The following is a 266,250-nucleotide window of genomic DNA, read 5'->3' on the forward strand; positions in this document are numbered from 1 at the left end:
TGCAAGTATACAGAGAGACCCAAAGCAAAGCAAAATCTCTTTTCTTCATGAAGATACTATCCTGCAATGCTAATGGGACACAGTCTATATGACTAAATTTGGATTATATGTGCAGCGTTTGGATTATATGTGCAGCAGATATATTTAATTGCAAACCAATATATTTTAGTTATAATAACAGCAAGTCAGCATGCATTCTTGTCCAGGATGTATATATGCATTTCAAAAATGGAAATGTCCTTTTTAGGAAGTTGCAGCATACTTAAATAAATTGATTTATTTACCCTGGATAACCACTGATCTGACTTATTAAAAAGATATCGGGTGAAGTGGGTTGAATACTCAGAAAGTGCCATCTAAATGCTAAGTAGCATGTAACTGTAAACATATTTCCAGTTCTCATGGTTGATGAGATTCATTTGCATAAAGTTCAGTCAAAGATAATTGCATGGGATTGGCCTGTACATGTAAAGCAACATAAACTGAAGAATTTGGACCTCCAAAGGTAAATTATAACAACCTCTCCTATGGTTACTCTGTATAGCTCAATGAGATCTCAATACTAAAATGCCCTTTGACTTCCTGCAGATAAAACTTAAAGAGAAGTTAAAAATTCTGAGATGAGTGCAAAGTTCACAATTTTCCCTTACAATTCTACAATCTATTGCGGGCAATCACATTACTCAGGGTTGGATGACTTAATAATATCTTGGCACTGTACAGACTGCAACAATTACCTACTCTAAAGATAATTCTTTGCGGGGGGAAACAAATATACCTCTCAAGTACAATGATATTCTAATTATTCCCAACCACCACCAAAATCAACAACCACTTAAAGGTCGGTCTATAATTAACCACATTCATGCTGAATCAGTATAACAGTGTCATATCTCTGGAGGTCAAGAATTTCCCATATCAAGAAAGATGCTAATTATCAGTAAATAGACTTGACTTTCTGGATCACATACAGCAAGAATCAAGTCTGCTGCAGGTGTTTGTGTGTGTGTGTGTGTGTGTGCATGCTGTCAAGTCACAGCTGACTAATGGCGACCCTGTTGGGTTTTCAAGGCAAGAGACATTCATAAGTGGGTTACCATTGCCTGGCTCCATGTTACAACCCTGGTATTACTTGGAGGTTGCCCATCCAAATACTAACCAGGGCAGACTCTGCTTAGCTTCTGAGATCTTATGAGATCAGGCTCGCCTGGAGCTATCCAGGTCAGGGCTAAGTCATCTGTATTGTTTTACTAAGCTGTTTCTTACCGGCAGGAACCTATAGCTCAGTGGTAGAGCATTTGCCTTGTAATATTGAAGGTCCCAGGTTCAGTTTCCAATTAAAAATAAGCATGGTCACAGGGAAGGGCTGTGGCTCAGTGGTAAAGCATCTGCTTTGTATTCTGAAGGTTGTAGGTTCAATTCCCAACCTTTCCACTTCAAAGGAAAAATCAGATTGAAGGTGATGTGAAAGACTTGGGAGCCTGAAGAAATGCCACCAGTCAGAGAAGACAGTGGTAAGTTCACCAGACCAAAGGTCTGGCTCAGTATAAGGCAGCTTCCTATGTTCCTTCTGTGCCATTTCCCCGCTTTTGTCCCACGAGTAAAGATGCAAATTGCGTTGTGGGAACAGAAAATATGATCCCCTTTGGGCTAATGGCAGCATTTGGTGTGGAGGTGGACTTTGATTGGGGAAATGGCATGGAAGGAAAGAGTTAAGCAACCTATCCCTCAAGGATCCATTATTTATTTATTTATTTATTTATTTATTTATTAATTATTGGGTCTTGTATACCACCCTACCCCCCGAAGGGCTCTGGGCGGTGAACAACATAAATACACATATACAATAACCCTTAAATACATTAAAACAATTTAAAAGCAGCGATCAATAACAAACAATGTCCGCATTAACACTCATTAAACCCCCCCCGGGGGGGGGGAGAGCAGGTCTCATAAATGACAAGAGACCCAAAGGTGAAGAAGAAAAGGAGAGGAGGGGGGGCACCATCAACGACTGGACACTCCAAAAGCCCGGCGGAACAACTCCGTTTTACAGGCCCTGCGGAACTCACCAAGGTCCCGCAGGCCCCGGACAGTTGGAGGAAGAGTGTTCCACCACGCAGGGGCCAGGGCTGTAAAGGTCCATAGTCCTAATCCACAAAGCAGCTGTGGACACAGTGTGTACCAGACTTCTCTCTGTGATACACCTCTGAAGATGCCAGCCACAGATGCAGGTGAAACGTTAGGAACAAGATCTACCAGACCACGGCCACACAGCCCGGAAAACCCACCACAACCAGCTGTGGAAGGCTAGGAATGATTTTTTTCCAAAAGAAGGGCAATCTCTCATGTTGCTTGCACTGCTTGCTTTGACCCTCATTGTTGGGAGAAAGAGTAGCTTATTATCAAGCTGTGTTTTCCTCTCCTCACTCTGATATACGATGATAAGCATAACAGAGATCATAGAGAAAATAATGATGAAATCAGTAAGTGAGGGATGTCAAATGGCAGACTAGAGAATCTATTCTTTAACAGGCATTGCCAGAGTTTGTTTAGGAGTAGAATTGCTAATTGCACACTCTTGTTCCAGATGATGAAAATTCAGATCACATCCCATGCCTTTTAATCCAATGAGAGTTTTTAATTATGCACCAGAGGAAGGGGAGTCTTGTGTTCTTCTGCATGCCAAACTCCAGCCTTCCTAATTGCTACCATTTTTCTTTGTTTGTCCATGGGGGGTTCAAATGAAAACAAAGGAGTATGTTGTTTGCCTTCTTTGGGCAATTCAGCACAGATCAATTTGGTACTCTATGCTGGGGATCATTAGGAAAGGAATTGATAATAAAACTGCAAAGATTGTCATGCCCTTATATAAAGCCGTGGTGCGACCTCACTTGGAGTACTGTGTCCAGTTCTGGTTGCCACATCTCAAAAAGGACATCGAAGAGATAGAAAAAGTGCAGAGAAGGGCAACAAGGATGATTGAGGGACTGGAGCACCTTCCCTATGAGGAGAGGCTGCAGTGTTTAGGACTCTTTAGTTTGGAGAGGAGATGGCTGAGGGGGGATATGATTGAAGTCTATAAAATTATGCATGGGGTAGAAAATGTTGACAGAGAGACATTTTTCTCTCTTTCTCACAATATTAGAACCAGGGGGAAGAATTAGGACTAATAAAAGGAAACACTTCTTCACGCAACGTGTGATTGGTGTTTGGAATATGCTGCCACAGGAGGTGGTGATGGCCACTAACCTGGATAGCTTTAAAAGGGGCTTGGACAGATTTATGGAGGAGAAGTCGATTTATGGCTACCAATCTTGAACTTTTTGATCTGAGATTGCAAATGCCTTAACAGACCAGGTGATCGGGAGCAACAGCTGCAGAAGGCCGTTCCTTTCACATCCTGCATGTGAGCTCCCAAACGTCAGCCAATTGCAATTTGGCCTGTATTTCTGTTTCATTCACAATGAAATAATCCATAGAAATCAATTTGTTCCACCTCTTGAGTTTTATACTCCTGGCAGGTTGTAGCAGAACCAGTCTAAGGGAGTGAGACAGAAAATTCCTTACACCCCCCAGGGTGGTTTTATCCTCCTCCTTAATTCCCTGAATGTCCTGCAGGGTGGTCAAGTAGTACTATGCAGTGTGGATGTGTTCTAGTTGGGGGAGAAGAATCCATTTAGTGATTGGCTGGCACAGGCATTTTTCAACAATGATAGCATTAACAGAAAGAACAATTGTGACCACATCAGAAAGCATAAGGGGGTTGAGGACCTGGTCTTCTTCCTATGCAACCATTTTGACTTTGTGGAAGAGGAAGCGGACCCAGGCTTCTCCAAATGTTTAGTCATCTTCTAGGCTTTTTTGGCTGTTGGCTCTGACTCGGAGCGCACTGGGTCACGCCAGGCTTTTGAGATTTCCTCTTTTCTTCATTGGTACATGAACAACAGAAGCAACTTATAAAAAGACTTGTTCCCCCTCTTTACACATTTCATCCTGCGGTCGGGTGGCGCTTCAGAACAGCTTGATTAAACTTAAGGCAAAACTCCCAATTACAGATAAAAGAACTGTCATGAGAGGAAGCCAGACAGTCACGCTTCCTTTGCTTAAAGATCAGTTTGGAATTAAAACAGACTCCGGGGGTTGCCTGAGGACAGGAGGAAAAATGCAGAAAGGAACTGAAATTGCAGAGAGAAGGATGCCTCTCTCCCCCCCCCCCTTCCAGATGAAAGCATACCTGCCAGCTGTTTCTCTGGCAGATTAGCACTCGCTTTTGGCACTATCCCAGAGAGGGATGGGAGCTGTTCAGCCCACACAGCTTGACATCTGGGGCTGTTTTACACATTGCAGATACACCTGTAAAAGAATGTTTTCCATACGCACGTAAAAATGGAACAAATTAATGCAGCAAGTGTAATACGGCAAGCTTACGGGCCTTTTATAGAGACTCTTAGAATCCTCCCAAGTGAGTATGTATTCAATGGCAAACATAGACTTACACACTGTGTGATATATGAAGCAGCCCTTTTTGGGGTGGGTGTCTAAGCTAGATCTAGGTGGTGCTGCTGTTAAGAGCAGGTGGTTTCTAATCTGGAGAACTGGGTTTGATTCCCCACTCCTCCACCTGAGTGGCAGAGGCTTGTCTGGTGAACCAGATGTGTTTCCGCACTCCTACATTCCTGCTGGGTGACCTTGGGCTAGTCTCGGTTCTTGGGAACTCTCTCAGCCCCACCTGCCTCACAAGGTGTCTGTTGTGGGGAGAGGAAGAGAAAGGAGCTTGTCAGCCACCTTGAGTCCCCTTACAGGAGGGAAAGGTGGGGTAAAAATACAAACTCTCCTTCTTCTAATAATAATGCTCACTATCAAACCCATAGAAGAATGTGCTGTAAAAATAACCTAGGGAAGACAAGGCACAAATCAGCCCCCAGAAGTTATCTATTTAAGGCAATACCTATGATGCATCCTTAGCATGCATATATTAAAAAGCTAAACATAGTCCTGGGAGCAACCACGGGGTCATTGCTGACCTACAGGGTGACATCACATCACAGTGTTTACTAGGCAGGCCATGTTTACAGGGTGGAACCACAGACTGGCAGGACTGCTCTGCAGCAACCACTTTGCGCAACCCAGCAAAGACCTCTCAAAAAGTCACTTTGTACTGACCTTGCAATAGTCAGTTGCTCGTTCTCATACATTCTCAGCGGAGAACAGCCTGTCTGAGTAGGTCAAAAAGGTTTCCACACTTCTGTTATTCCACAGAATGTGCAAAACTGTAATGTTCAAGCAGGCAGAGATGTAGGACAGAGATGTAGAACATATTTAAAACAGAGATTAAAAATGTAGTAGAATTAATAGTCCAAAAAGCACACATTTATAATGGAATAGTCCACTGCAGGGATTATTATAGGCATCACCTGTTTTTACTGCATTGTCTTTTCCTTGTAATCCGATTTCTGTACTGTGTGTATAGTATACATGCTGCAGTTTGCATTGTTCTGTAATCATAGTCCTATTGCATCGTTCACTGATGGTCGCATGCTGTCTGATTGCACAGTTTATATTCTGCAATCCCTTTTTAGTATCAGTGAGACAGGTGGACTATAAATAAATAATAACAGCTCAATCCAGGGAGGGGGGGTGGGCTAAAGCCCATGCCTGCACCATTGCATTTGCCCACGTTGCTGATGTAACTGGCACTTACACCAGCAGAGAGAGCAAACAGGGTAGCTGGCGGGTGCCACACAGCTCCACAGTGCCCGACCCAGAAGAGTCTGCCTCCCCCTTTGCTGTGCCAGCATAACAAAAGATGGCAGCATGACTGGAGGTAGGCTAGGGGCATTCCTGGAGGTGAAACTGACTTCAGTTGGCTTTTATCAGGCTTTCAGCTCAGAAATGTCGCAGACTTGCACAACCAGAAAGTGTAGCAAAAGTCCTTTTTTAGAATGGTTTTTTCCCCCCAGGCAACTGGGTGTTTGGTTTTTTCATGCCTTCCTGTGCCACCCTTCTGGAGGCAGCCCAGCAGTGGCCACCTGGCCACCTTGCCCCTTGGATTGGGCTGCAATTTGGCACCTTGAAATACTCACGGCAAGGGAGACGACAATGAAGAAGAGTCGGTTCATCATTGCGGGAATTCTGTGCAGGCACATGTTGGGTCCGCGCTTGCGGAGGAGGGGCAGGAGTACTTTCTTTCTACATAGCAACAGCAGATGAAGTTTAATGCTTGCTAATCTACTATGGCTGGCCCTGTGCAAGTGCAGACCCAGTGTGTGCCTGCACAGAAGCCCACTTGATGAACTGCAGTTACAGGTGAGTGCAACCCTGTATTTTTCATACCATATAAACTTGTGTATAAGCCGAGGCACCTAATTTTACTACCAAAACCTGGGGAAACGTATTGACTTGTGTATATGCCGAAGGTGGGAAGCCGGAAGGCAGAGGGAGCTCCTTATTTGGGCAGTGACTCCCCCTGATGTCATTGCCCAAATAAGGAGCTCCCGCCACCTCCTGGCTGGGTTTGAGGAAGCCCAGCCAGCCAGGGTTCCCCTTCACCCTCTGAGGAGGGCAGCAACAAGCGGCTTGTGCAGCTGCAGGGAGGTCGTCCCAGCCACGCCCCCAGCCTCGGCAGAGGCCTGAAGAGCTGGCTGGTAAGCAGGACTCGTGTATAAGCCGAGGGGGCATTTTTCAGCCTTAAAACAGGGCTGAAAAACTCGGCTTATATGCGAGTAAATATGGTACCCCAGTTTTCTCTTCCTTTAATGAGTCCAAAAGCGGTTTACAATCAGCTTCCCTTCCCCTCTCCACAACAGACACCTCAAGATGTAGGTGGGGCTGAGAGACTTCTGAGAGAACAGTGACTGGCCCAAGGTCACCCAGCAGACTTCATGTGCAGGAGTGGGGATACAAATCCAGTTCACCAGATTAGAGTCCACTGCTCTTAATCACTATGCCAGGCTAGCAGCTTGCATGTTGCACATTTGAAGAAGGCAAGCCTAAAAACAGGTAAGTGGGGAAGGAATGTGAAGGGCATATTGCCAAAGAGGTAAAAAAAATTGAAAGTACAATGGAAGTAGACAACCAGACAGAGAAGTAGCAGCACTGCTAGGTAACAGAACTTCCACAGGAACATTGAAGTGAGACAAGGAATTGCAAAGCATTCCAAATTAATTTTAAAGTCGTCGCTAATGAATATGGCGTCTCTGATCACACCTTAGTCCAAAAACTATTTTTTTCTTATCAGGATATTTAAGAATTGTGTCCCACAAAGGTAGCAACAGGTGGAGCTCTAGAAGTGATGAGCTAATTTTTTTTTATCAAGTATCAGCTTGCTGGGGATGAATGGTGTTGATCTAATCTCTGCAAACGAAGGAAAGAAGAAGAAGAGGAAGAGGAAGAGGAAGAAGAAGAAGAAGAAGAGGAAGAAGAAGAAGAAGAGGAAGAGGAAGAGGAAGAAGAGGAGGAGGAGGAGGAGGAGGAGGAGTTTGGATTCTCTCCTGTAGGAGACTCAAAGGGGCTTACAATCTCCTTGCCCTTCCCCCCTCACAACAAACACCCTGTGAGGTGGGTGGGGCTGAGAGAGCTCTGGAAAGCGACTAGCCCAAGGTCACCCAGCTGGCATGTGTGGGAGTGTGCAGGCTAATCTGAATTCCCCAGATAAGCCTCCACAACTCAAGCGGCAGAGCTGGGAATCAAACCCAGTTCCTCCAGATCAGAATGCACCTGCTCTTAGCCACTGCTGCGCCACATCTCATACGTAGATGAGATGTGACAGCTTTGCAAACAGAACCCTTGACTAATTTTATTTAGAAATGGATATAAGGGGACCAGTTTTGTTCAGGGCTGTAGGGCTGATATTTGTGTGTACTAACCCTTCCTACTGTGGTGTTTCGTAGAGAGAAATCTTAACATCTGTCTTGGTTACACACACATATGTACACATACACAGATACAGACTATCCTTTTCCCTACTGGTGTAAAGATGTCAAGTAAGAAGTTGGAGGGAGTCTCTCAGGAAATGGCATTGGGGGGAGTTGAGCTTCCCCTGTCCCAATGCTGCAGTCTGAGCCAAATGGGTAGCAGGAAGAGGCAATCATGACGGCTTCTGAATTAAAGATGCTGAGAGATAACACCAAGGATGTCTCATAGCTTGTCTAGCAGCTCCCTAACATCTGAAATTGCTGAATGATTCACTGTTAACATGTAACTTCCCCCTGAAATCAGCCTCCTTTCTAATTGACTGGAAGGCGGCTAATGTAAAAGCAATCTTTTTAAAAGTATCTAGGAAATTACAGACCTGTCATTATGACTTCTGTGCCGGTTAAATTAGTGGAAGCTGAAATTAAGGCAGGAATTGTGAAACATGTAGAATAACTGCCTTGCTGGCAGAGCTTTTACAAAGGAAACCTTGCTTCACACACCTTTTAGAGCTCTCTGAGATCTTCAAGTCGGTAAGGGTATCCTGTAAACCATCATGAGGCTGGATCCAAAGATATCCCTCTACTTACAGGTGGAATCCTCCCAGTAACGGAAGGATTTTTTTAATGGCAGGAGTCTTGGAAGGCACTATATTTTCTCAAATACAACCCACGTTTTTTGTAGTCTTTCTCTCTCTGAAGTAGTCCTTTTTGGTAACTCCAAACTGAATATCACGGTTTGGATTCAAAACTATGTCTCTGAATATTTAAAAGGGTTTTTTTAAAAAACAAAACCCTGCACCTAAGGTACTCAGCAATAATGGGATAAGCAGAGCACATGGATCAGTTAAAAGCACATCGGAAAAACAATGGGAGGAGTAAATAGGACAGCTTTCACAACAGAGGAAAATAAGCAATGGAATCTCCCAAGAATCTACAATGCTAACAGCGCTACTTTTATTCACAGATGATCAGAAATCAGCAATCATGGGTCGACTAGACACGTTTGCAGGTGACATCTAGCTATTTGGGAAGATAAAATCCCAAGCAAGCAGCAAAAAGCAATAAACATACATACATGTGCCTGAGGAAAATGGGACAAGGCTAGCGCGCTCCCTGGAGGGGATACTACTTGTGGGTTATTTTGTACAAGAGTACAAAATATACATATATATATATATTTAACATACACATTGTGACCTACCCTTTCCAAATATATGAACTGGGTATTTTGAACACAAAAGCAAAAATGTAAAGTTTCGTGTGTTTGACATAAGAGGTGTGATATTCATTTGGTTTTTCTTTTACTTGAGTATTAGATGCCAAATACAAAATGTGTTGCAAGAATTGGCTCTGATTTGCTGTCATCAACCATTTATGGAACAACACTATTTAATTCTGCTCATTTATATCCTGCTATTTTTCCAGGACGCTCGGGTGGATGTACATATGGTTATTTATCATCACTTTAACCTTGAGAAGTAGGTTAGGCTAAGACAGGGGTCTGCAACCTGCGGCTCTCTAGATGTTCATGGACTACAATTACCATCAGCCAAATGGTGGCAGGGGCTGATGGGAATTGTAGTCCATGAACATCTGGAGAGCCGCAGGTTGCAGACCCCTGGGCTAAGAATATGCGATTGGTCCAAGGTCTGGTGAACAGGGATTTTGAACCCATGCCTTCCCAATGCAACACTGAGCACTTCAGCATCCTCAGAGCGGTTTTGAAGGCATATATAAAGGGAAAGTGTGCTGTCAAATTGCAGCCGACTCATTGTGATCTCATGAAGTTCTACCTCAGAAGGTATTTTCAAGGCAAGAGGTAAGTTGAGGTGGTTTGCTGTTGCCTGCCTCAGCGCAGAAACTCCTTGGTGGTCTCCCATCCAAGTATTGTCCATGCTCAGTCCTGCTTAGCCTTCAAGCTCTGATGAATTGGGCTAGTCTGGGCTGTTAGGGCTGCTGCCATCAACTGTGTTGGCTACCTGTTGAGTTCCAGAGCAGGTTCAAAGTTATTTTTATTTCTACCGACCAGAACAGCCACTTGGTTCAGCTGCAAGGATAGCTTGAAGTTATCAGATGATTTATTAATATTTTGTTTCCTTGGAGGATGTGTACTATGAGCCACTGCTAAGTCTGTCAGCTGTTGCTTATCTCGGTCTCTACTCAGTCCCTCTATTGTCTTTACCAATTGGGAGCAGCTGTTGTTTAAGGCCTCCAAATTATCTGCCACCGTCCTGTTGTTTTCCAGTATCAATTTCAAGGTCTTAACAATTAGCTCAGATTCCTTTGCTAGAAGGTTTTTAATTGCTGCATTCTTATTATCCAGAGCTTCTGGGGTCTTGTTTATCCTGAACAGCTTTAATTGCCCCTCCTTCCTCTCTTAAAATAGACTCATCACTCATGTTTTCAAATTAGTCAGATTGTTCCAGTTCCAGTACTGTGTATCTATTTGAGAGTGTGAAGAAGAGTTTGCATTTATATCCCACCTTTCTCTCCTGTAACGAGACTCAAAGGGGCTGACAATCTCCTTTCCCTTCCCCCTCACAACAAACACCCTGTGAGGTAGGTGGGGCTGAGAGAGCTCCAAAGAACTGTGACTAGCCCAAGGTCACCCAGCTGGCATGTGTTGGAGTACACAAGCTAATCTGGTTCACCAAATAAGCCTCCACAGCTCAAGTGGCAGAGCAGGGAACCAAACCTGGTTTTCCAGATTACAGTGCACCTGCTTTTAACCACTACACCAAACTGGTGAGGCTGTTTGGAAAATCCTCCACTGATGGACTTTGTAAAAAGCGATCAATCTTTGACTGCTTGCTGATTTTGTAAGTATTAGTACCCGATGAGGAACAATGGCGTTTCTTTGTAGCCATGAGTAGCACTGATACCAAGTAAATGTTCAGATGTTTAGGTAATAGGGCAGGCAGTTCAATGCTAGGCGTAGGCTACAGCAACAATTAAAGATTAGAGTAAGAACTTTGAGCAAGCAGATAGCCGGGAAACAAGAGGCTTTTTCTTTAGCTACTTATATTGGGAGGACAGCTACAGCAGCTCGGCATGATACTCCCTCTCGCAGCAATTAATTGTCAGAAGACTATCCATCCTGTTGGTTTCTCTGGTGTGCAGTCTTGACAGCCTCAGCCCTGACCCTTTCTTTGCCTCGCTGTGGTCCCAGAGTTAAGCCACAGCGCTGACCACACAAAGAAGCTTTCCCACAGCTGTGGACAGCCCCTTTAAATGTAAGGTATTCTGAGCAAACCAATACTCCTCCCTCCTCTGTTAACTAATGAAATTGGAAGAGAAAACCGGCCGTCTCAAACACATGATGATGCAAGTTCCAACCCTGAAGTTAACTTATCTTTTTTTAATTAAAAAGATTGTATGCATCCTAGTCCATGAGATGTACAGGCGTCAGGAGACCTTCTTTCCCTAAAGATAGTTGTTCTAGGCCAGGGGTAGGGAACCTTTAACACTCAAAGAGCCATTTGGACCCGTTTTCCACGGGAAAAGAAAACACTTGGAGCCACAAATAATTTTTGACATTTAAAATAAAGATAACACTGTACATATAGGGTTTTTTAAAAAACTTTTACTCCGCTAATTCTGAGAAGAGCATGGATGTGCCCGCCCTGCTGCCTGCAGGGTGGGCAAGGATGAAGCCGGAAGCTCGGCCTCGCCAGCTCCTGGGAAAGTGCCCACCCCGCTCCAATGGGGTGGGCGAGAGGGGAAGCCCGCAGCACGGCCCAGCCAATAACCGTATTAGCAGGCAGTTAGTGCGCCTCGGGCCTCTGCTGGCCTGCAGGTGAGGCGGCGTAAGGATGGGGTCGTATGGGCTCGGCTCGTGGAGCCACAGTGCAAGGGCAGAAGAGCCGCATGCGGCTCTCGAGCCGCAGGTTCCCTACCCCTGTTCTAGGCAAAGGGGATTCTTCCCACAGCTATCAGCTTATCATGGACACCCACTGAAGCAACCCATACTAGAATGTTCCATTCCCATAGAACAGTGGTTCTCAACCTCCCTAATGCCGCGACCCTTTAATACAGTTCCTCATGTTGTGGTGACCCCCAACCCTAAAACTTATCCATTTTACAGATGCAGAACACTGATCCAGAGAGTCTTAGGCGACCGCTGTGAAAGGGTCGTTCGACCCCCAAGTTGAGAACCACTGCCATAGAATGAGGCTGCATAAAGGAGAGAGCTGAATGTTGCTCATTAAATCTGTTGCAGATGCTGCTTTAATGGAAAACTGACTTTTCAAGCTGTCAAGCTGGGGATACAAAGATGTGAGGCTACTGATATCTTTCATGAGCTGTAGGAGGCTTCCTAGCAGAAATATCCTATGTAGTCATTAATTTTGTTGGCATAAATCAGCTGTTTTATATTTTTGATTCTGTTCCTCATCATGATTCATCTTTAATTTCATGTGGCGTTAGAAACTCCAAGATTTACTCTTTGAAGTCCAATTAGCTACTTGAATTAATCAGCAGCTCAAGCAAAACACTTTATGGGTTTTTCATCAAATATTGATTTCAGCACAAGTGAAGAACCAGCAAGAAGTATTCAGTCAGTACTGGAATTACAGGGAGAAAGAAGGGGACCCCTCAGGAAATCCACTTGCCACACCAGTGTGTCAGGAAGGCTAATCAAAAAAGGTAGGGAGAAGCAAGCACTTTCCCAGTTTCTCTCAAATTTGAACCCCTGACTTATACAGGTTTTTTATATTCAGAGTTCTCACTGGTGACACAGTCCAAAGATAAAAAAGCACATGGACTCCACCTCCTTTAAAATAAAATTATTTTATTATAAAATGATGTAATTGTTACAAATTTGAAAAATACATATTTGGCAAAGTTTGAGATAGTACACAGACAAAATAAAAACGAGCCTTTATCCAAATATTGGCCCCAGGGCAGATATATAAAATATTTAAAATTGATCTGGAGGGAGAGCAGGAAAAAGGAATGTACCCATGCAACAAAACCAATCCAGAATCTTTCTGGCCCCTCGGCCTGTTATTGCTAAAGTTTCCATGGCCAGCCTGCAACACACAGAAGACTGATGTAAATAATATGTTGTGCCACATTGTATTTCCCTTGTCTGTTCCTTATACTTGTATTATTTATTTGATTTAACATGCTGCCCCTCTCCTTCTGGGCTCAGGTAGAATTCATGGTATTAGTCATTTTGTTGTTACACAAAATGGGGAGAATTTAAATGCCATTGGACACGAAGGCCATTCGATCTGGCAAACAATGGAAGTTTTAAATACTAGTTTTCATTCAATCAACATTAAACTGTTTGAAAAATCATACCCAGATTTTCGCAACTTGCCACACCAGATCTGTTTAATTTAACATGGCAGGCAAAACTGCAGACAGGTCATCAACATGCAAACGACGCTAACAGATCAAGAACAAAATGATTTGGTGTAGAAAACTCTGACCAAAACAAAAACTACTGTAGCTATACTACTGCTGTATATCTATAACACATATAGTCAAATGACAAGTGATCTATCTGCAGGACTGACATACAAGAATTTTCTACATGATTTGTGACATGTTCTTCCTGTATCATTCATTTATTGTTTATTGCACTTTGCTCACTAATTTGCACTTTAGCATCTATTAAATCACTTGTCACTTGACAGTATGTGTCATAGATACACAGCACTGACATGTCAAACCAAGTGTGGATTAATGACTGATTGTCATTTACAGATGATCATAAAAGAGTATTCTTGCTTTTCATGGAATTATGTTATGTTACATTAAATAATTTGATATAAATTCTACTAAACCTAAAATTTGGCCACAAACATGCATGCAGCAATAAAGAACCACATTTAACTCTTACAGCTAAATGTCCTCATTTGGAATTTGTACATGAAAACAGCCAGCTGTGTACTGCACTTCCAGTGTGTGTGTATACATATAAGGCACAAATAACATCTGGAAAATATGTTCAGGTTCCTAAAAGAGGACAGCAGCACCCAACCTGTTCGCGTGTATGACAGGATTGCCAGTCCTTGTGCAAGTTCACAGGAACAAATCAAGAACTATCAGAAAACTGCCCCCATCCAATTGTCAGAGGTCACAGATTGTATCAGAGCCATTTTCTTTGGAGCATACCGGGGCCAGATTATTAAATCAAGTGCTTCTCAAACAACCGTTCCCTAAACTGAGAGCTAATTGCTCAGCTTTACAAAAGGATTAAAGGTTGCCTTTGTAACAATCGAGGTCACAAACCTGCAGTCATATACAAAAGGCCCCGGTCCTGCTTAATCTACTGCTGGTGCACATTATTGTATAATGGAGAATGATGTGCACACTTCATGACAACTGCAGTGATCATTAAAAAGTCTTCTCAATGAGCAAATAACTGGGTTGCAGAGAAAGTTTTCAAAACTAAGATCACTAAAGGCCTATTTCACATACATCTTTTCCCCAAGTCCTCCCCAGGTTTGTGTGTTCCATGTTGGACACTTAACTCCAAGCATGTATGAGTTCAGTTTGGTGGGGACAAGGGGACATGAGGGGGGACTGAAGCATGCCCTCCTTTGAGCCACTTCCCCAACCTGAAATGTCCCTGAAGGTGCTGTTTCCTCAACTGAAGAACCACAGGTACACCCTACCAGTACACATGGACCCGTTGGGTCAAATAGTGGCTCCTTAAGAACATTTCAGGTTGGGAAAGCCCCTGTCTCCTTCTACAAATTGGCCTCTGTGGAACTCACACTACATTAGATTGTGTGGACCCAGGAAAAACCGAATATGTAGGTTGACTCTTTGCCTCCCAATCTCGGGAACCTGTGTTGCACTGGAGATTTTCAGTTTCCTGAGAAAACTCCTAATCTTCTCGCAACATGAATTCACACTGTCTTCTATCAATTGGAAATAGAAAACAAAGTCTTCAGAGCACCACTTTTCTTTTTCAGTGATAGGCTTGGGGGCTCTTAAGACTATTCAAACCACCAGTGATGATGTCTTCCACCTCTAGAAATGTTATATTCAGCTGTATAAATCTTGACCCCTGTCCGCAGAACTATTCAGGCCCCTTCCACACACACAAAATAATGCGTTTTCAAACCACTTTCACAACTGTTTGCAAGTGGATTTTGCCATTCCGCACAGCTTCAAAGAGCACTGAAAGCAGTTTGAAAGTGCATTATTCTGCATGTGCGGAATGAGCCTCAGTGGAGTCACCTCCAAAGCTTAAATTTCCACTTGTCAAAAAATGGACCAACAGCGGGAGGCTAACCAAAAAGTACCAAGCGTAATTAATTAAGCCTCCCCCCTTTTCTTTAAAAAAAGGGGGAGAGAACCTACTTTAAAAGAGAATATTTAGAGATAAAAATAGTGAGCGTAGAGTGTGGTGAGTAGATGGAACCCTTTCCTCACATTCCCCAATGCTCTTTTCTGCCCTTAAGTAAATCTTCCCTCCTGTGCTTTTCTGTACTGGAAAATCCACCATGGTTTTGCCAACCCACACAGGCACAAAGTCTACGACATCATACAGGTTGTTCTTGGCTGCGGTTCCATGAATATTTGCTCAACCATCGGTATGAATGCAGTCACCACAGATTTCTGCAGTGTGATTGCTCACCCCACGATCCCACGATCCCTCTCGAGCCAGGTGCCTTTCAAAAATCTCTTCTTTTCTTGCTATGCTGTTGCCCAGCTTCCCAATTCGAGAAATTCTGTTACACTATTTTGATTTTAAAAAATGGGTGCTAAACACTCATTCTATTTTATTTTGTGTTCCCTGTCTTTGAAAAGCTCAATTAAAGCGGGGCCAGTCCAGCAATTAGGGCCCTCAACTCCACAATTCCTTAATTAATCGAGTACTTAGTGCAAACGGTTTTTCAGCAGCAACTCTGGCTGTAACAGCCTCAGTTTTTGGTTTGAATAACTAGATGGCTTATTGACAAGATGGCTGAATTCCAACTTTAAAAACTGAAAGAGTGGAGCCTAGAGAGACTTGATTTCTGTAAGCTTACCTCTGTAAGTACAAACTGAGGGCCCGTGAGGAACCAGGACAACAATACTTAGCTTCCAAGCAGAGGGAATTAATCCTATTTCATTAATCAGTATAAATACAGCTAACACAGGAGACCACCAATTTAGAAAAGTTTAGGAGGAATTGTGTGTGTGAAATCCCATTCTATCACTTCATATTTTTTTCTAGGATTCCAGTTGAGAGTCCTGACAAGACACATTTCCTTCTGGGCTTTTTCCCCTTTAACTGACACACAGTTGTTCTCTTCTCATTTTCTTACTTTTCATCGGGCTTTTTCTTAATTCACATTTTTTTACATAGCTGGGGATTCTTCCACATATGTAGAAACCTTCGCTGCATTTGAACGTGGCCCAGTGAGATGGTTTTCATTACTACAGGGGCTTTCGTATTAGATGGAGCGATGGTTATCAGGGGCCTGCATTCAAGCCCCCGTAACCTGTGAGCAGAAAACTGAACTTAATCTGTAGAAACAAGTTATACAAATGTGCAAATCTTAACTTGTAAACTGCATTTTGATTGGACGTCCCTCCCCCACCCCCCCAGCGCATGTTAAAGCCATATGTATTTCCGGTCATGTATATTTCTAGTCCAACTTTATCAAAGAAGAATAGCAGGGTCTCCTTCGGTAGATCCCGTTGTGCTGCTGGATGGTACTGACTTAACTGCTTATGGTCTTGTATGCACCTTTTCCAGATGCATTCTGGCCTGGAAGTGACAGCAGCACCTGTGTCCTTAACACACGGGCTCCTGTTGGCTCTGGCTTTTAGCAGGCGAGGAAAGCTCCACATCACAGTAGCTAAAACCGTACCCACCAAGCAGTTCTTTTTGAGAAATGTCAGCTAAATGTGATTCATAGGCTTTGACAGGGCTCCGCGTGTTCTTCTCCAGAGATTTATGCAAGAGTTCCTTCATCTTCCTGTTTTCTTTGGTGGTCGATTCCCAAATTATTTCAAGTTCACTTTCCACTTCCCTGGGAAGCAAAACAAAAGGAAAAAAATGCATTTGCTAGTTTCAGATGTGTCGTCCTCATGTTTCCAAAGAGTACCTTTAAAGGTGAATTGTCAACCAGTACAAACAGAGCAATTAAATTTAATTTTAGTACATGGAGTGCTGTTTCGAGAACATAGTGTGCTCAGAACTCTGTGATCAGATACTAGGTTTAGTATCAATCAAAATGTACCCATTTAACCAGCCTTTATTAGCACTTGGTTTTGAATGCATCACAAGGAAAGCTAACCGAGCCTTCCTACCCCTTATTAACACTACAGACCCAAGTTCATCAAACCATGGTCAACTCAGAAGACTTGATGCATCACTCCTAGTTTTGAAGAAGACTGTATTGAGGATCTGGCCATCTGTAGACTGGCATAAAAGGCACTTTGTACAGTCAGTGGGGTTTTTCCCCCCACAATAGGCTGCTGTTTCCATTCATTAATGTTCACCCAATGCCATCTTAAAATCCTGTTCATAAGTCTGCAGGATTTCATAACGATTAAGTTAGTGAAGTTATTAACAGAAAGCCACTTTCCTAGAAGAGACCATTTTCTTGCTGGCTGTCCAGCCTGCTTTAGAGATACCCAGTTTGCGCTAAGGTACTCCCTGACATGGCCTTTTCAGCTCTCAGAATGTAGGCAACGCATTCGGTTTTCAGAGAAGTGTAAGTGGCGCCATTCGCATGCAAGACACTTTGTATTTGGAAACTGAGATACTGTTTCCCATCGGCTCTCGCCTTCTGAAAATTTAAAGATACCCTGACATAATCTGACCTCAAAGACGTTTCTGTCTATTGACAGATGTTGGGTTTAAAATTCACCAAGCACTTCTTCACACTAACCACAATTTATGTTTATAATATTCTGAGCATGCAGAGAGTTGGAAGGAAAGACATTCTAGCAATCTCTTATAAAATCACTATATATGTTTTAAGACAGCACGGAGAACATATTCGTAGGATAAGCTATGGATATAGTATTTACATACTGGATAAGGATTATTCCTTGTTTGATTTTTTTACTCTACCACTGGAAAATCACAGAATTCCCCCCCTCTGCAAAAAACAGTTAAATTCAGATTAATTTAAAACTATTTTCCAATGGAAAATAGTCGATAATCCCCGCAGTATTTCATATCACGCTTCTGCAAATTTGATATGTTTTTCACACTCTGTACAAGGTTTTTCTCCGAAGCGGGTTGTGAACGCAGCTGAAGGGCAAGGTATCAGGTCAACCAACAGCGAAGAAAAATGTTTTGTTTTCTGTGAAATAGCTCCCTGGGTCACATCACGTTGTGTGTGATGAGGGTACATCAGAAGAACGGTGGCCCGCGGCAATTTCTAGGAGCGGTTCTGCTCTCTGACAAATGGCAAATTTTGGTTCTTTGCAAGAGGACAGCGAACTCTTAAGGGCAGTCAACAATCCATCCATCAGAACATCTGGGGACATCTCCACATATTGCTCCCAGAAACACGGGATGCATGGAAACGGAACATGAATCAAGATGTACACTTACAGAGTTAGCTCCTGGGGCAGAATTTAAGAGGTACTGGTGAGGAGTTGATGTTTGATACTGTGGTGGCCAGTTTGTAAAGGGATTGTTCCCTTTATATCTGTGGTTTTGGTGGCCGAAGTGCAAAATAACAAGTGCCTTTATTCATATCGCAAAAGCTGTCTGCTTCCAAATGTGGCCTTCCAAACAACAGTGGTTTCAAAAACTACTGTATACGGGTCCAGCACTGCTCCCTTAGAACTGGTTCCTGCACTTACTATAGTTTCATTGGATCTAATTTGCAATGGATTATATTATTGTCAGCAATCTGCAGAGCCTTTTTAGTCTTCAAATCTGTCTCTGCTCCATAAATCATTCAAGCCATCTTTCCTGCAAAGCAGTTGGAAATCTGTTTTGAGTCCTTTCTCAGCTCGTTAATGTTGCATTGCCTTGTCCTAGCACAACCCTTTGGCTGTCCAGTAGTCTAACTTGGGGCTCTTTGCAGCATTTTGCTAGTCAGTGGTTTTCTATCACAAAGGCTGAAGGCAACAGAAAGATAAACAATGTGAATTAAATCTACTTTATTCGACTTTACTCAAATTTATGCTTTCTTTGGAGCCACATTCTAATTAAATGCAGCATTCTGCTCTGTTTCCTGTGTTATTTCTGTCTGGTAGAGCCCCCACACAAAATTAGGAACATAATTTAACACAACTGTTACTAGATTGTACCATTTCTAAGGGATGATCCAGCATTGACAATTTTGAAGTTCTCTTCAATGAAAATAATTCTCCTCATGTTAAAAACCATGGAGAAAGCCAAAGTCCTCCATATGCTAGATTTGTATGCTATGGGAAGGGTTTTTTTTAATGGAGGAACATTCAGATATTTGATTCAGATTGTTGATTAAAATGAAACAGCTCGGTAGCAAACACATTCTAACAGGTCAGATACAATCCAATAATACCATGCAGGCTGGCATGATGTATCTTTTACATGTTGGAAAACTGTGACTACTTCACACACTGTGTACTTTAATTGCAATCTTAATTCAGGGATCTTAGTTTTATTAGGTTCAGGGGAGCCACCTGTGTTTCCCCGAAAATAAGACAGGGTCTTATATTAATTTTTGCTCCAAAAGATGTGTTAGGGCTTATTTTCAGGGGATGTCTTATTTTTTTCCATGATTTTGCCCCCGCCTCCTGTGACCAGATCAGCTGCGCCGGGGAATCTGTAGCTAGGGCTTATTTTTTGAATAGAGCTTATATTTCAAGCATTCTCCAAAAATCCTGAAAAATCCTGCTAGGGCTTATTTTCGGAGTAGGTCTTATTTTTGGGGAAACAGGATATTTAATTTCACGTAGACATTTTGTTTATTCTGGTCAGAAATAAACAATGATGCTGCTTTGACATAGATGCTGTTCCTTCACATGTTAATGATCCACAATTAAATCTTGCCAAACTGATCAACAAAGACAGGACACAAAGCAGGCAAGGAAAATGAAGGAGAAACATACAATGTGATGCCAGGAACCTGATACAGAAACAGGCATTTCTAGTCTCCCTGGAAACACTTCCAAGATGCGGCGATAGCCTTCTGGGGCCACCTGATGCATGTTGGAAGTGCCGGAGAACCAAACGTGTTCAAAAGAGGGCAGTTTGATTTTTACATAATTATAACTCAGTGATAACACTTGAAAGCAAGTGACAAAACTGGAAGGATTATACAGGGGGCAACTTATCTCAGAGGAAACGAAAATGTTAAGATGAAAGAAAAAAAGGAGTATGTAAAAGGATATTGTCAAAAGCACTGGAAATATGGCCTCAACCATCTTGTGATTCTGACCTCAGTGCAGTTCAGTTTTCAATAAAGGAAGCTTAAAAGAAACTGTTCCAGCCCAGCAATTCTTGGGCCATGCCAATTTATAAAGCCTTTCTTTCTGGAAATTTTATTTGGATGTTTTTCTGTGAGCAGCTTCAGTGATTCAGTGAGAAAAATGGCATTAGGGCGACAATAAAAACACAGATGCATCTCTCATGAACAAAACAATTTATGATCCTTTTGGCAGTCATGCACACAACCCTGTGCACTGTGTCATTACTACATCTGTCTTGCAGGTGTTGATTGGAGGCTGAAGGAGGCCACAGATACAATCCATAGATGGGAAGCATTACAAATCAAACTCTCCCTAGGCCCAACATTTCATTCGCTGAAACAACACTGGTGCTTGAGGTCTAAGAAGTTTACAAACACAGAAATTTCATAACGCTACAATATTTGTTTGCTCCACTTTGCAGGGTAAATGTGATATTCTCCAGCAGCTTAGCCTAAGGAGGTGTTCAGTAGGGAATTTACAGATCAGGTCGAAGCATTCTAATTTGGACTCTTTCCGCCCGCTCCTCAATACCTTACTTTTCCACCAGTGGTGGAATTCAGCAGGTTTGCACCACTTCGGCAGAACTGGTTGTTAAAATGGTGCTTGTAAACAATCAGTTGTTAAATTATTTGAATCCCACCACTGTTTTCCACCCCCCAAAAAGATTTTGATGTGCAGGGGACTTTCAATCAAGCGATCCTCCCCTGTGAGCCTTCCAAGGTGGTGCCTGCTGCATGTGGACTGTACCATCTGGCTCACAAATGCTCAGTTCTGCTGGGAAGTCGGCACAAGGCAAATAAATAAATAAATGGCCCCAGCAGTCTGAACAAAGGACGAGGCGACCACCTAAGTACTTTCCATTAACGGTGTGCCAAAAACTCACCAGTCACATTTTAGCTTTGTACGGAACCCTCCATTTCAACCTCCAAAAGCAGACTCTCTGGCCTTCTGCGCTACATGACCTCAATAGCCACTGCTTTTTTTCCAAAGAACTGATGTTATATATATATATATATATAAAACAAGCTTCTCCTTGCAAAACAGGTGATGCACCTTTCGAATGGGATAGCTAGACTCGTCAGCTGCCCTGAGGAAATCTTCCGGGACGTCACCCTTAACTGTTTTAACAAAACAAACATACAGCTAAGTACATGCAGCCTGCAGTCAACCACATATTTCACAGAGTTTGTGATTTGCTTACCAATTGCCGACAACCAGTTTTAAACGTGTCAGTGGAATTTCTATCTACTGGGAACAATTTTCCAGGCTACAAATTTCTCCCCCTGAGCGGTGCTGGTAGAAATGAATCTACATCAGTACATTACTGGCCCGGTACCTCCAGTTCTGGTTGCCAAGCTACAGAGGATTAGTGACAAGAAACCCATCCGTAAGTCTCAGCTTATGTTATTCTCCCAAAGATCAGGGGGGGGGGGTGCGGGGGTGGGGGGAAGGTTTGCAGGGAGGAAAGAAATCCAGATGAATATTTCAAAATATATAAAAACATGTAACTGCCCTGTGAACAAAGTAATATTTTTCTTGGCTAACAGATGTGATACAGAATACCGTATTGGTTCCTGAAATCATGAATAGATTTTGATGTAACTGTAAGCAGACTGTAATTGGAAATAAAGGAACGTCGAACGAATCTGCTTTCAATGTCACAGAAGCTTACTGAAAACATGTGAAGCACTTTAGCTCCCTAAAACTGAAATGTTATTAGTCTGCATTGCTGAAAAGAAGACGAAAGACTGTCTATGAGGAAGGATTAACCAATCTGCCTAGTTTTGTCCAGATGTTTAGTAAAACTGGTCCAGTTAGAAATAAACGGTGTTATTTTGTGGCAGTACTTCCTGGTACTGAGTATTGGCATCTTGAGGGGGGGTATTGGTGGAAATTAGTGCAACCTCTTATTTAATTTATTCATTACAAAAAGTACTGGCAATAAATATCAAAGCTGAAAATCATCACTTTGCAAAGGAGGTATACATGTCATCAATTATATGTACTGTTTCATGTACCAGGACTTAGCAGTATGAATGCAAAGTGCTGTACTTTCTGATGGGCTTCCACAGCCACACTTTTCTTGAACACACTGGCCTATTAAAGAACAGGAACGTTCTAGCTGGAAAATTATGCCAGCTACATAAAAGTGTGGCATAATTTAACAGCTTTTCCTCAGGGGGAAGATGATGGCTGGGGGAGGGGATGCTCTCTAGGAACAGAAGAGATGGGAGGGGTTTGAATTCTGTTCTAGTGTGTTGGGAAGGACTGCAATATTGGGAAATGCCTGGTCTGGAAGAAGAAGAGTTAGGATTTATACCCCACCTTTCTCTCCTGTAACAAGACTCAAGGTGGCTTACAAGCTACTTTCCCTTCCTCTCCCCACAACAGACACCTTGTGAGGGAGGTGGGGCTGAGAGAGTTCAGAGAGAACTGTGACTAGCCCAAGGTCACCCAGCAGGAATGTAGGAGTGCTGAAACACATCTGGTTCACCAGATAAGCCTCTGCCAGTTAGGTGGAGGAGCGGGGAATCAAATCCGGTTCTCCAGATTAGAATCCACCTGCTCTTAACAACTACACCACACTGACTCTAAGGACTACGTGAGAACGGAATGAGGTATGTGACAGACACCCCCCCTCCCACTTTGGGTAAGGTGCAAATATGGCAAATAGAGGGGGTGGGGAACATAGGGCAAATGTTTTAAACACTTTTTCTTTTTCTGTTCAGTTTCACTTTTGGTTTCTGGTGCCCCAATCGGAATCTACTATAATCCTCTCTGAGGATTTTTAACTGGCTTGGATAAAACACCAAATACTGTACACACATAAACTTTGTCAGGCTACGTCTTGCAGTGCAATTTACACACTTATCCCACACAAACAAATTACTAAATTATCAATGAAAAGTTTATATTATACATCCTGGTTGCAAAAGTAGTGATGGCATTCCATCCAGCTGCAGGGAAACCTGGGGTTGGATCCAACTAAACTTCAACTCAAAGCAATCTTCATGGAATTTCGAAACAATATTTTAAGCACACTTCTATTAATACCAAAAGTAACGTAATGACTTTTCCCGAGAGTGCATGAACGTTTCTGCAGTGGGCATAACAATGCAACAGGGCTATCGATGTGGATTCATCGAAAGTGTGCATATTTTGCCAAAAACCAGCCACTGATCCTCTAATGGGGGAGGTGACATTAGGGACCCAGACGGCACTCTGTTCAAGTGATGGTTTCTACAATCTTCATCTCTCAATGTTCAGGATGATTTGCCTTAATTTGCTGTATTTCCATGGCTATTTTTAAATTCTTATAAAAGCAATATTCTATGTAATCTCCTTCCACTAGAATGGGAAAATAGCTCTCTTTAGCACAAGCTTTCTGGGGCAAAATGGCACCCGAGGCAACACCTGCTCCGGGTGCTGCCACAACCCCCCTACCCCCGGCCGTGCCCTACTTAACTTAGCCAGCAGTGGTGGTCACGGGCAGCCTGGCAGGGCTGGGACTGGTGGGGCCAGGCAGAGGGGCAGCCCTCAGCAGGCTCCTGGCCCGTCTGCTCAGTTGACGGGGGAGGGGGTGTGGGGAGGTGATTTTGCGCCCCCCACGTGACATACTGGCCTGTGCCTGGGGACATGTGACACCACACGTCCCCATGGCTGGTACGTCCCTGCTCCTTAGGGGGTTGAACACTGACAAGCTTGTTTTCACCACGACCTATTTAACTGTTCATTCTGCGACCCTCCAGCTATGATCAGAATCCTCCCAATCTGAAAGATATTTCTCCTTAGCCGAGCTTTGTTAATTGACTGCTTTTATGTCCTGCCTGTCAGAAGCTTGGGACTTCATTAGACCTTGCTGGAAGACGTTACTGAATCAGCCAACCACATGACCAGTGATTCAGTTCGGAGAGGATTATTGAGAGCTCAGTTCAAGTTAATCAGTTCTGTATGATTTGTTTCCCTTCAGAAAGATGCAGTTAGCAGCCAGGAGAATGTTAAAGCATTGCTATGGGCACCCACAACAAATGATATCCTTCAAGGACTTGCAGACTGGGAGGGGGAGGGGGGAGCAGACAGAGCCGGCTGAGAGGAGGAGTTTGGCATTTTCAATCCAGCAGAGAGGCAGACAAGAGAAAACGGTTTGAGCACACCAGATGGGGCTCTGAGGCAGAGCATATGTCTGCATCTGCCTTCCTTTTGCCATCTCGATCTAATTGGTTTGTTTAAGGCTTTGACCGACTTACTTTTTCTGCTGCAGCACTTGGTCGAGGGTTTCCTGCCTGTCTTGCAGCAGACGCTGAAGGTGCTTCATTTCTCGCTGGTACTGAGCAGCCTTCCCAGCAAATTCCTTCTCTTGTTCGGTCACTCTGAGGGTGACATTTCCAAGCTTCTCAGCAGCCGACTTCTTGTACCCCTGGAAGAGTTGGAGCAAAGCATAGTTCAGAGTCACTTCTGGGCATCCATTCGGTGGACAGACTATAATCCATGGAAAAGATGGTTCTCTCTCTGTGTGGCTTCTTCCTGAAACCATGGGTGCTTTTGCTTAAAAAGAACAAATCGGGTAGGTTTTGAAGGGGCTGGAGCTTCTTAAAGCATTTCTAGTGCATGTGCTTGCCGCTGCAGATAATCAAAGAGTCAATGAATGGGTATATTGTGCTTGTTAATGCCTTTCTTCTACAAAGAAAACAAACTGCCTCAAAGCCAGATTCTGCATGTCATGAAAGCTAGCCAGATGTTAAACACACGTGTTGCTTACCTACAAATTCAAGTGGTTTAATTATCAACAGATATAGAAGGAGATACTGTTGAAGGGCGTGCAATTATCATCTTAGCAATAGGAGCACAACGCAGTAACAACCCACATTCTATATCTCATTATGCTTCTTATATGATTAACAGCTTTGCATATTTTGTCTGCATTATTGTATACCACATTTTTTCCACTTCTCACTTGCCTTAGAAATGCATATTGAAACATCTGAAAGCAAACCTTTCCAGATCCAGAGTGTCCAAATGTTTCATTACGGGTAGCGCTTTGTTTAAACAAATGTGGTTTTTTGGTGAATTTTACTTCCAAATGAAACCACTTCTAAACATGTAAGGTCAAAGACTAAGTGAAACTCATCTAGAGAAACAATATGTCCCAGTGAAAAAACTCCATCTACATTTGAAAGGCAAACTGTTGCTCAGAGCAGCTTTGTGGGTGGTTTTCTTTCTGGTTAATCTGATAATTTAAAAAATTCTAACAGTTCTTCTTCAAATAGTAATTTTAGATGTGCTAATTAACAATTACTCCAACTAAAGATTCTTGCCTCAACTCTATGCAGTATGAACATTTAATTAGGATTTAAGATTCAGCGAAGCTGGAAAAATATACTTCCCAAATTCAGTGCTGATATTCTAGTATTGGGGGGGGGGGGGGGGCAGGATTTGAAAATGCAAGCAACTTGACCAGGCCAGGACTGGGAAAACCTGGGTTCAAGTACCCATTCAGTTATGTAGCTCTCTGTAGCCAGCTACTCTCTGTCCCTCAGCCTGTCCTACTCCAAGAATCAAGTGGAAAATGTAGAACCAAAGATGCCCTGGAGAGATGCCTCCTTAGAGACAGAAAAATGTGACAGACACATAGAAGGGGATCCCCCCCCTCCCCATTCTGCAAAAGTTTATGCCTGCTTAATGCAACCGGACATCATTGGTATTGGAAAGCTTGTCTAGAACTGTTCAAGGACAATGTTCCCTAGAATTCAATCTCTTACTGCTGAGGCTTTATTATCCGGAGGGGGTGTACTGTCACTTGCAGAGTGGTTGTCTACCTAAAAAGCAAAGTGTGACTGCCTTCTTTGGGAAACTGGATTCCCAACTAATAAAAAGGAAACATTTAGAAATTTATTCCGAGCTCTGTAACCGAGTTCCAAACTTTATATGGGATCAAGCAGTTTTGTTGCTTTATCGTGAGAAGGTGAAATAATACTGAGTTCCTGGTTTTTAATAGACTATTGGTGTAACTGAGGTTGACCTAGGGGCTGACCAACCTTTCAGCCATAGAACTGTAGCATTAATAGCTGGATGGGGAAAAAGAGGACATGGGCAAATGCAGCCTGCTCTTACTAAAGATCTGCCTAGGATTGAAAATCCACATCACTGCTACAGTTCCTTCTTTTATAGAAATACAAAAGGTAGGTTTTGGTACATGGTTGACCAATTCTGATGGCGCATGTTTCCACTGTAGGGGACTCAGCCTGTATATGACCCCCTCCCGCAAATACAATCTACAGCTCAGTGAAAATAGTTCCGTCTTACAGTTAAGAATGGAAGTTAAGAAATGACTTGGGGAGGGAAGGGAGTTGAATATTTAATATACCATGTTAATATGCTGTCAGTCATTCTGATGATTATTTATCCAAAAACATATACAACGTTCTTCTGAGTGATCTCTGGTTGATGCTTTTGTGTGTGTTCCATCCCCTTCAGTTGTATTGCCTTTGTCAGGAAAATGGCTCTGGAGCTTACAGAGGACAGTATGGGGATGGGGGGTAGGGGAGCTGCCTGTTAGAGAATCTACCTTAATGGCAGCCACCTGGGAATCCACCATAATGGCGGAAGGAATGGGGTGGGGAACAGAACGCTTCCTGCTTGCCATAGTTCACACAGGCAAGCAGGAAGCATCTGAAACTCAGGTTGGGGGGGAAAAGCCACTGATTTAGTGACTTTCATTTAACCCAGGTCCAGGCAAATATAATGGGTTAGAAGTGTTTGGGGGGGCTTTTACCAGGTGGAATGGGTTTAAATTTAAGCAAATTTGATCAATGGACTAAAACTTATGCAATTAATCAACTGTGATTTATTTAATTGGAGGAAAGTCCTAGGTTACATGAATGCTCACCAAGGGGAAAGGTTTAAACGGAAAATCAGAAGAATAATTATGGGTTTCCAATCTCTGATGTAGTAGCTGTACTGTAATTTCTACTGTAGGGAGGCTAGCTTTTTTTCAGGAAAAGGAAATCCGTATTTGCTCAGAGGTACTTTCTGTTTTCTAGGACCGAAAACTGAGTTCTGAAATAACACTGTGAGCAGACCATGAACAGACCTCCGAAGCCATCTGGCCATACACAACTTGAATGCTGGCATTCTCACAGGGGAGCAGCATGCCGCGTGGTGAGACTACGTTCTATATTCTGAAACAACTTTTCAGAATAAAATTCTTGGGAAATATCTGCTTTTATTTACCAGGAAATACACAATGCCTCTTCTCAGTAACCTTAAATAAACAGCGTCATTAAAAATGAGCATCTGTGAAACTTCCTCTCCATGATCTCAGAGAAAATGTTATAGGGGCGTTTGTACATGACAATAGATTCAATTTGTCTGCAAGGCAAAGCAAACTCTTCAAATACTTGTCAAAGTGGGATCACATAAATTGTCATGCCAGTTCTCTGGCTTTTCTCCTCACTAGAAGGCATATATGCCTTCTAGCAGACTGAAAGCGTGTTATAGACAAGAGCAGTGTTCAAAATATTTCAGATGAGTAATTGTCACTTTCACAGCTGAAAACAGATGTTTAGAAAATGGATGAGAGAGCAGAGAGAATGGACATTCATTTCCCCTGATTCAGACGTTTAAGGTTTATGGTATGACTGCTTGCTGTGATTTTATATCACTGAGAACTTTCCAAATTTCGAAATTCACATCTGAGATTAAGAACTTCCACTTGGAAGCCAGTTTACGGAGCTGATCAGCATGGTTAGTATGGTAGACTCGCAGAATATCGAACAACACAGATTTGGGTAATGTTTAAGAGAATGATACAGAATTGAAACCAAGATGCTTATAACATGGCGTAACGACCAGTTTAATTTAATGACTGAAATCGTTTTAGCTACTGTTACCCATTTTCCCTGTAATGAAACTCAGCTACAAAATACACTCCAGAGAGAACTTACCACCAAACAGGGTTATTAAGAGTAAGCAAGAACTTAGTGCTGTTCTGACTTCTTTTACAGGGCGCCTGATTTAAAGATGAATTATCCCCAGGCAGATAGGGAAGAAAAAGCACTGAATGATGAGCTGGAATGTAAAATCTGTTATCAGAAGTTTAATGTTCACAGCAGGAAGCCCAAGATTCTGGACTGCCTCCATCGGGTGTGTGCTAAATGCCTGACAAAAATCCTCCACATGGGAGATGGCTCCCTATGCATCAGCTGCCCCTTCTGCCGCCATGAGACTGAACTGCAGGAAGAGGAAGTGGAAGGCCTCCCCGACGACACAAACGTCATGTCCAAACTTGTGGCCAAGGACAAAACGGCATGGAGTTCGGACTGCAAAGAAGTGGTCTTGACGCCCAAAAACCTGGCTTCCTCAAGCCCTTCTAATGGGTCCTCAAACTGCCTGGTGATAACCATTATGGAAGTGCAGAGAGATTCCATGAGGACTCCCAGCCAAAACACTCTCTCGGATTACTACACCGATCACAGCCTTGAGTCGGCATCTGTAAACTCTCACAGCCATCTCGATCAAGATATTTTCTCTAAACTCTGCAACCATGTCCCCAGGATACTGGTGTGGCTGCTGGGGGTTTTCTACTTCGGTTCTTTGCCACTTGGAATATATTTATTAGTGATTCAGAAAGTGACCCTTGGGATTGTCTGCGTCAGTCTTGTTCCATCCAGTCTAACAGTGTGTCTTGTGTACGGCTTCTGTCAGTGCCTCTGCCAGGGAATGTGTGATTGCTCCTCTAGAAACTGACACTTTTTAAATCAGAATTTTGGATACTGCTAACAACAGATCTTCAAAAGTGTGGGCTATTAAAAAGGTGTGATTAAAAGAAACCCCTCTATCTCACTATAACAAGCAAACAACAAACTTTGTAAAAAAAAAAGAGATCTATCAGTAGATGCTCGTGTCCACCAGTTGATCACCCTCTCCCTACATCTGGTCACACTCTAGCACGTCCAAGATACAAATGGGTTAATGACATCCCTTTAAGTTCGAAAGAACGATGTAAATTCTACAATCTGAGGGCTACAATCTGGTAACACAGATGACGCTGCGCAAAACTATTTCTCCCTCCAGACTCTGGCCTCACCAGAAAGGGTGTGTGTCAAATCTTATTCCAATGGTGTGTTTACTTTGTTCAAAAGCTTGCCTAACCATCTGGCATTGGGTAACCCATTATCTCACTCTAAGGAAGAAAAATGCCACCCATCCCCTCCCATCAGTGGTCTTAAGGATGTGAAATGTAATTTAAATATTACTCCTACCCCAAAAAGTAGAGGTACCCCATAGGAGCACAGACCTGTTTGATGTGAGAAAACAGACACGACCAGGTTTGGAAGAACAGGAATGTTCTGCCTCTTGATCTACCTGAGAGGAAGGTCTTCACCGCTGGCTGGAAATTATAGGAGAAGGTGCGAGAATGCGGTTGGGAAGGGATTGGAATTCTCTCACCCCTGCTCGTCCCTAATCTGTTTATGAATTTTGGAGGACCTTTAGATGGTGTGGAATACAATGTAGATGTATGTGAAGAAATAGTCTGAAAATCATGCTGTGCAACTGTTTGGAATGCTCTTAAATAGCACACAAAAGTGAAACCTACCCCTTACTGTGTTTAGAACTCGCAGATTGTGTCTGCATGGTGGGAGAAAATGTATATTTTAAACTAGAGCTGCCTGATTAAAAAGTATGACAATTAAAAAAAACTAGGGGGGAAACATGGAAGGATCTTATAGCAGTCTAAAATAAAAAGGTGTCCAAGTCGTTATATGGATCTACTTTGGAATAATATGCTTTCACTATTTAAAATAGGACATATTTGCTAGAGTACAGTTGCTAGTTATTTTTTCAGAAAAAAAAATACACAGTTAGGATTGGGATAAAATCTACTGTGAAATGGTGTTGTATTTCTGTGTGCAATCCTGTTAGGCTTTTGGTGAAGTACAGTCAACGCTGAGACTTAGCCAATAGACTGAAGCTTTCTATACTTAACAAGTATTATTGGGTACAACCCAGCATTGGGTACAACCCTTCCCAAGATTATTGGGTACAACCCAGCATTTGAGAATCAAGCTGCAGACACTTTGTGTGCCAAAACTGTCCCTGGTTCCAGGACACAACGCCATCAGCAAGTGAATCCAGACCTCAGGAGCTGTATCCCTATGGAAGTTCCAATCCTGTAGCTGGCTACAGAGAAGGGATCCAAGGCTGTTTTTAGCAGAAGATTCCAGGCTGCTCCAATGCACATAGATACTGCTGCTAGGAACACACAAGGGGCTGGAGCCAGGCTATTGCTCAGGAAAGGGGTGTCTTCTGTTGCTGGATGTTAGGGGGCTCCCCAGTAGGGGGTCCAGGGTTTTGTGACTGCTTTGTCCACTCTGTCTGCCTCCATGGTACTAGCTGAAACCATGGGTCTGGCAAAAGCATCAGGTGCAGAGAAAAAGGGGGTTAACTACACCACGTTCCTGTTCCTCCCAAGTCTCTCCTTTGCAGCCTGGGGAGGACCCGGAACCCCTTCATGTGCACATGCCAAACACCCTTCCCTGACTTCTCACACCCCTTTTGCGAGATAGTCTGACTGATCTGGCCCAGCCACAACTTAAAGGAGCTATGTTTCTGGAGCATTTGAAGCCTCCTGATGAGCTTCAAAGTGCCTTACTACACTGGGTTAATAACAAGGTCTACTGCTGGACTAGTAGCGGAAGCTGAGGCTAGGACTACCTTTTACCAGGTTTGATTGGTTAGCCAGTTGCAGCCTTTCCTAGACAGAAAATATCTGGCCGCTATGGTACACACTCCAGTAACATCTAAAGTAAATTACTGCAATGTACCCTCACATGGGGCGGCCCTTGAAAAGTGCTCAGGAACATTAACTGTTACCCAATTCCGCAGCTAGGATGTTGACCCAAACAGGGACCGTACCACTCTGGTTTTGGCTCATCTACACTGGCTCCCAATTTGTTTCCAAGCCTAATTCAAGGTGATGGCGCTGACTTCAGAATTCCTATGTGGCTTTAGACCAGCCTACCTTAAGGACCACCTACTCCCATCCAAACCTGCCTGACCAGGAAGGTAATTTCGGAGGCTCAAAGTACCAAATCTATGGAACTCTCCCCACAAGAAGACTGTCCCTTCCTGTTGCCATTCTCTTCCAGCTGATGAGACCTTTGTTTAAATTTGTTATTCCCCCTGCAATCCCCAATTACTGCCCAATGTTTTGTTGTTTCTATGCTTTTGCACATATTTTAGCTCTGGTTTTGTTAGCTGTCATGGTGGCCCTTATGAGGGCAGAAAAGTGAGATATAAATTTCACAAGATTAATAAAACAAATATGGCATAGCCCTGCTTGTGGAATTTCAGAATACCTTACTCTGCTGACGGAGAACAGGCCAACTTATTGGCTGCTCTACTAGTTGTACATCCTCTGCTTCCGTCCTGAACATAAGTAATTTCCAGAAGCTTTGCAAAGCTTCCTCGTTTGATGGTCTTGGTTCAGTTTCTAAGGATAAAAGCCTGTTCTGTACTGGAAATTCAATTTCATTACTATGATGTAACATCCTTGTATTCTGTTATTTAGAAGAACAGTCCTAATGAAACTGGAAAGCAATTAACTTGTTTGCTCTTTTTAATACAGTGATTTTTCAAAATTATAAATCAGTGCACGGAGTGAGGCTATTTTGTTCAGTTTAAGTAGTGCTGGGGCAGATTCATACCACGGGAAGTGGATGTAACCATGCGGTAAATTGTATAAAGTATGATTGAGAAACATGCTGCTGTAACATATTTGGTGTGGAGCCACAGATCTCTAGCACTTTTCTTTTACATTTACAAACATGCAGCTCTTCTTTGCACATCACTTTACACTGCAACAAAAAAAAAAAACAAGCCTGTTGTAGAAGGTGTGACCTTTAGTTATCATCTAGGTCAAATACTTATCAGTTTATGCCACTATATGCAGCAGTCTGCTGTAGGTATGTACAGTACAAATGGACTGGAGTGTACCATTTTCCCCCTCAAAATGCTGAATGTTTAACTAGAGATACTTGAAAATTTGAGGGATTAAAAATGTATATATTAATTAGCAGAAAGTTACATTCATCTACATTTGTTCTTCTACGATTAGATGGAAGCAGAGATAAACAAAAATTAGGCCAACTGCCAATTTAACTGCAGGGCTCTTGCTTTTAATCAAATATTTATCTCAAGGCTAGGAGGAAAAAAGAGAATGCAAAATAAGCTTGTGAAACTGAAAGGGCAAAACTGTCCCAGCTTGATGTAATTTGATGCTAAAAGGTTATGATATTTACCCCTACAGTAATTGCTGCAGAAGAATTAAACAGGCAAACTTTTATAACAACATCTATCCTATAAAAATGTTTTTGTGGTTATGATACAAAATATACCATTATTAATACAATGGCCATCATAAACTCTAATTGAAAATTTCTCATTAGATTGGTGACATTTTAATTCTCTCTGTGAATGTTGATAAAAACAGAAGTAGACCTGTGATGGTAGGCCTACATGAATAACCTTGGAAGAAAGGGCACATGAGCCCAAGGACTGGATTCATTTTCATTACAAATAAATCAAAGTTTGTTTGGGGCAACTGAATTCAGCCCAAAAGATTTATTGCAGCACTATATTTTCAAGTACTTTGTCAGACACATGAAATGTTACCCCCACTTGACAGACATTAATGGGTGAAGATTGAAAGACGATGGAACAAGGACATTACCGCAAAAGCAAGTGGAAGGGCAGAAATGTTATTTCCAACTGAAATCACATTGCTTTGCCAGTTTTTCACCTGTCGGCAAGTAGATCACACATTATCTTTTTATTAGTTGTTATCATTTCCTCTTTGCATAGTAACGTAACGCAACTCTTCCTTGGATTTCTGGGCCTTTCAGCCTCACTTGATAACTAAAACACATACGTATGCCTTCTTCTGTTTCTATATTTACTTAAAACATATTTCTGCCAGCTGAAGTTAAAAGTGAGCACGGGCTCACAAACCTTCTGCCAAATCAATTGTTTAATTGTTACGATGTCGAAAGATTCTTTACACAAAGGTCAATAAAACGGTTTGTTGGTGAAGGAGAAAGCCACGATACATTCCCCTCCCAACAAAAAACACTGTTCTGAATCCAAACTGGCAGCGCAGTCCAGAAGGGGGGAAGGTGAATCAACCTCTGGGCGTGGAACAGGCTTGAGCAAGCAGATTTGCCCTCTCGGGGTATTTACGCCACTGGAAGGGCAAACCCACCAGTCCTTGTTGAAGTGGGTCCCCAGGACACCTGGCCACAGTGCCCAGCTCCCCACCGGCACATCCAAGCTGCCCAGAGCTACGCTGGCATTCCAGAGGTGTTCTGGGGGCGTTTCAGTGGCAGGCCGTACTTAGTTGGCCTCCAGAGCCCTCTTGGCCCCTGTACACCAGCGGGTTTGCTGGCGGAGATATGCTACGATTTTCACATAATATCTCTATTCTCTCCTTTGGAGGAGGAAGGGTTCAGGTAGATTTCGTTTTTTACCCTTTTGGGCTTCCCGCTTTGCCAGAAAGCCCTTTAGAGTAGGCAGAGCGGTGCTCAAGCATCGTCGTCCCCACCTGCCCAACAGCTCTGGATTGAGCTGCAAAACCTCCAACTGCATAATGAACTTTTCTTCCTCCCCGCTTCCACTGAAGCTCACCCATCTTTACATAATGCTGCTGCTGGGGGGTAAGGAGGACCTGGAGGGACAATACTCGGGGGGAGGGGGGGAGGTAGGGTATGCAGTGCGAAGAAGAAATCAGTAGATTGTCAATTTAGTCTGGATCCAACCAGTTATTTGGAAAAAAAATGAATGTTGCAAATCTTTTTAGAATCATGTATAGATGACTGCATTTAAAAAAATGAAACACTCATGTTATTCATATACATATATTTTATTAAAAAGCACTTACCTTTACTTTCTCTTCTAATTTTCCTAGATGTACATTTCCTTCTATCATTTTGTTGATAAAACCTTGATTCTCTTTTTCCAAGAAACTGGTCTAAATTTTAAAAAAGGGTAATTAACTTTGCAAGGAATTCTGATTTCTGATATTTGATCCATTGACTTTAAATAGTTTATGGTGCAATTCTAAGCACAGTTTACGTCCTTCAAAATCCAGCAACTTAAATAGACTTAGAACAGTATAACTTTGTTTAGATTACCGGTACATTGTTAATTATGGATAAACTGTATTACTCTGCACCAAATCTGATCAGAACATCTGCAGATTTTATTAAGGTATTTTTATTGCTTCTGATTATCAGGTAAAGATATCATATACGAACACTCATATAGAAAAAACAAATATATATATATTTAAACAAATTAAAAGACATGAGAGAAAAGTTGACTAACCAAAATCAGCCATTTATGTAATTACTCTTTCAAGAATGCAAACCAGTAGTCATTATAGTTCAGAGGCTAAATGAAGATCCTTTCAATTAAGTTTTTATTGAATCGAAAAGAGTCAGTTATTATGCTGTCTAAATGACAATGAACAAAAATTCTGACTGCACTTTGTGCTCAAGTATCTTCTGCTATTTTAAGTCCCATTCAGACCAATGGAACAAAAAAAAATGAATAAACATGGAAAAATAAAACACAGCAAGAGAGGCAGAAAAATCCCATGTGCCAACACTGTTCTTATGCATTCTCTCTTAGGCTCCTTCTGCACATGCAGAACAATGAACTTTCAGTGCACTTTGCAGCTGGATTTTACTGTGCGGAATAGCAAAATCCACTTTCAAACAATTGTGAAAGTGGATTGAAAGTGCATTATTCTGCACGTGCGGAAGGGGCCGTGACAGAATACATCAGATGTATTAAGCATTTCATGAACGCACATGATCCCTCTTGGTGTTTAAGTTTTTAATCAAATATCTATTTTCCTATGATACTTTAAAGAGCCAGCATGGTGTAGTGGTTAAGAGTGGTGGACTCTAATCTGGAGAACTGGGTTTGATTCCCCACTCCTCCACATGAAGCCTGCTGGGCTTCCTTGGGTCAATCATTGTTCTCTCAGAACTCTCTCAGTTCTCTCAGAACTCTCTCAGAGGCAGGCAATGGCAAAACATGTCTGAATGTCTCTTGCCTTGAAAACCTATGGGGTTGCTGTAAGTCAGCTGCAGATTGATGGCACTTTCTTCCACCACATGTGACTTATATGCCTCACAATTGGATCAAACAGAAGTATTGACTATCTCAGATATGTTTCGGATGCGGTTCTTTCAGGGCTCAAAAAACTGTCTCATCCTTTGACATAAATAGTTCATCAGAGATTTTTGCCCCTTGATGGTTAGTTTATTCTACCAAATGGGAACCTCATATAAGCAATGGATTCTTTAAGACTTACCAAGTTTAAAAGACGGTCTCGTTCTTTAATCACATTCTCTGCCAAAGTGATTAGATTTGCCAGGTACTGATGTGCTGCCTCCTCTTTTTCCATTGTTTCTTCCAACTGCTGTTTCAGAAGACCTATTTTCTTCTGTGATTGCCTGCAGGGTTTTTTGTTTGTTTGTTTTTGCAAAAGACAAAAAACCCCAACCTATTAGGGAGCAATTCAGCATCACTAATGTTTTAACTCAATTCTGGTACCATTCAACGCCCACAATGACTTCAGTCAAATTACACTAGTACACGCAATCGCTTAATTGTCTCTAATTGTATTTTTAGAAGTTTCATTTCCTAGATTGTAGCAATTACTCTAATTCCCCATCACAGTTAAATGCTACGAGTTGGTTTGGAAGTTCTATTTCTGCACGCTATCTTCTCCGTAGGGAACAAGAAAATTTATGTCATTTCACTTTTTGATAAACCATGAAGAGGAATTTAGACAGTATTTACTCAGTGACCGTTTGCTAGTCCCACAGGCCTTAGAAGATGATTTTTATGACCCACTGACAAGGCCTAGCAGTGATCGTGCAAGTATTGCACACGCTCCTTTACAGAGATGAGGTCACAAATATCCAGCCATGTCCAGCACCATTTTCCCCTTGCACCTACCACTCTCACCACCACTACAGACTGTTTGCTAGCTTTCAAGAATGGTAGCAAACACATCACTATAGCATCACAGAACTGAAGCATATTTATACCAATTTATCTTTTCAAGCTGGCAAAAAGCACCCCAGCTGTGGTGGGACCCTCTGCTGCCAATGAAAACTGTTCCACATTCGCTGCAGCAATGAGAACAAAATGAGAACCAGCCCTTGTGAGAAGGCAGCCTCACAGCCCAACCCTAAGAAAAGCTACACGCTTCTAAACTCTCCGACATCAATAGCTGTGACTGGCGTGAACTCTGTTTAGGGGTAAACCTAGTGGAATTAGAAGGAAGTAATTCTGCACAGGATTATTCCATCAATCTCGCAAGCAACATGTTTTAAAAGAATTCTGTTAACTGGTGGGACATTATGAATGAACAGGACAGGAAGCAGCCAAACCTCTTTGTTTTCTGTGCCATTTCCAGCTCAGCTTCTACTGCCTTTTTTTCAGCCACCAGCTCATTCTGTTCGATAAGCAGACTCTTTTTTTCGCCTTGCACGGATGCTAGTTTCCCTATGAACTCCTGCAGCTCTGCCTCCCTCTTTTCCTGTTCCTGTTGCAACTGGCTGCAGAAAACAATAATTAAAACCAGGCATAAATTAAATGACCATTTCTGCCATGTAGACATGAACAATTAGAAGTCAACTTAATAGTGGCAAAGTGGAATTATTTCTTTCAACTAGTGCACATAATAAAAAGCGGTCACTGCAGCCAAATTATCAGATGAAAGCATTTTCTGCTTCATTCTGAGCTGCATGAGGAAACAAAATCCTTTGTGTGAGGTGCTGTGAACCCAACCCTGGTATGACCCAGAACCTGTGGAATTAAATTAACTTGGGTTACAGACACAGTCCACATTACTTACACACACTACCTCCAAATGACACAATTTTAAATATAATGCGACCACCTCCACAGAGTTGTCATTTTTAGAGCTTTGGTGGAAGCATATATAACAGTGGTGGCGAACCTATGGCACGGGTGCCAGAGGTGGCACTCAGAGCCGTCTCTATGGGCACGCACAGAGTCCCCCCCACACACACACATCTAGGCTGGCCTGGGCCGCTGGGCTCGATTATTAGCATTAAACCTAAGATTTAATTTTGGGGAAGCAGTGTAGGCAACCCTGTTAAGTGCTGTTAAACCCCACTGATTTTCATGTGAAGAACTAAAGCGTGATCCTTTACCTAGAAGTATGCTCGGCAATAGGCTTGCTTCTGAGTAAGCCCTCCTAGGGTCATGATTCACTTGTTGGAAGAGTTGCACGGTTGCTTCAAAGCAAAGCCACCAACTACCACCAAGCTTACTTCCAAGTAACACACACCTTGGAGCCAATCGTTTTTTCTAAACTAAAACTTCAGTATTCAGGTTAAATTGCCGTGTTGGCACTTTGCGATAAATAAGTGGGTTTTGGGTTGCAATGTGGGCACTCGGCCTTGAAAAGGTTAGCCATCACTGATATATAACATACAATCACATGACCAGTTTGCATAAAAGGGGAAACCAAATGGAAAAACTAGAGGCAGGAACAGGCTACCAATAGGGATCAGAGATAGTGGTGAAACCAAGGACAAAAATCCCTGTCTTGCTTTTCACACACAAAAAAAGTTTGTCTGATCTGTATGGCTTTTGGCAGTTATTACAACAAAAGATCTTAATATTCCATGCTCCAGCCAAGATTAAAAAAGCAATTTCAATTGGGGATTATATGATAAAGTTAGTGACAAGATTAGATCGTCTGTATTTTAACATCCTGTGATAAACATGAAATATTCACTTCTGTAATTTTTTTTGGGGGGGGGGGAATAAATGTTAAAAAGCATCTTTATCTCCTTAAAAAAACAGCTGTAGTTAAATAAATGTTCTAAAGCATCAATTATAGATCATTAAGAAAAATGTGTTTGTGATGCAGGAAGAGGACTGAAATTGCAACATTAGTATTAATACATGCTTCTATTTTTAAAAAAAGTAAGCTGTAAAACAGCCATCAGAAAAGCCAGAGGGAGAAAATAAAGAACGTGTGGTTCAGTCACAACCGACCCATTGTGACCCCTTCCATGGAGCGTTCCACGCAAGAGCTCAGCAGAGGTTTACTACTGCTGTCCCCTAACGCAGCAATGCAACTTCTCTCTGATCACCTTTAAAATTTACCTATTGCTCGTTATTTATAGTTTTAATTTTTGCATATGACTTCTGCAGTCAACTTCATTGTCTGAACGTACTTATTTTGCATATTACTACTGCAGTCAACTTCTTTGAATGTACTTATTTAGCACATTTTATCACATCTTTCCTTTCAGAGAGGTGCACATTTTATCCTCATGACAACACAGGAAGGCACGTTAGGCTGAAGGAATGCCTGGCTGAAGTTTACCCAGTGCATTTCAAAAAGAGCTGGAATTTGAAGCTGGGCTGCTCCAGACCCACTCCAACAATATAACTGCTATGTCACACTAAATTAGTGGCAGACTACCCCCTAGAGGAGGGAGGAAGAAAGGCTTTCATTTGGCCCCTGGTTCAGCCCCACCCTCCCACAGTGGGAAGGAATGAACAAGCTTGACTACCCACCTGGGCTTCTCCAACTTGCTTGGGCTAAGCATCACCTCCCGTGAGGGGCTTAGATGATGGCTCTCTTGCTCCATGTGAACCTCATGTGCGCTAGGTGACAGCATGGGGTATTAGTTAAGAGCGGCAGAGTGTAATCTGGAGGACCAGGTTTCATTCCCCCACTCCTCCACACGAAGTCTGCTGACCTTGAGCTAATCACAGTTATCTCAGAACTCTCTCACACCCAACTACCTCACAAGGTGCCTGTTGTGTGTGGGAGGGGTGCAGGGGGGAAGGCAATTGTAAGCTGTTTTCACACTAAAAAAAAGCAGGGTTTAAAAACCAACTCTTTTTCTGCAGGTGCTATTTCCCTTGCCTCAGACAGGCGGGGCCCAACCCAAGGAGAGGGCAGCAGCCTATTGATAGACATCCTGGTGCCTAAAATCTGCCCCTGCACTAAATAACAGAGTAACAAGACAATACATAAACTGTAATCAAGATAGCTGTTTACATGCCTTCCTCATACTCCTACCTTTTCAGCTGATTTACCAAAGCCCTGTGTTCCTGCATGGTTATGCTGTCTTTAAAGCTGGCTTTTAGCCCTTTGATTGTAGAGCGTAATTCCTCCAGCTGCTTCTGATGTATTTGCATCTCCTTCTCTTGGCTCTGTTTCTTGGCTTCCAAAATCATCAGCTGTTTTGTTAATTTGGAAACTTTGCAAAGACAAATTGCAAAAACATAAGACATTTGAGGCAGTCAAGAGTTGCTGCAGGAAACAAATGTGAACTTGAGAACACAAAGTTATTCACTTTCTGGATAACTGGCTGACATTTTTAGTTCATTGCAAACCATCACCTGACTCAGAGATTCTTGCAACTGCATTCATTTGCAGTAATACAATTTTGGTATAAAAATGTGCTTTTCCAAAAGTTTTGAATTTCAGCGGAGACTCTTTAAGCACGCATTAAAGGAGCTGGCAAAAGGAAAATCTCACTATAGCTCTAAATTCTCCACAGTGTCCACTGAAGACTATAACATTTAGAGGGGCCAGCTTCTTTGACTCAAATCTCCACTCCAACCCTTATCAAATGTTCTTGGGTTTCTAAGTCAGTCATCTGTAAATTACCATTAATCTCTGCCTATGCTACTGTATTTTAGACCAACAAAAAGACAGTTCACTGTAATAATCAAGGTTGAGTAAACAAGTACCATCCTGAAATTATTTCCATCATGTTTTAAAACATTACAAACCAAACTAAAGACTTCTACCAAGTCTCTATTGTACCATCAATCGATAACTTATTGATGACTAACACGTCTCATCTTAAAAAGACTTAGGGTGTCCTATACGGGGGCCCTGACTTCAGCTTATATTTGGGGTCTCTCCTTATAGTTGTTTTAAGTAGGAATCAATTACCGTCTTGGACATGCTGGTTGTGGTTGTCTTTTGCTTTCGCTTGCTGTATTTTAAGCTGCTCCATCAGTACTGCGTTCTCTTCCAGGACAAGCTTGGCTTGGCTTTGCAGCTGCTGCCTGTAAATGACCAACTGACTTAAAAGTGGAAGACCATGTCAATGTTTGCAACTGCAGTAAGTTGAAAGAAGACACAGCAAGCAGCACCTGTCAGGCGAGGACTTCTCAACAGGCCTGTGCGCATCACATGTGCCTATGGCAGGAAACACCTGTGCTAATACTGTTGCCTGGGCACCAACAGTGTTTGCTGAGCAAAGGATGGAGCAGCCTCTAAGAGGAGATTCCCAAATCATGTGCATTCTGTGAGGTTTGATTGAGAAAGGAAGTTCCACAGTCATATTTTAAATGGCTGACAGTCTAAGTTAATAATCTTAGCTGTGTCCCTTTGTACATCTGCTCCTTTGCACGTCTGCCAACTTCACATTTTTTAGGCCTTGGATGCAGCCACTTGGGTACAGAACAGAGAACACTCACTGCAAGATTCACAGTCTCCAACTGCTATGTTACTGCACACGCATTTCCAAAATATTCAGGGAAAAAATATATTTATGAATGTTCTCAAATCTACCTGATGCAAAAGAAAAACATCAAAACATTCCTTGAAGTCAAGTCCACCATGAATTGTTTAGAATCCCACAAAATCCTTTAATGGTTTCTTAAGACAATACATTTACCATTCTTTGGTTGAAATAGAAGCATGTTTACATAGTTGCTGGTGTAACTGCTCATTTTCTTTCACCACCTCCTGGACTCGTTCTTTAAAAGTCTTCATGTCTTCCTGAATGAGAAATGGTAAAACACGTACAAATTATAAATGGACTGCCACAACAAGAAGTTGGCAAAACAAGTGGAGATAAATATACATCTGAGGGTGGTTTTAAAAGTCATTTCATAAATGTCTGTATACCCATCACTTGTCTTTGCCCAATTATCAAGCTGTGTATTAAAACAGATATCAGTGAATTCTACATGTATAACGTCCGCTCAGTGAGATGTTTGTACAGTATGCTGTTTTACTCAGCAGGAAGTCTGTATTCAGTAGAGCTTATGTCTAGGTAACTGTGCACAGAGAATGTACTGTAGATGAGCTACAATTGGCCATGCTGAAAGGGGCTGATGGGATGGGATGGGAATTGTAGTTCCTGAACATCTGGAGAGCCGCAGGTTCCCTACCCCTGAGCTAGGCACTGTGGCACAGCAACAAACACTGGTTTACCACTGAACACACAGGCCACATGGAACCACAGCCAGTCCAGACTCAAATCCCACTGAGCCAGTCAATCCCCCCCATCCCCACAACAGCCTTCTGGCTCTCCACTCTTGCTGCTCTGGGGGTGAGGAGGCCCTCAGGAACAGTGTTTTGGTGAGAGAACATTTTGCAGCAAGAGACAGAAGCTAGGAAGTAGGGGTATGCATTTAGATATGACGAACTGAAATACTACAATAGCCAAGATGTTGCTTAATTTGCAGAATACTGCAGCCGCCCCAAATAGTTTTCAAGGCAAGAGACCTACAGAGGTGTTTTGTCGTTGTCTTCTGCTTAACAACCCTGGTATTCCTAGGTGGTCTCCTATGCAAGTACTAGCCAGCATCAAGCTAGTTATGTTGCACAATCTTTACAAAATTTGCCAACTTGCCTCATGTGAGAGAATCAAATCTTCCTTTTCCCTCATTCTGTCTTCATATGCCAACAGCAGAGGAGATAAATATTTCATATCAAGCTAAAGGAAAAAAAAAACTTCAGTTCAGAACTACAAATGCTCTAGCTTTGTCAAGCTTTTTTAAAAGCTTTATTGTGAAACACTTTAAAAGCAGAAAAAATCAACATTTTAATCACATTAATCTAAACAAAAAAGGCTATTTTATTGTCTAAAAGGTGACAATGGAGGAGTGATAAATCTTTGATCTGTTAATATTACAATTTTTTGGTAATTTCAATGCAAATCGTCAAATACCACACAAACAAAACAATAAGTTATCAACTGAGAAATTACAGGGAATCATACTTTGCATCTTCTTGGAAAACTTACCAGAAAACAAAGAAATGTGAAAATACCTTCATTACTACTACTTACCAGCCAAGGTGGTGTTGGCCCTTTCATTGGCAGGCTTCCAATTTTTACACTCTTAAGATTTAAAAAAAGAGAAAAAGTTATAAATAAATATTTGAAACGTCAGTATTTAGCACGTTCCAGAGGCTAAATGGATGTTGTCACAGTTTTATAAATATGTCCATTTTGTACTGGACCCCACTCCCCTGCAGCCCCAATGCTACAACTGAATGTGATACGCAGAAATTTACAAGTATCCTTGAGCAGTTCTGAGAGAGAAACACCTGTCCTTCTGCACAAAATAAACATCTGTGTTATTAAAGCTACCATTAGAAGTCCTCCCCATCTATGAAGAGTTCTGGAGAACATGAAAGTGTGCCCACTTCTTCAGGTCATTTTGGTTGGTCCCAATGAAAGGTATCTCTGTGGATCTGTACGATGTGTTTTGTATGCCTGATCCTAATTTGCCAGTTTTATTGCACATTGTAATGACTTAAAATGCTGTTTGTGCCATTTTTTTCAGATGAGTTGCAGAAGGAAGGGGGTGTAAAAGGGGGTAAGAACGTGAGCTGATTGGTTGATGCTTGAGAGAGGCAGGGAAGGGTTTTGTTTAGAGAATCAGTTTGTTGTAGCCTAAGAGCGAGAAGAGCAGATTTCTAACTAGAATCCTCCTTAGTGCTGCATAAAGCACAAAACTGCCTAAAGAAATAGGCAGAATGCGTACAGGAGGCATTGGAAGACTAGAAATGGAGTCCAATTCTAAAATGATTACAGAGATTGAGAGAGTAGAACTATGTGAAGTGAAAGTCACCTCAGTCAGAAGTTATTGCCTTAAATTGTTTTACTCATTGTAGAGATAAGATAAATTATTTCTTGTAACCATTAAGTGAAAGAAAATATATACATCTTTTATTTGTTCAAATTAACCTGGAATCCGACACTAGTAACTTATGAGGGTTAGTAGAGGGTTCAAAACTGTCTTGGAGCTCCGACACAGTACTTTAGAAGAAATTAAAAAGGGATTTGGAATTAAATTAGTACTGACAGCGATATGATATATACCTTGGAAAGAAAGTAAGGAATAAACAGTATTTTGGAAGTCATACTTATTCTCAAAGCAAGAAGGGAGTGCTAATCACACACATAGTGTAGTTTCCCTGTGTCTAGCGATAGGCAACCACTGTTATGTGTCATTAAGGTATTCAGGCTGAGTTTACAAATGGTAATTCACCTAAGGCAAGTATAAATTGTCCCCCTGACATAATCACAATTAAGAACGTTTCCCTTTTCCCCAGTTTGACTTTTTAGAGAGAGAAGTTTGCTCATTCCAGTCCCTAAGTAATCGGTCAGCCCCTTTGCCTGAATTATTGAGAAGGGACTTGAACTTCTACGCTTGAAGTTTCCTGCTTTGTTTTAAACCCTGTACCAATTGCTTTTTCAATATCTCAACTCACCTCACTGAAAACCTTTATTCATCTGAGTCACCCTGATTATCTGCAGTAGTTGTTTTCCTGTTCTGGTATGCCCTGAAACTGAACTGCGCTAGACTTGTTTTTCTGTTCTTGTGTGTGCTATGAAGCTGAATCATTTGAAATGTGGAAGGTTATTCCCTTGGGCAATTTGTACTTTGTATCGGAAAGAAGCTGTCATTAAAAAGGCTGGAAGGAAATTGCTTTTTTAAAGATACAGTTTAGTACCAGGTTCTTCAGACAAGACTGCTTGAAAGCCACTTTCACAGCGTTTCAGTGGGGCTTATTTTCTACTTAGGACTGCAGCCTAACGTCATGATCCTGTGCATGTTTACTCAGCAATATATGCCACTGGACCCAACGTGGATTACTCCCAGGTAAATAAGAACGGATTGCAGCCTGGCAGCCTTGCAATACAGCAGGTTTACTGCTAAACAAGCACGCTTAAGCGTTTGACTTCTGAGGGCGATGAGGTAGGATTTTCAAAACAATATTTGGCCTACTAAAGAAGGAAAGGAAAACCTCTTCTTTAAAACCACCTCAAGGTAAATAACACTCAGTATTCTGGGCTCTTCCTTTTCATAATCCTCTAATAAAGAACAACAAGAAGAAACAAAATGTTTGAGATCCACATGTATGTGGGCCTGTAGGCTAGACAGTCTCACAACTGTACATGAAGGATAATTTTGTTTCATTAATAGATCCAGGACACAGTGCGATCTACACACACACACTTATACACACCACAGTTCCATAACTGAGATATAGTAATTCAAATGGAAGACTCTCTAGAAAGCTTCAAGGTGAAAAATACTGTCAAAAATAATTAGTAGGTTGCAAGGCGATTCTTCTGCAAAGCTAGTTGTTTCTTCTGGTGTAAAAGGCTCAGGAAAAAGATGACTGGCAGTTTCCTGATCTTTATAATATTTGCAGAAGCTCAAGTAACAGTGATAGTGGAAAAAGCAGGCATAATTGAATTCAAACAGGCCAGCATGCATGGACGTTAGCATCAATAGAGCCACAGGTAGAGCCAGGTGGAGAAAAGGGAGATTCTTCTGCAAACCTGGAAAGAGGTGAACCAGAGACCTCAGGATCACTGCTCATTGCCCCACTAATACAAAGTTGTCTGATTAATATTTCAAAGAGAGAGGAAGATGCCGAGAAAGAAAGAGAACATTATTACTTCATTTGATGAAATTGGTCTGTATTTAGCCTGGTAGCGACTCAGTTCCACATTTAAACGATGAACGGTCATTTTCAAACTGTCGTTTTCATCCACCAACTCCTGGGCCTGCTGCCTTAATAAAAGCAATTCTGCAAGTTCCTCTGCATAAAAAAGCACAACAATAATTCTTTAAATGGCTGATTATTAGGAAGCTGCCTTCAAAGGGTCACATGGTACATCAGCATTTAGATTTAGGCTGCCAATGTGTGTTGAGTTTAAAATGGTTTGCATACTGTTATGCAAGGAATTCAGTGACATTCAATTGTAACAGTACACATACACCCAGCTCTCTGTGTGCATTTGTTCCTACACATGTCCAATACTGAGAATTAATGTTATGCAAGGAAAAAGGAAAGAAAGCAACTCCAGATTCACATTTCTGGTTTTTGAAGATCAGAAGCTTAGAAATGGAGGAAGCAAAGTACAAAGTCTGCATTCGGCAAAGTGTTTCATTCCTATGAGGGCAGTTATTCTCGTGGTTTCATTCTTTATCAGGAAAGAGTCAAAAGAAACCACAGTAAGTTGCCTTGATATTTCAGATGTTCTTCCAAGGGCTCTGTCCTACAAAGGCTTAAATTACAGGTTGAATCAGCTCATTCCAACCATTGATTTGAAGATCAAAGATGGTTTGCTGGGATGCCTTCAGGGAGCTCTACAAAGAAAACAGAAGGCTCTTGCTGCTCCGGGCCAAGAAAAAATTTTCCCCAGTAACTCAGAAACTTTCACCCTCATTAATAAAGGAGCTGAGTGTACCTCTGCCAGCCAAATGGGAAGAATGCTATCCCTGCTATGGGCGGTAGGATGGGCTGTGTCATTGAAGTTTTTGAGCACAGCTCCTCAGAGATAAGCTGTCTGGGAGGCAGACACCAAGAGAAAAGAACAGAAACACACTGCAGTGACCTCTTATTGATCTTTTGGGATTTTAAAGAGATGATGTTTCGACTCAGATTTTTGTGGATTTAGCTGCCCTGGAAATTCTGAATTTGAATATGGGAGACAAATATTTTTTTTCAGAAATGAAAATAAATAAATAAAATCATGGGAACCTTTCATCCTAACAAAGCTTTTCATCTTGCTACAGAAAGGAAAAGGACTGTATGCGGTAGGCACTGCGGAAGATATACAGGGGGCCCAGAAGCCTTTGGAGATGGGTTTTCTAGCATAATTAATTAGATGACGGATCCTTCAGTGAAGAACAGTTTGGGAAGCTCTGTGTTAAAACTTCCATTCCTTTGCGTATTTGGGTAGTCCATGCTGAGCGAAACATTTGCATGAACAGACATTAAGGAATTTCTATAATACTAACATTCTAGAAATCTACATCTCTCAATCAATTTCAACTTTAATAAAATAATTAAAATACACTATTTGAAAACGAAGTACATTCTACATGACTTGCCCTGCAAACGTAATTTCAGCTCGTGTCAGATACTGTAAACAATGACAAGAGGCAAAACTAAGGCTGCTAATATTCCTATACATATTTAAAACAGTATTATTCATTCTCACAAACATTATCCTAAGCTAAAATTTAACTCCCACCTTCCTTAGGTGAATTCTGCTCAGTTTCTTTAAGCTTTGTGTTTTCTTTTTCCAGTTTCTTAACTTTCAATTGAAGCTCCTTCATTTGCTGCTTTGTCTCACCAAGTTCTGAAAGCAGGGTCTGATTTGCATTGTTCAAAAGCAAATGTTCTTCTTTCAGTTTCTGGGACATCTCCCTAGTGGGATCCATTGGCCCCTGCCTTTTACGCAGTATTACATCTATCAATGAAACGGAACAGAATTATTCATAAGCAGTCACTAAAATATCCAAGTCACTTGGGAAAAGATGTATTTATCTAGAAGCCTAAATGTATTTATCTAGAAGCAAGGATCAAAGAAGTAAGCCCTGGGTTGTTTCACAATAAATCATTTTAGGACTGAGATATTCAAGATCTCCCTTGGCAGTTCATTCATTACAATTCTAAACATTACAGCTTGTCTTCTGTATAAGATTGCAAAAAACAAATCTTGAATTCATGGCTATTCTAACAATGCTTCAAAAACTGTCATAATATTGCACGAATTATTCATCCCAATAGGCTAATGCCATCCAAAACATACTGATGTTTGTAAAGCTGTTTACATTAGGAGAGACCCTCACAAATTCAACAACAGGCATGCATTTCCTCTTATATTTGTATAAAAATGGCAAACTGACTAGTTTTCTGCAGCAAGCTATTTTCTCTCCTCCCCACAGGAATATTGCCCCAGCAATGACTTATCACAGAACTAAGAATTAAATTATTTAGTAAACTGGAAAGGTCCTTGGCAGAGATTTTTTTTCTGAGACAAAAGTTGCAGCTTTTCATTTAGCAGAAAACATGCTGTAAAAGAAAGATTAGCTAAATCCTTCAAAAACCATCTGCATAACATAAACTATGAACAACTCATATAAAGCTATATGCAGTTTTGCAGTGTAAATATATAAGAGCCACTATCACAAGTTTATAACAATTCCAAACGAAACCGACAGTTGAAGTACCTGGAGATGGAGGCGGCTTTTCCATCAGTGGTTTTTCAATTTTTTCAACCTAGCATGGAAATAAAAATAAGATGAACTGGTTGTTAATTCCCTTCTTTTTCTAAACTGATTTTTAAAGCCTCTCCCAAAAGAATGTATCATTCAGTGAACATTTAAAATCTGTTCTCAGCTTTTTCTGTGGCTTTTAATTTTATGTATATTTTCCTACAGTATAAACTGTACTAGCTGCAATGGTACCTACATACACTTGTACACCAACTACAATCTCCAGTAGAGTGGGCGGGATACATTTTTAAAACAAAGGCAGAGCACACCGGTAACTAAATCCCTGTACACCTTTCTATACTTGACCTCACTGTTGATCAGCTGCTTTCAACATTTTTTCTTTTGCTCAGATGTGGGAAGTAAGCTGGCAGCAGTGCCGTAGTGGGGCTAAGTTGCGCCCAGGTGCATTGCCCCCGCCTCCTTTCTGGCTGGCTCCTGCCATCCCCACAGCCTGGGGAGGGCAGAAGGTGGCCTGCAGGAAGGCCGAGAGAGGGGCTCAGCAGCATGTGCCCGGAGACATGGGATACCCCATATCCCCATTAGTGGAACGCCATTGGCTGGGAGAAAAAGAAGCCAAGCATTAAGGGAAAGCCTTCTGGGACATTGAGAACAACAGACTGCAAAGCATCCTGTCTATTATATGCACTGAAAACTATCAAATATTTTTAAAGGTTCCCTGAGAAATCAAAATCTATGAAAATGCTACTTAGCATCTGTGTCTTAGGCCGGCCCTTCACTGCACACTCTTCAAACACATAATGTAAACCAGTACTTTTCATCATGAAAATTGTACCTGATAATGATCTACAGAAGTTTCAATTTCTGTAAAACAACAGAAAAAATAATAATATGAGGGCAGTCAGAATAAAACCATTTGAATAAACATCAGGGGGAGAGGGAGAGCCCAGCAGATCCAATTTTAAAAATCCTTCCAGAAGAGTGTTCCGCTCCTATTTTATCATATTAGTATTTCGTTAAGTAAAGTGAGACTTCTGCTCAAATTGCCCATTTAGCATCCTGTCTGTAATGCAACAATTTTATTGAACTGCTGATATGCACATTATGGAAACTAATCCACATTTCTACCATGACCCCTCCGTCATTTTGGGGTGGGGGAATGCGTGCAGAAAAGACGCAACACAATATTCTGTGAGCCTTTAGGACTGAAATACTGGAATGAAGCTTATGTAACTGTTAAAGAAACCTTTCCATGTGTCAAGTGTAAACTTTAGCTTAACCCACATACCCGTTGCCAAGGGGACCAAGAAAACGGTCACACACCACAATGAAATGGTAGAATGAAGGAGTGTCTCTTCAGGAAACCATTCCACATCCCATAATAAAATCCAAACTCTACCGTAAAACCCCTGATCAAGGGAACCAGGAAAGACGGGAAATAGAAAAACATGAAAAACAAGGTGTCACTGCACAACATATTCTCCTAAAGCAGAAAGAGATGTTACCTTCCACTGGAACATTAGGACGAATAAGCCAAGAATTACAAGAGTCATCTTCCTCCTGCTCAGTGCTTGAATATACTGGAAGGTTTTCCTATTAAAAAATACAGCATAGTCTTGAAATCTGCAGACCATCTTATAAACAGCCAGCGAAAGACACATTAATTTGAGAGATGAGGCACAGAGCTGCTGCAGCTCTCTAGAGCCTCATGTCTTTCACAGAACCCACTACCTGATCCTTTCAACTGCTTCTTCTTCCCCTTCCCACCCAGCCCACTCCCCACAATCCCTGCCTGTTTTGCCTATTTCCCACCCTGTCCACTGCACAGCCTATCTTTCCTCCTCCACTCTTACCCTTCCATGATGGACCTCTTCTCCTCCTCCACCTATTTTATGTCCTTTTAAGCCTTGAGTTGTTTTGATTGGAATGCTTTCATTATTTTGTTTTTATTTACTGTTCTTTATGATTTTCAGTCACTTCTACTGTTGTTTGCTTGAGCAGGTCTTGAGAAGCGGCACACTCTTTTAAGAGCCCAATCCTGGGGGGGTGGACTTGCTTCTTGAACTGGCGCAACCTTGCACCAGCGCAAGTGCCTAACCTGCCGGCACAAGGGGCAAATGTGCTGGCAGAGGGGGCATATAGGTGGGCACCCAGGAGCTACATGGCTCTGTAGCACTCAATCCCAGGAGTAGCTACCATACCCCAGCCCTGTCACCACAGGACACTGCGCTGGCATGGCTGGGGGTGTTTCGTGGGCACAGTAAGTCTAGTAAAATAAATAACATTAAATAAATAAAGGATTTGACCTTATTGTTGTTCTTTACCTCTCCTAAAACAACTTTACACAAAGACAGCATTTTATTTCTTTTCCCCTTCCTTTGGCTTTTCCCTCCAATGCCTTTCTGACTACTGAATTTTTAATTTCCCTTGGTGCAGGGCTCTAACCTACTGTGATGATGGACTTTAAAGATGTTTGCTCCCTCAGATGTAAGCAATGCAAACTGACAAACTGGGAAGGAGGAATCTATCAGAACTAGAGGTAGACACTCTTGCTTGCACATTGCTTTATGAATCATACTGTCTGCCTGGACTCGTCACGGCGGCATCACAGTTCTCATTATTTTGTAGAAATGATACTGTTAGCCTAGTTTCAAAAACAGCTTTTACAAATGTGTAAAACAATGAGGATCAAGCAGATATTTCAGTCACTCTGGCGGCAGAATTAATAACTTCATAGGATGCCCAGCCTACTCATAAATTCCATTGATCATTCCAGTTGTGAAAGTATCTCATGGAGAAGCAGCTCACGCCTGACCTTTAAGAATGCTTTCCTTTCCTTTAACCCTTTACTTGGTCTTGATGAAGTTACACCTGAACTTCCCATTTCCCACATTCTTGGGGGATCTGGCAGCTTCTGCATTTGGGAGGACTATTCAGAAGGGAAAAAAGCAGAAAAGCTACAACAGATGACACCTCAAAGGTTTAATTTTGCTTTCATGCCAAATGCTGGCTTTGCCCAAACATACGACAAGCAAAGCTCTCAGAATTCTAGTTCATAAATTCAAGCCAGTCTCCATGAAAGAAAAGATTCTAAAGTCAAATAACTGAGCAAATAAACAAATAATGTGTATGTCTGCAATGTGAGGCACAACTCAAAAGAAACATATTCATCAAATTCTCTAGTAATCATACAGCTTTTGGTTGGCTGACCTGATAAACTCATCCACTGGTTCAACCTTTGTGTATGTTCCAGCAACCTCACTCATTAAAATCCAGCTGATACTTCCAGTTAGGTAACATATATTGTTGTCTTGATACATTCATATTAAAAATTGTCTTCTATCTCGGAGTTAATCTACATATTTTATTGTAAGATGGATTTTATGTGTTTCCAATTATGGAAACGCTACAGAAGTAACACCATCTAATGGTCCCAGTCATAACAAAGTTAAAGTGGAAATAAGTTACTCCCGAGCTGCAAAGTTCAACAGCAAATGGCTTGTAACATGGATTTCCAATGCTTGCTTTTCTACATTGATTCCACCTTGCCCTACTATTATTACTCCATTTGTCATTAAAAACCAGATGTATTTCAAGTTTATGCACCAGTAGTGTAGTGGTTAAGAGAAGGTGCATTCTAATTTGGAGGAACCGGGTTTGATTGCCTGCTCTGCCGCCTGAGCTGTGGAGGCTTATCTGGTGACTTCAGATTAGCCTGTGCACTTCCACACACGCCAGCTGGGTGACCTTGGGCTGGTCATAGCTTTCTGGAGCTCTCTCAGCCCCACCCACCGCACAGGGTGTTTGCTGTGAGGGAGGAAGGCAAGGAGATTGTAAGCCCCTTTGAGTCTCCTACAGGAGAGAAAGGGGGGATATAAATCCAAACTCTTCTTCTTCTACCTCTCTTGTGTGTACTCAGTCGGTATCTATCAGACAGCCAGATGAGACAAGAAGACAGTAACAGTCCATGTTCAGAAGATGACCAGCAGTACCGACGCCTCAGCTCATGGAAAGCCACATTTGCCCTTAACACTCAAACAAGCCACATTTGCTTCCCTGGCCTGAGGACAGTCTCTCTGGGAGACTTTCAGTTTACCTGCTGCTCTAGCAGCTGCTGTTTCAAGGTAGGAGTCAGATGCCAACTACAAGCCCCACCAGGCAATGTCTTTTCCCACTTTCCTGGAAATAGAGAAGGCACCATATTGGGGAACAGGGCTCTGAAGAGCCAAAGGCAGAATATCAAAGAACCACGTGTGGTTCCAAAGCCACTGAGTATCAGTCCTTTAAGCCATTATTTGATCTCAAGAGTACTGTCTTGAATGTCAAAATTTACTTGAGCTTTTTGTAAATGCGAATGGCATTTAAATGCAAATGGCATTTACAAAACAAGGTAATGCTGGGAAATTATGTAAGCCCCCAGACATCACATCAACTTGACCTTTAAGAATGCTTTCCTTTCCTTTAATCTTGATGATGCTGCACCTGAACTTCCCACACTCCCATTCATGGGGATGTGGCAGCTCCTCCATTTGGAAGGACCATTGGGGGGGGGGGGGGGGGGAGAAGCAGAAAAGCTGCAGCAACAGATGATTCCTCTCAGTTGGTGGCCGCCACCTGACAGATGACACCACCGCTGCTGCCTCCTATCCACAAGGGGATCTGAGTGAGGAGATAGGAATGAGCAAGCAGCCCATCGTGGGCCAGTGGAAACAGAAGAAAGGGGATGCAGCATGGCTGCCTAGGCAATGTGCTGCCTTTCTCCCACAGTACCATTCCCAAAGAACAGTGTGAAAATACCTACGCACAAACAAAAGCAAGCCAAATCAGAACCACCGACTAAAGAGCAGATTTGTTTCCCAAGCATTCACAGATGCTGCTCCCAAAAGGTGATCCAATTCCAGACACAGGGTATTCACCCATCACTAGTACAAAGAGATGACATTTTCTAGCTTTAACAGCACCACAGGAAATTAGGATTATATGATATTTCTATGAGTGGGATTTTGCTGTGTCCTCATAGCCAAAGCGGATAAATAAACTGGGATCACTTAAGGTGTTCAGAAAAGCCACTTGGTTTTTCTGTTGGACGTATAGGAATAATGTATCTGACAACAGCATACTTTTGCAAATGTGATTACAAGAATTTATGATTCTCACCACACATATTCAATTGGCTGGCAGAAACTGAACATTTGAGAGCATACCTTTTTAATTTTGTGTGGAACAGCATAGACAGCCTCACTACCAGTGCTTTCTTTCTGATTTATAGCCTGATCAGTAGGCTTTGGTTCTTTTTCTGTGTCTGAAGCGAAAGTATCCATGTTTTCATCTTCGCAACAACTGCCAGAAACATCCACAGACTGCACAGCACTTCTTTCATCCCCATCGCTGTTCCAGTTTGGACTGTAAGGAGAAAACATGTTAAGGGATAACCACCCAGGTAACTTCACCAAAGCATATCACTTCACTAGGCAGAAAGTGCTCATGTCAAAAGATCCAAAATAAACCTTTTACCTAACTACCCGTAAGTTAGATAACTGGCTACTGACTACTAACATTCAAACAAAATATACATAAATACAGGAAAAAATATTATCACTATTTAACAAAGACGATTCTTTAAAGCCATATTTCAGTCATTACTTGAATAACGAAAATGTATCTATCATATACAGCAACGACATGTTTGCAGAGTAGCATTTCAGAGGAAGAGATCCAATCACAATCAATTTTTAAATCTACAATTTTAAATCTGATTAATAGATTTAAAAAATTAGTAACATAACCCCTAGAGCAGGGGTAGGGAACCTGCGGCTCGAGAGCCGCATGTGGCTCTTCTGCCCTTGCACTGTGGCTCCACGAGCCAAGCCGCTGGCTTCATCAGCAGGGCGGGCCCACCAATTGCCCGTAGTCGGCTGGTACGCCGCTGGCTTCTCCTCTCGGCCCACCCCCCGCTGGAGGCCGACGGCAGGCACTTTCCCGGCCGAAAGCTGCTGGCTTTCATCCTTCGCCCGCCTCTGCAGGCAGCAGGTATGCGTGGCGCACCAATTGCCTGTGGTCGCCAACTGTCAAGGCAGCGCCGCGGGTTTCCCCTCTCGTCCACCTTGTTCGAGCGGGGCAGTCGCTTTCCCAGTGGCCGTCAAGGCCGAGCCGCCGGCCCCATCCTTGCCTGCCCTGCAGGCCGCAGGGCGGGTGCATCCATGCGCTTCTCAGAATGAGTGGAGTAAAAGGTTTAAAAACCCAATATATACAGTGTTATCTTTATTTTAAATGTCAAAAATTATTTGCGGCTCCAAGTGTTTTCTTTTCCAGTGGAAAACGGGTCCAAATGGCTCTTTGAGTGTTAAAGGTTCCCTACCCCTGCCCTAGAGACTGCCATTTATTTGCAACGCCTTTGTAACAGCACCATGGCACTTTACACATCCTGTTGGGTGTGTAAGGGAGCCTCATCCTAAGGTTTATCTCAGGTTATGTTTGGTCTTTGGTCGAGCCAGAACTGTAAAATACAATTCCCTGTTGCAAAGATATCTGAACAGAAACATCTGGACTTGCTGGTAACAACAATGTACCAATGGAGGGTTGATGTATTCACTGAGGGTTGGAGCTCAATATATCCGCTTGTGAACAAAAAGGATACCTTCCTGGAGATGGGAGTACACTTTCTATTAAAAGTAGAACCATTCTGTGGATCCAAACCATTATTTCTGTAGCGAAGGGAAAATATGGGGAAAGATAACATTGCAGTGAGGTGTTGGGACTATTTGTTTCCACACACAAAAACGTGTCTTGGATTCTGTTACTGGTGGAAAAAAGAATTCCTTTACAAAGCAAATCTCCTTCTTAGGAGTCAGTCCTACTGAACAGACTGGAGAAGGATTCTGACTAGACCTGCTTAGGACTGCTCTCTAGGCCAGGGGTCTGTAACCTGCAGCTCTCCAGATGTTCATGGACTACAAATCCCATCAGCCTCTTCCAGCATGGCCAATTGCAGGGGCTATTGGGAATTGTAGTCCATGAACATCTGGAGAGCCGCAGGTTGCTCTAGGCTATCGATAGGCTATGGCAAAATGTGCAATATAACATACCCCATTCGAAGCTCAGTGACTGTGGCATACGGCTCAATACAGCTTTCTTGGTATTGCAAATAGGAGGCATCGCTTTCCGAAAGCGATCGCTGGCGAGGCTGAGGGAGGGCAACAGTCCGTCCAGTTAGCGTTGTCACAAGAATAGCTGCTGCTAGCGCGGATCTAAAAGATGTAAACGTTAGAAATAAAATTAAAAAATTGGAGCCAAGTTTATGGCGCTCAGTACCTTTATTTTATTTTTAAATAGACCCTTCCCACACTGGGACTTCCAAATGTAAACTTATATTCCAAAAATTAGGCAGGAACTGAATGAAGCCCTGAAATGAATGTTGCATTCCATGACCCTAAATATCTGGTTCACATGCACAGCAGATGTTTCACTAGATCAGTCTGAAACAAACAAGAGCCCTGGAGGATGCTTGATGATCTTTTATTTTGGGCAAACGTGGGCCTCCGAATTGTGGGGTCAGATCACAGCTTAGTGACTCCAATGTGCACACTCAGTTTCAAGTAAGCAAGGCTATTCACTATTTAAAGAAACAATGTTCAGCATGCATAATGAAGAGTGATCATACACAAGTCATGTTTCTCAGGCACAGAAAATATGGGCAACTTTTGCATGCGCAGACGTTTGGGTCATGGCAACCAAGCTCTAACGGCTGTACCTAGATTCTACATTTTTAAGTGCTCTGTTGAACGCTTCTCAATTGCATGCCAGTATTCTTTGAGAAAGGGAATGTTTTTCCCTTCCACTGAGGATCATTTAAATGCAACCCCTCACATTCAAATGCAGCCTGAAGTGGTTTAGTCCAGCAAAAGCTTTATTATTTGATTTTCTTGGTTATATAAACTGATCCTAAGAGACACTGCAGTACTGTGAGCAGGTTTCTTGAAAGGTCAAAGGAGTGAGATGAATCAGAAAGTAACATACTGAAAAAAACTTTAATAACAGCGATGACTTTAAAAACCAGAAAGAGTGGCTATGAAATAATACATAATAATGTGTCAGTTAAATCTGTTATTTGTTGTATAAGTCAAATCAAATTAATCTAACATACAATGCAGATGTTTCACTACTCTATATCAGAAATACTACTGTATTTTAATCTCTCTACATCAGTACTTCCCAACCTGGGGTACACGACCCACACCAGTGTGTTTGGGGGTACATGAAAAAATATACATAATGGGTTTACTAATATGGGGGTACAATTTTAGGGAAATGGGTTGCCAAGGGATACACTAGTGAAAAAAGGTCGAGAACTACTGCTCTACATAGTATCTTGTCAACACTATTGGTTAATGTTATTTTAGGAAGCTGTTCTTTCATATAATGTAATAACAATAGATAATACACATATCATGCTGGCCTCATTTTAGCAGAGTCAAACTATGTAACCCTTGCTGTTGATCTCCACAGTATATACACAAAACAACAGAAATGTTATTTACGCCTTTAACATTGCAATCCTAAACAGAATTACTTCTGTTAAAGTCAATGAGCTTAGTAGGGTGTAACTCTTGTTTGGGACTGCCCTGAAGATAATTAGGGAATGATCCTTAACCACTTAAGAATACATCACATCAGTATAATATACCAGTCAACTAGATCTTGAAAGAAAGAAAGAAAGAAAGAAAGAAGAAAGAAAGAAAGAAAGAAAGAAAGAAAGAAAGAAAGAAAGAAAGAAAGAAAGAAAGAAAGAAAGAAAGAAAGAAAGAAAGAAAGAAAGAAAGAAAGAAAGAAAGAAAGAAAGAAAATTCTAAATATTTAGTTCTATTGATTACTTTGATCCCACCAAATGAATGGTTAGGTTAAGTTAGAGATGAAGAACATTAAAACCTACCTGGGCCTTTCTGGAGAAGGGTTTGGACTACGAGGGGGAGGGGTGCGGGGAACGGCAGGTTTAGGAGCTATGGTAGCTGCAGGGATCAGGCCATGAGCTATATGTCTCTAGACAATTTAAAATAAAGTTAGTTGGCAATGATGGAACAAATGCAAAACACAAAACTGAGCATGCACAAGTACTAAGAAAATAACACAAAGGGGCAGAATATTTACATGCAAATTAATGAATGTAGCAGGCCCAACTGGTTTTAAGTATGACTTCGCTATTGCTAATTACAATGATGCATTCAAGAGACCCTCACAGTGAAATCGTAAACAGAAGTACACCCTTGGTTAGAGCAGTCCAACACTGTTCAGAATGGCACTGTTAGTCAGCAACACTGACTACACACCTTACATACTCCACTGCACCAGCAATCCATCAGTTATACTGCTACAGTTTAACACTGTTCAGAATGACACTGTTAGCAACACTGACTACACACCCCACACACTCCACTGCACCAGCAATCCATCAGTTATATTGCTACTGCAGCAACTGATGGTGCAACATTATCATTTGTGACAAGGAGCTACAAGAATTATTGATAAACATACATGCCAAAAGCAGACAGTGCTTGCCTTAGATGAACTCATTAAAAATCTTTCTAAAACTTCATCATGTATCTTTTATCATTTACGGAAACTATTAACTTTCAGAAAATAACCCAAACTTAACCTTTTGTCATAAACTGGGCTTTAGAGATTATTAAGCATAAGCATAAGCATTTTATTGTCATTGTGCACGCACAACGAAATTTACAGCAGCATTCCTCGATGCACACAATTTCAGACTCATACAATTTCAGACTCATGCAATTTCAGACTCATACATCATCATCCTCCACCCATCCCTACATAGCCCCAAATACATCAATATGAAGCAGCGGAGTTTAGCATAGCCACAGCTCTAGAGTAGAAGCTGTCTCTAAGCCTCTTTGTCCTAGTTCTGAGGGCCCTGTATCGTCTGCCAGATGGTAGCAGTTTAAAAAGAGAGTGTGCTGGATGAGACGGGTCCCTTAGAATATTTTGGGCTTTATTTAGACTTCGGGCATTATAGATTTCTTCCAAGGAGGGGAGAGGGCAGCCGATAATCCTTTGTGCAGTATTGATCACCCTTTGGAGCGCCTTCCTATTCGCCACTGTGCAACTGGAGAACCATACACAGATGCAGTAGGTTAGGACACTCTCTATAGCACAGCGGTAAAAGGACACCAGAAGTTTTCCATCTAGTTGTTGCTTCCTTAAAAGTCTCAGAAAGTACAGTCTTTGCTGGGCTTTCTTAACCACCGCGGTAGTCTGTACTCCCCAGGTCAAATCCTCTTTAATCATAACGCCCAGGAATTTAAAACTAGCCACCCGCTCCACTTGATCTCCATTTATAGTCAAGGGCTGAATTTCTGAGCTATTCCTTCTATAGTCCACTATGAGCTCCTTTGTCTTGTTAGTGTTAAGAACCAGGTTATTTTCCCTGCACCATGAGAGCAGTCGGTCCACTTCATTCCGATAGGCAGACTCATCCCCTCCAGAGATGAGCCCCACATTAATGTGTTTAAAAAATTTATCTAGAGTTGACAGGCATCTGTTCTTGTAAAAACTTCATGCATTGAAAAACAAGTCATCTCTGTGGAAGATAATGGATGAACAGGACTGGAAAAAGAATTCAGAATGTTAATAATACATCTCTAGGGTTAAGTCCCAAAGGGCTCACTGGACTCAGACAAAGGGCTTACATTTCCTCAGTAAAATGTTGCACTTTTTTAAAAACTGTAAAAGCTGTCAAGGAAAATTATTCTACAGATTCTATGGTTCTCAGAGAACTAGTTTCATAAGCTTTGGTTCCTGATCTGGGTATCTATGTATCAGGGTCTTGGATTATTTCAGCTCTGTGGATGCTCCATATCTGAGAATGGCCACCCAATGCGATTCTAAAGAGAAAACAAATCGCAAAGATTCTTTGGTCTAATATGACTGGTTACATAGTTCTCTATTTAGATTGGACATATTTAATACTGTTCAAAGTCACGATTTAATCATCTAAAAGCCACGATGCCACATACGGTTACTCAGTTTAAATTATAACCAATTATAGTTTTGGTGGATGAAATGGTAAAGGGCAATTTTAATAGGTGGGGCAGTGATTTGAAGTGTGATTTTAAACAACTTTCTAAGGACACTGACTTCAGTGAACAACGAAGGGTGTAACTTTGTTCAGGGTTGCTTTGTTAAGGGGACTTAAGGCAACTTATTAAAAAAACAGTTGATTTTCATTGCACAATAAACACTGCAAAACTGCAACTGAGGGTCATTCATACATTCTCAAACAAACCTACTTCACAGAGTTATTGTGAGGATAAAGTAGAGAAGAATGACGTGAGTGGCAGGGTATACATGGATTAAAATGAATACAGAAGCATCAATCTGCTTCTTAAAATTTTTGTACTGGTGTACAGAAAGAGTTTACAAAACGCTTCACTTTTGCCTTGAAACAAAAGGACATTTGTTACTGAGGAAGTGAAAATGTGGTTTCTAATTTATCTGCAGAGTAGCGCATGTGATGTGTGGCTAGAGTGTCAGACTGGGATCGGGGAGATCCATGTTTGCTACGGAAACTTGCTGAGTGACTTTGAGTCAGTCACACATTCTTAGCCTAACCTGCCTCCGAGAAGTATGAGGGGAAAAAAATGGAGAACAGAACGATATAAGCTGCTTTGTGTCCCCACTGGGAGGATATAAATGAAGTAAATAGATCTCTGTTATAACCATGAAAAATTTCATAGCCCAACAGATAACTGACCACAGATATTAGAAGCTGAGGTTTACTCAGGTAAGGTGCACTGGAATGTCACAGTCTAGCCCAATGATTATGCAAAAGACTTTGGTCTGACAATGTTTCTTTGAGTGCAACATAAGCCTGGCACCTCTAAGTTCTGAGAAAGCCTTTGAGCCAGTATCCTGCAAGATAGACAACAACAGGCTAACAGGAGAAACAGCAAGAGTCAGGGTAGGCCAACTTCCAAAATTTTCCTCCATGTGCACAGGCATTTCCAGCCCTGGAACTAATTTTCACCCCAATTAATGTAGTTCAACTATTCTTTTTTACATATTAGAAACACAATAGTGGCACCAAAAATGGCCAATGTGATAGATCAAGCACCTGTCTACAGTCCCTCATGCTGAAGCAGGCAACTCAGAGGCAAGGAGCATTTGCAGGAATACCAGAAAGAAGAAAAGACAAAATATAATTATTTGATGGGCAGCATTAATTCATGATACGTTTGAAAGCTGCTGCAAAAATATAAGGAGTGGGGAGGAGGGCAACACCATTTTGAGAAATCAAGGCTTTGCGCCAAATTCCAGGTGAACAGCCATATTGTCTTGCAGCAACAAAACACAAATCCAATGGTATCTTAAAGACTAACAAAAATAATTCCAGCATAAATCTTCCCCGGGACAGCATGAATCATACATCAACAGATGACTTTACCTTAAAATCTGTAACCAGCAGACATATGAATGGAACGTAAAGAGTCAAGTCTAGTAGTCCCTTTAAGACCAAGGATTTCCAGCTGAGTTTCACAATCTTCTACCCAGGAAATCTTGTTGGTCTCAAAGGGGCTACTAGACTCCAATCCTGCCCTTGTATTCATGTCTTGCTCAACATGGCTACCCACTGGAAATTGTGAATATGGATGGATTCGAGTCCAGCAGAACCTTAGAGACTAATAAGATTGGAGTGGGGGGAGGGTTTTGAGAGGTCAAACCTTCCATAATTGCATGCTCTCAAAAGCTCATTCCTGGCAATTCTGTTGCTACTGAACTCGAACACAGCTGTTCTGCTTGCAGACTAAAACGGGAACTCTCTGGAAGTGGTCTTATCGATGCACATTTCATGCCTCTGACCAAGTGAGATCTTTATCAGCACATTTTATGCTGGAAGAGGTTTTGTAAGCTTTCAAGATGCCACTGAGCTGCCGTTTCCTTTTGCACGTGGTTTGTCTAAATCTTTTTCCAAAGATTAAACAAATTATATAAATTGTTGTCAGAAGCTGGAACGGCCACCGTCTTTTCGGAGCTGCAGAAGGAAAAGGCCAGGCTCTCTTGGAAGGAACTTGACCAGAAGTCGCCGCCTGCCCGCCTGTTGCATCTCTCCACTGCGGCCCCGCTGTCTGACCAAGCCGCGAGCGCTGCCAGCCCGGTCGGTGCGGTTCCTGGTAGCCACGGCAATGGTCGCCATGGCAACCAGCGCCCCTCTCCTCAGCCGCGCCGCTCGCCCTTCTGCTTCCTTACGGGGGTCGTCCCCGCCCTTCGACCTGGGGGGGAAATACTCACAAACTGGCCTCTTCGGCCTCTCCTGAAATTAAACGCCATGAGAGCAAAAAGGCCTGAGCAGGGAGGGAGACACCGCGGGAGGGAATTAGCCCGGGCTCGGGGAATTATCCAGTGAGGAGGGGTGGCCCATGGCCTACAATTTCCCCCCCTGTGGAAACAGAGACGCTTCCACCTTCGCAACGGCTGCTGAACAAGTCGCAAAGCGATTGGGTAGTTCTTCCCAGTCTGACCAATCGCCGCTCGGCTTGCTTATCCAGCTCTTTCCTTAACAACCAGCCCGCCCCTTCCCTGGCCGCTCTAAAATGTCGGTGCTGATTGGTTGGCGAGAGCCTCCTTCTTGTTGGACGCGCTAAAGTTCTTGCGAGGGGATGACGAGTAGAGTTTCGTTAATATTACAATTTGCTTTAGCTGAGGACAGGTAACTACTGAGGAGGTTTCTTTGGAACTTGTAGGTACACGTGACAAACACACGCGCACACACACGTGTGTGTAGCTTACTCTTGACCTGTGACTTTGGTCGCCAACAGGTTTGGAGAAAAAAATATCCTGGTCCTTTTAACAAATGTCTGTCACATCGGGATCCAATTATGCAAAGTTTAATTAATGCAATTTTGGGTAGATGTCTTCTCTGTTTAGTTCTTATCTTTTCTATAGTATCTTTTCTATTTCTATTATTATGTTGAAATACACATGAAGGTTAATGTTAATTTGTACTTAGAAGATATTTGTTAATTTGTACTTAGAAGATATGAAGCATGCTTTTTCTATATTAAATAATTTTTACTAGCTATTGTTACTCATACACAGTGCTGTTAGCTTTGCAATAGACAAAATTACAACTTGTTAATTGTTTCATTCACATGTTTTAATTATAGCTTGATGGCATAGTAGTGCTGTCAGTTTGTTTAAACCTGTTTAAATTTTGCATTTTATGAAGCAGGAAAGGAGTTCTACCTCCACCAGGCAGCGGTAAAAATAAAAAGGGAAGAATTCCCCCGTAAGGGAGAAGTTTCATTTTAAGTTTCCTCACATATTCCCCAATTTTGTACTTGAGAATTCAGTTTTAATTTTCTTACCACTTGGGTGCTGGTAACAAACTGCATATGCTACAAGGCAGAGAAGACATGTTTGAGATGATATGCTTGTTCTGCCTACCTGTCATATTGTCTTGTTTATTTCTGTGCCTTTGTTTCCAGAATAATGCCTGTATGTGTAATGTTTTCCTTGCACAATACAAAGCTGATAAAGAAAACTTAGTGATGGAAAATGCAACCACTCCTGTCCGAGCAGGAGCTGTAAATGTGCCTTTCGGTCATGTAATTGGCAACGAGAAGTGGAAAGGATCGCAGATTGTTCAGGGAATTCAAGGTAAACATGTCAAAGACAGCTTGTGTGGTATATTCATTAATATTTTGGGCTCTGCCTAAAAAGATCTGTGTTAAGATTCCCACTGTGTCCCCAAGCCCCTTGTGGAACACTGGGCCAGTCTGACATTCTCTGTTGCACAAAAAGATGGTAGTAGGGCTGTATATCCTTTCTCCACACAATAAAGCATGCCAAACCTTTGTTGTAGAATGCTCTGCCTGGGTCCTAGTGCCTACCTAGCCCTGCTCCCTCCATACATTTGAAAGCAAAAATACATTTTGGTGTAAACGTTTTTTTATCAAAGTACCATGGTTTTGACAAAGGCAGCACATAAAAATGAGTGATAATTCTCATAGGCTCATTCCGCACACGCAGAATAATGCACTTTCAAACTGCTTTCAGTGCTCTTTGAAGCTGTGCAGAATAGCAAAACCCACTTGCAAACAGTTGTCAAAGTGGTTTGAAAACGCATTATTTTGCGTGTGCAGAAGGGGCCATATTAGTTCAGGACTATATTCTAATGTGGAAGCGTGCAATTTTCTTGTCTGTTGCACCTCAACAGGCCAAACTATCATCTTTCTGTGGAGCATAGTATAACCTACATGACAGGTTGGTTGTGATAAGGGGAAGAGGATAGAACCATGTGTATCGCTGTGAAATTTTTGGAGAAAGAGTGGAATCAAAATGAAAAAGATGCTAAATGAGTTGTTAAAAAGCACAACCCTAAAAACAATTTAGAATTTCATTTTTTCAGAAATATATCTCATCACAACAAGGAAAACAGGTTGCCATCGTCATGCTAGAGAGTTTATGTTTGGTTTTTGTTATTTAATGAGGTTTTTATTCTGGTTGTCTGGGCACTCCCAGTCCAGCATGATTAGCACATTTGGCGCACTTAAAGTATGGTAATGCCCTATTTTAGAATTTGGTAGCATTGGGGAAGAGGAAATCTCCACGTCACCCATTGGTGTGTGGAGTGCCACTTGGGGCAATCCTGGTAGCTTTAGGGCTACCTGCTCAGCGTGATGCTGTTTGGGAAACGTGCTGGGAGAGGCAATCTTGAAGATACAATAGCCTCAGGCCAGTTAGGGCTTTGAAGGCAAGTACCAAAACCTTGAACCTGATTTGATACTCCATCTGGAGCCAGTGCAGTTAGTGGACCACCGATTGTGTGCCCGCTGCCTGATTTGGCAAAGACCCACACTGCCACATTTTGCCCCAGCTGGAGTTTCTGGAGCAGGCCCAAGGGTAGCCTTTGATAGAGTGAGTTGCAATAGTCCAATCTACAGGTGACCATTGTGTGTCTCTTCCATTGTTATAATATCCTCTTTTTCCCCCTTGTACTTTTTAAAGGGAAAGTTAAGCTAATTTTGGAAGATGGCTTAGGAGTTGTGGACTTTCATCTTTCAAACAGAACTTGTGTACTTTATATTTCTGAAGCTGACCTGGTGGCAGGAAATGGCTTCAAACGACGACTTGTTCGCTTTAGAAATGTAAGTACCACCTGTTAGATTGGTTCCCTGTTCATAAGACAACTCACATTAGCTGCATGGTGGGACTACTTGCTCCAAAGTAGTTACTAGTCAGAAAGTTAATCTGTTTTAATGTTTGCATGTCAGGCTATGAATGACCCAAATAGTGGCAGAAATAAAAATGGCAACCCTACCAGCCTTTAAAATGCTGTCCCTTTCTGTTCCCTAAAATAATCTTTGGCATAGCAGAAAGTCTGGAGATAAGTTCAGTTGTTGATTTTTTGCATCTGCTGCATTTTTTCCTAGGTTGATGTTATCTGCTTCTGCCAGAAGTGAGATTCTATTTATTAATTTTATTTATTAAAACGTTTATACCATGTCTTTCGCCTTGGTTCAGAGCAGCAGATCTTTTGACCTACCATCCAGCATATGCTTTTGTTCTGAAACAGTAAATAGTTACATTGCGGATTCATATGCTTTTGTTCTGAAACAGTAAATAGTTACATTGCGGATTCAGTGTTTGTAATCTGGTTGCAGCTCTGATTATTGGACCCAACATTAATCTGATTTCTGAAATAGTAAATAGTTACATTGAAGTTTCAGTGTTTGTAATCAGGTTGCAAATCTGATTACCCAGTCTTAGACCCAACATCAATCTGTTTTTTTCCCCTGAAACAATCTGTCATTCTGATCTCACTTCTTTTACTCACTGCATTTAAGGCCAGCAGTCTTCAAGGAATTGTAATAGTTGAGAAAACTCCAATAAGCGATCAGTATTTCCCGGCAGTGCAGAAATTTGTTGTCTTGGAACTTGGAATGGCATTACTTCCAGTGGCCAATCAGGGAGAAGCAGCACAGCTTATTATCCAGCTAGTAAGTATTTCTTGAGAATTGTTAACATTGGTGAATATTAATAATGATTTCTGCTGTTCAGGGTGTGTGTCCTGAATGTGTGTGTTATAGTTAGCAAACCAGGAGGGAAATGGCAGTGGTTAAAAGTAGCAGACTGTAATCTGGAGGACCAGGTTTGTTTCCCCACTCCTCCATGGGAAACCTGCGGGATGACCTTGGGCTAGTTACAGTTTTCTCAGGACTTGTTCAGCCCTACCTGACTCAAAAGATTTTTCTTTGTGGTGAAGGAAAGGCGATTGTAAGTCGCTTTAAGACTCCTGAAACCTGGAGAAAAGTGGGGTATAAAAACCAACTCTTCTTTTCAATATACCTAACTTGACAATATACCTAACTTGACAAGTGTTACAAATGCCTTCATGTTTCCATTTTTGTTGATGTTTAAAGACACTGATAATCTCTTGTTTTTTATGGTGAAGTTTTCTGTGTTTTAGTCTCTCCTCCTTCACTTGCAATGAATGATTCGTTCATTGAAATGCCAACTTATACCCTACTTTCTCACCCCGTACCCCTCAAAGCAACCTATAACTACTTTGTGGAATCATATTTGAATGTTTTCTTCTGTGCAGTTCCAGCAGGTGTAACAGGGTTGTTAGGGTAGTCAGGAAGTCCAGCTGCTTTAGATGGAATGGCTGCTGGCAGCAACTAAAACAAAGTAGCTGAAACAGCAAATAGGGAGAAAACTAAAAGGCACAATTAATTTAAGGAGGTCGCAGGCTTAGGCTTAGGCTTCAGAAGACCATTAGACGAATGGGCCTATCCTGCATTGCAACCAATAATAACTCAATGGAGCATTCTCCTGAAGGGGGGGGGGGGGCTAAATAAGGGATGACCTTCTTGGTCATGGCCAGTTTATGAGGAGCTGCATGGATCTGACTTGGCTTTCCCTAAGAAGGCTGTATAAATGGATCTTGGTTTGAAATGAACAAAAATCAAATTACCTGCCACACTAGTTACAAGACCTGTGACAAAAGAAGAGGTTCAAAATAGCCATAGTAGGGGAAGGCTTTTAACCTTGTGCTTGCATATAGTTGCCCAGTCTCAGTCCCATCTTTTCCACACCAGAAACTCTGCGTCTGTCTTATCACATAATAAATGGTAATCCAAGGGCGGGATATTAATTGAGGAAAATAGCATAAAGGGAAGGATTTTACACACACACACACACACAGTGTTGCTTCCCTGAATTAACACACGCAGTTGCTTAATAAATTAAAAACAGCCCAAGGAATGAGAATCATAAATATCAGAGCATCCTCATCTTGCTGTATTCTGAAGTGTAGTCCTGTAAAGTGATTGGTACTAAATCCACTAGAGGGCACTCAGCCTGCATGCATTTTCTGTTTCAGGTGCAGGAGCAAGCCAAAGATCGAGCCAGCAATCCATTCCTTCATAAGAAGGGACCTCAGCTCTTGGAGGCTTCTGTATTCCAGACCGTTCAGCAGATTCCAGGGGTTGGGAAAACGAAAGCTTTGCTGCTTCTGGAACAATTTGGAAACATCCACCAGCTTTGTAACGCATCCCTTCAAGAGCTTGAGCAGGTAGTTGGATGTGCAGCAGCACAACAAATCCATACATTCTTTAGGCAAAGTAACTAATGTCATCTTGTTGGCATGAAACATGAACATCTTCGGAAGAAACAGTTCACTCTTGTAAATAAAGCTATTTAATAGATGCCTGAAGGATATGTAGCTGGATTTCGCTTTTCCCAATAGAAGATCTTAATGACAAATGTATCTGGACATGCTGTACCAGAAATGGACCGTATCACAGCCCTTCATGGATGACACCAAAGTATATATGCACCTTGGGCCAAGAGCAGCCACATCATGACATTCCTTTTGTTTCGTCATGTTGCTTTCTGTCATGGGAATATTAAATTTGAATTTCAGTGAGTTTTCAATAGGAATAGCCAAAACTGGTGCCTGTTAAGAGCTCCAACCGTCAGGTCCTAATGTGAACTGGGTATAAATCCTGCTCTTTGTCTGCTTTAGAATAAAACGCTATCTGATCCCCAGATGTATTTATTTTAAAGTATTTTATACTGGATTGCATCTAAACACTCGCAGATATAAAACTAAATGTCATGTGATTCTAAAATTCAACCCATTTCCACTTTGCTGCTTCCGCAGAAGATTTGCAAAATGACTCCAACCCCGACTCAAGCTGTAGATCACAGCTCTCGCAGGTGGGTGGCAGGGGGAGCTGGGAGAAGAAGTTTTGGCCATTGCGTAATGTACAACTACCTATAAAATCTGACTACCTATAAAATCCAAATTGCAGTCTTGAGTAGCCTCACTTTGCCTCAGGGTTGTGCAGGGAATGGAGAGGTGATTTTACTTTCAACCTCAGTGCACTTCTTCTGTTTGAAACCTGTCCCACTCCATGCTGTGGAGCTAACATTTTATAGGAGAAAATGATGTTTTTTGAAAGGCTTTTTTGCCTTCAAAGTGCTAAAACAAAGGGGCTGTTTCAAATAGCAAAACAGAGTGGAGGTTCATGTTTTGGACTCCTTTTCCCTTCTCTTGCATGGCCACAAGGCAAACTCAAGCTGCAGATGCCTGCTGTTTGCATTTTATAGAACCTGAAAAGTCACGCCTTCAGTTGAGCACTTTGTGCGTAGTATTTATCTCTCCAGTTCCATTTATCATCTTTCTGCTTAAGAGCAGTGATCTGCATAAACTAGAATATTAACCTTTTATGTAGACTACTCTTAAAAATTGCAAAGGCAATGTGTCATAACAAAAATACTGCAATATACTCTTTTGTACATGTAACTTGGTGTGGTGAAAAGGAGCTCCTGAGTGTCTTGGTGGGTGCAAAATGCATCGGAGCATGTACAGTACACATTACTTGGGCTGGTATGCACAGGGCTGCCACATTAAACCATCTTAAAATGTTTACTTTTGGAGGCTAGGCTTCCTGTGTGCTGCAAAAAGAGAAAGGGCTTGTTAGAAAACTGTCTGATCTGTATAGCAGAGGAATGCATGTGAATTATTTGCTCTGTGTGCAGGGAAGGGAGACAGTGTAAGGAAACTTCCATTTGATCTTGACGCAGATAGTCAAAGGTCCTGAATAACACCTTTTAGCTAGAAGCAATCGCATGACTTCACCGCTATCTTCAGATGGGGGTGTCAGCTTTTCTGTCTGATGTATGAAATTGTCTTCTGTCACCCTGTATTCATACACTACAAATAACACAAACTAGTTTCTGAGCACCAAGAGACATTTTGGCTTCTATTTCACAACCAGACAAGACAACGAGCAGTCTTCCAAACACCAAGTGCTTTGAAAAGCGGTTTTGTGATAAGATGTGGGAGGAGAATGGAAGTTCTACTGTGGGTGGATCTTGTCTGGATCTTTGGGTCTCAGCCAGGAAGAGCAGAGTGCTCATTTAAAAAGGTTATGGAGAAGTGCACTAAACCTTCAGCCATCTCAATGAAAGGTTTAATCAGGGGTAGGGAACCTGCGGCTCTCCAGATGTTCAGGAACTACAATTCCCATCAGCCTCTGTCAGCATGGCCAATTGGCCATGCTGGTAGGGGCTGATGGGAATTGTAGTTCCTGAACATCTGGAGAGCCGCAGGTTCCCTACCCCTGGTTTAGCTCTTCATGAGCGATTAAAAGATTTCTCTAATCAAAGTATCTGCTGCTAGATTCTATCCTCTACCTCGAAAAGCATTCATTGCCATTAATATTAAAAATGCTTTGTTGAATTTCTATGCACTGAAGTCAGTGGACAGATGATCATTCTCTTCAATACATGGAAAAGTTTTGAATGACTGTTATTAGGCTTCTACAGCTGACTCATTAAATTAAGGCTCCTGTACTTATTCATTTCAGCATACTTGCCCAAGGGAATCAATTCTCTCACAGCATTGAGAAATCAAGAGGCATAAACTCTCTTTTCAGGGCGCGGCAGGTCCTTGTTCATTGTTATCATTTCAGCTTTTGTCCACACCTGATTTGTGCACCTGGAAAGCTGATCTGTGTAAATCTGTCTTGTAACAGGTGACAGGCATGGAAGCTTGCTGTGTCGGTGGAACCTGAAAAATCACTTTTTCAGAAAGAGGCTGGAGTGCAGCCAAACCAGAATGCGTGGGAGGGCCTATGTGTGTTTCAAGCCCAGGGGCATTCTGTATAGCTTTCTGCCAAGTCATGGCTTTGTGGCACTCAGAGGTTATAACCCGACTCACCCAACCGTGGCTCATTCACTATAGTTCTGCTTGGTGTCCTTGTTCAGAAGAATGCATAAAAGGGCAGGGGGGAAAGTGATACATCTCGGTATTGCCTTTCTGGTACAGGCGGGCGCTTCATATGCATGCCTGAATCTACTTTCTTTTGTACCCCCCCCCCCTTTCTCTCCTGTAGGAGACTCAAAGGGGCTTACAAACTCCTTTCCCTTCCTTCCTCACAACAAACACCCTGTGAGGTAGGTGGAGCTGAGCGAGCTTAGAAGAACTGTGACTAGTCCAAGTTCACCCAGTTGGTTGGAGTGTGTTGGAGTGCACAGGCTAATCTGGATTCCCCAGAGAAGACTCCACAGCTCGAGGGGCAGAGCGAGGAATCAAACCTGGTTCCTCCAGAGTACACCTGCTCTTAACCACTACGCCACTGCTGCTCCTGGCCTAAGGGCTTTATATAAAGATTGAAGAGCCTGCCAGATATTAAATCCACATAGCGAAAAGTTATTTTACCTGAGAGGATGTCTATAGCGATAGGATTTTCTCCCCCACCCCTTTCTGCCGTGTTTGCAATTTAAAAACAGTCTATTCCCTGTAGAGGCTTCCGAAGTTCCTCCTCCCCCCTTGCCTTATACTTGGGGTCATTCCCAAAGGACAAGGAAACAGAGAGCCTGTTCTGGGCTCCACAGAACATTAAGAGAGTGTAGCACAGGAAGCATAAGTGGAGCAGAAGACTCTTCTCATGTTTCCAACCATATCAGGACCAGTGCTTGTACAGGTTGGCTGACATGTAGCATCAATGCCACAAACAATTTAGGCATTTTTGGACAGAAGGGAGGGCCCAGCTCAAACTTGTTTGCCATATGCTGCTGCTTGCTCCCCAAAATCGGAAGGCTAGAGGCAAACACCAAGATATGAGAGGAGGGGGGCTTGCATTTGTATTGCAACAAACTCTATAGTGGCCCTAAACTTCTGTAGTCAACTTATGACACTTTTTTCTCAAAAAGATTGGCTGCTACCACTCTACAGGGTATTTAGCATCACTGATAATGCAGCCCCCATGCTAATCATCAAATCATCCAGCAACTCTACACAACTTGCTACAATTTTTTTTATTATGTGTAGGGTAGATTCTCGTGTTAATTCAGATATTGCACAACAACAACAAGAATACATGGCTGTTTAGGATTTCTCCTTTCACAAAAGGGTAAGAATAGAGCAAGTTAGTTTACATCAACATTTTAAAGCAATGTCAACAGTAAAAGAATAAGCTGTTTCATCTTGCTTGTATTAAAATGCGGAGTGGGGGGAGACCAAGTTATTCCTCACCAGAAGATGGCTGCAGGACTCATTCTTAAATAAACTTTAAAATTTATATATTTACATCTATTGCATATCAACACAAAATCCTAAATGGACACATGGATGGATGTAAAAGGAAAAAGTCCCAGTCCCTTGCCCATACTTTGACTTGGAATGTCTTCTGACATTCCATCAAGGGAAGTAGTCCCAACTCTATGGAAGCCAGAAGGATAGCTTTCCCATTAGTTACAGCAGAGTTAGGATTTCACCCACTTAAAATGTTTTGAGTATCAAACATTATAAGATCTACCCTGTAGACAATATTTCAGACTAACACTACTGTGTTAGCAACCCACAGCTTTAAAATGAATAGACAGTAGAATAACTATTTTTGTAAAAAAAAAAAAAGAGGAAAAACTTAACAGAAAAATCATAAGTTCCTGAATTATCTGATGTCCTTCTTCCTAAATTCTTTCTTTTAAAGGGGGCATTTAATGGTGCTATAAGCTCTTTGGACCAGGATTTCTGTCAATCCACTGAGGGGAGCTCTAATGCATGTATTTCTCAAGTTGATGGTGGAAGACTGCTCTATTCCTCCCACCCCACAAATATTCACATAGCCTACCATCAAGTTTCCAAAGTAGGATTCCTGGCTTTAAAATGCCTCCAGTAGTTGCCTTATTTACATTAGTTGTTGCTTAGCTGTAAAGAACCACACCAGTGTGCAACTGCGCTGAACCTGAAGCTTGAAATATTAGGGCAGCTTCTCAGGTTGGGCTAATAGGCTCTCCTTTGAACTCGGCTACAGCACCATGGAAGATGCTTCCCAATGGTGTGTGTCTATCCCACAGTACTGCTGTCTGCTATAAAGGTTCACAATCATGTGGGTGGGGTAGATAATGACAGGTCTTGTGCAATGCAACCATGGAAAAGTGGCTCTGCATGCAACATTTAGATGGCAATCAAGGCGACCGCTTTCTCCAAGTGCAGATTTATTAATCCACCCTTTGTAAAGTCCTTGCACTATCTGAAGGCAGCTTCGGTTGAGTTTGATTGCGCCTCAGGGTTCAGCTGCTTGCAACTTTAAGCACTCTGCGAACGCAGCCACAGCCTGAGCAGAAACGGGAGGTGGGGACATACATGAAGTAAACAAACAATTACACCCTTCTAAACCCATTGACTTCACAGTGGACTCAGAAGGGTGTAACTCGGTTTAGGATTGCATGGTTAAAATGCCACCTCTCTTTGTGGTCCTGACTGGAATCACACATGATGGTTAGAGAGAAAAAAGAGCTGGGAGATCAACTCCCACAGTCTCCATAGCTGAGGCCTGTGTGTGAGTGGCTGCTAAGCCTCACAAGGTTATCCACCATCTTAAGGCACCAGCCCCACACAAGACTTGCCAAAACAGTTTTCCTATGTTCACCTGTCTTTCAGTCTGTCTTCATTGAAGTTACTGCTCATCATTGACACAGTTAGACATTGATGTAGTTTAAAAAAATCCTTCATAGTTCCTCTCCCCTCCACCCCCCTCCCCCCATCCCAAGTCTGTAGCATATGAAATATTCTATAAACAGTTTTGTTTACAGGTTCTTACAAAAGTATTACTTCGAGAGAGAGAGAAAAGACCTCTGAGAAATTCAGTAGCAGGTAAGGCCAATTTCTTCTCTGCCCAGGGTCCTCAATGCTCTCCCAACAGCTTTCTTCTTCTCCAACAACCCAGGGTTTTTATAGATGGCAGAAACTGGGCCAGAGTTCAGTCAGCATGCCACTGAGTGAAATTATTCTAGAACGACATCACTACATTTCAGATTTATGGCACTTTTGGGGAAAGACTTCCAGATGGCAAAGAAGCCATCTTTTTCAGTCTCAGTACAATGAACCTTCCAAGTTCAGGAGTGTGAAGGGTGACGCGAGTTTCTTTTTTGCTGAAGAGCTCCCAGATATGACGGAGGGGAGGCAGAGGGTGCTGGCCGCTTTCTTCCTGTTCTTTGTCCCCCAGCTCAGAAAGGACACCTTCGGAGTCACTTTTTTGGCCGTGTCTATTTTATCTTCTTCCATGGCCAAGCAGATCAACGAGTAGGTTTTCTGCATCCCCACAGAATACGTTGCGCTTTTGTTATACTGCAATGGAATAGGGGTGGGGATAGGGGAACGTAAAAAAAGAATCCAGTCATCCATAATGGGTCACAGCATTCCGAAGACAACAAAAGACCACACAGCCTGAACTATTTTCCAGAGACAGGGTTCACCATTCTTTCATGTTAATTATAATCGTTGCAGGGGGGTGGACAGACCAGTCTAGACCTCCAAGAATTTCACTTATTAGGTCTGGAGAAGTCTAATCGGAAACATGTATTTGTATGGTCCAGAATGGTCCCTAATTAGTCTTAAAATCTCAGGAAGAGTTAACACAGCTTTTGCAAAGGCAAGTTCCTGCTTCAGTCTTTCAAAAAATCTTTAAGGTATTCCGAGTGAAGAGTACAACAAAGCGTGGCTCAAAAACTCCACAATCAATCATCATATCAGAGAGACACAGATAAATGCCTCTAAGTGCCATCTGCTCCAATTAGGGCTCTCCTATAGAAGAGGAGGAGTCTGGATTTATACCTCACCTTTCTCTCCTGGAAGGAGTCTCAAAACAGCTTACAAACTCCTTCCCTTTATCTCCCCACAACAAATACCTTGTGAGGTAGGAGGGGGTTATGAGAGTTTAGAGCTAATTGTGACTGGCCCAAGGTCACACAGCAGGCTTCATGTGCAGGAGTGGGGAATCAACCCCAGTTCTCCAGATTAGAGTCCACTGCTCTTAGCCACTACATCACACTGGTGGAAAGTGTGACTGCCAACATCTCACAAGATGTCAGGCCCTGTATACAAGTTGCAAGTGTTACTGGCATAAGATAAAGTGCTTTGAACAAGCAGAAATGCTAATTATCATGCTCAAACCTGAAGTGTACAGCTGTTCTTTTACTTACCATCAAAGCTGTTGCATCTTGGCAGCTGATAGCCTGGATTTCAATATCCTGCCCTCTCAAGTTTTTGAGCTTTTCCAAGATTTCACCCACTCCAAGCCATTTGCAATCCACACCTCCAATGGAAACCAAACAGTCTCCTTCTTTCAAACCAGCCAACTGTAAGATAATTTGGATACATCTTAAATATCAGCTGGGACCGCAGAAGCATTTTCATCATATGCTTATGGGACAAATGTGCTTATGTGACAATGTAGCATGAAATTCTTCCTATGTAAGAATGGCTGAACTTTGCTCATGTTGTAGAGATCATTACTGTGAAGGGTCAGCCCAATCAAAAGTAAAACTGTATCTAGGTATCATCACTGCTTCCTGATATTATTACAACTTCCAAGAATTTCATTTCAGAAGTTTGCTTGAGTATCTGATTGCTAATCCTAGACTGACAAGACTACTGACTACTGCTTACCAGCTATGGAGTACAAGTAGTGATTTTTCTGTCTCCATTTATGTGCTCACCTCTTTTGTCTGGTCTTGTAAGCTGGCCTTCACCTTTTGTCTCCAGAAGCAACACATCCTCCAACCCAATCCAGCATTACTTAAGACTCTCAGGATTTTGAGCTTTTCCCCACCTTTTTCTTTCAATCATATTCAGCTGCTTTCAACAGTCTATACTCCCTTCTCATCAGGTTGGGGGAGGGGAGTTGCATAGAGATCTGGTTAAACTACAGGTTACCTAACTGGGGTCCCCCTGAGTACATGCAAAATTAGAGAGGAGAGCTCTACTTACGGCTGCGGGACAAGATGGATCAAGACCATAGATGTGTACTGGTGGGCCTCCTTTCACAGTGAATCCCAGATTTCCAGATTGACAGCAAAAATTAACAGCACGAGGAGCCGTCCACCTCTGCTTTGCCGAAAACACTGTCAATGGGCCCTGAAAGATAAAACAGTGACAGGCTAAACAATGATCTGAGAATTATAAGCCAAGTAGATTTAACAATCTCTTACAAACACATATGTACTCTCCCCTCCTCATGCACTGTCCAGAAATTTCCTTGCAATTGTACAGTAGCCAAATGTTTACACACCAGTCCTCTTCGGTTTAATACAGGTATAACATAGTTTAATTTCTGGACTATGAGCTCAATTCTGCAATCAGGGTTTGCCTCTTGTTGATGCATGCCTGATACAGGGCTGATTGTTATCAGATCACAAAAGTGACCATAAGCTGTTTTCAGTCACAAGCAATTGATGGGTATTATTTGTATGTGTGTGAAGGGGGGAGCTTTCTTGTTGAGATAGTAACACTCCAAGGAACTCCACATTTGGACACCTGGTCAATTTCCCTCCGACGCAAGAAGGAATTCAGTCTCCTTAACAGCAGAGACAGACAGCACACAAAACAAATATCAACAGGAAGCATAGCTTCCTACCTACCAGCCTTTCAAAGAAATCTTTGACTTTCACCTTGGAGAACTGAGGAGGAATCATTTCTATTTTATGGTCCGTCTTAGCTGTAAGGAAAAACAAACCAGAAAATGAACACACATCAGAGCTAAAAGCTTATAACGACTGACCACTTTAAACATTAATTTCCCTGTCCTTCCTCCAAGAAGACATGCTGCTTCCAGTTTAAGCAGCAGAAGACATGCCGCTTCCTGCTTCCAGTTTATCCTTACAAGAACCCTGCTAGCCCAGGGTCACCAACTGAGCTTCCATGGCAGACTGGGGATTCAGACCTGGGATTCACAGATCCTAGTCCAGCATGCTAATTACTATACACCACACTGTCTCTCTTTGGTGACACGGTGATCCAGATTTGAACACGAGTCTCCAGAGTCCAACACTCCATTCCCTCTAAGACCCGTTTCCAGGGTCCGGCCTAGAAATGTTCTTTCTGAAATCGGCTTCCATAAGTTAGAGGCCTGCCCTAGGATCCTAAGTAAGTTCGTAGCCGAGGCAGAGGTGCCCACAACTGTTTTGGTGATGGAGGTAGAAATCCATATAGTTGAGGCAACTCCGGTTAACCATCTAGGCCTCGGCCCTACCCTGTGATCCCTTTTTTATCTAGTCATCAGGGCCCCTTGGAGTTATGGTTGTTATTAGTTAGTCTTATGAACTGGAGGGTTACAGTTACTTGGATCTAGTAGTATATTTTATGTATGTTTTAGATGCTTGTGTGTGTGTATGCACATATATGAAGGTTTATGTGAGAGAGAGAGCCACCCCAAGCCCAGGAGGGGAAGGGCAGCAAATCAAATAAACAAATAAACAAGCAGAGTTACGCCCTTAAGCCCACAGTGGATTTAGAAGGGTGCGTCTCTGCTCAGAGCTGCCCCATTAGGCATTCCACCTTAAGCTCTCGCTTGGTACATAAAAGGCTTTCACGAAAGAAGCATCCTGGTTTGAAAAGTACTTACGAAGGATATCAGGAGCCTGCACCAAACTCAAGAAATCGTCCTCCTGTTCCTGCTGTGAATATTTGAGGCAGGAACGCTTGTGCGCAATGGACAGAATCTCCTGCAGGACCTCTATGTTCCGAAGCTTTTTGCACAAGCCGCAAGCCCGCAAGGCTTCTTCGTGGTAAACGATGGCCCTCTGCAAGTGGGCTTTTCCTGGAGAAACGAAAATACAGCTTCGTAAAGAGAGACGATCCCCTTAATTTTTTGCCCCATACTATATTGGTTGCATGAAATGTCAACAGAAATGGGCCTCATCTCATCAGCTCTTCAGACAAATGCTCCTTTGCGGGCAAAATGCTCAGGGCCATGATTTTTGCAAGTTAATCAGCCTTCCTAGGTGATGTTTCAAGGATCCCGTGTAAGTGCAAGGATTATTCAAGTGAGTCTTGATCAAAGTGTTCTTTTAAATGTAAAAGCCTGACTTTCTGTCTACAGTCCAGCAAACCACCCCCACCCCCTCCACTTAGGTTTGTTTTGAAGAGAACCCCCCTTTCTGTTTGTGGTGCTCCACTGGACGTCAAACTAGAAGTGGAAATCTTAGAGAGAATTTGCAAACCTTGTTTATGCTCTAAAGAGGAGTGTGATTAAATAATTTGGGACTTAATGGCCTTAAAAGGGTCTGCTTTTTCATAATACATACTTTAAATCAGGGGACTGCAACCTGCGGCTCTCCAGATGTTCATGAACTACAAATCCCATCAGCTCCTGCCAATTGGCCATGCTGGCAGGGGCTGATGGGAATTGTAGTCCATGAACATGTGGAGAGCCACAGGGTGCAGATCCCTGCTTTAAATGGACAAAAACAGCTTGCTTTTTGAGAGACCCATGAGCTATTTTTGAGACTTTCACCCCAAAGCCCAATTCCCAGCTGGCTCTAAACCATGGTTTGGGTTCTGAAATACAGCTAGTGCAAACTGTGGTTTAACGATGCACGAGTGCATATGCCTGTCCTTACCCAGTTGTTTGCGCTGGCCTCTGTCCCTCAAAAGGGCTAAAGGGGTCAAGCCTTCTGGCATGTGGTCGTAGAGCTGGGAGAGTGCTTTTTCCTGCTGGTCTTCATCATCATTCTGACGCACTGGGATGGTGCAAAGGAAAGAATGCGTAAGTGTTTGCTTTCATTTCCATCTACATGAGGTTCCTCCAAACCCTCTCAGGGAAGGTGTGACTTGAAATGCTTCCAAACAATCCCCAGAACTTGTTTTCCTGGCGGATTACCATGAGCATTGTTCTAATTGTTCAGAAACTTGTTTTACAGCCAGATGCCTGAATACCAACTCCCAAGGCCTCTTCACTCAGCATGTCAAATATGCCTTCCTCCTCTAAAGCCCACGAACACCCATGAACCTGCCTTATACTGAAGATCCATCAACGCCAGTCCGTCTCACCATGACTTGCCTCTGAAGATGCCGGCCATAGATGAGGGTGAAATGTTAGGAGCAAAAACTACCAGACTACAGCCACGCAGCCTGGAAACCACAAGATGTGTTTGCATCCATGCGTGTTGGCTTCAGCTTGTAAATTCCTTGGGGCAAAGACCTTTCTCTGTTATTTTGTGGTTATTTGTTAAGAGCTTTTCAGGGCAACACAATGAAATTACTCGGAAGGAGGAACAGAAGCCTTGTATCAATGGCCTTTCCTTCCTGCAAGCTCTAATAGGAAGCCATTTCTAAAATAGGCACACGCTGTGCTGCTCTTACGCTGGACTGAGTGATTCAGAGTCTTCTTGAGCAGCATGAATTGGCAGGTGGCATGAACAGGAGCCCCAAGTCACTCGCATTTGTCGCAAATGTCTGGCAATATGAGCTACAGCCCTATAGTGGAAAAAGCAGCATGCTTGTCTAATTACCTGCCTTCTGGACTCTATGCACACCCAGCTTCATTCTTCCCATTATTTTCAAATGCAGCATAGTTAAGTTAATCCAAAATGCCCCAGCAACATAGACCAAAGAGCATGGGCTTTTATTTAAAGATATTCTAGGAAAATGCTCATTAGAAACTGTTATACTGTACTGCGTGGGTTGAAACGATCCCTTGGCAATACGTGAAACAGCAGTCAGTGCGCAAGACGACACCTTACTGATCGTGTGCACAAAAGTAATTATGAAGTAATTACCAACATTAAAGTATTTCATTTTAACTTGGGAAGGGGGCTGATGCTCCAGAATTCACAATTCTAATACAGTTCTAAGAATTCTAGCACTGACTATTTTTTTTTGAAAAGTGTCCTCCAAAAGGCAACACCAGGACAAAAAAACCCAAAACACAAACAACCATCTTATCACAGAGCAGACAAACTTATCATGGTAAATGGGGGAAAGGGGTAATTGATGTGTATGTTGCACTCACACAGGCCTTTTAAAATAAGCAAACAAAAAAGGTGAGCTTGAAGCAATCCACAGTCCCACTCAGCAAAGTTTTGTTAAGAACATAAGAACAAGCCAGCTGGATCAGACCAGAGTCCATCTAGTCCAGCTCTCTGCTACTTGCAGTGGCCCACCAGGTGCCTTTGGGAGCTCACATGCAGGATGTGAACGCAATGGCCTTCTGCGGTTGTTGCTCCCGATCACCTGGTCTGTTAAGGCATTTGCAATCTCAGATCAAAGAGGATCAAGATTGGTAGCCATAAATCGACTTCTCCTCCATAAATCTGTCCAAGCCCCTTTGAAAGCTATCCAGGTTAGTGGCCATCACCACCTCCTGTGGCAGCATATTCCAAACACCAATCACACGTTGTGTGAAGAAGTGTTTCCTTCTATTAGTCCTAATTCTTCCCCCCAGCATTTTCAATGAATGCCCCCTGGTTCTAGTATTGTGAGAAAGAGAGAAAAATTTCTCTCTGTCAACATTTTCTACCCCATGCATAATTTTATAGACTTCAATCATATCCCCCCTCAGACGTCTCCTCTCAACAGAGGTGTCAACAGAGGTGACCGTAAGCCACTTTGGCAGAAAAAAAGCATGGTATAAACCCAACTCTTCTTCATTACATGGGTTTCCCTCCAGCCTTTCAAAATAGTCACATTCCATACTTCCATACTCCTTGGAGCACACAAATCTCTGGGAGAGGAGGGGGGAAATTTAAAGGACCAGACAAGTCCCCCTGCAAGCAAGCCCCTCCATAAAACCTGCACACAGTCAGAGCCCCAAGACATAACACGAGTTTCAATTTAGTCACTTGCACACAGTCAGAGCCCCAAGATATAACACGAGTTTCAATTTAGTTGGGACTAAAATTACTTTGCAGAGGGGTGTAAAATAAGTGAATTGAACTCATTCTCACATTGGTGGTCAATCAGAATCGTGGCAATGAAGTAATGAGCCAAAGCCCTGAAGTGGTCCGACTTGACTTGGGCCAGTTTTGACCAAGAGTAAGGGATGTTCTCCTTGACTGGTGCTTGATTCATCGCCGTGTTAACGAGCATATAGATTTCTCCAACCTAAAATGGAGGACAAGGTTGAAGTTCAAGCAAGTTTTGGTGTCATCAAGAGCTCCATCACCACAGGTTAACGATGGCTGGTTGCAAACCTGGCCTCTTCATCAAGCTGATTGACATCTTTTTCCCTTCCACTCAACCTTCCTAATTTTGTTGAGCAGCCCACATGAAGAGCTCTGGGGAGAGCAAAAGCTTGCTCACTTTGCAATGCTTTAGTTGGTCGTAATAAAGGTATTATCCCACTATTGCTTTTAAAGTACTTGGGAGTCAATAAGACAGGTACATCGAGGAAAGAAGAGACTGTAAGCTGTAAGGAGTAATTATTATAACCACGTAACAATTTCAAGTGTTTCAAGTGCTTCAGGTATATTGGCTTCAATTCTGGATACAACTTCCATGTATGAAAGGATTTCCACCTGTGGAAGTGTGACTTCCTTAGCTTTCCCACTCCCTCTGTAGTCCAAACTACCCAGAAAACACAGCTCCTGGGGGACTGGAAACCCCCCACCCCGCCCCAGAACAGCAGGGGGGTCAGAGGCCTGTCATGAGAGGAGATAGCTGAAAGTGTCCTCACTTAAGCACATGAAAATTTTAGGCAGGATACAACCTCTTACCTTTTTTGTAGTCATTACAACAGCCCTATAGAATAGGCCAGTGGTGGCGAACCTTTGGCACTCCAGATGTTATAGACTACAATTCCCATCAGCCCCTTCCAGCATGGCCAATTGGCCATGCTGGAAGGGGCTGATGGGAATTGTAGTCCATAACATCTGGAGTGCCAAAGGTTCACCATCATGGGAACAGGTCAATGGGGGAGGGGAGGTTTGAAGCTCAAGTAGTGTAACTTGCCTAATGCCAACTCCTGAGCTCCTCTCAGAGGAGGGATTCAAACCAGGGATTCTCCCGTTCTTAGCTCAGCCTATTTAGGATCATGCACAAGCCACTAGCCCTCAACTGAAGTTCCTAGTCCTTCTGTCCACCTGTTGAAATTCCACATTTTCCTTTCTGCACTTCTTTCATCATCCCCAAAATTATTTTCATACTGCAACTATTGGAAAGTTAACATTTAATATTTTTGCTTGGATTATTCAGAAAAAAAAATGGGACTGTACACTGACCTGGCCTTTAACTCAGCATTGTGAACTGTATTGGTGTCCTATCCTAACCCAGCAGGGGCTGTATGGTTGCTGGGGGCCTATCTTTCCGTTGCCTTCAAAAAGAAGAGGAGTTATTGACAGACGGCTAGTTTAATAATCATGTGCTTTGGGGTGCTGTGTGGTTTCCGGGCTGTAGGGCCGTGTTCTAGCAGCATTCTCTCCTGACGTTTCGCCTGCATCTGAATTATCTTCAGAGGATCTGAACACACTTGTGAACACACACTTGTGAACAGGAAGCCTGCCTTAGTTACTTTAGCAACTTCCTGGGCCATCTTCACTAGTGTGAAAAATTCATTCCGTATCCCAGGAAGGCAGATCTGCTCAAAGAGGCACTCCTGGGCTTCGGATCCTCTGAAGATGCCAGCCACAGATGCAGGCGAAACGTCAGGAGAGAATGCTGCTAGAACACGGCCTTACAGCCCGGAAACCACACAGCACCCCAGTGATTCCGGCCGTGAAAGCCTTCGACAAATCATGTGCTTTGCTTCCAAGGGGCTAGATAACAATCTGGGTCAGGAGCATAATTGAGAAATGCCCATTCTCAACACTTGCAAGGCAAGCTTTGGAACAGACTGCTTTAAAGTCACATGTTCAATGACTCTTGCTTGCTGCTACCAGCCAGTCTTCTGGAAGCCACTGTCCAGGGCTCACCAGATTATGCAGAGTTTGACAACAGAATGTGACTTCTTGTGAACTTCATTCACATGTTGTCCTTTCAAACAGGGGCTGGAGCGACAGGAATCCTGCTATGCCTGTTCAAAATTCTGAGAAAACAAATGATGCTCATCTTTTACTCAGAGTTGCTAACAGGACTTCCATCAGCACATTTCTGGTAGTAAAACCTTTTTTTTAAAAAAAACTCATTACCCCGTAGGCCTGAACAGGCAGAGATTCCTATTCTTTAAAAGGCATGCTGTTAAGCACACACGCTTGTGAACAGGAAGCCTACCTTAGCAACTTCCTGGGCCATCTTCACTAGTGTGAAAAACTCATTCCGTATCCCAGGAAGGCATATCTGCTCAAAGAGGCACTCCTGGGCTTGAGCGATCATCATCTTGACCAACACGCTCAACATGGCGGGGCTCATGTCGTAGCTCGGAGTATGAGTGAAAGTCTCTTTTAGATAATTCAGAACTCCTGAAGAGATGAAAGGGAAAGAATATTCATAATCCAGCTTTCCACAAGGAGTCACAGATGACAGATAACTCTGAAATGAAAATAACGCCAGCAGCTATTCTGCCTGGGAAAATCCTCCATTAAATTAGGTACCCAAGCAGCTTTAAAGCAATTTTTAATGGGCAATTTAAATATAATTTAGGAAAAATGACTGCCATGAAGGTGGAAAAATCCAATTTGCACACCGCAGCTATCAAGGCTTTACTAAAGTCTCTCCCAAAACTCTGCAGCAAACCAGGTTTGAGAAAGACTGGAGAACAGCCAGGGAAATGTCAGGAAGTGAATAAATATATCATAATGCAGTAGGGAAGCAGGAAAACAGCATTGAACCCGAGGCAGATAGCCTAGGTGGAAAAGGCCTAGAATTGAGTTTTTTGCAAACAGAATTCTGGAAGAGAACCCTACAGTACAAAACCAGATTTTTAAAATAGCCACTTTATGGGAAAGGCATGTGACAGCTTTTTTAGATTTAAAAAGCATGCCTCCTAATGGTTGGGGAAGAAAAAGAAAGAAGAGGGAGAGAGGGGGGGACTATTTAGAAGCTTGATAAAGAGAAACCGGCCTGAAAAGCTGGGCCAACAAGTTTTGGGACCCTTCCAAGGGTAACTTGTAATGAAGCCAACGTCTTGCCAGAGTGGCAAGCAAGGTGGGACAGCACGACGGGTGGCAGAGCGATGACAACATCCAGTTCTACAATGAACTGTCCTTTTGAGAATTAAAAACAAACATTTTTGTTTGTACTGTGCCTCAAACACTTAAGCAACTCTTGATGGGGCTGAAGTTTAATCTCCAAAAACGCACCTTGCCCAACTGTTTGGTCACGTACCCCCAGCATGTTTTTACCACTGAAAAATGGATCATGACATCATTCAGGGCTGTGAATCCCACTGGCTTCCAGTGTGTTTTCAAAAGCGGCGTTTAGTTATTCTCAGGGCTATAGGAAAACAGCCTCCAATTTACCATTAGAATGTCCAACTGGAAGGCTTTTTAACTTTGGCAACAGCAGGGTTTTTTTTTTAATGCAGATGATTACTGTCCCTTTCTCACAGAAAAAGACAAGTTTCAAATAAATACCTGCCAAGCCCTCCATTTCTTAATATCCAGGAGCTCCTCTCTCAAAGACTAACAATGCTGTTCAATTTGTCCTCACATGCCAGTTATTTCACATCCCAGTTATTTCCCCTCACAGTTTTTGCACAGGGCTTTGTTTATGGGTATAGTCTGTGACAACAATCTTCACTTTGTCTATAGAGAACGATGTGTCCTGTGTGATTGATAAGGCACTGCACAGAGCTGTGCAATTATGCACACGTACAATGAAAAGTACTTTGCTAGAAGGAAATATTGCTTCTCTGACGTTCTTCAGACAGATTTGGCCTATGAATACTTCATCTGTGGGGCTTTTCCATATATATGTACAAGAATTCTGCACCAAGGTGAATCCTTGCCCAAAAGCTCATTTTAAAGTATTATGCAAATTAATCAAAATAGTACATTTTGCAGAATTCTATTTAGCTTCTGCAAAACCTTGGGGAAATTGAAAGGAGCTATGCAGAAACTGAATCCTTTCCCTATGCTCCTTTTCTGAGATTTTGCCACTTATTTACTGTGCGTTTAACACACTTATCTTTCTTTAATGGGAGCCAAGATTTTTCAGAAGACTGAATTCTAAAGACAATGCCATTTTATGCACACGCTGAAAATTGCAGAGCACCCAGAGGGTCTAGTTTGAGTTCACAGTGGGTTTCTCCAGATGGATCATGGATACATTTGTCGAACCCTGCCAGCACGGCCAATTGGTCATGCTGGCAGGGGCTGATGGGAATTGTAGTCCACGAACATCTGGAGAGCCGCAGGTTGCAGACCCCTGGTCTAGCTAGAATCAGGTTGCTTGTGAGAACCTGAAATTTGTGTGTGTTTGTGTGTGTGTGTGTGTACACGTTTCTAGACCTAGAACAAAGTTATATTACCACTTTATGGCAAGGTGCAGTACAATAAAAATATTGTCCCTTTGGCCCACCAGGATACAGTAAGTGATGTTCCAACTGGCACACTGCTACTAGAGTTACATTGCAGCCAAGAAATAGCAATGATTGTAAAGACAGAAGAACAGTTTACAATAGACTGCAATCTCCTAGAGGCCTCCAAACCTACATTGTCATTAATCATTTACCACAATATTAATTTTGTCTAGAGTTAAATGAGTTATTCAGACTGCTTCACTGGATTTGGGGGAGGGGGGGAAGGCTAAAACTAACATTTGAAAAGGAATGTTTAATTTAAAGCTGATCCCAAATCCCGTTAATAACCTTTGGGGCTTTAAGCCTGCATCTCCTGTTTATCTAAATTGCTGTGAAATTAAGCTAAGAAGCTGCTGTTGAAATGCAGACATGTCTATTGAACAGATACAAGCAACACAAGCAGAAGCACTTGGATTAAGCAACGGATTAAGGCTTTTCCAAGCAATAAGATGCAGCACAGCACGGTACCTGCGGCTCTCTGGAAAGCGTCAATCGCCTTCTGGAGCCCTTCCTGCGTCTGCCGGATGCATCTTGTACCAATCTGTGTGTACAGAGCTCCTATGTTAAACAAGACACTGGCTTTTTCAAGCAACAAATTCTTCTGGCAGACGGGGACTCCCGTGAAAGAATCATACCTTTATTTAAAACAAAAAAACAAAAAATCAGAAGTGTCAATTTAAAAAGGCAACTCCAGAAGCCCAGAACTTTTCCCTATTCCATTCAATAAAATGTGCCAGTTGCTCCCTTTTATTACCCAGTAAAGAGATCGGAAGAACACCCCTAGGATATTTCACTCCCAATCCTCTGGGCTCCAGCATTACCAGAGGTCTCTCTTAATCAAGTCTGTGTTTAACTTCAAATGCTTAGTAGTTCTGGTTAGCTTCAAATCTGGTTAATGGGGAAGCCAGCATCCAGCGTGGCTGAAGTAGAGGCAGGAAAGGGGAGGGCATCTGGGAGAAGGAGCAGATACGACAATCTTGAGGCCGGCTCCCAACCTCTTACCCACAATTAAGAGATTAACGTTACATCCGTACCAGACACAACCCTGTACTTCAACTAAAAGTCAGTGTACCTAAACAAGAGCACGTAACACACCTGCAGTGGCTGAGCTTTGTAATCGGGAGGAGAGATTCCTTCGTGTGTGTGTGTGTGTGTGTGTTTAAAGCATTACACACCTCTCCTTGCAACGCTCGACTAAACCCCTAAGAGCATTTTTGGCTGAGGGGCAAGATTCCCTTCAGAAGCATCGAGGCTGGGTTCAGTTTCAAACCCTCCATTAAGAAGGCAAGGCTGTGTTGCAGGTTTGCTTGAACCCAGTGTCTGATTAGTAGTATTCCGGGTCATGGCAGAGAACCGCACTTACCAAGTAAATAAAATCCCCAGGGGTCTGCTCGGTGAAAAAAATCTGTTCTCCACAAAACCCAGTTGAAGAAAATAGCTCGTCAGCATCTCAACTCCAGACTCATCTCTGCTAGGAGTACGGCATGCCTTAAAACACACAATATCCATTAGCTATAATATAATTGATATGCGACCACATAATAAACATAATGGCTTTGCTACCATCCTCTCTCACCCACTTTGCAGCCCAACTGCCATTTTCCAACTGTCCTACTGCCCACCTAGAACTCAAAATTTTACTGGTTTAGGCATATGAATGATTTATAGCAATTCCATCACACAGATTATCTTTCCTTTAATCATTTACTTTTATTTATTTACAACATTTGTATCTCGCCTTTCTACCCATACAGGGGCCCACCAAGGTGGCTAACAAGTTAAAGCATGTATGATACAATCATACTTTGAAATCATTAAAATCAGTTCCTCGACAAATATTAAAACAATTCAGAAAAACAGTTATGATGCATACAAGGCATAAAAATAGCAATTAAAACACTAGGAAAGCGGGATCACTCACAGAATGCTAAACAAAACCAAAAAAAAGTCTTCACCCACTGGTAGAAGACAGCAATAGAAAGATTGTGTTTTTACTGTTACCATTTTCCATATGGGAAAATTTGTAATGTCGAAAATTTACTTAACTTTGGCCCCTTCCGCACACGTAGAATAATGCGTTTTCAAACCACTTTCATAACTGTTTGCAAGTGGATTTTGCTATTCCGCACAGCTTCAAAGAGCACTGAAAGCAGTTTGAAAGTGCATTATTCTGCATGTGCGAAAGGAGCCTCTGTTAAGTAAACATGAAGGATTCATCACAAAGGTATCTTGCTCTCTCTCCATCAATCACAAGAGCGATCCTCACAAAAAGTTCTGTGAGGTATATTAGGCCAAGGGAAAAGTGATTTGACCAGGTCATAACTGAGCAGGAATCCAGACCCAAACATCTCCCTAGTCCAGAGGTCTGCAACCCGCGGCTCCGGAGCCGCATGCGGCTCTTTCAGCCTTATACTGTGGCTCCATGTGGCCTGGAGGTCAGAGGGTAGCATGGGCATGTCCCTCCAGCCCTCCAGAGCAGCGCTGGAAGGAAAGGTGAGTGGAGGGGCCAAAAGGTGGCTCCGTGCGGAGCCGCCTCTCTGGCTCGGTAGATTTTCAGGGCCGTGGAAAATGGGTCCAAATGCTCTTTGGGTGGTAAAGGTTGCCGACCCCTGCCCTAGTCCATCCACTATTACATCACACTGGCTAACAGCATCCTTAATAGGGTCGGCAACCTCCATGAGGTGGCTAGAGATCTCCTAGGATTACCAATAGTCTCCAAAAGACAGAGATCAGTTACCCTGGAGAAAATGGTTACTTTGGAAGATGAAGTCTGGGGAACATACCTGCCTGAGGTCCCTTCCCATTTTCCCCAGGCCCCTCTCCCTAATCTCCAGAAATTTCCCAACCTGCAGTTGGCAACTGTAATCCTTCAATATTTTAAAAATAATTTTATGTCATACGGAAAAACAAATACAGGTTCTTGAAAAACCCAAACACAGAAGCTTTAAAGAGGCTTGGCTTACTTGTCGCAAATCCATCAGATCTGCTATTTCATTTTCATATTCAGAACCATCTTCACTGTAGTGTTCCAGAATGAAATCCTGAAAATAAAACATGTTGAAGGACTATTGAGTAACTTGGTAGTACCTGAACTCTCTCACTACCAAATACTAGCTTGGAAGTTTTTAAACTGGACCCAGAAAGGGGGTCTGAAGGCCTGATGTGGCTAAAGACCAGCAAATCCAGGTCAGTAAATGAATGCTTCATGCCCAAGAATCCTATGCATGTCACCTCAAAATTCCATGAAGGCAGAGTATAAATGCACAAAATACCAAATAGAGGAATTAGATTTCCAAAGATCAGTTTCCAGTGGTGCCACACAGCAAAAATGCTATGAAAATAGCCCCTAGTCCCATAATGGTGAATGAAGGGTGGAAAGCTGTTTGTGAGGTCTCAATCCATATCCAAATAACATCCAAATATGTCCTCAGCCAATGCTAGCCAGGTATTTGTCTATGACAGTGCCTTTCTACTACCATAATTCTCTCTAGCAGGATGTCCCCCAAAATCTCTCTCAACTAATGCAGTACATAATTTTGGTGGGTTACCGAGGGCAGCGCCAAGATCCTCATGTTTATATAAACTGATGATGGGGCTCTTAGGATCCACAAGATCTATGGACATTTGATTTTGAAGCATTAAAACAATACAGAGTGACACTCAACAGCAGAACACCGTCTAGCTTTGTGAGATGGTAATTCAGAGGGAAAAAATGGGAATAGAAAAAAAGGAAAAAAGTATCTGATCTCAGGTAAATATTTGCAGAGCTTCCTAAGTGCACCAGTCAGAACCTTGATAAACATCTTTTTTTAAAGGGTGTCACATGGTTTATGAAACACACAGAAACCACAGTGTTTATTTGGAACAAAATCTGTGATCAAAGTCTACCTGACCCAAGCCAAAAACTGTTCTCTATTCAAATTTGTATTGATCTTTGGTTTCAGGTGCTTGTGCCAACACATTTTTAAAATTAAACCAATTCTGTCATATTTTGAACAGGCCCATCAGGGTATAGCAGAATTAAAGTTGAGTACTGGTACTGCCAGTTTTAAGAGTCCACACTTCAAAACATTTGTAGGTACAAATTCTATGTTTGTTCTGAAGAAAACTGGTTCTAAAGTAGAATACAATCAACCTCTTTATTCCTGTAGAAAAGATTCTCGAAAGTGAGAGTCTATGAAGCCCCCACCCCAACCAACCCATAAATTTGCAGGTATTTGATAATGACGCAGAAAGAGATCCATGAGGAATTAGACAAAATCGAGGAGAAAATATATATTTTATAGTATATGTTAGAAGGAAAAGTATTCCCAGATTGTGTTTCAAATCTCCACTTGAACATTTTTTTTAAATATTTCCATCCTAACCCTAAAACCCATCCCAAGTTTACATGGTGCCTTTAGAATGTTCCAGAATGGCCAAATCATATTAAGCAACCAGGCAATGCTGTAAGATTCACAATAAAATCTTGTCGACTTTTTATTTTTGGTAGTTTTGGATTATACTCACGAATTATTTCCATGCAACCACATGAATATAAAATACTTGGAAAGGTCTTTTTAATTAATTTATTTATTTACTGCACATTTATTTCCCGCCCGTCACTAAAGTAATAATATCACAACATCGGCAGTACATGAATGTTTAAAGTTTTAATATAGCTTTTGGCTACTTCTCAGAAAATCTACCTTCAAGGGCACTGCGAAGTCAACATCTTTGGTCTCTTTCAAGCCAAGGGGTATCAGGGGAATGCTAAACGCCTGTCTGTGATAAAAAGAGGAACACATAAAATCAGTTAATCCCTTAATTCTTCTCCCTGGAGCCGTAAAGAAGAGTGCCTGACAAATCCAAGGCTTTGTTCATACATGCCTACTTTAACAGTCGTGCACTGCTCCTTTTATTCTCGATTGTTTCACTTTCACTCCGGTTACAAACCAGTTAAGTGAATCGTAATCATTTCCATTTCAAAAGAAAGAGAGATGAAGATGAAAGAGCAAAAGGAACCCAAGGTTGTTCAATGAGTTCATCGGATTTCAAAATTTTCTATCCCTCTAGCCATTGTTAAATACACACTCCTCAGTTCCAACAGCTGGTATTCTATTACAGTTTCTTCACCCTTCACCCTCCTCCACCAAAACATGTACACATATAGTCTATTTATAATCCTGCCTATCTTTCTGCCACACCCTGGAGAGGTATTGGGTGATGCATACTCCTGTCTCCAGGGTAGAGTCCCCCAAATGCAAGCAGCCTAGAGTTGGATCCAGACTAAATTTGTAATATCTACTGATTTTCCTCTTACCCACTGCACACTCATCCAAATGTTCCCTCAAAGAAGCATTTCAAAGAGATAATCGGGCTGCACCGGGACGGGGAAGATTTTAGGAGGCAGTGTGGTGTAGTGGTTAAGAGCAGGTGGATTCTAATCTGGACAACCAAGTTTGATTCCCCACACCTCCACATGCATGGCAGACTCTTCTCTGGTGAACTGGGTTTGTTTCTTTGCTCCTACACATGAGATTCCTACAGTGATGGGATCCAAAAATTTTAGTAACAGGTTCCCATGATGGTGGGATTCAAACTGTGGCGCAGCGCCAATGGGGCTGGGCGGGGCATGACGGTTGCGTGGCGGGGCATTCCTGGGCGGGGCTGTGGCAAGGATGCAGCCGCTGCGTCAGTCCTTGGGCAGGAAACGAATGCACGCAGGTGCAGGCTGCCATGCACGCCGGTGCACCTCCTGCTAGACTGTTTCAAGTTCTGCGTGCTACTGCTGAGAGGAGGGGTGTAACTAAGGCAAAAATCACATGGCAAAATCACCAATTAGTAATCTCCTCTCGGCACACACAAATAATTAGTAACCTACTCTCGGGAACCTGTGAGAACCTGCTGGATCCCACCTCTACCTACCTACCTCACAAGGTGTCTTGCGGAAAGAGGAAGGGAAAGGAGTTTGTAAGCTGCCTTGAGTCTCCTTAACAGGAGAGAAAGGTGGGGTATAAATCCAAACTCCTCCTCTTCTAGAGGAAGTTCCATTCCAATGATGGAAATTTTAGTTTGAACCCATGACTGCATAAATATGTGAGGCTGCCTTATACCAGGGGTCTGCAACCTGCGGCTCTCCAGATGTTCATGGACTACAAAGTGGCTTATATAATTTTTCTGGCCAATTGGCCATGCTGGCAGGGACTGATGGGAATTGTAGTCCATGAACATCTGGAGAGCAGCAGGTTGCAGACCCCTGCCTTATACTAAATCAGACCATCAGTCTACCAAGGTCAGTGCTGTCTACTCGGACTGGCAGCTGCTCTCCAGGGTCTCAGGTTGAGGCCTTTCACATCACCTGTTGTCAGACCTTTTGATTGGACATGCCAGGGATTGAACCTGGGACCTTCTGCATGGCAAGCTGAAGCTCTACCACTGAGCTGCCGCCACCACCCCTCCATAAATCCAGCTCTGCACACACATGCTGTGCACACTGTTGGATAATTGTGCACAGTGTCAACCACTTGCTTTGGATATATTCCTGGCAACTACCAGAGAAAGAATAAAAGGAAACATTTTTTCACGCAATGCGTGACTGGTGTTTGGAATATGCTGCCACAGGAGGTGGGGATGGCCACTAACCTGGATAGCTTTTAAAAGGGCTTGGACAGATTTATGGAGGAGAAGTCGATCTATGGCTACCAATCTTGATCCTCCTTGATCTGAGATTGCAAATGCCTTAGCAGACCAGGTGCTCGGGAGCAGCAGCAGCAGCAGGCCATTGCTTTCACATCCTGTATGTGAGCTCCCAAAGGCACCTGGTGGGCCACTGTGAGTAGCAGAGTGCTGGACTAGATGGGCTCTTTCTTATGTTCTTAAAGAAGGGGGGACCATCAAAGGAAGCTTGAGGCTGTTTCCCCGATGCTCCTTCATGGCAGATGGAAACAATCCATCTCGCTTACTGCCCAATAACCCTCCTCCACCCCCGCCATCCCAATCGCGAATGCCAGCTACTTTCAAGGAGACAAGTAAGGCCAAAAAAATCCTCTGGTATTAGCCAGGACATTAAAACAAACCCTTCGCTTGTTGACTTAAAGCATTCCCCCATGATCCATCTTTATTAAGTTGCCAGGTTTGTGAACAAATTCTATGGGCACCAACATTCCTGCCAGATCCGATGATGAATGTGGAGTGGAATTCAATCTCTCACTGTGACCCTATGAAATGCCAACCCCGGTGGGGGTGGGGAGGAGAGAATATTCACCTTCCCTTTTTTGACTGGCAGGGCATATAAGCCTTTACAAAACATCTCTGAACCAGGGCTAAAAAAAGGTGGGCTATCAGCCTGTCCAGGCTATTGATCAAGGAAGAGGTTCATATGCTGATGATAACTGAAACCAATTGTGTATCCACCCATCTATTGTGCTATAGCAATCGTTTGCAACTGGGTCAGTTTGTCCACACAGGAACATCCAGTTATAAATGGTTGCTAAAGCACCAAGACAAAACATTTTTTTCTCCCTCCCATGCATGTTCTGCTCAGAAGAGAGCCTGAGCAAATGGTGGCATGAACAAAGAATCAGTGGCTACTTTTTTCAGTGAACAGAATGACCATCCCTAAAAGAAAAAGAAGAGTTTGGGTTTATATCCCACCTTTTTCTCCTTTCCCTTCCTCTCCCCATAACAGACACCTTGTGAAGTCAGTGGGGCTGAGAGAACTAGCCCAAGGTCACCCAGCAGGAATGTGGAAACACATCTGGTTCACCAGATAAGCCTCTGCCACTCAGGTGGAACAGAGGGGAATCAGACCCGGTTCTCCAGATTAGAATCCACCTGTTCTTAACCACTACACCATGCTGGTTAAAAGAAAAGGGCTCATCTGTTTCCTTGAGTCTGCTGTCTGTTGGTGGAGGGTTTGCAATCCAAGATGCAATTACTCAATGTATTTATTATAGCCCAGGTATAGGCAGAAATACACTTAGCCTGTGGACTACAGCTTGTTTTGGCCAATTGCATTGACCTGGTGGACATCAGCCTAAGATATTCCAAACACCAATCACACGTTGCGTGAAGAAGTGTTTCCTTTTATTAGTTCTAATTCTTCCCCCCAGCATTTTCAATGAATGCCCCCTGGTTCTAGTATTGTGAGAAAGAGAGAAAAATTTCTCTCTGTCAACATTATAACCTCCCATGGCTAGCTAATTTTTATAGGACTTGCAATCATATCCCCCCTCAGACGTCTCCTCTCCAAACTAAAGAGTCCCAAACGCTGCAGCCTTTCCTCATAAGGAAGGTGCTGCAGTCCCTCAATCATCCTCACGGGCCCTTCTCTGCACTTCTTTTCTATCTCTTCAATATCCTTTTTGAGATGTGGCCACCAGAATCCTGAACACAGTACTCTGGCAAGTGCGGTCGCAGACCACAGCTTTATATAAGGGCATGACAATCTTTGCAGTTTTATCTCTCAATTCCCTTTTCCTAATTCATCCCCAGCATAGAGCTTTGCCTTTTCACAGCTGCCATAGTACATTGAGTTGACATTCCCATGGAACTATCAACTAAGACGCCCAAATCCCTCTTCCTGGTCTGTGACTGATAGCACTGACCCCCTGTAGCATGTATGTGAAGTTTGGATTTTTTGCCCCTATGTGCACTCTCACTTTGCATTTTGCTGCTAGCTTGAACTGCATTTAAGCCTATTTCTTTAGCCCCATCTACCTAATTTCATTCAAGGTCCGCCTTTGAGCTCCTCAGAATCCTTTGTGGTTCTCACCAACTCCTACATAATTTGTATCATCTGCAAACTTGGCTACCACGCTTACCTTTTTCTGCACCCCCTCTACTTCCAGTGTCATTTTAAGTGAATAGGTGTAAAGAGCATCTGGTCCCAATACGGATCCCTGGGGGACACCAGCACTCTTACATCCTCTCCATTGTGAGAATTTCTCCTATTTACACCCACTCCCTTTGCTTCCCTCTGTTTCTCAACCAGTTTTTAATCCATAGGAGGGACTTCCCCTCTTATTCCTTTCCCATTGCTGAGTTTTCTCAATAGTCTCTGTGAGGAACTTTGTCAAAGCCTTTTGGAAATCCAAGTAGACAAATGTCCACTGGTTCCCCCTTAGATTCCACATGCCTGCTTTTACATCCTCAAAGAACTCTCTAGTAAGTTTGTAAGAACAGGATTTGTGTTCCTCTGCAAAAAAAAAGCTTTTCATGCTGGACTCTTTTCTCAGCAGGTCTTGCTTTTCTAAGCATGTTTTATAATTTTATCTTTAATGTGACAGATTCTACCAATTCTACTTCAGGAACAGATGTCAAACTGACTGGCCTGTAATTTCCCTGGTCCCCCCTAGATCCTTTCTTTAAAGATTGGTGTGACATTGGCTATCTTCTCTAGTCTTCTCAGGGATGGAGCCTGGATTTCAAGGATAAGTTGTATAATTAAAGTGAGAAGATCAGTAATTTCATGCTTGAGCTCTTTTAAGAACTCTTGGGTGAACAGTTGCAATCTGGGGCTGTGTGGATTTGGTAACATTTAGGTCAATCAATGGCTGCCAGAACTTTCTTCCTCTGTCTACCACTATCTCTTTGTTAGTTCCCTCTGATTCACTTCCTAAGAAGCTTCTTCTGGTTCAGGTGCAGGGAATTTTCCTCCATACCTCCTCTTCTTTTGGAGTGGAAGACAGATGCAAAGAATTCATTCAGCTTTTCTGCAATCTCCCTGTCATCTTTTAGTTAACACACCCTTTGTTCCTTTTGTCATCTTAGACGTGGCCTACTCAGCTTCCCTTGCTGGCTTCCCTCTGCTTTTGATGTACTTGAAGAACTGTTTGTTGCTGGTTTTTGATGTTCACAGCCATGTGTTCCTCATAATCCCTTTTGCCTCCCCCCCAGCTTACTGTGCTAACTTGGCTTCTCTTTTGCCACTCATTTGTGTTCTCTCATGGTATTCCTTTTTTATCAGTTAAGTTGGACTTCCATTTTCTAAAAGACATTGTCTTTTTTTCCTAATAATTTCCCTTTCAATCGTTCCCTTTGGTTAACCATGGTGGCTTTCTTTTGGACTGGCGCTGCCTTTCCTAACTCAAGGGAATACATTCCAGCCTGAGCTTTGTGCACTGTGGTGTTTTAAATAACCTCCAAAGCATCTTGGACATTTTGACTCCTCTTGATTTTTCCCTCTTTCAGCTTCCCAAGTGCACTCATCCCCTCATCTTTGGAGAAATTTCCCTTTCTGAAGGGGCAAATGTAACCTACTATTAGTAGTTGTCACTCTTGTCTCGCATGCAGAGATACTGAATCTGACAGCATTGATGGCTCAGCAATGTTCCCTATCGGCCTACTCAATAACAACACTGGACTCTCCCCGCACTCCAGGTCCTTGGGTCCCACATAGAATCTTAGGATCTAGGATCACATCTCCCCTGGTTGGTTATTCTACAAACCATCTGCTCTAAGCCACAGTCATTTAGCATATCCAGGAATGTTCTCTCTCCCGCTACTACTTGAGCCTGAACATGCATTTCCTTCCAGTTTATATGGGGATAGTTAAAATCGCCCATTACCACGACATATTTTGCTTTCTTTGTTGGCCCTCTCCTCTAATTTCTTTTTTTCCATCTCCAGAATCCTCTTGTGCGCTTTGGTCAGGGGAGGGACTTATAATATATTCCTAATGTTAAACCATGTCTTCACCCCTGGTATTGATATCCACAGTGCTTCTGTAGAGAGGAATCAGCTCCCCCCTGTGCATTGTCTATTTTATGTGACACTATGTCTCCTCTTTTGATGTAGAGGGCCACTCCACCCTCCCAATACGCCCTGTCCTATCCCTTTTACCAGAGCCTGTAACCTGGGATAACAGCATCCCACTGGTCTCTCCTCTATTCCACCCATAATGTAGCCCTGTGGGATTGCCCACTGCTTATCAATGTCCCTCCTTCCCCAAAACTCTGTACTCCAGCTCCCCCCCATTTTTTAGGGTCTAATGCTTCTACTATATTAGCATAGAGTACACTTGTATACTCTGTCTCTGTCCCTAACCTGGGATTTATGTGTTTCTTTGCCTCCTCTAGCCTTTTGTAGACATCTACTTCACTTCTATCAAGCATTGCTTGTGCTCTTCTACTCTGTATGTGGTTGGATTTAAAAAAAAAACCTCCTTCTCTGCTCCCTGCATCCCCATGGACTCTTGTATTCCGGAACCTGAAGTCACCTCTAGCTCCTGTCGGCTTTCCCCAGGGATCAGTTTAAAAGCTGTCCTCTGCCACCTTTTTAATGTGCTGAGCCAGCAGCCTGGTTCCTCCCCTTTGGTTAAGATGAAGTCTCGTCCCCTTTGTACAGGCCTGCTCTTTATCCCCAAAAAGGTTCCCCAGTTCCCTAGACAAATCTGAAACCCTCTGCCTTGCACCTCACCTTCTCTATCCACACGTGACATTGAGACCTCTGTATCTCCGGCTTTGCCTAGCCTCAGCCTCTGCGGCCAGTGTGAACAGGTAGCATTCTCAGAGAATGCCACCTTGTAGGGGTCCTGGATTTTTTAACCTTTTCCTAGCAGCCTAAATTTAGCTTCCCACAGAACCTCCCTGGACTACATTTCCTCTACATGTCATTGTGTGTACCAATGTGGGACCACAACTGCCTGACTTCCAATTCCCCAGCACTGCTCCAATAACAGCCTATCTAGACGTAGCTGTGACATCCGCAACCTTCTCAGACTCCAGGTGGCAGGCAAGTCACCATAGCGGTCATCACGCTTCTGTCCACAAACCAACTCTCTATATTCCTGATGATCGGAATCACCCCGCCTACAAGGGGAGCTCCCCACCTCCCCGAGGGGTATCCTTCAAAAGTGAAAGAGGATATCTGACCACCAACTAAGGAAGGGTCCCATCTAAGGGAACATCTTCCCCCACCGCAGACTGGCACCCTCTGTCACCCAGACTCTCATTCTCCATGACATCTCTGAAGAGATGTCGCAGCAGGGAGTGGGACCCATGGCTGCTGGGTCCCATGAAAGCCTTGTTTGTTGCCCTCTCTGCCTCTCTCCAGCTCTCTCTCCAGGGGTCTGCCACCTTGGCTTCAAGAGAACGGACACGTTCCTTGTATGCCAGGAGCTCATTGCAGCGAGGGCACACCCACGACTTCTGGCCTAGTGGCAGATAGTCATACATGTGACACTCCTAGTGCAAAAACACTGAGCCCCCATCCCCTGCTGGCTTCCTGCCTTCATATCTGCTTTTGTTTATATATTTAGATATTAAACTTTTAGTCAGTGCCCCTTTGAGCTATCTGTACCTACTATCCCCTCAAAAATGTCCTTATTAATTAATTAATTTATTTATTTTTTTTAAAAGAAGAAGAAATTGCTACAGCCAAGCTAGGCGCTGCCACACATACTATCCAGAGACTGAACTAAAGACTGAATGACTCACCTCAGGAGCCCCACCTTTAGCAGCCCAGGACAAAGAGTAACCTCTGTTAACCCCTGTTAAGCCCCACCTCCAGCAGTCTCAGCTCTTAGCAACCTTACAAGGAGAAAAAGAGAAAACCCCTGCAAACCCCTGTTAAAAATACACTGTTTTAAAAGATGTGGCTTTGAGAAAAGCCCTCCAAAATGAACACCAGCAGGTCACTCTGCTCTTCCTGGCCAGTTGCCTTGTCCACTCTTGATCCTCTTTGATCTGAGATTGCAAATGCCTTAACAGTCCAGGTGCTCGGGAGCAACAGCCACAGAAGGCCATTGCTTTCACATCCTACATGTGAACTCCCAAAGGCACCTGGTGGGCCACTGCGAGTAGCAGAGAGCTGGACTAGATGGACTCTGGTCTGATCCAGCTGGCTTGTTCTTATGTTCTTATGTTCTTATGTCTTGTTTATTTTTTGTTTGTTCTATATACTATGTTTGTAAATTTGTTTAAACTGTCTATTTTGTAAGCAGCTGTGGGTCTCTATTGAGGAGAAAAACGGGATAAAAATATACTAAAATAAACAAACAAACGAAATGGTAGTGATAATCATGTGGTCTGTGGATGGAACCCAAACCTGTGTGTATAAGAGACACTATATTTTCTTTAAAAACAAAGCTACCAAAAATGCATTTGGAAGGCATTAATGTGTGAACGGCCAATTATTTTACTTCACTGTCTCCGGTTGTTACATGATGACTGATTGACTGCTATAATTTTCTACTGATTTCTGCATTTTGTCTTGTGAGAGCGAGTTGCTTGAAAAATTAGGTTCTCTTCCTTCCTTGCAAGCGACCTAGAGGAGACTGCACAAGGCTAAAAGGTAAAAATGCTCTACCTGGGGCTTGGGAGCTGGCTAGCCAATGATCGCTGCCTAGGCTGTACACTATGGTTGCCATCTCCAGGTTCAGAAGGGGAAGGACCTCAGTGGCCTATAATGCCATAGAATCCACACTGCAAAGCAACTCTTTTCTCCAAGGGAACGGATCTGTCTGGTCTGGAGATCTGTTGTAATTCCAGGAGATCTCCAGGTCCTTCCTGGAGGTTGGCAGCTCTACTGGAAACCACTGGTCATTCTTCAGACCTGGTGCCTGTACCACCTAGAACTGGCCTATCACCACCCAACAGTGAACTCCAGTAACAAGAGAGGCCTCAACCACCCCATGGGTCATCATTCAGTAGTAGCAGCTAGGTGGAACATATAGCCAACTTCACACAAAACCTACATGAGCGATGGTAATTTTCCCTCAGGCACTTGTTTTCACAACAAGAAGCCAAAAGCTTAAGAGAGGCCAAATTAAAATGTGTTCTCCAGGGTGAGATGTATTTATTGGAAGAAAGGATGCTACTAAATGAGATTTACCTCAGGTGTTTACATTTGCCTGAGGCTGGGCATTAAACGGTCTAGCACAAACTGCTCTCTGTTTTGTCTCCTGGCTTTGAACAGATTAATACCAAGGAAGAATTTGGCCTTTGCTTTCTGCATTGCTCCCCATTCAAACCAACCCCTAGAAGGCATTTCTAGGGATTAAGTATCAGAATTAATTATTATTAATAACTTTTCCAAAGAGGAAAATCTAATCCTCCATCAACAGCTGAAGTGAACTTTCTCAGCAGTCACCTAAGTGCATAGTTTCCCTGCTCCCTTTCTAGCACTCGTGTTCATCAGGAGATGCATTTTTCTCTCAGCCTTTTATTTCCAAGTGGCAGACAGACAGCAGATCAATAACAGTGTATCTCATCTTGCTCACTTACTCTGTGTTCTGATAGACCTCAACCGAGATGTTCAGTCCTTCCAACTCTTCCTTCAGGATCTGTAGATCCGAGTTGACATAACTCAGTTCCAGAAGGACCTGTTCTCTTATTTTGTTGTTGGTTGTTGCTCTGTCAAAAGAAAACGATATGCACCTTTGTGAGTGTTCTGAGAACAGTCCATTTATTGTATATGGAGCCTCATAAGCTCCCTTACTGGCATTCCCTACATTTCTAAAATGTTTCCACCTTTTAAGAACTGATATGAAAATTCTTGTTCCAGACTTGGTCTGTTGCCAAGAAGGAATGCAGAATGGCTTTTAGACAGCAACAGGGGCCCAAAGCACTGGATATATATTTTAAACAAGGTAAACAAAATAATTAAGTGATATAACTTATATAGAGTCGGATCAATAGTCCAGTTCTGAACAGCACCGGCTCTCCAAGATACAAGTATAGAAAGTGATTCTTGAAATGGAGATGCCTCTGTACATAAAGAATGTGCTCTGCCTCACATGATGGTTTCATAACATTACATCATTACCCTAGCGGAGGGAGGGGAGGGAGGGGTGGCATGCAAGGGAGGAGAGGGAAGGGGACCCGGCATCTGGACCTGGCCCACCCACCCTAGCGGAGGGAGGGGAGGGAGGGGTGGCATGCAAGGGAGGGGAGTGAGTGAGGGGTGGCATGCAAAGGAGGAGAGGGAAGGGGACCTGGCATCTGGACCTGGCCCACCCAACCTAGCGGAGGGAGGGGAGGGAGGGGTGGCATGCAAGGGAGGGGAGGGAGTGAGGGGTGGCATGCAAAGGAGGAGAGGGACATAGACATTTGAGTTCTAATTCCATCATTGTCTGAGTGGCACCGTTACCACAAAGGCTAAGTCTCCCACTGCATCAGGTGTTAAGAAATATGATTCTTGGTGGTAGCCTGAAACAGAACATTGGCATCTAGCAAGGGAAGACACCAGAATATATTCTGCCACAAGCTCTTGTGCCAACATGCAGTTTAAGGGCTTTGTTACAAAAAATCTAACAAACTTGCACATCTGTCTCACCCATTTTTCTGTAAAATTTCCCAAACTGGACAACAACAGGACCAAGAACCAAAACCTACTAGAAAAAATGGCTGGCTGTCCAGCCCAAACAACATCTGTAGGCATCTACAGCAGAGCAAATATCCTTCCCAGGTGAAATTATACCCCAAGAAAGGTTAAATCATGTTTAACATTTCTGTTTTCCATTTTTTAAAACCAAGTATTAATTTTCTGTCTGTACCCTCTAAACAGACATTCTAAGACTCAAAACCTACACAGCCTTCAAATAAAGGCTTTGCAAGAGGCAAAGGAAAAACATGGATTTCTGAGAGATGAAACGTGGAAAAAAATATTGCATTATGCTTTGTGCAACTTTTTCAGCACCATATGGGAGCAATTGGACAGCTGGCTGAGAATTGGCGGCTGCTCCGGCTTGAAAGACAAAGGCTGCATTTTGTCGCCCTGGACAGAGGAGAAGGAAAATCGTGGGAACATACCGGAGAAGGTTTTCAGCGCCAGCTCTCATCCTCACTGCCTTCAATATCTGTTGATTCAGGACGGCTCTTTGATTTTGCAGCCTGCTCCGTCCTGTCTCTGCAAGAGGGTTACATCCCTGGAATACAGAAATGCATTATTTAGCCGACAACTCAAACAACATCCTTTAAGTGGACGGAGCTGATGTTCAAAACCCCACAACTCCTAATCTCTGAGGAGACATCCTACAGCCTTGACCTGAGATGCTCATGAGTCCTTCTTCGATTCTTCATGATTATTCTGCAAATAATTCTAATTATGTTTCACACAATGTTCTTTTAAAGAAATCGTAATTTGATGGGCACAGATCATACCACTCCATTCACAAAACAGGGAGATGTTCTGCATTCCTCCATTATTGCAACCTCTTTCAACCTATGGAAAGATTACCCCTAGGCTCATGACTGAAAGAACAGCTGCACGGATTGCAGTGCCCGGGGGGGCAGAGGGGGAGCTACAGTGAGGAAGCAGAAGAAAATGAAATTGTTCTTCCCTTCCTCTTGAGCACACGTAATTCCACTAAGGAAAAGGGTCAATTTCATACCCTTCAGTTCGTGATCAGGAATTATGCTGGGGATGATGTTTTCTAGGGGTCAAGAGGGGCTGCAGGAATGGAGAGAAAAGTGAGAAAAGCGAGCAAATGAGTGCCTTTCACATGTGGCAGCCAGGATCAATGCCGTTGTTATCTGAGGCGTCCCCATATCAGAAGCGCATCATCCTGACGTGCTTTGGGATACAGCACATTATGTTAAATCACCTTTTGATGTCTTCTTATGGAATCTCTTGTCATTTACAACACTACCGGTCACGCAGATGAGTTCATCTAATCTCATATCTATTGCTGCCATCATTAACGGTCCCTGTGTTTATCTCGAGTACAATTGGGATTTGTATAGAAATGTCACAGACTGTATCTCTTCTCTTAAATTGCTTTTTGGCTTACTGTGTACTTTTTCCCCCTAGGCCATCATCTATGTGTAGCTGGCAACTGAGATCATAAGTCATGCATCTGAGGAAGTCTGCCCTAGTTCACAAAATCTCCTATCAAAATAAGTCTTTAAAATGCTGCGAGACTAATGTTTACTTATAACTGACTGATAAGTCTTCCCTTCAGAGTCTCTGGACATCTGGTGCTAGCACTTATATGTTTGTCCAGATTATGCACTTCAAACATTTGATATATTTGTCCAGATTATGTACTTCAAAAGAACAGCAAGGAACAGCTGGCACGGAGGAATTCAAAATACCTTTCTCGGCCTGGATATTGGTTGGTTAAGAACTGAATGGCCCACATGAAGGTTCTGCAATGCACAGAGTTTGTTTCTCATCAACGTTTCGTTTAGCTGATCAGGATTTTGTAATATTCTTGCATTCAGGTTGCAATTTCACAAAGACAGCTAGAAAGCATTCTGGTGCTGCTATTTGGTTAGCACACAGCCACTTCTATTGTGGTGGTGACTGATAAAGTGGGAGTGGGAGGCACCTCTCATGGTTAGATAAGAAGCCCAGCCATCTTTATCACTACAAAGAGAAGTTAAAATAGCTGAAGGAAGCTGCCTCTCTGCCAAACAAGGCCACATGCCTATCTAGCCAAGCAGTTATCTCTGAATGGCAGCAGCATTCCGTGATCTCAGACACTTGCTACCTGATTGTTTACCTGGAGATACCAGGGATTGTACCTAGGCCAGGGGTCAGCAACCTTTATCACCCAAAGAGCCATTTGGTCCCATTTTCCATGGCCCCGAAGATCTACCGAGCCGCCTCTTGTTCGGCCCCTCCACTCACCTTTCCTTCCAGCGCTGGGAGGCGGAGAAGCCAGGCAGGGAAACCCCCTCTGCCCAACGGAGCAGGCAGCTGCCTGCTCTGTGGGGCAGAGGGGAGATGTCGGCTGTGGGGATGGCAGAGCGGGGATGGCAACTGCTTTGGAGGGACACACCCACGCTACCCTTCGACCTCCAGGGGTCGGAGAGCAGCATGGGCATGTCCCTCCAGCCCTCCAGAGCAACGCTGGAAGGAGAGGTGAGTGGAGGGGACGTGAAATCAGCGCCCTCATGCACAGAGCCACCTCTGGTTCAGCCCCTCCATTCACCTTTCCTTCCAGTGCTGCTCTGGAGGGCTGGAGGGACACATCCACACTACCCTCCGACCTCCAGGCCACATGGAGCCGCAGTATAAGGCTGAAAGAGCTGCATGAGGCTCTGGAGCCGCGGGTTGCAGACCCCTGACCTAGGCCCTTCTGCATGCAACACAGGTGTTCTGCTACCAAGGTATGGTTCATCCCTTCTTAACCAGGAGAAGCAGACTCCGGGTGCATAATGGGTCATCCAGCAAGCTTCCACAGCAGAGTAAGGATTCAAACCTGAGTCTCTCAGATCCTCATCCACCACCCTAATCACTGCCCCACACTGTCTCTCTTTGGTGGCCCAGTGGGGGAATAAGACCTTTTGCCACACTCAAGTCTGTAAAACAGCTCCGTTGCTTGAATAGTTATATCTCCAGGAAGAATCCTGTTTTGCAAAACCGCCTGAATACCTTGTCGCTATTAATCTTTCTCTAGTTACTGATGCATTTCACTCTGATACCAACTACAAACAAGACCTGAAACTCAAATCTGTGGGCCTGTTTCTGTCTTTGTTTCCAGGGAAGAAACCTCAGCACAGTATGTCTTAAACAATTTTGACCCCTGCCTACACTTTGGAGAGAAAGTAACTTCTAATCTGGGTTATACCTTGAGTATTTGAACACTGTACCTCCCGGACACTCTGATCTGTCCCCAAGAGGAATCACAGTTTTCTAGACATCACACAGGAGATATGGCTTTCCAACTGTCCAAGTCAGTCATCCTTTGAACAGGGAGGGTGAGAAGTACCCAATCTATGCAAATATCATACAATAAGTTTATTTAAATATTGTAAGAAGAGTTTGGATTTATACCCCATCTTTCTCTCCTGTAAAGAGACTCAAGGTGGCTTACAAGCTCCTTTCCCTTCCTCTCCCCACAACAGACACCTTGTGAGGTAGACGGGGCTGAGAGAATTCCAAAGAACTGTGACTAGCCCAAGATCACCCAGCAGGAATGTAGGAGTGCAGAGACACAGCTGGTTCACCAGATAAGCCTCTGCCACTCAGGTGGAGGAGTGGGGAATCAAACCCGGATGTCCAGATTAGAATCCGCCTGCTCTCAACCACTACTACACCATCTCTGTGTCTGAAGATCAGTTGTGATTCTGGGACGTTTCCAGACCCCCCTGGAAATTGGCTCCATAGAGCTGTGTCAGGAGAAGGATAACAAATTTCAATTTTCCAAGTTAACAATACAGTCTTACTATATTTATTGCAATAGCCAGTTATACCAGAAATGCATGCAAATAAATAGACTGAATGGCTCTTCAAAAAGCAAGGAAATGTATTTGATTTAACTTAGAGATACTATCAGTACAGTAAGGATCTGTTATGCAGATTTATGGGCGGCTTCCTAGCCAATGCTCCCTACGCTGTTAACAGCAAAATCTGATTACAGTCAACAAAACAACCCTGCAAATGTATCATTCTAAAAAATAAACAGCGCCAAACCATAAAACTGTGTTATCAAATAGAGAAGAGCCATTAGTCATAGCCCCAGAAAGCAGAAACCGGTCCATTTTCTTCCAGCTGAACAAAGTCTCGTCTTTAAATGGTTGGCAGAATCATATTTTCAAAGGGGAAATGACATTGATGTAAATGTGATGCAAAGTCAACTCCCAATTGCCCAATTACTCGGCAGATGAATTGTTTGCATTTAATATTTCCATGGCTATGAGGCATTTCAACCGATAAGCCGAGACAAATGTTAAATCAGAATAAGCTGATGCACAGTTGAAACTGGGCGTGCTTCGCAGCTCCACCCAATATGTAACTCTGGCATCTCCAGTGCAAACAAACGGCTGACACAGTAAATACTTTCAAGCAAACCTTTGTATGCACAGGCATTTCATTAACCCCTTTTCCTACCCTTCTTTCGCAGTGTCGCCATCATATTAGAAATTTCATGGTCCAATGAAGCTGAATAGCAGTAAAGAGTGACATCAGGAAATGCAATTAACTGCTACAAAATAAGTGATGGCCACAAATGTATGGAGGAGAAATTCCTCAATGGCTATTTAGCATGACCCGCAAATGGAGCTCTGTGTTTCGGGGTAGACTTGCCTCTGAAATGGAGGTTCTATTAAGACGTCAGGATTGAAAACAGGCAAAAGCCTGGGAGGAAAGAAATGTCTGGCTGGCAAACAGACTGATACAGAGGACATACACTGATAAAGAGAAGGAAAAAAAGTTGGTTTTTATACCCCACTTTTCTCTACCTTTAAGGAGTCTCAAAGCAGTTTACAATCACTTTCCCTTCCCAACAATAGACACCTTGTGAAGGAGGTGGGGCTGAGAGAGTTTAGAGTCACCTGTGACTAGCCCAAGATCACCTAGCAGGCTTCATGTGTAGGAGTGAGGAATCAAACTCAGCACTCGAGAGTTCAACACTGTTAACCAGTACACCATACTGGCTCTCATCCAGGAAGAGAATTTGTTCTTACGTTCAGTGGAAGTATTCAGGGTTAAGTAATGTTGAGGTGAGCTATGGGTACAAGCAAAATGAACTATAAAAATGAATACAGATCAACTACAGATCCACTGCCAAAGCAGTCATACCCTTCTAAGTCAATTGAAGCCAATGAGCTTAGAAGGGTGTAATTCTGCGTAGGAAGGAACTGTAAAACTCAAAAGATATTTGTGATAGCTGCAATGTGACCCATAAATGTCCTGCGTAAACTCAGCAGATCTGCCTTCCCCAGGATTAACCAGGTTTGTTCAAACCCACTTGCTTAAGAATCCCTTCCAAGTTATCTCTGGTAAATGGTTTATTCCCCCCTTCAGTTGGTCATGGATTTAAATAAGCTGGAAATTTGAAGAAGGGGGGGGGATTGGTCACCCCCTCAGGAAAAAGCTCAGGATACAGAGTGATCAGGTGCAAACAGAAACAGTCTCTTACAATTTACCTTTCAAATGTGCATCTTACACTTAAATGTTTAAAGGCATGGGTGTTAAGGGATCTTAAAACTGACCTCTCTGTATAATCATTGACAAGGAGTAGGCCTCACATTTACAATGTCCAACTGTGCAAGAAGGGAGGGAAGCAAGCACTTCCCCCCAGAGTTAAAGGGAAAACTAGTTTTGTTATTTCTGGCCGGACTGACCAGAATTTCAGGCAAGCTTGCTGGAGTCCTGCAACTGGAACTCAAGATGTGTCACAAAATCAGGAAGGCAAGGAGAAAGGGTTAACAAGGTGGAAGTTCAAAGGGAAAAGGGTGAACTATTATCCACATGGACATGTTTCCCCAGTTGAATACGGTCCCTAAGGACTGGAGCGGAGTATTGTCATACTCATAGAAGAAGAACAGTTGGATTTATATCCCCCCTTTCTCTCCTGTAAAGAGACTCAAAGGGGCTTACAAACTCCTTACCCTCCCCCCCTCACAACAAACACCCTGTGAGGTATGTGGGGCTGAGAGAGCTCAGAAGAACTGTGTCTAGCCCAAGGTCACTCAGCTGGCGTGTGTTGGAGTGCACAGGAGAATCTGAATACCCCAGATAAGCCTCCACAGCTCAAGCGGCAGAGCAGGGAATCAAACCCGGTTCCTCCAGATTAGAGTACACCGGCTCTTAACCACTACGCCACTGCTGCTCCAATTGGTGAAATAGAGTTCACAATATAGCAAGCTGTAGTGACAGCTCGCCAAAGTTTTATATATGACGGCCACCTGGAGGCTGGGAATCTTATTTCATATGTAAACATGGGCAGCGTCATTTCCATGCATATATCAAGTATTTAAAGGTATCTCTTTCAAAAATGTAATATTTTAAAGATGCTTGATCGATAGTTGACTGGTCCATTGACATGATCTTTTTCTGAAGAGTTGGTCCCTGATGTTTTCTGAAGAATGGCTGTCCCTGTTCTGGGTCAATTCCCTGGTCAGCCTGATATGTATTAAATCCCAAATATATGCTATACACAGAGCAATGACAAGCCACCTCTGAACATCTCTTGCCTTGAAAACTCTACGGGGTCGCCCATGACTTGATGGGACTTTTTACCCCATATGCTATACCAGTGGTGGCGAACCTTTTTGAGACCGAGTGCCCAAATTGCAACCCAAAACCCACTTATTTATCGCAAAGTGCCAACACGGCAATTTAACCTGAATGCTGAGGTTTAAGTTTAGAAAAAACGGTTGGCTCCGAGGCGTGTGTTACTCAGGAGTAAGCTTGGTGGTAGTCAGTGGTTTGCTTTGAAGCAACCGTACAACTCTTCCAGCGGGTGAAACACGACCCTAAGAGGGTTTGCTCAGAAGCAAGCCCTATTGCCAGTAACCGAGCTTACTCCCAGGTAAAGGATCACACTTTAGTTCTTCGCATGAAAATCAGTGGGATTTAACAGTGCTTAACAGGGTTACCTACAGTGCTTCCCCAAAACTATGTCTTAGGTTTAATGCTAATAATCGAGGCCAGCGGCCCAGGCCAGCCTAAATGTGTGTGTGCGGGGTGCTGGGCTAATTTGTTTGCATCGCACCCACAGAGAGGGGTTTCCTGAGTGCCACCTCTGGCAATCTGCGTTGGCAGGAGGTTCGCCACCACTGTGCTATACAGTCAACTGCTGGATTGAGACAATATGGTTCTATTCTTGATTTATGAGCTAGGACTTGTAAAATCAGGAAACAAATCTCCTTGTCCACAAATAGACACGCCCTGTTTTTAAAAGAATCCAGAAAGAGCAATTTTAGCAATGACCTGGGAACAAAGATCTGTACAGTGTACTCAGCTAGGGCATAAGACAACATTACTTCCTTACTGTCACTTACAACATTTACAGAGAAAAGATTTTGACAGCCACCCAACCAAAGTAAAGTTAACCACCACAATGGTGCTATTGTGTCAAGAACTGGAATCTTATTCTCTATAGTTCTTCCCGATCTAAAGCCATTTTCAGACATTATTTTCATGTGTTCCGAGGGTCTGACAATCATATCCAGTGTGGTGTACTGGTTAAGAGCAGGTGGATTCTAATCTGGAGAACTGGGTTTGATTCCCCACCCCTCCACCTGAGTGGCAGAGGCTTATCTGGTGAACCAGATGTGTTTCCACACTCCTACATTCCTGCTGGGTGACCTTGGCCTAGTCACAATCCAAACTCCTCCTCCTCCTCTTCCTCTCTCAATTTGTGTGGTCCCCATATCACCTGGATGTACAGCTGAACATGCAAAACACATGCCACACAACATGGCAACCATGCATATTGAGAGAACTCTAGGGTTCCTGGTACACATGCCATTAATCCATGTATAGGTCTCTATACTTCATCTCTATACCAAGTATAGGTCTCTATACTTCATCCAGTGTTTGAGATAAGTTTTGCTTATTTGGTTCAGTACAGGGGTGGGGGTTTTGAGAGCAGCTTTTTACTGGGCTATTTGCATGAAATCCAAATGCTAAAGAAAACGGGTCAGTCATCACATGAGATGCATCCAGTCCTGGCATCCACTCCCATTCAGACTAACATTCCCCCAGATATGGCACTTTTATTTTTTCAGTCTTTTGATATAAGGCATTCAAACATGAAACCCTCCATCTACAATCTGAAGTCTGCCAGGTTTGTTTGCCAAACTCATAACTTGACGTTTGCCTTCCTCATTCTAGTCCATAAACAAGCCCACATAGGCAAACACTTAAACAATTTATGAACACAACTACCTTTTTTATACATTGCTCATAGAACCTTTCAGTCTAAAATTGCTTTGGAATACTCAGAATGAGCAGTTCATAGGTTAACTCCCTACTATTTTACATCCTGTCACCAATTCAAAAGATGAATCCCAAAAAGATACATGTTGTCAGATTGGCTAAGCTCAACAGAACTTCCTCATGAAGTGTCAATTTCTTGTTAAACACCATCTGAAGCTAGGAGACAGTGAACCAAGTCCCAGAATGATCTAGAATTTACATTACAGATTGCACACTCAAATTATTGGAAAATGTTGCCTCTCAACTGTAAACAAATTAAGCAGTTTTCTTTCGGACCCGAGATTTTATGGCAACAATCTCTCTTGGACTTTCCCCATCACAAATTAAAGGTATTTTCAAATACCTTGGAAAGGTTTAACCTTTTCTCCCATTAAAGCTCAAAGGTAAAGGATATAATAAAAGCAAGCATTACTTTAACACATACACATTTCTCTTTACAACATGTTTTTTTAAAAAAGTAACTCTGTGCTTTTAACGTAGTCTCTCCTCCGATTTCCTTAAGTAGATGGGGCAAGAGAATTGATGGGACCAATCTAGGCAAAAGCATACCTTAATATCTAATCCACGATAAGAAAAGCATTAACAAAGATCACTCACCAGTGGTTTCAACTCAACTATACAAATAAGAAAGTCAAATAAAATGTGGGCCAAAGCTAGCTTTCTAACCCTGCTGTGCAGGTTTTTCTTTTTTTAAATGTGGGGATGAGCACTCAGTGTTTTTATGCTTAGCTGCACACAAACCAAACATGTGAAGGCTGGTCATAAAACGTTTAATAGCCACTTTCATTTTCTCCTGAACATCATCTCCTGTCCACATATACAGCTTGATGTTCAGTGATAAGGAAGTTTTAAAACATAACCAGGAAGTAAGATACTTGCAGTCACGCCGCTGTACCACCTGTCAGAGAGTGCGTTTCTGTGCCAGGTTGGAGCCAAGGAAGCAACATCCTTGACATACCCATGACTAATATTTCAGTACTCCAGTGACGAATATCCAAAGCTGACTAGAGTGGAGAAGAATGAGGAGGAGTCCTCTCTACCTCACCTTTTGCCGAGATTTCAGCTCAGGACAAAATGTACTTCTTTCTACAACACGTGGGCACTTTTGCACATACAGAATAATGCACTTTCAATGCACTGCCACAATTGTTTGCAAGTGGATCTTGCTATTTTGCACAGTAATATCCAGCTGCAAAGTGCATTGAAAGTGGATTGAAAGCGCATTATTCTGCAAGTGCGAAAGTGCCCTATGATAGTGAAACAAAACATTCTGATCTAACCCAGCATTGAACCACACAAAGGGCTGGGTATAAAGGCTCTGTTCTATTAATGAAGGAGGCTTCCTCTGCCGCAGTACAACTTTTCAACCCTGGGAAGAAGAACGTACATCAAGACCAGCCATAATGACACAATACAGAGTGAACGCTTTCAAGTTCTGTTGGCCTTAAGGAATTTTGTACCACTGCAATTTTTTTTCTTGCTTTTCCTTTCTGTTTACAGGCCCACAACTTCATTCACTTGGGAGGAATCGCTCTTCAGTTTATCTTGTTTATCTTTGCTAAGGCACAAAGAAGTTCTTGCAGGGAGCTCTGATTTGATTTAGCAGTTTGGACAGTGCAAAGATCTTCTCCACTGTGTCCATTGTTTGAGCCTTTCAAAGAAAGGTGGAAAAACAATCCAGAACAAAAGCAAATTCCCAGGGGGTAAATAAGATTCACAAGTGGTCGGGAACTAAATTAGCCCCAGGACTGATTAGTCTATTATCCAAGGAGAAGGTAAATTTGTCAACTGCAACAGTCTGAGACTTGGTCTTTTTGTAAGAGGTAATAGAGAGGAAGGAATGAAAAAGATTACCAGACAGTAATAATACAATCCTTTGGAGTCAAAGGGCTTTAAGGGTGTCATTCTGTTTAGAATGGCATTGTAAGAGTCCTTCAAAATCCGTTTGTCAAGATTCTCCAGTGCGAGTCACACACATGCAGTAAAATGAGACGGTAATGAAGAAAAGGAACAGACTTCAGATGACAAATTCCACCATTGCACGTTTCTTTCCATAAAAATAAATCCCCCTTAATGGAAGAGCAAAAAAATGTGCAGCTTTCCTATTTGTTGGGAGTTTCTAATATGGGAGGGTGTTCCAAAAGACAGAAAAGAGAATGACTAATCGTAGTTATTTATTTATTTATTTATTTATTATTTGATTTCGTATACCGCCCTATCCCCAAAGGGCTCAGGGCGGTGAACAATATAAAAGCATATATAAACATAAATATATAAAAGTTTAAAATTTTCATTCTAAAACAGTATCCCACGAACCCATATGCAACCCTCCCAAGAAGAGTGATGGGTCCCGATGATGTTAGGGACCCTATACAGCAGGGGGAGGATGAAAGCAGGGCACCCTCCGCTGCTGGTCTCTCCCAAGGCCCGCCGTGGAACACCTGTCTTGCAGGCTCCCACGGAACTCTCTGTCCGGGTAGGGCCCGGACAGCTGGTGGTAGAGTGTTCCGACTCAGGCAGGGGCCAGGACTGCAGTGTGCTGCCCTGGGCCCTCGTGGAGGCTGCCAGCCGCGATCATTGAGGGGCCAGGGATCTCCAGTAAATTGGCCTCTGCTGAGCGCAGAGGCTCCACTCGGGACATATGGGGTAATGCGGTCCTCAAGGCACGAGGGTCCCAGGCCGCCAGAAGGCCTTTAAAGGTCAACACCAATGACTTGAAGATGATTCGGAACTCCACTCGGAGCCACCGTAGCTGGTGCAACACAGGCTGGATATGATCCCAGATGGCACTGCCTGTGAGCAGACGTGCAGCTGCATTTTGGACCAGTTTTAGCCTCGTAATCAGACGCAGCGGGAAGGCCCGTGTAGAGCCAGTTAAGCAATAGTCTGTGGCCTGGAGGTGACCGCTGCATGGATCACAGTGGCTAGGTCAGCGCTGGAGAGGAAGGGAGCCGGCCGTCGGGCCTGTCATCGATGGAAAAACGCAACCGGGGTTGTATGGGCAACCTGGGTCTCCATTGAAAGAGACGAATCCAGGTGGACCCCCAGGCTGCGGATCGAGGAGGTCGGGCGCCAACGTGACCCCCTCCCACACCGGGCGGCTGGAATTCCCCAATCTCTCCCCCTCGGCCAAGCCACAGAGGATCTCCGCTCTTCGATGGATTAAGTTTTAACCTGCTCTGTTGTAACTGGGAACTTCAGCCAATCGGCTCCAAACAATGCTGTAGAGCTGCAGGGGCGGTGACAGCTCCCGCCTGGCCATCGACAGAATGAGCTGAGTGTTTCAGCATACTGATGTCAGACCAGCACGATGCGGTCGTCGTCCACCAACCGAGCAAGGGGCAACATATAGATGCCAGCGGGGACATGCCCACGCCCCCTGGAGGCACACCTCACAATGAAGCTGGCACCTCTGGGAAGCTTTGTCCCTCACACCACACTTATCTAAAGGACTCCGGCCTCGGAGGAACGAGACAATCCATTGAAGGACAGTGCCCCGGACCTCGGAGGTGCCAGGCAGTGGGCCGTAAGGTCGTGGTCGACCACATCAAACGCTGCGGTGAGATCTAACAACACCAGCAGCGCCGATCCGCCTCGGTCAAGTTGCATACGGAGCATATCTGTGACAGTGACGAGAACCGTCTCCATCCCATGCCCAGCACGGAAGCCGGACTGGAAGGGATCAAAAGCCGATGTGTCATCCAGGAAGCTCTGAAGCTGCTCCAACACCACTCTCTCAATTACCTTCCCCAGAAAACGAAAGATTCGAGACGGGGCGTGTAATTGGCCAGATCTCCAGGATCTAACGATGGTCTTTTCTTAAGAGTGGGCGGACCACTGCCTCCTTCAACTCCATCTGGAAAGACTCCTTGCTCAAGAGAGTCATTGATGATTTTTCAACAGGTGGGGTCGTAACTCCTCCCCGCAAGTTTTAATTAGCCAGGAAGGGCACGGATCCAGAGGACAGGTAGTAGGTCTAACAGCAGCCAAGATCCTGTCAATGCAGCTTCGGAGAGCAGGGAAAACCGGGCCAAACAAGGGCCAGAAGACGGCAAGGGAGCCTCCAGTCTACCAATTGTAGTTAAGGTGGCAGGAAGGTCCCATGGAGCTAATGACTTTGTCTGCAAAAGCTCGCAGCCTCTACAGCTACAGCCAATTCATCATTTGTAGAACCTCTGATAAAGAGGTCAAAGATCGAATTATCCCAAAACAATTACCGGGCGCAGAGCTAGCAGATGCGCAGAGAGGAAGAGAAGAAAGCCCTTCTTCGCTTCCTTCGCCGCCATCTCATAGGCTTTCATAAACGCCCTATAGGATGTTCGGGCAAGAGCTTCGTCACGAAGCCTCCACACTCGCCTAGACGCCTGGAGCACTGCTTTCATCTGGCGAGCTCCTCTGTATACCATGGAGCCTGCCGAACAGGGCGCAGAGGACGCCGGGAGCAACAGTCCCGGCGGCATCAGAGAGGCGGGAATTCCAATCCTCCACTTGCTCAATGAAAGTGTGCCGGCGAGTTCAGGGTCCCAGGAGCATTCAGGAAACCAATTGGATCCATAAGTCTCTGTGGGCGGCAACAGCCCGCTTCAGACAGGCGGCGAGCATGCCGTCATATTTCAGGGCATAGTGGTCGGACCATGGCACTTCTATCAATAGAGGATACGCACTGTGATTAACCCCCCACCCAAAGACCAAATCCAGCATGTGCCCGGCCTCATGGGTGGGGCCAGAATTCTATTAAGGAGAGGCCTAGAGTCGCCATGGATGACACTATAGGTCCAAGAGTCACATATGAGGCGGTGTCGACATGGACATTGAAGTCACCCAGGACAATAAGCCTGGGAAACCCTGCCAACGCCCAGTCGCCACCACCTCTAGCAGTCGCGAGAGCGTCAGCCCCTCGGGCGCTTAGGCTAATCGGGTATGCCCAGAAGGACCGCCAACCTCTCCATGGCCAACTACTCCAGGCTTCCATGTACACTCCATGCCGTGATCTCCGGACGGGACTGCCTCTGAAGGGAATGGAATCTGCAGATGAACATTGCCACAATTCACCACCCCGCCCTGGGTTCGAGATCGGTGGAGGCACGCTAAACCTGGGGGGCGCTGACCTAAGGCTACGGCCCTCATCGCACTCCAGGTGGTTTCCTTCGTGACACAAGCCAGGTCCATTTGCAGATCTCCGAGAAAATCCCGAGTACTCGCGGTCTTATTGTTTATGGACCTGGCATTAATCAGCACCAGAGACGGGGCGAGAGTATCCTGAACCCAGCCATCCTCGCCTTAGATAGGTCGAGGTCAGAAAAAGCAAACGAAAGCACATCTACTGGGTCCGGGCTAAGTTCATCATATGGGTCAGCCATTGCTATACTTACTCGGCCCCATTAGTACTGGGATCCTCATTCAACCATGTGCCCCACCCCCCATCTTCTTCCATTTCCTAATCTAAGCCTACTAGACTCCTCCACTATAGTATAGTTAAGGTCTTAAGGTGCCAAAATTGCTTTTAGATGCTACAGAACAACACCGGCATTCTTGGATTTCACTACAAAAAGAATGTGTTTGTTTGTATTTGGGTTTTTTTTAAGTATCCATTCTTTCTTTAGTGACTTTGCAAATCTTAAGTCTTCTTTCTCTGCGTTACTTAGAACTACCCTCCAAACGAGGCACTTTTGTAAGATAAAAAGCACTTCCATGTAGGAGAGAGAACATACAACTGCAGCCCTCGCAAATTGTTCTTCTGTACGGAGGAAGGAACCGTAAATTCGGATCGAACCAGGTTTAAATCCCCACTCTGCCATGCAAGCTCGCTGGGTGACCTTGGGCTGGTGATGTACTTCCAGCCTAACCTACCTAACAGGATTGTTGTGAGGATAAAATGGAGAAGGGAGAATGTTATAAGCTGCTTTAAGTCTTCAGCAGTGATAAAAGTGGGGTATAAATTAATAAACAAACTTCAGGGGCAAGCCCCAACCCTTCTATTCATCCAATGGGTGAGCACACAACAGAATGTTGCAAATGGACCCGCATGTACAGGGTTCTGTGCAAACAACCTATTGTGCTTGTAGGTTTCTGTTTTTGTTGTGGCTTTGAATGTAATTATGTAAGCTCACTTTGGTGAAAGGTATGTAACATTACATAATTGGGACAGGACGGGGCCGGTAGCCATAACGACAATCTACTTGTAGGCTGATCACTTGGGCAAGGCTCAAGTGATACACCACAGGCTGCTTCCATTGAGTCATGACTCCCCACTGTACATTCACTGCCACTGTGAGCCATTTGCAAGGGGAACGGGGCTCACATATTGTGCTATTCCATGTACTTTCCTCCCTCAATTTCTTTTGCTCAGGGCGGGATTTTTTGCCAGCTTCTATTTTTTAAAAAAACCCAGTTATTTCATCATTATCATGTTATGCTACAGTAATAAATCTAATGCCAGTTTTTTTTTTTAAAAAAAAAAGCTCTGGTATGGAGGAAGGAATACTTTTGTAAAAATTTATATTCTGCTTTTCTTCCTAATCAGCACCCACAGAAATGTTAACGTGTGCGATCACTAAACGAGATCACAATTTCTCTGCATGGGGAAACCTTTCTGGAACCATCCCAGAGGGCAGAAAAGAACATTCCAAGCTGCAGGGTCTTTCCCTAGCAGAAGGCACTGGAGAAGCATATTGGATACCCCAGATTCATGGGGGGGGGGGGAATTATGTACACAAATAGGAGCACTGACATACTGCAACATCGTCAGCATTATAAACTGAAATGGCTCAAAGTGGGGTGGCGGAAAGAACATTGAAACTTGACATTCTGCAATCTGCTGTATTTATTCCAGTATTTAAAACGAGAACTATATCTATGCAGATTTAAGTTGGTGTTGTATTATGCAGTAATTGTATAGCTGCAGCGAGAGTTCATTCAGGTGTGTGCAGCTGATGAGGCACCTGTTGATGTCAGGAGCGCACAAGTGAGCTAGCTGCCAGAGCTTTAGAAGTGCCCTAAATTTAACCTGTGTAATTCAATCCGCAGGGAGAGGTTCACCAATCTTTAAGTACACACCTGGGGCTAGAGACTCTATTGTCAAACGCATAGTAGGCTGAAAATGCTGCACTGTAATCTAAAAGGCCTATCCCATTTCCTTTTGAAGGATTTCTTTTTACAGATTCCAAAAAAAAGGGCAGTTTTCTTTCTTATCTGTATTTAATTTAGAAAAACAAGCTAATTCGGTTTTCAGGCCTCCTGTTTTGATGATCCATCAGAAATTACGAGAACCTTCTGGGGTGAAGTCTGCAAACAGTTTTCCACGATTGCAGCTGCGATCCATATGCCACTCAAGCAGAAGTGTCGTTGACACCAGCTTCCAAGGAAGTCTCCCCCACAACAAATCTGTTCATCTTGTAAAAAGGTGTCACAAGACTCCACTTTGGGACTTTTTCCCCTTCCTCCTACACGGTTTATGAATATTACAGCAGGACAGCTGGATGTGCAGGATGCCATATTCAAAACTGCTTCCTTAAAAAAGATCTTACTGAAATACACAGAAGGAGTGTATTAGCAATTTACAAGCCTTTAAAAAAGGTTCAGCCGAAGTGGCTTCCGGAAATTCTCCTAACTCTGGCTGTTGCAAGGGGTAAATTCTCTTTGCCTTTAGGAGACAGAGGCGAGGACAATTGCTGCAGCAGGCAAACAGGAACAGGCTGTACCATTCAATTTGTTTACTTGCTTTCTGACGATGCACACCAGTTGCTGGCACGAACCCAAATTGAGTGGCAAATGCCAAAGCGCATTGATCAAGCTCCTGCTTTGGGTGGCTGCAATAGCCGCCTTCTTAACTTCACGATAGGATCCCACGCATTCTAGTCACTAATGAGTTTCTGTCTGAAAGTCTGCGACTCCCAGACTCCCAAACTCAGACACAAAAGCCAATCACACTGTGGTGTCAATGTGTCCCTTTTTCAAAATGGTGTTTCAGGCTGCGACCTAATGTTATTGTATGCAATATAATGCTTCGCTGCATTGTGTTGCAATCTTGCAACCTGACTTTATTGTCTGCGTTTTTAGTACACCCTTGGTACACCCTCCAGTTTTGTTGGTGACATTGTCTTATACGGTTCACACTGCATTGTTTTTTGTTGGAACTTGTCTCAGAGCAAAAGCCAGACTGTAAATAAATAAATGTAAAACCTGGGCATCAGGGCAAATAACACTCCCCCTCCCCACTAAATTATGTAATTTGTTTGTTTAATGTAAACTGTACATCTCAGATTTTACTGTTCATGTCTGGGGGGAGGGGCTTTTGTGCCCCAAAGGCAGCATTCAGAGGTACTAAATAAGCCGCTTGCATCAAGTTTCAACATAAATAAAATACGCCAGCTGAACCCCACAGAAGCACCGGCTGCCCTGGGTTTTCCGGGCAGGGTGGCTGTGGTCTGGTAATTTTTGCTCCTAAGCCTTCAACAAGCTCCTTGTTTACACTCTCAACAAGCTCCTTGTTTACACCTCCTGCTTCATGCAACCACCCCCCCTTTTCATCATGAAAAACAAGTAACCCTTATTTTCACTACATCAGGGGCTATTTAGATACTGCCTTGTCCCTCCCCTTAATGCTCTTGGGTCTTCAGCAATTATACGCCAGGAGCAGAAACTTACAGCTGGCTGCTGTGTGCAGAGCTGGGAGGAGGCTGCCCCTGTTGAACTTCCATCCAAGGTAGCCAGAATAAAGGCACAGGAGCCCAAACATGGAAAACCAGCAACCGCTCTTATACATCCCAGGCGCACAGCCTCCAAAATATGATGGCAGTCCGTTACTTGCAAAACATCTGCTGTCCTCATACCCCAATTGCTATCCATTTAGAAAGGGGGGGGGGGGAGAGAGGGACAGAGCCGGGACGCACCTCAAGGGTCTTAATCTGGCCCTGCCTTGAGTGACCCCTGCTCTCCTCTATGCCCAGAGGAAGGCAAAAAGTATGCCTGAAGAAAAGGTCCTCCTGACCCCAAAGCGGTGACCCATCTGCATTATCCTGGACAAATAAGAAAGGGCCACTGAAGCCAAGCCCTGCCAACCGGCCGGCCTGCCTGCCCTCCTGGATCCCTTCATATTCTATAGGACTGGCCTTTTTGCATTGGCAGCCTCAAAGATTCACTCGAAGACTATATGGAAGGGAATTGTATGATCGGATTTTGCATAAGATATGTCCGATCCTACCTCAGATACATTGGAAGGCTGAATTGAGGGGGTCTGAGGGTCCATATATTTCATTTTGAGTTGGAAAAACGTTCCTTGTATTTTATGCTATCTGTTGAAATATTGTTAATGGCCAATAGCTCCACAATAAAGTCTTCCTGTCCTGGACTGCGTCTGCCTGCCCTCCCTCTCACCAGCTCTTGAAGTTCCTTGCTGTCAGACAGCCCCCTCGCCTCTGCTTCACTTAAATACTGAGGTTAGCCTTCCCTTTTCCCAGATTGGGTCCAAAACGGGGGGGGGGGGGGGCGCACAATAAACCCATCAGCCAGTCCGGGGGAAAAAGTCGCTTTGGGAAGAAATTGGACAGACCCCAAAGAGAAAGACTGAAGCCCCCTGGAAACGCCCCCCCCCCTTGCACGGTCCCCCCTCGGTCCGCGTGGGCGCGCCTTTATCCCCTGCGCTAATGCCATTAGCCACCGGGCGCAGGCAGGCAGGCAGGTAGGCGCGCACGCACCCCTAGCAGCTGCTCCCCATTTTACCTTTCGGAAGTAGCTATCCCGCGGGTTCTCCGCCGCCCGGCAGCCCGAAGGCAGCAACGTGTCGGTCATCGCCGCCCCGAGCAGCCCGGGCGCACCTGGCTGGCGACGAGGGGCAGCAAGAGCGAGGCGGCTCCCTCTGGCTTGCTGCGCCTGCCGGGTCCGGAGCTACACGCCAGCCCCGCCGGCCAAGGGAAGCCGCCTCCTGTTTCCCCGCCCAGGGGAGGGACGGCTGAGCTCTGGACGCCGCCCCGGCTCCTCCTCTCCGAAGTTTCAGAGAGGAGTGCGGTAAGCCGCCCGCCTAGCAACACCTTATCAGCCTGCTGTTTGGGAAGGGGATCAGCCAGGGCCAAACCTACGCAAAGAAGAAGAGGAGGAATTTTGATTTAGATCCCACCTTTCTCTCCTGTAAGGAGACTCAAGATGGCTTACAAGCTCCTTTCCCCTCCTCTCCCCACAACAGACACACCTTGTGAGGCAGGTGGGGCAGAGAGAGTTCCGAAGAACTGTGACTGGAGCCCAAGGTCACCCAGCAGGAATGTAGGAGTGCGGAAACACATCTGGTTCACCAGATAAGTCTCTGCCACTCAGGTGCAGGAGTGGGGAATCAAACCCGGTTCTCCAGATTAGGACCCACCTGCTCTGTCTGAACCACTACACCAGGCCGGCTCTCAGACCTGAGATTGGCCCTACTCTAAAGGACATAAGATGTTATGGTTAAAGACTGCAGTGATTGGGGGTGGGTGGTGAGAACAAATGGGTTAGAAAGGTCCATGGCAGTATTATACACCTTGGCAGGATGCTAGGGCAACCTGATGAAAACATCTGCCACCCCAGTCTTTAACAATAACATGTCCTTTAGAGGAGAAATTGTGAATTGCAGAATTTTTAATATCTATCATCATCCTCAGCTTTACTCAATTTTGTTTGAAACACTCTTCTGTCTTCTTGTAGTCATGACAGTGGGGGGTTAGGAGGGACTTCACAAGTGGAATAGCCTAAGAAGGCCTCTCTATCTAAATCTGGTACTGGTCATTGTCAGTCATCGGACATTGGAGTCAGGTAGCCAACCTGGTTTGAGATAATTATGGATTCACAATTCCCATCAGCCCTGACACTTGGCCATGCTGGCAGGGGCTGATAGGAATTGTAGTCCATGAACATCTGGAGAGCCACAGGTTGCAGACCCCTGCATGGCTGTATTCAGTATAGGGCCACTTTGTCAATTTATAAATGAAGGCTGCTATAGGGCCGCTTTGTCAATTTATAAATGAAAGGTGCTATAGGGCCACTTTGTCAATTTATAAATGATAGGTGCTATAGGGCCGCTTTGTCAATTTATAAATGAAAGGTGCTACAGGGCCGCTTTGTCAATTTATAAATGATAGGTGCTATAGGGCCGCTTTGTCAATTTATAAATGAAGGAGATCCAATTGCCTTGTAACAGCGTCTTGGTCGTGAGTCATAATCAGCGCAGCAAGAGTTCTTCATGTACGTTGGTTAGTTTGCCTGGCCTTCTTTGTGTGGGAATGAATCATTTCAGGGGTGGAGAACACCATTCTTCTTTGAAGTACACCATTCTTGAGTTAGTTCAGAGCAAACGTTTCATTGGTACTGGCCAAACAATGCGCATGGATTGCGATTTGCAGCTGTGTGCATACAAGAAAACAATCGGTTGCCAGGATACTTGGCCCCACTGGACGCTTCCCCCTCCCTGGGGTTTCAGAGCCATTCCTTTTGTCATCACTTTAGTCTCTCTTTCTGGGAAGAATTTTCCTGGTCTTTATCTTCTGCAATAAGAAAGAGATAATGTGGTCACTTGGCCTCCCTCCGTCATGACTGAGTCATTCCTCTTAGCGTGGGGAGTCTTTTCAAAGTGCTGTTCATTCAAGAAAGAAGAGGCCCTGGACAAATTGCAACATTCTTGGGCACTCAGCAGTGTTCCAGCAAGCAGGCAGTGCAGATGGGAAACATTCATTAAACATACACTGATAGGTAAGGAGGCCTTTGAAGATATAGCCGCAAATATCCTGAGTGCCGTTTCAAGAACAGTATTACTCAGTCAGTCAGTTTGATGAATGGATTGATGATGGCGTGTTCAATTTAAAAGGTTTCCCCAAACTGAGCGAGCAGTAGACTTGTTCAAGCTGTTAGATAATTTTTTATCTTGAAGTCAGATATTTGTGCTCAACCTGCTACTGAGCAGTGGTTTTGCTACATCTGTTGTTGTTAATATTTATTTATTAAGGGAATGCATATGCTGTCTCTGGAATTTTGCTGGAGGCGGTTTGCAATATTAAAAGAATACCATGCAGGACTTGTTAATCTGGTTTATGGGAGTTTGAAAAATGATCAGCCTCCATGGTAAAAGTTATGCACAAGCAGAAAACTAAAAAGTTATGGTTGCTAATTGTTTAAAGTTAGGTCTGAGTACAGATACACCACGATTTTTCAAAGTTAAAGGGAACGAGGCCCACCAAGGTGGGTGTGAGCCAAAATCCTGGAGCCCCCAGAGGCCAGTGGAGCGGAACAAGCCATATATTTGTTTTCGTGATCATGGTGTCTCCCCTGCCGGGTAAACTAAAAATGTCTAAGCTATTGAATAGCCCTAATGTAGAAATTTCTGAAGCAGTTGCTACATTTTTAATCCATGTTCTACATGATATATAACAATGATCCTGTTTTTGTACTTGGAATGTATGGTACTTCTGGTTTATGCCTAATAAAGGTTTTTGGATTGGATTGGATTATTTGTTTTCATCATCTTTTTGGATTGAATCTGGATGCAGTGGGGGTGGGGTGGAAACAGAGGGAATAATTTTCTGGTAGCCTATTGAGGTTTGTGGCAGTCCTCAAGGAAATGAAGGAAACAGTGCCGAGACGACTTCTTTAACCCTAGGGGTCCAGTACATTGGGCTGTTAGTGACCTCTTCTGGCCAACGTATGGCAGGTTTTAGGGGGACAGCTACATTTTCCAAAAGACCTATTAACAAACCAACTGTCCCATAACTTTTAGACACAATATGTCACAGAACAGAGCACCTGAGGGGCCAAAGCAGAAAGAAGAAGAAGAGTTTGGATTTATATCCCCCCTTTCTCTCCTGCAGGAGACTCGAAGGGGCTTACAATCTCCTTGCCTTTCTCCCCTCACAACAAACACCCTGTGAGGTAGGTGGGGCTGAGAGAGCTCCGAGAAGCTGTGACTAGCCCAAGGTCACCCAGCTGGCGTGTGTGGGAGTGTACAGGCTAATCTGAATTCCCCAGGTAAGCCTCCACAGCTCAGGCGGCAGAGCTGGGAATCAAACCTGGTTCCTCCAGGTTAGATACACGAGCTCTTAACTGTTTTGAACACCTGGGCTGGACCCCTCAAGTAAGTTGCACCCTGATCCAAGATGGGTTGCATCAAAAGCAATACCATCATTTTAAAATAAATTCTATTTCTGCAAGAGAGACAAAGAAGAGAGTGTCCTGTTAACAGCCGAAGCCAGGGCATTCTTAACCTTGCCTATTCCAATCTCCTAATTTGTACTAAAATTAAGGCACATTAATGCTTTTCTTAAAAACAAGAACCCATCACTGACAATTTTACAGTTATACTGGAGTAACATAATTACTCCAGTATAAATCCATGCAGATTTGAGCAACTGAACAAGAATGTCTGGTTTAATCTCCTTTAGTTTCACGCTGCTAGGCAACCAGCATTATTATTATTATATTAACGTCACTTTTAGCCCATTTTTTTCACAGACTCAAGATGCATTACAAAATATGAAAAGCAATTCAGGCAGATAACAAAAGGCCACAGTAATTGTAGTAGTGGTGACTTGGGACTACACAAGGCATCGATATGCTTTTGTTGACTACTGCCCACCTCATTAGATCCTCACTATTCAGTCATTTTATTTAGAAAACAAAAATTATTCCAGTATAAGCCTTTATGGGTTAGAGATCACTTATTCAGATGCCAAAAATTGAGTCTCACTATGCAGTCGGGTTGCCAACTCAAATTTAGGAAATTCCTGGATATTTGGGGATAGATCCTGGGCAGGGAGGGGTTTGAGGAGAAGGACCTCAGCAGGGTTTAATGCCATATCCTTCAAAACAGCCATTTTTTCCAGGGAAACTGATCTCTGTCATCCAGAGATCAGTTGTAATAATGGGATATCTCCGGGCCACATCTGGAGGTTGACAATCTTACTTATAGTCATATCTTCTATTGGAGAGGCTATTTTCTTTTGGCAGAGGGAGAATGGGTTATGCCAGGGGTAGGGAACCTGCGGCTCTCCAGATGTTCAGGAACTACAATTCCCATCAGCCTCTGTCAGCATGGCCAATTGGCCATGCTGGTAGGGGCTGATGGGAATTGTAGTTCCTGAACATCTGGAGAGCCGCAGGTTCCCTACCCCTGGGTTATGCAATTCAGGACATAGAAAAGTGACATGATGAAAACAGGAGGAGCAGCAGTGGTCTAGTGCAGGGGTAGGGAACCTTTAACACTCAAAGAGCCATTTGGACCTGTTTTCCACGGGAAAAGAAAACACTTGGAGCCGCAAATAATTTTTGACATTTAAAATAAAGATAACACTATATATATTGGGTTCTTTTACCTTTTACTCCGCTCATTCTGAGAAGCGCATGGATGCACTCGCCCTGCTGCCTGCAGGGCGGGCAAGGATGGGGCCAGCGGCTTGGCTCATGGAGCCACAGTGCAAGGGCAGAAGAGCCGCATGCGGCTCTCGAGCCGCAGGTTCCCTACCCCTGGTCTAGTGGCTAAGAGCAGATGCACTCTAATCTGGAGGAACCGGGTTTGATTCCCAGCTCTGCCACTTGAATTGTGGAGGCTTATCTGGGGAATTCAGATTAGCCAGTGCACTCCCACACACACCAGCTGGGTGACCTTGGGCTAGTCACAGCTTCTCGGAGCTCTCTCAGCCCCACCTACCTCACAGGGTGTTTGTTGTGAGGGGGGAAGGGCAAGGAGATTGTAAGCCCCTTTGAGTCTCCTGCAGGAGAAAAGGGGGGCTATAAATCCAAACTCTTCTTCTTCTTCTTCTTCTAAAATCTAACAAAGAAAAAAATGCTATTTAATTTTTCTTCACGCTGATTAGATGTTTAGATTTCTCAGATGTTCCTTGCAAAAACTACCATAATGCGGGACGGGGGGGGGGGGGGGGGGAGAAATACCCTCTACCCATAAGTAGAAACACGGTGGACAGTAAAGACTTCCACCTTAAAACATATAGTGCAGAAGGCCAACAAACCCAACCTGCCCACCTGTATCACTTCCTCCACACGAGCCCGGCTCCGTGGCGCTCCAAGCCGCGCCCATGAGGGAGGAGCGGGAGGAGGGCCTGAGCGGCCTCCGCCTCTTCAGAGGCCAGCCAAGATGGCGGCCGGCGACAGCGACGAGGAGGAGGAAGAGCTGGTGACCTATGGCGCCCCGCTGGAGCTGCTGGAGGAGGGTGAGTCTGTGGCGGAGTCGTGCTTAAATACAGAGACCTCGTCTTGCTTCCATTCCTGGTGTTTTCGGGGTGCGGAGGGTGTTGCACGGGGCATAATTTCTGCATGCAGCCCCCCCCCCCTCGCTTAACCCTTGTTTATTGGGGAGTAGAAGTCCTGCATATTTCGGTGGGATTGACTCCTGATTAAGCATTGCAGTGGGGAGGAGGGCTGGATACTGAGGCAGCAGGAACATATTGGGAGGGGGGCCACAGGGATTCTCAGGGAGGTCTATTTTCTTTTGGGGGTGTGGAGTAATGGGAAGAGGGTTAAGGGTTCAGTTGGCTGTGCAATGGGGCTGTGGCCTAGTGGTTGCATGCACACAGTGTCAGGTTCCCTCCCTGGTATTTTTGTGCAGTAGGTGACGGGAGAGACGCTGGAAAGCTTCCAGTCAGAGTTGGCAATACTCACCTGGATGACCAGTGGTCTAACTCAGAAGGCAGTTTTGTGCGCTCAGCAGTATATGCTGATATATTCTTGCTTTGTACTACCTACTCCTTGACTAATGTTTTTGCATTCACCCACATTTCTGGGAACTGTCTGTATTTGCTCCGTGTACATTTTCTTTATACATGTATTTTAAACATTCTCTGAATAAAAGTCAATTTGCTCTGCATGTAGGAAGTGGCTGGTTCAATTTCCATTTTAAAGAATCAAGTGGGTAGGTAAGGAGAAAGACCTCTGCTTCTGATCCTGGAGAATTGATCCTGGAGAATTGATCCTAGTCTGAATGGGCAAGGTAGACCAAGGATCTTAGTTGTGTACATGTTACAATGAACCTGTGTGCAGTATATGTGATTTTTCTTGCCGTGCATTTTGACCTTCATGTGTATATAACTGAATACACATTTCAAAACGCATATTTATGTAGACATCGGTCCCTTGTTTTATTTTTAAAGGAAAATGTGGTTAACATACATGTTAAGGCAGCTTTATGCATTCATATGCGTAAATGTTTGTATCCTATACTTTATTAACTAAATGTGACTGCAGCCTCCAAAGATACCTTGTCTCTGCCTTCCTGAGGAAGAACAAGAGCTACTTCTTTGGGGATTAGTGGAAGGTTGTGGTTTGTCAGTGGACTATTGATCAGTTTCTGGTGGACCAATGTGACATACCAGCTGCTGCGATTTTTCTAAAGAATTCTGCAGTAGGTGGGGCTTGCTCTTATCCAATGAGACAATTTTATATTCTTAAAACAAGCGCACTTATTCTTGATCGTTCAGTACTAATTAGTTCTCCTAATAATGTTCTTATGTACAACTCCTATGTTGCACTGGTAATAGACTAAAATTCTACTTTTTAAAACGAAAACAATGCAAGACTCGTGTTAGCCCACTCCTGTTATGGGTCATTTGATTTATAGTACTATTGAGTTGTACTTCCAGTTTTTATTTTGTTCCAGTGTCTTTTCAAAAGGAGTGAGATGGAAAGGCTAATATATATTATATCATATTCAGTCTGGTTCACTTTATTGACTCTTGGATCGGATGACTTAATCTGAAGGGGTTGACCTGCATGTATCATTATATACTGAGGTGGAGGATTCATAGCTTTCCAGTGTCTACTAGCCTAATTTAGTGGTCTAGAGAACTTTGGAGTGGGGGCATTGTCAGCGCAGTAGCTGTATTGACCTTACTGGACATGGAGTGAGTCAATTCTAATGTCTTTCAAGCTAGTAGATTCTATCAGAGATACCTGTGCCAAAATGATTGGACCTTTCTATATCATGTTCAGATTTAACTGTTGCTTTTTAAATAATTACAGGTGAACGAATTAAGAAGCCAATTCCTATCCAAGAGCAGATGGTCAAAGATGAAAAGGGACGATATAAACGTTTTCATGGAGCATTTAGTGGTGGTTTCTCCGCTGGCTATTTTAATACTGTGGGTTCAAAGGAAGGTTAGTCACTTTTTGTGTTCGAAAGAGACTTTGGGTACTAGTGGAAAGAGTATAGTTAGGATCATGGGACCTGCATGGACCAAACCCGTGTGAGATATGGGTCATAGTATGAAAGTATGAAAGGGAATTTTGTGGGACTGTATGAAAAAACTGTCTATCCAACCCTTTGCACTATGTGCAGTTATTGAAATCGTACAAAATATACTCATGTAAAAGTTTAATTGACATTTTATGACTTTGTTTCTTCTTAGTGTGTTGAGGATGAAAGGTGTCTTTTTAAAACAAATAGCCAATTACGCAAAACACTCCACACTGTGCCTCTGAAGATGCCAACCATAGATGCAGGTGAACCATGAGGAACTAAAACTTACCATACCATGGCCATGCAGCCCAGAAAACCCACAGCAGCCAGAGTTTGTAAAAAAAAGTTTTATGTGCACCTTTAGAAGAAGATAATTCTGAAATGATGGAGCAGCCCTAGAGATCACCTCTGAAATGCCTTTGTGACTTTGATAATCAAGGTCACCATTATGAAGCGATCCTTTAATGTAGAGGCTGCTATGGAACACAGGAAGGGGAACCAAAGGCATTTCTGCAATATGAAAGGTCTAGATCAGGGGTAGGGAACCTTTAAAACTCAAAGAGCCATTATGACCCGTTTTCCACGGGAAAAGAAAACACTTGGAGCCGCAAATAATTTTTGACATTTAAAATAAAGATAACACTATATATATTGGGGGGGTTTTACCTTTTACTCCGCTTATTCTGAGAAGCGCATGGATGCGTCCGCCCTGCTCCTGCAGGGCGGGCAAGGATGAAGCCGGTGGCTCGGCCTCGCCGGCCGCCAGGAAAGCGCCCACCCCACTCCAACGAGGCGGGCGAGAGGGGAAGCCCACGGCACGCCCCAGCCGACCGCAGGCAGTTGGTGCACCCGCCCTGCTGCCTGCAGGGTGGGCAAGGATGGGGCCAGTGGCTCAGCTCGGCTCGTGGAGCCGCAGTGCAAGGGCAGAAGAGCCGTATGTGGCTCTCGAGCCGCAGGTTCCCTACCCCTGGTCTAGATCATTTAGGGCTTTATAGGTTAAAATTAGCACCTTTAATTTAACATTGAATGTTCTAGAAGCCCATGCTTAACAGTGTAGTATAACTAATTTTGAACCTAAGCAAACCATAGCAAAGTTTAATCTAATGGAAAGATGAATTGCTTTCTTTAAAGGATGGGCACCTTCAGCCTTTGTATCATCGCGCCAAAAGAGAGCAGAGAAGACAGTCTTGGGTCCCGAAGATTTTATGGATGAAGAGGTAACCTTTTACAAATAATACAAAATTAAATCCTTTGGCATTATTAATTCCTGGGGGTGGGGCGGGGGAGAGAGAGAGACAGTGATTGATTTTCATATGGTATGTAGATAGATAATCATATCTTTATAATGCTCATATTCCTTATCTAAACAAGGCCATCAAGATGGCAACCCCAACAAGGGGCTTTCAGGGCAAGTAAGAAGACTCTTGGATTGGATGACTTAATCTGAAGGGGTTGACCTGCATGTATCATTGGTGGTTGGCCATTGCGTTCCTCAGAGTCTTCCTTGATGGTCTCCCTTCCAGCGTCCAAAGATCTTACAAAATCAGGTGGTATCCTACCAATTTACCCTCCTGCTGCTTATTAAATATTAATGATATGTTGTTTGGCTAGGAAACAGGGCCTTTAATGATGGTACAGTTGAAGTGCTCTTACATATATTTGTTTCAAGGTTACTGCTCAGCTATTTACGTGGATTTGATGATTAACTATTTATAATCCTTTATCTTTTTCTCCTCTTCTGAAGGATCTGGGTGAACATGGGATAGCACCAAAGGAAATTACAGTTTCAGATGAATTTGCTTCCAAAAGCAAAGATAAAATAAAAGAGAAAGCCAGACAGATTGCAGGGGTTGCTGCCCCCATTCCTGGAGCGGTATTGTTGGATGAATATGTCGCACCTGCGAAGTGAGTACATTTATCCTCTGCCTTATTGCTGAGTAAAGCCTTGTATGCAAGAGTTGCAATATAGTTATGCAAGAGTTGTTTGCAAGAGTTGTATGCAAAAGTTGCAATATAATTAAACAACACTACCAGTTGAAACATCGCCTGTAAGAAATTACTTTCTAAGAATGAAAACACCTGAGGCTTGATTAATGGCAATGGCGGTATGACAGGAGTCACCTGCAGGTTAATGAGGAATATCAGATAAGGGGAGGAGGTGGCGATGGTTCAACTGGTAGTGTTGTTTAAGACTATACTGCAACTCTTGTGTACAAGGCTTGCATTTAAGAAATGAACATCTTAAATCTTTTGGCATATTTTTACTGGCTGGATTTTTGTCCATGAGTTGGCATTAAACATAGCAATGTTTACTTTTATCCTCACGCAAGAGACTGTAACTAGGCCTCTGCTTTGAAAATTATTGACGTGCACTCTTGCAATAACCCTTTGTTTATAAATTCTGTTTTAAGGATCACCATTGGCATTGATTTGTTGCGAAAAATGGGCTGGAAAGAAGGGCAAGGTGTTGGACCTCGAGTGAAAAGAAAAGCACGCAAGCAAACATCTGGTATATTTTAATTAAATATGGATTTTTGAAAAAGTATAAATGGAACGGAGACTTCTAGTCTCCTGAGGAGACATCTGGATAACTTTCATAGCTCCTTTTCTCAAGTGATATAAAATTTGTACACACTGGGGATAGTGAACTATAGAAGTATAGTTCTAACACCACCCTGAGCCTTTGGGGAGAGGGCGGTATATAAATTAAATATACGATACGATAAGCAGTGAATTGAATCAGCTCTTAAATAGAACATGTAATGAAGAATAATAACATTTCAGTATCTTTGCTTGTTGCAGATCCTGGTGTGAAAATCTATAGCTGTGCTTTGCCCCCAGGATCTGAAGATTCGGAGGTATTGTTTAACTAGAAATGTTCCATACTTTGCTATCTTACATAATTAAGAATGATAGATGTTAATAAAAAGTTGTGATTACAGTAATGAATGCCAACAGGGGTATATATTGGTAATAATTCTTAATTTCCTGAAGGAAGAAGATGAATATCAGCCAGAAAATGTGACATTTGCACCCAAAGATGTGATGCCTGTAGACCTGGCTCCCAAAGACAATGTCCATGGGCTTGGTTATAAAGGCTTGGATCCTTCTAAAGCCTTGTTTGGAGTTTCAGAGGAACATGTAAATGTTTTCAATCCCAGTTCCGAAAATTTGATTGGTGATCTGAGGCACAGTAAAGGGCGAAAACTGGGTATCACGGGCCAGGTAAAAAAAATTAGTTGTAATTGTGTTTCATATGGCTGTGGAGATAGATTATTGAATTGATTTGTGATGCCTGATGAAATCTGGTTTTCAAAGAGCGGCTGAATAGATTTTTCAGTGGCTTAAACCTTACTTGATTTGGTGCCACCATTATGACGTTCTTATTCAAGTGGTAGATATGTACTTGTTTCAAATTGTGTGTGGAGCTCACACAAATGAATGCTTTCATGTGGCAAGGGGGGGAGGAGATGGGATTCCCTGCATGTAGAAAACTGGCATGTCAAGGGAAAAATCTTTAGATTAGATGTCTCCTTGACATGATGATTTTCTGTAGAAAGAAAATCATTTCATATGTATGCATTCAGTCATGAGAGCCCCAACTACCGTCTGAAAAGACATGGTCCAGGCATTAATCTGCCATCTCATTGAAAAGGCTGTTTGGCAGGGCACTGGAGTTAGTTCATTTCCCACAGTTCTTTGGGTAGCAGTCAATCCTGGAGACTCAGCATGGTATAGTGGTTAAGAACAGGTGCACTCTAATCTGGAGAACCGGATTTGATTCCCCACTCTGCCACTTGAGCTGTGGAGGCTAATCTGGTGAACTAGATTAGCTTGTGCACTCCCCACACACGCCAGCTGGGGGACCTTGGGCTATTCAGAGCTCTTCAAAGCTCTCTCAGCCCCACCTACTTCACAGAGTGTTTGTTGTGAGGGAGGGGAAGGGAAAAGAGTTTGTAAGCCCCTTTGAGTCTCCTTACAGGAGAGAAAGGGGGAATATAAATCCAACTCTTCTTCTTCGTACTTACTTGACTTTTTTCCCCCAAGGCACAGTTACTTAGCTTATAAAAATTGTCTTTGGTTGTAATAATTTCTGTTTTCTTTTTTCCACAGGCTTTTGGCGTAGGGGCTTTGGAAGAGGAAGATGATGATATTTATGCTACTGAATCGCTTTCCAAATATGATACTGTCCTGAAAGATGAAGAACCTGGAGACGGGTTGTTTGGTTGGACAGCACCTAAGCAATATAAAAGCAGTCCAGGTGAAGCATTGTGTAGCTTTAGCATTTCAAAAGCCCAGAGATACTATTTTCAGTTACCTTTATGTTCCGTTTCCTGGATGATGTGATACTGCATTACCCTGTGTCCTGCTTCTTTACCCTGGAAGTGCTGATGAACTCTCCCAACTGTTTTACAGGAATAGAAAAAAAAGTTAAGTACATTGGGAAAATTTTAGATGGTTTCAGTCTGGCCTCTAAGTCGACAACCTCCCAAAAGGTGAGCGAGCTGCTTTAGTTTTCCTTGATCAGTTCATTGAATGGTTCCCTTTTTCTTACATTTAAATAAATGGAGACCTGCAAAAATTGATTGAAATTTGCAAGACACAGAGTCACATTGGTGGTTTGCTGTGGAAAAAGTTTTATTTTTGTTGTATTTAAAACATTTTTGTCTGTTCATTTCCTCCTTTGCTCGATGGTTGCCAGGGTAACGAATGCTTATGAATATGAGTTCATCACCCTGTTCAGTAAATCACAGTTTTAATGAGATATGATGAATTCATTGAATTGGGTCCTGATAGAAAGGTGGGCCCATTTAAAACAAAATAAATAAAACATCTGATTACTCTCAGCATTCGATGCTTCCTTGGTCATGCTTGGTTCCATTGGGGGCAGGAGCATTTTAGGTTACAAAGTCATGTTTGTCTGCATGTCTGGGGAACCCCTCAAGTATCCAGAAACCTCTACCTTGTCTGTCAGTGGCCTGGTTTTTTGCTTCTGTGATTGGCACAAAAGCCTCCTATTAGACTGTTCAATATAGTTTAAAACATAATGAAATGATAGTGCCTAGTGACTTTTTGATAGCTGCGTTGGATGTAACTAATGCTTAACTAATCAACTTGAGACTATGCTCCGAACAATCATATGTATTTTGTTGGGGGTTGATTTGTTTTCGTGTGTGTGTAGAAGGTTTATCTGCCTCCTGATCTACCGAGGGATTACAGACCAGTCCATTACTTTCGACCTGTGATAATTGCGAGCAGTGACAACTCCCACTTGGTGCAGACCTTAGCAGAATCTACTGGGAAGCTTGAGAGTGAGACAACACCTCATAGCAGACACCAAAAAACTGCTACTCAGAGGAGGCAATTGCTGGGTGAAATGGCTCTGACAGGTACTCCTCTTCCTTTATGTCACTTTGTTATTACACAAGTTCCATTGCTATAACCTTTATTTATTGTACTTTGCCTAGTCTGTTAATGGCTTTTACGTCTTGGAAGAAATACTCATATCTTAAATTGTATCATAGTTCCTCTTCTTATCTGAAAGCTGATAAAACATAATTGAATTCACCATCTTCCCCACTAGTAAATCTTGATCATCCAAACATTCAGTGGTAGATCATTCTGCATATGTGTGTGTTCTGCTTCCAAATGTTTCAAACCATTTGTTCCTTGAGTTTTTCTGTATTGAGGCACTGCCTGCTGTTATGAGCCAGATCTCATGTTTCTGGGTAGGTGGGGCACATCTATTTTCAGGCATTTCAGATCCAGCATAGGTGTCAAACCCAGGTCCTCCAGGTGTTCATGGACTACAATTCCCATCAGCCCATGCCAGCAGGGCCAATTGGCTGTGCTAGCAGGGACTGCTGGGAATGGTAGTCCATGAACATCCGGAGGGCCTGAGTTTGACACCTATGCCCGGGCTGAATGTAAATGTGACCCAGAGTGATATAGTGGTTAGAGTGTTGGATTAGGGTTTGGGAAACCCAGCTCTGACCTCTCCCCCTCCGTGCTTTGTTGGATACCCTTAGGCTAGTCATGCACTCAACCTCAACTACCTTGTAGGGTTGTTGTGAGCATAAAATGGAGGAGAGAAAAATGTAAGCCACTTTGCGATTCTCACTGGGGAGAAAAGTGGAGTATAAATGAAGCATATTATATCTTTTGTGGAAGTATCTTGACATTTTTGGAGCACCTATCAGTAATGGTGAAGCTGGGCTGCATCTGAGATATATTTAACTGTATGCCTTTTAATCAAGAAAACCATGTAAACTCTTTTCTATTTTTTAAACTAGAAAGTGTTTGTTTTTATTTTGTTTTGAAGATTCAGTGTTACACTTCTCATGTTTCTTTCCTTGTTAGGTCCAACAACATCTGTTCTAGAGTATCTGTCAAATAAAGACAAAGAGCGAATCAAAGAAGTGAAACAGACAGCAGTTCAGCAAGTAAAGACACCTGTTCAACAACCCTTGCAGAACCAATTCCAGGCACCTGCCTTACGTGACACCCCAGAGGACTGGCAGTCGCTGTTGGGGTCCCAGGTGGCCTCTGCTGGTTCTAGTGGCTTCAAACCCTTTGCATCGGATCCAGAAAAACAAAAGAGATATGAAAATTACATTGAAAGACTTAAACAAGGAAAGAAAGGTAATTAGCAAAAGTCCACGCAACTCTTGTTCCCTCACCATGAGGTGGATTTTGCATCTCGATACATTGCATTGTATTCATGATTGTCCCATTTTCCAGACCGTGGTGGTTTATGCTAAATCTATTTTACATTTTATTGGCGAAAATATCATCATTGATTTCCAAGAATGTGTTCTCTTTTTTGCATCTGAATTCAAGATCACAGTTTATATTTCAGCTTGGTTTTCTCAGGCTGTTGATGACCTTTGCTTTTTATCCCCCACCCCATTAGATGAACTAGGAAGCTGTTTAGATCAAAGTATGACAGAATGGGAGCGCGGAAGGGAGCAAGAGGAGTTCCTTCGTTCCGCCATGTTGTACAAACCCTCCAGCTCCGCCTTGTCGTCTAGATTTACTCATGGAAAGCACGAGGACGACACTGACAAAGTAGACGTTGCTCGGGATCAAGAGGTGTGTCCTTGGACTGCTGTATGTTTCATATGCATTTTCAGTACCATTTGAAAAAATAGCCATTTGTCTCTGGAATGAATTCACAGTGGGTTGGATTCTCTCCCTTTCCCCTTGCCTATCTAATTTGTTTCGTTTATACCCCAACTATCTCCCAAATGGGAATTTTATCATTTTCCTATCCTCCAGATCATAGAGGGACACTTTAACATCATACCACACAGGCTCATTTTCACTCTTTCCCACTTTATTCCCATCCTTACAGCCACTCTTGGCCTACCTGGCTTTTGTATATGAGTCCCAGCATAGATTTGGTGGGGAGTAGGGGAAGGGGTCAAAGGGGAATCCCCTTCCATTGGCAATCCAACCCAAATTTTGCAGCTGACTTTTACGTTCTTTAGTGCTGGAAATGCTAATAACGGCATGGTTGTTTTAGACTGACCTTGACGACAAACAGGCAGCTGCAAAGATGAAGATGTTTGGCAAACTGACAAGAGAGAAGTTTGAGTGGCACCCTGATAAACTACTGTGCAAAAGGTTTAATGTTCCTGATCCTTATTCAGAGTAAGTGGGATTGACTATTCAGCCTTTTAAAAAATATTACTTTGGTAGCTGCAGAACAGAGAGAAAAAAGTTCTCGATAGTTACACAGTTCATTTGTACAATAAAATGTCAGAATCCTTGACTGCAAATAAAGTATCGTTTAATATTTGTGTCTCCTTATTTTTGGACAACCTTAGCTTAATGATGGCAGAAAGTTTACAGAAATGTTTGACTGAGAAACCCTGTTTTTATTTTCCATCAGGTCAAGTATTGTTGGATTGCCCAAAGTGAAACGTGACAAGTATTCTGTATTTAACTTCTTGACTGTCTCGGAGCCAGCACTAAAGATGACGAGTCAGCCTATGAACGTAGCAGTGCAGCCAAATAACACTCCCAATAGTAAGCGCTTCAGTGCTTTCTTAAATTTGTGATTGAACCATTTGAACTGTTAGTGCTCTTGAGATGCAGCAAGGTGTGGTGCAGTGGTCCTGCCCATTGGTGGGGAGACTCAGGTGGCGCGCAGAACACCATTTGCCCATGGCACCACTCCCTTTTGCTGCTTTTGAAAGGCCCTACAGATCGTGTTCATATGTGCACAACAAGAGCATCATCCTTCCTGCCTCTTTGCATAAACAACTGAATGGTGAGCTGGATCAGTCAGTTTTGAAGTTCCTCAGTGGTTCTAACGTGGTACTGGTGGGCCCTGTAGTGCTCGTGGTACTGGTGGGCCCTGTAGTGATACGATTCACAGCCACAATAGAATCAGGAGGACTGATAAGTGCTCAAACTTGTAATTCCATCCCCCATTCAGACTTTTCTGTTCCTCCTCCTTTTTCTCCTTCCCCCACTCTTGAATTTCCTTTGTTTCTTTTTGTTCCCTTCCTGCAATATGGCTAGCAGGGATGTATTGTATTGAATCCATCTCCTAAGGTAGCCATTTTTGTTTGGCTCTGCCTCTTGAGGCAGTTGCTATGGGGTAATGCTCACTACTCCCTGTCAACATTCCAGAAGCTCCCTCAGGCTCAAAAAACTTGGGGCTTTTCCCTTCCGTGGCCCCACCACATAGTGCTCAAGTGGCTTTTCTTATACCCAGTTTTCTTCATCTGCTCTTTACTCTCCTAGCTTTGAAACCAGTGAAGTCATGAGTCTGTTCCCCACTTTTCTTGTCACGTGCTTGTGGCTTAGTTGATAGATTCTGTTCTGCTGCCACAGGGTCCTAGGTCTGAATGACTAAAAAACGCTGGTGCAGTTGTTTGAGGGTTGGTCTGGGACCAAGGAAAACCTGGTACAAGGCCCATCTTCCCTGCCCTGAAGATCAATAAGTGACCTTAAGTCAGTGGTGAGCATAAAATGGAGGAGAGGAGATGCACTCAGAGCTCTTTAGAGGAAGGGCAAGATAAGAACAAGAAGAGTTCGGTTTTATACCCCATGTTTCTGTCCCGTAAGGAGTCTCAAAGTGGATTATAATCACAACCTCTTCCTTTTCCATCAACAGGCACCTTATGAGGTAGTTGAGGCTGAGAGAGTTCTGAGACAGCTGTGACTAGTCTAAGGTCACCCAGCAGGCTTTATGTGGAGAAGTGGAGAATCAAACTTGGTTCTCCAGATTATAATCCACTGTTCTTAACCACCGACTGTCTAAAATGTGATATGTAATTGGTTTTTAGGAGAACATGCATATTTGTGTAAAATAAGGAGGGTGAAAACCAGTTGGGTCTGACACAGATTCCAAAACCAGGTCAATGGGACTATTCTTCTCCTTTCAGTTTGTAATCATCCCTAATTATTAAGGATAAGTGCATGCAGTAACGATGCTCCAAATGTATTTTTAATTGACCGAGGAAATAAAATAAATAACCTTGAAACTTCATTGGATTCCTGTCTTTAAGAGCCAAAAAAGCCTTCAAGATGGGATGTCTCCGACAAAGAGCGAAAGAAAAAGGATGCCATTAGTGAGTTCATAAGCTTGGCGAGATCAAAGGTTGATACTAAGGAGCAACAGCACCTCGCCGCAGAATTCAAGGACAGCAATAAGACAAAGGAAGCTGATTCCAGTAAGGTACGGTTCCAACTGTTCGATGCTTCCAGTTTGGGTTTATTGTGCTGTTTAACATACTCAGGCTTCTCAGACTTTATCACCTTGAGTCGTATAACATTTTCTTTAGGACTAAGCTATTTCCTCCTCCTGAGTTCCTTTGGAGATAGAGTTTGAGGAAGAAAATGAGTTTTCTAAATGAGTATTATCAGTAACTAACCCAGTGCTAGCTACTACCATGCCAGAGCTTGTACTGCATAACTAGTGTATTATGCCTCTCCAGAAGCAAAATCAAAAGCCCATATTTGGAGCCGCAATCTTTGTGATATCCTCCAGTTTTACACATAAATAATTCAAACGGTCATTAAACATTTTGAAATGGCTGGCAGCTCCTCCTTTAGCCTGAACGAATGTCTGAGTATCTTTTCTGTGGAGTGCTGTCTGTTCCTTATGTTACTGGCAATACCAGTAATGCAGGACCAGCCTATTTTGTGTTAGGAACATCTTATATTTACTGTGGGCATTTGCACTCGTTACCATCATGATGGAACTGTTAAAGCTTCTGCCTTCCATGCGCTGATGCAAAAATAAATTTGGTTAGCTTTTAAGGTGGTAATGGACTTTTGTATACCTGGTTTTGTCATTCAGATGGTACATGAAAAAACTGGCATACAGGAAGAAGCAACAGAGGAAGAAAGCAGGCCATCAATGGATTTATTTAAAGCCATCTTTGCCAGCTCCTCAGATGAAAAATCATCATCTTCTGAAGAAGAGAGTGAGGAGGAGGAGGTGGAGGAGGAGCTGCCTACGGGGGTGCCCGGACCAGACTTGGATAGTATGAAGCATCACGATCAGCCAGGTGCCCTTCCATCTAAGGACAAAGGTAAAGAAACTTTCTCTTTTTGTGGATTTCCATTAATTTATGAGGGATGATCCTGTAAAAAGGTGTAGAATTAAAGGGACACTTGAACATCAAGGAGTCTTCAAGGCAAAAGATGAGCGGAGGTTGTTTGCCACCCAGTCTTCCTTGGTAGTCTCCCATCTAAGTAGTGACCGTGACCAAACTGGGCACTTCAGGCTGCTTCTGTGTTTAGAGCAACAGTCGAATTGTTCTTCAATCATTATTTTTCTTTTTGTGTACTGTTAAAGAAAGTGAAGTGATTGCTCCAGAGATCTCCGTTACTGTAGCTCCACCTTCAAAGGAAGTCGTCAATCAAGGAGAGGAGTTTGGACCAAGGCTGCCCCCGGTTGGTGGATTTGGTAAATGTTAATATTTTAAAATTAATTTGTAAATTATTTAATGTGCGTATATTATTTTATTACAGAGTTCTAAACTTTTTATAAAGCGGTTACGCATAGAAATGTCAAGGTCTCTTCAAAATTACTCTACAGAAGTAGATAATGGAAGCGGGCTGATAACAAGGACTAACTCTGAGATTAATTTAACGTTGTAGCTCATTCTCTATTTAGATTGGGATGCATTCATAAAGCTTGTCTTCTTAATCTTAGGTAATTTTTTTCTGTCCAAATCTCATGCAGACCTTAAATTAGCTATCTCTGGTGCGGGAAAACACATTAAAGAGCCTTTACAAATTTTAGTCACATATTAATTTTGTTATTGTATATTTCGGCAGGAAAATTTAATTAGCTTCTGGAGAAAAATAGTCCTTTTGAATCTGCTTAATTCCTGTTTGGTGTTAATACCTTTTCTCTTTATCGAGAATTATCTTGCAGCCTACAAAGAATGTCTGCTTCTGTTAGGAAAGCTTTATTTCCAGTGTTTTAAAGAAACCTATTTGAAGGTTTAGTTGACGGTGCTATTGTTGAATCCCTGAGCAAGCACAATGAAAATCTGGTTTATCTTGCACAAAAAGGGGTGCTGAATAAGGTAGAACTTCTTATTAGACTGACGAAACCTTCTGGCAACTACACAAATGAGGTTTAAAGAACAGCTGCTAAGTAGGATCCCAGCAAACCTTTCCAACCTATGCCTGAGGGACCACTGTGGACTTATGTCCATGTGGTCAGGGGGACTACAGGGAGGGAAGCTGGGAAAACGATTCACTCCCTTTACTTGTGTGGGAATAAACTCTCCTGGGGTCAGAAAGTATTGCTGAGAGGAAGGGGACAGCAGAAAGATCTGTATCTGCCAGCACCTTCAGCTGCCAGGATGGTGGATCCAATCTCTAGTAAACCAGAAATCTAAAACTTAAGTAACCATAGTTTACATGATGTATCTTGATGTGAGTGTGTTACTTACATCTGTTGGGAATTTTTTGTTTGTTTGCTTTAGGTGCTCTGCTGAAAAATGAGGACACGCAATTGATGAGTTCTGAAGCCAGCAAGAAAGGGAGGCCGAAAAAGAGCAAAGAGAAACACAAGACCAAAAGAGAGCACAAACACAAAAAGGAAAAGGTAGAGTTAACGTTAAGCACAAACCATTTGCCAATCTAAGAATACTATGTGGAATCCATCCACTCCACCCTAATCATGACTTGACAAAAAAAGTGTGCTGGCAGACATTTGTGCATTGGGCTTCAAGTTTGCGTGGAGGCCTACATAGTTAAGCACCTGTTTACCTGATCTGAACACCTTGATTTTGTGGTGTTGCATAGCTAAAGCTTGTATGCATTGGTCTTTGCATCCGTAGGGCTTGCTTGCTTGCTTGCTTGCTTGCTTGCTTGCTTGCTTGCTTGCTTGCTTGCTTATTTATTTAATTATAGGCCGCCTCATCCCCGAGGGGCTCGAGGTGGCTCACAACATGGCTGTTCCAACATGGCTTATCCAAGGTGGATGTGCAGAGTGCATATGTGATCCCAATTAAATCTTAATCTTGATGTGGGGATTTCTGCCCTGGAGTAATAAGAAAGTTGTAAACTGCCTTGAATATAACTACATTCAAGTTGCAAGTCATCATGATTATCGCTACGGAAAGGCAGAGTATAAATACTTGTAATAAATAAGATAAACAGGTATATTGACCTGTGCAAAATCCCAAACAGAACCCCAGATCCACGTAATATCTTTTATTAGGACTGACCAAAATGATATAAAACCATTCTGGTTGGTCCTAATAAAAGGTATAACATGCATTTTGGTGTTTTTCTTTTCCTTTCAATATGATAAAGGCATAAGATGTGAGAATTATGATGGGAATATTGAAGTTGATGGGCTGCAAACATGTGCATACCTCCTTAGGAATAAAATCCCTTGCAATGTCTAGGATATGTGCACACACATCACTTTATTAAACCACTTTCAGTCTTCTATCAGAATAGCCGTTTGGTCCTCTTACACATATTTTGTGTTGCTTTGTTTTTTTCTTTGCCATATGTTTCTTTGCTAAGGTACAGGAAGGCACTAATACTAGATGTGAACTTAATTTGCAGAAAAAGAAACACAGGAAACACAAACACAAGGGAAAGCATAAGAATAAGAAAACTGAGAAAGCCAGTGGTTCAGACTCTGCCGAGAGCAGCGGAAGCCAGAGCGAAGAGGAGACCTCCGATATACCCCCCAATATACCCCCACAGGAGCTTTTACAAAGGTAGTTGTAGCTCACCTTTCTTTACACCTTTGGGTTTCCATTTGCCCAGCGAGAACTGTTGGTATATAATCAAGAGGACTGTGATCCTTAACTTCCATTACAATAGTGGTTGTACTGAGATGCTGAAAATGCATACTCACAAGCTGATTTGTTTATTCAAATTTTATCGACAGTTTAATGACAGAACTTAAATTTGCTTAGAGAAAAAGCCTGATGACTATAGAAACAGTGCAGACATTTTCACCTATATTTAGGGGTAGATAGGCATACCTGCATTTGTTGAGAATGTTTGATATTTTGAAAACTTTAGTATTTGGATCATCTTACATTGCTTGATAGAGAAACAGGAGGAAAATTCAGCTTGCAGTTTCAAAATTTTGGTTGGGCTTTGGCAGTAGGGTGTTACGAGGATGTTGTTTTATAATCACCATTCAATTATTCTCCATTCTCCTTTTCTCTTTTAGGCTAAAACAGCTTCCCCTCGTCAAACACTAGCTTGGATTCTTGGACAGCATATATCTTTTGGTCAAAGCAGATCTCCTCTATGATGGCAGATCAGCAATTTAAAGCATATTTGAATGTCCTGTAAATATTGTATTTATGTTGAATTTGATAGCGTTAAAACATGCTGCTTTTGACAGTTCCTAGTTTTAAAAAAAAACAGATGAAATATGGAATGTTGGCAAAGACTTAATTTTTCATCTGACTTCAAAGTATTCTCATGTTAAAATGAATCATGCAGTATGCATTTTAATGAAGATGAGCATGAGTAAATTTTAATAAATGGAACTTACCACTCTTATGTCTAATGCCTAAAAGTTATTTCCAGAAAATAATTTTATTTACTTAAAATAGTTATAATCTGCCTTTTGGGGGGGGGGGGAATGCCTCCAACGCATCTAATTTTTAAAAAATCTAAAACATGCTGAACAAATAAAACCTGTTTGGAAAAAACAAAGTTGCCTTTCTTGCAATCTTGACTCATTCAAGTTATTCCAGTTTTGCAGTACCTTTTTACAGTGAATACTAAAGCTCAGAAAAATATTCTAAATAAGTGTAACTGTTATTCACAAGTAACTAACTTTCTCTGGATTAGAGCCTTATAGTGCAATCCTAAACACAGTTTAGGGTCCAGTATCCTCAGAAGGGCATCCAGTAGTTTTCTAAATTCAGTGACCTTAGAAGGGTATAACTCTGCTTTGATTGGCACCGTAATGTTTCAGTCAAGATTTTCATGGATGATTTTCCATCCAAGTCTGTTGCATGTAAGGCTGGGGGGAAAGTGAAATATCTTTTATAGTAAATGTTCTTCGTTGGAAGAAAGAGGCTGATGCTGTGTGGTATTTAGACCACGTCATCCTCCGATAACTTTCCTACTTGGTCCAACAAAGACATTGCTTACATTTGCTTATTTTGTAGAGGGAAAAATGCCAATGGTCATGTTTTAATAAAGCCAATCTGTACTGGGAAGTTTTCAGGGTGGTGTAACTAATACATTTCTTGTGGACTTCATGAGTAGGATGGAGTAGGGGGGAAATGGCTATAGGAGATTGGATTGGTATAAAATACCACAGAAGTGTCTGTAAGTTGGGGCGAGACATTACCATTCCACAAATAGAGGCCTAAGCAATTTCTAACTCAAAAGGATTAAAGGACAAAAAGCAGCATATCATAGGCCTGTGCCGCACAGGCAAAATAATGCGTTTTCAAACCACTTTCACAACTGTTTGCAAGTGGATTTTGCTATTCCGCACAGCTTCAAAGAGCACTGAAAGCAGTTTGAAAGTGCATTATTCTGCATGTGTGGAATGAGCCAGAGTAATTCGGGGGTGGTGCAGGGGAACCTGAACACTTTCCTGCAACAAAACCTTGTGTTGCTGACTACAGGTTGCACAAGGGGGGGATGATGAAATGCAAAGGAAGAGGTAGGAAGGTTGATGTTTATACAACACAAATCTTTGTCAGAGTCATCTTTATAAATATTTCTTCATGGCTGGGCCTCGAGAGCTTTCATTCTGCCATATATCACCCCTCCCCATACAACTACCTCATTAAGACTTGGTGTGGCCATAATTTTTCTGGTTCAGCCCTGGAACCTCCTGTTCAGCCCAACTGACAAAGATGGCCTAACAGGAAAGAGGCTCTTGGTTTGTGAAGTTTCCTCAGTGCTGGATAGCATACCCATTTGGGGCTCTGAATGTAGGGCTGCCGACTCTCGGCTGGGAAATATCCGAAGATTTTTTATGGTGGAGCCTGGGGAGGGCAGGATTTAGGGAGGGGAGGTACCTCAGCAGGGTATAGCTCTATAGAGCATCTATTTTCTTCAGGTGAACTGATCTCTGTAGTGCAGTGATGGTGAACCTTTTTGAGACCAAGTGCCCAAATTGCAACCCAAAACCCACTTATTTACCGCAAAGTGCCAACACGGCAATTTAACCTAAATACTGAGGTTTTAGAAAAAACAGTTGGCTCCGAGGCGCATATTACTCGGGAGTAAGCTTGGTGAAGCAACCGTGCAATGTTTCGAATGGATGAATCACGACCCTAGGAGGGTTTACTCAGAAGCAAGCCCCATTGCCAGCAACCAAGCTTACTCCCAGGCAAAGGATCATACCCAGGCCAGCCTAGGGGTGTGTGTGTGGGTGATTTTCTGCCCCCCCCCCACATGATGAACTCTGTGCATGCGTGCCCACAGAAAGGGCTCTGAGTGCCACCTCTGGCACCCGTGCCATAGGTTCGCCACCACTGCTGTAGTGTGTAGATCAGTTGTAATTTCAGATCTCGAGAGCACAGCCCAAATAAAACAGTGCCATCCTCAGTAGAATTGTAGCCTTCCAAGTCCATTTAAGTCAAGTGGGTTTCGAAGTGTGCAGCTTTGTTTTGGATGGTAGTGTAAAGTTCTCAGAATCGTGCGGAGCTGTGCGAGGAGGCACCTGGAGAGAAGAGGAGAGCCAAAGTGGGGAAGGAAAGGCAGCAAAACAGACCAAGTGAGAGTTAGTTTCTGTCGGCCCACAGGGGAAAAGACTAGCAAGGCAGCCTGTCGGGCCTGTTGCTAAGAGCCTAAGGTGGGCCGCGGCCTGTGGGTGAGAATCCAAGGGTTGCCCCAAGCAACTGAGGCCACAGTGGAGGCCTGTGCAAGGATGGCTCCACCAGGGACCTTTCGGAAAACCATTTCAGACCCCTTAGTTGTCTTGCCACACCAGGAGGAGCAGGACCATAACAGGCTAGCTAAGGTGTGGAAAGGGAAAGGGTTAGCAGCTGCTGTGGCCTGCTTCCTTCTGGCACGAGGAGAAGGTGGAGGGGAAGTTGCTAGAGCCACCTTCAGAGGTGGGATCCAGCAGGTTCTCACCAGATCCCGAGAGTGGGTTACTAATTATTTGTGTGTGCCGAGAGGGGGTTACTAATTGGGTCTGCTTTTCCGTTAGAAATTCCATTTGGTCCAAAAATCATAAAGTCCTGTTGTTTCCTATGTGGCTGGTTAGCGAAGGTAGAAAATGGGATAATTCTCCCTGTTGGGCTGTTTTAAAAACATGTTTTAGAAATATGGTGAAGTTCCTTGTTTAAGGAAAGCATCCTTCTTTTGATTTCTAGAAACAAAATTAAGTATTTGAAAGTATTAAGTATTTGACAGGCAGTCAATTAGAGGAGAAGTAGTTGTTTCTGTTGGCAGTAGACGCTGGGACTTGCTATAATGAGTTTAAATTATGGACAGAAAGATACCAGCTGGAAATTAGGAAGTTTTTTTTACAGTAAGAGTTTTTTACAGTAACAGAAAAATTATTAATGCCCTGCCCCCGGAATGCCCGGCCACGCCCCCACCGTGCCCCGCCCAGCCCCATTGGCGCTACGCCACTGTTTGAATCCCACCACCATGGGAACCTGTTACTAAAAATTTTGGATCCCAAAAATTGTTTCATGTCTTTTGTTAGGACCAACTAAAGTAAAAGAAAAAACGGGAAGAGGGAAATGCTGGGGAGGGGGAGGGATTGGGGCAGGCTCCTGATCTCTGTCTGAAAACGGGCAGAGTAGAAATCTTGTTCGTGCTTGTGTGAGAAAGGGAAACTTGGGAGTCCAGGTTACCCCTAAAGTGGCATGTGCTTTTTTTATGGTAGCAGAAAATGTGCACAGTTAAGGATGGTGCTTCAAGGAATGAACATTGGGATGCATTCACTTATCACAAAAATCCTCTGTTTACATGACCAAATGTAACGTTTGCTGTAAGAGAGCCGGATTATTGTCAGAGTATTAGACTGCATACACAAATGCTTTGGCTATGACTCGGTTGTTCTCCTCCAACTTATCGTTATGACAACTCTATGAGGTAGACTAGGTACAGAGAAAAATGTATATTACGCAGGTTTCATGTGGGAATGAGTGAGAGAACAAGAATGAATACTGTTTAAGAGAACAGAAGTTGTGGTGTTGTGTGGTTTCCGGGTTGCATCCCAATGAACAGAAATGATGCCTTATTAGATTATTTCAATTTACTAATATTCCCTTTTAGACTCTTGTGTCTCCAAAAAAAATCAGGACAGATAAGAATGAATTACACGTTCTGTTCATTCCTAGATTCGTCGTAAGGTTTTAAAAGGACATTCAGACGCCGTGACCTCTTGTCATTTGTGTTTTGACGATACAAAAATTATTTCAGGCTCTTATGACAGTACAGTGAAACTCTGGGTAAGCTGTCACAAACCTGAAGCGACGGATCACAGTGCTGTAAAATTGCAGCCATAATTATCAGATTTAAACAAATACTGAGTGAGTCATTTGTGAATATCCACAATAGATTTTTCAAAACCTGTCTAACGTGTTTGAAACTGACACATGCTTAATTAAAATGGCAGTCTTTCCTACTTCTCAACATTTGGCTTGCAGATCTCACTTGTACAAGTTTTGATGATGGATCATTGTTTATAATGTATTCTGAAGAAGACTAGACAGATGATATTAATGACTTTCCACAGCAAAAAGTCAGTTATGTATTATAAACGCTCTTTGACCCTAGACACTGGAAAACCAGAATGGGTGGTAGGGAATAACTTACCGATATATAACCTATGTTGTACATGGTTGATTTTTTTTTCCTTTTAAGTGTCCTGAATCGATCTCTGTTGGGGGAAAATGCACTGACCTCTAGTATGATCCATTTTGCCGTTCAAATCCCCAAATTCTGTCGTCCGCTTATAAGCAGAAGTATTAGAATTAGCCTAATGAAACATTTGGGTTCCTAATTAGTGTTTTACAGTCACTATTGTTTTGTTATCTTAACTGGCTGGATTGTAATCAAGACTCTTTTTTTACTGAAGGACATTTCTCAAAGGGCCCCAATTCAGACCTTTCTGGAAGAGCATTCAGGACCCATTTCAGAATGCTGCCTGAGTCCAGATAACAGAAGGTGAATGAATAATGCAACAGTATTGATTATGTGTTAAACTGAATTGGACCTTTTTACCAGATCTGAGGGAAAATGGTGATAAAACTTAGCAGGCCCAAGCAACTTTCCAAAGAAGGAAATCCAATGTTATTAACTGGGGCTAACTCCAAGGAAAATTTCTTTAAGGATTGTAGCCTTAGCAAATAAAATGTAATCCTGCCCAGCAAAGTATGTAGAGAAGCTCCCGTTTCATTCATTGGACTTGCTATTTTATAGAAACATTCAGTCACTTTTCCCCCATTGGGAAATAATCTGTATGTAGCACATTTTCCTGACCAGTATGCATTATGAAATTAAGATGATCAAAGCTGGCTGAAGCTGAACCCAGCTTGGCCAGGTGAGGGCAGGTTAAAATTTAAAATAAAGTTAAAGAACACATGTTAATTCTGAGCTGTGAGGTGAAGTATAGAGTAGGTAAAGACTGGAAAAAGTTGGAAGGATACATGGGAGAGGCAGGCAATACTATGTTTAATGTGAAGGAAAAAAATAATTGCAGAACTTGGTACAGGTACTCTTGCAGCAGACGAGAAAGAAGTAGACAACACCTGCAGATATTCCCAGAGTATGCCCCTCCATCACGTTAACAGGATAATGAAGGCCAGAGGTGGGATCCAGCAGGTTCTCACAGGTTCCCGAGAGTAGGTTACTAATTATTTGTGTGTGCTGAGAAGGGGTTACTAATTGGTGATTTTGCCACGTGATTTTTGCCTTAGTTACGCCCCTCCTCTCAGCAGTAGCGCACAGAACTTGAAGCAGTCTAGCAGGAGGTGCACTGGCGTGCGTGGCAGCCTGCGCCTGCGTGCATTCGTTTCCCGCCCAAGGACCAGCGCAGTGGCTGCATCCTTGCCACAGCCCCGCCCAGGAATGCCCCGCCCCTGGAATGCCTGGCCACGCCCCTGTCATGCCCCGTCCAGCCCCATTGGTGCTACGCCACTGTTTGAATCCCACCACCATGGGAACCTGTTACTAAAATTTTTGGATCCCACCACTGATGAAGGCTCTCCAGCAGTTTTCCTTATTGCAGTTTGTAGGCATGCAATGTAAGAATTGCAAACAAATGAACAAAGACCTTGTGTGTGCATAGCAGCAGCCTTAGTTGATTTTCTATCCAGAAACCAGAAGGGAGAGAATATCTGGTATCAGCGCCCCCACTGGCAAATTTTGGTAGACAGCCAGGGAAAAGTTCAGTTGAGTTTCTGCAAAACATTCTTTAAACCGCTTTAATAAAAAAAAAAATCAGTGCATTCATGATTACAGCAATATTGCATTATGATGTTTGAATTGAAATAGAAGAGATTCTAGCAACCTAATCTAGCTATAAATAAGAGGTGTGCAAAAATCCATCATTTTCTGGTTGTCAGAAAAATCAATGTTTGAAATTTCTTGCCTCCTTGTGTTTATTATTGCAATTGATTTTTATTTTATTTTTTAAATTGTGTATATGTAGTAATATGCATGTTGTGTTACTTTGTTTTTTTGTGAAAACAAAAAGACACTGGAGGGTGATTTTGGTAAGAGTATGCAGGCTATCAGAAATTCAGAAAGAAATGCTATTTTTGTCTTGAAAATAAATTGTTATTTCAGTATATATATATGCAGAGGTTTACCAGGTTTTGGTCAATGTTGTTGAGTCGTTTTGTGGTATAATGTCTCGTGGTGGTTTTCGACTGCTGTGTCAATGACAGAAAGTTACCAAGCAGCATTAGCTACTGCAAAATACACAGCAAAGCTGGTCCTCATACCTTGGAGAATAATCCTAAGTAAATTGACTCAGAATCCAACTCAGGTTTCTCAAAGGGGAAAAGAGTTCCTAAGCTTAAAAGGAGTTCTTAGGGTGGCATTGTTTATTTATTTATTTTATTTATTTATTTCTTCAATTTATATAACGCCCGATCCCCGAAGGGGATCTGTTTTGCAGAAACTCAAGCCCACTTTCAAGTCAGGAAAATACTGGACAATTAAAACCTTCCCCCTGTGTCCACTCTTAAGTAGCAAGGACCTGGAAACAGACTTTTATGTTCTGATGAAGTGAATTCATTGATCCACCCACCCCGGCCAGGGTTGCCAACAATCTGTCCCTTTAACAGAGGTTTTAGCGCATAGAAATGGGCAGCTGACGTTTTCGATGTCATGGGTGTACATGGTATACCACCTGGTATACAACATCACAACATCACAATATCTGTGAAAAGGGCAGGACTTTTGTTTCTCAAGGCAGTTAGCAACCTTATTTCCAGTGCTTTGTACCCCACTGTGAGTACAGCTAAATTGACACGGTGAGGATAGTCACAGCATCTATTAAGCAAGCCCAGTTACGGTCTGAATTTGGCAAGCAAATTCTCCCATCTTCACAGGATCCCTGTTGACGTGATGGCTACCTAGCAAACAGCTGGGGAAAATGTGCACCTTTTCATCTCATTCCATGCCTGTACTGGGTGCTTTTACACCTGTTTCTTAGCTGCCTGCTTTGCATCTTGGAAAGGCAGAGAAGCTCAGTGAAGATAAAAGTGGCAAAACTCGCAAAAGCACAACTGCCTTTCCACTTATTGCTGCTTGTTGTTGTGGGCTTTGCTCGTAGTCTGTATAGCGTGAGGTTGAGAAAAAACATTAGCCTGTGTCCAGCCACGTAGTGGCTCCTGAAGTCTCTGTGTGTGAAGTGCTGTCAAGTCATAGCTGACTTATGGCAACCCTGTAGGGTTTTCAAAGCAGGAAATGAACAGAAGCTGTTTGCCATTTCCTGCATCTCTGTAGCAACCTTGGACATCCTTGGGGGTCTCCCCGTCCTAGGACTAACTCAGGCTGACCCGATTAGCTTCTGAGAATTTTTCTGGCACTTTTTGCTCTCCCACTGCAGGCCCCCAAGCAGAAATGGAACATGAAGCACATGTATCAAGAAGTAATTTTGCTCTTTTGTTTTTAGGTTGATAACAGTGTCATACGACAAAACACTGAAAACCTGGGATATAGAAACCGGAAAAGTGCTTGTAGGTATTGATTTTTTGACAAGTCTGTTTGCAGCAGGAACAGCAGTGGCGTAGTGGTTAAGAGCAGGTCTACTCTAATCTGGAGGAACCAGGTTTGATTCCCCGCTCTGCTGCCTGAGCTGTGGAGGCTTACCTGGGGAATTCAGATTAGCCTGTGCACTCCAGCACACGCCAGCTGGGTGACCTTGGGCGAGTCACAGTTCTTCTGAGCTCTCTCAACCCCACCTACCTCACAGGGTGTGTGTTGGGGGGGGGGGAAGGGTAAGGAGTTTGTAAGCCCCTTTGAGTTTCCTATAGGAGAAAAGGGGGGGATATAAATCCACCTCTTCTTCTTAACTACAAATTAAGCTTTAATTTCCCTTTAAGGGAAACTAAAAGTTTACCTTAGAAAATGTACCTGGGGTCAATTACCCACCAGCTCTCTGGTGTGGTGGGATAGAAAGTGCGTCGGGGCAAAAAATCTTGTCCCAACGCACTTCCTGTTTGTGGTGTGCCCTCTCCTCTCTTGCTATTGCTCCAGTCAAATTTGTAGTCACCTAGCCATACCTGCATTTCAGATAAAACTAAAAATCAGCTCACAGATCCCTTTTAACTCATCTATTTTGGTTCTTAATGGAACTGGAGATAATAGAATTCTTTGCTTAGTTATTATGGTTCCATTTAATACCTTCAACTCAACTAAAGGTAGTCATGGCTGAGTCTCAACAAAATGCATTGATTCATGACGAACCCAATAACCCGACCCTTCAGTGAGTCGTAGCAATCACTGATTTTATCCAGATCAGTGCCAGTTTGTGTGTGTGGGATTGAACCTTTCCTGATCATTAACCCTTAAAGCACTATTTCAGCAGCATTTGTGGTCTTCCGCAGTGGTCTGTGGAGCAGGATAACGTCCTAACGTCGTGTGATGTTTCTCATGATGGTAAATACATCGTCTGTGGTTCGGACATAGAGAATGCTATATGCCTTGTCGATGCAGAAAATGCTGAACAGGTGGCGTACGTCAGAGGTAACTAGGGTTAATATCTTTTTCTTTATACCGCTTCTGTGAGCAACAGTGACGTAGTGGTTAAGAGCAGGTGTACTGTAATCTGGAGGAACTGGGTTTGATTCCCTGCTCTGCCACCTGAGCTGTGGAGGCATATCTGGAGAATTCAGATTAGCCTGTGCACTCCAACACATGCCAGCTGGGTGACCTTGGGCTAGTCACAGTTCTTCGGAGCTACCTCACAGGGTGTTTGTTGTGAGGGGGGAAGAGAAAGGAGTTTGTAAGCCCCTTTGAATTTCCTATAGGAGAGAAAGGGGGATATAAATCCAGCTCTTCTTCTTCTTCTTGGTCTCATTTTAGAGGGATTTTGGGCAGGGCTGTTACGATATGCCATTGTCATCTTTGCACACGAATTGATATATGTAATCATCACAGTTCTTACCCCTCATCAACCTCCTTTCAGAAACGACTTAAATTGAGACTAGGCTGTTTTATGAAAGGAGCTGAAAAAGAATGCCATGTTCAATTTCCTTTCATGGGAAAAGCTGTGGCTGGCTGTTTGGGAGCAAAGAGGTAGGAGGCAGCAGTAGTCTTTGTGACTTGAGAAAAGGGCTGAAGGACCGAGGCTTATGTAAAGGGGTGGCACTAAGAACTTGTCACAAACTTGGTATTCAGCACATGACATTGACCCGGTCACTGTCACTCAGTTTAACCTACTTTACAGGGTTGTTGTGAACATAAAATAGAGTGAATGTTGTCTGCAATTTGAAGGAAGCGTGGGGGGGGGGGGGGAAGTGTTCTAAATAAATAAACAAATGTTCCCTCGAATCCTCAGAGCTCAAGATAGATCACTGGCAACCGGATGCGTTCGTCTGCTTGGAAGGATCAGATCATACCGTTCACTCCTAAATTGTTTAATATGACTATTACTTTTTCTCGTTTTCCTTTTTGCTCAGTTATGAATCTAACGCATCTGAAATCCTCGCAATGCAATCCTAAATACAGATACACCCTTCTGAGTCCATTGACTTCAGTGGATGTAGAACAGTATAACTCTGTTGAAGACTGCACTGCCAGGGACTCTTGATATATGAGTCACTTTGAGGCTTCATAGGTGTGTGGTTATAAATTGCAAAAATCAAATAGTAGGTGGGTGTGTAAACTGACTTAAACAAAAATACAAGGCAATAATGCTAACATTATTTTGTGCGTGTTAAGTGTTGTCAGGTTGTTTCTGACTCATGGGGATCCCTGTTGTTGACACTACTGAATTGCCATGTTTCTCTTTGACATTTCTAGTGTTTTATTTGTTATTCCTTTTTTCTTTATCAAGCCTATATTCTTTGGTGTTGGGCAAATTATAGCCGCTCTATTTTACTTGTATATGCAGTACTAAAGGCAAGAGGTAAAATCTGAGTTCCTGTTTTATGTTTCTGGGCTACAGTGAATTGAATTTTCTAAAATATGCAATTAATGCAAAAGGAATTGAAAGCAAGACACAGTTAGCCTTTAGAAATAATGGATAGTTTTACCTGTGTATAACGAAATGTCCTTGTCTTAACACCTTTAAAGGTGCAAGCTTATGAGGGCTTTGTTTGTTTTAGAGCACCACAGAAGTACAGTGAGAAGATGCCGTTTTGATCCTTACAACCAGCGGATAGCTACAGTGTCATCTGACATGTCTATAAAATTCTGGGATATCCTAGCCCAGTCCACCACAATCACAGTTGAAAAGTAAGAAGCATCGAGGCATCTGATGACCCAGCAGTTGCTTAAGCATTTTCTCTTCATTTAAAGTGGGCAGAGAGGAAATTGTTATCCTGGGTTTACAGGAGAAAACCAATTATATTCTGTTAAAGCCTCTAGGGTCATTCCAAAGACAAAACCTTGGAGAGCAATCCAGCTAAAGCAAAATAATTTTACATCCCATGGATGACAGAGGTGGAGTTATAAGAATGGTTCTAGAGATGGTTTATACGGACATTAAAACAGGACATGTGAGGATTGCCCTGCTTGGTTTTTGTATCATGCTAGCATTAATGATCAAACTCGAGTGCTGTTAAAGCTGCCCTTTGAAACAGCTAGAAAATTTGTTTGGCTTTCATGCCTCAGACGTGGAATGTTTGAATAATCCTACTTTGAATTTAAACCAGAATGCATGTAGCTTACTTGTCTGCAGAAGGGCCTGTAACGGTTCTCCACATCAAATATTGCCAGCCTGACACATTCATACATTGGAGATGCTCTTTCCTAAACACCATGGCTGCTTTCAGCATTGGATTTTATTGTGCGGTTGGTTACCTTTCGCTTTTATGTTTGCTTAGTTTTCAAATAGCTACATCATTTCAGATAAGAAAGCGTTCAATGCCTGGTGCGTAAAGAAACTTTGATTATAATTCAGTCGCTTGGTTTTTAGGAAAAGTTATTTTTGTTCTTTGGAAAAGCTGCTTCTTCTTTGCTGAAGTCTTTTGAATCCCTCAGTTAAGAGAAAAAATGTTTCTGCACTCAGAGCTGCTTCACATTTTCAGAAAACGTATATCTATACCAAGAGACCACTTTTTATTTTACAAAAATGTATATCCTACTTTCTGCCCTCACGACTACAAATGTGGCTGACAAATTCAAAATAGAATCATAGGCTCATTCCGCACATGCAGAATAATGCACTTTTCAAACTGCTTTCAGTGCTCTTTGAAAGCTGTGTGGAATAGCAAAATCCACTTGCAAACAGTTGTGAAAGTGGTTTGAAAACGCATTATTTTGCGTGTGCGGAAGGGGCCATAGCGTTGGAAGAGACCTCAAGGGCCATCAAGTCCAACTCCCTGCAATGAAGGAACACACAATCAAAGCACTCCTGACATAATACACAATAAAAATACACAATACAGAATACACAATAAATACACAATAAAAATCACATTAAAAACCTATAAAACCAACCACGAATCATTAAAAGAATTAGAGCTAGAATATATACAAAACAAACCACAAGAACTCCCAGGCAGAGCGGTAGCCAGCTATTTGATATTCTCTGCAACCCTAGCATGTCTGTGAAGTGCCATCAAATTCTGGCTAGCTTATGGCAACCCCTTAGGGTTTTCAAGGCAGGAGGCAAACAAAGGTGGTTTGCCATTGTCTGCCTCTGCTTGGTGACCATGGACTTCCTTGCTATCTATCCTTGCTATAGGGCCGACCTTAGTTAGCTTCCAGGATCTGACAAGATTGGGCCACCCAGTATAGGCCTTGTATCCAAGTCAAATCTCTTATGTGCCCTATTGAGAAATGAACCCAATTAATGTTCCAGTAATCCTGTTGCCAGTGTTTTCTTTGCTATCTTCTGCTCTGCAGCATGTCTGTAAAGTGCTGTAAAGTTGTAGCCAGATTATGGTAATCCCGTATAGTTTTCAATGCAAGGTGGTTTGCCATTGCCTGACTCTGCATAGCAACCCTAGATTTCCTTGCAGATATCCCATCTGAGTACTAAACAGGACTGACCATGCTTAGCTTCTGGGATCTGACAAGATTGAGTTAGCCTGGGCCATCCAGTAAGGTCTATTATCTAGGTCAAATCTCAGTCTAGGCCTACTATCTAGGTCAAATCTCTCATGTGTCCTGTTAACTGGTAAACCCAATAAATATTCCAGTATCCTGTTGTTGTGATTTTGTTTCATCCTCTCTTTCAGGGCACATACCAATGCAATTTCAGACTGCTGTTTCTCCTTGGACGGCCATTATTTGTGCACAGCAGGCTGGGATGAAGTCTTAAAATTATGGGATGTCAGAACAGGGGAGTTTCGTTCTCACGGACCCATCGTTTTGGAGCAAGGTCATCTAGGTATCATTGGCTGCTGCATTTTCAGTAAAGACGGTGAGTTATGCAGAACACAATTTTTTAAGACATCTTTGCATAAATGTGCATGATATTTATTCCAAATGAGTCACAAAGGTCTCATTCAAGCCACATGACTAATTCAGTGCTCACTTTCAGAACAAAACGATTTTCCGTTTGATTAAATGGTTGCTTGCGTAATTGAGGTAAACTGGAGTTGATAGCTTGAAGTTGATAGCTTGCACTGGTCTGTAATCAGCCTTCTAAAACACTCCTTAATTGATATTAAGGTTTACTGTAAGAGCACTTAACTGAGCTGAGAAATAAAGTACCAAGCTATATGATGTGCTGAATGCTTGCTGATTTCTCTGCTAAATTCATTCATTCTGTTCTCATCAACCAGAGAATCAGAAACATTTTCAGTTCAGGCTTGATTTAATGCTGGTTTGTTGCCATTCCGAAGAACATAACTGCAGGAGGGGACTGGCTGTTTAACTTGCCACGAATGTTGCCGATGAGCAGCAGCCCTGGTGGCCAGGAGCAACCACAGCCGATGCTGCAGGCTCCCTTTGACCCAGCCAATTGTGGCAACAAGCATCATGTTTCTTCCAGTGCAGTGCAGGTTGGACTCAGCTCCCAGAAGCACAGGAGAAAGCATCAGCTTAGCAGATATCTCTGTAATTTCCATGGCCAGCTGGGTCCCCTGGCTTGTGGCTTGGCCCCTTAATGGCCCAGTTATCCCTGCTGAGCAAGATCATAAGCTGGTAGACAGGATGAATGACTGTTTTACTTAGCATCTGTGTCAGGTGCTGTCACATTCCCATCAGGTATTTGTTATGTTGGCATGCATTACTTGGTAAGTTATTGACAGATACCAACAGATCTAACAACGAGAGAGAACTCACCCAGTTCCTTTTAGCAGATTGGGATGCAAAAATGACTGCCTCTGTTGCTACCTTTTTAGCTGCTGCACTGAACAAAAGAACTCACCAGAAACACACTGACTAGAACAGGGGTAGGGAACCTGCGGCTCGAGATTTCCGCGATGCTCTCTCTTCTGCTCTCTTGCACTGGCGTGTCCATCGCAGCCGCAGTCAGCTGGTCTCTATCTCTTTGCTCCGGGCCTCTTGCAGGCAGCATGGTGGGCGCACCAACTGCTCACACGGCCAGTTGCTGCTCACACTTTCCCTCTCGCTTCGCCCTCGTTGGAGCCGGGTGGGCGCTTTCCCGGGCGCTGCCGGGCGCAGGCTGCCAAGCCACTGGTCTCCATCTCTTGCCCTCAGCCTCTGGTGTAGGCAGGCAGGGCGGGCGCATCCATGCGCTTCTCAGAATGAGCGGAGTAAAAGGTAAAACCCCCCAATATATACAGTGTTATCTTTATTTTAAATGTCAAAAATTATTTGCGGCTCCAAGTGATTTCTTTTCCCATGGATAACGGGTCCAAATGGCTCTTTGAGTGTTAAAGGTTCCCTACCCCTGGACTAGAAATAATTAGGTTGTTTATACTATAAATACTTATTTTTAGTATACCAATTTTAATACTGATAATACTTTGATGGTTTTCTCATTATAATTATAATTCTCTGATAATTGTTTCATTCGCCATGGACCACACTGTTTTCTTTTAAAATGCCATTAAAGGTCTTTAAATCTTGACTACGTCATCTCAGGGCCGCCTCAACTCATGTTGGCTGCGTGAAACACTTTACAGTATCCTGCAGAATGTACTTAATTATTTCTCGCAAACATTTTGATGTCACTGTGAAGAACAAACCGGCATTCAGGAAGGGTTGCAACGCTCTTGGACTAGTGTGACATTGCAATTGATACATAGTCTTGAAACCTATCTGCTTTAAATCACAGAAGTCGTGTACACTAGCTTTACCAGTCCAAAGAGATTTTATTGTCAGCAAACACACACTTCCTGTATCTATCATCAGACGAGGTGTGTTCCCAGCAAAGTTCCACCACAAGATTATTTTGAATGTCTAGATCGTGTATAAATGTATACTTCGCTTTTGAACCCATTAAAACCTTCCAGAAAGTAGCCTCTGATAATGGATTTTTAATGCTGTATTTAAGCTGGGTTAATGGTCAGGTCTTCCTTGCCTAAATGCACCTCTGTACAGTCAGAATGCAAAGCGGTGGTTATGACTTTCTAATTCTGTATTTCAGCGTCACTTCTGGTATCGGGCGGTTTTGACAAAACCGTAGTTGTCTGGGATTCTACACAAGCCTATAAAAAGATAAGTTTAAAGGTACTGTACTGTGTTAGCTTCCACTGTGCCAAAATGGAACTTAATTTTGATTTTGAAGAGGTATGCAACTGGTGGGGCTGCAGGAGCAGTCTGCCAGTTAATGATAAACACATAATAAAAGTTCTTTGCACAAGAATAATGTAATGGACTCTTATGCAGAAACTGGCGTACAGGGAGGCCAGGAGGGGTCAGCTGAACGTGGCTACGGTGCAAGCCATTTCGTCACGTGGGGGGGGGGGGCCCGGCATCCCCCCACATGACGAAACAGTGTGCGCCTGGGGACATGAGATACCCCATGTCCCCATTAGCGGTATGCCACTGGTTGGATTAGATGACCCTTGAGGTCCTTCCATCTCTACGTTTCTACGTTTCTAACTCTAAGCAAAGTATTTCTAACAGCAGAGATAGAATCTAGCATGCATACCTTTTTTTCAGAATGTATGAAAGAGGATTGACTCTATAAAGAAGCTACAGCCCTCAGTCTGCAAGATCTGAGGAAGGTTGTTAGCAATTTGACATCTTGGAGATCATTAATACATAGGGTCACCATAGGTCAGAAGCAACTTGACAGCAGGCATGCATGGACGCGTGTGCACGCACGCACCCTCAGGAGAAGGAGCCTGAAATCGGAAAGTCTTTCATTTCGTGTTAGGAGCTGATTAAAAAAAACTAAGTTAAGTACTTCAGGAAATTCCGATTTTATCCTAACGCTGAAAAATGGTTTTCTCTACAGGGTCATGACCACTGGGTAACAGATGTTGCAATTAGTAGCAACAAGAAGCTGATCGTAACTTCGTCAAAGGTACCAATTAAAAAGCAGTTCTAGAAAAACAAGCTTGCAGGTTTGGGGGAATGACCCAGCAGATCATCTTCTGAGAATGCCATCCTAAGCAGAGGTATATCCTTCTAAGGCCATTGACTTCCATGGACTTAGAAAACTGTGACTCTGTTTAGGATTGCATGCTGTAAAATTACAGAAGAGCATTTTCATCCGGTGGCACATTCTTGTTCTGAAGATCTTTGGAAAGGTGTCTTACGTTGGACACAGCTCCTTCCTTCCACTGTATCAGGCATGCATTTGGAAACTATGCTTGCTATACCTAGACTCACAGAAAGATAGAATCCCAGTGTTGAATTAATCCTCAGCCACTGCCTGAACCTTCTTGGTATTGAAAGGAGGTGGTAGCCATCTTTGGGGTCCAGAAAAAATGATGAAATTGGAAGGTTTGGGTTTTTAAAAACCGATGGATGGAGGTGACCCCACTGTGATAGGCCAAGGGATTCCAGAGATACAGGCGTTTTTACTCGTGGTGGCCATTTTGGAAAAATCTGGGATCTGAATTGAAAAAAATGATTAGTGAGGGAGGAGCCTCAGGGGCTGTTGAGCAGAATGCAATTAAAACTGCTGTGATAGCCCAGGGGATTCCAGAGATACAGGTGGTTTTATCTACAACCCCCATTTTAATATTGGGACTTTTTTTCCTAAGTGGAAGCACACTACTTTCACTTCCTTCGAACAACTCAGATCTGCATTTTTATCTTTTGGTGGGACAGTAGCAAGATTTAAATTATTGGTAGGGAGGGAATTCAGCTAATTGGTCAAAATATTTCTAATGTTTTAGGATTCCACTTTGAGGTTATGGGACATTGAAAACGCAAACGACGTCCCTGTGGTAATACATGCCATAAAGGCAAGAGGCTCAAAGATAGCCAAGGTCAGTATATATTCATATAAGAGAGCCGTTAGATGCACAGTGTTAAGCCAAGGCAGAACAACAGCGCAAAATAAAATGCTTCTAAAATTGATGCTTTTAATTGTTTGCTTTTAGTGTTGTTGAAATACCTATTGCATTTGAATCTCTGGTGTGTTTTCTCTCAATTAGTGTGAAGAATGTGAGAAGCCTTTCTTAATATTCCAGGAGAAGGAAGAGAAAGTGGAAACTAGATGTCTTTTCTGTCGACTGAAAGCTTACAAGAGTGTTTTACCAGTTCCTCCTTCCCTGCCTGCTGATCTCTAAAAGAATAAATGATAAAGGGTTTGCACTATGTGGCAGTTTAAACAACACTTATGTTCAGAACATGATTGTAAGGACATATTTGCCTGTATGTCTAAAACTCAGTATTTTAAATAAGATTTCTTCATTTGAAAATACAACAAATGCAAACACTTTTCTGCCCAACTGTACAACAAATGTTTCTCTAGTCACATTATTGTGGGATCCCTGTAGAACTGGGTCATCTGTTATGCCCTATAAATGCAGAAGCCATGAAATAAAAATGACTGTTACAAATGCTGTCACACAACTATGTACTGTGGGGCTTTCTATCAAGCATGGTTGAAAAAGTCACACTGGTGATGGAGGGGGAAAATGTCATGTGAATCTATACTAATTTAGCATGCAATACATGAATTTCTTCTGACAGTGTTAGCTCAGCGTATACTTCAGCTGAAACCCGAATCAAGTTATTCCTCTGTATTTACATATGTGCGTAAGAGGCAGACAGAATAGTCTGCAAAGTAATCTGTCACATATGTCAGCTTTTTGATTGGAAACAGGAAGCTCCACATTGGACTGGTTTAGAGTTTCTTTCTCCATCACTTCATAACTCTGAATGTTGTGGGGCGTATTCATTTGTTGCCAAAAACTTCCCTTGTAAATGATTTTACAGGTCTTCCCATCTGTAACAATAAATGTTGACAGCAAGGAAATTTTTCACAGTACAAAGAAGTTAAGAAGAATTGGTTATTCTGAATACCAATATGGATTCTGCCTGTTTTAGAAATCTTTAGATTGTTTAATGGAAAATAAAAGCTTTCAAAACTGGAGAACATTTCTCAGAAATTCATTTTTCATAACATGTTTTATCAGGAATTCACAGCATTAAAAAAAGTCTGGCATATAGCAGGGTTTAAACGTGCTTTAATGGAATAAATCATAATTTACAGCCACAATGCATAGTATTTCAATAAAATTTCTTTTAGTTAATACATGTTTTGCGTTAACAGGATTTTAGAAGACATGATGTGTGATTTTGGTGTTCTGTATGTTGTTTTTGTTTTTTAGACTATTTATAGCCCACATTTTTGCTAGAACAGAGCAAACAAAAACAATCTGGGTTTGACAACTAATTCAATTCTACTTAAAACAGGATATGAAGCAGAAAATAAATCACATCAGGTATGTTACAGTGGGTACCACAGCTATATCAGTGTAGCTCAGAGGCCTGCTAGAACAACCGCAAATCGTCAGCTTGCTCAGGAAGGCCTGTTGGAAAAAACCCACCACTCATGACTTTACAGTTGCCAATTGGGGCCCGCAGTTCTCCCAGAATTACAGCTGATCTCTACGCTACACTCACCAGTTCTCTGGTAGGAAATGGCAGCTTGGGATGGCATCACACCCCCAGTGAGTTCCATCTCCAAACTGAACTCCACCCTTCTGAAGAATTTCTCAGGCTGCATCTGGCAACTCTATGTCACTGCTGGTGGAAGGGAGTTCCAAAGGCTAAAGGAGCCCACCTCTAATAAGGTTGGTTACCCCCATACACCCTTCACTGGTCTCAGAATCTGGGCTGGTTGAGATGGGTGGAGTGGAGCAGCTATTTTGCTGAACACTGACAATGCGCATAATGTGTTCCAGATGTAAGTAGTTTTAGCTGGCATGATTAGGATGCTGAGCAAATTTGGGGAAATGTCCGCTTCCATTGCAGGCAATAATATTTCAGGCTGTCAGCCAATGGTCTTGCTCCCTTTCAGTTGAACTAACTTTTCCAGAAAATCGTGGGAATAGTTGTCAAGCAATTTCCATCGACAGCACTGCTCTTGTGCTCGATTGGTGTGTTTTAAAATGCTATTTTGTGGCTTTTCCAGCCAAATGCAGAAACAAGCACCCTTCTTCGCGAGACCACGCGTGTTCATTCTGGACAGCGCTAAAGTGAAAATGAGGAGTTAAGCCGGTAGGGGGGAGGGGCATCGTGGGGCTGTGCAATAATCTTCACGATGTAGCGCTATTAGTATGCAAAGGTCCAGATCCTCAAAGAGGTTTGTGCGTGCTTGGTGCGCCCCTGGAAGATCTCAGCTGCACGCGGGACCTTCCGGTTCAATTGCTCGGCGCCTTGCAACAGAAAGAATGCATCCTGCAAATTAATCCGTGGCATTGTTTTAAACTAGAAGCCGGGGGGAAGGGGGGGGGGGAGCGCAGAAAATAACCTATTCTACAAACGGAGATAAAGGGCGATCCGTGCGACCCATGGAGCGATTGCAAAGTGAGAAGCTGTCGTGCATTTTTGCAGCCCGCAAGAAGAGGAGCCTTTCGGGGCTCCGGGACCCCTCTGCGGGTTCTACGGGGAGATGTGGGTCCTTTCCCCTTCTTCCGCCTTCGAGCGGCGGGAATATGGAGGAAAGGAAGGAAGAAATCATCACTGAGGAGGCTAGCTGAGCTAGAGGAAGGCTGTTCTGCTGCTCACTCCAGCGGCTGGCGCCGTGGCTTAGTTGGTTAAAGCGCCTGTCTAGTAAACAGGAGATCCTGGGTTCGAATCCCAGCGGTGCCTCGGGAAGAGTGGCTTCTGTTTTGCATCCAAAAGTGAGCGTCGCTTTTGTGCCCCCACCCTCTCCTTTTCGCTCGCAAAGACTTCCCGGTCTCAAGGTGCTTTTTCTTGTTGCCCCTAGGTGCATGGGCAGGTAACCTACCCGATCCTTTAGTAGTGCCATCCCCAGCTCCATCATCGTTCAGAAATGTTTTAATAATTGCAGACCTCAAACAGAAAAAAATGTATCTACAATGGTGCTACTCATTCATGTTTTGCGAGGGGTGGGGGGAGGATTTTCTCTTGTCATATTTGTGATAGGGTAGTTTGTGAAACTGCTGCATCAGACTCCATCCAGAAAGCAGATTGCATTCCCTAAGGTTTGAATTTCTCGGCCATGGTGAGTATTAATCAGTTTAGCAAAATTAAGGTGGTTGTGTTGTCATAGTTACTGCTATTATGAATGGCCAGTGTAATTGTCAATTACACTTAAATTTTACATAATGTCACACGTGTTGTTCCACCGGGCCTTTGGAGTGCCCAGCCGCTGATATGGTGCCCCCTCACTGCTCTTGCCTTGGCATTGTTACATCAGAGCCCCTCATATTGAGGGGCCTGCCGTCCCCCTCTTTGGGGTAGGTTTTAATTAGGGTTTTGGACGCCTATTGTTTATTTATTGATTGTTATCCGCTGTTTATATGCATTTTAAGATGTTTTATTGGTGGTTAATAGGATGGAGCCTATGTATTGTATGATTTGCTCCTGTTTAATGTTTTGAACTATGTTGTTCACCGCCCGGAGCCCTACCTGGGAGGTATAGAAATTGAAGATATAAATGAATGAATGAATGAATGAATGAATGAATGAATGAATGAATAAGCAAGCAATCAAATACCTACCTACCTACCTACCTACCTACCTACCTACCTACCTACCTACCCATGTTGATTTACTGGCTGCTGTGAGTTTTCTGGGGTGTGTGGCTATGATCTGGTAGTTTTTGCTCATAACATTTCACCCACATCTGTGGCTGGCATCTTCAGAGGCATGTCTCGGTGAGATATATTTCTCTGAGTCTCACTGTTAACACTCCGCTGAAGATGCCAGCCATAGACGCGGGTAAAATGTTAAAAGCAAAAACTGCCAGGCCACGGCCACACAGCTCGGAAAACCCAAAACAGCCAATTGATTCCAGCCATGAAAACCTTTGACGATATATTGTTGTTTTAGCAAGGAAAACAATCCATTTAATAAGGTGATGCTGCAGTAACGGAAGTAAAACATGGCCCAGAAGCCCTTGTGGTTTGACCAAAGTTTTACTAGCTTTAAATCAGGCCAAGCGAAAAAGTATACTATACGGAAACTAAGCTCATTAAAGGACCCGGGATGAATAAGTTTTGATGAACACTGTTCTGCTTCTATCTGATAGATAACTTCTCTAAGACCCCCTTCCGCACACGCAAAATAATTCATTTTCAAACCACTTTCACAACTGTTTGCAAGTGGATTTTGCTATTCCGCACAGCTTCAAAGAGCACTGAAAGCAGTTTGAAAGTGCATTATTCTGCATGTGCGGAATGAGCCTAAGAAAAGGAGATTAGAATACCAGATGCAAGCTGTTAGTTTCTTATAACAAGGTCTGAGGTAATGATTAAGAGAGCTCGTGAATTGGCTGGAGATGGGTTAAAGTTTGCTTAAATAGGTTAAGGATTAGAATTAAAATGGTTTTAGAGAATAGTCTGGGCATGTATTGTGTGATCAATATACATGTGTATGGAATTTGTATTATTATTATTATTATTTCTTGATTATGAATGAATAGAAAGAACTGTGTTCTTTGTAGCTTTGAATGCTGATAAGCTTCACATAGTGTTTTTTTTAAGCCTAATTATGCAGGAGAATTGGGAACCTGCCTGAAGACTCCTTGAATTAGCCCCAGAACTTCAAAGAACTACTGAGATCTAGCAGCACTCCCAAAAATGATATATTGCATAAGGTCGGGATGGACAGAATGGAAGAGAAATTTTAGATGGTTCATTGGAAGTGTTATAGAGACGTGTATAGTTTCGTCATGACATATGTGAGATTCATGGTTCTGTTATGAATAGAGATGCATTTTGTGTGTTTTTAGCTTATAAAAAAAGGCTAACTTTCTCTGTCCAGTTCTTCCCTTTTGCTTCCAGAACCTTTGTTGATCTGAATAAAATTTATTAATTAATTCAGCCTCTTGCCTCTTTCCTTTCTCTTGCCTGGGAGTAAGGTAGCCTGCTGAAGTTACTCCATAGAGTAACAATACTGAGTTTTAGTGCAATATTCCAACCGTCTTTCCTGCCAATTATGGAAGAAAATTACTAAGGATTTTTTTTTTAATATCAAGAGAATCTGGCCAAGGTATATTGTGCATGGAATGATCCTACTATATTTCCACAATAATCCTGCTCTGCACATAAGGTTGAAAGAGAGCGATAGTGTGTGGTTCTGTGTGGGTCTTGACAGATTGGCTCATCACATCAGCTAAACATTTGTGCAAGCATTTGACTCTGATGATGGATAGTACCATCTAGTTGCAGCAGGCTTCTGGCAGCCCCATGGAGTTTTCAAGGCAACATTCAGTGATGGTTCCCCATTGCTTGCCTCTATAATTACTCTGGACTTCCTTGGTGGTCTCCTGTCCAAGTACTAACCAGCCACAACCCCGGTTAACTCCTGAAATCAGATGAGATCGGGCTAGCCTGAACCATCCAGTATTTGAACTAGGGTCTTCCAAAATCAAAACCATCACTGGTCGAATCCCCACTACTGTCTTAGCCAGGTTTCAGAACACAAACTAACCAGGTTTGAGGGACTACCTCCCCGGTCGAATCCCCACTACCGTCTAAGCCAGGTTTCAGAACACAAACTAACCAGGTTTGAGGTTGTTTGTGTTCTGAAACCTGGCTAAGAAGATAGTGGGGATTCGACTGGGGAGGTCGTCCCTCAAACCTGGTTAGTTTGTGTTCTGAAACCTGGCTAAGATGGTAGTGGGGATTCGACCAAAATCTACTACTTTATTGGGATGGTGAGTGTTTGGGGCAGGGCCAGGGTGGTCGTAATTGGTGAGATCATTTGCACACACAGCTCGATGCATTTTACATTCCTAATGAATGAGGTTGCTTTCTTGAAATGCACCATTCACAGAGAGTTGCAAAGAGAAAATGTGGACATTGCAGCAAGCAAGTAGATGTAATTATCTCCAACTGCATTACTGTACTTTCAGGAAACCTATTCCCACTGGAAAGAATGTTTAAAGCTTTCACATTTTAGCTGTTAGATGGAAGAACCTCCTTTTTAATGGATAGGATAACTTTGAAATCTTGTTAGAACATGCCCAGATCCATTCAGATGTAGGAAGGCTATCTTCCTGAAAGGTCAAGTCCATGTTAGCAAGGTCCTCCTGTACAAAGTCAGACGTCACAAATACATTTTTTGTTTAATCCAGGTAAATAATTGTTCAACTGCTAAGAAAGCAGTGGTTTTTCTACGTGCTAACAATAGGGATTATGAGCACCGCACAAAATGTGGGAGGTTGCTTTTGAAAAACCCACAGGTATCTTGTGAAGAATAATATTGACACATGAAGCCTTTGCCCTCCTGTGGATCGTCTTTATAGAAAAAAATGTTCAAGTTTTGCAAAGCAAATCACTGTTTTGGCATATTAAGAATGGCCTTGCAAGCATTTTCCAAGTGGACTTTAATTTTCTTTGCTAAGGAGCCAAAGATCAATTGCTTGTGAATGTGCACCAAGAACAAAGAGAGAGAAACATAGGATACAAATTGCTGCTAATAGTTATTGTATTTGGCTGAATGAAACAGTGTGCAATTTCAAGGATTCCTTTGAGGTCAAATGGTTTATAGATATGCCACTTAAGAAAGCAAAACATGCAGGAGTGTTTACATAGAACTAAGTGGTTTCATGGAAAAATATTGCAGAAAAATGTCAAAACTGAAATATTGCAGTGTGATAATTATAGAAACATTGGAGCACAATCAGCAATCAGTTTCTAAAATAGACAGAAATGCAAGCTATAAATAAACAGTCACAAAGAGTTCAGGAACTGAGGTTAAATTGTCACTATTTATTATTCATTTGCCATCTGTATACATATTGCTTTTCCTTTTTTCTTTTTTGCTATCGTCACATCTGACTTATGATGACCCCATGGAGTTTTCAAGGCAAGAGACATTTGGAGGTGACTTGGTATTGCTCATCTCCGCGTCATGACCCTGGTATTCGATGGAGGTCTCCCATCCAAATACTTGCCAGGGCACGTAGTACTTTACTATAGCAGAAAGGTCCCTTGCCAGAAGAATATTACAACTTTATACTGCAAGTATTACCAACCCACGAAAAAATTTAATATATCACACCTGTTAGTGACATTTTTAACCTGTTAGTGACATTTTTAACTGTTAGTGACATTTTTAACTGTACTAAACACATAACTTGTTTGAACGTCAGCTTCCTTGGGAAAGTATCTTCTTGAAATAACAACACTGTTTTGGCAACCATTTTGTACCAGTTGCCTGCCCAATGGATATCTGATTCTGAAAAAGTCCAGGAATATTGCCAGGCTAACAAAAGAAGACTATACAGAGGAGATCTGCTGTTGATCACTAATGATATCACAGGCACTGGCATAGCTGGGGAGGGGGAGTGGGGGCAGAAGACCCAGGCTTCATATGCCTAGCCTGGGTTATGTGGGGGGTGCATTTGGACCCCCGCCTCCTGCCAGTCCCTGGCCAGCTGTCTCTCACCTCTCCTTTCTGAGCCCTTTCGAGCTGGGACAGGAGAGGCAAGGGAGAGCAGCAGCAGGTGCGATCTTGCATTCCAGCTTCTTAGCCCGATATGCCAGATTGTTCCCCCTCCTGTCTGAGCCCTTTTGGGCTGGGACAGGAGAGGTCGGGAAATATGGCAGCCGGCATGCCAGACTGCCCCCTGCCTGTGCTGTCCCAGCCTGAGAGGTTGTGGGAGACTGCCCACCATACTTGCCTGCCCACCCGCTGCTCACTGAGGGGGAGGAGCATGCCACGGACTTCCCCCAGGCACCCTATTGTCCAGTCCCAGCTGTGCTCAACTACATTCAGTGCAGCAGCAGTTAAAGGAAAGAAAAATAAGCCAGTGGGAAACAAGCTGCGGCCCAGATTAGTCAGTAACTGCTCCTTGGTTGTTCACCCAGGAAGGGTGAGCAATGGAATGGAAGTGACAGCTCAGGGCAACTCAGAGCAAACCAGTGCTTACCTTCCTGCCCTCTTGCTCATCTGCCATGGAATCAAAGCATCACTTTGGTAACTGCCCTCTCATGCCTGCCTTCTCTCTGTGTGGAAGGGGAATAGAAATGGGAGAGGAAGGTAAGGGTACCACCAATAGACTTAAGTCTTTCCCACCCAACCTCCCCAAAGAATCCACGTCTGCCTATCTATACTTAAATCCATACATCCAAAGCCTCACAGTTTGGCCTCTACCATTGCTTACATAGCTCTGGGGGAGAAGGGATTTGTAATAAAAAAAATAAATTAAACCATATGTATTTTATCAACTATTAAATGGTTGGAAACGGACCTAGACAGCAATAAATAACAGTCTCTTTAAAGTAGACCAGAGCCACTTCATATTGTCATATTACAGTTCTTGAAACAAGCTAGTAACAAAAGCATTTTAACAGTAAAATAAATCGGCTGTCAGAAGAAATAATGGCAGCGAAGCAATGGGTTTTGGTGCTTGGTTCTTGACTTTTTCATCACAGGTACACATAAGTGATCCTTGGGTGCTTCTGAGGCAGTCTGAGTAACAGGAAAGGGCAACAGAGGATAGACCAAGTTGTATGTATTGTTTATCTGGAGAGAGGAATATTTAGAAAACTTGGCCCAAATGCCTCTGGTACTATTGCCTATGGAGGCATGAATGCACAACCTAGTTGCACTATAACCAGTGCTGTGTGGTTCTAAGGGAGTTATCCCCCAGTGTAATATCCAAAGACACATTTCTGTGTGTCCACTGACTTATTGAGTTTTAGGTGTAAATCCAAAGTGTCTTGAATAGGGAAAAAAATACACAACAACAACAACCAGGAAGTTTCCGGTCCTTCTCTAAAAACTGACTAGCTACAAGAGTGCTAAGCCCGACCAGGGTAAATCATGAACCCTCCAACTGATTCAAATTCTTGTTATCTCCTTTTTTTGAAATCTAACTGAACAGTGCCTCTTCTCCAAAGCAGAGATTATTCCGTTTCCCATGGAAGCAATGTTGAGGTTGGCCAAACCTCTATGGCAGCCATTTTGTGGATGACTGCACCCTCCCGTGGCAGCCATATTGAGATGACTCTCACTGCCACCACAACCGCAGCCATATTGTGGTGGTGTCTACTGTATTTTCTCAACATCCCAAGCATTCCTAGGCTCAACAATTTTGGGGGGGGGGGGCAGGGCTGCTCTAAGATATTAAGGGCAAACTAAACCAGGAGGAAAGCCACAATGGTTGAATCTGTCACAGCTTTTTTCAAAGTTCAAAGCAGGTGTGAATGGCAGGTGGGAGACCAGGTCACATTTGGGAAAAGTGGTGCTTAACCATTTCACCTGAATCACTCTTCTTGAATCAGCCCAGAGGATGGGGGGAAACAAACCTTTCTCCCTGACAGAGCAGGGCTTTTTTAGTTCAGGAAGACAGTACAGAAAGGAATTGTTACAATTTCTCACTCAATATCTGAATTCTGATTCTGTCGACTTCCTGTAGCTGTTTTGAATTTCAAAACGAGGGTCCTATCACAGATCTCCCACTGTCTTGTCTAATTGGGACCTACACTTCATGTCAGAGACCAGCATGGGTTGTCAGGTTAATCAGCCTCATGAGTGGGAGAGGGAAGAGGAATGTATTTGAGGCCCAAACACGGTTGGGCATGACTGTCTTGCTTGTGGTGTGTGTCACACATTATTTTTGTTCTCTTTCCTGGCAGCTGCTTCCTGCTTGTGATAAACAAGGTCTTTTGACTCATTTGCCATAAGGATAATCTGCTGTTTTGCGCAACGCTGCAAACCCCTCACAGACTGGGTTTGCAATTATCAGTGATCCAAATTACTTGTCCCAAAGCATTCACCACCAGCAAAGGCATAGCCAAAGATCAAAGAGTTAAGCAACTTTATGGTAATGAGCTCCTCTGCAAACTATCCAGCTGTGACCCAGAGCCTTCAGGTCGCTGAGAATCTAAACAGACCAGCAAAACGTATAGTGATGAGCTTAACAATAATGTGCTTTTTACAAGAAGTTAAAGGATTGATTTGTGCTACCTTGCTGGCAATTAATGAAGGCTTCTGAGACCTTTCAAGGGTGAAATGATTTCCCCCCCTAAGCAATTGCCCTAAAATAATTGCTAATCTAAATGTGGTCTGCTGTCTTATAGATATTTGGCTTGGTGGTGGAACAGTATTTAATGTCTGCAAAAAGAGATGGCTGCATTCCAGTCTGTCTGATCCAGAACTCCTTCTCCTTAATTCTTGCTAAGTAGAATATTTTATTGATGACAGGAATAAAGTCACTAGTCCTATGTCATGTATTGTAAGGTTAAACTTTGAACACAAACTGAAGCGTGGCTCAGATTGAGCCCTGTGGTGGAAGTATTCAGAACAGTTTATCACAAGGAGCACTTTAAGTCAGTGTGGTTAAGAGTGGTGGACTCTAATCTGGAGAACCAGGTTTGATTTCTCACTCTTCCACATTAGCAGCAAACTCTGATCTGGGGAATCAGGCTTGTTTCCTCACTACTCCATATGCAGACGTCTGGGCGATCTTGGGTCAGTCGCAGTTCTCTCTGAACTCTCCCAGCCTCACAACTAACCTCACAAGGGACCTGTTGTGGGGAAGGGAAGAGAAGGTGATTGTAAGCCACAACCTGAGACTCCTTAAAGGAGGTTTAAAGCAGGTTATAGAAGCTAACTCTTCTCCTTAAAAATAGCCTCACAATTTCTAGGCAAATGGTGGAAATGACTAAGGACAAAGTTGAAATTTCACAATATAACTGGTGACTGTGGTATTTCAACTGAACTCCAGTGATTTGCAATAGAGGGAACATGCTATAGTTGATGGGCATTGTCTGTTTTTGAAAAAGCACCAATTCTTTAGCTGTTATGAAATCTGACTGCCATTGTTAAACCGTTTACTCCAGAGTAGTCTAACCTGATTTAGAATAGGGTGGGGAAATGGTGGCTGTTCCAAGTACACAGGTCTGCTCCAGTTCAGACTCCAAGTTGACGACCATGGAAATTCATATTTTAGGATGCTCCCCTGTGTGGAAAAACAACCTGCAAACTTAACACATGCATACATACAGCCTAGCAAGCAAAGACAGAGGGGATAGGTTAGCTGCTTTCTCCCCCTGCTGTGCTTGTTTTGTGTTCACATGGAGATATTTTCATGTGATAGAACATTCAAAGCTGGAATAAATTACTTGTGATCCAAAAAAGTGCATTCTACTTCTACCACCTCATTCTCTGGCTGTGCATCAACCGGGCCTCACACATTGACTTCAGATAATGCATTTTTCATATGGCAGTCTTTTCCAACACGGTAATCAGCGATGGTATATAAATGCCTGTGACCATACAGTGATCAATCGCTTGCTTGCTATTCACGGCTGAAAATGGATATGTTCTTGCAGATTTGTCCTTTATATCTAAAAAGTAATATATGCTAACGTTTCCTGGAATACAGATTTAATGAGGAAAAATAGGGAAGTTATGATGAAAATATCCTCATGAATCCTGGGAAAATGAATTCAATAAGAGTTTAAGCTGGTATGAATTCCACCAAGATTAGTTAGAGCCTTTGTGGGGGAAAGTCTAATAAAACAGCGAAGAAGCAATTCATGTTTGCAGGTGAAAAAGATCCATCACTACACTCCTAAATAGACTTACACCCTTGTAAGTCCATTGGTTTCATTAGGAGGAGATAAGTCTAGTTACAATTGCACTGAAAATCAGTGTTTGTTTATTGCCACAACCCTGTTGTTCTGTGGGGTTAAAAGTTCTTCTTCATTGTGCCATTGTGTAGAAGAAAATGTACTGCTGAAGGTTAGTAGTTTTAACTATTTATTTATTTATTTATTTATTTATAATTACATTTGTATACCGCCCCATCCCCTGAGGGCTCTGGGCGGTGAACAACAAAATAATATTCCAGAAACAATAATAACAATAAATAATCAGTATAAATATACATATTTAAAACATGAAACTACAGCATTCCACTTGGCGTCCAGGATTTAAAACTAACAATAAAAACCCCTCCTAGAGAGGGGGCGGTAGATCTAATTACAGCTCCCAAGATGTTAAAAGGGAAAGACAAAGAGGGCGCTCACCCTCAACAGCTGGCCTCCCCAAAAGCCTGGTGGAACAACTCGGTCTTACAGGCCCTGCGGAACTCTCCAAGATCCCGCAGGGCCCGGACAGCTGGAGGAAGAGTGTTCCACCAGGGCCGTAAAAGCCCTGGCCCGGGTGGAGGCCAGCCGTGTCATTGAGGGGCTGGGAACCACCAGCAAATTGGCCTCTGCTAAACGCAGAGGCCGTGTAGGAACATATGGGGGGTGATGCTTTTGGTCCCGCTTGGTCACAGGGAGGAGTCCCAGGCCACACAAGGCCTTAAAGGTTAACACCCATACCTTGTGGATGATTTGGAATTCCACTGGAAGCCAGTGCAGCTGGCGAATTACAGAGGAAACTGAATATGGTCATGGTAGGCACCTCCTGTAAGTAAACGCGCCACCGCATGCGGGACCAGCTTTAACTTCCGAATCAGGCGCAAGGGCAGGCCAGCGTAGAGTGAATTACAATAGTCTAGCCTGGAGGTGACCGTTGCGTGGATCACAGTGGCCAGGTCCGCTTGGGAGAGGAAGGGGGCCAGCCATCGGGCCTGACGGAGGTGGAAAAACGCAACCTGGGTTGTATGGGCCACCTGGGTCTCCATTGAAAGAGACGAATCCAGGTGGACCCCCAGGCTGCGAACGGAGGGGGCTGGTGCCAATGAGGCCCCCTCCCACACCGGCGGCTGAAAATCCCCAACCTCCCCCTCGCGCCCTATAAAAATGCTAGTCACATGTATTACTAGCACACTGTCAGAAATGTTAATAATTTCCAAGCCTCCAATCTATATCAGCAATTTGAGTATTGTCTCATTTTTTTTAAAAAAAGTGCTTTGAACAATTGGCATTTGAAATCACATGAACATAAAATGCTTGAAGGAAGCAACTGTGGAGACATGCAAGTGTCTTCTTTATGTGGCCTCAAAGTATTCACTCCGTGAACACCAGTCTGAGTCTTCCCAAATACTCTAGCAGTTCCTACAATTTGGTTATTATAGCCTGGTCCCTGGTAAATTCTCCCATTTTTCATGCACTGCAGCTATGAGGAAAGATTTTGAATTATTCATAAGACACTGTAGCACATTATATTCTTCCAATAGATATTCAACCAAAAGAAAAATACCCTCTTTGTTAGCACAAGGCAGGCTACGGCAGAGAAAATCAATACAGCAGGTGCAGCAGAGCCTTCTTGCGTAATTGGGGTGGGAGTTGGAGATCTTTGGTACAGGATTAGGGGTGCTCCAAATTTTATTTTGAAAAAATGCTGGAAGGTCTATAATCCTGCTTGCTCTTAAGTGTTTACCGAGCTGTCCTTGGACACTTTGACAAATCTGGGCGACTGTCATGCTATACCCATGTTCTTTCATGTTATACCCATGTGTCTGTCAGTTTCCTACCAATATATGAATTAGTTACCTCCCAAATGGCCTATGGTTGACAGGCCAGTTCAGGTTTTGTAAACTGAGGGTGATGATTTCCTTTAGTGAGTCCATCTACCTCAAGTTGGGTCTTCCTTCGGTCCTGCTGTGTTCCACTTTTCCTGGCTTTATGGCCATTTTCAGTGACTTTTGTCTTCTTATAATGTGACCAAAATATGATAGCCTCTGTTTAGTTATTTTAGCTTCGAGGGAGAATTCAGGCTTGATTTGATTTAAAATCCACATTTGGGGGGTTTTTTGGGTGGGGGAGTTTATGGTATCTGTGAAACTCTGCACCAACTTTACATTTCAAATGAATCTACATTCCTCCTACCAGCTTTCTTCCTTGTCCAACTTTCACACCCATACATGATAATGGGAAATAGTAGTATGGCATGAATTACCTTGATCTTGGTCACCTGAGACACATTATTATACCTAAAGAGAGATTTTCTAGGTCATTCATGGCTGCCCTTCCTAGTCTCAAACTCTTTCTGATTTATTGATTGCACTTTCTCTTTTAGTTGTTAGACCCAAGGAATAGAAAATATTTAATCCATATCCATGTTGAAAACTGTAATGCAGGAAGGATATGCAAAAATGGCACATAATTTTCAAAGAGGTCTGTGCACATAATGGCTTTTAGGCCACCTCAGACACACTTCATAAGTTTTTTAAGTGTTTTAGCTGCCCTGCCCTGCATGGAATTAAGAATGGCATACATTCTCAAAGGCAGCTAATAAAGTACAAAACCTTATTACTAGCATTTAAAATTCTTGCTAAAATAATTCCAGCATGAAGGCCATTCTATGAATATTACATATAAAGTACAAGCTACATAGTATAGCCCAGTGATGGCAAACCTTTTCGAGACCGAGTGCCCAAATTGCAACCCCAAAACCCACTTATTTATCACAAAGTGCCAACACGGCAATTTAACCTGAATACTGAGGTTTTAGTTTAGAAAAAACAGTTGGCTCTGAGGCGTGCGTTACTCGGGAGTAAGCTTGGTGGTAGTCAGTGGCTTTGCTTTGAAGCAATCATGCAAGTCTTCCAACAGGTGAATCATGACCCTAGGAGGGTTTACTCAGAAGCAAGCCCCATTGCCAGCAACCAAGCTTACTCCCAGGTAAAGGATCGCGCTTTAGTTCTTTGCATGAAAATCAGTGGGGTTTAACAGCGCTTAACAGGGTTACCTACACTGCTTCCCCAAAACTAGGTTTAATGCTAATAATCGAACCCAGCAGCCCAGGCCAGCCTACATGTGGGGGGGGGGGGCAACTCTGTTTCCACGTGCCCACAGAGAGGGCTCTGAGTGCCACCTCTGGCACCCGTGCCATAGGTTCGCCACCACTGGTATAGCCCATCTTAATTCTGGCCACATGTGATGTAGATGCTGAGAACAGACTTGAGAGTTATTCCTGTTATTTCTGCAATATATGTATGCTTTTGCATGATTAGTAATTCACGCAACTCGATATATTTGCTAAATAACACATTTGAACAGTAGTTGATCCATGCACAACCATGTTCTTTGAGTTCTCTACTTCCATGTCGGAAACTGCATTATCCTGTATGTAGTTAATCCATTGAGAAAAATGTACCACTATTTTAATTCAGTAAATGTGTATTTGGAATGCATGTGGCAAAATAGATGTGAGGCATGAGAAACTGCATACAGAATCTTAGAGGACAATTCTAATAAGGTCTACTCAGAATTATACTTTTCATTCATTCATTCATTCATTCATTCATTCATTCATTCATTCATTCATTCATTCATTCATTCATTCATTCATTCATTCTGTTCAATGGGGCTGCTTCCAGAAAAGAGTTCTTAGGACTGCCCTGTATTAATCACCCGATTAAGCTGACTGGCAGTGAATTCATGATAGACCGAAGTCATGATCATTTCCACACAAGTGTAATTGACATGGAACTTACTGCCACAAGATGGGACAATGGCCATTACTTTTAGGTGATTTCCAGTGCTATCCTCAGCAGAATTACATCCTTTTAAGTATATTGATGTCAACATATTAATAGAAGATAAGACAATCAGTAGCTGTTAGCCATTTCAGCTCAATTGAACCTCTTTGTATAGAAGTAGAATATCTTTGACTATATTTTGTGAAATCCGATGCAATAGGGGAAACAATGGGGGAAAAATATCATGCCTGGTTGGTCTATGTTGAACTGCTGATGGAAATAGGATGTTGTATTAAAAACAGATCAAAGTTGTTCCAGCCGATTCCAGCCGAAAGATCAAACAGATTAAAGTTGTTCCAGCCGACTAATGTTCTTAAACTGACCTTATGTGAACCAATGCAGACTAGAGTGTGAGAAATGTTCAGGTCATAAGAGTTTTTGTCCCATAAATAATTCAGCAACATGAATTGATTCTGCTACAATCGATATACAAGTGATTACAATATTTCAGTTGTGTTTTCTAGTGAGCAAAATAAAGCTCCAGTAGATAGCAGGGTCATTAATAAATTTTTTTCAAGGAAAGGTTTTAAAAATAGAAAAGAATAAATAATGAAGATTAATGGGTTAATTGACGGAGAATCTATTTTTCTCTAGGTATTTGTATTACTACTGCTTGGGGCCATAGCTTAAAGATTACTGCTCAAAAATCCAGGCAAGCAATGATTTTACAATCATTGGCTCATAAAATGTTGAAAATCTGGCTGATTAGATTAGGCAATACAGATGCTGAAATGAAGCTGGATCTGATTTATTACACTATTGAAAAAAATGTACTACAATATACACTTTAAAACAAGCAGAAGGGTCTATAATATGCAGTTTTTGGAGTGGTGATATTCCATTCAGAAACAACATAAAAACAAGGAACATCATGCTCGGAAAAGATGGGGAAGCTGTGGGTGAACCTAATTTATTGCTTTTAAAGAGATAACCCCGACTGGTCTGAGGAACTCCCTTTAGATGTCTTTGGCTGTCTGCATGGGGTTATTCTGCAGTATTTCTCTTTATCTGGGATTTTAACTGAAGAGTTTTATCTTTTAAAAACTGTTTTAATGGTCTGCTTCTAGCTGGAGGGCTTGTTTTCTGCACATCATTTTAAGTTGCATAGTGTTGGCTTGTTTTAATAATGATAATTTTATGGTGGTTATTCTTTATGATTTGGTTGTTAAAAAACAAAAAAAACTTCAAGCCTGTGAGCTGCCTCAAGTAATTCTCTGGAAAGGCAACATACTTCCCCCCACCCCCAATAAATAAACCAAGTGAAGTGTGTCACTCTGTACGTGCTCAAAGACTGCACATCACACATTTTTTAAAAAAAAACACTTAAAAAAAACATGAATGAGCTCTGCTAATAATAATAAAAAGCAGCAGCAGCAGGTCAATTCAAACTCTCTCCCACAGAGGTATTTATTGAAGTATCCTGAAGAAGCCTTAAATGAATGATTCCACTTTTTAAAAAGCTGTTTTTATGGTCTTTTAGCCCAAGAGTCTGTTTTATGGATATAATTTTAGGCTGCTTAATGCTGACTTAACATTGATTGTTTTGTGACGTGGTTGTAAGCAATCAGACGCCTCCTCCTGCTAAGGTTGCCAGAGAGGCACAGGGCCAAAGACAGGCATAAAAACACGACGCTAATCCCCATAAAATGGATGCCCTCAGAGAGTTTTGGGATCCATCTTGTGTGTCAAGCCTAGGTAGAAAAGTGGTTGGCTGGCAAACTTTTCCCCTGACTCCAAGGTGTGCCTGGCTGGACAATGGGGCTAACTTATCTCCATTGTGTCACCCTAAGGTGATTCAATCAGCACTTTTTCAGTAGACCTTTACTAGTCCCTTCTGCACCCATCCCTGCAATCAGTCAGTATTCAGGAGAATAGCCCAGGCAATTTCTTGGGTCGTGAGAAGAATTCAACAAGTCTCTCCTATCTTATTGTTGGGACCGTGGAAAAGCAATCCATTCTTTGTCTCTGGCTCTCCTGCCAGCTTACTTCATACCATCCCAGAGATCATTTTTGGAAATACATGTTGGTCCTTTAGCCATTCATAGTGTGTGCATTCTGGACACATATACCCTCACTTATGTGGGGGCTCTTTTCTTTGCACCTGGAAACACTGGTCAATTTCCTCTTCAATGCTATTTTCCCTGGATGTCCTTTCAAGTCTGGTTACTATCACCCATCCCCAAAGCCCTATCCAACTTCCTCCCTTTTCAGTTCCTCAGCACTTATATGCTTTGTGTATGTATGTTCATTGCTTAAAATATATTTCTTGTTTTACTATTTTTATTCTTTAATGAAACCATATTTTAATTATACAACTGCCTGAGAGTTTTCACCCACGACTATCCTGGTATTCATTGGCTATCAATCCGAGTATCCCATTTTGAGCATGCTCAGAGGCAATAAAAATTCTACACTTGTGTGTACTGGCAGCTTAATAATTATTATTATAATAATTTACATAACAACAATAGGAAGAAGGTTATTTCCCAGCAGGGGAAGTTAAAATGGCCCAGGAGGAAGTCAACCTGAACGGCTTCTGTGGCGTTACAAACCAGCACTGCACATCCCACTCAAGTCAGCAGTGCCAACTATGGGCATCAACTTATCCATTGCCGCCTCCTGTAACCTGGTAGCCAGAGGAGGCACTTGGGTAGGTTCTGCACAACATATGCATAAGGAGTTGCAATTGTTATAAATATGACTTCATTCACAACAATTGCAAATTGTGATAAATATGCTGTGCGGAATCACAGTAAGCTAAATCATTCTCGTTGCCATTGAAATGTCGCAGCAGAGTGGAGCCTGAGGTCCTTGGTTCTTCTTATTCCTGGCTGCTGCTAAACTCTCTAGAGCAGCAGCTCACCAGGGAACTTCCCTGGAAGTTCAATGTCCAGTTCCCTCCAGTTTGTAGGTTGCCAACTATGTCTTGAAAATTCCTGGAGATTTGGGGAAGGGGCTCAGCATCTGCAAAGCTGCCATGTTCGCCAGGCAAACAGCCTAGAGCTCAGCTATAAGTCCAGGGGAACTCCAGGCCCCACCTGGAAGGCGGCGGGCCTACACATCCCCCGTGCTCGCTCCACCCAGCCGCTTTCCCCTCAGAGGCGCTCCTGCCCCAAGCCCTCATCATGGCGGGGCGGAGCAGCAGCAGCAGGCCCAGGCGGGTCGCGCTCCCTGCCGCGTCTCCCCTCCCCTTCCCAGCCTCCTTCCCAGGCCGGCCCTGCCCTCCGCCGGCCCCTCAGAGCCGTCGCGTCACGCGGGGACGGGCCTCAGCGGCAAAGCAACGGCGGCGGTCCTCTGGTCGTGTCCCGTCTCCAGGATGAGGCCGGCGGCCATGGGCAGGCGACGGGATGCTCCGCCGCCGCCGCCGCTGCCCTGCAGCCCGGACGAGGGTCGGCGGGTCCTTTCCCCCCAGCTCGGCGTCGCCGTGAGGGGGGAGAAGCAGCCGTAGCCGCAGCGCATCTTCTTCCTCCTCCTCCTCCTCCTCCTCCTCCTCGGCTTCCCCCCCGGCGAAGGGACCCGACATGGACGCGGCGTCCGCAGAACTGCGGCCCCCGGGCCCGTTGGGGTCGCTGGCTGCCATCTGCCTGGGTGAGTCGGGGGGCCCGGGCGGGAAAGAGGAGGGCTGCTCTCTCGCACAGTCCCACGAGCAAGGCTTGCGACGGAGGAAGGCTCCTTTTGCACGAGCCTGCCCATAACAGTGTGCAAAGCCCCGCTGGCTGAGCATCAGTGGGGCTTACTCTTAAGTAAGCGCCTGTGTGGGATTGCAGTCGGAGAGACGGAAGGAGGAAGATGTGAGAATCTGTGGGGACAGAACTGGGCAAATGCTTGCTCCCCAGGGACAGGCTGTTACTGGTTACCCAGTTACAGACTGGGAGGAAAGAACATCCTCTGGGCCATGATGGGGAAGAGTGCATTCAATGGCCATCCAAAGAATACCTCCTCACAGGGTTGGTGCAACAAGGGAAGGAATCTTTGCTGTGGGTTCAAATGCAATCCTATGTTGTCATCTGCTTGCTGATTGCTCAATTTTAACATATTTTGTAATCCATCTACTGGTTGACTAAAAAGTGGTTTTTTAAAAAAAGTATCGTAATTGTAATCCGCCTTGGGTGCTAGCGAGAAAGGCAGACTGTAAATGAAAATAATAATATGGAGTAGCCAGCGTGCGCACTGGGCAGGGAGAAATGGGTGGCATAACACTCAGATAAATCCATTTGTGGTTTAAATGGACCCTCTGATGAGTGTTATGCATATGCACAGAGGGAGATCTGGAAGACATGGGGGGGGGGTAGTGGCAGAGGTGGGTCTGGTGCACAAATTGGGCATGAGGAGTGGAGTTGACTCAGGCAGTTTCCCAGTGGAGAGCTCATAAAAGTTCTCTGAATTAATACATAAATACATTGACAGGGACACATCACCCAGCTGAGAGAAATGTGCTTGGATAGAGACTTTTGATGTGCTGTACGCATGCAGAACAGGCAGAGTGCACGCACAAATCGTGCAGGGGCATGCATCGGGTCTGGCCACCAGGAGTATAAGAGCTTTTTTCTCCCCGGTATGATAGGATACTGCAGAATGAAGTGACATCAGCTCTGTTTGCTCAAGAAAAAGCATAGATTTCGGCATCCAGATTATGCTCAGTGTGGAAATGGCTCGGCGGGACGGTGGCTGTTTGTTGCATTAGTAATTTAGTGATCTTTGGTTTTACTTGTGGCAGTTGAAGTTTTTTTGTAAAAAAAACACCTTGTTGCAGCTGAAGATAGCAGATCTTGCAAAGTTAGTGGCTTGTAGTCAGTCAAGCAAGCCTGGTAGGTGGTTGCCACTCACGTGTGTCTTGCAAACAGTCAGTGTGGTTTGTTCTAACTCAGTATAGAGTTCCCCCATAACACTGTATAGAGTCCATCGAGATAAAAATAGAACATCAACACCAAGCTCACTTGTACATTATGGAAATGTATGCTGATAGTATTTATTTCTCAGGCAGAAGTATTTCAGAATGGAAATATTTTGCTGGTTTGCAGAAAAACCTCTGGATAATGCTGTCAAAAAGTAAAAAACACAAATATGCTTTTGCCCGTTTGAGAACCTGTTGGCTGCATAAAATGGGAATCTAAAAATCAAGCTGTCTTGACCAAGTAGCTTGTCACCTGTGAAATTGGATGAAGGAGTCCGGAAGGAAAGTTTCCAGACTTCATGACTATGAGAGCTTATACAGAAAGTCTGCCTTTTGTTTTCCCCTGAAATCTGTAGTGTATCTGTTAAGCTGGACTTTGATTATTGATTGTCACAGTGTACATGTAGTTGTTACAGAACTCATTTATTTATTTTTTCTTGATGGCTGCCAACATTGCTGAAACCTTAGATAGTTTATACCGAGTTTTGCAAGTTGGATCTCTAACCTAGTTCTAACTTTGGTTTTGAGAAATTTTGTTACAGAAAAGAATGGAACGGATGGTATTTAAACTGTGTGTTAATCTGGTTGATACTTCTTACTTGAGTTTTGGGATCTTTCTTTACGGAGAAAGATGGAACAGATGGTATTTAACCAGTGTTTTTCATCTGGTTGATAGTCCTATTTTCTCCTTGTTCCTGTGTGCTTCACCTCCTGTTTTCCTTCCTGCCTTGATCAATCTTTGTTTCAAGTTCCCAGCAGATTTTTGGCTATGAAGTGCAAATGCAGTATTCATATAATCAACTTCAGACTGTTTTGTGTACTTCTGTTGAGGATGTTCTTTCATTTAAGATAAGGAATCCCTCCAATTTCTTAGAAAGTTCTTCACGTTCTTATCTAACCATCCTCCTTCCTTCGCCCACAAAGATAGACATACCAGATTGAAAGAGATGCTCCAAGGCAATTAGTGTTTGCTAAACATTTTAACCTTCCCTTTTCTATTGATGATGTGATTTTAATGTAAAAGATGGAAAGTGCCCTTCCTCCAGTGGAAGATTTCTCTCTTGGTAGAAAGGTATCTTTGGAGCCTGTTCATGGTGGGCAGCAAGGAACCTAATACATTCATTTCTAAATTAACAGCAGCATTCACAGTAAGCTGAATTTTTGTCCCAGATTATAAATAGGCGGGTTTTGAGCCTTCATTGGTATTCTAGAGGTCAGAAAACAAGATTGTGTGCTGTGCCCAGAACACTGTGTTCTAGTGCTTTCCTACTGTCTAATTTACCACTTTTCCACCATCATAATCAGAGATTCTTTGAAGATAGGTTTCTAGATTAAGAGATGCCTTACGAGCGGGGGGCAGGGGGGTGGACGGATAAAGTTATGGATATGGTGCAGCTCATACTGGCCTGGGTGCCCACCCCACCAGTATCAAAGAGGGTACCCATGTCAGTGGGCGGGTGCTGAGCAGTCCCATAGTGCCCAAACACAGAAGAACCCCCCACCTCACTGCTCCATTGATGCACAAGGCCCTATCAATGCAGTGGGAGATGGGGTGGGGGAGTTCCCAAGGGTGGAGGTGACTTTAGCCAGCTTCCACTGGGTTTTCACCCTGGGAACCTCACCCCCATCCCACCCCTGACCACAGACTTTCGCCACCTGAAAGTGTGGCACAAGTTCTTCTTCAGGCAATTTCCTGGCCACAGCACAATCTGGATTGGGCCCCCCACCTTATGGAATAAGGTAGTCAGCATTTAATGGACGAATTCCTGCACCAGTGCTGCCTTTGCAAATGGCCTCTTGGCTGCATTCATTGGTAACAGTGATGTATGGTTAACTCTGCTCTTGTGGAATAGATCTCTTTTGATTCTGAATGAGAGTCAGGGTAATACTGCTCTGTTACTTTGTACCAACAGTGTAGGCTGAACTCTCTTGGAGGCCTTCCCCTGGAATCTCGCCCAGGTGGCCATGTGAATTCAGACGCTGCCTACTTCTTGGGGGATCCTTCCATCATTTCTTATGTTTGCAAGCAGGCTGTGGCAGGCTTCTCAGCATGGGACCCATTCCCTTGAGTTTTTCTTCTTCTCACCTCAAAAAAGTCTTGAAGAGTGTTTTATTTAACGGTTGGTGCCCCTTCCCGGATATATCTTTTTTCCTTTTCCCCCATTTCCATCTATAAATAACCTTGTTTCAAGTGTGATTTCATTTTGTCAGAGTATACTGAATGCAAACTGGCAGGACGTGCAGTGCACATGTATAGAGAACAAGCAAGCCACCCCATTTGAAATCTGTCATTTTTTTCAGGGGATTTAGAACTGAGTTGAGAAAGCTCCGTTCATTTACCTTGTTCTGGCACTCTGCTCCCCACCCTATCCCTTTCTTTTATGTCAATTTCTTCCTCTCTTTCCTGGTTTGTTCTGTGTCAACGTCAAGCCGGCAAGAGCTTGTACTAACTAAGAATTTGTCCTAAAGTATGTTTTAAAGTAGGGTTAACAGGCCACATCTTCAGTCGAAACTGTGGAGATGGACCCAGAGGTGCCCTTTAGTGGAAATTAAGAATATAAGAACATAAGAAAGAGCCTGCTGGAACAGACCAGAGTCCATCTAGTCCAGGACTCTGCTACTCGCAGTGGCCCACCCAGGTGCCTTTGGGAGCTCACATGCAGGATGTGAAAGCAATGGCCTGCTGCTGCTGCTCCCGAGCACCTGGTCTGCTAAGGCATTTGCAATCTCAGATCAAGGAGGAGCAAGATTGGTAGACATACATCAACTTCTCCTCCATAATTCATCCATTAGTGGAAGCACACCTTTGGATCAAGTCCCGTAGTTTGGAAGCCAACTGGTTTCCAACTAAAGTGGAAGAAGGAGGAGGGAATCCACACGTGAGAGGGGAGAAATGGAAAGCAGGAAGTAGGTTATTCCACTGACCTGGATATCCCTGGCTAGCCCTATCTTGTCAAATCTTGGAAGCAAAGCGAGGTCAGCCTTGGTCAGTATTTGGATGGGAGACCACCAAGGAAGTGCAGGGTTGTCGTACAATGGCAGGCTCTGAACATCTCTTGCCACGAAAACCTACATGGTGGACCTCAGTCGACTGCAACTTGGCTGCTCTCTCCACCACCAGGAGCCTTTTTCACTTGATTAGACCAAGAAACCTATGCTCTTGGAAGAGAGGGCTTGATCAAGCATGGCAGAGCTGATTATTTTGGAGTATTTCTGAATGAAGCGGATATTTCATGTAGTGAGGCACACTGGGGTAGAGGTTTATCAGCGGGTGCCACAGCCGTGATTAAAAAACGCATCATAGGCTGTGAAGGTAATGAAATAATTGCTCAGCATATGCATTAACTGCCTAATAAAATAATATGTTAATAAGTAATACTAATTAACAAACATGTAGAGAGCGCTTTAACGTCACTGCTGTATTCCCATGCCATCTCTCAACAGCTTGGAAGATGCAAAAAGGCAATTTGCTAGTTCCCATTCCAATCCAATCTGCCCCCTTGAAATCTTGTCAGTTCTTCAAGTTTGTTGACTTTTTTCTTTAGGAGCTGAAATACTATAAGGTGTAGTGGGCCTTCAAATAACTGTATTTACTCAAATGCAAGATGCTTTTTTTTGTTGTTGCCAGATTTGCCATAAAACAGGGCATTGTCTGATGCTTGCGTATAAATTTAAGTTATGTCCAATAATTAAAAATAAAGGTATAACATTTTTTGAAGGGGTTGTCTTATGTTTAGAGCTGTTTTCCTTTCAAGAACATACGGAGCTGTGGAAGGAAACAAAAAATCCTTTTGTTGTACTGTCACAGTGTCAGACTTAGCAACTGGCATAGCAAATTCTTTTTGTTAACCTAAGAAGCGGCTACTTTGGTAATAATACAACATTATTCATGTGACAGAATTTGCTTTCAGTAAGATCATAGTGGGCATTCTGATGTGGATGTACTCATTGTTCTGGTTGGACAAGAAAATGCTGGATTTTTGCATGCTCATGTAAGGGCAGATACCACCACTTGTACCCTACAGATTGAAATGGAGGTGTTGATACTCACTGTGAAGTAAAAGTACAGACCTGCATTCTCAAGGTAGACAACTTTACAACAACCCTGTAATCCTAGGCCAGAGTGAGTGGTTGTCTGACTTGTGAGTTTTCTGGAGCTGTGTGAGCATGTGGTCTGGTACAGGAAGCCAAAAGCTACCAGACCCCAGGGCCTCTAGCTATAGAGGCTCCCTGGAAACCCCACAACAGTCAGGTGATTCTGGCCGTGAAAGCCTTTGACAATACATTGTGGTGATTATTATCCCTGTCTGACTGCGGGAGAGGGCAGGAAGATGGCTGAGCCTGAGAAAATCGTGTCTTGGCTAGGACTATTTTGAGTTTGTTGCTAAAAAAAGACGGTGGAACAATGAACTTTTTCCATCCAGAGCTCGCTCCTAGCCACTATGCCAGGGGATAGCTTGGTTAATCTGTTGGAACAAAAATAAACAGAAGTCTTGTGGTTCCTTCAGGACTAACAAACAATGCAGTCCTAAGAGAGTTACGCTAGTCTAAGTCCATTGAATTCAGTGGATGTAGGCTAAAGTAACTCTACATAGGATTGCACTGAATGTGTTATTCCTGTATAAACTTTTGTGGATTGGAGCTCAATCAACTTTGACCATATAAATGGGCAAAGTGCTACCTTTCCAGTGCCATCCTTAGAAGAGTTACGCCTTTCTTTCAGATTTTTCCACTTATGCTAATCTTGTATAATGGACAATCTATATATAGAGTTCTTATTCAGAAATTTTGTGGTTTTAAACACAATTATTTTATCTGTATGTCTGGCCAATGACTGTATTAATCAAAAATTAAGAGTTGCACCATTCTAACTTCAGAAAAACCAATGAGCTCAGAAGGGCATAACTGTGCTACAGACTGCACTGTTTATGTTATTGTTCCCTTTCCTATCTAGAAAGCAGTTTTAAAATCAAGCCTTTTTTTGTCTTGTCAGCAATGTATATGCTGATGCATTCTTTTCATAAGGCCATATGAAGAATATAATGCTGATTTTTGTTGGAAGAATGTGGCTATTTTTTTTTGCATTTCTTCCTTCATGGAATTTGACATCATACACATGGTTCCCAGGAAGACTCCTACTCAGGTACCCATTCAGTTTCAGCAAAATCGCTGCATCCTGTTCCTTCAGACTATACTCCAAAACATTGCTGATAATTTGAAATTACTTCTAATTTTTGCTGTTGCCGCTGTAATTTCTAACAAATTCCCTTTTCTTTCCTTCCTTTTTTTGTATTTTAAAAACAGTGAATCTCTTCTTTTCTGGGAAAATTGAAAGCGCTGTGCCTTCATTAGGTAGGATATTCCTGTTTTCTATTTATTTCTGTTTCTTCCTTGGAACGCAAGGCAGCTTGCAAAGGGTATCGAGGTCCCCTCTCACCTAGACCTTGGCCAGACTTAGGCTTGCTTAGCTGCAGCAAGTCTGCTCTCTCACTTGTTGCTGATAACTAATAAGTCACCTTCAGTGTGGAGAGGGAGACACCTTTGGAATGTCCACATGCGTAATTACTTTGGTGTTGCAGAGTATAGATCCGAGAGAAATATCACAGTCTTCCCCGAATCCCCTTTTATTGGGGGGGGGGAGGGTGCAGCTTGAGAATAGCAGTGGTCTTGATCGGTTGCTTTTCACATCGCTTTAAAAAGAGAGAAGCTCCTCAAATTAATTAGTCATTCTGAAAAATAATGAATATGCAGTAAGTGATCCCAGAGCCGAGTACGCTAAAAAACCTTTTCATCACAGCAATCTAATTTTAGGCTGTACATTTATTTATTTATGGTAAGTGTAAAATCACAGAGAAAGCAGGAAAGCCGTCGGCAACTCAAGTGTAAGAAGGGGAAATGCAACTGCATAGTGTTCAGAAACGAGGATTTCCCTAGTGTAGCAGGTCCTTTTACTAGAGATGTCAGGACTTGAATCTGGAGCCTTCTACATGCAAAGCATGTGCTGCAGTACATCCCATCACCATATTCAGATGTGACAATATACGAACGGGTCAAACAAGTTGCTGTACCTGCGAACAATTTTAGAATATTTTTGTAAAAAAATTCAAATGTCTGAAAGCCTTGGTTTTAAGAAGAAGAGCAGCCAACCACTTTACCAAAGAGCTAGGCTAGAAAACAACGTTCTAGTTATTTCACGTCTGGCTACAAATTTCTTCTCGTTGCTAGAAGGCATTTCTAGTAGGTTTATAAGCAGGATTTCAGCCCTTTTTGCCTTTCAGTAGATTTATGAAAAAAATTATTTTATCATGTTCTCTTGACTGGCTCGTTGGAGAAGATTGATCCCCTCCTCGAAGGTGTCTGTTGAACTACATCGAGGTCAAATAATATACAAAAGTAAAAGAGGCATGAAAGGATAATAAAAAGCTAACACTGATAATGTTTAACGACTGATGAAAGCTATGGTGGCAACAGAGGCATTTAAGTTTTAGCATTGAGCATTTTTGTTACTTCCATTAGCTTGCAGTGGGAAACCAGAACAGCACACTGAGAGACGAGGGGTCATCTACAGCCCTTCCTGGCCGTTAAACTATCCTCCAAATGTCAACTGCAGCTGGTACATCCAAGGCGATCGGGGTGATGTGATCACTATTAGGTAAGATCAGTGGTTGGTTTGGGGTTTTTTTTTAACTGTGGTCCCTTGTAGTGGAAAATTAAGTTCATGTTAAAATACCCTGGCAGAACCATCCAAATCAGAACATAAAAACCATCTAGTTGGATTTTTTATGAAAAAGTCTAATTTTTGTATACATGGCTGTTAATTGATTGGAACAAAGGAACGCTTGTTAGGTAATCCCATGAGATGGTTGACCCCCCACCCCCCACACACACATTTTGAATAGGAGAGCATCACCATCATCACACCATATCTTTTGAAAAGTCCTCTCCGTTTTAAAGATGACTTTCTGTATACACCACTACTGTTGTTACACGGTTGTCATTCACTTCATTGGTACCTCTCTGCGCAAACTACTTGATGTATTCTGCCCCATGCTACTTTAACAGAGAGAGAGAGAGACTCTGACCCATCTTTACACCAGTTCCTTCAAGACCTCCATCGAACCTTCAAGGCTTGCAAATCAGGATTTTTTATGCCTGGTGTAAGGTTACACACCATGCCAGTAGTAGATCTGGGAACGCAACCAAGGTTTTCTCATTTCCTACTCCCTTGTTCTGAACAGTTAGGCAGAATATTTTTAATGAGCCAATTAAGGTTTCAGCTGTGTTCACAGCCTGCCCTTACTTAGAGAGACTAGCAAACAGCAATGACTTCTCTTGTTTAATTGGAAGATACAGTTGCTTTACTGATAACATTGATGATTCCCTCCCCGCTCCGCATTTGGAAGCCGAGTTAGAAACCCGGCTTCTCTGCCAATTTCTGAACATTTGATTTAGGACTGCAAATTTTAATGGTTGTTTTTAATTTGTTTGTTTGTTTGCTTGCCGAAGATATGAATTTTCTGCTCTCCTGCCCCAAGGGCACCCGGAGTGACTGACCAAATTAAAACGATATCGTAACAAAAACCTCTGAAACAGTGGAACGATCAGATAATAGCAGGAACACTACATCGCGCCCATAAAAAAGCCAAACTGCTAGTAAAGTAGCTAAAAATAAAACAGACATAGGATTAAAGATTAAATAAGTGTACAAACCCCAGCCTCTGCTAAAAAAAGGAGACTCTCACCAGCTTTCCACAACCCAAACAAGCTGAACCAAAATCCAGAGATAATATCAAAGCCCAGCAGTGAATTGTTGGGTCTCATTAAAAGCCCACTGAAGGAGCATTATTTTCACTGATTTCAAGAGGGCTGACGATGAAGAACCTTGATTGATTTAATTAACCAATGTGTACATTTGATGAATCTGCAAGGCTACTTTTAATTGACTGGACTGCAGGCGAAGGGTAGGCTTTTAAGGTTGTTTGATTACAGGGGATGAGAAAGAAAGTGCGAAAGTTGGCTTTTGTTATTAACAACAAATGATGGCTTCCGTGCGACTTGCATCAGGCCTCCAAGAAGCCTTTAAGTATGGTACTGATGAAAAGAAACTTTGCAGAGAAAGCTCCTTTGTCCAGTTCAGTCTCCCAACTGACCTTCATCTATTGTATTGTGGTGGTCACCACATGATGGCCGTTCCATCAAAGTCTGTCCCCTGAAGGCTGGTCACTTGCATTCTGCATTAATAACAGTTGTTAGTTTTTTAAGGTGCCGCTGGACTTTTGTTCGATGAAACCAATTGCATGTCGTTTTTTTAAACAACGTGATTCCTATTTGTGTTTCTGATACGTCTGAGTGCATCTCCCATTGTTTTTTCTCTTGGCAGCTTCAAGAACTTTGATTTGGAGGACTCCCCAAAATGTTCAGTGGACTGGCTAATGATTGGCCCATCCTCCAAGCGGGAGGAATACAGAGTATGTGGATCCTTCATCCCTCCTTCTTTCATCTCTGCCAGGGATCACGTCTGGATAGTTTTCCACGCAGATCTGTCAAGTTCAGGACAGGCTCAGGGATTTCGCCTTTCTTACATTCGAGGTAAAAGCTTGTCTTGTTCTAATTACTCTGTTGACTGCTGAGTTCTGGCTACCAGACATCATTTATCCGTTCCATTTATTTATTGGGTTGGGAGGTATTAACCTCAGCTGTTCCGGTTTCCCATTGCAAGCTAATGGCAGTAAATAAATGCCAGGAAAAAGGTGTAGTGAACCTTCAAAATATTCTCTAAAACTTTCCACTCTTCTGTTTACCATCTGCCCTTCCTGGTGAAAATTATGGAAACTTAGAACGCTCATCAGGCGCTCTTTGAGAGTGTCCACAACTCTAAATGGAAGCCCAATCAAGAGCCTTATGTCTGTTCTGATTTCTAATGCCAGGAGTCATGATTCTGATTGAGTGCCAAGAAACCTAAGTTCGGGCGGAAGCTCTTAAAGTGGATGATATCACCGAGATGGTTTCTTTGGCAAAGGATATGATTTCTCACGAATCTGGATCACTTCCTACAGGCAGCTCTCTTTGTTCATTAAAAAAGCTATAATTTTGTCAAGATAATTATTTTTGCTTTATTTGGGGGCAGAAAGGAGAGGAGGATTGTAGGGAATGGCTTTGGTTTTGCAGAGAGAATCTCAAAACAGCTATCTGCTTGAAGATGGATGTTTGCTGTTTGCAGATCTTTTTAAAGTTCACCTCTCCCAAATCTACATGAAAATAGCTTGAAACGCTTCCTTTTTAATGACATTCCTCCTATGTCCCTTTTTAAGATCATATGTTTAATGTGCTTAAAGGACAACATTTCCCTTCTTGTTTTCCCACAATCCACTTCCCTAAGAGAGAGTCTGAATCTGGATCGAAAGTATTTGAACATAATATCGATAAGGGTTTGAACCTTGAGAGTCGGTGTGGTGTAGTGGTTAACAGCAGGTGGATTCAAATCTGGAGAACCGAGTTTGATTCCCCATTCCTCCACCTGAGTGGCAGAGGTTTATCTGGTGAACCAGATGTATTTCCATACTCCTACATTCCTGCTGGGTGGCCTTGGGCTAGTGGCGGTTCTTCGGAACTTTTTCAGCCCCACCTACCTCACAAGTTGTCTGTTGTGGGAAGAGGAAGGGAAAGGAGCTTGTAAGCCACCTTGAGTCTCCTTACAGGAGAGGCAGGTGGGGCATAAATCCAAACTCTTCTTCTTCCTGAAAACCTTTTGCTCGTTTTCTGTCCTTGAAGCATTTGTGACTCACTTTTTATTTGTGGTGGGAAGATCAAGACGATAATGTCCTGTTCTGAGCTGGATCCAGATGTAGGAATTACATTTAGGTCTTCTTTCGGAGTATTTTAATTTTTTGTATTGAAAACTCAGGCACAATTCCTGTGCCGTTTCCAGCTGTAGCCACATTAGGGCAGGAAGCCAGATACGAGAGCCCCGAGAGAGGGCCCGAATCTGGGTCAAATGTCCTATCTTTTCATGTGCGGAAAACGTGGTAAAGCATTTTTCCAGCAGGTGCACACTTAATGCTCAACCAGGCAATCCTCTCTACCCTGATAACTGATTTCTGCCAGATCATCATCACCAGAATGGTACTATTAATTTTTATTTACGGAGATCGAACCCTTCTGTCTAGAGTCCTGTTTGGGAGTGTCACTGAAAGCGCAAACGAACGTGAGGGACCGCTTCACCTGCTGCAGCTCAGGACCGTTGGCAAGAGAGTCTTGTTTTTGGTGAGAGAGAATTCCAGAGTGCTGCAGGCATACTGTTTAAAAGTTTTGAAAAACTCAGCATTTCCAAACAGGGCTGTGCTTTCTTCTGGGTTTAGCGTTGAACAATAAGTCCTTCCCAAAGTTTGTAACCTACCTCTCTCCCTTCACAGGAAAAACCAGCCAAGCCAATTGCCAGTCTGATGAATTCCGCTGTCTGAATGGCAAATGCATCCCCAGCTCTTGGAAGTGCAATTCGATGGATGAATGTGGCGATAACTCAGACGAGAAAAACTGCACCGTTCCCCCAACCGAGCCCCAGTCCAGCATTTGCCCCCCAGGAACCTTCCAGTGCAGCATAGCCCATTCCACTAAGTGCTTGTTAAACGAGCTGAAATGCAACACGGTCAAAGACTGCAACGATGGCTCCGACGAGGAAAACTGCCCCGACCTCTCGTGCGGCAAAAGGCTAAGCAACTTCTACGGGTCTTTTGCTTCCCCGGATTTCTTCCGCTCGGATCACAGCCGGGCAGACCTCCGGTGCACTTGGTACGTGGACACCCAAGACAACCGCCACGTCCTCCTCCAGCTTGACTTGCAACTGGGCTACAACGACTACGTGAAGGTCTACGACGGGCTGGGGGAGAGAGGGGACAAGCTTATGCAGACCCTTTCGTACCACAATAACAGGCACTCCGCGAGCTTGGAGTCTTCCAAGGGGCAGCTGACCATAGCCTACCATGCCCACTCAAAGAGCACTGGCCATGGTTTCAATGCGACCTACCAGGTGAAAGGCTACTGCCTGCCTTGGGAGCATCCGTGTGGCAACGACGAGGAGTGCTACACTGACAAGCAGCGCTGCGATGGTTGGTGGCATTGCCCCAACGGCAAGGATGAAGAGAGCTGCCCCGCCTGCCAGAAGAACGAGTACCCATGCGAGGGAAACAGTGGGCTGTGCTATTCGTTGCTCGATCGGTGTAATAATCAAAAGAACTGTCCCGATGGCTCGGATGAGAAGAACTGCTTCACTTGCCAGCCGGGCAACTTTCACTGCGGCACCAACCTGTGCATCTTCGAAACGTGGCGCTGTGACGGCCAGGAGGATTGCCAGGACGGAAGCGACGAGCACAACTGCCTGGTGATTGTGCCCAGGAAGGTCATCACGGCGGCTCTCATCGGGAGCCTGGTCTGCGGGTTGCTCTTAGTGATCGCTTTGGGATGTGCCTTTAAGCTGTACTCGTTACGAACCAGGGAATACAGGTAAAGATCACGGGGTATATTTCCTTATCGATAATACTTCCAGAGGAAAGGCCATGCTGGTTTTCGCAAAGAAATAAAGCAAATAGAGCAGCAGTAGTGTAGTGGTTCAGAGCAGGTGGACTCCGGAGGAACCAGGTTTGATTCCCCGCTCTGCCGCTTGAGCTGTGGAGGCTTATCTGGGGGACTCAGATTCGCCTGTGCACTCTTAACACACGCCAGCTGGGTAACCTTGGGCTAGTCACAGTTCTTCAGAGCTCTCTCAGCCCCACCTACCTCACAGGGTGTTTGCTGTGAGGGGGGAAGGGAAAGGAGATTGTCAGTCCCTTTGAGACTCCTTACAGGAGAGAAAGGGGGGATATAAATCCAACTCTTCTTCAAATATTCAGGGGCTCCTTAGAGACTGACAAAATGTATTCCAGCATAAGTTTTCATGAGTCAAAATCTACTTCACTGTATGCAGTGAAAGCCTAAGCTGGAATAAATGTACTCTTCAAGGTGCCTCCAGACTTCTGTTCTATTTAACTTTGTAATATGGTTTTTTGTTTTGTGTTGAGGCAAAGTTAATGTGGGGATCCAAGTGGGGCTGGCCAGTACCTGGGAATATCCGCCCCTTGAGAGTCCTCTATAAGAAATGACAATTTCCACAGTTACCTTTTTTGTTGCTCTTAACTACTTCTTGACCTGACAGGCCCACATTTTCAACCTGTCGTACCAACATTCCAGCCAATAAACAGATGACTTGATTTCATCTCAGATGATTGGGTTGTTTTTTTGCTGTTTAGTTCTGAATTGGAAATGGCGGGAAAGGTACCCAAAAGAAAGCTGAGGCAGCAGCTTCTCACTTTGATTGTACCACTGCAATGAATTGGCTTTTTTCCCCCCATATGACTCAGTCAGAAGTCATCTACCCCCACCCCCACCCCCACCCCCCCAAAAAGGCCAAAAATGAGATGATGGCTTCGGTAACAAATCACCAGCAATGCAATTTTGTGTAAGCAAATGTAAAAAGAGAGACAGACAGAAACATACATTCCGGGAAATCTTTGTCAGTCTCATATTATTTCTTTTCTCCTTTCTCCTCTCTCCTCTGCTTCTTCTGTTGTTGTTCCAGGGCATTTGAAACCCAGATGACCCGTCTGGAGGCGGAGTTTGTGAGACGTGAAGCTCCACCTTCCTATGGACAACTGATTGCACAGGGACTTATTCCGCCAGTGGAAGACTTCCCCGTTTACAATGCATCACAAGTAAAAAAAAATTTTTTTTCCTCTGTCATCACCTACATATGCACTGCAACATCAGTAGAATTGAAACTGGAAAACGCTTTTTCATACTGGCAGGATCTAACCAGGCATGGATATTTCTGCAGCTCCCTGTGTTTTTCATGTTAACTATCATGTACCTATGGGGCTGCTTCAGACTGTGACCACAGCACGAGAGAAGGAAGATTTGGGCCCCTGACATTGTTTTGCAAACCTGAAGTGACTCCAGAGAGCTGCTGTTTGCCCCGCTGGGGAAACTGATAGGAGTACGCGCAAGTTTTCTACAGTGGCGCAGACTCAAGGAGGCAGACTCAACCCACCCACCCGTTGTCTCATGGTCCCAATCCAAATCAGTGACCCATTCACCTGATAATTAAGTCAGAAAAATGCTGGGAGCTGTGGAAACCTGCATGTCTGAGTAGGCTCTTGGGAAATGAATCATGAATGATCACGCGACAATCAGATTTACCTTGGCTAACAATTTGATTGTTGTTGATTGAAACATTTACATCCCACCTTTCCCTGTGATTCAGGGTTACAATAATAGTGAAAACATCAAAACCAAAGATAAAGAAGCGAACCCCAAATCTTCCCCACGCTTAAAAGATGCCTCCTGTTTAAACCCCTTCAAAACAGGCAAGCCTTGCAGCCAGAGGCGTGGCAAGGGGGGAAAGCGCCTGGTGCACTCGTGCGTCCTCTGCCCTGGAATGCCCACGCCATGCCCTCACCACGCCCCCACAAGGGTGCCCCCCCCGGTGTGTCACGTCTCCCCGCCCCCTTGGAGCTACGCCTCTGCTTGCAGCATCTCTTGAAGATGTCCAAAGAGTGGGCCTCCTCAGTGGCAGAGGCTTATCTGGTGAACCAGATGTGTTTCCGCACTCTTACATTCCTGCTGGGTGACCTTGGGCTATTCACAGTTTTCTCAGAACTCGCTCAGCTCAGCCTATCTCACAAGGTGTCTGTTGTGGAGAGGAAGGGAAAAGAGCTTGTAAGCCACCTTGAGTCTCCTTACAGGAGAGAAAGGTGGGGTAGAAATCCAAACTCCTTCTCATCTTCTCACCTCTTCAGGGACCTGATTCCCCAGAGCTGGAGTCACAGTGGAAAAGACCAGGGCTCTGGTCAGTGCCAGACAAGCCACCCTAAGTGGTGGGATAGCCAAGAGATGACTGCCTGATTATTGTAATTGACACACAGGGTCACATGGAAAGAGGCAATCCTTTATTTCAAACCACTTACTCCAGAATAGCTCCACATAGCTTAGTTGTGCTTTCATAGAGTTTACCACTTGTGCTTTTTGGAGTATGTGTTTTAAAAATTATGACTGGAGAAACACCCTTTTTTAATTTTTGGAAGAAAGGTTATTTTTCGTAAGTGGAAGCTTTGGGTGGAAGCTAATGGTTCAGTGGACAGGTGCCATGGAAACCATTTTGTATGAGAGCAGGGGATGTTTTATTCCCACCTCCTACGTTAGACTTGTTGAAAGGAAGAGGGTTGGTCTTTCCTGCTGGTAAAGTGTGAAGCCTGTGTGATTGCATGTTACACCACAGTCATTTGTGCAGGTTGCTGGCGCTTTCAGATATTTTAACATTAATTCCTCCAAACTGTGAGAAGGGTTGAGATTAAAATCCGCTTTGAAAACTCGCTTGGGGCATTTTCGTTGCATTTATCCCTGAAAGCACTATGGCCATCAGTTGATAAAAAATCTTGTTTCAAGAAAGGAAGAAAGTGACTGCGATGCTCCAGTATCTAGAAAGGATCTACAGATACTACCAGATACTTTGCAGGCCTCAAGCCGCTGCCCTCCCCTTCGCCCAGATTTCTGAAAAATGAAGTGGGAAAAGGCAGAGATAGCAGAAAGCGAATTAATTTTGTCATGTGGGAAACGAAAACATTTTCCTCTCCATATTGTTACAAATACCCTTTTTGTGAATGGTTGGTTTTTGGTTTGCAGTTGCTTTTTCGCCCCCAGTGTTGCTAAATATAACCGGCTCTGCGGCATGATCCTATTACAGCTGATACCATGTTTGCGATTACGCAAGCATCGAGGAGATCAGCTCAGTGTTTTTTGCTTCGTTGAGATTTTTTTTTTTGGTTTTCCCCTCTTTCGAGCTTTAGCTTTTGACATTGCAAGAAGCATTTGTGATAAGGCTGAAACTGAGGGGTCTAATGACTTCCAGGGCTGTAATCATGATAATCCCTGACTTTATGAGGCCGGGAAATGATGTTCAAGAGGGAGACTTGGAAGAGAGTACTTTTGTGCGGGCTGAGTTGTCTCACTGCATAGATTTCCAAGCATGGCTTCCTTTACATCTTCCTTTATTATTATTAATTTTTGGTCTTTTTTGAGGATGGGGTTGACTTTGCTATTTGTTTTGGTTCTCGTTTTTCTTTTCCGTAAAACATTATGAGCATGAAATCCCCGTTGTTTTAAGATCACCAACAAGAAGTACGAAACATAGCAGTGAGCAAATAACAAAGGGATTGTATGACAATGATTCCAGTGGAGTAGCCGTGTTAGTCCATTGTAGCAAAACTATACAGGAGTCCAGCAGTGCCTCAAAGGCTGAGAAAATGTATTCCAGCAAAAGCTTTCTGAGGCCAGAGCTCACTTCCTCAAATGCATGACAGTAATTGTAAAGGAAGCAATTGATAGTTTATATAAAATATAGTGTAATAACTCAGGTTTGACACTGAGAATAAACTTTGGGACTTCGTTTACAAGGTGCCACGCAGGAAAATGCATTGGCCAGCATACCTGCATGTATCTGTCAAAGGAAGCTGAGGCTGGGGAGAAATCCACTATGTTTATCTTTACAGGCCTCCGTTCTGCAGAACATCCGGATAGCAATGAGGAGGCAGATGAGGCGCCACTCGTCACGACGCAGCTCCTCCCGCCGGCGCTTGGGCAGGCTGTGGAACAGATTCTTTCACAGGCCGCGAGCAAGAGGCCAGATCCCACTTTTGAACCCCACTCACACCTCACAGACAGTGCTGGGAGACGGGATCATAAACCGCACAGACGGAGCGACCGCACAAAGCCTCCCGCCTTCTCCCGAAGGAGCTAACATCGAAACAGAGACCTGCAGTCCAGATCAGGAACGCCAGGGATCCGAAAGCAGCAGTTTGCAGCCAGGGACAGAAGCTGCGGAGTTGTTGCCCGCTGACGTTTTGTCGAACGCTGACACAGCTGCCTCGGCAGACTCGGAGGACAGGCCCAGCGATAAGCCTGCGAGTGCTGAAGCCACCTCTAGCGACGAGGCTAGGCAAGCCAGCAAGGTTGATTCAGGAAGAACATTTAGGGACCCTTTGTCGGAAAGGGTTACGGAAATGCACCCGGGTGGGGGGTCGGTACCCAGACGGACAGTTGCAGAGAACCAAAGTTCAAACAGGAGTCACTTGCTGAGTGAAGAGCCATGTACGCTGCCCTGTAAAAAGTGGGAGTCAATGTACTCTGACAGCCCACTGAATGTTCCCATCCAGGTGGAGGGCCAACGCTGCTGTTGTCCGCATTCATATCACGAAGAACCATTGGGCATTCACCCAGCTTGTTGCCATTCCATGGAAGTGCCAATACTAGAATCCCCTCCCCACCTCTCAGAAATCAGCCCCAGCGATGACGAGTCTTTACTGGTTTGCTGATAGACTCGTGCTGGACTCTGACAGGCTTTTGTGACCTTTTTCTATTATGTTGTGATGCACACCATTGATAACCCAAAGGAATCCGCCTCCTTTGCTGTCTCTTACAGGTCATTAATCCCCGGGGGGGGGGGCTGAAAACACAGTGAAATTTAATAAGATAAACTCAGTCCCTGCAGTCCACGGGAGTGTATTTCATATGATCACATTTCAAAAACGGATTTGGTTTTAAAACATGCTTTACATGACAGATGAAGTCATTGTTCTCCAAAGGGCTCACAATCTGAAATGTCTTACCATCTTATAATGTACCCTTGATGTTATCCCAGGGAGCAATCTAGCTACCGGGCCAAAGTCATAAAATGATAGCTTCTGTGGCACCTTAAAGGACAGCTATTTTATTGTGATGTAAACTTTTTGCAGACCTAATTCTGCTTCGTCAGATGCATGAAGTGTTATCCTCAGTTGGCAGATGTATTTGTGTGTGAGTGCAGAGAAAGCAGCTGTAGGGGCAAGTTCCCTTCTTGGGGAGGCCAGTGGAGAGCCAGCATGGCATAGTGGTTAAGAGCAGGTGGATTCTAATCTGGAGAACTGGGTTTGATTTTCCACTCCTCCACCTGAGTGGCGGAGACTTATCTGGTGAACCAGATGTGTTTCCGCACTCCTACATTCCTGCTGGGTGATCTTGGGCTGGTCACAGTTCTTTGGAACTCTCTCAGCCCCACCTACCTCACAAGGTGTCTGTGGTGGGGAGAGGAAGGGAAAAGAACTTGTAAGCCACCTTGAGTCTCCTTACAGGTGAGAAAGGTGAGGTATAAATCCAAACTCCTGCTCCTCTTCTTTTTCTCCTTCTCCTGTTTCTTGTTTGCATCAGCCATGATTCTTCCAGAGACTGTAATTACCTACGCCAGCATGCCTCTCTGGTTCCCCCACTTCACAATCTATTGTGCGGTTACCAGGGAGAGAAGGAACCCTGGGGATCCTATATGGTTTCACAATTGTAACTCCTGATAGCGGTTACACCTGTGTGAGGAAGCAGCAGAAAATCCTTGACCTGCGGACGTGCCAGCATCTTGTAACTTCAGGGATCCGTAGCTGTTGCAATATGACAATGCCCTCAATCCTCTGGTGTGTTCTCTTTTGCGATGCCCCCTTCCCTTGTGTGCTGGGAGAGCAACAGTCAGCTTTTTAGCTTTGCGTCCATGTGCTAGAGGGAATTCAGCTGGCAGGCAAACAGGCACCAGACACAAGTAATTATTACCGTGATTGCTCAACTGGAAATATCCAATTATTGCCAATTTAGAATATTTGTTTAAATTAAAGCTATGTCTACACTGCCCCGGGGTAAATGGTTCTAACAGAAAAACAGGGCCCTGCAACATCACTTCCTTTCATTACTTAAAAAAAGTACTCTCCACGCTGTTGTCTGCTGGCCCCTTTCATGACAATGGCCATAGATCTCCAGAAATGCCAACAACGGCCCAAAGGTTCTCTGTTTACAGCAAATGGAGAAACAGTAATTGCATTGTATTGTCGAAAGCTTTCATGACCGGAATCACTGGGGTGCTGTGTGGTTTCCGGGCTGTATGGCCGTGTTTTAGCAGCATTCTCTCCTGAACGTTTCGCCTGCATCTGTGGCTGGCATCCTCTGAAGATGCCAGTCACAGATGCAGGCGAAACGACAGGAGAGAATGCTGCTAGAACACGGCCATGCAGCCCGGAAACCACACAGCACCCCAGTGATTGCATTTTCTGATAATTCTGCCACTCCAGTAACAAAAGAAGCCAAATTTCAATTACAGGGGATTGCAGGAAAGCCTCGCTGTTTGGTGGTGGTTTTACTTTGATGCTGTCGTACCAGATTTTTATGGCTGTGTATTGAGCTGCTGTTTCACGTAGCATCTTTTTTCCCTTTGCCTTTCAAGGAGTTTCCTGCATTCGGCACAGGAATCAGGAGTGTTCAGATCACATGTGGTTCCCATAAGGATTGCTAAAGTGCTTAATTCTTAAGCCAGTTGCCAGATATTCAAACTGTTCATGGGAACTGTGCTCATCCAGAGTCCTTCATTGAGAAGATCCCGTTGTGATCCAGAAACTTGCCCAAAAGTTTGTCTATTGTAGCTGACCTTTTCCTTTGCAAAGCACAGAGGAGATTTGGTGCGTTCGGACTCAAATTCTGAGATCTTGCTTGAGCCCTTTGTGATCTGATACTGTGCCGTGGAATCCTCCACGGTGTATGGAAGCTCCACCAGCAGGGATGCAGGGACTCCTTGGCAGACGAGCAGGTGTTGAAAAGGTTCCTTGAAGGCAGAAAGTTTGCGAACCTTTGGAACACACTATTCATTTCAGGATCTCTGCCAGAGTTCTAGTACTTTAGAATGGCTGGCGCACAATTTTTTTAAAAAAACATAAGATGATTTCTCTGTCGAAAATAACCATTGCTGTACAGAAGGTGGCCATTTTGTAGGCTCTAAGTACTGTGCACAGACTGGTGCCTTTTCCTCTTTCACAGCCCACATCAGACTGTGGTGGCAGCTGGGAATGGCACTGCTGTGCTGCCTGCAGAGGGTTTCCTGGAAACGCAAGGAGGGAGGAAACAGCAAAACCCTCCCCGCCTCCGGTAGGCCCTCCATTGGAGCCAATGGAGCTATGCCACCCTGAAAGGTGGTGCAAGTCCAGGGCTGCAGAAAAACCGGTCACAAACCCCAGGTGGGAACCAACTAACCTTGGCTCCACCCCTGGGATCCCCCCCCCCCCCCCCAATGCTGGCCTCTGTTTTGGACACCAGTGCAACTCAGCCATGGCTAGGACTTCCGTCTTTTGTGACGGTGGGGCTGAGGAGCTCAGGCGCCTGTGTCTCGGGCCTCACCAGTGCTTTTGCACCTTGTGGCAACAGGGTGGGCGCCCACACTGCCACGGACAGATCCCCCCCCCCCCAGATTGGGCTATTAATTTTTTTTAAAAAAGAAAATATTGCGACAGTTGTTTGGATGGCAGCCCCATGAGAGTACAACACAGTTTACAGTGGATAAAGTTGTGTTAATCTGTCCGTTTAAACACATACCACTTATTTGCCTGCGTGTGTACCATTCTTTGCTGCTGGTGGCATTGCCCTGTTTCCCTCCCCCAAACTGGATTCATTGACTGCTGGAAGCAAGTCTGTTGGGTCACTTCCCATATCAGCATCACCATCTTCTGGGAAGAGTGGCGTTGATGTGGGAAATCACCCCCTGTCAGTGCTGGATCCAGTGTGAGGGTGGGGGGAGCACAGCTGTCATACCGCTCCAGGTATCTATGAGTTGGTCTCAGCTGCACTCTAACAAAGGGTTCTCATCACCTCTCTGTAATTTTCCCTTTCATCCCATTCGTTGTGAGTTTTCTGTGACCACATCATGCTGTGTGGGAGTAGAAGACTCATTAAAATCAAAGGGACTCGCACATACTTGACAGTGCATAGAATTTCAGCCAATGTGGACAATCAGCAGCTGCTTCACAGAGCGCTGATCACTTTGTGGATATAACCAAATGCTGTCCAGCATCCATCTCCCAACACCTTTCCAGTGTACGCAAAGTTAAGAGCAGCAGTCAGAAGAAAGAAAGAACAGTCTAGTGTGCCTGGAAATATGAAATTTCCTAAACCATCACCTCTTGAATCAAAATTAATGAGACAGGAAATGGGTGTGAAGTTTCAGATGGGTGAAGCGGCTGACTGCGCACTGTGGAGCTGGTATGAATTGGAACGTGCTGTATCAGCAAAATACTTTTTGCTGCAAACTTTAGCAATATCATCGGTTTCCCTGCAATTAACCCAGGCAATTAAAATGGTGTCAACCGTCTCTCTGTAAAAGGTCAAAGCAAAAAATAATAAAAATTTAACCTAAAATTGTTTTTCCTTTGTGAATTGGGAATCTTTAGAAGGGTAACTTTAACTTTAAAAGGGGGCTTGGACAGATTTATGGAGGAGAAGTTGATTTAGGGCTACCAATCTTGATCCTCCTTGATCTCAGATTGCAAATGCCTTAACAGACCAGGTGATCGGGAGCAACAGCCGTAGAAGGCCATTGCTTTCACATCCTGCATGTGAGCTCCCAAAGGCACCTGGTGGGCCACTGCGAGTAGCAGAGAGCTGGACTAGATGGACTCTGGTCTGATCCAGCAGGCTTGTTCTTATGTTCTTAACACTTTTAAACAGGACTGTCTTGTTTTCGGTTGTTGGGTTTTCTTTTTAAGAGTTTCTGTTGAGATGGTTTTCTCAATCTCTTCCTATAGATTTTTTTTAAAGGTAATGTTAAAATCAGTGGTGACCCAAGACTTCAAGTATACTTTAGACTTAAAAAATAATAATCATCAAAAGTCAGCACCAAAGTAAGTTCTGCTGCCTGAAAAAGCTGGATTATGTTGTTTGTATAAATTAGGGAACTTAAAGCTGAAATCACAGTTTCACTCATTTTGCATAATTTATTCTGCTGGTAACGGTGAGGTGTAGGAAGTTGTCCCTTTGGGGCTCTAGAATTATTATCCAAGCGCTTCCCTGGCTTCTGAGATTTCACCGGACAGTGCAAGTTCAAATACAGTCCATGGGGCGTTTTCGCACACACTTTTTTTCTAGAATAAAAGCAAACTGCATTGATTCCTGACCTTTTTGATGCAGTTTCGTCGCTCGATGGCATTCACACATGGCCAGGTAGTCACGCATCTTCTGCCTGCTTCACAACTCCCGGGTTTCTGCATCGCCCAGGAATGCGGCGCAAACGACCGCTCTGATTGGCTGTCGCGCCATCATGAGGGGGTACGTCCAGGGGCGGGCTTCCAAATTGCTTCCCATCCCGTTTCCGTGGGGCGGGCTGTTGAGCTACTGGCTGTTAGCTTGGTGAAAGCGACCGAGATGGAGATCACCGTGCTGCAAATGTATCCAAAACAGCGGTGCCACGGGGACTTAATTGCTTTCGAGCTATCGAGGCGCACACAACCCGAAGCAGCGTGGAGGGGAGGGAGTCGAGTGAGACTCAAGCGGAACAATGGGATGTGCGCGCACAACCGGCAAGCCCAATTGCGTTCCCATTGGCTGGATCAAATCGCGTCACGCTGTGGGTGTCACCCCTGACTGTCGCTTACTCCAGATTTGTTTCGCACCTAGCCACCAGATTGTGTGGGGAAACCGGTTTTTCCAAGAAAGTTGCAGAAGTATCGAGCGACAGGAAAAATGTGGAACAACGGCTGGAATGTGGCACAGAAGAAGGGGTCGGGACACATTTCGGCTTAAGTGTGCAAAAAAATGTGGGAAACTGCAACGAACTCACATGCTGGATCTGCAACAAACAGTGTGTGCGAAAACGCCCATGAAGGTGAGAAAACTGAAAAAGGGGGAAGAATGTGAAATGAAATAAGATTATGAGGCAGTAGAATTCTGTGGCTGGCCGTGGAGGCCTGAAGACAGTTGTACCTGTCCAAGCCTGGTGACTTCAGTGGAGTAACTCTGCTTAGAACTGTATTGTATCCCTCAGCGATTTCTGTGTTTTGGTATTGATACACGCAGACCTTGGCAGAAGGAATAGCTTTGGCCCTTGAAAATTTAAGAATTGTGGTTGCTGGGTTAGAGACTTTATTTAAAGTTTCAAAATATTAAACATAACCATCAAGCAGCATCACGTGGTTCAGGTGATGTGACCGCCCTACTGGCATCGGTCCTTTTTGGAAGCGTTGCATCATTGTACATGTATACAATTAAGCTTTCCTGCTGCTTCGCCAGTAGACCAACATTATTCAGATGCTTAAAACTAAGGTACAAGTTTTCTTCCCCCCCTTATTTTAGCCAGACAACAAATAACTTACTACACACAAAGTGTCTTAGAGAAATTACAATTTCAAATCAAGGCCCAAATTCTTTGCCCAAAATGCATTTTTTTGCTTTTTTAAATAAAAAAAAGCTCGAATAAGCATGAGGGAACCGTGGGAGGAAGGCTGGTGCTGAGAGCCCGCAGGATGTCGTGTGTTGCCATGCAACACTTAGCAACCCCAGATACCTGACCACACTTGATAATGCTGAGCATGTAAAGTGAGTGGGTATTTGCATGCATGACAAGATACTGGCCATAAAATTGAGACTGGCTGAGAAGCTGTAATTTTCCTGGCTCGATTGCTGTCCGCATTTTGCAATTTTTTTCACTTTGGAACGATGAAGTCCCGTGCTTCTTGTTTATGGGCAGGGGCAGGCTATCCCAACTTAGCCAATCATCTCTGAGGAGAGCAAGCCCAAGAATAAAATATCCCCGATTGCTTTTCCTACTGCTGAGAGTTGCCTCACACAAATAAATTGTTCACACAAATAAACAATCTACAATTGAAGCAAATGGTCCTTTTTATTCTGATATTTCTTGAATTAAACAAGCAACCAATGTCCGAAATCAAACCATGGCAGCAGAATTGCTGCTGAAAAGACATTTCAGCTGTGGCAAACCTCACAGCTTCACTGTTAAAAACAACAACAATTACTTCGCTTTTCATAATCAGTGCTAGATTTTTTTTTTCAGTTTGTCAACTAGTTAATGTAATCCCCAGGAGGAAGAACAACAATCTAGTTGGGTGCCTTGAAATTTCATTTCTTGTATCCCAGGACCTTGCAACTAAATGTTGAACACCAACTCTTTGCTCTGTTTTGCACAAGCCAATTTGATTAAATTACTTGGACCTTTATATAAATACATATATATCCACTCACACAAACTAATACAGTTCTCCTTAGCTGCTTATATACTGTAATCTCCTAGAATCAACGAAGTGGGAGGCACAGATTTTAATTCCTTTTTCTTTAACCTTTGCTGTTTACATATGTATTTGGGTGTATGTACACAAACACCGATTAAAACTATACATGAAATGTTGCGCTTGAAGGCTTTCCCGTGGGCGACTTTTTAGGTTTGGGGGTTTGAATAGAGAAAAGTAGGGACAGTTCTAGATTTTGTGGGCCCATGGCAAGTTGGTGCCCAGCAAGCTCCTTCTGGGTATCTAGAAGACACAGATAAAAAGGGTAGGCAGAAGAGCAGTGGCAGCTAATCCTTATTCTTGCTTTCCACGTGGCCATCTGACAAATGAACTGCCACCATTAGGAACAGCAGCTGTTCACTGCCTCTAATAAGCATCAAGTGACCAGTTACCCATTGAAGACCTCAAACTGGGTGTTCACTACCAGATAGGAGGGAGCTCTTTACTTCTAGAGAGAGCCGCTATCGTTGTAGAGCATAGGTGTCAAACTCGCAGTCCTTCAGATGTCATGGACTACAGTTCCCATCATCCCCGCCAGCATCATGCTGGCAGGGGATGATGGGAAGCAATGATCCATATCTAGAGGAGCTGCTTGAAGTTTATTACCTATGACAATAAACAGCAAGGACGGTTCCTCCCGCTGCCCATAGAACCACTGTGATGAGGGTTGCTCATGTTTGCTTCCCCACAGGGCATTCAGTAACCATGCTGTGTTTTAGGTACCATGGAGCCATCAGTCAAAAAGGCTCTTTCCTCTGCCCTTGTTTGGAAAGGGGGTGGACGCCAGAGAAAGGTTATCTTTCTCTAATGGTTGTGGACTTCCTTCTCCCCAAGATTAAATGGAAGGGTTCTGCCCAAGATAAGTAAGATAGATTCAACTGCAGATTGTAAAGGAGTTGTAGATGTACAGCCCTGGCAACAGTTCGCATATGACTGAAGGGAGAAGGTCTGGTGCAAATTTCTTGCAAGCCATAAGAAATCAGCCTTGGGTCATACAGATCTTCCTGATCTGGATTTGTGTGACAAATCCAAATCCAGGCCTGGCTTCTCTTGTAATTGTGGTGTAATTCCGCCTAGGATCACAGTATATAGCAGCACTGAAGAGAACAGTTTGAAGCAGAGATACTTTTCACGCTGAATCTCTGTCCCCAGCTGCTGTTCTCCCAGTAGGATGTGAGGACCAGAACTAAAATGGTTCCAGACAGCAGTGAGAGGAAATGCACAGATGTAGGAGATGCTGAGATTGCTCTCCCTTTCATGGCTTTGTACTGACCATATGCTAACGAGTTGTGCTACCAACTCATGTACCTAGAGCCGAAACTGGGCTTCGATTTACAAACCATTGTTTATAGGGAGCCAGTGATATGCTACAGCCTAGATTCCCTTGTTTGCTTTCTCCATACTATGAATGTTAAAGTTCTGGAGCACTTTCTTTTGCAAGAATTGTCACATCACAGTTTTTAGAACATAGTACAGTCTGATGTTATAATGAAGTGTTTCTTTTTATCTAACCAGCTTTGTTCAAATAAGGACAGATTTGGATTTACAACAGATTTCTGAAGTGTCTGCTCAGATAATCGTATTATGCTTGTGGCACAGAAGATGTGTGGGCAGGAACTAGACTGTGATACACGAGTGGATTGTATACCAGTTTTTTGGTAGACCATTGCCTGCTCGTTATTAGGATTCCTGCCAAAAAATGAGGACTAGGTGGGCCTTTGCTTTGATCCAGCAAAGCAGATTATATGCTCAAGATCAGACAACACAGGCTAGTTATATCTTGACTACTAAGACAACCCGAACATGCACTTTTTGCTTTGTTAATGTAAAATGCATTGGTAGGTCATGGGAATTCTAACCAAAAAACCCAACCCCAAACCATGTAAAACAAGTCAGCCTCTCCCTGGTACAGAAGATCCAGATCCAGTACAGAAATCATACATTCAATTCTATGTACTAGCGCATGCCCAATACCCTGGAAAAAAATCATTCAACAATGTTCACAATTACAGTGCTTAAATATATTTCTCGCAATGTCCTGAATGTACCTTCAGGTGGGTTTAGTGAACTTGTATTAGGCCTCTCGTATATGTACAGAAGCCTCTCGTATACGTACAGTATGTCTGTACTAACAGCATGCTTTTCAAGTTGGACTCCAGGCAAAATTTAAGATCATTTTATACTGATGGGCCTTCCTGCTTGTAGTAATGGCAAAATAAGTCTTAACAATACCATCTGCCCTCTGCCACAGTCAGGATTCAACATGTGCAATTTCAAAAGGACTCAGGGCTGTTAAGATACCCATGGTCTGGGTTTTCAGTTGCATGGCTTTGTGCTAAAACTCTCAGATAAAGACTACCTACTTTCCCGTAAGCAGCCAAAATGGTGGCCAGGAGGGCTATGGTAGCTAATCCCATCTTGAGACTTTTGGGGGGTTAATTCTAACATTGCACGTTTCCTTACTTAATGACCACAATATCTATCAGGTTGCTCGCTGGATACATGAATATTGTGAATGAGTTATTGCAGTTTTAACACCGTTCTTTAAAAATTATCAACCAATGTCTCCTAAATTAGTTCCTATTCACTGTTTCAGCTGCCAGTAACTAAGATCTGAATAAGTCAAGTGTGAACCAATTCTCAAATTGGGACTACTGTAAATAATATCCAATTTAGGCTTGGGCTTTCCTGTGGTGCAGAGTGGAAAGCTGCAGTACTGCAGTTAAAGCTCTGTTCACAATCTGGGTTCAATCCTGATGGAAGCTGGTTCAGGGATCCGCTCAAAACTGACTCAGCCTTCCATTCTTTCGAGGCCCAGGTGTCAAACTTGCGATTATCCAGATGTTATGGACTACAGTTCCCATCATTCCCTACCAGCATGATGCTGGCAGGGGATGATGGGAACTGTAGTCCATAACATCTGGAGGGCAATGAGTTTGACACCTGTGCTTCGAGGTCAGTAAAATGAGTACTCAGTCTGCTGGGAGTAGACAACTGGGGAAGGCAATGGCAAACCACCATGTAAACAAAGTCTGCCTACACTGTGATTCACAGAAAAATGATAGTAGAATTGTATATTCACCCGCCACATGCTGAACCTAGGTCCTATTGCCTACCAAGTGCCTACCTAGCCCTGCCACCCCTCCCTCTGTTCAAAAGTAAAAATACATTTTGGCATTCAGTTTAATGACACAACATTGGCACACGACTCAGTTACACAGCTTTACTCTGGCAGGCCTTCCTCGCTTAACTCTGGGCACAAGCCAACACTCAGGAGAACAGGGGCATCCTTTTTGCCCCTATAGAAACAAAGGCCTCATGTATATATACATTTACACCTAACGTAAACTTAAGAGATGTTCTGGTGCATTAGATTTGCTGCACTGCAGCCACAGCGTAAGTTTGTGTTGGACATGATTTAAAGTAAGGCTCTTAATGCACTTGTGTGTTTGGAACATAATGCAGTGTGGTATTGCTTCATATGCAGAAAGTACCAGCTTTAAGCCCTGGCATCTCCAGTTTAAATGATCTCAGGCAGCTAATGCTAGAAAAGGCCATTCTGCAGCTGAAGACTCTGAAAAGTCCACCCAAGTCACAGTAGATAATATACTGACCTGGGCACAGCAGACGGGGTGTCCAAATCTGGTGCTTCAGATGTTCGTGGACTACAATTCCCATCAGCCCCTGCTGGCAGAGCCAACTGGCCATGCCAGCAGGGGCCGATGGGAACTGTAGTTCATGAACATCTGAAGTGCCAGAGTTGGACACCCCTGATATAAGGCACTTGGTGTATTTATCCTAGCTACATTACATGGGTCTCAGAACTGTACACTACCTGTTCCTTTAAAGCATGTTGCATTATTTTTTAACGTTGCAAGACAGCCTTGCTTTGAAGCTTCCACGCTTCACAGTCTTTACAGCATAGCTTTAAAACTACTGGGTGAAGTAACTGCTCACATAAATTTCCATACCCAGTCTGCACAAATTCAGAAAGAAGTGACCATCTCATTTTATTTCATTTTACTGTTTTTTTCTGTTTTTTTCTTTTTAGGAAAAAGAGCTAAGGGCTATTAGCGGTCCACTAGAGGTGCTGAAATGGTGTATTTCATTGCTTGAGTTTTACTATTGGATTGCTAAAAAACACATTTTCAAGATTTTTCTTCCTCTTTTTCAAAAAAAAATTAATGTAAACAAAAAAGAAACATAAATCTACTTCTCTTATGTGAAATACATCATCATTTCTTCAAGCTCTTTTTACTGCCAGAGAGGGGAGAATGAGTGAAAGGTATATCGTCCTCTTCTGGAGGCCCCTCCTGAGGATAGACCACAAAACACACCTTCTGGCCCCAGTGGGTCAAAGATTCTGCGAAAAACAAACCATTCACTTTTCAGTCAAACTGATATCAGATTGGCCACATTAAATAACTTTCGACTAGAGCAGCAATCTTTATGCACTGTTAGTTTACAAAATCATAGGCCCCTTCCGCACACGCAAAATAATGCGTTTTCAAACCACTTTCACAAGTGTTTGCAAGTGGATTTTGCTATTACGCCCAGCTTTAAAGAGCTCTGAAAGCAGTTTGAAAGTGCATTGTTCTGCATGTGCGGAATGAGCCATAGACTGTGTAAAAACCTGTTTTTCAAAAGTGGCAATAGTAATAATGATGATGATGATAATAATAATAATAATAATAATAATAATAATAATAATAATAATAATAATAATAATAATAATATCAAAAGTGGAGCAAACAAGGATGGGCAGCCCAATTCAGATGTGGGGGAGGTCTGAAGCAGCTGGGGGGGGTGCGAGGGAGGTGGCGCTGTGCTGCATCCATTGAAGTTCCAAGCAGCAGGGAAACACCCCCTGCTGAAAAAAATGATTGACACCACATGTTTTCGTGGCATAAGTCAGAGGGCTGAACGGGGGGTGTTCCTGGACTGAAAGCCCATTGGAAACTGACTACTGTCGCCTCCACCCCCCAGCAACATCTGTAGCCTGCCCCCCAGCCATGGCAGCATCCTCCTTTATTGTTGCACTCTGGCTATAACTAATATTTCAATTGCGTATATCTATATACATGAATTTATTTCAACTTATTTTTAACAACTATAACAAATAGATTCAGGGTCATCCGTATTAATTCAGGTAAGTATTTAGTTCATACTCTCCCATCAGTTCAACATCCTTAAGGTAAGTAGTCAATCAATGCGAAAACATGTATATACATAAATATATTCAGTCCATCTTGGTTCATCAACATTTTATATAAATCCACTCCCGAGTATTAGAGAGTATTCTGTATGCGTGTTATTCAAATGATAAGTCCTCCCTTGTGTTTAAAAAAGAATTTTGGACTTCTATGCCTGTGCACAATTTTGGACTTATCATTGAATACGTACAGAATACTTACCTGAGTGGATTTATATAAAATGTTGATGAACCAAGATGGACTGAATATATTTATGTATATACATGTTTTCGCATTGATTGACTACTTACCTTAAGGATGTTGAACTGATGGGAGAGTATGAACTAAATACTTACCTGAATTAATACGGATGACCCTGAATCTATTTGTTATAGTTATTAAAAATAAGTTGAAATAAATTCATGTATATAGATATAATGAATTGAAAATATTAGTTATAACCAGAAGTCTGGCAAACAGTAGATAGTAGCTTCTATTATTATTAATATTTACTATTGCACCCCCTTTTCTTATGTGAGCATCCTCCTTTATGCCAATGTACTCTGGGGGTGGAAGTCTTTTCCCACTTCTCTGTTTGCCCTCCCTGATGAAATAGGTGCCACTTACGCCATTGGCACGGGCAAGTGCGTTGGCGCAGGCCCAAACCGCTCCCACAGCCCAATCTGGATTGGGCTGTAAAAGAAATAAAAGCCATAAGAAACGAAAATATAGGGGAGGGGGGATGCTGAGCCAATAAAAACTAAACAATGTAGTTTTAAAATTACCCTATTGATATATTTGTTTAATTAGTTGAAAATCATCGGAGCAGTAAAAGAGGTGCCCTTGATCAAATCTGTGGGTGGCAGGTCCTTTCTTATGAAAGACATTTTTCTCTTCTGACATGGGTGACACGTGCATCTAGAAAGAATTAGCATTCTGCAGAGCAACTATTTTGCAGATTTAACAGAGGAACTGATTGAAAACATCACTAAGTGCTCCCCATTTCTTTAATGCATCTCTTTATGTGGCCCTATATGTTCGGCCACATGAAGCCAGCCAAACTCAATAAACAGACCTCAATCAGCCATGCTGGGCATGTCAGAAATATAATATACCTCGAAGTGGCTCTGTAGCTAGATAGGTGGAATGTTGGACTATTGAAAAAATCAGGACTTTCAAGTTACTTCTTTACTTTCAATTCAAATGTAGTCTGATGAAATCTGAGGATCCACAGGCGCTTTGCATACTGACAGCAGAATCCTAAACAAGCAATTAGCTTATGCAGAGATGTAGCTTCAAGGGGGCCAGGGTGTGCGCGATGCACCGGGCGCACAGCCCTGTGGGGGCGTGGCAGGGGCGTGGTATGGCAGGGGCATTCCAGGGCGGGGCGGGGGCATTCCGGGGTGGAGGATGCACCAGTGCACCGGCGATTCCCCCCCTTGCTATGCCTCTGCGTTTATGGTTCATTCATATTAAGCGGCTTCCTTCTCACAACATGAACCACCCGTGGCTTCTTACCTGTTATCCTATTTACACACTTTGGTTTGTTTTTCCAGTACACGCCAATAAAAAACACTGGTACTCCAGTTAATATGATAATCAGTCCGATTCCACAGACAACTGGCTCAGAATAAAAACTGAAGATCAAGAGAAAGGCCCAAAATATCAGGTAAGTGATTGGAACCACGAGATTTACCTAAGAGGAGAGAAAATATCGGAAGTGTACAGAAGCCTGTCATTTCTATCCTAATTCCACTCCCATATAAGTCAAAGCAGTGGCAAGACTGAGAAGGCCCGATCGCGACTAGAGTCTAGACTAGTCCATTTAGCTCATTAATAGAGCAATCCTAACCAACCATAGGCCAACGCAGGTCTATGTAACAGGACTTATTCCCAGGAAAATGTTCTTAGGATCTCACTTTTAAAGAAATTGTTTTATCTTAATTTCATTGTGTGTGAAAAGAAGAAGAGGAGGAGGAGGAGGAGTTTGGATTTATGTCCCAGCATTCTCTCCTGTAAGGAGACTCAAGGTGGCTTACAAACTCCTTTCCCTGCCTCTTCCCACAACAGAAATCCTGTGAGGTGGGTGGGGCTGAGAGAGTTCAGAGAGAACCGTGACTAGCCCAAGGTCACCCAGCAGGAGTGTAGGAGTGCGGAAACACATCTGGTTTCATCAGATAAGCCTCTGCCACTCCAGATTAGAGTACACCTGCTCTTAACCTCTACACCACACTGGTGCCATCAAGTCTATGTATTGCCAAAGGCTTTCATGGCCAGAATCAACTGGGTGTGGTGGCTGCGTGGCTGCGATCTGGTGGTTTTAGCTCCTAACGTTTTACCTGCATCTGTGGCTGCCATCTTCATAGGCATGTCATGGTAAGATGTGCAGTGCAACCCACTAGGGTTTTCAAGGCAAGAGACTAACATAGGTGGTTGGCGATTGACTTCCTCTGCATAGTGACCCTGGTGTTCCTTGATGTTCTCCCATCCAAGGACTTTCCAGGGCCTCTCCTCCTTAGTTTCTAAGATCTGATGACATCAGGCTAGCCTGTGATATTCAGGTCAGGGCCTTGATGTGCTTAGCACCATACAAATTCCAGGAGTGGTGAGCATGACTAAAGCTGATCAGAACAAGCTTCGGGCTTTGTCAATTTAACTCACAAGGGAAACTTTCGAGCTCCAAAACTGCTCCAGCCACAAAAGGAGGGAAAGAGAATTAGCGGTACCCATCTTAGGTGCTACCCCATGGCCTTCTGCAAAAGACACCAACCTGCGTAGTTTGCAGTTTTCAGCTTTTCCCAGATACTGAATGAATAGAGAAATCTGCAAGCCAGTCTAGTGGAGGGGAGTCAGCAAAAATGGAGGCCTGTTCTGAGGAAACGGACACACCTACCGGTACCATACTGCCCCCCACTCACTGAGAAACTGTAACCGTAGATAGCAGTGATGGCGAACCTTTTCGAGACCGAGTGCCCAAATTGCAACCCCAAAACCCACTTATTTATCACAAAGTGCCAACACGGCAATTTAACCTGAATACTGAGGTTTTAGTTTAGAAAAAACAGTTGGCTCTGAGGCGTGCGTTACTCGGGAGTAAGCTTGGTGGTAGTCAGTGGCTTTGCTTTGAAGCAATCATGCAAGTCTTCCAACAGGTGAATCATGACCCTAGGAGGGTTTACTCAGAAGCAAGCCCCATTGCCAGCAACCAAGCTTACTCCCAGGTAAAGGATCGCGCTTTAGTTCTTTGCATGAAAATCAGTGGGGTTTAACAGCGCTTAACAGGGTTACCTACACTGCTTCCCCAGAACTAGGTTTTAGGTTTAATGCTAATAATCGAACCCAGCAGCCCAGGCCAGCCTACATGTGGGGAGGGGGGGCAACTCTGTTTCCACGTGCCCACAGAGAGGGCTCTGAGTGCCACCTCTGGCACCCGTGCCATAGGTTCGCCACCACTGGTATATAGCTTTAATTCTGGCTCTTCACCATTACCCATCATTGTTGCAGTTGTCTTAGCTGCCGCACTGTCATAATAGGGAAGCAACGTGGCACTGTCTTGTAGCAATCTCCGGCTGCACAAATGTTTCCCTCTGATAGTTACGGGCTGGTGGCGCAGATTTATTGCAAGGATGCACAGTCAACCCCCGTTTATTTTCTCCGTGCTGTTTAGAGCGGCTGCGAAAACAGCAACCAAAGCAGGTTCTGCTTGCCCGTCCTCCCCCTAGTGCATTCTGGGAAGTATCTTATGGAAATTCGTCATCACAGGCCAACAGCTGTAATACACTTCATTCACATAGCTCCAATATTTTTCACCTTGATCGGTCTGAAGACTTTGGGTTTCTTCCAGCGTAGCACAATCAAGCCTATTATTGTCACGCCGTAACAGAGGTAGTTAATAAATGACACGTAATTAATTAATGTGTACGTCTCCCCAACGAGCATGATGATGACAGTGGCCAAACACTAGGAAAAGAGAAAGAGATGCTCAGTTCAGACATTATTGGAAAGACAGTCTGTTAAAATACCTATAACAGAAGTCGTTGACTTTTATATTTTCTTTTTATTTTGTCCGTATCTGTCAATGGCCCATTATGCATGGAAGGCTTACCTCGGGGCTCTTCACTGTGCAGTGGACTTATAGCGGGGGTCTCCTCGCGTTTCTCTGTTTATATGCAAAGAGGCAGCCCCGAGCCTGCAGCACAGTTTGTCTGCTGAATTCTGTTGGCTCTCCTAGTTCTCTTAACTCCGCCAATCAAATCAGCTTTAAAAGCACAGATCTTTCTCCTCCCCTCCCCTCCTCTTCCCTCTCCCTCCCTCCCTCCCTCCCTCCCTCCCTCCCTCTCTCTTCCTGCTGCTGCTGCCCTGACAGAGAAGAGAGAGGCTTGCTTTAAAAGAAAGGCTAGTTTGAAATAAAAAATTTAAAAGACCTTCAGATTATGGGGGAGGGCAGAGGAGGGGTGGAGCCAAAAAGAGACCCTGCTTGTGCTATTCTTTGGGAAAGCCCTCTCTGTTGTTATTATTTCAAGATATAAATATCTTGAAGTAAGCATTTACAAAATCAGGAAAGAGCCAGCAACATGAAAGGGAGGGCAAGGGGGACAGCAGGGTGAAGCTAGTAGGCTGTGGGCTGTGGCTATGGGTATAGGGAAGATGTCCGGGGTAAAGCTACGCTCACTGACAAATCTGTCCTGCTCTTGCTGCGAAGCAAGTTAAAGTTGTGTTATAAGTGGTCTCGCTTGCCATGGAGACAAAAAAGGGGGACTCCAGAAAATGTTGCTACATTCACCCCCATTGTGCAGCAGACACACTGTGTATAATCAGGCACCAGGTCTGGGTTTCTGATGTATCATCTCTGAACTGCTGAGTAAGCTTAAGGTTTGATCCAGTTAACTTTTTCACACGCTAAAGTTGGACCTTCAGGAAGGCTCACAGGACCTCTGTGCACATAAGGATGTGGGCTGCAGTGGAAATGGGTACCAAACAAGTTAGGTGGAATCCTACCGTTAGTATAAATTGAGAACCAAATACTGCTCAACCCTTACATAGGTCCCCAAATGCCCAGGACAATAGTCGGCACTTCAATTTCACTTCTTTAACCTAATTTTTACAAGTAGTGTGGGAAACATTCAGAACAATGATTAAAACTGCTAACAGATAATTAGAAATGTAAGTAAAGGAGGAATTCACAACTTTGATGTGTTGATAATATGGGAGTGAGAGTGCGCACAGGGCCTCTTCTGATGTTTACCTCCAGGAGACAGATTTTTGGAAGGATTCCCATAAATGTGAAAAATGTACCTTTGTAGTTGGTCATCAGTTTGGCTTGTTCTGGCTTGGTCCTATAAACAGGAGGCTGATAACTTGCTCAAGAATCCTTTCTAAAACCCACTTAACTATTATAGCTGGAGGCTTTAACATGCGAGCAGTAATCTATAAACCAATATTATGAAAGGAATACATTCCAGTGGAGTAGTTAGCTGGGTTAGTCAGCTGCAGCACGAACAAAGGGCCCTGTGGCACTTTCAAAAATGTCTTATGGAATTGTACGCTTTCATGGCCTTTGCCTTATGCAGATGCGTTATAAATGTCACAGAATTCCTCTTTTGCTTACAAAGGCAGCAGTGAAACTTACACAGACAAGGAGGGCTGGAATTGGCGTGCAATGTTTGACATGAATCATCGCCAACAGGCTGGGTAAATGGCCTTCTCGTGCACCAGAAAAGCATAACCTAAAAAGAAGAAGAACAGAATTAAACCTATACCACCCTCAAGTATCCATTTTCTTCTGGCTACTAGAAGACAAATCTCAACTGGAATGTCCTTAAAAGTGTAATGAAATAATAAAGCTATTTAAAACACCTATTAGCATCTATTTTTAAAAAAATCAATGAAGTGAGGCTATGCTACCAAACCATTGTTTATTGTTACATGCCTGCATTTCACATAACCGAAGTTCACAATATGGTCACTATGAATTTGTGTCCTAAAACATTTTTGATGCGAAAAAATGTGAAGGGTATGTGAAGGGTGTAGAACACACCTGAAGTCCCCTACTGTGTACTGTTTCCCCAGTCTACTGCCATTTTTGGCTTCTTCTTTCTCCTTCAGTACACAATTCCAATCAGTTAGAGATCACACCCGTACCAATAATGATGCCACAAAGCCAGGTATGGCTGCCCAGTGATGTCACTGAAGATTAAAGGGCCATGGAATGAACCTTGAAGCCCCCATCCAGCTCTGCTTGCTCCAGAATATGAATTTGATGGTGCATCTGAGCACTCACTCCAGTATGTACAAAACCATACGAATACAAAAGATTTCCTTTCCTAGGTGTAGCCAAAGGCACCACGAGGTCAACACTTCCCATTCTGTTGCATTGCGTGGAGGCAGTTTCATTGCTGCAGCGCACCACAGAGAAGGGAGCATTGCCAAGGCACCAAAGGATGTATCCCCTGGCTTATATTTGCCAACATGCACCACTTAAACATTTGCTGGGGATGGGAAAGGGATCTTTTGTGTCTGATTTTGTGAAAATCTTGTGGGGCCCTCCCACGCCTAAATTCGGCTCTGCTGTATTCCACATTGCTTTGTCTGTAGACGTACAACTTCAGGTGGGTGCATCGTTAAATGAGTGAGCATATTCCTTTCGGAATCAGCGTCCATACCCCATTCACACAGTAATGGCACCGGCGAGCCATCTCACCTGCCTCTGTCTCTATCTTTATGAACTTATTTGAGACACAATATATGACTTAACAAGTGCAAAATATAAAATATGTGTCTTAGAAGGCACAAACAACGGGATCCTATTCACACCCCCAAACATCACAGTTAGTCAGGAAAAACAAATCCACTCCCCCCTCCCCTTTCTGAAATGAGAGAGCATTCAGGAAAAAAATCGTACTTCGTCTAACCTTGATGAGGTAAAAAGGTATCCATTTATTCCTCCAAATGTAGACAGAGCCACAGAGACTGGCATAACCCAGGAAAAATAGCCCAGTAACTTTTCACCAAATGTCTAAAGCAACAGAAGGTAGAGAAACTGAAACAAACACTGCAAAGAACAAAACGAGGATTAAAAAAAAGAGAACCCCACATTGTAAACATCCGGGGGAGTGTTTTACTTACTACCGCAACAGCATTGGAAGACAAGAGCTCTTGAGGTGACATGGCCGTGAAATAGGCAATGTTGGTGAACGTGTACACAAATGTCACCAATGGGATGGATATGAATATGGCACGAGGTAGATTCCTAATGAGAAAATCAAGGGAGGGGAGGGGGACATGATCAGAGCTTCACATTCACACATCCTTCAGAATGTGCAGATTCTCACTGGCTTTATTATTAGAGAGACAGGACAATGTCGGTGGAATAAAGTCTATGAGGCTGATCGCTCCCTTCTTCTTAACTTCACCTGAAACCAACCTGAAAAGGTAAGGAAGGAGCCCTTGGCTGGACTGATGAAGGTGGTGGAGTTCATACCTTCTGATAGGGGAGTTCTTCCCCCATCCCCCAAAGGTGAGTCCATCAAAATCGAGAATCCACACAATGCCCATACCAACTTCCCTTGAGTTCTCTGGCGAACCAAAGTGGTTTCCAACTACATCATAGGAAATTCCTGGAGATATGGGTGCCTGAGGTGTGTACAGTTTGGGGAGGGGAGGGTGCTCACTGGGAATATGACACCATAGAGCAGACCTGGGCATTATACAGCCCGCGGGCCACATCCGGCCCGCCGGATGACCCTGACTGGGCCCCCTGCCGTGCTGGGGAGCGAGGCGTCTTTGAAAGCCCCGCAGAAGCCGGTTGCCTTGGCTGCCGGCTTCTGCGGGGCTTTCAAAAGCGCCTCGCCCCCCTGCCTTGCTGAGGAGTGAGGCACCTTTGAAAGCCCCGCCAAAGCTGGTTGCCTTGGCTGTCGGCTTCTGCGGGGCTTTCAAAAGCGCCTCGCCCCCCTGCCTTTTGGCCCGGCCCTCCACAATATTTTCTGTTTCTTATGCGGCCCCATGGAAAAAATAATTGCCCACCCCTGCCATAGAGTCTGCCTTCCCAAGATCCAGTTTACTCCATGGGGACTGTTCTTCGCAATGTGGGGATCAGATGTAACTCTGTGAGTGCTCCAGGCCCAACCTAGATATCAGTAACCTTACAGTGATGTGTACACATATGGGCAGATGGTGGCCTCCCACTTTGCCCCAAACTCTGCCAAGGATTGAGTGAAAGTAGGAATGGAGCTACACCTTCAAGCAGCTTCTGCATTTTTCCAAAGGTCAGGATAGGAAGAATTTTGAGTGGTCCCATCTCTTCCGAGTACTCCATGATGTGTGTGGATATTTAGGGAAGACGTAGTGACACTTCATGCTGTTTGTGTGGAGGGAAGTGAGGTTGTCAGTGTTAAACATGTGATGATCGCTGAAGACTGGGCTGTGATGATTACAATGCACAAAATAAGCGCATTGAGTCACTAAGTTACAGGTAGGAGAAAGCAGAGCTGCAGAAAATGGGGGCAAGATTGTGTCTCCAGGACATCCTACCAACCTTCACACAGTGGACTGAATCCAGTGGTGACTTTCACTGTTGGAAGGGGTTTTCCTCAGTAGGAATGGATTTGCGTACTCGGTAGGAATGGATCTGCAGACTGAAAACATCCCCAAAATGCTGCTCCTGAAGAACAGCCTGGTGGGGAGAATGGAAGGTCTGCATTGGAAAGGGAGAACTGGCTAAAACTGCCTTCTTTCCATTAGTGGAAATCTACCACCAGCTCCAACCTATTGCTTGTAGCTTCTGCACTGGTGTATATGCATTCATGCAATCTCCGGACACAAAACCTGGAGTGGTGGAAAGGACTGTCAAGTCACAGCGGACTCCATAGAGTTTTCAAAACAAGAGATGAACAGAGGAGGTTTTCCTTTGCGTGCCTTTGAGTAGTAACCCTTGACTTTCTAGCCAAATACTGACCAGGGCCAGCCCTACATATTTTCTGAAATTCACTTAGGCTGAGCCATCCATGTCAACCTGTACCTTACACAAATGGAGGGTCCAGATCATGCACTGAAAGCTGTTCTGCTGTGGGGTATACATGCATAGACCTCTCTGTAAAAGTTACAATCAATGCATGAAGATGGGAGATGGAATGTGCAGATGTTATCTGTACCATCTTCTCTGTGTGAACCTTTCTATCCATACTGCCTGTCTCAACAGGACCAAAGAGAACAGAAGCTCTTGTGGAAGCATTCCTGGGCACATTGTAGTTGAAGAATGCACGTGGCTGGGACAATGTACCCTTAAAAATACACGGCACAACATTAACAAAAAACCATATAGGCAATAGTTATATATATAAAGTGATGTGTATGTGGAGTAAAAAAAATCACATTCAATGAGGTGCATGAATGAAAGATTCCACACAGATTCCATGACAACAGATCTAATACAGACTGTGAATGTGGGACTGGAGATCACAAACTGCTGCCCAAAAGCGCTAGAGCCTCTGGTTTGAGTTCAGAAGGCCCCAAATTAAATCCCTAGAATCTCCGCCCCCTTCCGCACACGCAAAATAATGTGTTTTCAAACCACTTTCACAACTGTTTGCAAGTGGATTTTGCCATTCCGCACGGCTTCAAAGAGCACTGAAAGCAGTTTGGAAGTGCATTATTCTGCATGTGCGGAATGAGCCTCCTCTAAAAGGATCTCTAGTAAAATGATCCCAGAGAGAGACTGCAAGTAAGCAATACTGAGCAAGTTGAACCATCTTTACATTGGCTCGGCATAAAGCAATTTCACAAGTTCAGAATATTCTAGGCCTAATGAAATATAGTCAGTTCTGAAAGCATGCATCGTTTTATATGGAAACTCTGGAATTCCAACATTAGTCAGTCTTTCTCTACCTATTACTTATCCAGCAACAAACAGCCTCCCTTCCCTCTCTGCAGAGGCATATCTAGGGAAAATGTAGCCCGGTGCAAAATCTGAGTCCTCCCCATATGGGCCGCCGCCCTCCCCCATCATGACCAAACATTTGGTCTTGAAGTCGGTGTATGGACCCGAGGGGAAGGAGGAGGGTTGTGGGGAACGATTTTCTGCCCCCACGTGACTAAATGGCTGCAGCCCGGGGAAATTTGACCCCATATGTCCCCCTGGGCAGTATGCCCCTGCCTCTCTGTCTCTGCACACCTACCAATCCCTCCCCTTTTCAGTCCCTACATTATTTTCTCAATATCCGGAAGGGGGGAAGGGGATGGAAAATTGTTTTCGAAAAACCACAGCACGTTTCCAACCAAATAAAATATGAGCAATTTAAAATTCAAATGTGCCTACTTTGCATAACTGGACTCGCTCCCAGAATCTGGGGTTTGTATTTGCAGATGGATGCTATTTTTTTTTTCTTCTGGGAGTGCATTTCACACCCCATGTGGCAAGACTGGTCTCGCTTCAAACCCAGGTCAGGCAGCGAACAAATACTTGCCTGCGAGGATCGACTAATTCTTCCGTTACGTAATTTAGGAAGTTCCACCCACTGAATGCAAAGGACCCTTGAAGAAAGGCTAATGCCAGGTTCCCCACCGATGGGGTCATCCAGAAATTGAAGGCATTGCTGGGAAGCAGTTCTTCATAATTTCCTAGAAGCAATGCAAAGACACAGTTTAATTGACAAGTGTACACTGGATGGCCACATGGAGTGGCACTTTGTTGGGGAAAGCATTACATATATCAAGGAACAAGAGGACACACACACACACCCCACCCATAAACACGCATGCAACAAGGAGCAGGTTTCTTTTCCTCCGGACAGAGCCAAGTTGCAACCTTTGCATCTTCTGAACCTTGCTGCACAAGGTAAGGCAGGTAAGAAGTGCTTCCAGAAGGGGATTTGACAGAGTCAAGGACAATCATTGGTCATGGCGATTAAAAGGAACCTCCATATCCGGAAACAGCCAACCAATGAATCTCAGAGCTATGGCGCAACATCAGGGGAGAGCGTGGCCTCTGTGTCATGTCTGTTAGCCTTTTGGGGCAACTGGTTTGATCGCTATGGAAACAGGATGCTGGACTAGATGAATCACTGGTCTGATACAGCAGGGGCCTTGGGTTATGATGCTGGGCCAGTCCATTGGATACTGGTTTTCTGAGCTCTACAGAAAGTGGCCTGTGCTGGTTGTGGGGCTTGGAAGCTAAGCAGGGTCAGCCATGGTTAGTACTTGGATGGAAGACCAGCAAAGGAGACATGGGTTGCTATGTAGAGAACGGCAATGGCAAACCACCCCTCCTTTTCACTTGCCTGGAAAACTCTATTCATGTGGTTCCCTTGAGGCAGTTGGGACTTCACAGAACCTTATCCTTCTCATGTTTTGGCTAGCCTTGTCACAGTGGGAAGCCAGATAGACAACTCAAACTACTGGCTCTGGTCTCACAGCAGTACTTATGTGGACCACTCACATACCTTCAAGATGGTGATGCTATCTATTCATTCTCCCTGCACTTTTACTTTCAGCTTAAATTGGGCAAACAAAGCTTTCCATGGGGCTTTCCGCACTACAGAAGGGAGCTAAGGTCGACTCGGTTCCCTTCAGTGGGGGGCGATTCCAGGCTGTCCGCAAAGCAACTTACTTGGCCCCCTGGAATCCGAGCTAAGTGGGCGGGATCCTCTTAGTGCCTGTTTCACTCCTCGATCGTGATTGGAACTTGTGTTACCATGGGAAATGGGAGTGTTCTTTTTTTTACAGTTTTTACAGTTTACAGTTACATGCCCGCCACGACTCTCCCGTTCTGCGCATGCCACAAAAGCGGCTCCTGATTGGTTGAATGGATGAGGTGTAGTTTCGATGCATCCACACTTCGAAGCTTCGAAGCAGTATTGACCTTGTTCCAGCAGAAAGGTGCAGTTCATAACTGTGACAGGGATGTCGCAGTTCGGGGGGGGGGGGGACCTGAAACAAAACTACATTGAGCTCAGTTGCAGTGCGGATACACTGAGGTGAACCTAGATAGAAACCAGTACAACTCTGTCAGTGCGGAAAACCCCCATGTCAGGCCACCTCCATGCTGGAGAAGAAATGTGCATTAAAAAAATCTGTATATCAAGGCTGTTGTTAACTGCACAAGAATGGGGCCTATAAAACGGTGACCCTGGGTTGTTGAAAGGAGGTAAAGAACTTACTTAAGGTTTGGCTATGCTACAAATTACTTGCCAGTTAAGCTGGCTTCTTCTTAAGAAACCTGGAAGTTAGTGATAAAAATTATGTATGAGTGATTCCTTAGTCATCTCACATAACTGCATCTCCTAGAAACAGGGGAGGAGGCTGCTAATACTTTATATCAAATTGCAGCTTCTCACAATTGCTTTCAACTCTCTGTATCCCATTTCGAAAAAAGGACCCTGCGGGCATCCAAGAGGGTTTGTGCAAATACCTTTAAAGATCTGTATGAAACCCATGGTGATGATAAGGCCCAAGGCCAAGAGCTTTCCTGCGGTAAAAAAATCCTGGATGCGCGTCGCCCATCGGACACTGGAGCTGTTCACCCAAGTCAAGAGCACTAGAGAGCAGAGAACAGGAGTCAGTCAAAAGGAATGTTTCACGGACGATGTGATTTTGTACAGAATTCACCACTGCAGGATATTGTGATGATTGCTAGCTTAGAAGAGCTCTAGAAGAGTGCTGGACAAACTAAAGAGGGATAGGCCTATGAAAGGCTGTTAACCCATGATAGCTGAGTAGAGCTGTCAAGTTCACCTGAATACCAGTTGCTGGAGAGCAATTTGCATCCTTTCCGATCTGGCAGACTGTGGGCGATTCCACACAGGCCAAATAGAAAGGATTCAGGCCCCCTTTTAAAGTGTATTAGGGGGGAAGTTCCCATAGAATTCGCCCCCAAACACTTCTGACCCATTGTGTTCCCCTAAACCCAGATTACATGAAAGTGAACTATGGCCAACAGGAAGCATTCAATTCCCACCCCCTTTCATCCACCATTACGCTGAATTCTCCAGGCGGCCGCCATTAGAGTGGATGCTCTAATAGGCGGCCACCATGCTGTGCAGGTAAGTGGGTGGGGGATTCTTAGGGGAGGTGGAGGATTCTTGGTTCTGTAGTTCTCAGGGAAACACTGTTTTCTGTGCAAACCATGCCTCCTCCTGCTGCTGGGGTCCCAGTGATCCTGGCTGGCCCCTGTACCCGCTGTGCAAATGGCAGCAGAGGCAGCTGAAACAGGTGTTGGTTTTCATAAACCCGTGTTGCCTGTAAAGAATCAGTCAGACCCCTTCCACACATGCAGAGTAATGCACTTTCAATCCACTTTCAATGCACTTTGCAGCTGGGCAGGATAGCAAAGTCCACTTACAAACCATTGTGAAACTGGATTGAAAGTGCATTATGCTGCATGTCCGGAAGGGACCTCAGTGTTACGAGTGTCTGGCTGTGGCAGTTGAACTAAATGGGGTTTTGATCTGATTCACAGGCCTGGTGATCTTTTTATTCTGCTTCGAGAAGCCTCCGTTAAAAAGCAGATGCACACATTCCCCCTCATTGCTCAGTCAATTAAAACATTTTTGAAATGCTAAGCAGCTACTGGTACACCACTAGAATACAGACAGAGCTATCAAAAATAGGCTCAGGAACATTAGAGTATGTCATTTAAGGAACTGAGGGCGTTTCCCCACTCACAAGGATCCCCCCTATGCCGTGCGCTACTCTCAGCACACGGCATCCCTGGTGCGCACCCAGGCGTCCCCACGACGTCATCAAAAGGCACCGTTTTCTCCAGCGCCAGGGATGCCGCCCGCTGAGGGGGCGCGACAGCGGCAGAGTCGGGGCGGCTGTGCTGTCGCCGCCCCTGTCGTGGGGAGTGCAGGGGGACCCCGCGCTACTTGAGGAGAGTAGCACGGGGCTTAAGGTAAGTGGGTAAAGGCCCTGAATCGAAAGAACTGGGGACTTTTTCAGTCAGACTTTGGACAAACTGAGCCATTTTCTGTATCCAGGGCTGCTGTGTAGCAGCTCTCAGCTGGTGGAACAGATATTAGCTTTCTCAGAAGCACCATCATAAGCAAGATTATTGGCAAATACTCACACAAGCAGACCATGGAAAGGACTCTGGAGGCATTGTAGGGTGGGATACAATTAGGGAACACTGGCTGCAGAACGTAGTTTGAAAATGTCAGTGCGATAACAGCCAGACTAGTGGGGTACATGATGAGAACTGCACTCCATAGTAATAAAAACCTGTAATACAAAATGATTTGTTAAGAACAGACATCTCTAGAAGTCACTTGACCCTGCAGTGGCTCCAAGCATCTCATCACCATCTTCACAGGAACAGAGATTCCTTGGGGCCCCTTCCGCACATGCAAAATAACCCACACTCAATCCACTTTCACAACTGTTTGAAAGTGGATTTTGCTATTCCGCACAGTAAAATCCAGCTTCAAAGTGGATTGAAAGTGCATTGAAAGTGCATTATTCTACATGTGCGGAAGGAGCCATAGAATGGCATTTGAGGGTTTCTGTCTTGCTTCTTAGGGTTCCACTGTTTCTTACAGTCATTTTGTGTGGAAAGCCTGTGTGTGAACATGGCACATTGGTGCCAGAACCTAGCACTACTACAGAGGCTTCCAATCAGGTTAATTTATGCTTTATATACCAGGCAGAGATGGAGCACTCACAGGGACGTGTGGGGTCACACACATGCCAGCTGGTCATATGGGGGGCGGAGAATCCCTTCCCCTCGGGCCTGCCGCGCCAGGCTGCTCCTTCAGCCAGCGGAGCCAGGTGTTGCCCAGGGCAACATTTCCCTCCCCCTATGCCTCTGATACCAGGCCTAGCAAGACTCGACAATGGCCCTTTCCACACAAATATCCTAAAATGTTTGTTAAATGTTTTCAATCCACCCTTTTGTTTGTACTCATCCCCTTGAAACGATTCCTGGCCACCATTTTGTGATTCCTGCCTCTTTTTTTTAGTTATATGTTGAATTAATGCTTCAATGCTTCACAGCTTCGTGCTGTTTTCTCTACTCCTCGTGTACTTGATGCTTTGAAGATCGCCCTTCCCCAACAAAATAAAAGAACAGCTAAATGCAGCAAATAAACAGGGGAGGGAGAACTGAGAAGCATAGGAACTGTAGTCAGTAGATCACACATCAACTAAAGACATTTTCAAAACGCTTCATCCAAACAATTACTTTAAAAGTGGATTCATTTAAAACGTTTTGAGGCTGGAAATAAAACATTTTGGGGTGAAAACAATGCAGAATTCCATGGAAGAAGCATTTTATTTCCCGTCTCAAAACTGTTAAATGAATTGTGTGGGAAAGACTTCTGATGCCAACATGGCACCCAGCAATAGGATTCTATCATGGACATAATCCAGACTTTACTGAACTATTCTCAAACTCCAATGCACTTGGAGCAAAGCAATCTATCATTTCAAGGGGTAAAAATCCAGGATTTATTTTCCTGGATTACATTACCAGTGGAAATCTGGAAATAATTCAGGCTATCCAAACTAGGGACGCCAGCTTCCACAAGGGTCCAGAATTACAATTTACATCCAGACTACAGAGATCAGTTACCCTGGAGAAAATGGATGCTTTGGAGCATAGGTGTCAAACTCGCGGCCCTCCAGATGTTATGGACTACAGTTCCCATCATCCCCTACCAGCTGGCAGGGAATGATGGGAACTGTAGTCCATAGCATCTGGAGGGCCACGAGTTTGACACCTGTGCTTTGGAGGGTAGACTCTGTGGCATCTTATCCCACTGAGGTTCCAGTTTTTCCTCAGGCCCCATCCCCAACCTTTGTCCAGAATATTTTCTGAAATGCAACTGAGATAAGATCAACCTTCCCATTTCAGTATAACTGCTACATTTTTTAAAAAAGGGGCAACTCATCCCAAATGTTCCAGATACAGGAGCCCATAAAATTAATTAGTTGTATGCAAACTTGGGTGTCAAACGATTTCATATGAATATCTGTAATTCAATGGAAACAGTCAATATTCAAATAGTTCCCTGCTGCAATACGGTGTTGAGAGACAATGTTCCATGCTGAGATACCTATCTGGTTTTTCAAAAAATCAATTACACAACCACGCAGGATTTCTAACCGAGGATTAGAAACCATTATCATCAAAAAGAAAATGCAGTAAACAAGTGCTAATGAGAAAGAAGAGGAGTGAAGATTTTAGGTGCATGTTAACCTTTTATATTTTTCTCATTATTTTCAGGAGATCTTATGATTAAATATTGGCCCACCAGATGAAGCCAGTCACATCGATGTTATAAGATAATAATAATATTGCTGATAATTGACTATTCATTGATATAAGAAAACTAGCACTGCAGTCCTAACATGGAGTTACATTGAGGGTGTATTTCTGCTTAGGAATGCACTGAAAACTACTGAAAATATTTATTTTCTGAGGGCTTAACTATGTCTAAAATAATGACATTTCAGACAATCTTTTATTCTTCTGCAAATGCCGCCTACAGAATTGCTTTTTGCGGGCCTATACACCAAAGATAAACACACACCCTTGCTTTAAGAAGTCTGTTGTTGTGTAATTTTCTCCATGATTGTATTGTTGAAGAAGTATTTGACAGTGCCATCATAAAGACTGTTTTCTTGGGTGTAATTAGAGTTGCCAACTCTGGACTGGAAAATTCCGGAAAATTTGGGGATATAGCCTGGGAAGGATAGGGTGTGAAGAGGGTAGGGGAGGGGCGGAGTTAGGGGGAACTGCACCCTGCACCCCTGCTGTGACGACGCTGGCTCCCGCCACGCCCTGGAACGCCCCCGCCATGCCCCTGCTGTGGCATGCGCCCAGGGCATGACGCCCCCGGCACAATTGGTGCTACGCCCCTAGGGTAGGGACCTCAGCAGGTCCCTCTCATAGAGGTCACCTTCTAAAGCAACCATTTTCTACAGATGGACTGATCTCTGCTGACTGGAAATCAGTTATAATTCTAGGAGATCTCGAGGCATCACTGGAGATTCCACCATAATATAAAGAAATAGGCACAGCGCAAGAGAAGGCAGAAAAACAACCACTTTGCACCTATTGGCTAGCAGTACTCCAGTACTGAATAACATAAAACCAATTGATCGCCAACACTACAGGGGGGGATATGATTGAAGTCTATAAAATTATGCATGGGGTAGAAAATGTTGACAGAGAGAAATTGTTCTCTCTTTCTCACAATACTAGAACCAGGGGGCATTCATTGAAAATGCTGGGGGGAAGAATTAGGACTAATAAAAGGAAACACTTCTTCACGCAACGTGTGATTGGTGTTTGGAATATGCTGCCACAGGAGGTGGTGATGGCCACTAACCTGGATAGCTTTAAAAAGGGCTTGGACAGATATATGGAGGAGAAGTCAATCTATGGCTACCAATCTTGATCCTCCTTGATCTCAGATTGCAAATGCCTTAGCAGACCAGGTGCTCAGGAGCAGCAGCAACAGAAGGCCATTGCTTTCACATCCTGCATGTGAGCTCCCAAAGGCACCTGGTGGGCCACTGCGAGTAGCAGAATGCTGGACTAGATGGACTCTGGTCTGATCCAGCAGGCTAGTTCTTATGTTCTTATGTTCTTACATGTGTCTCCCAGACCCAATTTATTACTAATGTATTACTTTAGCATTCTTTGGGCCAAGAAGATGGTAAGATCAGGTCTGAAACCAGTGGCCGATTAGCCTGAAGGATATTGGTTATTATGGTGATTTCACAGTGGCCAGTTCTTTAGCTGGTTGTTGGCCTTTCGTTACAATTCAAGCTTCACCCAGAGGCCTAGGATGTTGCAATGTATCGGCGTAGTATTCGTGCAGATCCCAGCAGGGCTGCCTTCTGAATCAGACAGATGTTAATTGTATTTATTTTATTAGTTCAACTTGTTATACCACCCACCCCCAAAGGGCTCTTGGTGGTACATAGAAGATAAAACCAAATTAATTTAAAGACAGCATCAACAAAACAGAAATAACCTAATGTCAGATGGCAACCCGAAGAAACCTTCTATCCCCCCCCCCCCCGGGAGGGGACCAGGCACAGCACATGGCAGCCAAGTGTGATGGTATATGGGGGATGGCATGGGAGGCAATCAGCGACCACCCCCCCCCCCCCCCCCGCAAAGCCTGGTGGAACATTTTACAGACCATGTGGAACTGTCCAAGGTCCTGCAGGGCTTGCTACCAGGCAGGGGCCAGTGCAGTAAAAGTATATATATAAATTATGTATATGAGATTGTAGAATGGGCTGTGAAGATGCATATAAGTGTCTAGGAAAAATTACAAGATGCGGGGAGCATCTAAAATACTATGATATTGAGTTTGATATAGTATTGATTAAATTAGGTTCAGAAGACATTTATTGTGTTGAGGGATAATTGGTTTTACGTTATTCAGTACTAGAGTACTAGCAACCCATATTATTATTATTATTATTATTATTATTATCATCATCATCATCATCATCATCATCATCATCATCATCATCATCATCATCATCATCATCATCATCATCAAAATCATCATCATCATCATCATCATCATCATCATCATCGTTAGCATTAGTATTAGTATTATTAGTATTATTAGTATTATTATTAGTATTATTTTCAATTTGATAGACCGCTCTATCCCCGAAGGGCTCATAGCCAATGTCTACCACCTAGAGACTGGCTCACTGAACAGACTTGAGTAGGATTCTAGAGTTTAGGATAGCCCCGTTAATCTTGAATTGGATGCTGCCCTTCCCTATTCACATTTATCTCTTCCAATTTTTCTCAAGATATGGTGTCTGGAGACATTTAATAAGAAATACAGGGCACGACTTTCTCCACCACAAAATGTTTAGTTCCACAGAGGGCAAAAGCTTAGACTGGCCGTAATAAACAGAATTCGACAGACCCTCAAAAGGCTACTGAGCAACACCAAGGTTTCAAGCAAATGCAAATCTCCCAACACTCTTTCAAAGTTTAGTATTCTTGGAGGGATTAGTAACCTAAGTGAAAATTTGGCTCCTTTTAAACCAGAGGTGCTTTTTAATGCAAAACCCTGTTGACTAATCTTCGTTTGACCTTCCCCGTACAAAGATCTTATTAAAAATATGGTTGGATTGGACTTGGTTAGTAATTAGAGCCCAGTGATTTCATAAAATAACTCTTAAATGTGCAGGTTAATTAACTCCTGATCAGAACAGGCAATTTTATAAGCTAACCAAATAATAATGGAAAAGATTTCGGAACATTTCCTTTTAAGCTTTATTAACAGTTTGCTATTTTAGTGATTGCCACCAGTGCTGGGGAAAAATACAGGATATATTACATGCTAATTATGGTTTACAGAAAGCTGCTGCTCTGAGGCCTTTTTAGCCTCAGCCACATTCATTCCAACAACTGCTCTTGGGGGTGAGTCATTGTCACTTCCATTTGTACTGGTGAATGGAGAATTGTACACAATTTGGTTAACCTGGCCACTACTGAACTTCAGATTTCTGGAAGAGATGGCCCTATCCCAGCAAGTAAACCTGTGTTGCTGAATGTGGACTTAATCAAGGTCATACACTCAGGTGAGAGTCAGCATGATGTAGTTGTTAACAGCAGGTGGATTCTAATCTGGAGAACCAGGTTTGATCCCCCTCTCCTCCACCTAAGCCTTATCTGGTGAACCAAATTTGTTTCCCCATTCCTACATTCCTGCTGGGCGACCTGGGGCTAGCCCCAGTTCTCTCAGTCCCACTGACCTCACAAGCTGTCTGTTGTGAGGTCAGAAAGGGAAAGGAGTTTGTAAACTGCCTTGAGTCTCCTTACAGGAGAGAAAGGCAGGGTATAAATCCAAACTACTACTACTCTTGCTGTTCTTCTTCTGCTAGATATGTTGAAGGATGCTAATTTAAGATAGCTCCATGTTAGATCTCCATGGAGAGTAAATTTGAGAGGGTAGCCATATTGGCCTCCAGTAGAACAGCCCCGTTGCTCCTTAGAGATAGAGACCAACAAGAATTTGGCACTACTGGACTTGAACAGAGAGTAGGATAATCAATAGTATTGAGATTACCATTTACAGAGGCAAGGTATTCTCAAAGTTGCAGATGATGGAACCCACAACAAGAGGACATATCTTTTTTATGCTTGTGAGCATTCAGAGGCATCCATTTAGCTACTGTTGAACTCCAGAATTCTGGAAGAGATGGACCTTGGTCCAATTCCAGCAAGTAGACCTCTGTTGCCGAATGTGGGCTTAATCAAGGTCATACACTCAGATAAGCATTAAATATACCTCTAGCCACGGGGAGCCACTAGTGTGTGAGTCATTCTTGCACAGCTGGAGTAACATGTGAATGTCTCAGCTATGTGAAAAGGGGCAAATTGCATGGGAATTCTGTGGCTGCAATCCACACAAGTGACACTCACTGAGGCACAGAAAAAGGTGCTACTGCATGACTGGTGCCTGTTGGCTGCCAAATCTTTAAACGTGAAGAAAACACTTGCCAAATTTGGAGTCAAGTCTTGTAATGTGTGAGTGAGTGAGTGAGTGAGTGAGTGAGTGAGTGAGTGAGTGAGTGAGTGAGTGAGTGAGTGAGTGAGTGAGTGAGTGAGTGAGTGAGTGAGTGAGTGAGGGAGGGAGGGAGGGAGGGAGGGAGGGAGGCAGGCAGGCAGGCAGGCAGGCAGGCAGGCAGGCAGGCAGGCAGGCAGGCAGGCAGGCAGGCAGGCAGGCAGGCAGGCAGGCAGGCAGGCAGGCAGGCACCCAATAATTCAATAATTGATGGACAGTAGATTTAGGACCGAACAAGGCAAGGACTTGGGCCACTGCGAGTAGCAGAGAGCTGGACTAGATGGACTCTGGTCTGATCCAGCTGGCTTGTTCTTATGTTCTTATGTTCTTATGTCTTCTTCACTGAACAAAGGGTTTGTTTGTGTAATTGGATGCCAGTTGTAGAATATGGTGAGGACCACTATCTTAGTTGGCTATGAAATAGGGATTAGACAAAGTCATGGAGGACTAGGTTTTCCAGGCAAGGATTGGAACCCCAGGAGATTTTGGGGGGGGGGGGCAGGCCCAGCATTATCACTTCCTGATGCATAACTGGAAATGACATCACATCACCACTATGCTGCTCTAGCAGCTCTCAAAACTCTATGGTTTTACCATAAAGTTTTGGGGGATGACTAGACTATTGCAGTGATAATTGGTGTCACTTCCAGTTATGCAACTGGAAGTGACATTGTGGTATTACTTCAATGTCCCTCCCAATTCAATGCCAGGGAAGCAATAGGGGTGAGGTTTGGCTTCCATGCCTTGCTTGAAAGCCTTCTGATACATCTGGTTGGCCACTCTGAGATATAGGACACTGGATTAGTTGCACCATGGCAATAGGAGCAGTTTTGCCTCAGGTAAAAAGAGGTTGTGGTGGAGGTTTTCTTGCAGTTCTTCAAAAATCTACAAAACCGGTTTGGCTAGATATGAGACTGGAGGAAATGCACGTGCATACACACCAAGGGCAGACACTGCCTCTCTTCCACTCCTGCCAGCTCTCTGAAAGACGATTATCTTTGTGTCCAGCCCCAATAAAAACAGCTCTGTAAGGACGAAGCAAGGTTAGATGATCTCCCAGCTGAATTATTGCTGCCACGAGGGAGGAGTTAATACACTGCCATAAAGCTGAACTCTCGGAACACAGTGAAAAAGTTTCAGTATTTACACATTTCTTTACAACTCTTTCCTTGGTCTCTCCGCATGATGCAATAAATATTGGTTTATAGGCGGTGCTTGGCCTTGCACATTGTCAAGCCAAGGCAGAAATGCCTTCATTTTCGGTCACCTTTGTCCTTATTAAACCTTACTAAGGAACACTGGCATCCAAGTGCAGCATGCCAGCATTCTTTTGAAAGCTCAGCTTGCCCTGTGAGGACATGGTTGTGCCAGGCGTGTACTAGCAGAAGCCCGAAAAGCCCCATCTGTATGCTGATCCTGTCCACCAAGTTATTCCGCACCAGCAATCCAATATGTGGCAGAAGCTGTGCAGTTTCATTTAATCATGTACAGATCAAAACTAATACATTCGCCCTGAATGTGAAATAAAGGAGTAAGGACGCGCCTTGAAACTTTAATACGTTGGCGATATCTATACAAACCTCACTGACAGGATCGTGAATGGAAGAGAAAGGGAAGAAAGAGTGTTGTGGGTACAGAGCAAATGTCCTACGATGTGGGAAGTGCACAATGGGATCTTCTGGCAAATTCTTTCAGGATAAAAAAGCAGGCACGGGCAGAGATGATTCAAGATACTTTGTCACAGCAAAGTAAGTTCCACGCATCCTTTCCTCCCTGATTGCTGCCACTTGGGTCCCAGTCAAGTCCCTGAAAAGCATCAGCGTCCTCCTTATTGTGCGCTGCCAAGCAATTGTTTGGGTACCATGGCCCACAGAACCCCCTGAAGTAGACTGGGGACACAGCATTGAGGGAGGGGATTAACCCCTTCCCTTCATGTCACCTGCCTCCATTAAAATCGATCCTTGCCACGCTTTGGAATTCCCCGATTTTGAATTGGGGAAAAGAGATGAGTATTACTCTTCATGAACAAGAATAGGGACAGAAATAGAATATGCTTTCATTTTTCTTATCCCTGTTCAAACAACCAATGATCACGACATAAAAATTAGATTCCAGTCCAGTAGCACTTCAGAAACCAACCATTTTTGGTGTGTGAGTTTTCAAGAGTCAAAGTTCTCTCAGCTGAAAGCTTTGACTCTTGAAAGTTCATACCCTGAAAAGTTTGTCAGTCTCTAAAGCGCTACTGGACTTGACTCTGACTGTTCTACCGCAGACCAACACAGCTGCCCTTTGAAATCTTATAAAATTATGAGTAGATTGTTTCTGTCACAAAATAGATGACGGGAAAGCACTAACTCCTTCCTCCTAGCACCAATACCTGATACAGTCTGTCTCTCTTCCTTTCTCTCTTCCTCTCTCTCTCTCTCTTCCGTTCTATCTCTCTCTCACATACTCATCCGTAACTGCTAATCTGAAAGATAAATTGAGACATCCAATGATATTTTTGGCCAATAAGTTCCTGATTTTCTTTTTTAAAAAAAACCCTCTGCCATGAACTCTGGAATCAGCATTCGTCTCCTCATCTGGAAGAGGAAGCCATGAATACTGATCTGCCTTGCAGGATGTAAGGTTTAACAAGAGATTGTGCACGAACTGATTTAAACACTCAAAAGCATGATATCAGCTGCCGAGCGCTGCTACCATGAAATGCCACTTACCCAGCTAAGCCACCAAAAATCTCAGTGACGTAAGAATAATCCCCTCCTGATTTAGGGATAGTAACTCCTAACTCGGCATAGCACAGTGACCCAAGAGCTGCAATTCCTCCTCCGAGCACCCAGATGACGAGAGCCAGCCCCACAGAGCCCGTGTGTTCTAATACTCCTTTGGGTGAAATGAAGATGCCGGAGCCAATTATATTACCTGGAAGGAAAAGATGGAGAAATGGTATGAATATACAGTCTTTTAAAATAGGGAGACACCTGTAGATCTGTTCCCCATGGATTTGTCTAGGACTGCTTATGAAACTGAATAGGTGTCCTGCTTACTAAAGGAGAGTAGAGGGAGAATCAGAGAGGATGGCTGGCTAGCTGAGAGTCAGTATGGTATGCTTGTTTGAGTATCACGGTAGGATCTGGAAGACTAAGGCTCAAATCTCCATTCTGCCATGGAAGCACGCCAGGTGACCTTGGGTCAGTTACACATGCTCAACCTGATTTACCTCACAGATTGTTATGAGGATAAAATGGAGGAGGAGGAGAGAATGTGGTATGCTATTGTCAGGGTCGGAGTGAGGGGAAACTGCACCCACGGCCCGCGTGTGCCCTGTGACCCTGCCACGCCCCCACCCTGGTGCACACCCGGCGCGTCGCGCACCTCTTCCCCCGCCCCCTTGGCACTACGCCCCTGGCCATTGTGGCTCTCCCATGAACTAAAAATAAATAAATGACAGGCTGGCTAGCTGCAGAAAAAGAGTCAGCCAGCGTTCTGGTGTTGCCATCTGGTCAAGAAAAGTGTTCTGGTGGTGCCAACACCTTCTTTTCTCATTCAGGCATTGCTTTGAGGACTTCTCATTTTGTACTGAGATGCCAAACAGCACCAAAACCTAGAGACCTCCTTCAAGGACACACTCTGATAGATAACCCAAGCACCATTCATTTATACTGAGCTTCCCAAAACAACGACACACCATGAAAGAGACCGTATATGCAAATCTTTCACATTAGAGATGGATTATGTTGGCAGATGAAGAATTTTCTCAGAACAACTAAGAGATACAGCATTGGGAAGAGGTATTAAGGACTTTCATATTGTAGCTTTCTGGCTAAGATTGTTAGACCTGGACTGGGAAAGTCTAATTAATATTCAGAAGAACTTTCTCAAGGGAAGACAGTAACTCTGGGTGGAATGCTAAACTAGTCTGAGAAAACTTGACATTTCGGAGTCTGGAAGGAGAACAGCTATGCTAATAGGGCTGGATTCTAAACAACAAGTGATGTCCCGACAGGTCCAGTGACTTTCTTTCAAACCTTGCAGGTTACATAAGGAGAAACTGGGAGGTGGTGGAAAGTTCTCCCAGGCCTAAGCAGTGGTTTTCTACAAATGCAATGATGCTGCGGTCAGATGCTCCAGGTCCACATCAATAATACAGAACTACATATCGAACAGCAAAAACCATGTGGAAGATGCAGGAGAAACTAAGATCGAGAAAATAAACAAACTAATAACAATTTATATCAAGTTTGCCTTTTTTGGGGCCCAGCTCCTCCTATATCCTCTCTATAAAAACAGCAAACTGACAATGACTGAAAGTAGTTTGTCTCTAACTGGCTGAGAGTGTTGCCCAGCTGGATGAAGTACCCTCCTGACAGCTAAAGTAAAACACAACAACAAAGAACTAAAGTTTCTGTTTCCAGCACTCCTTCTACTCTTATCAGTAAGACAGTGAAACTGACAGTGTTTCTGTGCGCAGTGGCGTATCTAAAGTATGGTAGGATGGGCATGTGCCCTGGGTGCCACTTGAAGGGAGGGCTCTATCCCTGCTTGACTGCCCACTGCAGCCATGCCATCTGTCTTGCTCCACCTGAACTTCTGTGCTGCTCAGCGTCTGGTTGTGCCGCAGTTACCCCAAGCAAAACTTCAGGGAGAGGCTACCACTGCCCTGAGCCAACAATAGGGCACACAGCTGGCCAGCAAGAGGACCTACCCCAAGGCCAGGTACCCAAGGGGTGCGCCAACACCGAGGGGTGCGTTGATGTCATAGGTGCTATTTTCTGTAGATACATCCCTGTCTGTGTGCAGCAAAAGCTCTCTCTGCTTTAAAGAAGGAACACCAGCAACAGGGTGAGGATTGAGCATGGTCACTCTCTTCCAGAATAATGTTGCGAGCAGCTGAACAACACTTAAAGGGTGGGGAGTCACAGAATAAACTGGACTGCTTAAGATGCAATATCCTGAAGAAAGGGCATGTGGACTGGGGAGAAATTTCTCAGTCATTCATTCCCCTCCCCTTCAATTTCTTCCAAGCTAGGTAGGGACTGGTAGGTTTCCAGGGGGCAGTGCTATCAAGCAATGATGTGATGTCACTTCCAAGGGAAATTTAGAAGTGACATTGTGCCCATATAGGAATTGCCAGAAATCATTGGTGATGCTTTGCCTGAAAGGGATATCATGCCATTGTCTGCCTGCAATTTTTAAAATATCATTTTTCTTCTGCTGTCCACAGGAGTAGGAGAGGGAAAGCTGGGAGCTAAGGCATCCCCACCCCCATAGAGAAACTGGGAAGCCTGTTCTAGGCTCCAAACTTGCACCGGATGGAAAAACAGTGGCCTGTATCCAAGCTTGCACTTCCTCCAACAAAATGGCATTTCCGTTAGCAGGAGAGGAGAGCGGAGATTTCTGCCAATTCCTTCCTCCTACTGGTTGGCAGCCAGCAGTAGAGGGAGGAAGGGTAGGAGCAATGGGGGCAGCCTATTAAGTCCAATTAATATTAATAATAACAACAACAACACTTCCAGGTTTTTGCAACAACTCTCCTCCTCGTCCCCCTCTGTCCCCACTGCATTTCCAAGTGGTGGAGGAAACAATAGATGGACTGCAGGATATCTCCATCCTCCCCCATGCTGCTCCTGAAGGTCTAATGAATTTCAGAACAAAATCAAGGGGGCTGTAAGGCTGCCAACCCCCAAGTGGGGCATGACGTTCTCCCAGAATTACAATTGATTTCCAGACTGCAGAGATGCGTTCCCCGGGTATAAATGTCAGCTTTTGAGGGCCAAGCCTAGGTGGCAAATCCCTGCTGAACCTCCCTCCCCCCACCTTTCCCAGGTATTATCCCCCAAATCTCCACGTATTTCCCAAGTCAGAAATGGCAGACCTGGGAGGCTCAGTGGTCTACCTCGATCGGAGGAAATCCTACTTCAGTGACCGCGAACCTTTTCGAGACCGAGTGCCCAAATTGCAACCCAAAACCCACTTATTTATCGCAAAGTGCCCACATGGCAATTTAACCTGAATACTGAGGTTTTAGTTTAGAAAAAATGGTTGGCTCCGAGGCGTGCATTACTCAGGAGTAAGCTTGGTGGTAGTCCGTGGCTTTGCTTTGAAGCAACCATGCAACTCGACGAACGGGTGAATCATGACCCTAGGAGGGTTTACTCAGAAGCAAGCCACATTGCCAGCAACTGAGCTTACAGCCATGTAAAGGATCACACTTTAGTTCTTTGCATGAGAATCGGTGGGGCTTAACAGCACTTAACAGGGTTACCTACACTGCTTCCCCAAAACTAGGTCTTAGGTTTAATGCTAATAATTGAGCCCAGGGGCCCAGGCCAGCCTAGATGTGGGGGGGGGGGGGCGATTTCCCCCCCACATGATGAACTCTGCGCGTGCCCACAGAGAGGGCTCTGAGTGCCACCTCTGGCACCCGTGCCATAGGTTCGCCACCACTGTCCTACTTCATAAAGTCTACAGATGGTCGAACACATGTATGTCCCCAGTATGAAACCAATGCATTTTATAAGCATTTTTAAAAATCCACTGAACAGCATGCAGAGGTAAGTGGGCTTTCTTTTAAGAATAAATAGGAAAGCTGACGTTTAAAATGTTTTAATCCTGGTGAGACAGAATTTCTGGAAGGAACACTTTCCCGTCATCCTAACCTAACTCATGGAAGGACAAAAATAAAGTTGGGGAAATGTATACATGTCATTCTGAGCTTCTTAGATGAAGGGTCAGATAAAAGTTTTCTAGAAACTGCATATCTGACTGATGACTTCCGCCAATCCAGTCACAATTCCCTGTGTTTACCTTTGGGAAGAGGGACCATCAATCAGGGTGACAGATTTGGCCCAGCTGACTTGAGTTGTTAGACAGCCAGTATGGGGTAGGAGTGAAGAGCATGAAACGACAAGCATGAAATAGATATGAGGCTTCGTCTCCATCTGGTGGCGTTGAATGAAAATCAGCATCATTAAGTGAATCTTTTAATAGTAAGGCTGCTTAGGTGTCAGCCAAAGTTTCCTTTTCATCTTCAATCCAGTAAAGAAGACAAAGGAATTTCTCGGAACGGACACAAACAAACCAAGAAGAACATTTTTTTTCACTTTATTTTATTGGCGTGAGTAAATTGCGCTAATGAAAGTGAGTTCAAACAAAATCAGTTGGGCACACAGGAAAAAAAAGTGATTTTAGGTTTATATTGATACTCCAGAGGGAGACCCCCTCCCCAAATATTGAATAGTATCACTGAGGTAAGACTATTTCTTTGTGTATATTTACAAGCACACATTCATTCAGTCATTATTTGCCAATTGTAATCTCTTCCTTGTGCTTCTGTTCCAAGGATGCCACAGTGATAGAAAAAGGCATAATAGCAGATGATGTACAAGGTATCTGGTGCATGATGGGGGCGAATTTTATCGACCATTTACATTTTCATTTCTGTGAGTAGAAGAAGAAGAAGAAGAGTTTGGATTTATATCCCCCCTTTCTCTCCTGTAGGAGACTCAAAGGGGCTGACAATCTCCTTGCCCTTCTCCCCTCACAACAAACACCCTGTGAGGTAGGTGGGGCTGAGAGAGCTCCGAGAAGCTGTGACTAGCCCAAGGTCACCCAGCTGGTGTGTGTGGGAGTGCACAGGCTAATCTGAATTCCCCAGATAAGCCTTCACAGCTCAGGCAGCAGAGCTGGAAATCAAACCCGGTTCCTCCAGATTAGATACACGAGCTCTTAACCTCCTACGCCACTGCTGCTCTCAGTAGTTGTGTAGGTAGGGGCCCCAGTGCGCTACTCTGCCTGGGGGCCTATAATGCTGTTAAGACAACCCTGCTCTCAGGCTCACCTACCTGACAAGGTGTTTGTTGTGGGGAGAGGAAGACAAAGGAGTTTGTAAGCCCCTCTGGGTCTCCTTACAGGAGAGCAAGGGGAATATAAATCCAAACTCTTTGGGAAAGGGAAGGTACAATAGCACAGAGGCCATTTTCCAAAGCTGCTATTTCAACCGGGGGAACTGTCCTCTTTAGTCTGTAGATGAGTTGTATTTCTGGGAGATCTCCAGGTCACTAATTCCTGAAAAAATGGAGAGGTGTAAGCCAACTAATCTAACAAAGAAAAACAAAACACTCTCCAATGGCCAATCTTGTGATTATGCTATTAATAATAATGTGATGTAAAGTGTGCTAATGTAATACAAATATGCAAACTCATAAACATACAGCCCAAACCCCTCTAATATATACTGAATCATACATGGAGTATCACCTGTTCCATTTATCAACTAAGCACATGAAGCACTATTAGAATCACGGTCTTTAAAGAGTCACTTTTTCTCTCCGTCGGGGCGAACACTCCTGTTCAACAATGTATTGCTGCAGACCACTCAAAAGGATTGCGCTGTGTAAAGCCATGTCTCACAAGTAAAAAGTGGTGGCTTTACACAGCGCAATGCTTTTTGAGAGGTCTGCAGCAATACATTGTTGAACAGGAGTGTTCGCCCCGACGGAGAGAAAAAATGACTCTTTAAAGACCGTGCTTCTAATAGTGCATAATTTGCTTAATTGACAAATGGAACAGGTGATACTCCATGTATGATTCAGTATATATTAGAGGGTTTGGGCTATGTGTTTGTGAGTTTGCATATTTGTATTACAATGCTGCTAGAACAGTGATGGCGAGCCTTTTCGAGACTGAGTGCCCAAACTGCAACCCAAAACTCACTTATTTATCGCAAAGTGCCAACATGGCAATTTAACCTGAATACTGAGGTTTTAGTATAGAAAAAACGGTTAGCTCTAAGGCGTGGGTTACTTGGTGGTAGTTGGTGGCTTTGCTTTGAAGCAACTGTGGAACATTTCGAATGGGTGAATCATGACCCTAGGAGGGTTTACTCAGAAGCAAGCCCCATTGCCAGCAACCTAGCTTACTCCCAGGTAAAGGATCGTGCTTTAATTCTTCCCATGAAAATCAGTAGGGTTTAACAGAGCTTAACAGGGTTACCTACACTGCTTCCCCAAAACTAGGTCTTAGGTTTAATGCTAATAATCTCCCTGAAATAATTACACTATTATCACATGACAAACTCTGTGCTCGCGTGCCCACAGAGAGGGCTCTGAGTGCCACCTCTGGCACCCGTGCCATAGGTTTGCCACCACTGTGCTAGAACATGGCCATACAGCCTGGAAACCACACAGCACCCCAAACCAGTCATAAATTGACACCTCTCCTCTAACACTGACAATGCAATCCAGTCCAGAGTTACTTCAGCCTACGCCCATTCAAAGGATTGTGCCTTCATGTGACTGTGAATAACACGGAGTATGGAAGAGACTGATTTTAATAAAAGCCTATGATATATCAGTGTTTGTTCTTGTCTTAAATATACCCAATGTTCTCTGAGCCACGGGTGAAAAAAAAATAGGCAAACCCAGTATCTGAGCTTGCTTGATGCTAAAGAAAAGCCTTTTTGTTCCTAATAACTTTGAAAATTTTCAGCCACAAATCATTCAAGAGGCATTCATTCATGTGAAAACATGACCTTGCAGCCTGCCAAAGTTAAGAGGACCTTGGGTGATCTGCTCCAGCAATTCTAGCCATACAAATCCACTCAGACAGCCTCTGCAGCCCCATTAATGTATAACATAACCTCCAATGTTTTACCAATTAAAATAAAGACACAATTGGAAGAACCCCTGTTCTCAGACCAGGAATCACTGACCAAACCTCCTCCCCTGTGACATATTGCTCAAAAACCCATTCAATCTGTTGTTGACTGGACCCAGTTACTCTGCCCATTGATAAAAAAAAAACAGCCAAGAGAGAGTTTGTTCCTTGGGTATAGGGTTGCCAATAGGGCTGCCAGCCTCCAGGGGAAAGCTGGAGATCTCTTGCTATAACATCTGATCTTAAAAATCTGAGGCCAGCCAAGCCTAAGAAACATGGACTGTATATACAGTGACACAAGGCAATGAACTAATTGGTATATGCAATTAGTTTGAGTATAAAGTCAATAGATAATTCATACACCGTTCATAAAGATTATTCATAAAGATATATTGTGATTATATTATAAGTAATATTCAACTGGATATAAAGGTAATAACAAAACATACAATGAGGGCACTTAGGCAACCTAAGAAGCGTAATGGGACTGTACTTAGTTACAAATTCTGCAAAGCATTGTATAAGATGTCATAAACATTGTACATAAGGCAAGAAACCTGTAACATTCATATTGCGTTCCAATAAATTGAAAGAGTCAGTATCACCAATATTCAATGAGTCCATGTTTCTTAGGCTTGGCTGGCCTCAGATTTTTTAGTATTGGTTTGACTGTATATATTTGCTGATCTGTGTAATATAACATCTGATCTCCAGGCGACAGATCAGTTCACTTGGAGAAAACGGCTGCTTTGGAAAGTGGACTGTATAGCGTTATTCCCCTTGAAGCCTCTCCCCTCCCCAAACCCCACCCTCCATGGAAACGAACCCAAAATCTCCAGGTATTTCCCAATCATAGTTGGCAACCCTAGTTGGCCACTCCAGACTGGGAAATCTCTGAAGATTTGGAGGTAGGCCGGCCGCTGAGGTGGGGAGGCCGGCCGCTGAGGTGCGTCTCGCCCCGCCCCGCCCCTTCCTTCCTCCCTTCCCCCTTTACTTTCTGGGTTCTTCACTTCTCTGTTTTGTTTTTCCAGGGTGGATTTATGAAGTCTGTGTTTATGTTGGACGCCACTGCAATGCATTGTTATTAATCTGTTTTAATGGGGGTTTATTGTAATTATTGTTTTTATCATGTTGTTCACTGCCCAGAGCCCTTCGGGGGAAGGGCGGTATATAAGACTAATTATAAACAAACAAACAAACAAACAAATAAATAAATAAGGTACAGCATGAGGAGGTTTGGGTCTGGGGAGAGAAGGGACCTCAGCGTAGTATGATGTAATGGAGTCCCCCTTCCTAAGGAACCATTTTCTGCAGGGCAGTTGACACCTTTGACCAAAAAATATTTAGCTTCCTCATTCGCTACAGATGCATCTCCAGTGGGAGTTAGCAGTTAGGACAAGGTCGCCTGTTATCTTTGTTCTTGAACGAGAGCTTGGAGAAGGTGACAAGAGCATGCGCTTGCTTATGTAACCTCAGCTTGTGGGTTCTGTGGGGCAGTACTTAGAAGGAGTTGCAAAGAACCAAATTTAAACAAAACAGTTTACTTCTCTTTACAAATAACATTAAACATCAACATTACAATTCAAGGTCCTGTTCAGGTTGCATTTCAAGTCCTTCTAGTTACAGTCTACTGATACTGCCAAGTCCAATTCTTCTTTGCAAGTGGGTTGGCTCCTGAAGACTCCAAGGGCTTGATGAACAGGATGCAACATGATGAAGGTTTCCAGGAGAACTCTCACCCATTACAACCACAAAAAGAAACCCTTAACAAGGTGCTAAGGGCTTATAGAACCAAGGTCCGAGTCTGGTAGCCTTGTCTTCTCCAAAGAGCTCTGCAGCCTTTCTGCTGCTCTGAGTGTCCACCCCCTTACTGGTTCAACCCATTCTGGGCATGGGGGTTACACTTACTTAAAGTGGAGCAAGTGTGTTGGGTGAACCTGAACCCAGTGTGTTCAATGGCCTTCCTCTGAAGGAAGCATGCATGGGATTGCAGTCTCATGTGCATTACTTTGGCTGGATCATGCCCATAGTTCAATCACAGGCATTTTGTCAAAGATACAGATTTGCTCAGGGACAAGACGACAACAACAAGGCAAGTCTTGTGTAACCCTCGTATCTGTTTTGCTTTGCAAACTGGGCAGTGAACTTGCATTCTACAGTTCACTGCCCAAGGGTCTAATTGAGAAGGGATAATTACCTGGGGCTTACATAAGACAAAATGTTTCCTCCCTAGGTGGCCACCAGACTGGTAAGCACACGCAGAGAAAAACCTTAACATCTAAATGGAGGAAAATAATATTTTAATACTTTTAGGTGTGGTCTACTTAGATTTTTTAAAGTGGGCTCAGCCTATCTGCCTAATAATAATTTTGGGCCTCATAGTGGTGGAGAGGGATAAGCTGCTGCACTGCAGTAAAAGCTCTGTTCACGAGTTCGATTCCGGTGGAAGTTGGTGTCAGGTAGCCGGCTCAAGGTTGACTCAGCCTTCCATCCTTCTGTAGCTGGTAAAATGAGGACCCAGCTTGCTGGGGGTAAAGTGTAGATGACTGGGAAAGGCAATGGCAAACCACCCCAAAAACATAGTTGGCCTAATAAACATCAGGATGTTTACTAGGATCTGTATTGTCGAAAGCTTTCACTGCAGGAATCACGAGGATGTTGTGGGTTTTCCGGGTTGTGTGGCCGTGTTCCAGTGGTATTTTCTCCTGACATTTCCCCTGCATCTGTGGCTGACATCTTCAGCCTCTGCATGAGTAAAACAGCTCTACCTGGGGAGGACAAACTCTGCCTTGCAGGCTCAAGAGAGATAATTCCAGCATTCCTCCTGGGCTTTGCAGGGGCAGGAATTTCTAATCGGATTATACTATGTCAAACTTCAAAATTAGATTACTTATGATACCAACAAAACATTTATTATTTAACCTGCTACTGAGCTGGCTTTGGAGAAGAAGTGGTTTTTTTCAATGGATTCCAGAAATATGGATTATATTTGGGGGGGGGGGTGGCGGGGGGGACACAGTGACTGCTGAAATAAATCCCTGAAGGAGACATGCTAACTATGCACTTTCCCCCTATACCCGTGGTGGCGAACCTTTGGCACTCCAGATGTTATGGACTACAATTCCCATCAGCCCCTGCCAGCATGGCCAATTGGCAGGGGCTGATGGGAATTGTAGTGCATAACATCTGGAGTGCCAAAGGTTCACCACCACTGCCCTATACCTTTCCTATGTTGCAAGTTCTAAACTTACCGTCAAATGAATCAGGATGTATGCTAAGTGTTATCCTGATAATAAATAGCCAGGATGATATATTGGTTCAAATGTTAGGTTACTGGGGTGACCCAGGTTCAAATTCCCTCTTGCCAACATATTGTGAGGATACCACAGAAAACCCAGCATGCTGCTCTCAGTTCCTAAACATACAAATGTAATTTCCAGGAATTTTCCAACCATATGAAAAATCAGACTTATTCTCTGGTAGGAAGGGAGGGTCAAAATTTTTTACACAGATTTCCAGATTGTGGAGGGCGCCATGCTCCTAACTCAGTGATGGCGAACCTTTTCGAGGCCGAGTGCCCAAATTGCAACACAAAACCCACTTATTTATCGCAAAGTGCCAACACGGCAATTTCACCTGAATACTGAGGTTTTAGTTTAGAAAAAACGGTTGGCTCCGAGGTGCGCATTACTCAGGAGTAAGCTTGGTGGTAGTCTGTGGCTTTGCTTTGAAGCAACCATGCAACTCTTCCAAAGGGTGAATCACGACCCTAGGAGGGTTTACTCAGAAGCAAGCCCCATTGCCAGCAACTGATCTTACTCCCAGGTAAAGGATCGCACTATAGTTCTTTGCATGAAAATCAGTGGGGTTTAACAGAGCTTAACAGGGTTACCTACACTGCTTCCCCAAAACTAGGTCTTAGGTTTAATGCTAATAATGCTAATAATCAATTAGCTAATTCTAATAATAATGCTAATAATCAAGCCCAGTGGCCCAAGCCAGCCTAGATGTGTGTGTGTGTGGGGGGGGCTCTGTTTGCGTGTGCCCACAGAAAGGGCTCTGAGTGCCACCTCTGGCACCCATGCCATAGGTTCACCACCACTGTCCTAACTCCAGCGATGTGGAAGGGATAACAGTATATTCACAAAGCTTGACTGTAAGCTCAGGAACTCTTAATAGTTAAGGGCATGGTAGCCTCTGTCCTGACCTGCATGATCCCAGAAGCTAAGAAGGGTCAACCTTAGTTGGAACTTGGATGGGAGACCATCAAGGAAGTCCAAGGTAGCTATGCAGAGGCAGGCAATGGCAAGCCATGGCTATACATCTCTTGCCTTGAAAATTCTATCATAAATTCATCATAAATTGGTTGCAACTTGATGGCACTTTTCACCACCGCAGCTAATCTATGGCTCATTCCACACATGCAGAATAATGCACTTTCAAACTGCTTTCAGTGCTCTTTGAAGCTGTGCGGAATAGCAAAATCCACTTGCAAACAGTTGTGAAAGTGGTTTGAAAACGCATTATTTTTGCGTGTGCGGAAGGGGCGTATGATTCCAAACATCCCTTGTTCTTGAAGAGCATAAGCAGCATGTTGGCAGATCAGACCAGCTTTCATCCAGTCCAGGATTCTTTGCAAGAAACTCAGAAGGCAGAAATTCCATGCCACCCAAATTGGACACGGCCTACCCTCTGCTCATCCCTGTCCTTCGTCATCTGTTAAAGGTACAAGACCCTGCCTTTTTTATATCTGCTTGCCCTGTTCAACGTTCCAGTTCCAGTTTGCTTGTTCTGTTTTTTTTAATCCCTCCAACTCTTCTTGCATTCTTCTGTTTCTGACATCCTTCTCTTTTGGTCTTGCCAGCATTCAGTGGCGCGGCTTGCATTTCATTAGAGAAGCCGGTCTTTCACACAACAGGCCGGTGCAGAAGTGCCTAGTCACGACACTTGAGTATTACACGAAGGAGCGATTTGGGCGCAAGTCACTTCAGTCACAACTCTGCGTGCGCAGGGAGCAGAAATTGGGGCTTGCCAAATGAAAACAAAGCAGCCGACGAAAACCGACAAAAACCGAAGCAAACAATGAAAGCCAAGACAACATTTTCGAGGAACGGATCGACGAAAACTGAAACCAACGAAAACCAACAGCAACAAAAACCGAGGTTTCACTGTATTAAAAAAGATACTGGATCCTCTGACTTTTGAGAGATCAATACAGATTTCACGGTATATATTTACAACTGTAAAGTGTCTGGAACAGGGATCTATCCACTTGGATAGAAGTTGCTTGGGGAGTACGAACAGCATAATTATCTTGTGCTCTGCATCTTCTGCTGTCACTAAGCACTTTCCCCATTGGAAAATGGGGAATCAACTGCATCATTTCCAGCTAAGAGAGAGGGCATTTGTCAGGTTATGGGCTTGAGGTAGCCAACTGATTTTGGCCTTGGTTACGTATGTGAGAAATAGCACGGATGCACACATCTGAATTTGGACAAAGAGAGACAGAGTTGAATGTTTTGAGCTGAGATTTTAGTTGGGCTGGGAATAGATGGGATGTCCATAAAGCACAACGGCTAGTTAATTCAGAACATGAAATGTAATTCGGAAACAAAAGGCAACCCAAAACCTCAATATTTCAGATAATAAAAATATTGTTGTGCTTCAAAATATCCACAAAATCATCATATAGACCTACTAGTAAAAATGAATTCAGAGCTTCACAGAAAATCCAGTCTATAAAAGGTGGTTTCAAAGTTGTGCCGTAAAGTTTTAGTGCGACTGAAATCAGTTTTACTACTCTTCCGCCATCCTTCTATCATTCCCCAAAAGAACGTTTAGTAAGTGATAACCAGCAGAGTGATTAGTGGGGCCATTGTATTAGCTCTTAGTTTAGCATAGATATTACAGGAAAAGATTTTACAGGAAAAGAAAAAAGAAAAAAAAAGATATAGAATAGATTAGCCCTGACCTTCGTGTCTCAGGCTATCCCTGCCTTGGTAGATCTCAGAAGCTAATCAGGATTGGCCTTGGTTGCTATTTGGATAGGAGACCACCAAAGAAGTAGAATAGAATAGAATAGAATAGAATAGAATAGAATAGAATAGAATAGAATAGAATAGAATAGAATCTTTATTGGCCAAGTGTGATTGGACACACAAGGAATTTGTCTCCGGTGCATATGCTCTCAGTGTACATAAAAGAAAAATACATTTGTCAAGAATCATAAGGTACAGCACTTAATGATTGTCATATAGGTCTAGTAAGCAATCAGGAAACAATCAGTAGTAATGAAAACATAAAATGTAAAATCATAAAATAAAATAAAATAAAATAAAATGTAAAATAAAATGAAATGCCAGCACAGGCTATAGTCATACAGTCATAAGTGGGAGGAGATGGGTAATAGGAATGATGAAAAAAGTAGTGCAGTAATTATATAATAAGTATATAATAAATAGTTTAACATTATCGAGGGAATTATTTGTTTAACAGAGTGATGGCATTCGGGGAAAAACTGTTCTTATGTCTAGTTGTCTTGGTGTGCAGTGCTCTGTAGCGACGTTTAGAGGGTAAGAGTTGAAACAGTTTATGTCCAGGATGCGAGGGGTCAGTAAATATTTTCACAGCCCTTTTTTTGACCCGTGCAGTATACAGGTCCTCAATGGAAGGCAGGTTAGCAGCAATTGTTTTTTCTGCAGTTCTGATTATTCTCTGAAGTCTGTGTCGATCTTGTTGGGTTGCAGCACCAAACCACACAGTTATAGAGGTGCAGATGACAGACTCAATGATTCCTCTGTAGAACTGTATCAGCAGCTCCTTGGGCAGTTTGAGCTTCCTGAGTTGGCGCAGAAAGAACATTCTTTGTTGTGCTTTTTTGATGACATTTTGATATTAGGTGACCATTTTAGGTCATGAGATATGATGGAGCCTAGAAATTTAAAGGTCTCTACTGTTGATACTGTGTTGTCTAGTATTGTGAGAGGAGGTAGGATGGGAGGGTTCCCCCTGAAATCTACCACCATTTCTACGGTTTTAAGTGTTTTCAGTTCTAGCCTGTTCCCGTGGCCCCCCGAGGCTAGTTTTCCAACCTCCAGCCTGTACGCGGTTTCATCGTTGTCTCGAATGAGACCAATCACTGTTGTATCATCTGCAAATTTCAGTATTTTAACAGATGGATCGCTTTGAGATGCAGTCATTGGTATACAGAGAGAAGAGAAGTGGTGAAAGTACACAGCCTTGGGGGGCCCCTGTGCTCATTTTACAGGTGTCTGATGTAATTTTTCCTAGCTTCACCTGCTGTTTCCTATCTGTTAGGAAGCTTGTGATCCACTTACAAATATGCTCAGGTACTGCTAGCTGATTTAGTTTGGTTAGAAGAATGTCCGGTCTGATAGTATTGAATGCTGAACTAAAGTCAACAAAGAGGACCCTTGCATAGGTCTTTGGCGATTCAAGATGCTGTAGGATATAGTGCAAAGCCATATTAACAGCATCGTCTGTCGATCTGTTTGCTCGGTATGCAAATTGCAAGGGGTCCCAACAGTGGATCCGTGATGGTTTTCAAATGGTACATCACTAGCCTTTCAAAAGTTTTCATAACTACAGATGTTAGAGCAACTGGTCTGTAGTCGTTCAGTTCCTTGATGGAAGGCTTCTTCGTCACTGGGACGATAGTGGAGTGTTTGAAGCAGGAAGGAACATAGCACATCTCTAGTGATTTGTTGAAGATTTGGGTGAAAATGGGGGCCAATTGGACAGCACAGACTTTTAAGCAAGAAGGTGTTATCTTGTCTGGGCCTGGTGCTTTTCCAGGCTTCTGTCTGTGAAATAGATCTTGCACTTCCTTTTCTGAGATCACCAGGGGTTGTAAACCCAATGAAATGGGTTCAGTTGTAGGAAGTTTGGCTATTGTTGGTGCGTCTGAGATAGAGGTTGTGGAGAAAGGTGACTGTAGATTGTTTTCAAACCTACAGTAGAACACATTCAGGTCGTCTGCCAATTGCTGATTTCCTTCAGCTTGGGAAGGTGGTTTGCTGTAACCGGTGATATTTTTGAGAGTTTTCCACATGTTTGCTGTTTCGTTTGGTGAAAACTGATTTTTTAGCTTTTCAGAGTAGTTTCTTTTTGCTGCTCTGATCTCCTTTGTTAATACATTTCTGGCCTGATTATACAGCATTCTATCACCCTTTCTGTAGGCCTCTTCTTTGGAATGACGTAACTGCTTAAGTTTAGCTGTGAACCAAGGTTTGCTGTTACTATATATACGCAAGTTCCTGGTTGGTATACAAAGATCTTCACAGAAGCTGACATGGGTCACCATGCAGAAACAGACAATAGTAAACAATCTCTGACTGTATTTTGCTATGAAAACCCTACAGGGTCACCATCAGTCGCCTGTGACTGGACTGGACTTTCCAACACCACCATCGATTCTGAGATCTGAGTTCCACAAGGATATGATGTCTGCTCTTGAGAAATTCCCCTCATTCTACCTGCTGAAGAGTTAACAAAAACAACCTGCAATAAGGAAGGAGGGTTCTGCAAGGGGAAGGGAATAACTGCATCAAACGCATTCTTCCTAAAGATCAACTCTGTAAGGTAAGGTCAGTATTCTTAAATGCATGTCACAGATGGGAGGCGGGCTGAGGGAGAATTGCTTTCCTGATATTGCCTGATATTGTGAGTTCAGTTTGGAGTCCTCTTGGCTCATGTGTCTCACAAATAATTCACAACAGAAATAAAAAGGTACCTGGATTCCATCCTGGTCTGGATGGCCAGGTCAGCCTGATTTCATCAAACACTGGACGCTAAGCAGGGTTAGCCCTGGTTAGTGTTTGGATGGGAGACACTAAGGAAGTCCAGGGTCGCAAAGCAGAGGCAGGCAACAACCAAACACCTCTTAATGTCTTTTGCCTTGAAATCCCTACAGGTTTCCACCAACACCTGGATGCTTTGGCATCAAACGAGGTATGAAACAGAGCCTTATCTTTCTACATGACATTAATAAATTATAGTCTGCCTAGTAAACCCCATGATGTGATGTCACTCCATGAGTCAGTAATGATCGGCTGCTTGCACAGGGGACTTACCTTAACCTTTAATAAATTATACGCAGGCAGAGAGGTTGTGTCACACTTTGTCCTCTGAAAGTTGCTTACTGACATTATTAATAATGATATATATATAGTGTGTGTATATATATAGTGTGTATATATGTGCGTGTATATATATATAGTGTGTATATATATAGTGTGTGTGTATATATATATATACACACACACACTATCTCTCTCTATCTCTCTATCTCTCTATCTCTCTATATATAATTATTAATAATGTCAGTAAGCAACTTATATATATATGTCTTCCTAACCCACAATTGCTGGCAGTGAGGCTACCACAGCTGCTTAAATCCTAACCTATTGAACGGGAAAAGCAGCATCCCCAAGACAGAATGCGCCCCCACCCCATTCATTGCTCGCTTAGTGAAAAAAGAATGACCTGGACATGTTAACAGGTGCCCCCAACCCAACCCAACCCACCACACCCAACTGCTGCTCCTTTCTCCACCCCCACCCCCTTCACAATGTTTTGGACTTTCTGCTTTTGTACCCAGGATGTGGGGCTCAGACGCTGGATGAAGATCGGCTGTGGCAGGAAAGCACAAGGGACAGGCGGGCAAAATTGTTTTCTGTGTACTCTGGGACTCAATTAGGGAGAACAGTGATGTATGTTGGTTTGTTCTTCCCCTCTCTCTTGCCCCTGCCAGGAAACTCTAATTAGAACTCTTTGTTCTTTTGTGTAGCTCATTTGGGACCCTGGAGGTGAACATCCAGATCAGAGGATTTGCAGGGACTTCCTTGCTACCTTGACAGGTTTAATTTCAGTGTATTGGTAGGCTGGAATTAATATGCAAGGAGAGGAAAGGAAAAACCTTCACTTTCAACAAGCCTCATGCAGATGGGCACAGAGCTCTCTCTCTCTCCATACATCTGTGTTTATACCTTTGTGTGTATAATGTGCTATCAAGTCACAGCTGACTTATAATGCCCTTGTAGGGTTTTCAAGGCAAGAGACATTTGGTGGTGATTCGCCATTGCCAGCCTCCACGTGGGCTGGGAGAGTTCCAAGAGAACCATTACTGGCCCAAGGTCACCCAGCAGGCTTCATGTGGAAGAGTGGGGAATCGAATCCATTTCTCCAGGGTTAGACCCCACCATTCTTAACCACTGCATCACATTGGCTCTCTCACCTACACCTTTACTGAGCACATTTGGCAAGAGTGAAAGATTCTCACTGGCTTTTTTTTCAGTTGTTTTCAAGGTACTGGCTTTGACCTAGTCTAGCTATTGCATTTCCCCCCTTCCTTCTCCCAAAGTGACAAACACAGTTTGCACTTTGCCTTGGTTTCCCATCCCATCCCCTCTTTATCTATCTATCTATCTATCTATCTATCTATCTATCTATCTATCTATCTATCTATCTATCTATCTATCTATCTATCTATCTATCTATCTATCTATCTATCTATCTATCTATCTATCTATCTATCTATCTATCTATCTATCTATCTATCTATCTATCTATCTATCTATCATCCATCATCCATCATCCATCATCCATCATCCATCATCCATCATCCATCCATCCATCCATCCATCCATCCATCCATCCATCCATCCATCCATCCATCCATCCATCCATCCATCCATCCATCCATCCATCCATCCATCCATCCATCCATCCATCCATCTATCTAATCTAGAGGATGTGTGTGCCATTTCCCCAGAGCCTGCGTGAGGTCACTCACAACCAAAAACAACAAAACAGGTTGATAAAACCAATAAAATGAGCCAATAAAGCAAGTCAATAAAAAAACTGCCACTAAAACATGACAGGCATGAAGCAAACACAGCTGTCTGAAATGGTATTGATAAAGTACCTGGAAAAAAAGAAAACCACCATCAGTTAAAAGTCTGCATAAAAAGAATTGTTTTGGTGCTGAACTTACGGGAAAGGAAGGCAGGTGCCAGATAAGCCTCAAGGAGGAGACTATTCCAACGGCTAGGTTTCTAGCTCATATCTTTTCACACACACCAAATAATGTATTTTCAATACACTTCCAATGCACTTTGCATCTAGATTTTACTGTGTGAAACAGTGGCTCATGATGCTCACTTTGCCTTCTGCATGCCTGCCATACAACTGCTTGCTCCGCAGTGGGATTTCTTCACTTTTTTTGGCTACATGCGAGGAAACCCCACTGATTGTCCAAAATCCAGCTGCCACTTTTGCTCGGTTCTTCTTAGATTGTTACCCCCGGTTGCTGAAGCAATCCATGGCTATTTCTGCCCTTCTAAATTTTTTAAATATTGCTTCAGCATTCCATTGGCAACCAATGACAATGAGTCAGAAGAAGAGCTCTTCTGTGGGCGAGAAACACGAAACAAATTGGATAGACGTCCAGCTGCTCTGATCTCCCTGTGCAGGCAGGAAAAAGATTGGACTTTGAAGACTCAGGGAAAATGTGATCTATGGTAAGGTGAGTTTCTTGGCGGGAAAACTGTGTTGGTAAGTAAAAGTCTGCCCCAGAGGGAATGTACATGCACCATGGGGAGATGCAGATCATGGCTGATTACCCATGAGCACTAGGGCACGCAGTGGGACCAGAAGCACGTTGGGGCAAGAAATCTTGTCGGGTTGCACTTCCTCTTTTTGGCACATGTGCTTCTCGCTGTCCATGGGGAAAGCGAGAGCACTTCTGGTGCAACTTTTTATGCCAGAGCGGGGTGAGGGCGGGGAACAGCTGGCAGCGGGTAATCTGCCCAACTAGGCTAGTAAAACCCACTTGCAAATCATCACTAAAATGCATTTAAAAAGGAATGAAAGTGCATTTATTCAGTGTATGAAAGTGCCCTGTTCTAACATAAATGACACCAGAGTGGCCAAGTTCCACTCCTGACAGGTTATGGGCCTCATGAGATACAATAACCCTATGCCAAATTTTAAATCCCCCAGAACTCTGAATGTTAGCCCTCCAGCCCAAAAGCATACCATCCAGGGGGTCAAATGTCCCTGGGCTGTGGCCATTTAGTCACATGGGGGTTTTTTGGAAAATCACCCCCACATCCCCCCGGTCCATACACAGACTTCAAGACCTGGTGCAAAAAAAGTTTTTTGGTTGTGGTGGGGCAGGATGGCCGCCCGTATGGGTTGGGAGGTGGAGGATAAGGCAGAAAACTCAGATTTTGCAGCGGGCTACATTTTCCCTAGATATGCCTCTGCTCCTGCCTGGTGGGACTAACTGTTGACTAAACAAGCACAGAAAAGAGCTGTACGTTAAAAGTCGGCCCTGAGTTAAAGCTAGTTTTGCCTGCTTTCAAGCAGGGTCTGGAATTCCTCCAGAATTGCAACTGACCTCCAGACTATCAAGATCAGTTCCTTTGGAGGTAATGGTAGCTTCAGAGGGCAAAATTGATGGGATGACGCATAAAACCCCTCCCCAAATTCTCCCTTCCACAGACATCTTCCCCCAAACCTCCAGGAATTACCCAGGCTGGAGTCGGCAACCGTAACTGAAAACGACAACAGCTCTGTTTTCCAAAATACTTGACAGCTTTTCAAAAAAGCAAAACCAGCAAAGGTGCTCCCTAAAGAAGGTCTAATGTTCTGTAGCAGAGAGAAATAGCTGGAAAGATTAGTTGCCATTAGCAAGTGGAGTGTTCAGCTTGGGAAATGTTAAAAAAAAAAGCTTAATTTTCTCTCTTCCCACTCCCTGATTTAGATCAGGAATCTTTCACCCTTGCACTTTTATAGTAGGATATTATGTTGCGCGATCATCCACCCAAATCCATATATCCATGTGTGGACTATATACTTTTACTTTTTTTCTTTTGCGTTTTAAAAAGGTACAGAAATAGTTAAATCTGAGACCCAACATTTGAGGACTGTACACTGCAGAAAGAGCAGAAATGCTTCATTAAGAAGGATTTAGGTATTTACACCTGCTGTGTGCCAGAAATGCCCTCCCTCCCTCCCTCCCTCTTTGCTATCAAGTCACAGTGGGGTTTTCAAGGCAAGAGATATTCAGAGGTGGTTTGCTGTTGCCCACCTCTGCAGTGCGGATTCAAATGTGGGTTCTCAAATCCTAGTCCCACACCTTAGAACAAGAAGAGTTTGGATTTATACCCCACTTTTCTCTCCTGTAAGGAGACTCAAGGTGACCTACAAGCTCCTTTCCCTGCCTCTCCCAACAGCAGACACGTTCTGAGAGGTGGGGCTGAGAGAGTTCTGAAGAACTATGACTAGCCCAAGGTCACCCAGCAGGAATGCAGGAGTGCGGAAACACACCTGGTTCACCAGAGAAGCCTCTGCCACTCAGGTGGAGGAGTGGGGAATCAAACCCGGTTCTCCAGATTAGAATCAACCTGCTCTTAACCACTACACCACGGTGGCCACTATATCATGCTGGTTCTCATATAGCTTGTTTCGAAGAGGAAATTGGGGGGGGGGGAGGCTTTGGGGCAAATCGCACTTGGGAAAAAATTATTCTAAAAAGGGATGGGGGCACAATTCTGAGCTATGTTTATTCATCCCACCCAGCACTGAAACCCATCTACCACAGATATCACACGTAGCCTATCACACATACCACACAGATATCACACATATCACATATGCACACTCTTTCACTGTTTGCATCCCCCTGTTATTTCTGCTGAATCCATTTCAAAAGCAGGAAAACAAAAGCCAATTGTGGAAGGAGTATACGCTTATTTTTATCGGTTTACATTATTTAAAGTCTGCCTTTCTCGCAGGGACTCAAGGTAGATTACACCAACTGAATCGGTACAATCAGCGAACAAAACGGGACATTCAGTATCCAATGCATTAGTATTTGAGAAGTGTGGAACCACCAGAAAGAACTGAAGCACGGCACAAGTATTCACATGACACATTAAGTAGTACGGAAATTACATAAATAGGATCCGGCTTACAATAAGCTAAACACAGCAGTATAGACCACAGTCCTTAATCATTTATCCAAACAAATTTGTAAGACCCATTTCATCCTGGGCAACTCTATTCTCTGCACAAAAAAGCCCTCTTGAATAGTTCAGTTTTGCAAAGCTTGCAGAAGGCCGGGAGACCAGGAGCTTTCCTAACCTCCTCAAGCAGGCTGTTCCACAAGAGAGAGAGAGAGAGAGAGAGAGAGAGAGAGAGAGAGAGAGAGAGAGAGAGAGAGAGAGAGAGAGAGAGAGAGAGAGAGAGAGAGAGAGAGTGAGTGAGTGAGTGAGTGAGTGAGTGAGTGAGTGAGTGAGTGAGTGAGTGAGTGTGTGTGTGTGTGTGTGTGTGTGTGTGTGAGGCGTAACAGAGAAGGCGCAAGTACGAGCAATTGTTGATTTTGCCCATTTGCAGGTTGGCACCTGCAGAAGCCCAGCAGGCTCGAGTGACTTGAAGTTACCATACCATACCATAGGCCTTTATTGGCAGAAAAACACATAGCATGATACATAGTGAAAATTTGAGAGTTATAATTAAGAACAAAGTAAGAATGGCCCACTTTTACAGAGACAAGTTTAAAAATACCACAATTCATCTCCTGTTCTTAGCATGATGCAATTGTATGGCTCCATGCAGAAATTTGGCGACCGTCTTGCCTAATTCAGGATTGGAATTATTCAAAAGAAAGATCAACTTGACCCAATCGGGAAGTCCTGTCCTATGTACTAGAATAGGGCTTATATACTTCGCTTGGATCTCAGGATGAAAAGGACAATAAAGTGGCACATGCTGAATAGTTCCAAGGCAGTCCGCCTTACAGGGAAATGCCTTTCTGAACAAGCTACATGTTGATATCTTCCACAAAGAATTGCGGATGGCCTAACACTGAGCCTAGCCAAAGAGAAGGCTCCTTGATCCTCATTCTGTAGGTGGTAAAGGTCAGCAGTGAAGTGTACCTGTTTTAAATGGGAAGTTGTTGTGGCACAACATGAGAGAGGACGTCCTGCAAATTACAAGAGCCATGACCACAAAAAGCTATGCGTGTGACAGCCAAAACATCTTAGCCAGTTAACCACCACGGTTGACGCTCCACAAACCAAGGCTCCAGCCCTACCAGATTCAACGCTATTTTGAAACACACACCCCTCCTCCCACACACACACAACTTTACTGGCTGCCTCCAGCATTAGGATATTTTTACCAATGGACATTTTCACCCCCAAACCTTGGATATCACTGTTTCTGCCCCCAATTTTCACTACGTTTCCTACAGTAAAAGCCATCAGTATCTTCCTCAACTAGAGCAGGACATAATGCCCCCTCCCCTGGCGCAACCCGGAAAACACAGAACTCTTCAGTAATTACGGAGGACCAATAATGAGCTTCAAGAGCACAGACCACTCACAGATGACACAAAGAAAGCATCAAGGTAGAAATTATTCAATTAATTTTGAATTCAGATCCATGCGCATCCAAAGAGCATCTCGCTAATTTGGTTAAACTTAAACAGGAGCTCAGTAACACCTTGAAGACTCCATTTATTTCAGCCCAAGTTTTGGTAAGTCACAGGTCACCTCATCGGATGCATGGAATCTGTGGCGATGGGATCGCTTAGCATCTCTGACCATGTGGTGGTCTCTAACTCGCAAAAGCTTACGGCGGACTAAAGATTGTTATTATTTGAAATGCCCACCAGACTCTTTGTTTTAGTTTTGCTAAGCCAATTGCCTAGCTGGGCCACCCTTCCGGAAGTACTTTAATGGAGGTGGACAAGATTCAAGAAGACATCAAGGTACTTTTAATGCCCCCTGTGAAGATGCACTAAGCCAGCGATAGCGAACCTTTTCGAGACCGAGTGCCCAAATTGCAACCCAAAGCCCACATTTATCGCAAAGTGCCAACCTGGTAATTTAACCTGAATATTGAGGTTTTTGTTTAGAAAAAACGGTTGGCTCCAAGGCGTGCGTTACTCAGGAGTAAGCAACTGCACAACTCTTCCAACCACGCAACTCTTCCAACGGGTGAATCACGACCCTAGGAGGGTTTACTCAGAATCAAGCCCCATTGCCAGCAACCGAGCTTACTCCCAGGTAAAGGATTGCGCTTTAGTTTAACAGCCCTTAACAGGGTTACCTACACTACTTCCCCAAAACTAGGTCTTAGGTTTAATGCTAATAATCGAGCCCAGTGGCCCAGGAGGAGGGGGCACTCTGTTTGTGCGTGCCCACAGAGAGGGCTCTGAGTGCCACCTCTGGCACCCGTGCCATAGGTTCGCCATCACTGCACTAAGCAGATTCAAAACTGGTGTGCAGGGGATGAGAAGATACGAACGACAGATACCTGTGGCCTGACAGATACCTGTGGCCTGCAGGACACCGGAAGAAAGAAATGAAAGACTTCCCTTGTTTGGTAAATGGTTGGGAAACAAAAGGCCACATGCTTACTTTCCCCTGATCATTTGCCCGCCTGATTCCATTTACGTTGGCATACAGCTAAAAAACGTGACCAACAGAGGTTTGCAAGTATGAGCATCATACACTTATCAGGGAGATTAGATTGACAGCATCACCCTGGTAGCAATCCCAACTTTGTGAGTGTGTAACATATTCCACAAATCGAGCAAAGTCCAGGCTGGTCCAGGCTGATGTACCTGCCTGATGGAGCAGGTCTGATCGCCTGTTTGCGCTCCCCTCCCCCCTTTTCTTTCCAGGTGATCAAGTCCTGCGCGCTCCATGATAGGAAAGCGCCCCGTCCAGCCAAGGACACAATCTGGTGGCACGCATGGAAAGGGCTTAACCGGCTTCTGCAAGTTTAGACTCTCCAACAACCTGCTGCGGAATCGCTCGGCTGCCGCCCGAGAGGGCCAGAAAGCCCCATTGAAACCTTTCCGCCAGAAGTTCATGCAACGCGGGGGGCTTGTGGAAGCAGCCTCGCCTGGCCTCCCCGGTTGCAAAGACCTGCTCCGCTTTCCCCAGGGATGCGCCCCCTGGGCAGCGGGGATTGGCCTGTGCCCGTGCCGCCGGGCACCCTCCTTACCGATGATGATGGCACAGGCGCTGATCAGCCCGATCTCCTTCTTGAGAGCCACCCGCTCGGTGATGCTGCCCCGGGAAGCGCCGGAGGGGGCCAGGGGCTGCTGCGGGGACGCTTGGGGGGGCGCCTGGGCCGGAGCCGCCGGCTGGTGAGCCGCGATGCTCTTCCGGAGGGTCTGGTGCTGGTTCTCCCCGGCCATCTCTGCCCTCCGCGGCCGCCTGAATGGAGTCCCTCCGGCCGAGCCCGCCGGATCAGCTCCGGCCAGGCTGGAGAGCTCTCAATGGGAGGCGCATGCGCCGCTGGGCAAAGTGCAACACCCCGGGAGTGGACTTGGGGGGTTGCGAGAGAGATGCTGGGCTGGGGAGGGGATGGGGGGGGGGCCACACCAGGCTGGCTTGGCTCAACGGGAGCTGCAAGGGGGCGCGGGGAGACCCCTCCTCCTTTGCTGCCTGTTCCCCTCCAGCCCTACTCCTCTCTTTGGAGCAAGCCTTCTGCAACAGGCTGCGCTGGTTGCTTGCATCTTCTTCCAAGATAGGCTGTGATTTATTATTATTTTTCCTCTTCCTCACTGCACCAGCTAATTAAAGAAAGCGAATCATAGAATCATAGAACTGGAAAAGACCCCCAAGGGCCATCAAGTCCAACCCCCTGCCATGCAGGAACACACAATCAAAACATTCCTGACATATGATCATCCAGCATCTGTTTAAAAACTTCCAAAGAAGGCGACCCCACCACTCTCCGAGGTAGTGAATTCCACTGTCAAACAGTCTTGTCAGTCAGAAAGTTCTTCCTAATGTTTAGGTGGAATCTCTTTTCCTGCTCCTTGAATCCACTACTCCGTGTCCGAGTCTTTGAAGCAGCAGAAGACAAGTTTGCTCCCTCTTCAAAATGGCATCCCTTCAAATATTTAAACTCGGGCTCATTCCGCACATGCAAGATAATGAACTTTCAAACTGCTTTCAGTGCTCTTTGAAGCTGTGCGGAATAGCAAAATCCACTTGCAAACAGTTGTGAAAGCTGTTTAAAAACACATTATTTTGCATGTGTAGAAGGGGCCATAGCTATCATGTCCCCCTTAACCTTCGCTTCTCCAGACTAAACATCCATAGCTCCCTAAGTCTCTCTTCTTAGGGCTTGAATTCCAGACCTTTTACCATTTTGGTTGCCCTCCTCTGGACACGTTCTAGCTTGTCAATATCCTTCTTAAACTGCAGTGCCCAGAACTGAACACAGCACTCTAGGTGAGATCTGACCAATGGCAGAGTAGAGTGGTACGATTACTTCCCTTGATCTAGGCACTATACTCTTAAGGATGCATTCCTTCTCTTTTAGTATTCTTAAGCATGGGGTCACACCCAGTAGTTTCTTAAGTTTAGTTAAATCAGCTTTCTTAAAGTCTTAATGTCCAACTAGACTTAGCATCCCCCTTCCACTGTATAATAAACTCCAGGAGAACATGGTCACTCCCACCTAAGGACCCTACCACTTCCACCCCATTAATTAGCTTATCAATGGGCCTTTCCCCACTCCCTTCCATCCCCCCTATGCCGCGCGCTGCTCTCAGCACGCGGCATCCCAGGCGCCCGCCCAGGCGTCCCCACGACCCCACGCTCTGTGCGGGGTCGTCAAAAGGCGCCGTTCGGAAGAGCGCCTGGGATGCCGCGCCCTAAGGGGGCGCGACAGCGGCAGCATCGGGGCGGCTGCGCTGTGGCCGCCCCTGCCGTGGGGAGGGAGGAGGAACCCCGCACTACTCTCCTCAAGTAGCGCGGGGCTTACGGTAAGTGGGGAAAGGCCCAATGTTGGTTAGGAGCAGATCTGAAATAGCTGATCCCCTTGTTGCCTCATCCACCTTCTGGACCATGAAATTGTCTGCAAGGCAACTGAGGAAATGGTTGAACTTGGTAGTCTTGGCAGAGTTTGACTCCCAGCAAATATCTGGATAATTTAAATCTCCCATTACTACTATTTCTTTTCTTTCTGAACGTTTGGTCATCTGCTCCAGGAAGGCATCATCCAACTCTTCAGTCTGACTTGGGGATCATTAGTAGACCCCACACAATGAGATCACTGCTGTTTTTCTCCCCCTTGATTTTTACCCAGATGCTCTCAATCTGGTTCCCAGGATTTAAGTCATGAACCTGCTTTCAGGTGTAATCATCCCTGACATATAGTGCTACTCCTTTGCCTTTCCTAGTTGATCTATTTCTCTGGAATAGGTTGTACCCCTCAATCTGCTGTCCTTGCCTCGCCCTACGCTTGGCAGAGAGTTGGTATATGCCTGTACTTTTTTCCTCCCCCTGCTTCCCCCCCCCCCCAAGCATCTGAAACAGGATAGCAAGGGACAGAGGTGGTTTCCACACAGTCCACATATAATGGGCTGAGTAAGCTATTTATCCTGTTTTGAGGAAGAACTTTGCACAGGGTTCTTCCCCCAAATGGGTTCAGCCCATTGTATTGCCCTCAATCCGGGTTTTACAAAAATTGTTAAGCTAGCGATCTTTTTGGAGAAACCAAAGGACCCGGGCTGTTTGCAGTGGCTTCCTGGAGGGGTGAAATCTTCAGTGCAAAGGCAGACAGAGGAAACCGGGTTCATTAATAACACATTACACACTATTTTAGTTCACCAAAACACCAGACTCTTTTGCCTGCCTTCTGCATGTTGACTCCGAAGCAGCCCTCGGAAAAGCAGCAGGCTGTCCATAAGCAACTCTTGTTACATTGTTCAGAACTGATCCAGACTCTTAGTCAAAATGGAAAAAAACCTGTTTCTCTGCACGTGCACTTCCGCACATGCAGAATAATGCACTTTCAATACACTTTCAGGGCACTTTGCAGCTGGATTTTACTGTGTGAAATAGCAAATCCACTTGCAAACAATTGTGAAAGTGGATTGAAAAGTGCATTCTTCTGTATGTGCAAAAGTGCCCATAAAGGGCAGGAGGGCTGCAGTTGTTTGGGTTTTGATTATTCTGCAAAGGGGGAAATTCCAAATGGGATGCAAGTGAGCACTGACTCATAAATGTCTGCACAGCTATCAATTTTATTAGTCTTTGAAAACCAATTGGATTCTTGTTTTAATGCATACATAGTACTTTAGAAATATGAAGAGAAAGAGTTTGGATTTGTACCTCACCTTTCTCTCTTGTAAGGAGTCTTTAAGCAGCTTATAAACACCTTCCCTTCCTCTGCCCACAATAGACACTTTGTGAGGTAGGTGGGGATAAGAGAGTTCTCAGAGAACTGTGACTTGCTCAAGGTCACTCAGCAAGAATGTAGGAGTGCGGAAGCAAACCTGGTTCACCAGATAAGAGTCTGCCACTTATGTGGAGGAGTAGGGGATCAAACTCAGTTCTCCAGATTAGAGTCCATCACCTGCTCTTAACCACTACACTACGCTGGCAGTCAAGCCAAAAGGGAATCAGGGAATCAAGATACAAGAGATAGACATGCCTATGTCTATGCATATCAGAGATAAAAGCAAAATGTACTGTAACCTGCCTTCTTTTGTGCTCTCTTTAGAACAGGCACACCCATTACTATTTCCAGTGGTTTGTTTACCCCCTCTCCCCCGCATATACAGTATATATCCACCAATTCAGGAAATCACTGTACGCATTCAACAAAAGAGAACTCTACGCCCTGAAAAGAGATGCCACAATGAACAGTGTTAATCTACAAACTCCCACCAGAGATTCTTTGCTGATTTGTTTTATTAGCATATGTCTGGAAATTAAAGAGCAGAATAGGAAATAAGACAACATTTTTGTCTTTTTAACCTGCAGAGGAATATCATCACACATTGCAACTATACCATGATATGCACAAATATGAACAAGATATATATATATATATATATATATATAGATAGATAGATAGATAGATAGATAGATAGATAGATAGATAGATAGATAGATAGATAGAGAGAGAGAGAGAGAGAGAGAGAGAGAGAGAGAGAGAGAGAGAGAGAGAAGGCAAATATGCTGTTTATTGTTTGGACTGGTCCACCAACCTAAGACCACAGGTAGCACTTGAGTGTCAAAAGTGACTGATGCTGGTTCCGCATGGGCCAAAAACAGCAGTGTGAAAACAGTGTGAAAATGGTGTAAAAGGGTTTAAAACGATGTAAAAGGGTTTATACTGTTTTCACACCGTTTTCACACCGCTGTTTTTGGCCCATGCGGAACCAGCCTGAGTAAGCAAGAAGACTGTGCTTATGTTGGTGTTGGGGTTAGGCAACCCTTGGTAATTTAACCTTGTTTTCAGAAGAGCGAGCGCGAGAGAGAGTTATCAGCGGAAAACAGCTTTGCTGTGCCAAACAACCTGTTCATCTTCATTCCCATAGAAGATATCCATCTGCCGAAAGGACTTGGAAAAGTTAAGAGGAACTTTTGCCTTAAAATCTTTCTTTCTGTTGTGCCTGTGTGCTGGTGCCCACTGTAAATTCTTCTATTATTTGTAGGAAAAAGAATAAGCTCTTAAGGGGTTTAGCTTGATTTCTCAACAATGTAGGCATTTTGATTATACAGGCCACTCCAACTGAGGGTAAATATGGAACTGGCCACAGATTTTTGTTCAATAGGAGATTTACTGGTGAATTTTCCCAGGGATATCTACGGAACTCCCACTGAACACAACAAGAAGGGTGCTTAACATCAGCTGACTAGTATTCTCATACCCTAGGTCCTAGGAAAACTGGATACTCATCCTGTGAGCCTTTTGGCAGTTTTCAAACAAACAACCTACAGCCATGCTCTATGCATGGTGTGAAAGTGTCAGACACAGGGAGCAGGGAATCCCTGGTTCAAATTCCCCCCTCTGCCACAAAGTCCCCTGGATTACTTTGGGCCAGTTACCATCTGCCTAGCCTACCTTGCAGGCTTGCTGTGAAGATCCTACAGAGGATGCCTGATGCTCCGAGCTCCTTGGACGCAAGTCAGGATTAGAAAATAATAAATAAGCCACAAGAGGATTTACTCCCAAGTAAATCCCTGTAAGCTTGCAGTTGAAAAGAGAGGAAAACTGAAAACTAAGGAACCTGTTGCAAGAAAGCAGCAGCCATAGAAGCAGAGCACGGATTACCTACATTGAGTGCCAAAGAATGTTCTCCTCCGCCCCCCGAAACTTTGCTTTCTTTAAATAGGGCTTGGTTCCTGCTTGCTTTGCTATGTGTTTGTGCATTAGGATGAAGAGGGCTTTTGTTTTCTTCGGAGCAAGGTGGTATGCTTAGCCTGTCGTTCATATAATAACTAAAAAGAAAGAAAAAAAGACACACACTGGCATGCCCAGCTATGAAGCACTCCAAAGTCAGTTCTTAAGAGCAAAAAAAGAGAGGACTTCCTTTGGGCAGTGGAGCCTGAACAGAATGTGTTCCTCTTGAATGACGAAATGTTAGTAAGCAAAAAAGCCAGAGTTCTTTGCCGCGATGCGGCTGCTACATAGCAACTGAACAGAAAGGGCAGGGAAATGGCCATGTGCTCTCTTGTGGGGTTGTTGCTGTTGCTATTTCTGTCCTGGTTTAATGCTTGGAAATCCACATTAGTGTATAGAGGAAAAAGGTCTATCCTCTCCCTCCTTTTTTTTTGGAGTTTCCCCTCATCCCATTAACAATAATAAAACGCATCCAGAGCAAAACACAAATTTTTATTGAATTCTGTGGGAGTTATTAATAAAAGAAAATAAAAGATAAGAACATAAGAACAAGCCAGCTGGATCAGACCAGAGTCCATCTAGTCCAGCTCTCTGCTACTCGCAGTGGCCCACCAGGTGCCTTTGGGAGCTCACATGCAGGATGTGAAAGCAGTGGCCTTCTGCGGCTGTTCCTCCCGAGCACCTGGACTCTTAAGGCATTTGCAATCAAAGAGGATCAAGATTGGTAGCCATAAATCGACTTCTCCATAAATCGACCTGTGCAATGATTTGTGTACCTGGCATGCTCTGTTGCAGCACATCTGTGCATTTTTTTTGTTTCTGCGCACATGCATTTGCTGTTCAGAGACATGTTCCGGGACATTCAGGTGCCTGCATAGGGTGGCAGAAAAATCCTCAAAGCTGGGTATTTGACAGCACCAGTACAGAAAAACATTCAGATTCATACAGTAGCCCCTGTGAACTCAAATAAAATGTGTATTTGTAATGATAGATATACAAATAATAATAATAATAATAGACAAGAAAGTGACCATCATCGACAATTTGATCTGAGATTGCAAATGCCTTAACAGACCAGGTGCTCGGGAGCAACAGCCGCAGGAGGCCATTGCTTTCACCTCCTGCATGTGAGCTCCCCAAGGCACCTGGTGGGCCACTGTGAGTAGCAGAGAGCTGGACTAGATGGACTCTGGTCTGATCCAGCTGGCTTGTTCTTATAGCAGTATCCGGTGACAGCAGGGTCATTGAGAAAGAACATGAGCCCTTTCAATCTATTGAAAGGATTGAAAGGGTTAAATACAAATGTTTAAAGCACTTACGAATGTAACAATACTATTGAAGTTGATCAAAGAACTTATCCATTAAGGAAGGATTAATGAATAATCAAAGGAAAATTACTCCTGAAGTACAGCAAGGAAGTCTTTTAATTTTGTTGTACAAAATGAGAGTTATAATGTTAGATATTTGTGTGGTATTGTAACCAAATATGGTATAAGTTTTTGTTACATATCTGTGTAAACCACCTCTTCTTTTTAACATTTCAATAAATTTTATTTTATTTTTTAAAAAAGAGAAAGAACATGAGAAAGTCACTAAATACTATGATTTGAAAATCGAGCTCCAGCGTCTATGGCACAAACCAGCTGAGGTCGTCCCAGTGGTAATCGGCACGCTGGGCGCCATCCCGAAAACACCAGGGCAGCACTTGAAACATCTTCAAATCGACAAAATTAACATCTGTCAGATTCAGAAGGCAGCCCTACTGGTATCCGCATGAATACTACGTCGATACGTTACAACTACCTAGGCCTCTGGGTGAGGCTCGAATTGTAAAGAAGGCCAACAACCAGGTAAAGAATTGGCAGCTGTGAAATCAACCAATCATAATAAAGGGGAGGGGGAAATGCACAAAACACATTTCAGTTTCACAGAGAATACATTAAACCTCAATGTTCCAGAACAATTTCCTTCAACTTTGAAAAGCTAGTTAATCTTTTGTGGAGAGTGAAAGGGGGGTGGGGGTTGGGGGTGGGGAGAGAGAAATGGCAGTTATTATCAGATTCAGGGTTTCTAAAGGATCCTGGATTACTCACTTCGCTTTCCACTTAGTTAAAAAGTCTTCTTCTGCATCCACTAATACAACTTTTGCAACAACCTGGATTTTTTTTTAATTACACAGATATGCTTAGGGGACTACATACACTTCCCTGAACTCCTTGGGAGCAGCAGTGGCGTAGGAGGTTAAGAGCTCGTGTATCTAATCTGGAGGAACCGGGTTTGATTCCCAGCTCTGCCGCCTGAGCTGTGGAGGCTCATCTGGGGAATTCAGATTAGCCTGTACACTCCCACACCTGCCAGCTGGGTGACCTTGGGCTAGTCACAGCTTCGCGGAACTCTCTCAGCTCCACCTACCTCACAGGGTGTTTGTTGTGAGGGGGGAAGGGCAAGGAGATTGTCAGCCCCTTTGAGTCTCCTGCAGGAGAGAAAGGGGGGGATATAAATCCAAACTCTTCTTCTTCTTCTTCTTGAAGGAAGGATAAAAATGTACAAGATTCTTTTTGGGAACTACTTAAGACAAGGCTATTTTATTAGATTAAAAACAAACAAAAACAAATTAACCCAAACTCCCTTCCGGCTGTTGTGAAAACCTCCGACAATACATAAAACCCTTCCTTAGGTTGCTCAGGGTCCCTTTCCACATTTTGTCCTGACAATAAACTGCTGTGATAGGGTAAACTGAGGCACAGTCACTAAGCTGGGTTGCCAGCTGTCCTGCAGAAAAATGCCTCTTTAGCAGAGTTTTAAATGAGTAGGAGAAGGCAATGGTATGGAGGTAAAGAACATCCACAAGGTGAATATAAGAAGGGCCATGGTGGGCCAGACCAAAGACCCATCAAGTCAAGCATTCTGTCCACACAGCAGCCAGCCAGCTACCTCTAGGAAGCCCACAAGCAGGAAAAGGGACGAAGGTTTTTTCCCTAGCCACTCTCTCCACACCACCACAAAATTTCATCGATTTCTGCCAAGTCGCCCCCAATCACCATCTTTCTAGGCTAAAAAGCTTAGTATTTTAACCAGCTGCTCCAAGCTCCGGATTATTTTGGTTGCTCCTTTCAGCACCTTGTCAAGCTCTCCTGTTCTTAAAGGGACTGGATGTTTTTCTCCGGTCAGCTCATAGCAAAGCGGGGCATTAAACATGCTCCTTTAACCACAGCACCGCTTTCTTCTCGGTGTATTTAGTGCTCAAAGCATTTTACATTGTGAGGAAGTTGGGGAGGTTCCGGGTGCGAGACGGCTTCACCGCAACCATACAAAGCCCTAGAAGCACTAGCTTAGTACAACTCAGGGAATCTCATCTCAAAAACCACAAACATGGTATCAGCTCTCACAATTTTAAAGGTGATTCATTTATCCAACCCCCCATTTTGTCTATCTCCGTCAAGGTTAGGGGTGCATTTTTGTATATAGCTCATGCTTAGTTTCCATGGCTGAGGCCACCATTCCAGAAAAGCTCCACGTTATTAATTTTTAGTCCAAGTAAGTCAGCTACAGTGTCGCCCCTTCCATAGACCGCTCTGCTATCACTTTGCACATTTCTGTTTCCTTCTTTCTGGTTTCTTCTTTATGCTCCATCTGTTTTTAAAAGCAAAGGATGGTGTATGACAAGGCCATAAATCCAAAGAAGGCCGGCCGATAATGAATATCACTTCAAAATGAAAAGTTTGCTGCAAACTGCAAGGTCAGCTTATCTCCTGTGTGTCCTTTATAAGCCAAAGCTACAGAAGGCCACGGCTCTGTGAGAAAGAGCATGTTTTGTCTGAAGAAGGATTGAAGTTCAGTCTCTGGCCGTGCCTGCTCAAGGGTCTCAGGAAACAGGAATGGAGATAGATCTCTCCCTGCCTGAAGCTCTAGAGAACAGTAGGGAGCCAGAGCATACAAAAATTAGCAAGGAACAACCAGTTTCACTCCTTACGCAGTGAAGAAATAATAATTGCACCAGGTCATACCATGACCCACCAATCCAGATGGCGGCATACTCCGTGGCTATTTCAAGGGAGGGTTGGGGAGCCCACTCTGTTTTGCAGAACCTTATAGCTTGGACATTTCCTGCAGGGGATGATGATGATGATGATGATGATGATGATGATGATGATGATGATGATGATGATGATGATGATGATGATGACGATTATTATTATTATTATTATTATTATTATTATTATTATTATTATTATTATTATTATTATTATTATTATTATTATTATTATTATTATTATCATTCATTCATTCATTCATTCATTCATTCATTCATTCATTCATTCATTCAATTTGGTATACCGCCCCATCCCCGGAGGGCTCTGGGCGGATGTGTTTGACAGGTAAGTAGGACCAAACGTTCAATCTAAGTTTCTTGCTTTTGCAAGTTAGTACCAGCAACTGCATGATCTGGGAGAAGTCGAATGCGTGCTGCTACACGAACCCCCTTAAAGAAGATTCAGTGGCTGCAGCTCAAGCAGTAGAACGTCCTCTTTGTGCGGAAAAGATCCCAAATTCAGTCCCTAGCATCGCCAGTTAAAAGGATCTGGTCGTCAGTGATATGAAAGACCTCTCTCTAGGAATCTGGAATGCCTCTGCCAAACACAGCAGACAATACTAACCTTGTTGATCAGTGGCTTGACTCAGTAGAAGGCAGCGTTGTACACTGTACTTGTCAACTATCTTCCGCAAGGATTCAATCCAGCACTTTGCAAATTAGCAAGGCACCACTGCCCCAGTATGTGCTTCTAGCATGAGGAAGCCACAGCTGAACTATCTAATTCTCTCCAGTCAGTCACAGCTGGGTTCCTTTGCAGCTCCCTCCCTTGCATTGGAAACAGCCTGGTGGAATCCATCGTTGGCACAATACTGACACCTTGTGTGCAGCTATGGAAGTGTCACCGATTTAAACCTCAAGTATTTTCTCTGATTCCATCAGGAACACTCAAAGAGAAGCGAGGCGCTGCCATTTCCTTGCATAGGGCCCAGTGTCTTTACATGCATGCTGGCTGCTGACTTAGGACAGAGATGTCAGCCTCAGGAAGCTTCTTCAAAGAGATAAATAGCCAGGTGTCAACAACGTATCGGTGACACTTCACTGCAAAGTTATGGATGATCTCTTTTACGGACTTCATACAGACATTAAGAAGAAGAAGAGTTGGATTTATATCCCCCCTTTCTCTTCTGTAAGGAGACTCAAAGGGGCTTACAATCTCTTTTCCCTCCCCCCCAACAAACACTTTGTGAGGTGGATAGGGATGAGAGAGCTTCAAAGAACTGACTAGCCCAATGTCACCAAGTGTTCGAGTGCACAAGCTAATCTGGTTCACCAGATAAGCCTCAAAAGCTCAAGGGGCAGAGTGGGGAATCAAACCTGGTTCTCCAGATTAGAGTGCACCTGCTCTTAACCGCTACACCATATTAAACGTGTAAGACTCCTATTCCACTTGCTTTAAGTCAGCTTGAAGTGAAATCCTTTATTGGGTCAACGAGCCTCAAATTCTTTAGTGGAACAACGAGCCTCAAATTCTTCCTCTGATTTGGGATTCAAATATCCTGTGAGGTCATGGACCAGGCGTGCAGAACTTGGTAGCCCACCAGTCATCTGTTGGGGCTAGCCAGATGTTTGATAACTCTTCTCTTTTTACAGGCCCAGGCAAGCAGCAAACTCAAGTACTTTCTTGAACTTCTGACAGACTACTGTACCTGGCTGCCATGTGGCTTGAACTGAGCCAACCAGATGTGAAGGTCAGAGTGTCAAACCACTCTGGATCGAATCCTGCCATTGAAACTACCCTTGGGCAGTCACACTCTCTCAGCCTCACCTACAATCTTGTGGGGACAAAATCAGAGAAGGGGAACAATGATTCTGTAAGCCGCTTTGGGAGCCAATTGGGGGAAAGCTGAGTGTAAACAAACAAATATATACTGTCAGACACAATCGAGCCTATTGAGTCTAACAGAACTAGACACATCTAACTTTGCATAGGATCACGTAGCCAGGCGGGGCCTATTCAAGGTGGAAATCATGATACTGTGCGATGATGTCTCATGCAGCTTGTTGTGTCTCATGTCTTACTGTGGTCATCTCCAGACCTAACAGGGAGATAATGTTGTTTAGGCTGTTTGGAAGTTAATCCTTCCTCATCTCCATGGCAATAAGTAGTGATGATGAGAGGTTTAAAACAACAGCCGGGGATGCAGAGCAGAATCAGGTGAGGTTCTGGAGAAGCGTGGTCCTTCGTACCCAGACAAAGAGGGGAGAAAAACCACCAGTTAAATCTGGGCTACATGTTTTTAGAACACTTTCAACTCATGGAGTTGTCTCATGGAGACTGTTATTTTAGGGTGGGACTGTGATTGTGGGGTTTCCTGCCCCCGACTACTCGGAATTTCACCCTGAGGTCCCTCCCCTCCCGAAACCCCACTGACTCCAGGCATCCACCCCATAATCTCCTGGTATTTCCCAATCCATAGCAGCCACAGCTAGTCACAACAATAGCTGTCTACTTTCAGATAAAGTCTTGTTATAAGTATATGTGTACAAAACCACAAACAATACAACAATACCACAAGGTATCTGAAATACGGACTCTGATACCACTGATAGTAATCCTGCATAGTACAAAACAAAGATCTTGTGCAATACAATAAAAGTCCACTAAGCTAACTGGAAGCCAGATGTGTACGGGCCTCATCCAAGTTTCAAGTCCAGTGGAACATAAATGCCATATGTCTGTGCTTCCAAAATGTACAAAATATTGTCTGAATGGCAATAGTTTGAAACCATCAGGAATTGCAGTTGGCTCTGAAAACTCTGGCTGCTGCAGAATGTTAAAGGGCGAGATGGGTACACATTCGGGTTCTGGTTAGCTTGTTTTGCACAGGACCTTCGTTTCATACTACACAGGATTTTTATCAATGTTATTAGGGTCTGTATTTCAGATATCTTGTAATACAGTTGCATTGTCTGTGGTTTTGAACACTTAGCCTATACTTATAACGAGACTTCATTCTATATAACAAGAATTCTAATCTGGAGGAACCGGGTTTGATTCTCCGCTCTGCTGCCTGAGCTGTGGAGGCTTATCTGGGGAATTCAGATTAGCCTGTGCACTCCCACACACGCCAGCTGAGCGGCCTTGGGCCTTGGGCTAGTCACAGTTCTTCTGAGGTCTCTCAGCCCCACCCACATAAGAACATAAGAACATAGAAGAATAGAATAGAATAGAATAGAATAGAATAGAATAGAATAGAATAGAATAGAATAGAATAGAATAGAATAGAATAGAATCTTTATTGGCCAAGTGTGATTGGACACACAAGGAATTTGTCTCCGGTGCATATGCTCTCAGTGTACATAAAAGAAAAATACATTTGTCAAGAATCATAAGGTACAGCAAGGTACAGAACATAAGAACAAGCCAGCTGGATCAGACCAAAGTCCATCTAGTCCAGCTCTCTGCTACTCGCAGTGGCCCACCAGGTGCCTTTGGGAGCTCACATGTAGGATGTGAACGCAATGGCCTTCTGCGGCTGTTGCTCCCGATCACCTGGTCTGTTAAGGCATTTGCAATCTGAGATCAAAGAGGATCAAGATTGGTAGCCATAAATCAACTTCTCCTCCATAAATCTGTCCAAGCCCCTTTTAAAGCTATCCAGGTTAGTGGCCATCACCACCTCCTGTGGCAGCATATTCCAAACACCAATCACACGTTGCGTGAAGAAGTGTTTCCTTTTATTAGTCCTAATTTAGTGTTTCCTTTTATTAGTCCTAAACACAGGGTGTTTGTTGCGAGGGGGGAAGGGCAAGGAGATTGTAAGCCCCTTTGAGTCTCCTGCAGGAGAGAAAGGGGGGATATAAATCCAAACTCTTCTTTTTCTTCTTCTTCATCTGAAAGCAGACAGCAATTGCTGTGAGCCTTCTTCAATGTAAATTCTATTGGGCTGCACAGTGTGCACTGATCCCCACAATTCAAATGGTGTTGGTCCTACAAGCTAGAACTGGACTGTTTGATTTCTAAATCCATTGTTCAATGGCAGATGCAAGATCTGAGCTGAGCTCAGCGTGTTTTTCCTTCTCCAGTTGCAGGACCTACTGTGAGGCCTTTAGATTTGTGAATCTCACCGTCACCTTCTCTCTTTCTCACTCTGTTCTCCACAGTGGTTGGCCTCATGCCCCAACATCCGTACCACTTCCTCGAGCTCGGTCTCCTGCCTGCACATGACTGATACCTCTGTGCATGAATCCTGAGGGCTCCTTATGAAGATGGATTCACAGTTCACACCACTGCTGCCCCCTTTTTATTTCAAATAAATAAATTGCCTGTCATTTTCAATTTCTTCCCGTTGTGGTTTTTTCCCCTTCCCCATCTTCAGTTTTTCTTTCTTTCGCCCGGCATCGCCACTGAAGCAGACACGAGCCCCGAGTGCAGTTTTCTCAACAGTAATATGAAAGGTTTGCTCTCGAATCAGTATCACGTTTTCATGAAGATCCGTTTTACTGCTGTTAGTTCATATTCAAGTCAAGTCAAGTCAAGTAGTATTTATTGTTTGAGCCATTGGCTATAACATCCAAAAATACATACAGTTAAAACATTCAGATTAAAATAATAAACTTATCTTTAGGTTACAATATAAATGATTTATTCTCACTATATCCGAATTAAAATGCCCCATCAAATACTTCCCATGTCGGGTGTTTTTACAGCTTCTTCATACTAAACTAAGTTGACCACAAGCTCATTGAATCATCAGTTCAAACAGTGCTTTAAATACTCTGCTCGCATTTTCCTAGCTGCCAGTTCATATTGATAGTAGTCAATGTTTTTAAAATATTTTAAATAATTTTTTACTTTTGTGTTGTTATAAATATTTTTTTAAATTTTTTAAGAATGATGCAGTTGTGCTGAGATGGTAGAATGGGGGAAAATACACGTAAACATACCTGTTTAAGACAACAAGGTGTCATAGGAAAGACTTTGTTCCAAACAGGAGTAATCTCCTCAACTGAACCATCACACCACCGTTTTGCAGCTTTGACAAGAAAGCTCAACAACAGCCCACACACGGTGACCAGGGAGATTAGGGTTGCCAACCTGCAGGTTATCCTCCTGGGATAATGATTGATCTCTAGGCAACAGAGATCAGTTCACCTGGAGAAAACAGCAGAGAAGATGGACTCTGTGGTGTTATACCCCATTGAAATCCCTCCCTTCCCCAAACCTCTAACTGTTAAGATAACTTTATTCACAACAAATCTGAATGCTGGGTAAGTATTCCCCCGCTTCTCTGAATGATGGATATAAAAGCCAAAATACACAATACACATGACCTTGAGTTGGGATACTCACAGGCGTCCACCCTGACTCAGCCAGATGTTCACACAACAGCTTTAAAACTTCTCAATCCCTCCTTGTGGCTCATGTGCTGTGAGGAAGATGGGGTGGGTTCAGGCTTCTCCTCTGCACCATTTGAGACAGGATGCTTTTTTGGCCTTCCTTGGGCTCCGCATGCTGGGATGGAAGGGGCAAACTGCTTTTTTTTCACCTGTAACTGACCTGACCTTTCAACTGGGTGAAGGGCCACCTTCTTTAGGATCTGATGGATGCTTGAATGGAGTCATAGTGGACTATCAGAACCAGTGTAGTGTAATGGTTAAGAGTACTGGAGACCCAGTTTGTCAGTCTGTGAGACCCAGTCTGTGAGACCCAGTTTGAGTCCCCACTCATGGCATGGAAGATGGCTTGGTACCTTGGGTCAGTCACACTCTCTCAGCCTAGCCTACTTCACAGGGTTGTTGTGAGGATAAAATGGAGGAGAGTAGAATGATGCAAGCTACTTTGCGGAGAAAGGCAGGGTAAAAATGAATTAAATAAATTAAATTAAATTAATAAATAATGTTAAAGAAATATCCGTAGTAGTTAAGGAATGTTAATGTTCTTTTTATGATAGGGCCTGGATCCAGTCTCCTTAAGCCAAAATAGTTATACTAATTATTGTTCTTATGATTAATGCACTGTTCCTTGTTGGGAAGATATAGGGTTGCCAACACTAGCATCAGGAGATTCCTGAACATCTGGGGGCAGTACCTGTGGAGAAAAGAATCTGAGGAGAGGTTTCACCTAGAATCTATGGTATACCATTGAGTTTGCCTTCTGAAGCTGCCATTTCCTCCAGAAGTGATTTCTGTAATCTGGAAATCTGTTGTAATTCCACAACTCCAGGGCCCATCTGGAGATTGGAAACCCTAGGAGGCGAGCATCCCCCACCCCCCAGACATGTTTCACAGATGAAAACAGAGATGCTCTGGTAATCCTCCTGTTCCAAAGGATCAGGGCTTGATC

The 266,250-nt window shown here is 43.5% G+C and overlaps 8 protein-coding genes and 1 non-coding gene across 18 annotated transcripts; 6 read left to right on the plus strand and 3 right to left on the minus strand.

Moving 5' to 3' along the window:
• Window positions 1-12,685: 12,685 nt before the first annotated feature.
• On the minus strand, window positions 12,686-61,118 carry CEP89 (centrosomal protein 89). 6 transcript variants are annotated; one of them, XR_007246108.1, is made up of 20 exons: window positions 60,948-61,118; window positions 56,575-56,681; window positions 54,731-54,892; window positions 52,850-53,048; window positions 49,151-49,238; window positions 48,481-48,509; window positions 47,643-47,691; window positions 46,661-46,879; window positions 45,077-45,219; window positions 42,449-42,499; window positions 42,011-42,094; window positions 41,048-41,151; window positions 40,318-40,433; window positions 39,433-39,613; window positions 36,752-36,919; window positions 35,665-35,806; window positions 34,222-34,311; window positions 24,536-24,705; window positions 21,172-21,406; window positions 20,479-20,646 (listed from the first exon to the last, which is right to left on the minus strand). XR_007246108.1 is itself a non-coding variant. In XM_048515306.1 (19 exons), exons 1-19 carry the CDS (start codon window positions 60,984-60,986, stop codon window positions 16,660-16,662), a joined length of 2,379 nt encoding a protein of 792 aa, XP_048371263.1. In that variant the 5' UTR covers window positions 60,987-61,118; the 3' UTR covers window positions 12,686-16,659. The 6 variants fall into 6 exon arrangements, 5 of the variants coding, with proteins under 5 accessions (XP_048371263.1, XP_048371265.1, XP_048371264.1 ...); XM_048515306.1 differs by lacking the exons at window positions 20,479-20,646; window positions 21,172-21,406 and adding an exon at window positions 12,686-16,897; XM_048515308.1 differs by lacking the exons at window positions 20,479-20,646; window positions 21,172-21,406; window positions 60,948-61,118 and adding exons at window positions 12,686-16,897; window positions 60,380-60,925.
• On the plus strand, window positions 24,701-31,930 carry RNF182 (ring finger protein 182). Its single transcript, XM_048515311.1, has 3 exons — window positions 24,701-24,852; window positions 27,329-27,446; window positions 28,292-31,930. Exon 3 carries the CDS (start codon window positions 28,308-28,310, stop codon window positions 29,031-29,033), a length of 726 nt encoding a protein of 241 aa, XP_048371268.1. The 5' UTR covers window positions 24,701-24,852; window positions 27,329-27,446; window positions 28,292-28,307; the 3' UTR covers window positions 29,034-31,930.
• Window positions 61,119-61,226: 108 nt separating the features above from the next.
• FAAP24 (FA core complex associated protein 24) lies at window positions 61,227-66,710 on the plus strand. 2 transcript variants are annotated; one of them, XM_048515167.1, is made up of 5 exons: window positions 61,227-61,365; window positions 62,144-62,315; window positions 63,666-63,805; window positions 64,505-64,657; window positions 66,043-66,710. In XM_048515167.1, the coding sequence occupies exons 2-5, from the start codon at window positions 62,156-62,158 to the stop codon at window positions 66,289-66,291; spliced, it is 702 nt and encodes a 233-aa protein (XP_048371124.1). In that variant the 5' UTR covers window positions 61,227-61,365; window positions 62,144-62,155; the 3' UTR covers window positions 66,292-66,710. The 2 variants fall into 2 exon arrangements, with proteins under 2 accessions (XP_048371124.1, XP_048371126.1); XM_048515169.1 differs by having other exon boundaries at window positions 63,753-63,805.
• A 3,264-nt stretch (window positions 66,711-69,974) lies between these two features.
• RHPN2 (rhophilin Rho GTPase binding protein 2) lies at window positions 69,975-116,901 on the minus strand. Of its 2 annotated transcripts, XM_048515867.1 has the most exons (16): window positions 116,726-116,901; window positions 99,142-99,257; window positions 97,615-97,743; window positions 88,096-88,171; window positions 86,371-86,448; window positions 84,771-84,895; window positions 83,876-84,042; window positions 81,226-81,347; window positions 80,462-80,527; window positions 78,900-79,056; window positions 76,575-76,694; window positions 75,578-75,772; window positions 74,595-74,671; window positions 73,945-74,091; window positions 73,158-73,313; window positions 69,975-72,303 (listed from the first exon to the last, which is right to left on the minus strand). In XM_048515867.1, the coding sequence occupies exons 1-16, from the start codon at window positions 116,792-116,794 to the stop codon at window positions 72,049-72,051; spliced, it is 2,055 nt and encodes a 684-aa protein (XP_048371824.1). In that variant the 5' UTR covers window positions 116,795-116,901; the 3' UTR covers window positions 69,975-72,048. The 2 variants fall into 2 exon arrangements, with proteins under 2 accessions (XP_048371824.1, XP_048371823.1); XM_048515866.1 differs by lacking the exon at window positions 80,462-80,527 and having other exon boundaries at window positions 81,160-81,347.
• Window positions 116,902-122,069: 5,168 nt separating this feature from the next.
• GPATCH1 (G-patch domain containing 1) lies at window positions 122,070-138,218 on the plus strand. 2 transcript variants are annotated; one of them, XM_048516003.1, is made up of 20 exons: window positions 122,070-122,184; window positions 123,989-124,123; window positions 125,337-125,422; window positions 125,950-126,110; window positions 126,617-126,714; window positions 127,008-127,063; window positions 127,200-127,430; window positions 128,319-128,466; window positions 128,622-128,701; window positions 129,388-129,595; window positions 130,566-130,847; window positions 131,119-131,297; window positions 131,731-131,858; window positions 132,100-132,236; window positions 133,727-133,896; window positions 134,521-134,755; window positions 135,022-135,132; window positions 136,166-136,287; window positions 137,262-137,419; window positions 137,884-138,218. In XM_048516003.1, exons 1-20 carry the CDS (start codon window positions 122,109-122,111, stop codon window positions 137,912-137,914), a joined length of 2,832 nt encoding a protein of 943 aa, XP_048371960.1. In that variant the 5' UTR covers window positions 122,070-122,108; the 3' UTR covers window positions 137,915-138,218. The 2 variants fall into 2 exon arrangements, with proteins under 2 accessions (XP_048371960.1, XP_048371961.1); XM_048516004.1 differs by having other exon boundaries at window positions 134,548-134,755.
• Window positions 138,219-140,559: 2,341 nt separating this feature from the next.
• On the plus strand, window positions 140,560-155,694 carry WDR88 (WD repeat domain 88). The gene is made up of 11 exons (XM_048516079.1): window positions 140,560-140,652; window positions 141,989-142,099; window positions 142,729-142,817; window positions 145,777-145,840; window positions 146,711-146,849; window positions 148,433-148,562; window positions 150,512-150,696; window positions 152,833-152,915; window positions 153,649-153,717; window positions 154,538-154,630; window positions 154,799-155,694. Exons 1-11 carry the CDS (start codon window positions 140,560-140,562, stop codon window positions 154,931-154,933), a joined length of 1,191 nt encoding a protein of 396 aa, XP_048372036.1. The 3' UTR covers window positions 154,934-155,694.
• A 1,698-nt stretch (window positions 155,695-157,392) lies between these two features.
• TRNAT-AGU lies at window positions 157,393-157,466 on the plus strand. Its single transcript has one exon. It is a non-coding gene; the product is annotated as a tRNA-Thr (tRNA).
• A 16,002-nt stretch (window positions 157,467-173,468) lies between these two features.
• On the plus strand, window positions 173,469-192,176 carry LRP3 (LDL receptor related protein 3). Its single transcript, XM_048516304.1, has 7 exons — window positions 173,469-173,823; window positions 180,434-180,481; window positions 181,646-181,781; window positions 183,510-183,718; window positions 185,542-186,628; window positions 187,740-187,872; window positions 190,705-192,176. The coding sequence occupies exons 1-7, from the start codon at window positions 173,757-173,759 to the stop codon at window positions 191,524-191,526; spliced, it is 2,502 nt and encodes an 833-aa protein (XP_048372261.1). The 5' UTR covers window positions 173,469-173,756; the 3' UTR covers window positions 191,527-192,176.
• Window positions 192,177-201,216: 9,040 nt separating this feature from the next.
• On the minus strand, window positions 201,217-250,966 carry SLC7A10 (solute carrier family 7 member 10). 2 transcript variants are annotated; one of them, XM_048516248.1, is made up of 11 exons: window positions 250,721-250,966; window positions 226,738-226,942; window positions 217,537-217,688; window positions 215,881-216,006; window positions 213,938-214,091; window positions 210,603-210,726; window positions 210,389-210,492; window positions 209,107-209,203; window positions 207,288-207,437; window positions 204,996-205,173; window positions 201,217-202,648 (listed from the first exon to the last, which is right to left on the minus strand). In XM_048516248.1, the coding sequence occupies exons 1-11, from the start codon at window positions 250,914-250,916 to the stop codon at window positions 202,521-202,523; spliced, it is 1,614 nt and encodes a 537-aa protein (XP_048372205.1). In that variant the 5' UTR covers window positions 250,917-250,966; the 3' UTR covers window positions 201,217-202,520. The 2 variants fall into 2 exon arrangements, with proteins under 2 accessions (XP_048372205.1, XP_048372206.1); XM_048516249.1 differs by lacking the exon at window positions 201,217-202,648 and having other exon boundaries at window positions 205,012-205,114.
• Window positions 250,967-266,250: the final 15,284 nt, after the last annotated feature.

The sequence above is a fragment of the Sphaerodactylus townsendi genome, linkage group LG14 (genome assembly GCF_021028975.2).
Source record: "Sphaerodactylus townsendi isolate TG3544 linkage group LG14, MPM_Stown_v2.3, whole genome shotgun sequence".
Taxonomy (NCBI): Eukaryota; Metazoa; Chordata; class Lepidosauria; order Squamata; family Sphaerodactylidae; genus Sphaerodactylus; species Sphaerodactylus townsendi.

Coding starts and splice junctions, on each gene's coding strand:
- RNF182 (XM_048515311.1), top strand. CDS start 28,308: ATGAATTATCCCCAGGCAGATAGGGAAGAAAAAGCACTGAATGATGAG.
- CEP89 (XM_048515306.1), bottom strand. CDS start 60,986: ATGGCGTTTAATTTCAGGAGAGGCCGAAGAGGCCAGTTT. Junction 53,049..54,730: donor GTCACTGAGCTTCGAATGGG/GTATGTTATATT, acceptor TTCTCCTTACAG/TCCAAACTGGAACAGCGATG. Junction 16,898..24,535: donor CAAGTGCTGCAGCAGAAAAA/GTAAGTCGGTCA, acceptor TTTGCTTCCCAG/GGAAGTGGAAAGTGAACTTG.
- FAAP24 (XM_048515167.1), top strand. CDS start 62,156: ATGTGTAATGTTTTCCTTGCACAATACAAAGCTGATAAAGAAAACTTA. Junction 62,316..63,665: donor GATTGTTCAGGGAATTCAAG/GTAAACATGTCA, acceptor TACTTTTTAAAG/GGAAAGTTAAGCTAATTTTG. Junction 64,658..66,042: donor CACAGCTTATTATCCAGCTA/GTAAGTATTTCT, acceptor TTTCTGTTTCAG/GTGCAGGAGCAAGCCAAAGA.
- RHPN2 (XM_048515867.1), bottom strand. CDS start 116,794: ATGACCGACACGTTGCTGCCTTCGGGCTGCCGGGCGGCGGAGAACCCG. Junction 97,744..99,141: donor GGCGCTGAAAACCTTCTCCG/GTATGTTCCCAC, acceptor TTCTTTTGACAG/AGCAACAACCAACAACAAAA. Junction 74,672..75,577: donor GCAGGCTCCTGATATCCTTC/GTAAGTACTTTT, acceptor TTTTCCTTACAG/CTAAGACGGACCATAAAATA.
- GPATCH1 (XM_048516003.1), top strand. CDS start 122,109: ATGGCGGCCGGCGACAGCGACGAGGAGGAGGAAGAGCTGGTGACCTAT. Junction 131,298..131,730: donor ACGTTGCTCGGGATCAAGAG/GTGTGTCCTTGG, acceptor TGGTTGTTTTAG/ACTGACCTTGACGACAAACA. Junction 134,756..135,021: donor CCTTCCATCTAAGGACAAAG/GTAAAGAAACTT, acceptor GTACTGTTAAAG/AAAGTGAAGTGATTGCTCCA.
- WDR88 (XM_048516079.1), top strand. CDS start 140,560: ATGGCTCCACCAGGGACCTTTCGGAAAACCATTTCAGACCCCTTAGTT. Junction 140,653..141,988: donor ACCATAACAGGCTAGCTAAG/GTGTGGAAAGGG, acceptor GTTCATTCCTAG/ATTCGTCGTAAGGTTTTAAA. Junction 153,718..154,537: donor TGATCGTAACTTCGTCAAAG/GTACCAATTAAA, acceptor CTAATGTTTTAG/GATTCCACTTTGAGGTTATG.
- LRP3 (XM_048516304.1), top strand. CDS start 173,757: ATGGACGCGGCGTCCGCAGAACTGCGGCCCCCGGGCCCGTTGGGGTCG. Junction 183,719..185,541: donor TCGCCTTTCTTACATTCGAG/GTAAAAGCTTGT, acceptor CTCCCTTCACAG/GAAAAACCAGCCAAGCCAAT. Junction 186,629..187,739: donor TTACGAACCAGGGAATACAG/GTAAAGATCACG, acceptor TTGTTGTTCCAG/GGCATTTGAAACCCAGATGA.
- SLC7A10 (XM_048516248.1), bottom strand. CDS start 250,916: ATGGCCGGGGAGAACCAGCACCAGACCCTCCGGAAGAGCATCGCGGCT. Junction 226,943..250,720: donor CGCCTGTGCCATCATCATCG/GTAAGGAGGGTG, acceptor TTTTCCTTCCAG/GTAATATAATTGGCTCCGGC. Junction 214,092..215,880: donor TTTCATACAGATCTTTAAAG/GTATTTGCACAA, acceptor CATTGCTTCTAG/GAAATTATGAAGAACTGCTT.